Below are 288,358 nucleotides of genomic sequence, written 5' to 3'. Positions count from 1 at the left end.
CCCTAAGACAAGGGAAAACTCATAGACTGTAGAGATGACCAGCTGTTTTGTGGCCTAGGAGGCGGCATCTGCACCCCGTAATATAGTCACACCAGTGACGGGGAGTGCATATGCCACCACAGGCCCATAAAAAATAAGGTAGATCCACTTTCCATGCCTCAGTTTCTTCATATTTAAAACAGGGTCAGTAATTGTCACCTACCCTTTCAAAGCACTGGAGCTCTGAGGATGAAAAACACGATGTACGACCATAACATTCTTATGGAATCAGAAATGTAGGATTGGAGGGGACCTCAGTAGGCCATCTTGTCAAATTTCCAGGACTGAGGCAGGGCTACGCATTATCTAGCCCATTACTACTTCTCATTATGCTTTTTAAAAATTTGTCTAGGTGAGAGGAAGGCTGGTCTTGTGGGCAGGACACAAGACTAGGCCTCGAGAGTCTCCCAAGAATATCCCCACACCTCAGCAGCCGGAAGAACTTTCATCCTGGGGGAATGTTGCAATTTTATCCAGGCTCCAAATGCAACCATTGCAGAATTCCCCTTTGACTAATCCTTGCAGCCATTAGGCTGTGACTAACACTGAGATGCCAGCACTAGTGCTGTTTCTGCCACCTGCAAATACCCTGGCCAGAGATTTGTAGACACGTTTCTGCTCTTTTTCAGTGTTGATATAATCGAGCAAGGACTATTCTCATTGCTATGCACAGTCCAATCAAGCTCAACAAGTATTTCTGTAAAAACAATCTAATTTGTGGAGCAAGCATCATTTATCATTTTTTTTATATATCGCAATTTCAAGTCCACATTGGCACTGTTATTTGGGCTGAAGTGCATAAACAGCATCAGTCAGAGATGCAGCAGTTTGAGTATCTCTCAGTAAGGCTCTGTGCAAAGACTCATGACTCATGTACTGCACCAAAGAAACCAACTCTGAAGATTCTTCTTTCCTATGCCAGTTTCTTCATCTACCTTTGTGTTCCTCCACATGTACGTGTGAAGGGAAAAGAATAACAGGAAATGAACCTGCCCTGAAATTAGCAAAGGTCGCTGGACCCCAGAGCAAAAGTTGTGTGAACTGTAGAAAAACGATGGTGGAAACAGCCTGTAGACACTGTTTTCAGTGATTAGGCAACTGCACCTGTATTTTGCCACCACACTTCCCCAAGAACACACACACTGGGCTCTCGGCTCCTCACTTGTCCCTTCTCTTGTGCCGAGACCACCTCCCTCTCTCCAGGACATCTTTTAAGGCTGCACAGCTCCCATCGTATTTCCAGCAAAAAGCCAGACTGCTTAAAAGACCAGTGTTTGTGTAACCCACACACCTCAAACTTTTCTACACCTCAACGTTATTTCGAAATAACTTAGTCCGTGTCTACACAGCAGGCAGTTATTTCGACATAATGTCAAAATACTGTCAAGCTAGAGGACTTCTTCCTCCAACTCCTGTAACCTTCATTGTACGAGGAGTAAGGGAAGTTAGAGGAAGAGTGTTCTATTTAGAAATAAGTGCTGTGTAGATGCTCCCAATTTTGAAATAAGCTACGCAATTGATGCAGCTCAATTTGTGTTGCTTATTTCAAATTAAGCCCTGCTGTGTAGGCGCACCCCGCCAGTGTGGTTTACTGTCCCATGCAGAGCTATGGAGGCTCCTACACTAAGCTCCAGAGGTTCCAGGTTCAAATCTGCCCAGTAGCAGTTATAGTTGCACTTTGCTTTCTCTTCCAAGGCTACCCCCAGTGTATTGCCCACATGAATACATTACACACAGCTCCTTCTAAGCCACACATTTATTGTTAAGGTGAAATCATCACAGAGAAGCACACTAAAACTATAAAAGAACCGGCATGCAGAGAAACACCCCTAATTCCTGTACCTGTCTCAGTCAGAAGCAGAACAAGGAGAAACAGGGCAGTCTTTCCTTTGCCAGCATGGGCCTTTGATCTCAGCCTCAGGTGACAAAGGGCCCTTCCTCACGGCACAGCTTCAAAAGGCTGGCTGGGTTTTTGCATACCGAGAGGTGGGGAGTTTGCATTCACCTCCCCCTAGATGGCTCCCAGGAAAACCACTTGATACTTTTTGTTCCAAGAGTCCATGATGTGGTGGCACATTGTTCAATATAGTCCTTTGACCTTCTGGTCTCCCATGTCACACATTCTCCCCCCACCCCCAGAGGTTACATACTATCCCAGCTTACAAGAATCCATAAACCATTTAAAACAGCGGCGGGGAACCTTTTTTGGGGTCGGGGGCTGCTGACCCACAGAAAAATCAGCACAAGTGAGAAGCAAAAAAAAAAACCAAGCAACACAAAAAACCCAACCCTAACCCCCCCACTACTAACGTGGTCCCTGACTGAGGAGAAAGACACTCCCCACATTCCTCTTGTACACAGGAGCCAAGAGGAGTTCTCCAGCCCTTCAATGGGGTGGCAATAGGGCTGTAGTGCCAGCATGGGCTCCCCAATACTTGAGGGGGCGGGGGGACCTGAACCTCGTGGGCCAGATCCAGGCATGCCAGGGGCCGCATCCGGCCCCCGGGCCTTCGGTTCCCCACCCATGATTTAAAACAATGGACCCCAAAGCTGCTTAAACTCAATGCAGTAAGATTGCCCTAGGAGACTGCAAAATACTGTCACAGCTGCACACTGGGGGATTGATTCTCCCAGGGGCTGAGTGTCTCTTGCAAAGTGCTCGGCCAGTAGATTAAATGGGAAACGATGAGCAAGATGAGGCCCCAGGCCACAAAAAAAGAGTTTCAGATTTGACTCATTTTCACAAAAGACTCAGCAGCCAGTTGATGAAGGAGGATGGAACTTATCTGCCAGGACTTACCAGCCATCTGATGGGGGTAAAAAGATTGTATTCCATCTATTAAAGTGATAGGATCTTTCTGTCCCTTTGTTTCATCCAATACAACATGCAGCATATATTTAATTCCTAGCACTTTAATGGACAAAAGATTTTTTTCTCCAGAGCCTTTTAACTATTTGTTTATCTGCTAAGAAACTGATCTACTTTACACCACACTCCTACGTTTGTCCGAGCCGCGTATCCATCAATAACTGGTTCTCTTAGCAAAATGCAGGACAATGTAGCACTTTAAAGACTAACAAGATGGTTTATTAGATGATGAGCTTTCGTGGGCCAGAAGTGGGTCTGGCCCACGAAAGCTCATCATCTAATAAACCATCTTGTTAGTCTTTAAAGTGCTACATTGTCCTGCATTTTGCTTCAGCTACCCCAGACTAACACGGCTACATTTCTATCATGGTTCTCTTACAAATTGGTTTCTGTGTTTATCAAAAACAAAAAAGAAGTAAATTTAAAAGCAACCACATGAGCCTATTAAACAACCAAATCGCTGAGGACTCTCAGCTACCAGCAATTGTGCAGATCTGGGACTCTGTGGTAATTATCAGACATTCCATGCAAATGCAACTGCCACCAAGTGGATTTGAACGTGGGACCGCAGGAGCTGACTATAGGAGCCTCTACCCTCTGAGCTAAAAGCCAGCTGGCTCCTAGCCCATGCTGTAGAGGTCTCTTGATCTTAACCGTTGCTGCGGTCTAGGTGCCACTTGCATTGCTCAGTAACCACACTAGGGCTATGTCTACACTGGCGCGATCTTGCGCCAGAAGTATGCAAATGAGGCTAAGCATGGAAATCGCCGAGCCTCATTTGCATACCTAATGAGATGCCATTTTTGTGGAAGAGGCTCTTGCGCTAGAAGGAGCTGTTTACACTGCCCCTTCTTGCGTAAGAAAATCCCTCTTGCGCAATGCTGCTACACTGATTATTTTCAGGAATAACGGCATTGCGCAAGAGGGTTTTTCTTGTGCAAGAAGGGGCAGTGTAGACAGCTCCTTCTGGCGCAAGAGCCTCTTCTGCAAAATGGCGGCTCATTAGGTATGCAAATGAGGCTCCGCGATATTCCACGCTTAGCCTCATTTGCATACTTCTGGTGCAACGACCTGCCAGTGTAGACATAGCCCATGTGTGTGGGTTACACAAACACACACAAAAATCCCAAAGACCATGGGCCAAAGTGAGAAGCGCAGTCATGTTGGACCACAAAGGTGATGGCAATTCAAAGATGTGCCCAAGAAAAAGTGCTACAGTGCGGCTCATGCGGAGAAGTCCTGAAACCCGAGAATCAAATTCAAAGCAAGGACATGCAACGCTTCCGTCAGACTCCCACACAAATACGTAGCAATACATAGGGAATGGTCTAATCCTGTGAGGTGATAAGTACCCTCATGGGTTTCATTCGACCTGTCAGGGCAGATCTTCATGAGGTGCCAAAAGTCTTCTGGGAGGAACTGGGTGGACCTCTAGTCTGTGCTCGCAAGTCTCACAGAACTCACTGGAACTGAGCAACCCCTCTGGAAGGTTGCACAATTATAATTTTTTAAAAATGTTGCATATTTGGTCAAAAATACAAACAACAATCTTTTGGTTGAAGAATTGTAGAATTTGTTTCAAAATTTCCAAAGGAGACACTCGTGGTGGCAGCCAAATGACAATGGGGTGTGAGAATGCTTAGCACACTGAAGGAAACACAGCACTGCACAGAATTCAGATCGAACATATTTACAAGGCCACTCTTACTGCTTGAAGTCCCTCAAAGGAGGGAAACAGCCCCTCTCAGGGTTAGCCCTGGCTTAGATAATTCCACCACATCCTTCTTATAGGGCATTTTTCATCAACGGGGCACAAAGCGCCACACGATCCTTTTAATGAACTCGTCCTTGACACTGCCGTGAGGAAGAGAACTGTTACCCCCGCCATTTCACAAATGGGGAAACTGAGGCACAGAGCAGTTAAGGGACATGCCCACAGGCAGTTATTGGTGGAACAGGGAATTGAATCAGGGCTGCTAAGGTATAGGCTGGTGCAGCCATCACTGGCCAATTTTTCCTCTCACTTTGAAAAGGTAAAACAACACTGGAAATGTCTGTGGAAGAAAACAGAAGACTCAGCCTCACTTTTTTTATTTAGGGCAGATATCAAGGGAAGGAAGAACACCATAATGTAGAATATCTGAAATGGCTGAATAGGAAAAAAAAGTCCTAATAAGTATGCTGTTCAGGTACTGGAGGAACCTGTGTGTATCCAGGCCATGAAATTATTTGCCTTTTGCAGTTAACCCACCGCGCTCATCGCTGGGTGTCCGCGAGCCTCTCTCAGATAGCCGAGTTGATATAAAGCCAGTTTACCCAGAAATGATCACTAAAAACATCACCTAGGGGGTTTGGGGGAGGTTTATTTTCAAGATAAGCTTGGAAAAAAAATCTGCATGTTCATATTTCTGCCTGGCGCAGCGACACGGCGCTGTGGGATTGTACGGCTGGTCTGAGGTAACGCAAGGCACTCGGCTCAGTGGAATGAGATGTGTCAGACCTGGAAAAGCCCCTAGTGTCTTCAAAGCAATTCCCCGCTCCCCTCCCCCATACACGGTACTATCATGAGAGTTCAGAGAGGGGAGACCCGTTTAGCAAATCTGCCTGGGCTCAGCTGCATCTCTATCACTATTCTGCCTGGGCTCAGGTCCTTCCAGTCCCCCCACACTCCCTCTTGAGAGGTGTGATGGCGCGTTGGGGGTTTTCCCGTCTCCTGCACCCCTGTAACGGCATGAACAGACTCCACCAGCCAGTAGAATAGAGGGAGTTTATTGCTTCTCCAGGATATAGCACAGCACAGATGTAATTTGGTTATAGGGCAGGCCTAGGATGCCTCAGCCCCCCTTGAGATAGGGGAGACTTGGCCCCTAAATTCCAGCCCCTTTCCTTGGGCTGTCTCCTCCTTGCTCCCAGACAGAAACTAACTCTCTTCTAGCCCGGCCCCCAGCCAGGGCTCCACTCCCCTTCTTCCCTTTGTTCCGCTCCCTGGGAGATAGCTGGTCAGACAGGTTTGGAGCCCCCTTTGCATAATGACTCATCCCCTGCCCTGCTGGGCCGTGCTACAGACAGCAGCCAGTGGAGGTCACCCACCACCCACTGGCCAGCATAGCCACCAGCCAGGTACCCCCCACTACGTCACAAGAGGTCCTTGTTTTTAGCACGTCGCTGACCATTCTGTGATTTTCTCCTGCCCCTTTGCCACACACAGAGGGACAGTTTGAGTGTTCAGCACAGATGGGATTCTCATTGGACCAAGGAAAGGATAGTGTCGGACACACACCAGGCCCTGTGGTCTTCAGATGAGCTCTGCTGTCTTTGGAGTAGGGATGTGAGGGGTTAACCGGTGGGGACTGGAGCAGCTCCCCACCCACTGCGGGCAGGGGGCTGCTCCAGATCTAGGCTGTCTCTACACTTCAGGCTTTTGCCAGCAGACAGTATGCTAATGAAGAGCTCATTAGCATTTGTTGCACTGTCATTTGCATATTCTCCGCTGATGCGTTTTGTGCAAAAGGTTTTTGCGCCAAAACAAGCAGTGTAGACGGGTCCATTTTGTGCAAAAAAACGCCCCAAAAAAGGAGGCATAAGGATTTTGCGCAAAAGGGGTTTTTTTTGCACAAAACAGACCCGTCTACACTGTTAGTTTTTGTGCAAAAACCTTGTGTAAAAAGCATTGGCAGAGACTATGCAAATGACAGCGCAACAAAAGCTAATGAGCGCTTCATTAGCATACTCTCTGCTGGCCAAAGCCTGTAGTATAGACATAGCCCGCAGACGGCCTGCCACAGACAGGGGCTGCTCCTCCAGGCATTTGGAGCTGCCTCGTCCATGGTGGCCTGTGTGAGCGCAGGCAGGGGCTGCTCTGCGTGTTTGGAGCAGCTCGTGTCTGCAGTGGGCCTGCGGGGGACACAGGCAGGGGCTTCTCTGGCCAGGCTGTGGCAGGAGGGCTGCTCCAGCCTGGCCATAGCTGGGGGCGGGAGTCAGGCTGGAGCACCCCCCTTACTTGGTTAACTGGTTAAACATAAGAACATAAGAACGGCCTTACTGGGTCAGACCAAAGGTCCATCTAGCCCAGTAGCCTGTCTGCCGACAGCGGCCAACACCAGGTGCCCCGGAGGGGGTGGACTGAAGACAATGATCAAGCGATTTGTCTCCTGCCATCCCTCTCCAGCCTCTGACAAACAGAGGCCAGGGACACCATTTCTATCCCCTGGCTAATAGCCTTTTATGGACCTAACCTCCATGAAATTATCTAGCTTCTCTTTAAACTCTGTTATAGTTCTAGCCTCCTTTGGCAAGGAGTTCCATAGGTTGACTATGCGCTGTGTGAAGAGGAACTCTCTTTTATTAGTTTTAAACCTGCTACCCATTTAACTTCATTTGGTGTCCTCTAGTTCTTCTATTATGGGAACTAATAAATAACTTTTCTTTATTCGCCCTCTCCACACCACTCATGCTTTTATAGACCTCTATCATATCCCCCCTCAGTCTCCTCTTTTCTAAACTGAAAAGCCCCAGTCACTTTAACCTCTCCTCATATGGGACCCGTTCCAAACCCCTAATCATTTTAGTTGCCCTTTTCTGAACCCTTTCTAAGGCCAAAATATCTTTTTTGAGGTGAGGAGACCACATCTGTACACAGTATTCAAGATGTGAGCGTACCATAGTTTTATACAGGGGCAGGGAGGGTATGTCTACACTACACAGTTAATTCGAACTAACAGACATTAGTTTGAATTAACTTTGATAGGTGCTACACTAGCGCTCCGCTAGTTCGAACTTAATTCGAACTAGCGGAGTGCTTAATTCGAACTAGGTAAACCTCATTCTACGAGGACTAACACCTAGTTCGAATTAGCTAGTTCGAATTAAGGGCTGTGTAGCCACTTAATTCGAACTAGTGGGAGGCTAGCCCTCCCCAGCGTGCCCTGGTGGCCACTCTGGGCACCACCAGGGAAACTTGTCTGCCCCCCTCCCGGCCCCGGAGCCCTTAAAGGGCCACAGGCTGGCTACACAGTTTGTTCCAGTTGCAAGGCTGCCAGCACCCAGCCAGCAGACCCTGCACCTGCCACAAGATGAGCCAGCCACCCGATGCCACCCAGCCCTCCCCCTCTTCCCGGGACGAGCCTGGCGGCTCCCAGGAGCCTGCCCGGGGCCGCAAGAGGCAGGCGCCCGCGTGGTCTAGTGCGGAGATCGTGGACCTCATCGAGGTTTGGGGGGAAGCCTCCAATGTCCACGATCTCCGCACTAGCCACAGGAACGCGGCTGTCTACGGCCGCATGGCTGACAGCCTGGCCACCAGAGGCCACCAGCGGACCCAGGAGCAGGTCTGCTGCAAAATAAAGGACCTGCGGCAGTCCTACTCCCGGGCCTGCCTGCCAGGGGCTGACCCGGAGGCCTGCCCCCACTTTCACGCCCTGGACCGCATCCTGGGGGCTCACGCCGTCCATGCCCCCCGGGTGGTCATCGACCCCGGGACAAAGGGACCGGTCCTGGATACCGAGGAGGAGCCGGAGGATGCCGTGAGCCAGGAGCCTGCCAGGAGCCTTCCCAGGACCCAGGACCCCTGAGGAACCCCACAGACAACATCTCCTGTGTCGTCCGAGGCCGGGGAGGCCTCCACCTGAGTGTACCATCATGCTCCCCTTATGTGTACGGGGGGTGGGGGGGGAAGAGGGAGCCCAGGGACCATGCGCCTGGGCCTTTCCCACCATGGAGCAGCAGCTGGGTGTCATGCAGGGGCCCTGGCCTTGCAGAGGGGGGCTGGGTTTCACCCACCTTGTCCCCAGAGAGAACTGACCGCTGCTCTTGTTTCACCACAGCCGCAGCACCTGGGACTGCAGGGCGCACCACCCCGCCTGCAACAGCCGCCCGCGCCCGGGCCAGCCGGCGTGCCAGAAACCAGGAGGACTACCAGCGTCGGCACCTCCGGTTCATAGAGCAGCTGCTCCACAACCAGGAGCACTGGGTCCGGGAGGACCTTCGGCTGTGCCAGCGGAGTGTGGATGTGCTGGAGAAGCAGGGCCGTGGCCTCAGAGGCCACCTCCAGACCCTGGTGGACCGGTTCCTGCCTCCTCCTGCTCCGGCTCCTGCGGCTGCCGCTGCTCTCACTCCTCCTCCCACCTGCTGCCCCTGCTCCCTCTCCCGCTTCCTCCGCACCCCCCATCCCTCCTGCCCCACCCTCCACACCCGCTCCCCCCCGAGGTCCCCGCACCCACAGTGTTGCGAGACAGGAGAGGCAGCCGGACCCCCAAGCATGAGCTTTCCCTTCCCTTCCTCCCCTTCCAGCTCCCTCCTTCCAGGTTTCCCCTCCCCTCTCCCACCCTCACTCCTCCCTCCCCCCACCCCAGTTATGTAAAATAAAGAGAGGGTTTTTTTGCCAAAACAGGTGTCTTTATTTGACATTAGGAAGGGAGGTTACAGAGGGGAAAGTGGAAGGGGGGGAGTGTGGAAGAAGGCCCCAGTGGGGCATGCAGGGAGAGTTCAGTCCTACTCCTCCACCTGGAAATTCTCTCGCAGGGCTTCCCGGATCCGGACGGCCCCCCGCTGGGCTTCCCGGACGGCGGCGGTGCAGGGCTGAGCGTACTGGCCAGCCACGCGGTCAGCCTCAGCCATCCAGGCTGGCAGGAAAGCCTCCCCCTTCCTCTCGCACAAATTGTGCAGCACAGAACATGCTGCCACCACGGGAGGGATGTTGTGCTCGGCGAGGTTGAGGCGGATGAGGAGGCACCTAAATCGGGCTTTCAGTCACCCGAAAGCCCCCTCAACGATGATGCGGGCCCTGGTCAGCCTGGCATTGAAGGCCTGGCGGGAGGGGTTGAGGTGCCCCATGTAGGGCTTCATGAGCCAGGGCTGTAGGCGGCATCCCCCACCAGGCAGACGGGCATGTCCACGTCCCCGACCCTGATGTGGCGGTCGGGGAAGAAGGTCCCGGCGTGCAGCCTCTGGCACACGGAGGAGTTCCGGTACACCCGTGCGTCGTGTGCCTTGCCGGACCAGCCCACATTAATGTCCGTGAACTGTCCCCGGTGGTCGCACACGGCCTGCAGGAGGACGGAGAAGTACCCCTTGCGGTTCACATACTGGGAGGCCTGGTGTTCCGGGGCATGGATGGGGATGTGCATCCCGTCGATGGCCCCCCCGCAGTTGGGGAAGCCGAGGGCGCCGAACCCCCGGATGACGGCGTCTGGGTCGGCGAGGCAGACCACCCTGCGGGGCAGCACCCGGTTGATGGCCTTGACCACCTGCGGAGAGACACAGCAAAGCGTGAATCAGTGGGGCGCCCGGGTGGCTGGGAGCATTAGTGCCCTGGCAGTGCCCCGCGCCCCACTCCTGGGAGCAACCCCCCCGGGAGGTGTGTAGTACAGCCGGGAGAGACCGGCCCCTCCGGTGCAGGTCACTTTTGCCTCCGACCGTTTTCCCTGGGGCGGCCCATCCCCTCCTTGCAGCCCCCCTCACCCTCAGCCCAGTGGCCGGCAAGTGCCATACCTGCATGAGCACCGCTCCAACGGTGGATCTCCCCACGCTGAACTGGTTCCCGACGGATCGGTAGCTGTCCGGCGTGGAGAGCTTCCAGAGGGCGATGGCCACACGCTTCTGGAGGGGGATGACGGGCCTCATGCGAGTGTCCCTTCTGCGCAGGGCAGGGGCGAGCCACTCGCAGAGCTCCAGGAAGGTGTCCCTCCTCATCCTGAAGTTCTGGATCCACTGTCGGTCCTCCCAGCGCTCCAGGACGATGCGGTCCCACCAGTCGCTGCTGGTGTCCAGACGCCAGATGCGGCGGGGCACGCCGGCGCCCGGGCGCCGCCGCAGCTGCTCCATGGCCCCCAGGGTGGCCAGGCGGAGAGGCAGGGGGCTGACGTGCACCAGGTGGAACCAGGCAGCCTCCAGCCATTGCTGGCAGGCTTGCAGCAGCAAGTCCATAAACTGCACCAGAAAGTGCAGGGCGAGCTCTGGCTCCATGTTGCCACCTGCGGCAGCATCCCCGAAGGGAAGCACCGACACAGATGGGCACAGAGAAAAACGCTTTGCTGTCCCTCGGCGAGGTAGGCAAGCAAGCGGAAAAACTGAGAACCAGCTGTCCAGGGGGGTCCCTTTAAGCACGAGCCTCAGATAGCCTCAGACAGCAGCCACACAAAGCAACTACTGACCTGATGCCCTGTCGGAACCGGTTTCAGCCGCCCTTAAATGCCCCCCTGCGTCCAATCAGTGTGGACGCGCTAGTTCGAATTAGCAAAATGCTAATTCGAACTAGTTTTTAGTTCTAGATGCGCTAGTTCGAACTAAGTTAGTTCGAATTAACTAATTCGAACTAAGTTAGTTTGAATTAGCGCTGTAGTGTAGACATACCCTAAGATAGTCTGGGTCTTATTTTCTATCCCTTTCTTAATAATTCCTAACATCCTATTTGCCTTTTTGACCGCCGCTGCACACTGTGTGGAAGTTTTCAGAGAACTATCCATGATAACTCCAAGATCTTTTTCCTGATTTGTTGTAGCTAAATTAGCCCCCATCATACTGTACGTATAGTCATAATGTCACGTTTACAGACAATTAAATGGGTTTTTACATCCCTACTCACAGTCTTGCAGCCTCACCTGGGTAGCTGAATGGGGGACATAAGAATGGTTGAAGTCAGACCAGGAGGCTGGGGTCAGGGGGTGGGTCAGGGGGAATTGACTATGAGCCAGATCTTGGATCCAGGTTTGCAAAAATGGCCATAAAAGGTACTGACTGGCACCTTTTCCCAGTTTCCTTGTGACAGCGGTGACGAGCCCTGGCCTGCAACTGAACCCTGATTCAGCAGAACCACTGGCCAAAGGTTTGGATACATGCTGACTTACCTGACACTGGTTTGAAGTTCAACAGGTACCTGAGTGCTTGGAAGAACCAAAGTTTTTGTTCATGAATTAACAGTGTCATAGATTCCAAAGCCTGTTGTGATCATCTATTCTGACCTCTCGGAGAACACAGGCCAGAGAACAGCCCCAGTAGGTATTCAGGCAGAAGCCAGATAGATCCCCTCCCTCCGGTCCTAGGACATCAGAGGAGAGAGAGGACAAATCTGATTCTTTAGGACCAAATCCACATTCCATTAAAATGAATGAGAGGTTTACTATTGGGTTGAATGAGCTTTCGGGACAACTTTTAAAATGAGAGAACCTTCAGGGACACTGGCTTCCTATTGGCAAACATCATATCTATTTGTGAGCATGCTCGGAATGACTACCAAGCCGATGTGAGATTCTCTGGGTACCCCATGCGTTCGTCCAGCACCTTGCACATTCTGGGCACGCCTGTAAATACAAATAAGCAGAGGCAAAACATTTTGCATAGATTTGAACATCATCTTGGCCACCAAAAGCTGGGCATGTGGACAGAAAATAGATTTGCAGCATGGCAATGAGGGTCTATAAAGCATTTACTCATAGGTGTGTACCTGCATTGTCTCCACAGCTCTTTTATGGCCTAATTACTATGCGGGCTCATGTTTGGCATCTGAACAGGAGGGAAACGAGTTGGAAGGTGTATGCTGGGGCTACTTCGTCTCATTATGCCACATGCTTCCTCACTCGGAAAAATCAGCTGTGACAAGCCACTTTCCTGGGTGCAGAGCTCAAAAGCCGCCAAGAGGCTTGGGGCGCGATGAAAAGTATTTGATGTCAATAGCATTTGACATATGCAGGTTTGATATGTTCCCTGCTCCTAAGTGGTGCCAAAACCGCCGCTTACGAGAATAACATAAAGAAAGAGGACATGGATCTAAACCCCTTCAGATAATTGCTCTGAGTTGTTGCAAGGTGACCTTCATCGCACTCCCTCCCACCCACGCAGGCGGCTCATCGGGGAGAGTGCAAAATGCAGCTCCTTCCCCATCTCATCTGGGTATGCAAAATGTATGTGATGTCAGTGAGAGAAAGTAATTATGGCCCAGTGTACGCTGTTCAGGTAGACTATAGGGTCGCCTCTGTTTGTGCATAAGTGTAATTGTCCTCACATTTCCCATCTAATTACTGTCTGAAGTGCTTAGCATAACCCTTCAGTCACTGCATACTAAGTACCCATAAAGATGGGGGATGAAATAAATATATTTCCAATGGGGAAAAACACCCCATTTCTTCCCTGGATGGTGTCTTTGATTCAGGGCTTGTGGCCAGGCATCCACAGACAAATATTTTACTCCTAAGAAACCTCCATTATTCTGATTACCAGATTATTTAGCAAGTCATCAGCAAGGCACTATGAGTCTTAGGGTGCATCTATACAGCACCCTAAACTCAAAATAAGATACTCAATTTGTGCTATGCAAATTGCATATCTTATTTCAAGTCTATTTCGAAGTAGCTTATTTTGAAATTTGGCAGGTCTACACAGTGCCAAATTTCGAAATAACACACTATTTTGAGATATCCCTTAACTCTTGTGGAACGAGGGCTACTGGGGTGCCGAAATAGCATACCCATTATTTTGAAAAAAATTTGAAACAACAGGCGGCTTGTTTGGATGCAGTATAGCTATTGCAGAATAACTCCGGTATCCCAAAATAACTGCGCAGTGTAGACGTGCCCTCAGATCTGAAAATTCCTATTGCCAATAAGGCTGTTTCAATGAACCAGACATCTTCCTTATCCCATTTCTGAACTCTCCCTTGAAAGATATTGATTGTGTAAACCCAGGGCCGGTCCCAACCAATTGGTGGCCCCGGGCAACCACCCAACTCAAAAATTTGTCAAGGAAAAAGAAAAGGGTCAGGGAGTAACCAGGGAAACTAGGGGGAGGATTCGGGAGGTCGGGCCGAAATGCAGTCGCGATCCACCTCTAAGACTGCCTTTGTCGACTGCCCCCTCAAAATGGTGGCCCCAGGCAAGCTCGCTCGCCCCTAAGACCGGTTCTGCATAAACCTTGGACTGGGCCATTAACTGATTGCAATTAAATTAGAGATCTGGCAGAACCTTGATAATAGGAAAATATTGTATGCCTCAATTTTAAACATCTAGATTTTCTCAGACTGGTTTCCTCATGCTTCCTTCAGGTAATTATGCAAAGATGCGGAGTGAGATTTACATGGAAGGACTCTCAGTTGTTCTACTGTGACGTACTAGCTTTCTTCATGGATCTCTTATGAGGCATGAAATGGGTCTACTCTGCAAAACACACCCAGGAATGGCCTGAGCAAGGTGGGAGTTAGCCTGGAAATGCTGGGTAATGTTCGATTCATGGTGATGATGGTTCCTTTGGTTTCTCAGTATGGTGCAAAAACACAACCGTATAGACACCGGGGGCATCTGCTGGGACCGAAGTGCGAGTTTCAGCACCAAAAACCATAAGCGCCCACCTGATCCTAAGCCCATTGGAGCCAAGTGAGCCAAAGAAGTAAGGGTGAGTTTCTCAAAACCATGTAAAGGAGTGCAAGATTTTCAACAGGAGTCAGCAACCTACATTTCAGCACTTCTGAAGATCCCCTCTTAAAGCCTTTGGCTTTGAGTCAGCAGCAGTTTGAAAGTAATAGGTTGAGGCGCTGCTTTGTTTGCTTCTGAAGCAACAAAACCTGCAAAAATCACCAAGAAGTGAAAACCATTATTGGTTATGCAGTTTTTCTGCCTCCCATTGTCAACATTTCATGGCCACATTGCTAGCTCCCCAGTCAACAGATAGGGCAAAGCATTGTGGGTAAGCATGCCCCAGTGCAGTGTTGTGGGAAGGCAGAGCTGATCCCTAAACTACCTGGGATTCCCTCACGGCTCTGTGAGCTCTCTGTCCTGAGGAATGTCAAAGCAGCACAGCTATTGCTGCAGCCCTCCCCCTGCAGCAGCAGTATACGAGCATTCCAATGATTTGCTTTTTGTTTGTTCCCCAAATGGAGCAGCTCACTCAGCTGTCATATACTTCCTGGAGCTTTGAAAGGGGAGGGGCGCATGCCTGCAGGGCAGCAGAAATCACAAAATGCTGAGCACAGCCATCAGGACAGGCATTGGGTGATACCTGTGGAAGCCAGTTCTCATGACAAAACAAACAACAAAGTCCACAGTGGCTCTTCGTTGACAATGAAGGGAGGTGGGGGAGAAGGGTGGAAGGTTTTTGTCACTAAAACTGGGTGTTTTTCCTGACAAAAATTGCCTTGTAGTTTAAACACTTTCATTATATTTGTCTCCAAAAGGCAGGTTTTGGTGACAAAACCTGTCAGTGTAGACAAGGCCTAAGTATTGTTTCTAGAGCTCTCATCTAGCTCCCCATTGATGGAAGCCCATATCATTAAAACCCACCAGTCACCCTTACACACCAGCACTTTTCATGGGCATTTCAGCAGAGAAATCAACGAGAGAATGAATAAAAACAACCGCCGAAGTATTTCCCTTAGGTGGGGGGTCAAGAGATGCCAATGTAGGGGCCTTATTCAGAGTCCATATAAGCCAAACCAACTGAGAGATGTCCCTGACTGGTTTTAATATACGAAGCCAACTCTTACTGAGGCTTGTTGCCAGGACATTTCCACAAAATATTACTGTGAGGTGAAAAACTGCTTTTTGTCCTGTGTCCCCACGCAGAGAAATAAATGGGGAAAAACAAGTGTGGTTTTTTTAACTACTCTGTTTTACTTGGTGTCCAAGCAGTGCAGTTGCTACAGATTGAGGTTGTTACTACTGGTCTGTCTGAACTGATGAATGTTTCAGAGCCCCTTAGTCCCTCATCAGCATGTCTATCAAATACAACGAGGTAAGAGGAAATACGTTCGTTTCTGTGTGTGTGTGTGTGTGTGTGTGTGTGTGTGTGTGTGTGTGTGTGTTGTGGAATGGAGTGACAGGCATATTTATTTATGTGCATCCCCAGCTGCCAAATGTCCAAGTTTAACTTGCCTAGCATCAGGTAACTTTTGTTTATGACAAAGTCCCTCACCATAAGCCCTTAAGCAAAAGATAGTGCCATGGGATAAGACGGGTGCTCCAGAATTGATGCATCCAAGGAAACCCACCAGCCACAACTGTGAGAACACCCCAAACACTGATCAGTGGTTGCTGCCCAAAAGTTGTCTGGTGGCTTGGGAAGGGGCTTGTGGGAAAGCAGTGAGCAGTGAGAGGGGAGGGGGGGCTACAGGGGAAGGGGGATGGAGTGAGATACAAAGAGGTGGGGACAAATGTGGGGCCTTGGGAAGGGATGGAGTGGGAGAGGCAGAGGCTCAAAATGGAGCAGGTATGGAGGCCTCTGGGGAAAACTAGAAGTCAGCACCTACCTTCTGGGCAGCATGGGAAGGGGGATGAAGAGATTGTTCATGCTGATCAGTGCTGCAACCCTCCAGGGGTGGGGAGAGAGGAGATGAAGTTGATGGGAGTCTGGAAAGATGACAGAACACGAGTTGGCTGCATTTAACTGACTCCATAGAGGAGCCACAAAGGGAAGAACATCGAAGAGACTGTCCAGTTGGCCAAACTGAGGCTTAATGGACACAAAACAGGGCTGTGTGTGTGGGGGGGGGGATATGAAGGGTGCAAAAGCACCCCCATCATTCCCCAAGGAACCATGCTCCAGCTGGCCAGGAGAAGGCAGGAGCAGCACACTGCCCGAGCCTCCCTCCCCCATGCTGAGGCTGGCCGGGGGAAGGCTGGAGTTGATTTCCCCACTTACTCAGGGAACCGGGGGTGCATTCACACCCTTGCAGTCCATATTTTAAAAAAAAGCTCCCCCCCTCCCAAATTCCTGCATCTAGGCCTGCACAACAGATATTATAAATGATAATGCATTGAAACCTGTAGGCAACATTTTAACCTGCCCGGGCACTCATTAAGGGACCTAAAAGTAGCCATTCTTCTACAAAGGAATCTCACAAGCCAACTGCGGAGAGAGAGTGCAGATTTGACCTTCATATGCAAATTTGACGCTGTCTCCTTTGGGTTGTACAAAGATTTGAACTGGTTAACATATTACACAACCAGCTTTCCTTACATTCAACACCCTAGTGACCTCAAAAGCTAAGTAGGGGACACTTCCAGTCCACCCATTTAGCCTCATTAGCACTGGGACTGTAACTTTTTTTCCTCCTTCTCCCTTCTTAAGATCCTTTCATTTGAGGAAGTGGGTTTTGCCCAGGAAAGCTGATGATACTATATATCCATATATATTTGTTAGTCTCAGAGGGTATCTACACTATGGGATAAGGTCGAGTTAATTGCATAGCTGGAGTCAAAGCATCTTAACTTGACTTTTGGCGCTGTCCACACTGGAGGAAGTCGAAGGAAGAACTCTCTCCCTTTGGCTTCCCTTACTCCTCGTGGAAACAGGACTACCAACATCAACCGGAGTGCCCTTCTCAGTTCAAATTAGCCTGTCTTTATTAGTTCCGCTAATTCGAACCCTGGAAGATCGACAGCAACAGTTTCAATCTTCTCTGTAGTGTAGCTATTCCCTAAGGCTGTGTCCAGACTCAGGGGGTTTTTCGGGAAAAGTAGCCTTTTTCTGAAAAAACTTCACTTGCGTCTAGACTGCAGCCGCGTTCTTTCAAAATTAAATCGAAAGAATGCAGCTTTTCTTTCGACGGCGGTAAACCTCATTTTACGAGGAAGACCGCCTTTTTTCGAAAGTGCTCTTTCGAAAAAAGGCGTTCTTGAATGCAAACAGGGGTTTTTCAAAAGAGAGCATCCAGACTGCCTTTCGAAAAAGCGGCTTGCTTTTTCGAAAGTTCCGCTTGCAGTCTAGACGCTCTTTCAAAAGAGGCTCTTTCGAAAGATACTTTCGAAAGAGCCTCTTTCGAAAGAGGCTTGCAGTCTAGACATAGCCTAAGGTGCCACAAGATTACTCCTTTTTAAAAGTTACAAGCTAGCACGACTATCCCTCTGAGACTTTTTGCAATAATAATAGTCCCAAATGTCACCGTCCTATTTCAGACTTCATTTATATGATGCACTTCCCATTAACATTGCTCATTGTCAGCCATTCCTGCATTATGTTTATGAAATAAAAATCAGATCAGGTCTTAATGGGATAATCATTGCACATTTACTGCCTCTGTCTTGCAGATCTTACAGGCAAAATAGAAAAGGTAGACAAATGGTAGGAGAAAAGATAGTTCCCCATGTAACATGCGGATGGGGATGTAAGGCCTACAGTTTGAAAACTAGCTAGTGATTTGAGTGCCTCAAATTTTAGGGTGTCCAACCTGAGAAATCTTAAAAGGACTTGGTTTTCATTAGCTAAACACTCCAATTTTTCTGAGAACCAGTGCCCTGTAAGGTGTCTCAGGCTGGATATCCAACGCCATCTGGAAAATGTTGTCCAGAGTGAATAAATGCCCTCAATCTTACCGTAAGACTGTAGCAGAGCCAAGAATAAAATTACGATCAACTGAGGACAATCTAGTGTGCTAAAGACTATTGTGGCAAGGGCCCCTCTTACCCAAGCCACCACTAGGCAGGCCCCTCACGCCTAACCTCAGAGTTTGGGGTGTTTTTTTCAGCAGGTCTCTATGGTAGGGAGCCCGGCCATGCCTCCTCAGACTCCCTCCCTAGCTGCCTCCACCTAACGCTGTTACAGATCGTTCGCTCAAACTTCTTCCTCTCTGGCTCTCCTCCACCTCCCTTCTGTCCTCTCACATTCTCCTCCAGCTTCCCACTGCTGAGGCTTTTAAAGGCCCTCAGACAGACAGCAGAGAAGTCAGCTGTCCCCAATCTGCCTGAGCCAGCTCCCTCCCAGCTGCGTCTAATCGGCCTCTAGTTCTCTGCTTCTACTTATAGGCTACGTGTCCACTGGCAGCTTCTTGCGCAAGAACTGTTTTGCGGAAGAGTTCTTGCGCAAAAACTCTTCCACAAGAGCGCATCTACACTGGCATGTGCTTTTGCGCAAGAGCATTCATGGCAGTGTGGATGCTCTCTTGCGCAAGAAAGCTCTGATGGTCATTTTAACCATAGGGGCTTCTTGCGCAAGAAATTAATGCTGCCTGTCTACACTGCCCTCTTGTGGAAGAGCTCTTGCGCAAGAGGGCTTATTCCTCGCGGGGAGAGGAATAACTCTTCCGGAAGAAGCCCTGGTTTACAACACTGTACTGTAAATTTACTTGCGCAAGAACACGCGAGCAGTGTAGACAGCAGGCAAGTTTTTGCGCAAGAATGGCTGTTCTTGTGCAAGAAGCTGCCAGTGTAGACATAGCCAACCCCCTTTTGGGCTGCCTTTTTCCCTCTCTGCAGCCGCTCCCTGTCCTGACCCTGCCACACTATTCTTCCTGTAGGGTTGTTACTGAAATTAACTTCATAGTGGTTTCATAATTAGTCGTTGGGCTTTTTTATGGTTCTTGCTTAAATCTCTTAAAATATTTTGAATATCAAAACAGAAAAAATCCATGCTGATGTTTCTATGTCTAAGTTAGAATCTTTCTTAGAAGTTTTCTAGAACAACAATCTATGTTTTCTCCCGCATACAAGAAGTTTTCTATGCAAGCCTTCCTTATTATTCAGTTTAATCACAAATAAAATAGATGGCTGTTTCAAACATGGCTCCTACTTGATGTCTTGTAGAACAATATTTTTCTTTCCCTATAATTCTGGCTCTACAACACTGCTTTTACTTGCCAGATCTGGTGAACAATGATCTATCTGTCCATGTCATTCATATTATGTCAAATTTATAACAGCAGCTTTTCAGCATATTTCCAGTCAAGGCTTCTTTCTTCTTAGAAAGCCTGCAAACGAACAATAGTGTTAGTTACAAATGTTTCCCAGTGAGCCAACATTCCTGACAATAGAATTGAAGTTACTGAACTTCTTGCAAAATTCTGACACTGATACAACTAATCATTATGACACATTGCTGAGAAATGTCATTCTGCTCTGCTGTAGATATATTCCCAGTCCAAAAGAAGGAGGAATGATATGGAAAGTCATTCAGCTCTTGATTAGTGCTACTAATATAACTTCATATCCCATTAGGAATGGGAGAACCCAAAGACTTAAGTTTCACATAACTAGAACTTGGACTAAGCAGAGCTTTGCCCACAGAAACAACTGAAATATGAAATTGTTCATTTTCAGTATATATGTAGCATATATATCAAATACAGAGAACTGCAAAATATTGTCCACAAATATTTGCTTGATTTAAAAAAAATGATTTTCCTTTTATTCTGTTCACACTCCCTTGAGTTGTGAACAAATGTGAATTCACATTGGCCCAGTCTAGCAAAGCATGTTCAGTTTAAACTTGTGAGTATTGCCACTCACTTCAGTCACAGGCTAGTGGTAAGCATGTTAGAGTCTGCTCACAGAAACAGTCTACCTATCCAGTCAGATCCTTATACAGAAGAGATGGGCAATAACTGTGGATGGGGGAGGGGTACACTCCAAGATTTTGGTAAGTGGTCAAGGGCTGAACTTTTCTATGGAGGGAACTCAGGGTCTGGGATGGAGGTGGGGTGCAGAAGGGAGCTCAGGATAGGAGACTGGGGCGCAGGAAAGGGAGTAGGATCTGAGAAGAAGTTTGGATGAAGGAGGGTATTGTTACCTGGGACAGAGGGTTGGGATGCAGAGTCCAGGAGGAAATATGAGTGCAAGAGAGGATTCTAGCCAGGGGGGGTATGTCTACACTACCCCGCTAGTTCGAACTAGCGGGGTAATGTATGCATACCGAACTTGCTAATGAAGCCCGGGATTTGAATTTCCCGGGCTTCATTAGCATAAAGCCGGCGCCGCCATTTTTAAAAGCCGGCTTGTTCGAACCCCGTGCCGCGCGGCTACACGCGGCACGGGCTAGATAGTTTGAACTAGGGGGGTAGTGTAGACATACCCGGGAGGAGTTTAGGAGCAGGTGTATAGTCTGGGAAGGAGTTGTGACCCAGGGTGAAAAGATGCAAAGGTTTTGGGTAGTGGCTTGGGGCAGGAAGGGGTGGGGTGCCTGAGGCAGGTATCTGAGCCTTTAGCTATCATCTTTGAAAAGTCATTCAAGTCGAGGAAGATTCCAGCAGACTGGAAAATGGCAAATCTAGTGCCCATTTATAAAAAGGGAGATAAGAACAACCCAGGAAACTACAGACCAGTCAGTTTTACTTCTGTGCCAGGGAAGATAATGGAGCAGGTAAATAAGGAATTCATCTGCAAACATCTGGAAGATAATAAGGTGATACATAACAGCCAGCGTGGATTTGTAAAGAACAAATCATGTCAAACCCATCTGATAGCTTTCTTGGATAAGATAAAAAGTCTTGTGGATAAGGGAGGAGCAGTGGACATGGTATACATAGACTTTACTAAAGTATTGGATGGTCTTTCATGACCTTTTCAATAAACTAGAGAAATACAACTTAGATAGGGCTACTGTAAGGTGGCTGCATAAGTGCATAACCATACTCAGAGAGTAGTTATTAACGGTTCAGAGTCGTGCTGGAAGGGCATAAGAAATGGGATTCCACTGGGGTCTGTTTTGGGACTGGTTCTGTTCCATATCTTCATCAATGATTTAAATGATGGCATAGAGAGTACGCTTATTAAGTTTGCACATGATACCAAGCTAGAAGAGATTGCAACTGCTTTGGAGGATAGGGTCATAATTCAAAATGATCTGGACAAACTGGAGAAATCTTCTGAAGTAAAGAGAATGAAATTTAATAAGGACAAACGCAAAGTACTCCACTTAGGAAGGAACAATCAGTTTCACATATACAGAATGGGAAGTGACTATTTAGGAAGGAGTACTGAAGAAGGGGATCTAGCGGTTACGGTGGACCACAAGTGAAATATGAGTCAATGGTGTGACACTGTTGCAAAAAAAGCAAACATGATTCTGGAATGCATTAACAGGAGTGCTGTGAACAAGACATGAGAAGTCATTCTTCCGCTCTACTCTGCACTGATTAGACCTCAGTTGGAGTATTGTGTCCAGTTCTGGGCACCACATTTCAAGAAAGATTTGGAGAAATTGGAGAGGGTCTAGAGAAGAGCAACAAAAATTATTAAAGGTCTAGAAAACATGACCAATGAAGGAAGACAGAATGAATTAGGCTTTTTTAGTTTAGAAAGGAGAAGACAGAGGGGATATGATAGCAGTTTTTAAGTATATAAAAGGGTGTTACAAGGAGAAGTGAGAAAAATTGTTCTCCTTGACTTCCGATTATAGGACAAGAAGCAATGGGCTCAAATTGCAGCAAGGGAGGTTTAGGTTGGACATTAGGAAAAACTTCCTAATTCTCAGGGTGGTTAAACATTGGAATAAGTTGCCTAGGGAGGCTGTGGAGTCTCCATCATTGGAGATATTTAAGAGCTGGTTAGACCAACATCTATCAGGGATGATCTAAGCTGTGCTTGGTCCTGCCATGAGGGCAGGGGGTTGGACTCGATGACCTCTCAAGTTCCCTTCCAGTTCTAGTGTTCTATGACTCCATGAGTGTATGAAGTCTGAAGGTTTGTGTAGTCCAGAGTGGATGTGCTAGCATAGCGGTGAAATTCAGGTCTAGCAGCTCTAATCCCAGATTTACACACAGTGCAGACATGCCACTCCTCTGAGCCTACAAGTCAGGGTCCACTGGACTTGGATTTACAATGCAGCATGGACAGACCATGAGTGGCTGGCAAACAACAACAATTTTATGCTGACAAACACTCCTCTGAAGTATTATTTTTCAGACAGGGATAGGCCCGGTCTACGCTAGGGGATAAATTAAAATTAAGATATGCAACTTTAGCTAAATGAATTGTGTAGCTTAAGTCGAAGTATCTTAACTTGAATTTTAGCGCCATCCACTCTGTGGGAGGTCAACAGGAGCATACTCTCCCTTCGACTTCCATTAGTCCTTGTAGAAGCAGAACTACCCTCTCAGTTCAAATTAGTGTGTCTTCACTAGATCCGCTAATTCAAATCCTGGGAGATCTATGGCGGTTGCTTTTATCTTATCTGTAGTGTCGACATGGCCATGGAAACCAAGACCCCAGACTGCAAATTCTTAGCTTATATTTGAGTAACAATAGTTCCAGCATAGGGGCCGGTCAGAAAAAGGAATGTCTGTTCCATGAGGAACATGGTTTTGTTCCAAATTGGGAGGCAAAGCCAAAATCTTAAAATATGCTGCAGAACAGAAATTCTGACCATTTTTAGTTTGGAATCACTGTATCATTTAGTTTGGATCATGTCAAAATATTTTAGTTTTGATGAGGCAAAGCATTTAATTCCATTAATGTCAAAACAATATTTATATATATAAAATAAAGCTATATTGGCATGCAATATAGCCAAGTGAAATTATCAAAATCAAAACAATGTTTTTACCTGGTTGAAACATAATATTTCTACACCGAAACAATGACGTTGAAATCACTCATTCCGACAATTTTTGGACATAAATTCAGTAGGGATGAGAAATCATAGCTGAGCCAATTCTGCAGCAGCTCCTTCCTATGGGTAACGAAAAATAAGATCCCACAGGGCCTGCTCAAAGGAGATAACTCTGGTCCGTTCAAACTGGACATTGATTCGGATTTGCACTTACAAACTGTGCATTTCAGCCAAGGATCTCAAAGCATTAGAAGATGCATGAAAGAGATAAGGGACACCTCTCAGTCAGATTGCTACATGATGTGAACCAGCACATTCAGTCAGTGGGCAAAGCATAAATGTTCACAGATGCCTTTTCCTTTAAGACTAAACCACAGTTTAATGGTTTACCTGTACAAAGAATGCCAGTGGTGGAATTTCTGCCAGCCGAGGTACTTCAGGGGTCTAAATATTGCAAAGCCTTAGCACACATTACAAGGATTGCTACTTTAACAACCTGTTCTGAAAAAGCACTCCCTTCTGAAGAGCTCAGTGGGTTCTATCAACCTTTCAGACCATGTGAAAAAGATCAGCACGAGTAGTCATAAATGGACCAACGAAAATACAGTTTGGAGTTCTGGTTAGTCGGGAAGAGCTTTTGAGTGTGAAAATACTGAGCAGCGAATACCTATTTGACTTAAGCCACCTGCATGTCTCAGCAACAGAAGAATGCCTAGGAAACGAAAAGAGGAGGGTTGAACTACACACGCTAGAGAAATCAAGTAGAACAGGCCTCCAAAAGTTTTGGAGTAAATAGTTACAACCAGAGAGAATATTTTAAGTGTCAAGGGCAAATCGCCAACAGCACTTGTCAGAATAATATCCCCCACCCTGCAGCTCTTCTACTTTTGATGAGTACACCATAAAGGGCTCAATAAAAGGAGCCTTGTGTCATTATCTCCATTCCACAGATGGGGAAACTGAGGCCCAGATAGGGCATTTGATTTGCCCACAGTCACTCAGCTACCCAGTCTCTTGCTCTCCCCTCTTCTACTTAACAGGTTAGGCTGAAATCTTCTACAGTTAGACGAAAGCAAGGCATGACTGCTGCAAGGTGTTCAGGCTCTTCAGCTGCCATTCATTTCACACGCAGATTCCAGAACCAGAGGGGTAGCCGTGTTAGTCTGAATCTGCAAAAGCGACGAGGAGTCCTGTGGCACCTTATAGACTAACTGAAGTGTTGGAGCATAAGCTTTCGAGGGCAAAGACCCACTTCGTCAGATGCATGTAGTAGAAATTTCCAGAGGCAGGTATAAATATGCAGGCCAGGATCAGGCTGGAGATGACGAGGTGGATCCAATCAAGGAGGATGAGGCCCACTTCTAGCAGCTGATCTGGAGGTGTGAATTCCAAGAGAGCAGAAGCTGCTTTTGTAGTTAGCAAGCCATTCACATTCCAGCTGAACAGACTGTGAATGGCTTGCTAACTACAAAAGCAGCTTCTGTTCCCTTGGAATTCACACCTCCAGATCAGCTGCTAGAAGTGGGCCTCATCCTCCTTGATTGGATCCACCTTGTCATCTCCAGCCTGATCCTGGCCTGCATATTTATACCTGCCTCTGGAAATTTCCACTACATGCATCTGACGAAGTGGGTCTTTGCCCACGAAAGCTTATGTTCCTACTCTTCAGTTAGTCTATAAGGTGCCACAGGACTCCTCGTCACTTTTGCAGATTCCAGAACATGAGTCATGTGCTCCCAGCATAGCTGTGGCCATCTGCTCCAGCCAGCCACAGTTTGAGGTAAAGTATATCTCAGTGCAGAACACATTGCATTGGGCATGTCTTCATAGCAGAGTTAGTCCAGGCTCTTCCTAGATCCATTCCCATCCTCACAGAAAACCTTGTCATCCACGTTTAGTGGTGCTTTCATCCTGGGCTAGCGGGCACAGTGGAAGGGTTAGAGCCAATGACTCAAACCTGTGACCTCTGGAGCCAAAGCCATAAGCCACTACTGCATGGTCTGAAAGCCAGCGGGCTCTTAGCTGAGGCTGTAGAGCAGACTCATTATTATTCTCTCTGTAAATTGTCTTAGTGCCACTAGATGGGAGAGTGGGTTACACTGTCACTTTGGCTAGTAACTTTGCAGTGAGGATTCAGGCTAAATCACTCCAGCTGACAGTCACCTATGCCTTCCCACAATTCCCCCCATGTACCCAGAAGGACCAGTTCTCCCATAATTCACTGGGAAAGAATCATACAGCAGCTTAGTCACTGCAGTACAAAGAGCCCTACAGGTCACAAGCACCACTGAGGACAAAATAATTCAAGTGGGGCTTTGCGGTGAGCTGGGGGGGGGGGGGACTAACAGAGGTACTCAAACCTGGATGTCCACTAACCTGGCTACTGCTGCAGTGAAGATAGACCTGTGGTCTGCTCTTCAAGTGACAAAGGCTTGGGCTGATAACAGCAAGAGCCACTTTGGAGAGAAAGAGTCATGACCAGCTGAGCAGAGGCAGATTGCAGACAGTTCTGGTCTTTGTTGCAATATGATTGAGCAGTTCTGGAAGGCTGACAAGCCCCCGCAGTTGCAAATGGACCTGACAAACACTGGATACCCTCTTGTGGCCAGAGGGCTGATAGCATGGTCCAAGTAGATTGAATCCTTGCCTGAAGAGAAACATATGTTTAAGAGTTTTTGTGAATCGGATGCCTTATTGAATCAAGGGCTAAAGGAATCAGTGATAATCTCTTCCAGTAAATGTCTCAGGGCTTGTCTACACTACTGCTTAAGTCAATGTAAGTTACGTCAATCATAGGTGTGAACAAAAGTCCCCTCGAGCAATGGAATGTACATTCGCTTAGCGTGATGCCTACACCTCACTGTGTCTCTCCCGCCGACTTAGCTTCCACTCTCGTTGAGGCAAATTAATTGTGTCTGCATGAGGGCGCATTCCAGTTGCTGTAGCGTAGCTTCGCCAGATGCGCTAAATTGTCACTGCTGCATCAAACGCGGTGGTGCCAATTTCGTATCGTCGTGAAGACAAGGCCACAGTCAATTCTTCACCTGACAGAAAGGACATAGATCCCAAGCACGGGCCATGGCTGGAAGCCTTCCCGACATGCTGAGATTCGCAGTGAACAAGACACGCCTGAAATCAACCAGAAGAATCTCTGATTCCTTGAATCTCTCTGAAATCTTGCTCTTCTCTCTCCAATGCCAACAGTTCTTGGCTGGGCATTGTACATGTGTAGCACCTTGCCAGTCAAAGTTTATGATTAGAGCTGATCAAAAATTATCTTGCTGAAAGTTTTCCATTAAAAACTCATTTTTTTCCCCTTGGCAGAGGTGGGGGAAGGGGAAAAGGGATGAAATCAATTTTACCACAGGAAAAGTCAAAACACCTTTTTAATTCAAATCATCATTCCAAAATAAACCCAGAAATACTTCTTGTTTCAGCTTAAAAACGCAATTTCATTATTTTTTAGATTAAAAAAAAATCCCAAAGAGAAATAACATTTTAATTGAAATGTTAAATTAAAAATGAAAATTTTTCATTTTGAATCCATTCAAAACTTGCCTGGGGGCAACCAAATTTTTCTCCCATAAAATTTTACGCAAAGATTTTTGTCCAACATTTCTTGGGGGGGGGGGGGGGAGGGGGGGAATATTTCCCAATCAACTCTATGTAAGAACACTTTTGGTTCCCTTTTCCATTTCATGAGGTATGGTGTTTATGACCTATGGACTGGTATTTCTGGTAGGCAGTCCAGACAAACCATTGCCTTTGTTATAATTTATTATGTACAAAGTGGGCTTTGGCTTTGATGCCTCCTAAATACTTATATTAATGAACCCTTGTGTTTCACTCATTTTAACAAATGTCAAATGTGACATTACAACCAAATCTGGTATCAGGAACACTTATGCTAAGGTCATTTTTTTCCCCATGAAAACAGGACACTGAGGAAGCTCTTAAATGTTTGAAACACAGAAAAACATTTCATTGTCTGGATGCACTGCTTTTCATGCAAACATCGGCATTTTTAAGTTAGTTTTCAAAACTGTCCAACATTACTTATAAGCATGGGAGATGCAAGCAAAGCAGCTCAAAAAAAAATGAATGAAAAGGAACATTGCCTTTTTGTGGCTATATCATTTTAGCTAAGATGGAGGCAAAAAAGTAAGATAATCATCCCATTTATCATTAGCAACAACTGAATATTTAACAGCCCAGTGTGCTTTTAACAAGTCAGCATGGGAAATCATTTCTCGATTCACAAATTGTTACCAGCTGCCCAAGCTAGGAGTTTAGAAAATTCCACCAAAAATGCAGTATTATTTTTCAATATCTATGTAGAGAGCTGATCCTTCCCAACTTTCCCCAACAAAAAGTTTCCACAAGTGATGTCTGAAGTTTCCACAAGTGGTAGATCCATTCTAAGCCTTAGAGAAGGGATTGCTGGATCTTTTTTCAGAACCACCCAATTACAGCATTGTATGCAATATTATGCCAATAATACTCCCTGGATTTTACACAGCACTCAAATATACATTGCAACCCTTGAAAACGTGCACCCAAAAATGTTATAATCAGGTCATTTTTTGATTCCATCCTATTCCTTTCTGTTGTTAGTGTGCGTTTTCTCACTTCTCTGGAGATAAATCACACAATCTCAAAATAAAAATGTATTTTATTAAGTCTCTGAAAATGCATTCCTGCCTTATTTTGTGCTATTTTCATTTGCTTACACATAACTAGTTTCTGCTTAATTTTCTTTTGCTTTCAGTATTAGTAGAAAACACATGGTGGGCCATATCATCAATAACCGATGAAGGTATCCTAACAAAAACAGTTATTACATGCCTCATTCAGATAGACTATTTGATATTGAGAACAAATTATTCAATGTTTATGTAATAAAGAAGATTCAAAAGCCCTTCTCTATCAACTAGACAGAACTACTGCTATCTTGGATGACAAAACGCTTGTGTAAGTTTCCCAATGCCTTTTGGCAGGGAATCATCAGCGCAGATGTATTCCTTCTAGTGGGCATCATTTGGTTCAATTATTCTTAATGTTTAATGGCAGAATAATTGGACCAAATGGTGATGTATGCTCCAATAAAAATATTTTCATCAAATATTTTAATTGCCTGGTCCTATAGTTACAGGGGTAAACATTTTGTTCTGCCTGTTGGCTTTTGACAGACAGTGAACGTTATATGTTATTTTCATAAATCTCTTGATCCGTTTTAATGGGGATAAACACTGAGCCATTTGAGATAGGCCTTCTGACCAAACATACAATGCATGAGTGGAACAAATGAAAGAGACAATGAAAAACAAAGCTGCCGTATAATGGCATAACAATCCCTTCTTGCCCTGTACAGAACCCCCATCATAAGCAGGGGAAGAGGGGAACTTGGCACCCAAAAGAAGCATGAGACACCCGGGATGTCTTTATGATGTGAGCAGGCAGCTGGGCTTGAATGGCACGGCGGTTAATGATCCCTTTATAATATTCATGCAGGGCCTGGATCCTGCAGTCCTTACTCAGGCAACGTTACCAGATACGTCAATGAGAAGTTTGGCTGAAAAAGTACAGGGCTTGGTCCAAAAGTCAATGAGAGGTGGGGACCTGTACCGAAGCGGAGGAGGGTGAAGGAGGCTTCATATCACCTTTATGCCTTGTCAGTTCTGGGTTGGCTGGTGGCCAGTTCACCCAGCAGCCTTGCTCCCAGAATGATTTGGCTCTATGAGAAGGCCTGCACCAGAAGGTTTTTGTTGCAGGTGACAATGATGTAGAGCTGGCTCTAACCCTCAGACCTGAACTCCTGTTTTATATCCCTTTTGCACCACCCCAGCCAGGGCCATTTTCAGCCACGTGTGCTGATGTGCCTACGGAAGGTCCTGGACACTGGCCACTGATCTCTCTATGCCCTAGCCCCTCCCTGAGCTGCTCTCTAGGCCACTAGCAGCAGGGCTGCCGTCTCCTGCTCCCTCATCCCCCACGTGCTCCTATCGGCCGGCCAGCTGCTGAGCTGAGGGCTCCCCTCTGCCACACAGGGGGTGGAGAGAAGCCCTCAGCCTCGATGGCTCTGTGCCAGCTCTTGGGAAGGCCTGAGTCCAGGCAAGAGCCGTGAGGGTGAGGGAAGACCCAAGCTGCAGCAGGAGCTACACAGAGAGAGGGTTGCAGGTCTGGGAGACCTCACTAATGGAGAGCACCATGAATTGTAAGGACAGCCCTGAGCATAGCCAGGGTAAAGGGACCTCAAGCCAACCACAAATCATAAACTGCCCTCTCTAAGGGAGTTGCGTAATATGAGTGACCCTCTCACAGTCACTATGCCAAGCTGTATCAAGCCACCCCTCATCTTTAAAGCAGCTACTGTTCCCCATGTACTGTGATGTGAAAATCCCACCTTACCGGCAGGAGATTCCTCCTAGAAAGTTAATTCCACAGTAGCACACTTAATATTTTATGTGGCATTTTAAGGTTCCTTTTTAACTTTCCAACGTGCCTATGAGTCTTAGGAGTCTATGTACCATTTCCTTCCAGGCTTTGGCTCTGAAATCACTTCTTCCCTGATCCTCAAAGGCATTCACATGCGTAACTCCCATTGGTTTCATTGAAATCCGCAGGAGTCAGATATCTGTGTGCGAGCCTTCATGGCGATGTTTCCAGGGATGTCACATGCATGGGCATGGTTACCAGCATTTTGGGGGGCAGGAATGCAATTCAAAGAAATTCAGTCTGAGTTCAACAAGAGGAAATTCCATAAACAGAAATGTAAGCCACGCCTCTTGGAAGGGAAAAAAAAAAGCACAGGTACAGAGTGGAATAACTGTGGTGGTACTTCTGGAAAGGGTCTGGTGGTTGGAATTGACCACAAAATAAATGTCAGTCCATACCATGGTGCATCGTAATAAAAAGGCGACTAGCGTTCTGGGATATGTTAACTGCGTTGTTATATGTAGGACATGGGATATAATTGGCCCACTGTATTCAGCATTGTGCTTTGTCCAGTTCTGGGCACCACACTTTAGGAAAGATGTGGACAAATTGAAGAGACATCTGAAGAGAGCCACAAAAATGATGCAAGAGTTAGACCACCTGGCCTAGGAGGACAGGTTAAAAAATTAACTTGTTGAATCTAAAGATAAAACTGGATATAGTCTTCATGTCCACTGATGAGAGGACAAGAAGGGGCTTAATTTGCAGCAAGGAAGATTTAGGTTAGACATTACGGAAAATGTTCCAATTAGTAAGGTAGCTAATTTCTAGACCAGAGTTTCTAGCGATGCTATGGAATCCCCAGCATTGGAGGTTTTTAACAGGTTGGATATACACCTATCAAGAATGGTCTAGGTTTCCTTGGTCCACATCAGGACAGGGACAGGACTAGGTGAGTTCTCAAGGTCCCTCCAGCCCTACAGTTCTATGATTCTATGATATTTTGCATATTTTATAGCCATACTTAGCACTAGGGATGTCACTGTGTACTCGACTATATGATTAACCAATAAGGCTAGGTTCATTCGTTAATCTTATTGACGACAAGCATTTCTCCTCCCCAACTTTGCTGCCTCTGATACAGAGGCAGCAAGGAGGGGGGAGCAGGAGCCAGGGGGAAGTTGTCTTAAAAGCCAGTTCCTCCCAGCACCGGCTCCACAGCGCCACCGTCCTTCCTCCCCGTGCTGCTACCTCTATTAGACACTGGCTGCCGGTCCCACCCTCGGAGACTATAGAATAGTCCTGTAACCAATAATATTTTATGCAGTTACACGACTATTCAATTATACAATAGCTAATATCCCTACTTACCACCCTATGGCTATTCATTGTGAATTCACATTCATATGCCTTATCGTCCCTCTTCCTCGCAAAGCAGGTTCTCACCTGGACCCTCCTTTATTATTCAAACCCTTTGCCAGTTTGCCAGCAGATAATGACCCATGAGGAGGCCCTGCAGTAAGAGGAGGGCCTGAAACATAACCCCACAGATCACAGGCCAGGTGCGAGGCCTGAGGCATAGACTGCAATGGTCAAGACTTTGCTAATATAAAGCAAAGTGAAGCTATGAGCAAGAGGCAGAATCAGAACCAGGTTACAGAATCTGGCATGAACAGGGTTAATGGTGTCAAACACTAGATGGTACTAGGCACAGGCTAGAAGCATATTCCGGAGGGATCATGGCAGAACACCTGCAGAAGAAGCATCTTGGCACTAACAAAGTCCCCACAAATAAAAGCCGCTCTGAGCCAGGTTCAGGACAGGGTCTAAAATGGCAGCATGGTAGATAGTAGTCGAATCCCCATGTACAAGGTACTGGCTGGTATCTAGGTAATATCAGAGAATGGCAACCTGATACATCAGGAGCAATGTATAACGTTCCCATTTCAATCCCATTGAAAGAGACATCTAGAGATAATCCTCATGGCAGTACCAAGCACTGCTTAGATCATCCCTGATTGATGTTTATTTAACCTCCTCTTAAATATCTCCAGTGATGGAGATTCCACAACCTTCCTAGGCAATTTATTCCAGCATTTAACCACCCTGACAATTAGGAAGTTTTCCCTAATGTCCAACCTAAACCTCCCTTGCTGCAATTTAAGCCCATTGCTTCTTGTCCTATCATCAGAAGTCAAGGAGAACAATTTTTCTCACTCCTCCTTGTAACACCGTTTTTGATACTTGAAAACCGCTATCCTGCTCCCCCGTCTTCCTTTTTCTAAACTAAACAAGCCCAGTTCTTTCAGTCTTCCCTCATAGCTCATGTTTTCTAGACCTTTAACCATTTTTGTTGCTCTTCTCTGGACCTTCTCCAATTTCTCCACATCTTTTTTGAATTGTGGTGCCCAGAACTGGACACAATACTTCATTTGAGGCCTAATGAAGGGCAGAGTAGGAGCAGAAGAATGACTTCTCGTGTCTGGCTCACAACACACCTGTTATTGCATCCCAGAATCATGTTTGTTCTTTTTGCAACAGCATCACACTGTTGACTCATATATAGTTTGTGGTCCACTATGACTCCTAGATCTCTTCCTAGACAGCCACTTCCCATTCTGAGTGTGTGTGACTGATTGTTCCTTCCTAAGTGGAGCACTTTGCATTTGTCTTTATTAAACTTCATCCTATTTACCTCAGACCATTTCTCTAGACCCTACCCTCCTGTCATATCTAGTTAGATTGACACTCCTTGGGGGCAAGAAGTGACTCTTGCTTGCATCTAGTGGAATGATGCCCTGATCTCACTTGTGGCAGTGAACATGGATGGGAAGTCGAGCAGTACACCAAGTACTCAGAGGAGTGAGAAGCCTGCAGGACAGGATGAGATCAGATCAGTGAATTGAGCTAGGAGGGTGGGTTGCAAGTGTGTAGAGGATTTACAAGGCAGGAGGGGAATTCAACTAACAGTGAGGTCTCTAGGGCATGTCATGTCTTCTGTTGTTTGTACAGCACCTAATGCAATGGGGCCCTGATCCTCAAGGTTCCTAGGTGTTATTATATAATAGTCCATTTTGTAATGGATCCAGAAATCATCACGAGCTGAGGCAATGGAGCTGTTTTCTTCCTGTTTCTGGGAAATTCCTGTTGTACCTTCTGAAAACTATAGGGGATGGATTTGGTTTTTAAACTGAAGAGGAGATACGGGAAAGCCACTGCAGAACCTACTAATATGCCCCACACCCAAATGCCTCAGGCACACAGACCTGCAATCCCCTCCTCAAACACCTTAGATGACATGCCAGCAAACAAACCCTACAGCCTCACTCCTGGTTCTACATCTGTTGAGATTGATACCTCCTTGGATGACCGTGAAACTGGCAGTGCCCTCCACAGGAAGCTGGTGAAATACAGAGGAAGTTAAAGGAACTCCTTTCAAGTCACTGAAGGCTGCTGGGCCAGGGCAGTGAGGTAAGAGTGACTCCTCACTTAACTGCAGCAATCCAAGGGTGCGTCTACATAGCAGCGTTATTTCAGAATAACGGCCATTATTCCGAAATAACAATGCGAGCATCTACACAGCAATTCCGTTATTTTGAAATAAATTCAAAATAACAGGCGGCTTATTCTGACTTCTGTAAACCTCATTCCATGAAGAATAATGCCTATTCCAAAATAGCTATTTTGAAATAGCTATAGTGTGGACACTCCACTGCTACTTCAAAATAGCCCCTCCCCACAGCCATTCAAACTAATTACTCCCCAGTGCCTCCTGGGGCTCTAAATTGAGGTAGCACGTCCACATTAGGGAAACCTGCCTCAGACTAATTTTGAGGCTTCCTTGTAGTGTAGATGTGCTAATTCAAAATAAGCTATTCTAGAAGAAATAGCTTATTTCAGAATATGTGTGCAGTGTAGACGTGCCCTAACAAATAGTAAAGTAGAATGAAACCAGAGTGATGAACTCAAAAGGGAGTTATTACAGGAGAGATTTAGCTGAGCTGAGGTAATATTAAAGTGATACATTTTCAAAGCTTTTCAATTAGTTTATAATCACGGGCATCTGGCCAATTTTGAGAGGCGATGACTTATTAGGTAGGGATCACCTAGAAGACCGTGCCAGCCGCGACAGCTGAAGCGAGGGCCCCTCAGCTCGGGTGAGGAGAAGCAGCTGAAACCCAGGGATATGCCTGGAGTGGGAATCCTCCCCTTATGCAGGGCTGTGACTAATGTTCTGAATTCTTACACACGTCAACCTCACAGGCTGGACTTAGTATGGGCCAGGAAGAGATGGAGGCAGGAATTTAATAGATGGGTTCTAACCATCTGAGAGGAGCGAGTCTCCCATTAGGAGCACTGAAGGCAGGGCATGTGCAAGAGGGAGGGGAAATGAGGCATGAGCCCTCCAGTTGGCAGGGCAAAGAACTCTTGGACAGGGGAGGGGAGAGTACGATCCCTGGGCCTCGGGGATGTGTGGAAGAGCCAACTCCTCTGGCTGCAGGCAGCACAGAAGCAGCCATTTTTATTCATGTGCATGCCCCTTGAGTGGGGGCAAACAACCTACTTAGTTTCAAGATGGAGCTTGATATGTTTGTGAAGGAGACCATATGATGAGCGTGTCTGAGATCTCAGAAGACAGAACTTGCTGTCCCAAGTCATCCCTTCCAGTCCTACATTCCGATCAGTGTTGTAGATGAGAGAGGAAGTCTGTCACAGAAAACAATTCATTAATACTTAGCACTCTTCTATACATCTGTTCGTATCTATGAACGGGTATGTCAACACTGCCCATGGCTAGCCTAGTTTAACGGTAGTTTGAATTAGGAGCTTTAATTCGAACTACCTAGTCCATGCCGCGTGTAGCCACAGGCAGGTAGTTCGAACTATGGGGCATTTAAAAATGGTGGCGCCCGGAACATGCAAATGAAGCCCGGGATATTTAAATCCCGGGCTTCATTTTCAAGTTCAAATGCCTACATTAGCCACCCTAGTTTGAACTAGGGTAGCAGTGTAAACATACCCTACCTGAGCACATGAAATCGGACGCTCTCCTATGCCTCATAAAATGAGGTTTACAGGATCGGGCAACAAAAGCTTTCTTTGTCACCAGATCCCTGTCTTGACAGCTGCTTTTTGTGGACAAACTGCTGATGCAGCAAAACGCTGTGGCCATTTTTATTCAAATGAAGCACGGGAGATTAAAATCCCCGCTTCATTTGCAATGTCGCGATGTCTAATTTACATCCCTTTGGTGACAGAGGGCTGTAGTCTAGACATACCCTTAGTGCACCAAGTAGTAATAAAAAAAAAGAGTTGGTATGTTGTACTTCAACAGTGTCTCTTTAGATTAGATTTTAAAGGCCAGACTCTTAAACATCATCCTTTGTTTTTATGTCCACACTTTGGAAGAGCATCAATGGGCACCTGCTCAGATCTGCCTGAATATCTGCCTTGAGTCTCTGGTTAACGTTAAGTCTCGTCATGAAGTTTTTTCATTTTATCCCACATTTCCCCCAGTTTATTCTCATTATTTCCCTTGGTTGTGCTGGTTTCGGAATCCTCCCAGATACCAGCCAGGGCTTGGTGCTAGTGACCAGTTGCTGAAGTTGCTGTTAGAATCTTGTCTTCAAAAAATGAGTGTGATGCCATTAACAATATCCACCAAAGGAAAATACATTGGGCTAGATTCCCTGCGGATGCAAAGAAGTAGAGTTCTAGTGACTTCCCTGGAGTTATGGCAATTTACAGCAGCTAAGGATTTGGCCCATCGTGGCTAAGATTTTCGGAAGTGACTAATAGTTGGGGATATCCCATCTGAACTACTTTAAACAGGCACCTTCCAGAAAATGGTAAGCAGCCCCCCTTTGAAAATCAGGCCGTTCTAGGGTGTCTCACGTCAGGTATCTGAAAATCACTTCTGGAATTCTTGGGCTTATGTTTACTGCTGGCTATTAGTAAGGAAGAAGGTAGAGTTCATACCTATCACGAAGGCATGGCTTGGAAGGAGTAGCTGGAAGTGGAACCCTAATGAGGAAGCAATCAGGCTGGTACCATTATACCAGGGGTCTCCAACCTTTTTATGCGTGAAATCAATTTTTGAATTTAAGTGCAATCCAAGATCTACCTGAACCCCAAGTACCCTGGCCCCACTTCCTTTGTTCCCCTTCTCCGAGGCCCTGCCCCTGCTCACTCCATTCCCCATCCTCCCTCACTTTCACCAGGCTGCTGCAGGCTCTGGCCTTGGATTAAGGGCTCTGGAGTGTGAGAGGGGCTCTGAGCTGAGCTTGGGGCAAGCAGTTGGGGGTGCAGGAGGGATTCATAACTGGGGTAGGATTTTGGGATGTGGGCTCCAGCTGGACACTGCTGACCTCAGGTGGTTCCTGGGTGGTGGTGCAGCGGGGCTAAGGCAGGCTCACCCGTCCTGGCCCTGCACCACTCTCAAAAGCAGCCAGCAAACTCCCTCCCAAGCCCTGTTGTCCCCTCTCCGCTCTGTGGAGACAAGATGCAGAGTGGGAGAGGAGGCACCTTAACATCAGCGCCCCTCTTCTCCCTCCCCCGCCCTGCCCAGCAAGCAGGAGGCTCCTGAGGGGACAGCTCCAAGGCAAAGAGGTGGAGGTGTGCCGCAGTAGGGGGAGAGGGTTGGCCAAGTGTCCGGTTTTGAACCAGGCAGTCCACTATTTGAGCTTTCTACTCGGGAAACAAATTGAGAAAATATCAATGTCGGTGTTTTCTACATCGGACATCATGTCGATTGTGACGTAATGTCGAGTGTGTCCGGTATTTTAGTTGAAACCATCTGGCAACCCTATAGGGGGAGGGGCAGCTGAAGTGCCAGCACTTGGTAGCCTCTTGGTCAATCCAGTCAGGATCCCCTGCCAGAGGCTCCACAATCTACCAGCAGACTCCCATCTACTGGCTGGTGACCACTGCATTATACAGAGAGAAATGGCTTCATTGAAATGGGCAGGCCTGCTAATGGGGGAGGGGCAAAGTAGACATGGCCCTGGGGATTCCAATGGGCCCAGAACCCCGGGCCCTTCAAATCACTGCAGAGCATGCTCCGGGTGGCTTTAAGGACTGGAGGGGATGACATGGCATGCTCCAGGTGGCGCTGAGGGCTGGCTTCCCCGAGCGCCCTTCCGCCCCCACACCTTGCCCAGACACTCAGCATGGCTGCTGGTTCCCCTAGAAATGAGACATTTACAAATTGATCAGGTTCACGACTATGGGTTTGGCTCTCATGAGTGCGACAGAGAATAGGATTGCCAGATACTTTTCCCAAAAAATCCGGAACGTGGCAGGAAAAAATTGGTTGAGCAAATTGAGGGGCCCCAAATATCGGACTGTCCGGGTGAGAAAGAGGTTAAAATTTTCAATAATTACTGCTTTTGAGCCGTTCACTTACAATTGCATTATACAGCACGGAGTTAGAGACTAGAGGGGGGAAAAAGGATTAGTGACACCACACTGCTGGTACTGAAGGCTGTGAATGTGAGAGAGACAGTAGTTCTGAACTATCCGGCTTTTTATGCCCGTCTTTACAGGAGACCGAAGCACAGCATGAGGGCACGTCTGTTCCACACAAAACAGATATGGGAACAAAAGGGAGCGTGCATGAAAACTTCAATGTACAGGCTTTGGACAAGGACTTTGCGTCTCCCGCTGCCTCCTTTTCAGATCTTAGCACGATCTGCAAAGGGCTGGGATGGCAGCTCCAGTTTCCATCCTCCTTTTATTTTTATTTTTTTTTGGGTGTGATCTCACAAACCATTAGCAGAGCTCAAATGTAAGGATGAAAAGTTGAAATCAATCCTTTAGAGGGGACACACCACTGCCAAACTACCCTGTGTCCTTTGAAAGCAAGTTGTTTCCAAAGGCCAGCCCAGGAGGGGTAGGGGGTGAAATAGGGAACTTCCCAAGTAGAAAAACAATTACAACCATCGGGCAAGAACAGACCAACGTTCGCAGGTAGAGCACATTAGTTAGGGCTCTGCAGGTTTGTGAACAGACCTTTCTACATGGCCATAATTCAGAGGATAGTGGGAAAATTAATGGATGATGTTAAGGAAACCAATAAAACTGAAGTCTTAATGCTGAACAGGACACACAGAAAATTGAAATGGACTGAATTACAGGGTGCTTTTGTCCTGGAAGGCTTCTTGATGGATAAGCATTTGGCACTCAGACCAGAGGCAGGAAAATGGCAGTATCTTGTACTCATCAAACTAATAAAGAGAAGCTACATTCTGTTGCAGGTGACATCTTGTATGTCTGGGAAATTTTCCTCTCTCTGGCGCATATTCTCCTAAACAGATTTAAGAACTGACTGCCAGATGTTCATTTCACAAACTTTGGAGGCATGCTTTGTCAAACATGCCAATGAGGCTACAGAATATAATTATGTAAAACGAAATACAATTGATTGCATCTTTGGTGCAGTGATTAGCCTTGTCAGAGTTCAACTCTTAATTCAGTCCAGTAAGGAGAAAGCATTTGGGATTGTGGTAGATGGAGCCACGGGTAGGAAGGGAGTCACAATTTCCAAGAGTTCACAAGTATGCACTGAATAGACCTCAAATGGAGTATTGTGTCCAGTTCTGGGCACCATATTTCAAGAAAGATGTGAAGAATCTGGAGAGGATCCAGAGAAGAGCAAGAAAAATGACTAAAGGTCTAGAAAACATGAGGGAAAGCAGAAAGAATTGGGCTTGTTTACTTTGGAAAAAAGAAGACCGAGAGGGGCCATGATAGCAACTTTCAAATATCTAAAAGGGTGTTGCAAGGAGGAGGGAGAAAAATTGTTGTCCTAGACCTCTGATGATAGAACAAGAAGCAATGGGCTTAAATTGCGGCAAGGGAGGTTTAGGTTGGACATTAGTAAAACATTCCTAACTGTCAGGGTGGTCAAACACTGGAATAAATTGCCAACGGAGGTTATGGAATCTCCATCGCTGGAGATATTTAAGAGTTGGTTAGAGACAGTGTTTGGTTCTGCTGTGAGGGAAGGGGACTGCACTTGATCTCTCAAGGTATCTTCCGGTTCTAGTGTTCTATGCTTCTCTCTGGATTTTGACTAAAATATAAGATACAAAGAGAATAACCCAGTAGGTAGCCAAATTGAGAGAGAGAGAATGAGAAAGGGTCAGGTTGTAAGTGTAGAACAATATTGCATTAGACATTTGTCTTGTATCTAATACGTCATTAAATACCATCAAGATGGAGGTCTCATCTCCATAGCAACACATACAATAGCCAGATTCTCAGCAGGTCTAAACTGTCATTCCTTCATTGAGGCCAATGACGTTACACTAATTTCCACCAGCCAAGAATCTGTGCCGCATGATTCTCATGAGCATGGCACGCACAAAAGGGCAACTATAGCCTACAGGAACATCTGTTGTTCTACCAGAGTGACTCTGCCAGGGGGCTGGCTCCTTGGAGGTCAGGACTACTGGTCAGAGCTGTAATGCCTGAGTCAAGGATTGAGGCAGAATTAGTCGGGCTTCAGAGACGAGGATCGGAACTGGATTAGAAGGAGCAGGGCCGGTTCTGAAGCAGGAGCGAGGGTGGGAGCAAGCCCAGGTGCAGGACAGCATCTAGGCTGGAGCTGCGGAGGACTAGAGCGTGAGCAGGCTTGGGGAGTTGGACACCAGAGTCCATGGGCATGCGAGTCAGAGTCCATGGGCATGCGAGCTGCGCAGGCAGCGAGCAACTGCTACAGCTAGGTTTACGAACCAGCCTACTGCCTTCCTCAGGAGGAGTGGGTCATCAGGCTGCCTGGTGGGCTCATCAGGAGTAATGAGCAAGTGCAGTTAAGACTGCATGAGATGGGCGTTATCACCATGGGGCCTGTGGCAGTGGTGGCCCTGGGGCTGGCCCCACAGAATGGTCCTTGCAACTCAATTCAGTTGATACCGGACTTCCATGATCCTTTTTAAACCTCTTCCTACTGAAGGAAGACTGTAAAGAGCGTCTGCCCAGACTCCTGCTCCTCCCAGCAGAGCTGCAGCCGCACACATTTAAAAAATATCCGGAAATGAAGAATTATTCTCCAAGAAGGTGTCTTGGGTTTAGATGACTCAGACGGAGCTGAAGCCAGAAGGGTCGGACTAGGCGGGTTGTGTAGCTGCCCCTGAAATGTTGAAGCCTTGTGAGAAGAAAATCAACTCAGCAGTGTCAAGGTTCTTCAGCTAGGTCACCGGTGGCAGGGGGGCCTCGAGCCGCCCTACGGGAACACTGGTGGAAGCTGAAGGAAGACAGCTGTTTGGGTGCTGCAGGCAGAGTTTGACTGAGAGGATGACGCAGGCACCCCCCACTGCCAGAGAGTCCAGCCCCAAAAGTGGGTGGGGGCAGCCAAGAGGTGGCAGGACTTGCTCATGTCAGAGATGTGCTGATGTCCCATGTCATGGGCCCCTGCCCACCCTTCCTGCCTCAGCAATTTCCATTCCTTCGGCACGGCACAGGTGGTTGGAGATGAGCAGGTAGCAGGGAGATTTTCTGTGTCAGGTGCTGGGCTTTCAAGGATAAGGCCAATGATCTTGCTTGGCGACGGGGTTGGCTCCTCTGAAGAGGAGGGACATGGGTAGTCCCCAGAGTTTCTCCTTAGGCAGAATGTCTCCTTCTGCATCTTGGACTACACCAGCCAAAGTCACAGCTCTTCAATTAACATTCATTAACATGCAATTACTATTTTTCACTGGTGAATCCCCCCTCCTCCAAACCCTGCTGTGGATGGAGAAAGAGACAGCGAGAGGCAGAGATTTGGATAGGGCCTGAATAACACGATCATGCAGGGCTGCAGTATGAGTTGTGGCATTGCCTGTTCCAGCCCATGAGAAGCCCAACCACCTCCCTTCCCTGTGGGAGATTGCACTACTCCGGCCTCCCAAAGACCCCCATAGGGGCCCTGCTACAAAGGGGGAGAAATACCAGCTTGCTGGGCTGGACTCTGGGACAGACCCAGTGCCCAACGCACCCCATTATTTTTGGCATGGGCAGGAGATTTTTCTGCTGTTCTCAGTGCGACCTGGGAACTTTGGAGGCCCCTAGACGGGAGCGATCCTTTCGGCCCACTATTTCTAATGCGGACAGAAGTATTACGCTTTCTCCCCTCCTCCCCGCATGTTCCCCTCAAGTCTGAGCCCAATAGCATCCAGAGAAAGGGGCATAACCCAGGTCCTTTGGTTGCCATGCCATTCACCTCTCACTCAGCGGCGGCCCGGAGAGGGAGAATGAGGCTTCAATAACATCCCTGTTGTTCTGACGCTGAGTCACAGCACAGATCCTGCCTGTGCTGTAGGTTTGCCTGTTTTTACGAGGCGTGCTCCCCCGCAGCCCAGGCAATTACAGTGGCAGGGGATTTAACATCGCCACCTCTAAAATAAACGTAAAGGGAACAGCTTGGTGCCGCTGCCTCGCCTTTCGCTGCCCCGCAACTCCGGAGAGTCCATTATAACAGAAAGACCACATTTCTCATTTTCCCATTGCCGTGTCTAGCGTGACACGAAGCCTCTTATATTTGATCCCTTTGAGCCTTCCATTCCCAGAGTCACTTACAGATACTATGTCACTGTCACCTTTCTGATGGGAGCTGATTGCTTATGTGCCCCAAAGAGTCACTCCGGGCAAAGTAAGGAATTCAGTCTCTGATTCCCATCGTGTGTACTACCCGACAGTGCTCAGTTCTTTTTCCATCATTAGCTCCCTTAATTTCTGCACTGCTAGATTTCGGCACAAAGGGGCCTTGATTTAATTCAGAATTTAGCACCAGATCGAGCTCCATCTGCTTCCCACGAGGAGACCCAGACCCAGCACAGCCTTTCTTGGAGGACACAGAAGGAAAGGCACATTGGCTGCATTGTGGTGTTCTCCTTTTCCCCCGGGGGGAAGCCTCCCTGGAAGAATTTAGCTCCAGAGCTTGCGAGAAGATAAATCGAGGTTACATGGTCCATAATACCATCTCCCCAACCTCATGGGGAATCCACGGGTAAGGTATTGATGACTCAGATGATGAGAAGCTACCTGTAATAAATGACCACAAATGCCGCTATTACCACTGGCCAAGAGTCTCCGATAGGGAGCCATGTTGCTAATTGGAAGGGACTTGAATGGGCAGCATGGGGTCAGTATGAAGGCATGGGGAGTAGGGATGTTAACTAGTGAGCATACTGGTAAGTATGAGGTTTTCCGGCATGCTTACTGGTTAACCAGACCTTGCCTGTTAACTCTAGTGGCGACCAGCCATACTAGGCTGGAGCAGCCCCGGCTGTGGTGGGGCCAGTGAGCCAGGCAGAAGGAAGCCTATGGCCATTAACCACTATTGTTTAACTGGTCAATTATTCTAACCTCCCTAATGTACATACGTATGTATGTACGTGTGTGTGTGTGTGTGTGTGTGTGTGTGTGTGTGTGTGTGTGTGTGTGTGTGAGAAAGAGAGAGAGGAAGCACTGAGACTAATTGTGGCATTTCCTGTCCGTTGTGTGGGATGAGCCAGCTCTTTCTCATTGATGGCCAAGTTGTGCCTCTCCATGGAAATACCCACAGGAGGGGCAGCGCGGAACAGAAACTGATGCCCCATCATGGTGAGTTCACCGACTATTCCCTGTAAATAGAGAAAAGGCTGTAGAGGAGGCGGGAGGCCGGCCCTGCTCTGCAGATCCTGGGAGTCTGTGAGGAAGGGACCTTCCACTGTTACCCCTCCCAATCCTGTTGAGAGTCAGCACTTCCACAGTGCTCCTCTGGCGCCCCTCCCATCTAACGGCCTGGCTCTCCCATAGCAGCCCACGCCTCCTGCCCTGGGTGGGATACAGCAGAGTCCCAATTAGACAAGCAGCCTAAATTTATGCACAGACAGCTACCGACATGGCTGCTGACTACGGATTTACGGCATGATCCTTCCATGCCTTCAAATCCCTGTGGAGGAGGGGCTTCCTCGGGGAACATGTGTGTGAAGTAGCTGTCATTACCGAGTAGGGAGCACTCTCCTATCTCTTCCTTCGCGTCACTTTGACAGCCGCATACGGAAATGCAGTCAGACAGGGAAGCTCCATCTGATTCAGGTCCCTCCCTTTGCCTGAAGTGGGGAAAGCGACCATCTTTTCTCCGTACGTCTAAGCATTTTTCTGTGATTGACCAGCAGTGCATCGCAAGACAACCCAGGTGGACGGCTAATTGTTTGAAGTCTGAAGATTATGCCGTGTGAGTCGGAACAAAGCCATTGAAAAGTTTCAGGATTCTGTCAACAGTGCATCTATTTTCCTGATGAAAAGAACCTGAGCTCAAAATTACCACAGCTGAGCTCCAATTTTTATTTTAAACGTGATTGGCACACGTTTTGCACCGAAGTAGGAATATCCACACACTGATTTCCTGTGGGCGACAGGCAAACCCTGCTACTTTACTTATGAAAGCAGAAAAAGAATTGTGGATGCCACCTGTGCCTTTTTACACCTTGTTCTTCACCCTGCCTGTTACGCAGTGCAACAAACGATGTTCTTTTTGGTAAGATCAGTCTTGAGTTGGCATAAATCTGATTTTCATTTCCTGACAGCTGGGCATCATTCCCTGGTAACTAACTGGAAAGCCGCTTTTTCTTTATAAGAAAGTCTCTTTTGATACCAAGAACCCCTCCAGCCATGGAACTAACATACAGGCTCCATTTCACAGCTCAAACCGAGTGGGAGAAGCAGGATGTGCGTTTCTCATACTCCTCAAACCTACGTGACTGGATAGTTAGGAGGGAAAGAGGGCGTGTCTCTAAGGAGCCACAGCAGTGAGGTGTATGATTTCAAGTGTGTGGTACTCTAACTGGTCTGCGTAGATGGCTGTATTGAATTTACAGTTCCTTAGTGTGCATTCATGTACTGCTGTTGCAAAATAGGGAACTTTTATGCTTTTCCCTTATACCAGCAGGGTCTACACGGGCCAGTTAGTGTGCAGTGCAATGGAGTGCCCTAGAAATCACACCCCCTCTTGGGTGCATTGCTGTTCCATCAAGACACAGCCTGAGTGTCCAGGCAGGGTTTTGGAGGTTATCAGAGCTGCAAGAAAGAAGCCCCCAAGCAAGGCAGCACAAAGGGAAAGGGAGAGTGAGGTCAGGGGATGTTTGGAGTCAGGCAGGGAGAAGCCAAAAGATGAGCTAACAGGTCCCAATATCAGTGTTTCTTCAACTTCATGCTGGGTAATAACTTAAAAGGACTCCATGCTTGTAAAACTGAACTGGCGCTTTATTAAGAAAACCATTGGTGGAGATTGTCTGCTCTGATCATTGTAAACCCCCTTCCCCTTTATTCAGAGAGTTTGAAAATTGTAAAAAATGGTTACTCACTGTCTCGTAGCTGCTGTTCTTTTAAATGGGCTGTTCGCGTCCATTCCAGTCAGGTGCGCGTGCCTGCATGTGCACAGCAGCTGCAACATTTTCCCTAGAAGCTTCCGGAAGGTCAGCCTGGGCCCCGCCGTGCCTTCATGGCACCCAATATAGAGCCCTGCCAGTGACTTGCCACCACCTCAGTTCCTTCTTGCCGGCTACACGGACATTAACATCCCATCTCAAAGAACAACCATTACGAGGTGAGTAGCCATTTTCTCTTTGGGTGCTTGCTCACATGAATTCCAAGCAGGTGACTCAAGTCCAACTTCAGGAGGCAAGTCAGAGTTGTTCACTGACTGGGGCACTGCTCATCCAAAGGCCACATTGTCTCTGGCCTGCCGAGGGATGGCATTGTGCACGGTGGAAGTGTGGAGGGAGGACCATGGTGTCACTCCTGCAGATTTCCTGAGCGGGCCACTGAGCCAAGAAGAAGCCTGCACAGTAACTGGGGGTGTGGGAACCCCAGCTGGGTTGAAGAACTCATGAATACGGGACGTGATCCCTGAGGAGATGCATTGTGACCTTTCATTCTGTCCACGGTTACCAAGAGAAGCTGGACCGATTTTCTGAACCGCTTCATTCTCTTGATGTAGAAAACTAGCATCTTGAGGACATCTAGGCTGTGTCCAGACTCCATGCCTCCGTCGACGGAGGCATGTAGATTAGCCAGATCGGAAGAGGGAAATGAAGCCGCGATTAAAATAATCGCGGCTTCATTTAAATTTAAATGGCTGCCCCGATCTGCCGATCAGCTGTTTGTCGGCAGATCGGGAGAGTCTGGACGCGATGCCCCGACAAAGAAGCCTTTCTTCATCGACACAGGTAAGCCTCGTGAAACCAGGTTTACCTGTGTCGATGAAGAAAGGCTTCTTTGTCGGGGCATCGCGTCCAGACTCTCCCGATCTGCCGACAAACAGCTGATCGGCAGATCGGGGCAGCCATTTAAATTTAAATGAAGCCGCGATTATTTTAATCGCGGCTTCATTTCCCTCTTCCGATCTGGCTAATCTACATGCCTCCGTCGACGGAGGCATGGAGTCTGGACACAGCCCTAGTGAGTGGAGTCTCTAATGCCTGCTCCTGGAATGCAGTGTAGAGTAGGACACCAGAGAAAGATGTCCTGGTTAATGTGCAACTTCAACATGACCTATGGGAGCAAAGCAGGATGAGGTCTGAGCTGCATCTGGTCATTATGGAACACAGGATAAGGGGGCTCTGAGCTTAAGGCCATGACTCATCACCAGGAATACCACCTTGTACGCAAGGTAAAGAAGGTAGCATGTCTGCAAGGACTCTCAAGGTGATCCCACATGACTAGAAAGGACCAGGTTGAAGTCCATGGCTGTGTGCGGGACAATAACTCGAGTGCTGCCTGCAGGAATGCCCACGAGATCAGTCTCCCTTCCTCAACCAAAGCTGAAAATTCACCACAGGAGTCCAAGGGAAGCAACACTATAAATTTAGCCACCGCACAAGCAGGTACTGTAGGAATAACTGCTGCTGCTGACCGGATGGTTAGGTATTCAAGAGTTGCAATTCCCACATTGAGCACAACTTCCACCCTATTAGATCCAGGTTTTTTGCATCCCTAGTCTTGGGGGAAGGTCCCAGAAAACCCTGCCTCTCTAGCTGTTCAGCAGCATCCCCTACTAGAGAGGCTAGGTGTGAGAGTGCAGATCTTCACAGCCCTTGGAGAGCACAAAGTTCCGCCATTCATTATGGTTGGCAGTAGGTGGCAGTGAGGCCGGGGTCTGCCCCAGTGTCTTAGTCATGTCCATAATTGTTAACATTAAGGCAATATGGGAAGGTCCCCAAAGGGCCAGATGTCCACCATAAGATCTGCATCATTCATGACATCCTTTGCTCTAATGATCAGACACTGGGCAACCCATGGTCCCATAAAGTTTGTTTACAGTCACCAGTCCTGACTTTCAGTGTTCTGTGCTGTTATTTAGCTCTGATTTCCTCCCTAGATGTCTTCTAAAAGCTCAGCAAGCAGTGGAAGTGTGGGTAATGCTGCAAGACAAAATTGACCTCCCGTGGTTCAGCAAATTCTCTGGTTCGGCACCAGTCAGGTCCCAAGGGTGCCAGAGTAGGGAGATTCACCATGTGCACTACTGTCATGCCTGGGGTCTGCCTTAAACACTAGGGCTGTGTCTACACTGGCATCCCTTCCGGAAAAGGGATGCTAATGTAGCACATCGGAATAGCAAAATCCGCGGGGGATTTAAATGTCCCCCGCGGTATTTGCATTAACATGGCTGCCGCTTTTTTCCAGCTTGGAGATAAGCCGGAGAAAAGCGCCAGTCTAGACGTGATTCTCCGGAAAATAAGCCCTTTTCCGGAGGATCTCTTATTCCTACTTTGAAGTACTTTGAAGTAGGAATAAGAGATCCTCCGGAAAAGGGCTTATTTTCCGGAGAATCACGTCTAGACTGGCGCTTTTCTCCGGCTTATCTCCAAGCCGGAAAAAAGCAGCAACCATGTTAATGCAAATACCGCCGGGGATATTTAAATCCCCCGCGGATTTTGCTATTCCGATGTGCTACATTAGCATCCCTTTTCCGGAAGGGATGCCAGTGTAGACACAGCCTAGGATTCTACACCCACTCCAATTTGTCTTGTGCCAACTTGGCCATGCAGTGCCCCAGTGGCTTTTTTGTGCAGAACACTGACAAAGAAAGCTCCATGACTCAGAACAGTGTAGCTAGAAGCTCATCCTTGTGTGCATACCAAAAGCTGTTGCTGAGTTTCTGCTTAATGCCAAACATGAATGGTCACTGTCTCCATGTGTCCCCACAGGCAGATCAGTGCCCAGGCAGCCAAAGCAAAAAAGTAAAGACACCCCTCTTCCCACAATGGCTTCGGTTCCAATTCCTTAGCACCAGCAGTTTTGGCACATTTATTCTATGCAGAGAACATCAGAGAACAATGAACATCAAAAGAGTGAAAAGCAGTTTTGAACCCAGCTCATGTTCTAATTATCAGAATAAAAAAATGCTGTTTAATATGGTTTAATCAAAATCTTCAAACTGGTGTTTGTTAATCCATGGTACCTTGGAAGTACAAGCATCCTCCAAAGTTTCTGCATATCAACCCAAAATGAAAATAAGGTTTTTGTAAGTGTGCAGTGCCCTATTCTGAATGTGATATTGGAAATGATGCTTGTACAGTACTAGAAACACCTCCTAACTGCTAGTATGCAACTTAAAACTAAATAACCAAAATGCTTAATAGCCTAAGGTGACAAGAATTACCCGCATGGAAATAAATCTACATGGACTTCAGTGCGCAGGTCCATAATAAGGTGCAGAATGTAAGAGCAGACAACTCAGCAGGTAAACAAGTCTATCTTCTTAGGCTGTGTCTAGACTGCAGGGTTTTTTCAAAAAGAGTAGTTTTTTTTCGAAAAAACTTCCCCTGCATCTAGACTACAGCCGCATTCTTTCTAAATTAAATTGAAAGAACGCAGCTTTTCTTTCGACGGCGGTACTCCTCATTTCACGAGGCATAACGCCTTTTTTCAAAAGTGCTCCTTCGAAAAAAGGCGCTATGTCATGAAAGCTGTGCTTTTTTGAAAGAGAGCATCTAGACTGCCTAGGTGCTCTCTTTCAAAAAAGCAGCTTGCTTTTTCGGAAGTACTGATTGTAGTCTAGATGCTCTTTTTCGAAAGAAGCTTTTTCGAAAAAGCCTCTTTCGAAAGAGGCTTGCAGTCTAGACGTAGCCCTACTCTAAAAAGAATAAGCAAAGTCATTCATTGAGTTTACTTTTGCATTTATTTGGCTAAGTATTTGGTGCATATGAAATTTCATACAAATGTGCCAAATGCTATACTCTTTATGAATTTAGGACCAAACAAGGTAAGTTATTGTGTGCATCCTTCGTTTATTTTTTATAGATACTATTTCATACATTCCATTGACAGCTGCAAATTACTGGATGAAAATATCAAACAAATAAGAGAAGATGCCCATGTTAAGGCAAGAAAAAATATGGATTTTTTTGTAATCAATATAAAAAGATTATTTTTAAATTTTAAAAGCTATTTCCCCCACTAAATGAAAGAAACTGAATTTCTCTATTTCAGGCAAGTGTTAGAAACACTGGATCAAAATTTTATCACATTGAAATTAACAGGAGTCTTGCCATTGACTGTAGTGAGGCCATAAAGAATAGGGAGGAGCATTTATTTACATATTCTGGGAAAGTAGGCAGCTCCATGAAATTTAAGATTAATTTTAAAATGTAAAACATGATCTATTTACCACTAAAATTGAATCGGCCACAATAAGTTAATTTACTTCCCTCAAAAGCCTAAACTCCTTTACATGGGTTGCCAAATTTAATTACCAGCGTTGTATATTTAAAAACAATTAGCAGAAAGTTTAAACATCAACTCCTAAGGAAATCGGCACTGCTTCAAACACCAGTAGCAAAAATATTTAATTCCAATAACCACAAAACTTTCAAAATCCCTATTTAACATTATTTAAAAAAAGGCTACAATGTGAGAATTTGTAAACAGGTGCAAACTAATGACTACTTCTCATATCTATATGTAGAGTAACTTGAATGAACACATCAATTGTAAATGTTGGATATCACAAGAAAGCTAGATAATCTGTGACAAGGAAATATGTAATTTATCACTTTGCTGACTGACACATGTTTTTATTTTCCCTTTCCTCATACTTAGAATACCATGTCACACTGAGGTGTTTATGGTACATGTTTCTTTTTAAAAGTAGCCTGCCATGCAGTCACTTACCAAACCATCAGTAAATGAAATACTTGTTATCTTTAACTGAATGAGTAATTTTCTTATACGGACAGTAACTCACACTAGTTTATCATTCTAATGATCAAATACCCTTGGGCAACAGGCTGAGGGATAAGGAATTAGGTAAACGCAGATTCGAGCTATTTTTGTATGACTATAAAGATTAATCTAAAAATCATTTCTGAATACAACTGTTGTAATGGAAATGTCAACAAATTTTCAACACCATTTTCCCCCAAATAAAGCACAGTGATGATTAGAGTAGAGCAAATAAATCACAATGAATAATTTATTAAACAATTTTGTCTCGTCCCCCATTTACAAATTGTTCAGACACAGATCAGGACATTCTGTCATTTGTACATTACTCAAAATTATTCACAAATTTCAGCAAACACTTTGTGGTCTGCACTGTGCACAGCAATGGCTAGTTACTCTAGCCACTTGGTATGGTATTTTGTTCCCAGACTGATTATTTATACCAATCATTCAGCAGGTTGAATTATTAGAACAATACACATGACCATACAATCAAAATAGGATTTTTAGTGGAAATTTGAGTTCTGCGACCTAGAATTTGCTTATCTCATGTATTTGCATTGCGAAAGCTTGAACATTCATATGCTTGGAAAAAAGAACAAAGAGGTTTTTGTGCATTGATTCCTAGCAAATCAATTTTCATTTTGGAAATAAAATGACTATTTTGAGAATTTTTTTATTACGCACATAGTGCTGCTGTTGATTTATACATTATGAATAATTGCAACACCTCTTATTTAAGGAGTTTATTTTGAAAAGTTGGCAGCCATTTAGATTAACTGCATACACATACACCAATGGATACTTAATGGCACTGTTACATTTGGAAGTACTGTACTCAATTTCACCTCCAATGGCTAACCCAATCAACTGAATCACATTTTATCTTTTTGCTGATACAGTATAAAGAATGGAAGGTCCTTTCAATATCACAAATAATATATTCAATTTTTCTCCTAATGTGAGGTATACTTTTTGTATTTGAATACAAAGCTATCATTTTAAGGCATGGAGTGTGTAACAAGCAGAAATTATTTAAGAAAACAAACCCTATACTTCTGGAAAAGTATATTTATTGTAAGCAAAGAGATTTTTTTGGTTATTTATCAAAATACATCAATCAATGATTAGGCTTTACTTTTGCCAGCTGACTTTAGGACATGAAAAATGACCTGAAATGTTTTTCCAACCCCTAACCCCCCCTCAAAATAGCAAAAAGTATTTGTTGGATTAGGGAAAAACCTTATAGATAGGCATCAGTAATGATTGACTATGCATTGTTCACAAATCCATCAGCTACATTACTTTGGAAAAAAAAACCAGGAAATTTGTGGAATTAAATGCTAATTAACATATGTCTTAATCCAGAAATTCGCTAATTGAGAAGTCACTGATTTTGGTGCCCTGTCTATACGTCAGATAGGCGAGTTCAGCAGTACTGATGACCGCTTTCAGGAACCCTAACAATTTCCTCTGAAACAAGAATGTGAATATCACTTTTGTGAATATCAGACACTGCAGGCAAATATCTTCAAAGTGTCATTTGTTTTCCACACTAGCCACTGCTTTCTTTGCGGCATCCTCAAGGTCCCTTGCAGAGGTGATTGGTAACCCACTTTCATTCAGAATGCGCTGGGCCTCATGAACATTCGTTCCTAGAACGGAAATTGAAAAGGTGAGCTAAGGAATACATGCTGTGAATGGTTTTTATTAACCCTTCGTCCATCTGGTTTAATGCATTAATTAAGAGTTCATTTCATTTTAAAGAGAGGGAAGCCAACTAGAGGTCCGAGCCTAGGAACTCTGAAAATCTAATTCCATCTCCTGACAGTGTTCTCAAATAAGTGTTCTCCTCTGTGTTCTCAAATAAGCCACTCTCTGACAATCACAGGAGTGATGTGAGGGCCCAGTGGCCAAGCCAACGTCCACTAAGTCTATGGAAAGATGCCCACTGATAATGGACCATGCTTTATTCTGTTAATATATGTAAAACACTTTGACGATTAAAAGCACCAGACATAAATTAGCTGGATTATTTAATAAATAACAACCCTACTATGGTTATTAATGATAACTCCAAAAGCCTCCTGTGCTGGCATCAAAAGACAAATTATTATTGTTATTATTTTTAAGAAGCTTGAGGTTTTTGAGCTATCCTGAGCATTTTACTGTTTGGGAGTAGCTGATGCAGGCACCCCAGGTATTCCAACCCTCTGCCCATAAAGCACTTCTGCACCTCTGCCTAAAGTCCCGGAGGGTAATGATGATGGAAGAGTATTCATCTGTAAATAATTCAGAGAATGAGCATAACATTATACTTTGTTCCCTGAAAGACATCAAATGCTGTAATATTATTTGCAAGACTATATAACTATTCAGCTTATGTGCTCTGTAGACAAACACTTCAAGAATACTCAACAGAGCACTCACATAGTCATGAATAAAAGGCTATAAATTAAGAGAGACATTTCAGGGAAATGCATATTTCACACTGTCAAACTCCTATAAAAGGCAAATGCATTGTTAAATGAGACCAGATTAATGAAAAGCGATGACTGATTGTCATTGAAGCTCTTCGTTTATTAATACTGCACAGGGACAGGTCCTTTGAAATGTTCTGGCACAGTGATCATATGTACTTAGTGTTTTCCCCAGAAGTCTCTGTCCTGGTTTGATGCAATGCATTTGGCACCCTCTGGAAACACCAAACTGAAAATGATGGCAGTTTTGACTTGCATGTCATGATGTGTGAGACAAAGGATTTAAGAAGTTATAGGCAGATGTTCTTTCCCTTAACCCTTTCCAAGGATTTACTAAAGGGAGATGGTGACTCATGCAAGATAAGCCTCCAGGTAACTGAGACCCCAAAAGGGAATATTGTTAAGAACTAGGCAAACAGTTCACAATCCTCAGTGTGTTTGATAATGTTCAGTTCATTCACTTACTTTAAACAAGCTCTATTTTTTTACTAAGCTGTTCTCTATACGTAAAACAACACTCGGGCATTAGAGAAACCTGGGAAACGAACAGTGAATTTACTGAACATGATATTCATACGCAAAACCCGTATCTGACTATGAACTCCCTTTGCCCAATATGGTAAAAGTATGCTGAACAAAATGGGACAAATTTGACCCTGAGGCTCAGATGTGTCAGGGATGGGGGCCACAGAATTCCCTCGACATATGGATTAAACAGATCCTGCAATTCATGAGACTATGAGCCTAAAGCTAAACTTCCTGAGTTATTGATGTTGTTGCTCCGATTCCGAAGTGTATGTCTTGACCCTCAAAAACCTTATGCTTCTATAACCACAGGCGCGCATCCCTCGAGAGCCTTGGTCACTAGAGAACAATATGGAGTGCTCACTCTTCTCTGGAACTGAGAAACTCTTTCTTATAACCCTTGAGTTGTTGGAGGAACACTTGTCTATAGTCACGTGAACTAAGGCTGTTAAGTGACTAGGTAAAAGAATTATTTCAATTTTGCCAGCTATAAAGTCCTAATAGAATCACTTTACTGAACTGTGCTTAGTAGGGACAACGTTGACTTTAATCTTAAAGATTCAACGTTTTCACAGTTCTAACACCTAGTAAAATCTCTCACTCTGAACAGTGGAAATGTCAGTCAACAGCGTTTACCGAACTAGTCAAATACGAAATAACAAAAAATTCAGGGGCATAGAAATGAGTAATTTCTTGTAAATGCCATGTGCCAGTACTTAAGTTTGTTTACATTGTAATAGTAACTTTCAATATTCCCCATAATTTATCCTCCAACTCTCTTCTCTTACATCAATAATCCCTTTCAGTTTGGAAGGCAAAGAAAATTCAGAGATGTATGTACAGCCAGTCCCCGAGGTACGAACAAGTTACAGACCAAACACTTGGCTGTAACTCAAAATGTTCGCAACTTGGATCCCATTGAGTTACATGGTGACCGTGCTGTTCATAAGCGCGGATTGCATTCATAATTCGGGGACTGCATTTACGACTACTTTGTTCGTAAGTGCGGATGGTCGTAAGTGGAGGTGGTCATAAGTCGGAGACCAGCTGTATATCACACTGATGCACTGGGCCTATTTCTTTAGCATCGCTGATTCGACATAGTGCCCAAATGGTGCAAATCCACAGAAGCCTAGTTGTACCAACTTTACTGTACGGCAATGAAAGTGGGTGCTAGGGAAGGCCGAAGAGTGGCGGGTGGACGGACGCTTTGGATTCTCCCGGTCTGCGTCAGTTGCTCCAAATTAATGAACAGAATGAGTTCAGAAATGGATATTCGTAGCTAAACCCAGCAACTGCCTCCACCGGCACTGGTCCAGTTTCAGGGGCTTCTGTAGAATGGGCCTATTGTGAGGCTGGAAGACCAACAAGTTACGAAGCATGTTCATCAAGGAATGCTGCTGCACGTTTGACAATCACAAGCTTTGGTGGTGAGATGAGACCGCCACTGGTCCATGGCCACAGACACAATCTGCAAGAGACAATGACCCTTTGGGATTTGCCTGGATGATAATGACTTGGATGTGCATCACTATTCAGACAAATCCCCCAAGATGCATCCCCAAAGCCAAGACAGTAAGAACGAAGAGGTATAGAACATCTGGGGTGAAGTCCTCCTCATCAGTCTAAACCCTGTACACGAAGTAAATGCCAGAGCAACATAAAAAGGCTCAAAAATTCCCAGATCCATCTGAGGCAAGATTCCCTTGACACTGGATCTAGGAAGTTGGCTGTAAGGTTGCCTACAAAATATCCCGACAATCCTTGATGTAGGGCAATACATGGGCGGCAGGACACACTGGGTCTGGCTATGTTGCAGCCTACAATTTGGTGCAGATAGGCTAATATAGCTCCCAGGCCTGTCTATGTTACACCGGGGGTCTCTCCAGCCCCCAAAGCAGCTCAAGATTGGGAGGATGCAAAATTCACTTAAAGCCACGATAGCCTCTGTGAGCTTTAGGATGAGAATCAAATGCATCTGTGGCATGCATCTCTGGTCTCTAAACATCAATGAGATAGTATTGTTGGTGCAAGCCAAACATTACTGAATACCGATGGAGTGTCATCCTTTTCAAGAACAGACAATACAGTATTGGGCACTTAGATATGATAGAGTATGAAATAATCGATAGAGTTCTGTCCAAAACTATACAATGAGAATCTAGTGGATTCCTTTAAAGAGAAGTTCAACACTATGTAACTAAAACTGCACCCACCCATTCCCCCTTCCCCACCCTTCTTGCTTCCTCTCTTACTTCTGCCAGACACTGCCCTCAAACTGCCTTTTTGTCTCCCATCATCTTACTCCTTCAAGGCAAGCTTCCATGAGGCTATTTCCTCTTAGCTCCTAACCTCACTCACTCTCTCCTTCATATTGCACTTCCCTTTCTCTTTTTCCACACTCCACTTAGCTCCTCCAGCTCCCAACTACGTCATGATCTCTCCAAACATCAGAATCCTTCCCTTTCCAGCTGCTGGCCCAAGCTACACAGAAAGAAGCTGCAAAGCAGCAACCTGAGAGCCAAACTCTGCTGTGTCCACTTTCCTATTTAATTGGCTCAGCTATCTTTCTTTTAAGACAGTGCAGAGGCCTCTGCTCTGTTGACCCCTTTGTTTTTGGCTTATTTAGTAGACTATTCTTAAGAGTACCACACAAAGGCAATCCTACAAAAAGCCAGCACAATTTCCCTTTGCCACTGGAATGTAATTAATGTCTTCTCAATATTTAACAATCGATGCTGCTTCAGCCTTTTAATCAATGCTAATCCTAAATGCTAGCACAAGGATGCTAGCCCATGAAAGTGTATTGCACACCACTCATGAATATGCCAGGAGAATGCTGTAGAACCCTAAGATAAACTCTAAGCAGACTGTCTCAGGGAAAAGGTAATTTTTCAAGAAACAGGCTGATTTTTTAAAATTTCAAAATTAAATGATCCTGCCATCGTTCTGGGTGCACTAACATTGTAGGGTTTCAAATCCTTTTTTTGGATCATCTTTTTCCTTTCCTGATTCTTTTTAATCCCAGCTCCCCACCCTTTTTCAGGCACAGAGATACACTAACAAAGGTTAATGGTGAAGGCTCCGGACTCTTCCAAAACAAGAGTCATTCAGATTCCTCATTGTTTATCATCCTTTCATTTAGGTTTCATTTAGGAAAAGAGAGCAGGGAAGAGAAAGCTGGACCCTTTTTTTCAAACAAAGCTAAGTGACAATTCTGGAAGTCTATCCACTAAGCAACACACAAGGATCCCTAGCCAGGTTATTGTGGCCGCATTGTTGCAATTCACATTAGGGACTAATTTTTCCATCCATGTGCAGGATACATTTTGTTCTGTGCGCTAAGGCATGTGCAGATGTGCACCACCAGTAGGAACACATGCTGCCAGCTGTGGGAACTCTGCTAACTAGCTTGGCGGCATCTGAATCTCTCCTGGGCAACCACCCAAGAACCCAGCTTAGGGAACACTGCTAGGGACTGCATCATTAGCTGCCAGCATAAGGACCTGAACTGATCCTCTTTAAGGACAGATCCATTAACTCTCCTCACACCAAATTCCTCATTCATATGCTGCATCAAAGTGTTTAATTACTTCATAATTCCTAGACCTACCAAAATGAATTTTAATTACATTTGCAGTTATCCTTTAATTATCCTCTTAATTATTAATAATGCAGTAAACATGCTCAGTAGCAAGCAACTTTCTCTACAGGATGCTCATGATTTCAAAGAGTGACTTCGCTGAACAGAATCATTGAAAGGTTTGTTTTTAAAAACATAATTATACAATATAGTGAGAACTACAGCTCTATTCTGCCAGAAGTGAGAGCCTGTCCCTGCAGAGGTCTCTCAAGTCATGGTTCTCACTCCCTGCACTGAAGACATCTCAGAGGCTGGTGGCTGAAGGAGGAATAAGTAACCATTTGTTACTGTCTTAGCAGCACTGGGGGAAGAGGTCATGCTTTCCGTCCCCATGAACGGCAGACAGAGTCACAGCTTATGTACGGAGGTCAATGACGTAACATAAGAACGGCCACACCGGGTCAGAATTCCACGTAGCCCAGTATCCTGTCTTCCGACAGTGTCCAATGCCAGATGCCCCAGAAGGAACGAACAGACCAGACAATCATCAAGTGACCCCTCCCCTGTCGCCCATTCTCAGCTTCTGACAACCAAGCAGCAACTGAAATCTATGACAGAAGGGAGCTCTGCTTGGCTTGTAATGTTTAGAAAAGTCCTACAGAATTTCATGGTAAATTATACCTTTGATACAGTTGATTCCCATCCACCCTGTAACAAAGCTTCAGGGGGTAGCCGAGTTAGTTGGAAACTGGAAAAACTTAACACGCGACCAATAGTCCTGCAGCACCTTAAAAACGAACAAAACACGTAGATGGTATCATAGGCTTTCACATGAAGAAGTGGGTTGTACCCATGAAAGCTCATGATACCATCTACATGCTTTGTTCGTCTTTATGGTGCTGAAGGACTATTTGTTGGTTTTTTTAAGTTTCACCCTGTTATTTAAGGAAGAAATACATCATCACATGCAAAAGAACTATTCCGAGTGGTTTAAAAAAGCCTACAGAAAAGGTATCCTTCTCTATAAAGTTCTTTAGGTTGTTAGAATAACTCTTATGGACTCTCATTTAAAGTCCATAGAACCTGATAGGATTAATCTGGCCCATAGGTACAACAATTATAACTAAGATTAGACAGATGGATTGATAGATAGGCTTCTACAGAAATTTTCCATAGAAGGAGAGGGTGAAAGAGAGACTAACTTTGCTGGCTACTTTCCTAACATTAGGTTTTTTTGTAGTTATCCAAGTAGTTAAAACTAACATTTGCTCTTCATGAAGTTGCTCAGGTTAATCTAATGACAGGTCAGATTGGGAGCAGTACATTAGATGTGTGCTGCACCATGCTGATTGCTCTAGACACTTCTTGACTATTGTATTAACAAAATCAATACAAGACTCAGGCTAAAAAAAAGGTTTAATGCAAAAGGGTGGAAATAGGAAGTTGGAGAAGTGAATAAATCTCTCATAATCATGTGTGATTTTGGTACTTAAGAAATACAAAAAAAGCCTTTTATGCAGGACAAACATATAAAGATACTTTCAACAAGCATGCTGTAAATAACTGATATTTTCTGCTTCTGCAAATTCAGTTGCTTTTGTTAACTAAGTAGTGACAGACAATTTAAGCAGATGGATAAAACAGAGAACTTGAATGATGTCCCCAAAACAGTCGGAAAGCACTGGAAATGGTTTTAAAAACTAAATAATCTGAAAGCATTGGAAACAGACTTAAAAACTAAAGTAAAATGCCTTCTATGACAAGTGGATGTTAAAGAAAAGAAGCCCCATGGATCTAGTCCACATTAACCTCCTGCCACTGGATGGTGTCAGAGAACTGTAAACAGAATTCCATAGGTAGGCTATCAAAATAATCTGCCCTTCACTTATGCTGTGATCAGGCATATGGCAGTGAAAATGCACAGTATAACAGGTAACTTTTTATTTGACTCCTACTATAAGAATGTCATCCTCGACAGGGAAAGTGAACCTCTCTCTTTTTTCTCTCAAGTGAATATCAATGTCACTCACTGGATTAGCCCGCAACGTGTATTTTACCAGCAAATTTTTTCATTCCACTTTATTCCAAATACACTTTTGAATCCCTGCCCCAGAAGGATCATAGTGTTTGCTGAGTGTCGTGTTTCAAATTCATGCTGCTGGGTTGTTACCACTAACTCAGCAATTTATTATATATTTATTCTAAGGAATGGTACCTTAACAACCTCTTTATAAATTACTATATTTATACATTTTCTATTGCTACCATTTTAACAATACATGAAAACAGTTGATAGTGTTACAAATGTGTATCTCGGTATGTCTACACAGTGATAAAACACCTGGAGCACCAATTCTCAGAGTCCAGTTCAGTTGACTTGGGCTTGTCAGGCTCGGGCTGGTGTCCAGAATCCGGGACCCTATTCCCTGCTGGTTCAGACTGAGCCCGAACATCTACACTGTAATTTTACAGCCCATGAGCCATGGCCTGCATCAGGTGACCCCAGAGAGCTGCGGCCTATTGCAAGTCTTTTAGTACAGTGCAGACATATCCTATAGAAACTATCGATACTCAGGAACATTACTAGTTTGAATGAAGAAAAAAACACCCCAGTGTTTTTACAGCACATACACATTAAATAGAAACAGACTTTTTGCTGCCATTCTAAAAGTTGAGGGTCAGGACTGGGTCCAAGATTTCAGACCCTTAACATGAACTAAGGCATAAGGGGAGAAAAAGTGTTTGCATCTGGTTGTGTGCATGAAAGCAAGAGAAATAAAGAAAAAACATTAAAAAATGAGAACATGGTTCCCAGAGGACGTTTTGTTATGGAATGACGGTGAGATATTTCATTAGCCATAGTTTGGATTGTAAGGCTTCAGTGATACCACATTGTGACACACAGCGTTTCAACCTCATGGCACTGTGTGGTGGTATATATCAAGGCAATTTATCTCCATTAGCATACATGCAGTTTAGAGATAGAAATGCACAATCCTGAAAGTCCAAAAGAGTGGTGTTTGGAGTGGAAAATAGAACCTTTCATTTTGTCTCCAGTTAACTTTGGGCTTAAGTTGAAGTAACTGCTGACTGAAGACTATTTGGTGACATATGAATTTGGTAGCCCTTGGCTAGTTAGTCAAGAAGAGATTATCTTCCATCACTTCACTGCAGAAATCCTTTAAAAAACTTTCTATTGTGACATTCCTTTCTCTATTTTCTATCTTATATTTTTGCCAAAACATTTTTCATGTTGAATTTTCAAACTCAGGATGTTAGAGTGGGGTTAAGATTGGTCAAATAATATTTTCTCATATTTTAAATGTGAATACATAATATCATATGTTCTCTTCTCGTTAATAACAATTTATGGTTGCTCAAGTTTTTGGTAGATTTACATACAAGAACAGCATTTGTGCTCACAAACTGGACAACAAATAGCATTCAAATATGCAAACGAGGGAGATACATAATTGCTCTACTTGTGTGTGAAAGCAGTTCCCATGTGCGACTCTGAAATTCCGACCATGCAAAATTTTAGGTCTACAAACTTAGCTAAAAACTTGGTGTGGCAATCTTGGAAATGGAAATTTAAAAGCCAATTGTGAAAACGAGGTTCTGTCTGCCTTCTAGCATGGAGCATATACAATAACAAAGTCAACTCCCATTTACTCTTTTCCCTCTAGACATACTGTATTGGAAAGAAGTTCACTTTTTAGAGGAAGAGAATGTCACATATTCCTACCCAAAAACCAGACGGTGAATATTTCATGTTACCGTGACAAAATTAATCTCTACATTCCTTCCTACCCTCAGTTTTTATTTTATTGGTAAGCACATCAATAAACTGTATTTTGGCGTTAGTCCAACATTTGCCAGTTAGTCTGTGTAGAACCCCGTTGTAACAGCATGTTATATTAAAAGAGGGAAAAAAATCCTCTATAATTGCTGCAAGTTCCCAGTAGAAACAACGATTCTTATATCTATAAAAGTGAAAATCTAAAATGTGTGTTTTTCCCGTCACCCACGAGCCTTTTAAACAAAAATAATCCTGCGTTTCAGCTGCTGAGTTCTTTTCTGATAAGCCAAGTAAATACATGTAATTATAAAGTTACCATTTTCAAAGAGGAAAGTAATCCTTGCTTTATCCACTGGTAAAACAGCTTGTAATTATTATACAGCTGAGACCAAAGATTTGTCCACAAAATCCTGCTAAATCAAGACAGATTTGACTGATTAAAACTTTAGTCATCAAGACATTTGTAATACATTGCATGTGGGCAAAGAGTCTTTAAAGTGCAGGCCACAAATCCTTTAGATTTATGGGAATAATCATGAAACTTCTTCTGGGAAAACGTACAAAATGGAAATATGAGAATGTATGTGGGCCTCTCTCTTGTCCGATGAAATGCAAAATAGTATTAGTTTTGTTTTACAATATTTCGGGGACTTCTTATTGCTTTCTCTGTATTGATTATTAATTCAGAACCATTTTAGTTTCATGCAAACTGATGGGTGTTTAAAGAACAACATAGATGATTATGGGGTTGGAGAGACTGACTTTTGGAAGACAGATTAAAAGAACGCCTATGAATAGCTTGGCTGAATGATTATGGTAGCAAAGGAGGGGTTGGTCACGCAAAAACAGTCTATAATTAAAGTACCTGAAAGATGTAAACACCATGTAAGTCTTTGCTTAGGGGGCTGCAAGAATAAAACTATGACTAATGAGATGAATGAAAAGAACACGAGGCTGATCAGTGATAGTGGCAGTATAATAGTGGGGCAGTTTCCAAAGGGAACAGTGGTAGCTCCATCTTCTAAGACACTTACACCAGTTTGAGTAAAGCACTAAGCGGATCCCAGGAACCACAGGAAGGGGATAGTGGATTTACTGATTTTTTTGTTCCATCTCTAACTCCAACAGACTGAGCAACACATACAACTCTTCAGCGATAAAGGTCCAGGACACAACGGGGACAATGCACTAGTTGTCATAATAAACCATGCCCAGGTGGTGGTACAAGGGACACACAGGAGACTCAAGGAGTTTGGGGGAGAAATCTGTCAGCACAGGCAGCCCTGCACTACCCCTGCTTGCAAACTCCTATGTAACCATGAGTCAGAGCATTAATTGCTATGGAGATACTGGCCTGCAGCAGGTTAAAGCAGTACCTAGGGTTGCTCTGATTTACACCATGGGTTGCAGCAGCTTTTGCAGAGTTCCAGACTTTGGAAGGGGCAATGGTGGTGGAAACAACATGGCGCAAGGCCCGGATATACAGGATCATGGAATGTGCAACTGACAAGTAGATGCAAACAATAAGAATACCCAAGTGATTCTTAATAGGCAGACAATAATTTAAGATGGGCCATAAACATTGCGTCCTCTAGGTGGTTTAAAATATGGTAATAACCAGTCTACAACTCCAATTGTGAATTACCTGCTTCCAAACATAATAGCTTTTCAGTTCCTACACCAATGCACTAATGGCTATTAAATCAAGCAAAGTACAGCTGCTCTTAGCAAAAAACTAATCAAACAACAAAAGTTGCATGAAAAATAACCAAATATTGAGGCTTTACATATAAAATGAATCTTGTCTCTTGGCTACCTCCTTTTCTTTCTGAATCTCCCCCACTAAATTACTTTGTTCGTTTGCCTTTCTTTAGGACCTAGGGAATGTTTCATCATCCAATGAAATCCCTGGCAACCTATTTCTATGTCTCAATTCAGAGATGTTTAAAGTTCTCCTTGTTTGGCAGAGCAGCGGATCTTCACTGTGGTCATGCTGCTGAATACTTTACTTAGATATCGTGATGGCAAGTGTGGCACAAGGATGTGCATAGAATAGCAATGCATGCTACATGTTTTGGCGTCATGTGGAAATGACCTATACACAGCAGAATGACACCAAGAGACATGCAAACTTAGTTCCTTTGCCAAGTTAAAGAGAATAAATTTCAAATATAGAGGCTCCCAGGGCCAAGCCGTGCCCCGAGGCTCTCTGCACACAGCACTTGCATTTGGGACAGCATCTACCCACCCCTTTAATAGGAAGTATGGTGCATCTGCCAGTGACTTTCCACATTCTTATTTGGTACAAAGGAAAAACAATGAGCTTGGTTTGTTAAAAATGCATTGTCTGGCTCTTGATGTAGCTGTAAGACCACAATTGCTTCTCCTCCCCACCCCCTTCACTGAGCTGGAAAAGCCAGAGAGGTTCTAAGGTGGCAGGAATTATTCCCTGCAAAGACATCATGTGACAGCACCAGCTGCTCTGCAGTTCTGAGGCAGGGGCAGTTCCTACTACAGATGGATGAAGTATTTTCAAAACTGCTGGAATTTCAATTTTTTGGAACGGACATTCAAAGACAGCTTACGTTTTTAAAACAGACACACAAGCTCTAATTCCTGTTGTTTTGCAAGGAGCAAGACCATTGGGTCAGCGCGGAAGGACACTTATCAACCACACTCCATTTTCTACCCTCGACTGCGCTAAGTCCTGAGGTGGCTGGTGTATATAGGGGAAAGTACCTGCGCTACTAATGTATTTGTGGGCATATGCTGACTTTGAAACAGTGACCTCCTATCACCGCTCCTCTCCAGGCCCAGGCCAGAGGAAAGAGACGGGCCTTCCATCAAACTCCCAAGGCCAGAGACTCAGACTCTGACACATCCATCCCAGGACCAAGAGCTCTTCCCAATGAACATTCTGCCACCAGCCCTTCCAAGCTGGGCAGTCAATAAAAAACATCCCAGTTGATTCCAGCTACAGCGGCAAACAGGGAGAGAGGTGGCCTCACAATTTGTGTGAGGAATTAAAACAGAAAAACCGCAAACACCACAAACAGAGTGAAACAGGCTTCATTGCAAACGTCTTTAACCACTGCTACAATGTTATAATCAAGTGTATCTGTAGCACAGTTAAATGATTAGCTCTGACTATGCCCTTGTAACTCTCAAAGTTTGAGAATCAGTTCGCACACTAAATTTGTGAATTACCAAGATCATTAATATTCTGACTGGCAAACTATTCACATTCTTTGATCGATCAAAGAGAGACCTATGTGGAGAAATATGTAGTAGGATGCTCAAAGGACTAATCTTGCCTTTCATGTTTTCATGTTAAAGTAAATTAATGTAACTTGCCGACAAAATAACCCACTATAGCATGAATATTGATTTGACTATGGAAAATGCCTTTTAAAAACACCAGTTAGGAGTCCAAATGCGCTCATCAAAAACAAAAGATTTCAAACGTATGAATGCTGATGTCAGGGACTGCAGGTTTTGACCCCTGGTCCACAGGGCTCTTCGCAGCTACTAACTTCCAGCCTGCCACTTAGTGACCTGTTAACTGTTGTCAAATGAGGAGCTGAACTCGGACACAGGATGTCAGTCCTGGAAGCCAACTGGCAAAATGCTGGTCATCCTGATTGGTTCATAGCTTCTATGTAAAGCCAACACTGAAATAGGAAATTGTTTATTCAACTGGATTCTCCCTGCTTGGGACTGCTTCTCCTGCTTCCTGCTTCTACTGCTGATCTCCTGGTACCTTGACTCTGCCTTACGCCAGACATCTCACTTCTGTTTGCCCTCTGGCCTGACTCTTGAGTTCTGCTTCAACCACTTGGTCAGACTGCCCACATCCTTGTCATGACAGTGGCGCTGACTTCAGAAGATTGCAGGAAACCAAAACATTTTCCCTCTTATTGCTAATAAAACCGATCTTCCTTCCTCAGCTCTCGCAGAAGACATTTCAGAAACTGACAGAAAGAATTATGGGACTTTTTTCAGAGAGCAAAATAACAAAATATTAAAACCAGCATCTGTGGAGCCTCTAGACTTTTTAAAGCTTCACTGACTTTCAGGCTGGAAGGGAACATTATGATCATTTAGTCTGAGCTCTTGCATAGCACAGGCCACAGAACACCCCCCAGCGATACCTGCTTCAAGCTTGTAATTTCTGGATGGGCTAGGGCAGAGATTGAGAACTCAAAATATAGAAGCTCATCTGGAACTTATTCAAGCTGTCATCCCCCAACCGGCTGTGTTTTAAAAACTGTGCTGGAGAGCTGGACAAGAACAGGCCATCCAAATAGAATAATGCTGATCTCTTTTATATTTTTCTTCATTTTTCTTTTGTTGATGGCATTATAATTGGTTTGTGTATGCTACAAGTGTGCTGAATAAAAATGATTTGGAATGGGGAAAAAGCCATCTAGCTACTATGTAGTTCCATGAAAGCATTTTCTCCATTCTACTCATCTGAGGAAGTGGCTTTTGCCCACGAACGCTCATGATACTATCTATCTATCTATCTATCTTGTTAGTCTCTGAAGTGCTACAGGTTTTTTTAAAGTTACAGACTAACATGGCTACCCCTCTTAGATTTTCTGACTGGGTTGGAAATACTATGAGTACAGCTCTTCTCTTTGTGTTTCAGCCCTTCCACTTACATCTGGGACCAGGAACTACAGAAATATATGGGAAGAGTTTACTTCTTGTATTTTACATTTATAGAAAAGATCACAAAACCTCTAGTTAGGGCTGTAGATACTTTTCCAGATATGAGAAGTATGATCAGATTAACAGAAATGGAAATAAACAAAGCCAGGAAAGGAAAAAAGGAAATAATTTAAGTAGATCCCCATTCCAATAGCTGGAAAAATAGATGGGCTTTGCTATGTTCTCTGAAGATCAATGGATTTGGGTGATTTTGGACCAATGGCAGGAATGAATTCCAAAGTTCAGGGTTCCTCGCAGAGAACCACCAGCCAGAAACTTCCTCTCTTCGACATCAAAGGTGTTTTTGCATGTGTGCCTGTGCTTGAGTGAAGAGGCAAATGCTGCAGTCTCTATTCAGGAGAATCTCCTACTCAAGTTTGGCTTGAGAAAGGACCGAATAAAGACTGGAAGATATGACCCTAAATCCGGTGCCAGGGAAAGTTCCACAAGTGAAGAGTTGGATCGATTCTTACTGCACCTGAAGTAGTTTGCACATCTTTTGCTGGAGCTCAAAGAACAGAGTAAACTGAAGTGGAACGTGATGTAACTGAGTGCAGCTGAGAGCTGTCAGCAAGCCCGGCCCTAGGGCAAGCCAAGCAAAGCAAATGCCATGGGCCCCAAGCTTTCAGGGCCCCGTGCTGCTGAGTATTCACCATCCACTAGCTGGGCCTGGGGCCCCCCCTCTCAGCATCCTGCTTTGAGCCACGCAAACCTTGGCTGTCAGTAGCCCCAAGCCTTTATCACTCACCTTCAAGTCTGACTACTAGAGGTACCTTCAGTTCGAGCTCTCGGCAAGCTTTGGTAATGCCATTTGCTACAATGGCGCAGTTCACAATCCCACCAAAAATGTTGACCAGTATTGCTTCAACCTGAAACAAACAAAAAAAAGATAGTCACCTTTTTAGGCATTGCTTTCCAAACAAGGGATAAAGGACAGCCAAGGGACAAATTCTCTGCTTTTACACATTGCCAGCAACTACTGAAATCAATAAATGGGACCTGTGTAACCCAAGAGGAGAACTTGCTGCTGGGCCAAAAAAGGTGTGTCCTGCCTATAATGAGCTGATTGGTGGTCTCAGTTTAAATTGTTGGCGGGTAAGGCATTCACACTGCAAAAACCATTAGTTTGGAGACTGGTCTACTGGAGGTGGGCACTGGAACAAGTTTAGGCATAGCAGTTAGGCAGTAGGCACTGTTCTTATCTTTGCCTATGCTGTAACCTTTATTGGTACAGACAGATTCAGTTTCTAGTGCAGTCAAATTAATTCCTGGAATAAGGGGACACAGTTATACACATTTGTGGCCCAACAATTCTAATGAGAGAAATCCATTCCTATAGTGGCTCATTCAAGTGATGCAACAAGCCTTGTGCTGGCCCTTTGCACAGGGGTGAATTTCATGTCCTTGCCAAAAAGCAGTGACATGGTGTCAATAGAAGACCATTTTAAGTTTTTATTTTAAACCTAAGATAAATAAAAATAAAAAGAAGATGCAAGTTAAGCTTGACTAGAAAACAAACCAAAGATAAATATCTTCTATGTGTTAGATATTAGTTAAGAAACAGGAGAATGGGATATATTGTTAAGAAAACTCCTTATCTGTCCTGCTTAGCATAAAAAGCAAAAAGCTACTAATACACTGTAGGAATGAGAAAGGCATATTTGCATTTGTGTGAAAAAAATAAGGCAATTCTTATATTCTGTAGCAGATACTTCTAATTTTCTTAATAATGAAATTTAGTATGTAGATACTTAGTGAACAGTTTGCACGTACTCTATATTAAAAGTAGCACAGATAAAAAGGTAATATACTCGTCTTGACTTGATAAATAGGAGTAAGAAAATCCTTTATAATTAACAAGGAGACATAGGTAATGAAGAGAATTCATTACAACAGATTAATTGATAACACCCACAGAAAATGGCTATTCCTCAACTTTGAGGAATTGAAATTCCTGCACCCAATTCTCAATTAAATTATCCTACATTACATGCAAGACATTTGTGGATGCTCTTTGTGCCCCCTTTTAAAATTATGCCATTCAAAGACAGCGAGAAACAAAAAGTGTAATGTGCATTTTAAAGCTAAACATAGTAACATGCCCCAGGAAAAATACCTTTAAAATAAGACCCATCCAACTTGACTATATTAATGCATCAAGATTATTATTCCTTATGGTATAACTTGGTAAAACTTTTAACTATCTTAGTAAGTTACTAAAAATAATCATTAAGCAGGTGTGCCTTTCTACCCAATTCACTGCAATTTGTAGCCATCACAATAGGCCACCCAGAGAAGATTTTCTCTTCCAAGCCTAGCTGTCATACATCGGTCGTTTGGGTCTTGGTCTTGTGTAGGTGGCATAGATGGGATGAAGAGAGGGTGCAGAGCAAGGGTTCCAGAGTTGTAGTCGTGTCCAGTGGGATCATTCCCCCAAGAACTGGAAGAGGCAAGAAAAAACCAGTGTACCCCCCTTTAATTTAGCTACTGCAGGTAACAGCCTTCATTGTGTTTCTAGCACTGCAGTACACGTCAATGGGGACCCCAGCTACATTTTTGGGTTACTAGTCCTCGTTGAACTCCATGCAACCACCTCGACACTGCTACTGTTACTTACTCTAGCTAGGCTAAAGCTAGCACAGGCATACCTCTTAGACTACAATCACACCGCAAGTGCCCCAAATGAACATTTTGCCCCGCTCGAGAGTCAAGTTTGTGCTGGCACCAAATACATTTCCTGCAGTCATGCACGTTCATGTTTTGCAGCAACTGGGTTTAAGATGTCATTGCAGGCAAAGCGCTATAATTAGCTTCCTGTGATTGCAATGCCGTAGACCGAGAGTGAAAGCTTGACACTGTTAGCATTATTTCCATCCTCGAGACATCTATTTTTAAAAAATAAAACTAACCTTTCTCTTAGTACCAGAAATTGTTTCATTAGTATCCGTCAGTGGATCTCAGATTGCAAAACATTGGTTATTACAAGCACATGCAGTATTCACAGTATAAAAAGGAATGCTGAGCTAAGCACTGTTTTAATATGATTAAGAAGGCAATGTATCATCTCAATGTTTCTTGTCACTTCTTCTGTTCCCATCTCCAGAGATTTCTTCATGCTGTCTAGTATATATGGAACAGTTTCCATATGTTCATGTGCTAAGCATCCTCTCTATATCCCCTCACATTTCCTATTAAAAGCCCCTTCTTTCACTTAGCCTTCCATTATCGATCCATGAGAATACTATCAGGCCCTATCTCTTTCCTCATCCCCTTAGTGTTTGCACTGGAGTCATGCAGTTTAGATTTGCTAGCTCCTCCGGGTAGCCTCCTGACTCATCTAGTGTTTCCTGAATCACTATGCTCATTTGTGACAATTAATAATGTCTAAATGCCAATATCTGAATTTCTTCCTGAGAAGTGTTGTGATAATTGGGCTGACAAACGTAACCTAACCACCAACTCAATTATAAAAGGTATATATAAGTTTGTAAGAGGTTACAATAACCTATAACAACAAAGTAGGTCAAGCTGCTTTGGGAATGTTACAAACAGGTGCAAGAGAACCAGACAGGGAAACAAACAAAAGCCATGCCAATATCATTCAAGGACTGAGTCAAACTCATGCTTGGTCAAAAATGAGAGACGTGGAACCAGAAATAAATGAATCAGAAGGGATGTGTCAGATATTAGGAAGAGATACGCTATTCCATTCATCATTCCCTTGCTTAAAAGACAGACTTGGTAGCGGTGATGGTGGTGATGATGGGAGAAGAGGACAGAAGAAGAGATGAGGCTACTGAAGTGAGCATCAACATCAGAACTGCCATCCCTGCTGTTTCCCACTGGTATCCCCAGCCTTCAACATCCTGATCCTAAGAGATGCCCTCACCACGCCAGGCCAGAGAGAGGGTACGGTCCAGATGACATCACTCCCCTCCCATCTCCAGCTGAATCTCAAACACCACCTGAGATGAAACAGGATCGGAATTCAACAGCAGCAGCAGCTGCATTACAACGCAACTAATTTCTTCTCTTTTATCCAAAAAGACGATTATAACCCTCGCTGATATCATCTAAGTGACTGTCAAACCAGGGCTGTGTTTCCTTCTAAAACTCTGTCCTACTAAAGGGAAAGGAACACGGGATGTTGTTAAAATGAAAGCCTCTCTTAATACTTCATTACTGAATCTTTAATAATAAAAGATTAGAGATGATTGTGATGATGTTTTTGTACCAGGGTACCAAGCATGCATAGATCCCTGTATACTGAACCTTAAACCTTGTTTAACACTCTTTAATGTTGGTCAGTGACTGGGTCACATGAACACCTTTGACCTATATATTCCATATAAATTAATAAAACAGAAGTTAGGTACCGTACTTCAATACATAAGACCATATCTGCTACATTGTTAAGTATTCTACCTACACTAGCAATAACTGGCTATATACATAGTGTTATGTATGGTACTTCATCATCATCAGTATACACACGATGACATAAGGAAAGGAATAATCTCCTCATTATACCAATATATACTCCTAAATTCACTTCTAATCACTTCTCTTCTCCACATGGTTCAGACATAGATGTCAATATTTTTATTTAACGGCATCTTTCAATTTGCTAAATGCATGCATTTTTCATGCATATCGTTGTGTATTCGTTACATACCTTTCCAGATATTATGGTAATGGTGTCAACGTGTTTTATTTATTCCATCTTGGGTCATGCTGTTCTCATATTCTTTCCATCATTGATGCATACAAAGGCAAAAGCCCAAGAAATTTCTCACCTGGCTGTGTGCATCTACACCCACTCCCACCCACTTACTTGGTGTTTGCAGATAGAAAACACAAAGTCAGCCTTTCAAGCTCTAAGCATACTAATCTTTTTTTGGCAGATGGATGCTTATGCAGATAGATAAAATGCCATCCAACTGCCTTGAGAGGTGCTGACCAGGACACATGCTGATGGGATTCTCCCTTACAGGGCCGGCTTTAGGCTGATTTGCCCAATTCCCTCGAATCGGGCCCCGTGCCCTAAACCCGATAGTGTGCCAGGTGCGCTGTGGGAGGGGGCGTCGGCCCCGGAGGAAGAGCGCAGCGGCTTCTGTATCTGGAGATTTATAGGGGCTGTGAATTGTTTGTTTGTGTGCTGGGTTGTGTTTTTTTTTTTTTTTTTTTTTTTTGCTCAACCAAAATTTGGTTCGAATTGGTCCCGCACTTCCTAAAGCCAGCCCTGCTCCCTTACATAGTCTCTAGCAACTTGTCGGTTGGTGCAGGGAGGAACGGTGCTGATTGGTTTTTCTCTCTCCCCTTCATTGACTTAAAACTTCAACTTGGGCTACGGGGAGCCTCTTTCTGACCAATTCAGCAGCCTCACCCTCCTCTCCCAGTCCTAGTAGTCTCCAAGCTCTATGCAGCAGGTCTGACTGATCACCTGTTTTGGGACAGGATTTTTTTTCTTCCTAAAGAGGCCAAATTGGAAAGGGCTTCAGGGGCTTTTGCCTTCCTCACTCATCCTGGGGACAAAGTGCGAGAGGAACAAGATTTAATCATTAGTGGTATGTTTTGGTAAGGGTCTTAAGTTCATTGCAATTTGTGGCCAGTTCCCAATGTTGTCAAAAAGGATAAAAAGAATGGTTCCCAGAAGAAAAAGTCTTGGGATTTTACTAATTGGGCCGTGTGCTTATGGGAGAGGGGAAGACCTCATGGCCTTTGTGGGCTCCGGTTTTCCCTTTTAGCACCACCGCTGGGAGATGGGTGGCAGAATACAGAAGAGTGAGATGTATCCTAGGGCAGGCTGAGGACAGTCTATCCAAAGTTATGGGTTATATGGTAGAAGACCGGCACAGAATCTCTTAAAATGTATGATAGGTGAGACTATGGGCGATGGGGGTGGAGGGTAGCCCTCTTCCCCCACGTAAAGTTCTATAAATTTGAGGCCTGCTTCTTTAAAATCCATCCGTGCGTTTGTCTTCATTTGCTGCCCCGTCTACTTCAAAGCTGCTCACCATTAAAATATACTCCAACTTTGTACTGTAACAGTGCCACATGCAACAGATACTTGTCTTTTCTAAAGTATGTTTCTAAATTGAGGACGTAGCACCAGGCAAATCAACTTAAGCAAGGGCGTTTACAGTATTAAAAATAAGGAAGAGGATTTATGCCCAATACAGATATTTTAATTCCTAACGCAGACATTCTCATTTAAGTATCTGCTTTTCAGTTTTCAAGTTGAATTCTAATCAGTTCTCTTAATCCATTGGCAGCTAAAGGAGGAAAAAAAATCTTGAAGGAAATTAGATGCAGCTTGGATAATTGATGTTTGTATGCCTGGCTTTAATAAAAATACTCTCTTAAATTAGAGAGGAGTCTAAAAGGATTCAATCAATAAGAAACCAAATCGGGTAAAGAATTCAATCTGGGGTTTTATTATAATCTTATAAATAAACCACAGATCAGTTCAAATGGTGCAGAGAGATTCACTTATAAACTGTTGAAATTTGTGAACATTGTTTATGTTTGCTTCCCTACCCTGAGTAGATCTTGCAGAGCTAAATGATGGTCTTCTGAAGTAATGTCACCATTAAGATGCTATACAGGCAGTCCCCGAGTTACGCGGATCCAACTTACGTCGGATCCGCAGTTACGAACGGGGCACTTCCTCTCCCTGGTCTCGAGCAGACCAGGGAGAGGAAGCAAAGCGGCCGCGCGCTCCGCTCTGCTCCCCCCCACGTCTGCAGACCAGGGGGAGGGGGAGCAGAGCGGAGCGGAGCAGAGCGGCGGAACGCGCAGCCAGCTGACAGCCCAGAAGCGTCTGGGCTGTCAGCTGGCCGCGCGTTCCGCCGCTCTGCTGTGCTCCGCTCTGCTCCCCCTCCCCCTGATCTGCGGGTGGGGGGGGGGGGAGCAGAGCGGAGCACGTGGCCAGCTGACAGCCCAGATGCGTCTGGGCTGTCAGCTGGCCGCGCGTTCTGCCGCTCTGCTCTGCTCCGCTCTGCTCTCCCTCCCCCTGGTTTGCAAACCATGGGGGGAGGGGGGGAAGCAGAGCGGAGCACGCGGCCAGCTGACAGCCCAGACGCGTCTGGGCTGTCAGCTGGCCGCGCGTTCCGCCGCTCTGCTCTACTCTGCTCCCCCTCCCCCTGGTCTGCAGACCTGGGGGACGGGGAGCAGAGCAGAGCAAAGCCGCGGAGCCCGAGGGCAGCAGGATAGCCACGGCGCGTCTGGGCTGTCCCGCTGCCCCCGTGCTCCGCGGCTTTGCTCCGGACGCCTGTGGTACAGCAGCTGGGGCGCTGCCGGTTGGTCCCGTAGCGCCGCTCTGGGTACCACTGGACCAACCCAGCAGCACCCCAGCTGCTCTGCCCCAGGTGTCCCCTAGTCAGCAGCTGCTGAAAATGACCAGTGGCTGCCTACAGGAAGCGCCTGCCCCGGGCTTCCTGGAATCAGCCGCTGATCAGTTTCAGCAGCAGCTGACTTGGGGATGCCTGGGGTTCTTAAGTTGAATCTGTATGTAAGTCAGAACTGGCGTCCAGATTCAGCCACTGTTGAAACTGATCAGTTTCAGCAGCGGCTGAATCTGGACGCCAGTTCCGACTTACATACAGATTCAACTTAAGAACAAACCTACAGTCCCTATCTTGTACGTAACCCGGGGACTGCCTGTACTCGGATGAAGAGTTTTTTTTTTTTTGTATTCTCTGTGCATGGTGAAAACCTGTAAGCATGCAGACTGTGCAGTGGGGATAAGAACCCACCCACTGAATAATAGGACAAGTATATATTAACATAAACAGCATATCATGCACCTGGGACATGAATGCACATTTAGAGTAGTGCACTCAGCCTGTGCACAAGACCGATCACCTGAATAGCATATTAATAATTAACATTTCTATCCAACTTCATGTCTTATAAAACAATTCTAGATTTCTGTAACCTGTAGCAGGGTAATATAGGTACAGGTTGGACCTCCCTGGTTGGGCACTCTTGGAACCTGCCTGGTCCCGAAAGCCAGAGTTTGCAGACCAGGGATGGCCAATTCTGGCCCCATCGCTACTGGCCTTGGGGCTCTCCTCAGGGACTCCCAGACTCCACTGTGCTAATGGATTACTGTGAACACTGCATAACTCTTGGACAAAAATCCAGTCAGGTACGTTGCAAGCAAGGAAGAACATTCACAGCATAGGAAGCAGACAGCTGTATTTAAAGTTCGGTTTGTAAAGTTATATAATATATAAACTGCCTTTTATGGAACTTCCTGTGTATTTCCAAATATGTCTCTAGGATGTTCTGATGTCTTAGAGAATATCATACATTTAAGAATTAATATAAGGGGCCTCCATGAAGAACTCTGCTAACCCCAAAAATCCATTTATAAATCTATAAACAGGACGTCTAGCTGTCTGCAGCTGCAGGGTTCTAGTCTGCCAAGAATCCTCTGAATTCTACACTGCCAACATGAATATTGTATACGATGGAAAGACTAGAGAGTGCACTTGTTTTCAGTGAAAAACTAGATGTTTGCATGTTTCTATTTTCTTTTCCTCCCCCCCCCCTCCCATTTCACTATAGAACAGTTAGAGCGGACTTAGAACAATGATGCATGTTAGCGATCCATAGCAATGACATCTATTTAGTATCAAATAATACTCCTTCCCTCATTTAAATAGAAAAAAACAAATGCCAACTGCAAATTAGCTTAGCTGACTAATAGATGAAGTGGAAACAAAAATGTAACTAGAGAAGTAGTAAGTGAAAAACCAAGATGTAATCTCTGATTTTTTTCAAGCTAAATTAAATTAAAATAAAATAAAAATCCTATATTGATAAGATTCATTGTATTAAAATAATTGGAAAAATAGTGTTAAGAATATCTTCATATAAACATATACACACAATGATCATGGATGAAAGATAATCAAGGGAAAAGCCAAAGACTTGATATGTGAACTGGATATCTGCAGACCTCCAAGAGACCAATTTTCATGACAGCTGATCCCAAATAGGGAAGTGGCATGAAATCAGAAGACGACTATATTTATTTATCTAAACAAGTAATTCAAGATGATAATGACTGCAATTCTCTGGTCCCCAAAATCAAAACTGCTGCTAATGTCCTCTTTGTGAAATACTTCTACTGAAGACAAATTAATGTTATCTAATCTTGTGACAGTGGGAAAAACTGTCAGTGGGTTAGTTCTCTAGATACTACCAATGTGAGCTGACTCACTCTCGTTCTCTCACTCCCCCCCCCCCGCCATAAACAATATTCTAAAATTACTGATATTGCTGTCTGACCTTGTGGTAATCTGTTGCTCTGAAGCTTGATCCATTTATTTTAGCTGAAACAAGCTGCTCAGCAAATGTCAGTAAAACCATATCTGTGGTGAATTAAAAGCTACACTGGCAGAGAACTTCCTTTAGCTTGCTGTGATTGAAATCTGACAAAACCTCTTTACACCTCCAGCCACCTAAACATATTGATTGACCACTCTTCCTCTTCAAAGATAAATAAGCTCTATTTAACCCTTTAGACAGCTAATGACATATTGAAAGACTATGATGAGTTTTGTCTTCTTTCTCGTGGGTGACTGGCAAAACAGTGGGAATATTAATTCTAAGGTGTCATCTCATGTCAGAAATATTGTCCATGTATTTGAATGCTTATACAGTGAGTTTGTGGGGTAGCTGGAATATGTTTTCAGGGTAAAGGGGCACTATATCACAGCTGACAGGTCTGAGAATATACAGGTTGACTCTCTCAGGTGCAGCACTTGGGGTTCTGACTGGTGCTGAACCATAGGATTTGCCAAACCACAGCAAGTCAATATTGTCTAGCAGCATGACCAACACTTCTACTGCTAGAAGACATCTAGCGGTAAACTAGAGCTAAACAACAGCACAGAAAGCTGAGAGCCAGGACTGGAGGCTGTAAACAAGCTTTATGGGACCGTGGGAAACTTGGCCACACCCATAATCAGTGGATAGCCAGCTAACTAAAATCATGCTGGACCATGGATACTGCTGGACCAGAGAGTGCTGGACTAGAGAGGTTCAAGCTGTATCAATTTTGACAATGATCGATTGTTAAAGGTCCTAGCTTCCAGTCTGATCCATGCAGGTGTCAGACAAAAACAAACAAGGGCAAGTGAGCAGCCTATGCTAGGTATTCTTCTTCATAGTATGTCCCCTATTTTTCTACCTTCAAGGCAACAAGTCAACTAAGGGAAAATGACTGAAATCAGAAACCTTCCGAAACGGGTAAGCTGTCTAAGTGAGGATGTAAAACAGTATGTCAATGGGACGACACTATGACCCCAGCAGTACTGCTTTGTAAGAGTAGGCTTAGGCTATGGCTATGCTACAGAATTTACAGTGGTGCAGTTGTGCCAATGCAGTTATGCTGCTGTAGTGCTGCTAAGTGCACATGCTTTAAGTCAGTCAATGGAACAGAACTTCTCCTGTGGACTTAAGTACTCCAGCCACTATGAGCAGCAGCTCTCCCACCAACATAGGGCTGGGCACACTTAGGTCAGTGTAACTTATGTTGCTCAGGGTGTGGATAGCAGAATAACGTATACCGACCTACACAACTTCAGTAAACTCTTTGGGACAGACTCAAAGGGATTTAGGCACCTCACTGCCATGCCAAACCTATGCTCTTGACCTCCTCCGAGGTGACCTTGTAGATATCTGAATTCCCGCGATGCCTGAGATTCCACCAGTAACCATACACATGGCCACCTCAGACCTGATCATCAGGACCTAAGCCCCAGCAGGATCCTCAAACCAGGCGTTCTTCTGCCTATTTCGTCGGCAGGACCTGACCCATTAAGCATTCTCACAGATCGCCTAACAGATAGCTGGAATGTGTTTTCAGGTTAAAGGGTCACTATATCTCACAGCTGGTAGGTCTAAGTATGTATCAAGTGTGATAACGAACCCTTGTACTTCCAAGAGCTTCATTTTGTGTGGTGCTCAGAGGAGCTTTTATAGCCTGCAAGCCAGTGGTTACAGTAATCACCTAAGTTGTGGAAGACCTATGTTCAAATCCCTACTTTGCGTGCTGTGGAAAAGGGATTTTTTGAAGCAAGGGCTCCCACTTCTCCAGAGAAGGCCACTGGGCTAAGGATATTCTGGGGTGAGACTCCCTCAATTCCTCCTGGTGAAACTGTTCCACTTTTTAAAAATAAAATAGTCACGGGAGCAGAGGCTTGAACTTGGCCCACATTCCAAGTGAGTGCCCTAACCACTGGGCTGGAAAATCATTCCCCCTCTCTCCAGTCTACATCATTTTTTGCAAGAAAGGTCACAGGTATCTAACTCCAGGAGAGGATTCATAGCTGGGAATCCTTAGTGGAAATAGGTACCTCCTGCCAATCAAACCTTAGGCACCTCAATCCCACCTCCCTCCTCCAGTCATCCATAACCACGATGCAGATCTCTTCTTGTCGTGTAGATATACTCCCTATTTCTGATGTGCTTGGGCCTATTACAAAACTCACTGTAGATACCGTTAGCCATTCCATCTGAAATATGGATCAGGACTGGATTTCCTACATATTTTATCTGCGGCAATAAGCTACCCATATAAGCCTTTTCAGCTATGTATTCAGTGGGGTGATTTTCCCTACTTTTCAGCCAAAGGAGAGATTCAAAAGCAAACTCAGCCTGGATGTCACCTGGATTTGTGATGCTCCCTGAAGAATTCTGAATCCATAATAAACCAAAGAATGGACGACATTCATCATAATCTTCCCTTAATAATTAATCCCAAGAAATACAACGCTCTGTTTAGGAAATGTGTTCTACACTGTATGTGTGGTGCGCAGCCAAAATAAGACAAGTAAATGAAGACAGACTATTCTCAGGAGCAGTGCGGATATAGCACCCACATCTACAGTCAGGTTCAGACCCTCATTTCTTCCACAAACAGAGAACACTATTGTCAGAGAAACATAGAAATAAATCTAGATCACCTCGGCTGTGGGACTGTCCAACCTGCTCTTAAAAACCTCCAGTGATGGGTGAAACAAAATACAGGACTATGTAGCACTTTAAAGACTAACAAGATGGTTTATTAGATGATGAGCTTTCGTGAGCCAGACCCACTTCCTCAGATCAAATAGTGGAAGAAAATTGTCACAACCATATATACCAAAGGATACAGTTAAAAAAATGATGAACACATATGACAAGAACAAATCAAATTTCAGAACAGAGGGGGGATGCAGGAGGGGTGGAGGGGAAGGTAGATGTTGGTGAGCTAATGGTATTAGAGGTGGGGAAAGGTAAATGTCTGTGAGTTAATGGTATTAGAGGTGATAATTGGGGAAGCTATCTTTGTAATGGGTGAGATAGCCAGAGTCTTTGTTGAGACTCAAGCGTAGAGTGTCAAATTTTAGCATGAATGACAGTTCAGAGGATTCCCTTTCAAGTGCAGATTTGAAAGGCTTTTGAAGCAGAATGCAGGTGATTAAGTTGTTGAGACAATGTCCTTTCTGGTTGAAATGGCAAGAAACTGTTTTTTCTTTGTGATCCTGTCTAATATCTGTTTTCTGGGCATTGATCCTTTGGCGAAGTGTCTGAGACGTTTGTCCAATCTACAAAGCAGACGGACACTTTTGGCACATGATAGCATAAATTATATTTCTGGATGCGCAGGAATATGTGTTCTTGATCTTATAACTCACTTGGTTAGGTCAAATAATGGTATCAGCAGAGTGAATATGTGGACAAAGCTGGCACCGAGGTTTATTGCAAGGGAAGATACCAGGGTTGGTGTTAGTGTGGTATGTCCTGTGGTTGTTGGTAAGAATAATCTTGAGGTTAGGTGGTTGTCTATAGAAGACTATGGGTCTGTCTCCCAGAGCCTCTTGAAGTTTAGTATCCTGGTTCCAGTATGGGCTGTAGTTTATTGATAACGTGTTGGACAGGTTTAAGTTGGGGGTTGTAGGTGATGACAAGTGTGGGCTTTCCATTTCAGTCCAGCAAGCCAATAGATACTTTACTATCAAGCCATCGTTTTGGACTATTCCAAACTGGGCTATAACATTTCGCCAATTGGTGTGAACAAAGGTCCACTATACTTGTCTTCTAATCTGTTTTGAATGCTGCTCTCTAATGGTGAAAGTTTAGTGAATTAACTCATTCTACACTTCTTGGGTGGAGAAGCTCCCTAGATCTCAATGGAGATCTGGCCCCATTGACCTAGGTTCTACACTACACACAGTAAGGGAAAAATCTCTGTGCCAAACTAAACAAACAAGTATTTTGCTATGGATCAACAAATGATACATTTTTGTATCACATACCCTGAGACAGATATACACATACATTATTTGTACTACAAAATTTATGCAAAACAAGTAAAAGGAATATACTAGCCAATATTTCACGTAAAAATTTGAAAAAAACCCAACAAAGGTGTGGCTATATATTTTATGTCTCTTGGTGAAAAAGTATTTTAAAATAGTTTTATTATTTTCAAAACCAGAATATATCTACCTATGGATTCTTGATGTACCCTTATCATATATATTTTTTAAGTTCTCTGGAAAAATTTTCAGAGTTAAAATAACTTCAACAAAGAAATTTTAACAGATTCTGATAGCACTAAAATTAAGTCTGAATTATATTGTAGTAGTGTTTAGCATTAAATTCAAAACTACTCTGTTGCCACATAAATAATAGAGCATTACAAAAATACAGACTGGTCATTATACTGAACTCAAGAGTTGAAGTGTGATTCCACACTAACTTCTTCATGAGATTTGGTCCAGAAGAGAGATAAGCACTTTGCTAGCTACAATACTGAATACTATGTAATAAAAGTTTGAAATCACACAGGCATATCTTTGCTCAATATGTATCTGTTCCCACTGATAGCTGAGATACGAACATTTATGAATGTCTTGAAAATGCTATTTTAACTGCAGGTTAAATGCAACCTCCCTTATTCAATGTTGAAATCTTACTCAAATCTACCACCTTTTCTTATTAGATCTCATCTACAGCTCATTTAAGCAAGTGTATCCTACTGGTGTGAAAGATTTAAACAAACACCAACATGAAATCAATTGGTCTATACATCCACTAGAGGACAGTGCAACTCAATATGGAAAAGGAATATAAAAATCCTGTTGGAGAAGATCTGGGTTATTTCTTCTTCTTGGAGCCAAACCATCTAATTTTATTTCATTAAAATGATGTCGAATTTTATTTTGCCTCTTTGGAAAGGAACTTCCAAACTCTGAAAACCACAAATTTAAAGAGGACAAATCATGTAAAACAGGAGAGCAGGAAAGCTTGTGGCTGTGTGAAGAAACAGGAATATAATGTTTTTTATCACTGTGAAATGGGTCAAGTTTTTAAATTAGTCAAAAATGCACAGCTGTTTCTGCATCAGGAGAACAGTTCTGGTGGAAAGAGGAAAGAATTCAGATTCCCGAGCCAGGTGCAGAATTGGCTGATGGGAAGATTTCGTTAAATTGGTGGGGTTGGATGCTTGGCCACCATTCCCACTAAATCAGGGGAAAATTCAACCCTTGCTGCAAAGTATTTAGGCTCCCAATGACAGCTGTACGTGTGCAGTGTACACTTTGAGCTGTGCAATGCTAAGAACCATCAGAAAGCTCAAAACCTCACCAAGATGCATTTATTTGTCTTTGCATTCTTACTATAAAACAGTAAGAGACGTGTGACGTGTGTACATGCAGGATGTACGATTCTCCATCTGGGGAGAGAAAGCATAATATGGGGTAGAGGTTAGGCATATGGCTTAACATACTCAAGATAGCATGGTATAAAAATCTGCAAAGAATAGAAAAAAATTGTGAATAGATGATGATTATATCTGGACATCATATTAGCAGTCTAGATTAGCATATTAATAAATAGCATATTATTTCAGGGGCCCTGCTGGCTAAGGAGAAGACTGAAAAAAAACCCTTCTCCTGATATAACTAATTTGTGACGATCCTGGATACTTTGTTCTGGTTAATTCACTTCTCAAAAACAAAAACAAAAAAAAAGGCTTCAAGATTCCAACTGCCATGTGTCTGCAAAGTTATTCTGCAACTCCAGTGAGTCTCCAATGAGTCATCTCAATTTCATATGCTGAGCCAGCACTCCAGGTCCAGCTCTCCATGCCTGCCTGCCCTCAGCAAACTCAGAACCAGAATGCTCCACTATTTGATTTGGCTTTTGAGGGAAATAAAGATTATTTGTTGGCCTGGGAAAGACTGCCGAAAGTATTCAGTGGCATGTCCCTTCTGTCTCTCTGAAGGGATTACTCTTGTGGCCGTAGATGAGAGAAGAGTTCAGATCGGGGTGTTCTGTAGCAGGCTCTGGTGTGCTAAGCATGAGGACAAGGGCCAGTTCTCAAGAGGGCTCGTTTGTGACATTTTCTTCCTGGAATTCTCCCTTCGTTCCCTTTTTTGGTTGCAGTATGGGAAGAGATTCAAGAATTAACTAGCTCAGTTCCCTAGGGCAATGGAACCAGGAATGCTTGTCTGGGCATCAAAGGCCACATACCTGATAAAAACTAGGGATGTAAAATCCTATCTAATCAGTTAACCATTCGGTTTAACTGGTTAAACAATAGTAGGATCCTGGGCGGGGCTCCTGGCCCCATGTGGGGCTGGTGGCTCCTGCTCTGACCCACAGTGCAGCAGTTAACTTGTTAACCGGTTACCTGTTCACATCCCTAATAAGAACCAAAGAGGGCTTTCTTTTGCCCAAGCAGTCTATGTTGGAGGAGCAGGATGAAATGAGTTGTATCCTCACTATCATTTTGAAATTCCAAACTGGCATGGTGGTCAGCAAGGGAGAGTGAATTTCCAGGCTGCCATGGCGGTTACAATATCTATTCTTAGCTAGTCACAAGGCAGCAGATAGGAGCCAGCATTTTCTGCACCCTTCACATCTGATAGCTTTCTGTTAATAGAATTGTCAACTAACCCCTAGTGTAACCACTTGCTTACACAATAGGTTAAAATGCACCATCGGAGAAATCTGACTTTTAGACAGACTTTTGGAAATGTATCACATGTGGGATATTGCCTCATTAATATTTTTAGCCGAGAACTTAACACTAGCATTTCACTATCTAACTGCACATTCAGAATTAATGTGGGACGAGAGATGTTTTCAAGTCAGAACAGGAAGCCCCTACAACATAACTAGAGGAAATTAAATACTATTTAATTTAATTTGTCCTATTTATACCATTTATCAAGTGCCTATTATTTTTTTAAGTACCAACCATACTAGTTTATCTGCAAACCAAGTTCTGTAATGGATGGCGAAAAAATGAGACCAAAGTTGCTCACATATCCAACTTAAAAATAGACATAATCCCAATGATGCAAGTGGACTATTCACAGTTCTAGGAAGTATGCACAAGAGTTAGCATTTGGAAGATTGTTCAGTACTTAGGACTATTCAGTACATTGTGACTATGCTTATTATGATTTGTGGGTTGTGAGATGGATACTCAGCAGAACATGAGCTACCAGCACACCACTATGGCCAAAAGGGCAAGTACAATTCTTGGATGCATAAAAAGGAGTCCTGAGTAGCAGAAGAGAGGTTATTTTACTTTTTTTACTTGGCTCTGGTATGACTGATGCCGAATATCGTGTCCAGATCTAGTGCTCACAATTCAAGATAGATGTTGATAAATTGGAGAGGGTTAAACGAAGAGTCACTAGAATGGTTAACAACTGAGAAAACTTGCCTTTTCTAGTAATAGACTGAGGGAGGAGTCGTCATTACAATCTACAACGTCATTACAATCTACAAATACCTACTTGGGGAATAAAGACTGAATAATGATTTCTTCCATCTAGCAGAGAAAGGTTTATAGACAAACCAGTTGGCTGGTAGTTGAAGCTATACAAATTCAAAATAGAAATAAGGTAGAAATTTGTAACGGAGATGGTAACTAACTATTGGAACAACTTATGAAGGACCATGGTGGATCCTCCATTGACTATTTTAAAATCAAGACTAGATGATTTTTTAAAAGATCTGCTCGGGGGATTTTATTGAGGAGGTTCTATGGACTGTGTTATGCAGGAGTGATCACAATGGTACCATACGCCCTTGGAATCTATGAACACATATTATCTGGTTGTGGAAAACAAATGTAAGAGACTAGACATACTAGTTAGTATATCCTCAAATTCTCTTACCCCCCCCAAAAGAAAGGGTATTCCAGCTGTGAATAGCTCCTTCACAACTGAAAAAAGTGTTTTCTTATTACATTTAATCCAATATCACCCTGCATTTTGCTTCATGCGCCTTAGGTTTGCTTTCTTAATGAAATGGTGCTTTGTAGCATTTTTGACATTTTTAATGAACTGGAAGTTCAAATTAGATGTCTGATAGCTAAATAATATTCAGTTGTGAAAAAGAAAAAGAAAATCAGTAAAGGCTTCATTATCTAAGCAATATGACACAACAGGCAGTATATTTCTCTACTATTTAAGCAATAGGCCATGACAGGGAGAGCATTGCTGTACAATTTCATCACACTTTATGTGGTGTTACAAGGGTAAGGGCTGAGTGACTTCAAAAATGCAATAATCTTTGAAAAAGACAGTGCCCACACTGTCTTAATGCTGTGATAAAATGGAGCTAGTGGGGTGTACACTCCAATATACAGTATGGGCACATTCAATATAAATTAATGTTGAATTTTTGAAGAGAGAGTTTTACTAATTGAGTTAATGCTTGGACATGAACAATATCCTAGGACATTTATCAAAAATGTACAGTTGATTTTTATAAGTACCCATGACATGGACACCATAAGCCTAGACTGCAGCTTTATTGAAAATTTATGATACACCACATAAGACTTCCAATAAGCGTGGAAGAGTTCAAAATCTGATAGCCCATTCCAAAGATCCACTTACAAATATGTATTATAAATAAAATAAGGTTTATCACCCCTGTATTTAATGAACATTGATCTCCATTTGACATCACTGACAGGCAATCTCCTCCTTTGCTAACCACAATTTTTAAGTTACTTCATCATTCATAAAGAGAATAAAACCTCTTCAATGGTATTTAACATCCTTATTGGGAATAGTCTTTGGGGAAGAACTAGGCAAAAATTGCATGAATGTTACAGAACTGAACATCCAATTTTAATTGCCTTTTTGCGCTCACTCCCCCCCTCCCCCAAAAAAAAATCAGTGAGTTTTGGGCATAACTATAAACAAAGCAGAAACAGAAAACTAGTTCCCAGCATTACCACAACATTTCGAACTATGCTATTCACTGAGCTCTAATAACACTGTTCGTGTCTCATTCTACTGTGATGCCTCTCCAGAGTGCACAAATTAGTGAACAAAGGATAAATCTACACTGCAATTAGACACCCACAGCTAGCCTGTTCCAACTCACCTGGGCTTGTGGGGGCTCAGATTAAGAGGCTATATAACTGTGGTGTAGATATTTGGGCTCCAGTTGCAGTCCAAGCTTCAGGACCTTGGGATCCTTCCCCCCATTTTTGGGGAGCATCATCAACTATCTATTCTGGCTTAGAGCAACTTTCAGAAGTGAGACATTTATCTGGATAAGAAGAACGTCCACAGCTACATTAACCAGAGGAGAAGAAAAGAAAATGAACCCTCATAATTCTGGGTATCAGCAACCCACTGAGTGATGGAGTAGAAATCAATTTCCCCTGTAGACTGGTTCTCAGAAACAGCTGGAACTGGCCACTGTCAGAGACAGAACTAGTGGGATACAGGTTTAGTTTGTCAATTTCCAAGTTCCTTAAACTGTTGACCATCAGGATATCATGCAATTGTATCCCCAAAATTGGAAGTGTAAAATTGGAAATCTGTTTTGCAAGTGTATCAGTTAGAACACTTTAAAATGTAACTTAGGATGCAAAAAACGCTCCGTCACAAACTCTCACTCCCACAACCCTTAAAAATTATTTGCCTTCTGGCTTTTTTTAGAACAGCCTCAGGCCATGAATTAAAGTTTACTTTGCACCATGAGGGCTGGATACTTGTTTTATTTTAATTAAAGCTGAAATTATCATATAATCACAAGACTCCAGGAACTGGGTCTTTAAGAAAGACACCAAATAGTCTGAGACTTTTGATGAAATGTATGGACATCTACTTTCTACCTCTATCTGGTAGACTCCACATTTTCCATGTGGTAAAAGACTGGCCCAAGCACCATGTTTTAAAAATTGAAGTTAAGGGAGTAATTACTGAACTTAATCCGCAGCCCAAATGACCTTCATCCCATAGCTGAATATATGCTCCTAGAGAAAAGTATACTGTATTTACCTACAGTATCAAAATACCTTGTTTTGCTTTCCTCCACAACAAACTCGGACAAGGAAGAGTTATTTATCAGCTACAGACACTCAGGAGAGCTCAATGCTTTGTCACCTGAGACATATGTCTGACATGTATTCCCCATGCAGAGAGGAATGCAGTATCACAGAAACTCGTATCTAGGTCAGCCTATTGTTTTGATAGATGGAAACTTCTGAAAAAGAATTCTAAATTGGAGGAACTTTAATTAACGCATAAAATGCATTGTCAAGGATACTGAATGACATATGCTTTGTCTAACATATAAAACTTGCAAATAATTAAAAAGTGTTCTTTTACAATAACACTAGCCATCAAAAACCTGAATTATTGGGCGTGCTAGGTTCTGAATTATCTGTACGTCAACATCAGCAAATCAGAATGCATGCCCATCAACTCTTTACTGCAAAATTTATAGAAGAGTGCACAAAAATAGAGTGGTAATGTTTGAGTCACTTGTCCTTGTTATCAATTACAATGATAATATTGTGAAAGCATTACAATCTTTTCAGTCTAAGCATACTGTTCAATCAGGAGGCAGTGTTTGTCTTATGATTATAGCCAGAGACATGGAACCAGACCCCTTATTTTTTTTAAAATGTGAATTATTCCTTGTTATTCCAAAGCCAGGAATTGGGACTTCATCATATAAACACAACCGTGACTCACACCAGAGTTGTCCCTATGTGCCTAGAGTAACAAGTTCAAGGGCAAACTGTAGCCTGAGACTCTACCGGTTGGCCCCTTTGCCTCTTATAAAAGCTACCTGAGCCAGGGATCACAGGGCAGGGAGACCACCAGGTTCTACACAGCTGCTATACACTGCACGCCTCAGGAATACAGGAGACAGAGGAGAGTGGGTGGAGCTGGAGCTTTTGCTCTGCCCTTCCAATGCACCAGCAGCCATAGCCAGGTATGGGAAGACAAGGAATGGGGGAGACTGGGAGGCAGATAATGACTGGCTGAAACACAATCTACTTTTCAGTCTGCTTCAGGGGCAGCCTGTTGTTCAAGGCTGATATCACAACCACAGTTCAGGCTCCGACAGGACTTCTGTCCAGACTTTCCTCTGTTGGGACCCCCAACCTCCCTTGCTATGTATATTAAGGCCGTGAACTGGGAGCAGAGCTTCTGGAAGATGAATGATCATTTTTATCTTCTGTAAGGTTATATAAAAGTAATTTGAAGGGTTTTTTTTTTAAACTGAATAACTGACAGTTTAAAAATTAATGATCAGTAAATTACATTTTCGCACAGCTAGAGCGCAACGTTAAGAATCACATTATTGGGTAACTCAAAGGCTTGACAATAGGTTCTAGAGCTTTTTGAATGTTGTTAATCACCACCCTTGAGACTTTAAAACCCCCCACTAATAATATACTGGGCCAGACCTCCTGCTGGTGTAAATCAGAGCTATGACAATTTATTCCAGCTGAGAATCTGGCCACATCTTTATTTTAGGTGCCCTTTACGATCTGCTTTATTTGACCTCAAAGTCTCTGCATTTCAATTTCTGGGAAAGATTTATTCTCCTTGCAAAGAAACAAATGTATAATATGATTTATCTGCTGCCTCTCCTAGCTTAAAGCAATGGACAGTAAAACAAGATGTGAGTGTCCCACCCACAGCCCTGACGTGTTCTGAACAGCAAATCTGAACTGTGAAAGAAGTCACAGCGCTACATTAAGAAACAGATGGAGTGAGCATAAAATAATCACAGAAAAGTCAGCGTAAAGGAACATTGCCGTAATCAAGGTTGAGATGTTCAAGGCAGGCTAGTGGATTCAGACATGTTAAAATTAATAGAAGATGCATCTAAGGCTATTTCTACCCCAGTGGTTCACAGCCAATTTACCACTGAGAGCCACATATGCAGCTCTGTGTGTTACGTGTGCTGCATCTGCACAATACATGTACTATCTGTATGTCTCTGAGGATGTCATGTGGCCCACAGCTGTGCGCTGATTGGGCCACAAGCCTATGGCAGCCACACTTACATCATTTAGGGGTGTGAATATTCTACTTGCTGAGTGACATAAATTCCACTGACATAAGCACTTATCTGCACAGTGCTACACCACTGGTGAACTCCCTCCAACAAAGGAGCTGCTCACGGAGGTGGATTTTTTATGCTGATGGGAGAGCTCTCTCTCGGCATAAAGTGTCTTTACCACCTGCGCCGCAGTGGTGCAGATGTATCAGTCCCCGGGTTACATGGATCCGACTTACATCGGATCCCTACTTACAAACGGGGTGAGGCAACCCCGCACTAGCTGCTTTTCCCCCTAGCAGACCAGGGAGACACGAAGCTAGCGCCCCCCCCAGCAGACCAGGGAGACGTGGAACGGCTTTTCTCAGCAGACACCTCAGCTTGAGAATAAAGGACTGAGGGAAGTGAGGTGTGGGAGAATAAAACTGAGCTCTGGAGAAATGTTTGGCTAGAGTTTCCCCTACAATATGTACCAGTTCCGACTTACATACAAATTCAACTTAAGAACAAACCTACAGTCCCTATCTTGTACGTAACCTGGGGACTGCCTGTACACATATAAGCCTCAACAACAGTCTACTTTGTAAAATCAACCCAGGTCTCTATGTAATATACCACAGAACAAGGGTCTCTCTTTTAACTCTCACTGACCAATATTATCGTGGTCGACAAGGGAACTTGGTTACAAAATGATTTTGCAGTAAGGGCAACAGAAAGGTAACCTGCAGATCCTCTCTCTCCTGGAGAGCTGTATTAATTAACAGCAATTTAGGGCTTGCCCCTGCTCTCTGACAGAATGTGAAATATTGTTTCCAATTATCTGCTTGGAAACCATTTTAAATTATTGTCCTTTCCATGGGACTAATAAGCACAGACTGGGAACAGTGAAAATTATTAGTCGCATAGATTGGCTTTGAGGCATATGGATGAGATTCCAGAACCACCTGTGGGACTTGAAGGCACATTACTTTTAATGGAAATTAGGCATCCAAATCTCATGTGGCTTTGAAAATCTAACTTTACATATAGAAAAAAACAGTACTCAGGATCGGCTCAGAGTACTTCACTGCACACACCATTGCTTGAAACTAAATATGACCAACAGTTTGTATTAAATGGGGGAAATAAAGAATACTAGTTAATATTCAGAAGCTTCAGGGAGTAGCCGAGTTAGTTTGTACAGGATAAACTTAAAAAACAACAAATGGTCTGGTAGCACTGTATAGACTAACATGTTTTGTTAGTCTATAAAGTGCTACCAGATCATTTGTTGTTTTTTAAGTCAATATTCAGTTAAAGAACTGTACCAACTATGTGGCCAAAAGCCATAATTTGCCAGGGTGTTTTAAAAAATGACATACCACCTTTACATTAACATTTTCTGCAATATATAATTGCAATATACAATATTGGTAATTTAAGAATATAAACATCAGATTACAGCAATTTCTTGTTTCAGGAATCTTAAGAGAAAACAGATTAGGAAATAACATTCTGTGAAAAGCAAACATCTTATTCAATTAATTCTAACACACATCCATGAAGCAAATCCAACATATACCTGATCTATACTAGTAATAAAAATCAATTTCTCACAACCACACAAACAAGTAAAAGCAAATGAATAGCTTTACCCTCATTTTTCTCAAGTGCAAAAGCAAAATGAGAAGTTTAGTCTATTTTTTGGGGCCACTTTTCATTTTCCACAGCAGGATAAGACCAGAAGAGGGTACTCAAATTTCCTGGCTTTGGGGGATTCATTTCACAATCTTATCACAATGCTCTTCTCTCACAATGCTCTTTCTGCAGAAAGTGCCCAAGCAGGATCTGGGCATTGTTATTCTAGGGTTTGTATAGCTACAGTCAGAAATCACAGTACCCAAAGCCGAAAGCTTAAAGGGACATACAAAGACGGGGGAGATTAATAGAATCTAACTCATAGTTTTATATTTGCATTGTAAACATTTTATATGCTTTAAAAACACTATAAAAAACCCAGCTATATTCCTAGATCCTGGGGAGGGATTTAAAGGTAGAAATCATTCCTAATCTTTTCAGAGAGGCTGTTTCATACACAGAAGAGAGTGTGCAACAACAGTTTGTTAAAAAGGAAGCGGACGCACAATGGAACAGGGTTTACCTACATCATCAGCTGAGAATCATAGCTATACATTAAAAACTGATTTATTACACTCGAAAGGCAACAAACCAAACCCAAAGACCTGAGCACTGAGGTTCACTTTCTCTTAGCCAGCAGTTGATGGTGTTTCTTCCAGCTGTGGACTTCCATATTATTTTAGTTGCCTTTTCAGCATTAACTTTGATCTGCCCGGGAAAACTAATGTATATACTTACCAAAAATCCCATGGTAACATTTGCTCGTGCCAGACAGTTATCCTGTAAACTACTAGTTACAAAAAATAGATTGTTCATGCTAAAGGCAAGGATAATCTGCATGGAGGTGAGCCCAAACACCCAGTGCAATGCCCACTTCCACTGAAAAGAAGATTCCTATTGATAACAGCGGGAGTTCGACTCTGTCAATTGTGGGCCATTGCTGGTAGATGGAATATACAAGGCAAAATGCACAAACTTTGCCCCTTTAGACCAAGGGATACATCAGCAAAGGGGATTTATGCTCAGCATTGCAATAACTAAATTTATGGTCTGCTGCCCAGAAGAATTCTCAGCCATGAGCTAGGTGTCAAGGTTCCATGTATAATGCACAGGAAGAGTTAGAAGCCTTAAAAAAGGGTTTCACAGAAGTCCGAAAGCTGAGCTGCCTTAAAGTAGCCAGTAGGAAATGCAGAGGACATGGGCAGGACCAAAGTCCCAGCCCTCAAAAGGGCATATCTTGTCCAAGTCTACATTGGAGGAAGGTGCCTCCCTCCACTTGGGATTCACAGTCAAGAGCCCTCTTCTGGAGTTAGGCACTCAAGCCAGGTCACTCCTTTCTTACAAAATTGGTGGTGGTACTCTACTAGCCAACGGCCTAGCAGTGAGAGTTCTCATGAAGGCCGTGGGAGGTCCAAGTTCAAATCTGTACTCCGCCAGTGCTAGGACTTGAACCCAAGTGTTGCACATCCCAGGCAAGTGTCTTATGCCCTGGGATGGCTCTTCTCACTGGAGCTGTTCCATTTGGTATAATACACTTAACATTCCTAGGACCAGAGTGGGAGAATGACCAGTACAGCTGACTGCACTCATCTGTGGGCCCAAGTGCCAAACCCTCATACAAAATGAAACCACTTCAATAAGTGAGCCCTCCTTCAGAACACTCCGTAGCTCAGGGATTCAGGCACAGCTGGGAGATCTCAATTCAAGTCCTGGCTCTGAATCAGGTAGCACAAGGATCTGAGGCACCACGTTCTGGGTAAGAGCTCTACCGACTCGGTATAGTACCACGGCTAAGCCACCACATCATCTTCGGCTACGTTCTGTGTGGTGCCCCCATCTGGAAGATACGCTCTTAAGTGGCTTCTGAAAACACCTATAGGGGAACACCTACCTTGTGAGTCTGCCTTGGCATTGGTACTGTTCAGCCTAGATGCACCATGATGCTGACAGTCGTATGAGGGGCACAGGCAGAATTTAAGTGCCATGGGGACAGTAGGCACCTACAGGGGTGGGTGGTAGCTGTGAAGGTATTCTCAGGACCTAAATTTTGGATTTAGACATCTAAAATAGCAATTAAGTGCCTAAATTCTTAGCAGATCTAGCCTGAAGCTCCAGCCCAGAAAGGCCTTGGAGAGAAAATGTTTGACCCACATTTCCTTCGGAGGGTCATCAATGAACACAACCCTACACCATATTTTAGAGATTACCAATGAAGTCCCTTGAAATATAGCAACAGATGGCCTTTGCCAAATCCATCAAATTTAAAACTTGATGTTGGTAAAAGCAGTTGAGTAGTCTTGAAAAGCATTTAAAAAGAACAGCATCCGTCTATTCTGCAGCATTATAAATAGCTCTTAGCTTAGTGACATCTTAGAGTGCTTACAAAGAGCAGAGCAAAGACTTTTGGTTTGCTTCAGCCTAATTAAAATGTTTAAAAAGCATTTAATTACAATATGCCAAACAATACAAATGTAAAGATCTTTCCTACAGAGAATGCAGGATGAATTGAATTTTTTTTTTTTAATCAAACCCTTGGCAAGCAGTATGGATTTCTTGTTTGTAAACAACTATACTAATGCTAAACATATTTATTCATGGCTTGACAAGAAATATTGCTGTGTAATTAATCATTTCCCTATCTAATTCAGACAAAATAAAAAAACAAAACCAGAACTTGTACCCCTCTCCCATTATGAAAGAGTCAGCTACACCCAAGTGAATAATTATCTGAATTATCAAGTATCTGCACATGTGCAGCTCTTTTCAGTCCAAACAATGTCAGACCCTTGATGCTTGTTGGTAATCTCATACACATTCACTTACTCTTTGTTTTAACTAAGAAAATCTCCTTATATATTAAATACGCTCACAATCATGAACTATTAAAACTATTATTTCAAGTTATCTATTTATGGCAGGCCTCCCTATTTGTATTCATGGCTAGGATGCCAACTCTGTATTAATTGGAAAGTGTCTGCTTGAGTGGGGGGAAATGTTAAAGGCCATGGGTTCAGATTAATTCTTTGAAAATAAGGTAAGACTTTAAAGCTGTGGAAAGTCGGTACTGGAATTAGCTCCCAAAACTGTTCCCTGCCTTGAAAACTAAAAGAACTGCGTTAATACAGAAATATTCATCAGTACATATTTAGTGTTATAAGTCTAAATAGTTGAAATTGTAAGACTGGTTTGATTTTTATATGAAAACATTTGTAGACCTCAAAGGTTGTGCAATATAATCTTTCATGCTATAACTTTCTTCTTGGCTCTCAAATGCAGCCATTAGGAAGACACCGCAAACCAACATGTTTATGTAAAAATGATTAAACTCCTTGTAAAAATTGTAATACCAACTGAAAGAGAAGAAAATGAAAGGAAATTTAAACTCCTGCGTGAGCCTACCTATATTATTTTGTATTCTACTGGAGGGCAGACTTGACGATCACAGTGGTCCCTTCTGGCCTTGGAATCTATGAATCCCTTTCAGAACTTAAATGGAGAAAAACACAACTACATTTACAAAGTTTTTATATATCAAAAGAATAAGCTAATTCTGTAAAAATGGGCAGGCTTATTATAGGAATGACAACTTTGACAGACAAGATGTTCTGCAGCAAAAACTTGAAATAATGGGACAAGAGCCTCTACGTCACACCAGAGGCTTACCACAGAATAACATCACGCCATTTCTTTCTGAACCCTTGTTTTGATTCGGGGTGACTCTGGAGTTAACAAAACAGCACATTCCACGGGAAAACTGTGCAAGGTCTGTCCAGCTTAAAAGGCAAACACTTTGTTTAAAATACACTATTATAAATAAACTACAGAAAGTATATTTTTGGCAGAGCAATAGGGGGACAAAAGGGTAGAAACAATTTTAGAATTCTTCCACGTTCCATGAAGTTGAAGGAATAATTCTAGAATAACAGCAGATAATACATTTATTATGAAAGTCTTACATTGTCGTTTGTCTTCAGCGTCTGCTGCTGACAGATAGACTCATTTATAATCCGTTGCCAGCCTAAAACTGGCAAACTCTTTTGAATTAGTCCCCAAACTTGAACTGACCAATTCAATTCTTTCCACAAATGGCTGGGCAGCGTTTCAAAACTTTGCTTAGAGAAAGTAAAAAAGTCTTCTATCTTGGCTAACAGAGGGACTTCTACGGGCTTTTCCCAAGTGTTCGTTGGAATGGTGATTCTTTTGAGTCTTATGGAAAATCCGGATGCACAGCAAACAAACAACCCTCCTCCCCCCCAAATACAAAGACATTTATTTTTTAAAAACATTGCAAAACCCAAATTAGCGCTCCTCTCCACCCCCCTCAAACTTTAGGAAACTTCAGATCCTTGTCCAAACTACATGACACTGTGCGTCTATAACTCCATAGGGAATTTTTAACAAGCAGACTCCACAAAAAAAATTGCCACTATTTATTCCCTTCCTTGTTATTGAAAGGCCTCGAGTAGACAAGACTTGAACACACAATGAATTAACTGACTTTCTTTTCACATTCACTATTATTTTCCTCCTTTCAAAAGGTTCTAAAGCTCCCATTGTTCCCACCCAGAGAATGCAGTCCTATGGAAACCGTTTCCTGAAAGTCTCTTGATGTATTTTACCTGTAAATGCAACAACAGCTATGTCATATATTCTGTTCTGGCAGCTATGATAAGAGGTGCAGGAGGTTAGTACAATGCTGTTTTGCTTTGGGACTTTTTTTTTAAGGTTCTGTGAAATTAGTTTGATGGTCTATCAAATCCCTCATGCATCCATGACCAAATATCTCTCACAGCGTGGAATGACTGTCAGTCTGAACACCTGAAAGAACACTACTGTAAACTGAAGGGTGAGGCAAAGCAGGATTGAAGAGCACTGGAAAATGTGTGTGATGGACCCTAGCCGGGGCTATTAGAAAGTTACTTTCATAAATACCCAAGCGTTTTAAAGTAATATCTGCTACCATTTACTGGTTTTCCAATATCCAGATGAAAAAAAAATCCGAAGCCCAGAAGATTTAAGTTACTTATTAGGAGAAAAACTTTCTAGTGATAAGGATAGCTAAGCATTGGCTGGCTGCTAACACGGGCTGTGGAATTCCTAACATTGGAGGTTTTTAAAAACAAACAGGTTAGATAACTCCTGCCAGGGATGAGCTAGGTTTACTAGGTCTTGCCTCAAGATGGCTGGGCTAGATGACCTCTAAAGGTCATTTCCAGCCTCACATTTCTAGGATTCTGCGATTTGGAAAGGGGAGAGGGTAGTGAGAGCAAAATCTGCAGATGATGCAGTTACTGAGGTTAGTCAAGACAGAAGAAGACTGTGAGGTGTCAGAGAGGTTTAAACAACTAAATAAATGGGCAAGATGGCAACAAAAAAAGCTCAATATCAGTAAATGCAAAGTCAATCCAAGTTAGGGACCAGGGCATCATGGAGAGCAGCTCGGTGAAAATCTCTGCTCAGTGGCTACTAGATGCTATGGGAATACAAATAATAATGTGCAACAGTGGGACTGAAAGCAAACAAGACGTTAGGATGCTTAGGGAAAGACATGGAGAATAATATGGAAAATATTGTGAAGTATTTACATTCCCATGACTAAATCAATGGTGTGGCTTCACATGGAACACTGCACAGTTCTAGTTATTCTAACTTAAAAAGGATCTGACTGCATTTGAGGAGAGTCTGAGAAGTGCTGAGAGAATTAAGAAGAGCCTGGAAGAGCTCCCACATGAAGAGAGACTGAAAAGATTGGGATTCTTTACCTTACAAAAGAGTTGAATAAAAGAGGGCATGATAACAGTCTAGTGAAGTTACGTGTAGAGGTTTTTTCCCCTTCCCTGTCTTAGAAGAAGAACATGGTGACATGTTAAATTACAAGTGACAAATTCAAAACTGATAAAAGGAAATACACATAATTAGACTGTTGAACTCATTGTCACAGGGAATAGTTATAGCTAAGAACTTAGCAAGATTCAAAAAGTGATTGGAGATTCATATTCAGAAGAAAGGATACTGGGGAGATGGACATTGAGTCTGATTAAGTATGTCAATTCTGTGATCTAGAACTGTAATTTCCCCACCCCCCCCCATTTGGATGTAGTCACTAAAACCGTAATACTTGCTTATATCTGAATAATACTGATAAAAAACACTATTCGTGCAAAAGTCCAAATAATCAAAGTCTGGATAACAAAGACAATCCTAATGCATATGCAAACTCCTAAGCTACTGAAGAACTGTACAATTTTATATACTTTAAAAGGAGAAGAGATTAGGAGACATAGTACATTACTACAGCAGTAGCTCTGTAAATTAAAGCAGAAAACAGGTGGGGTGTTTCTCAGAATAAACACCACAGATAAATCTGTATATCAAATTAGCACGTGTTATACTACCTAAGATGTTTTCTTGATCACATACAAAGAATGTTCATTTCTAGTCACCTTCAAAGGCACTAAATGTATGTAAACCAAATCAACTTTTAAATCTTGTACCATCACTAATTATTTTCCTCATTGCCCTGTTGATTTATGATATATTTAGCCATGTCAAGTGTATGAATAATTGATTTATTGAATGAAAAGTTAATTAAAGTAAACGTAAGAAAATAAATATCGAACTAATGTTAAGATATGAAAACTGCTGAACAGTCGTTTTGTCTCTTATCGCACACCTGCCTACAACAGGATTCCTTGGCCACTCCTGGGTACATATCCATGTATTGGTCCAATGTAGCAATTCCTATGTTCCTACACTCTAGATTACATATACAATACAATTAAAGGAGAAGCTACTATAACCTCAGTGAACACACAATATTAGTGTTCTGCAAGTGTGGTTTATCAGCAATTTTCTTTTTAATGAGTTCTCAAGTCCATCTTACAAAGCAGGGGCTGTATCTGTTCTATTCATAGTGTTCAGCACAGTGGGGTACTGGTTCCATAACTAGCATTCCTATGCACTATGGTAATACAAATACATTATTATTTTTGTTATTGTTGTCACCAAAGTGTCTGAGTTCCTAGCCAGAACAGATATGTCTCAAAAATGTTCTTCGCTTTACTGCTCATTACATGATTTTTTTCTTGCTTTCATTTTCTGATTTTCTCCCTCTCTGGAACTCAAGCTCACATGAAATTTCCGTTCCTGCAAAACAATTGTGTCCCAGTTAATCATCATTATATCCTGTCGACAATCTTAGATCTGTGGTTTTTGATTAATCAGGACATCAGGAAATTCAGCATTGCTGATTTCCTCTTACAGTTGCAGCTGTGATGATGGCTTCTAGAAATATTGAATCTGGAAAAAAAAAGTCTCTCTTTTCTCATCCATGTACAACACATGCACAGGTTTTAGAGTTATTTTTTAAGTCATTTCTACCTCTCAGGTTCTGAAGATAAACAGATGACAAATTTTAAAAAAGTCTTTCTCTCTTTCTTTCACTGTAGTACTAAAAATCTTAAGCATAATTATAGCAGAAAATGTGTTCCACAAAACTCTGTAGTGGAGATAACCAGGAATGTTCCCAAGTAACAAAAATACAAGTGAAGGAAGTATTCGGGTTTCTCCAAACATTTTCAGCTGTAGAAAAAACTCCCCAAAAAACAACAAAAACAAACAAACTTATCTTCAATTCTAACCACAACAGCTCAATTGTCTGGCATAGTTAAGAACATAGCTATGTTCCAACAACATCTTTTCACTGGGCAGGCCAGACTGTTCTAAAATTGTTGGGGTCTAAAATTGTGAGACAGGTTAGGTCATACCATGAGGTAATGAACCCAACTGTATAATCATGCGGTCCCATCCATATTTCAAACAAAAATCATTTTTATAACACAAAAGCCAATAACCATGCCAGACATTTGCTAGATTCCTACTGCAGACAGGCCCTGAGAGAAACTGAATGACATTTTACTGATTTTTGGACAGTATATTTAGTTTTCCAATTACTGAAAGCATCAACTAGTAGTTGCCTTTAGTGAATAAGATACTAAAATGGTCACTTGTTACTCAATTTTTCATTTCTGCAAGTAGAAGTCTCTTCTGTGACCATGCAGTGCAAGTACAGACTAGGGATGTGAAAACGTGTAAATGGCCCAGACCCATCGATTAATGGTCATGATTACACATAGTCTCCTGGCACATGCCCAATACACAGGCAGCAGCGTTGAGTGGCAGGCAGGAGTCAGTTCACAGAGTTACTTAATTACATGCATTTTCAGCGGTTACACAGTTACTTAATTACATGCATTTTAACATCCCTAGTGCAGACTAAGGATGTTAAAGACTAGTCGATACGCAAATGCTTTTCGGATAATCAATTGACTAGTTGATTCCCCGCTGAACCCAGGCTCCATGACTCTGAAATGCACAAGAGCCCCCGCTGAGGATTCTTGTACATTTCAAAGCAGACACACCCCCGTGCAACCCGTAGTCAACAGGCCTTCCTGCTGGACCTGGGCTGTACGCGTAGTTCTGCATTCCTCCTTTGAAATGTACAAGAGCCTCAGTGGGGGCTCTTGTACATTTCAAAGGAGAAAAGCGGAGTGCCTATCGACTTGTTGAGTAGTTGATGGAAATTCTATCGACTAGTCAATTGACCACAACTTAATATCCTTAGTACAGACATATTTCAGCAGTGTCCAACACTGGACACATACATATTCCTTAATTTTCAATTTCAGTGCGTAGCTTCCTGTGCAACTTGGACACATCAAGCACAACACCAGAAAACTTTTCACCAGAAATGCACAACTTGACTTGTACCTTTGTTTGCTTAATCTGAAATTGATTAATTCACCATTCACTTGACAATGAATATTCTAGCAGCACCTTAGAAACTAACAAAACATGCAGATGGTATCATGAGCTTTTGTGGGCACAACCTACTTCTTCAGATAACTGGAGTATTAGAAGTATAGATCGAAGAATAAATAAAGGGGGGGAGGAGAGAAAAAGGAGAGAAAAAATAGTGAATTGGATTGTTCAAGTTACAAGAGTCTGATAAGAACAATTTGCACCTCTTTAAGTGCCCATTGGTTGGTTGGTTGGTTAAGTCATTAGGATGTGGAAGGTAGTGTCTAATAAAAATCGAATTTGTAAATAAAGTTAAGTTCCAACCCTTCCCTGTGTATTTGGCTTGTGGTATTAGCCTGAAATAACACCGTGACTTTGAGAACCATTAATGAGTGCCCGGGCAGGTTAAAGTGTTCTCCAGCAGGTTTCTGTGTGTTATCTTACTTGTGTCCATTAATTCTTTCCCGTAGAGACTGTCCAGTTTGGCCAATAGAGATGTCAATGGGGCATTGCTGGCATTTGATGGCATAGGAGTAAGAAGAGGCAGCCTTCAAGAACTGGACCTGAAAAAGGAAGCTATCTGGACCCTGTCTACACTTATAATGAAAGACTATGGTAGCAGCCAGAGCCATGTAATCACAAATCTTTGCTGATTTAATTTGGCTATGTGGTTATGTTTGTGTGTGTGCAAGTTCAGTTATTCCTGATTCTGATTACAATGCAATATTTCAGTCCTTTCACCTCTCTACATTTGTCATTTCTTTCTGAACAGAGCACTTCTGAGAGGACTACAGCAATGCTAGGTTTTGTTCTGGGACTCTCACTTTACAAAGGATATTGAAATATTAGAGACAATTTTTCTTTCAGAAAGATCCAAAAGAATCATTCAAGGTTCACAAAACACACTTTATAGTGAGAGGCTTAAGGAGCTCAATCTATTCAATTGTTGATGACAAGGTTAAGAAGCAACAGAATACAATGCCAGAAGTAGAAGCCAGTACAATTTAATTTGTATACACGGCACAATCCTTTAACAGTGAGAGTAATTCAACTTTGGAACCGCTTACAAAATGATGCAATAGATTCCCCATCAAGTGAAGTCTTTAAAGTTGAATGCTGTTCCAAAAGTTGTGTTCTAGTTCAATGATAAGGTATGAGGCTCAGTGCAGGTATTGCTGGGCTGTGTGTTATTCAGGTCAGACTAGAATAGATGATCATAATGGTCCCTTCTGACCTAACAACCTATGAATCTATGATCCAGGAAAACAGTTTGTTTTTTCTTCTGCCATTTCTATAAATCTTAGAAATATCATACAACACAATTATATTTACAATTTTGCTTAAGAGGGGCAAAATACACTTAGTTTTTCTACTATTAACTTGGATTCAGGACTAGATCCTCAGCAGCTGTAAATCAGAGTAACTCCACTAATTTCTCAGTGGAGAATTAACACCAGTTACACTTCCCCTTTACTCGGCTCTGGTGACGCCACATCTAGAATACTGTGTCCAATTCTGGGGCCCCCCACTATAGAAAGGATGTGGACGCATTGGAGAGGGTCCAGCGGAGGGCAACCAAAATGATTAGGGGGCTGGAGTACATGATCTATGAGGAAAGACTGAAGGATTTGGGTTTGTTTGGTCTGCAGAAGAGAAGAGTGAGGGGGGATTTTATAGTAGCCTTCAACTTCCTGAAGGGAGGTTCCAAAGAGGATGGAGAGAAGCTGTTCACAGTAGTGACGGATGGCAGAACAAGCAACAATGGTCTCAAGTTACAGCGGTGTGAACGCAGGCTCTTTGCTGGCCAGGCCTTGTGCGTATAGCCTCCTAGCTAAAGGTCATCCTCCCCTCGATGAAAAAGCCCTGTGCTGTAATATTTAGGAAGCAGGAACAAAAGCCAGACATGAGAAGTTAACGTAAAGTTTGTGCTGGTTGTGCCATGCCTGATAAGGTAGAAAGGGAAAAACAGGAAACCATTTCACTCCCTTACTCCTGTAACTTAACAGACAGGGTCTACTAGCCTATCACAAAAAGCGCGCAAAAGCTCTCTCTATATAACAGCTTCTCCTCCTGTATCAAATTGAGGAATCCCGAATAAACTTTGAAAGGCAGAATATGAGCCAGATCCGAAGACTGATCACCCGAGGGCCACCTCTCGCTCACCGAACCAAATGAGTTCCTGTAGAGCGTAACGTATACCAAACATAACGTATACCGAATATGTTGTTATCGTTGTAGTTTGGGTGTCTGTTAATTGTAAGTATTGTTATCTGAAATTGTTTAGAAGCATTAAGTAGTAGTGTTAAAAGTTTTAGATAAATTATTAGTCTTATAAGTAAGACTGATGTAAATGTAGCTGTTAATAAACCCTGGTCCCTTGTTAACAACTACTGGGATTTAGAGAAACCTCAAGGAATTTTCTTTACTGTATTGCATTTTGCTTATTGGTCATTCTAATAATTATTTGGTGCCTACGCATGTAAGAAATTGATAAAATAATAATTTATACGTAGAAGTCCTTTAATAAAAGTTTAAAAGATATTTAGTAAGAGTTTGCCTGTTTCTGCGCCTCCCTGGGACTAGCCACATTCCCAAATCTTTTACTTTATTCCACAAGTGGGAGAGGTCAAGGTTGAATATTAGGAAAAACCTAGGAGGGTGGTGAAGCACTGGAATGGGTTACCTAGGGAGGTGGTGAAATCTCCATCCCTAGAGGTTTTTAAGTCTTGGCTTGACAAAGCCCTGGCTGGGTTGATTTAGTTGGGATTGGTCCTGCCTTGGGCCGGGGGCTGGACTTGATGACCTTCTGAGGTCTCTTCCAGCTCTATGATTCTATGAACATCAGTAGATGGACTGACACACAGCTTTATCTATAGTAGTGCTCTTGTTCATGTGCCCTTTTTCGATGCAATATAGAAACTTCACCCCTGAATTCAGTCTATGCTGTAGGAAGACAAAGAGGCTTCATTCAAAAAGGAAGATGTTTAATCGGAAAGAAGGACATGCACTGTAACAGTCAAAGTTATGGGGATTCATTGAGAACAGGCATAGACAACTGAAGCATTCACTAAACAGGATACACTCTCCAGGGTCCTAGATGTCAAAATGCAGACAATTAGGAGAGTTACAGTAACACCGATGACGATGGTGCATCGAGAAGGAAACTAAAAAGGCTATGGTAATTTCAAGGTCCATTAGAGACACAGAGGGTGGGAAGGAATTCAAATAGAAAAGGACAAAATCAGTAGGGAAAGAAATTTTAATTTCAAGCTTCTAAGCAGGTATTATGAATAATGCAAAGAAAAAATCAATCTCCCAAAATATTTATTGCTTCTATCATTTGGAAATTAGAAACTGCCATCAGAGGGACACTACTCTGGGCATGCCACCCCACAAAATACTGGTAAGGACAACAACAAATCTCAGAGCCTAGTGACAATTTCTTCATCCATACACTGGCCACTGTACCTGCTTCTTCACATGTGAAAGACTCAAGGTGGAAGCTTATTGGATGCATTGTATCCCACCTGCATCTTTGGCTGGGGAGGAGAGAGAAGTAACTCTACAAGACAACGCCATTCACCAACTTCCTGTCTTAGGACCTGATCCAATGCCCAGCAAAATCCACAGAATGTCTCCTACTGATTTCAATGGACGTTGGAGTGTGAGCAGGACTAAGGGACAAAACAAGTTGCTCAGTGCAATGACAGGGACCAGGGGAGCGCAGTTAATCTCTTGATCTTTCATCTGCTGCACATCATACAAGGATATCGGTGCAGGGTGTCAGCAACATCATTCGAAATGTCTCTCCCTCAACAGCCTCCCAGCAGCTGTCAATGCAAGTTTTAAGATTTGCCAATTCGCAACAATTTCATTTACTATGACTGGCAAAGCTACCCAGCAACATCCTATTAAACACTAAAGCAGCCACCGCCACCCAACTGTTATGGAAATCACACTCAAGGTGAAAGAGTTGCCCATTAAGAGTTTCTCACAGCAGTACTGCATTGTCATCGTGGCAGGACAGGAAGCAGGGTCAGGAGCTAAACTGACTACACGTAAAACGCTATTCAAAAGAATAAAGACCACAATCTGAGATGCGGGGAAAATATTGTATTCCTCTACAATTTGCTTCATTTAGTGACCCTGGGTGCTATTTATAACCAAGGTAGGTAAAACTTCAGATGAGAATGGGATTTTTCGGTTAATATCTCTATTCTGTGCAGAGTCATGCAGATGTAAAATGGTCTGAGTTACTGTATAAATGGTATACAACAGCAGCATTTCTAAGAAGCGAAGAGAAACATCTGTTTCTAATTACCATTGTGCATCTTCTATTCCATCTGATATTATTCTATACTTCAAGTAAAGTACAGGAACTGAAAGTAAATAGCTGCAGCACTATTCTGATCTTCACAATTACTTCCGAGAAAATAGGCTAAAATCAACCCTTTAAAGCTTTCCACTGTACAAGGTAAGTTCAGCAATCTAGCAACCTGATGGTCCAATAGATGTACATGCCCCAGTGCATTTGCGAAGCTCAGAAAAGTGGAAGAAATGCTGTAGCTCGCAAGGTGGCCATTTGAAGACAATGAATGTGCATTCACAAGAAACGACCTTGGACATATGCAAGGAGGGGAAGCGGCGTCAACAAATGTTTACAACGCTCCTAAATATAGAATTAGAGTTGAGAATGTATGAAGGATAAAGGACATTAGACTAGCCAGACCTTATTATGTCTAAATGACAAAACATTCATGCAAAGTTTTAGTGCTGTATTACTCTGCATGTTCTCTGTTAGAAGCACAATCATTAATGCACCAAAGATATACTTTTCTAACAATCATGTACCTGATGTTCATGGTCTTTATAGAATAAACTGTTATTAAAAATCAAGTATAGGCTAAGGACTGGCAAAATGTGGAAACTAATCTGATTAACCCTTTAGGACAGGGGTCAGCAATAATTTTTGACGGGGGCCACTCCAAGATTTTGGAAAGTGGTCAAGAGCTGCACTCTTCCATGATATTAATGGAGATGTGAGGTCTGGAATGGAGGCTGGATGCAGAAGGGAGCTTGGGGAAGGGACTGGGGTGCAGGAAGGAGACACGAGTCCGGGAGGGAGCTGGGATGAAGCAGGCGGTTGTGACCTAGGGTAGGGGACTGGAGTGCAGGGGTCTGGGATGTGACCTAAGATAGGAGGGGATTGTGATCTGGGGCAGGAGACAGGGGTGCCAGATCTGGGAGGGGGTATGGGTGTAAGAGGGGGACAGAGGGTTTGGGTATGTTGAGCGGGGATGGTGGGTGGCAGAGAGTTGGGGCAGGAAAGGGCTGGGGTGCCAGAAGCAGGCTGTGATCAAGAGACTTACTTGTCAGCTGCCAAACTTGTCTGCCTGCCTGCCAAGCTTAAAATGTTTCCCAGCCAGCCTGCTTGCCTGGCCATGTGCTTCATGAATAACTGAACCCAGGAGAGGAGGCGTGATTCTTCTTAGCTGCCTGTTATTCTAACAAGCAGCTCCCATTGGCTGGTTTTTGCCAGAAACTGGCCAGTGGGATTGTGCTAGGGGAGGGGCAGCTCCTGAAACTTACCCCCTCCCTATCAGTTTTAAAATAGAAACGGAGCCCTGCAACCGTGTTTCTGTACGGCGTGTGGGGCTAGCTGGGGAGCCTGCAGGGGACTTCCCACCACTTCCGCAGGCTGGATCCGGTGGCTTGGCGGGCCACATCCAGCCCGTGAGCCGTATTTTGCCCAGGCCTGCTTTAGGACCACATAATGAATACACAACCTACATAACATGGATATCACAAAGGTATCGCCTCAAAGCCAAAAACCCACATTAAATCACTACCCCAAATCTCCCCCTCGTATATTTATCTTGTAACAGAAATAATGACCTCAGCACAAGGCACTCCCTAGAGATTAACGACCAGTTGAGGTTAATGGCCCTCAGCTATGCCTCGGCCCATCAACTCCTCCCAGTCAGGCATCAATCCCCAAGAAATGCCTTGTGCTTCAATTGCTAGTGCTTAAGCATCAAGCTTGTAAATTTCCCGAGCATTAAATCTCAAAAAGTAACCATTCTTCCATTCCTATGCCAGTATTTCGGCAGAGCAGATGGGTCAGATGAAATGAAAGCGACTTTCTTTTACAGGGACTCTGCAGCTTTACAAAAGAGAGTTGTATTTATTTATGCTTGTTCATTTCAGAAGCTTATAAATAATAACTCTTCCCCTTTCAATTCCGTAAATTTCCCGTCTGACAAAACAGTGACCCAAAACCCTGCTCAAAAAGAAAATTTATCAAGCCTGTCAGTAGGGAGAAGAGAGAAGTATTTATCCTTCTGGGAAACATGTTTATTAGTTACTTCCTGGTGCAGAACAATCAGAGGGAGCACTAGAGCACAACACTGTTTCCTATAGGTCCAATAGAAGGAAAAAATGGAATTTAAAAATGTATTAAGAGTGACACGCTGCAGGCAGATGCAGTGTGGTGAGATGGCTGTGACACTGAACTGAGACTCAGAAGAGATGCTCTCATTCTGGCTTTACCATATGACTTTGGGCAAGTCACCTCAAGTCCCTAAGCTTTTCTTTCCCCTCCCACTTTTCATCTGATCTGTCTACTGTGCCTATGAGCTTCTTAGGGAAGGGACTGCCTCTCACCTACATGTCTGCACACCGTGAGATGCTATTTTCTCCTGGTATCTATAACTGTGGGTGCATTTTCATCTCACTGACATCGTGAGGTGCTCCTGTAACACAAGAAAGGACATGCCATGGTAGAATACTGCACCAGCAAATCCGTGAGACTCTTGGCTGTAGAGGGTCCATATGCATGGGACCCAGTTTCATATTTTTCATCCCAATTCCTTTCATTAGTATTTAGGAGCATCAGGAGATGTGAAAGATCACCCCAAAATTGTCTTTATTCATTTTGTTACGTGGTCAATCAAATTTAATCTATTCTAATATAGTCACTCAGAAGGTCAATTATCCAAATGCTTCTAATTCAGGCTGAACCTGATCTTGGCAGCCAATGAACCATTAAAAGGGCGTCTGTTCTTTATTTTATTTTATTTTATATATTTATTTTTGCACCAGTTATCAATTTCACATTCTTTCCTTTCTATAATATTCAGACTAACAAGACTCACTTTACAAAGCACATTCAAGTTGAGAAAATAAAATCTATTCTCTGAAGTCCAAAAGCAAAGAAAATTCTTTGTGGGGTTCACAGAGTCCATGAATATGACAAACAAAGCAGAGTTTCATTACTTCACAAGCATTTACTTTGAGGAAAATACCACAACAGATCCTGGAAAATGTTGACATTACATTTAGCAAAAGACCATACAAAATATCAGACTATTATCATATGCATTTATTTTGGCACTCAACTAGCATTAGCTGTGAAGAAAACAGGGCTACCTGTCAGACAACAACATGCACAAATTGGTAAGCTATTAGAATGACAACTGGATGTATTCAATTAGAAAATTTACCATATACCAAAAAAGCTTGCTTTTAAGATAAGGCAGAAATGACGTGTGTGTTGACTGGGGGGAAGGAGGAGAACAAGACAGAAAATTAACAAGCATGCAAAATAAGTCCTCTCTTTCAGTTAAAGGCTGCAAATAGAGTGATTAACAACTATAAAATATTTCCTGTGAGAAAACTCACTATTCAGAAAGAGGTCAAGGAAAGCAGTGTATTCCGGTGCTTACAGCATAAGACAAGGATAACGGAGTTTTGTACCTGCCTAACTGTGTGACGTAGGCAATACTTGTTAGGCTTGAAATCGTGCACTTGGTCGCTGATTTGGGTGCACTTGACCTGACTCTGATTTTCTTAAGTACCGAGCACCTGCAGATCCCACTGATTTCAATTAGAATGGTGGGTGCTCAGCGTATGTGAAAAAGAAAGGCAGCAAAACTAGTGGTTACCTTTGAAATCTGGGACTTCTGCCTTACTTTTCTTCATTTGTATATTGGGCTAATGATACCTATTTCTCAGGGACATTGTAACCTGGAAACACATTCAGGCACCTCAACACAAGGCTGGAACCTTTACTTCAGCGTCCCTCTTCATCAGTCCGGTGCAATGGATCATGGAGCACACTCCACTAGAGGCTCTTGAGTTGTTGCTGTGCCGCTGTCTCCCTTAATTTGTTCTCTCGGATCCTTTCTTTCCCATGACTGTGTAGCACAGTGGGATCCATAGAAGTCAGCACTGGGGGTACTATGTTGGGCACGGGCTTTTAAAGGCACTTTTTTAGATAATTAAAATATTTCTTATACATAAAACACAATAACCACCCCAAAGGCTGTAGGACTTATTACTTCTAGGCCCCCCGTTATATTTAGAGAACTCTCCTTTGAAGTACAAAACCTTTCACCCCCCCCATTCTCATCCTTCCCTCTTGCATCCTCTCTTTCCCCCCTCAAAACATATATCCAACATCACATAACAGTATATTTATGATATAGGTTGAAGCTAAATAGCTTGCATGCTCACATTTACCTCCTCATTTCTTCTGTTGCTTAATTCATGTTTAATTTTAAAAAAATAGTCACCATAATACTTTATAGACCTAAAAACTTTGTCTGTTTTTTTTGCAATTTTGATATTTAATCCTACTAAACTCAGTTTTGCCTGGCTAAATAATTTTACCTGGCTAAATATTTGAAGATGCTGATAATGTCTCTCCTCCCACTTAGAGCAAGTTTTTAATTTTTAGTCTTTCCTCATAAGTCAGTCACCTCCCAACATCAATTATTTTTTGCTGCTCTTCTTCACACTCCCTCAATTTATATAGACAGAGACGTTTTATGGATGGAGTGCACCAGCCATATATGCTGCTGGTCCAGTTTATTGATTCCTAAGTAGAAATTATTTGAAGAGAAAGGAAAAAAAGCTTTCCCCATCCACATGCTTATAGATAATGACCAAAATTCACCATGGCCTTTAAAAATATTTACAAAAGGAAAAAATCTGAATGTTTTTAATATGCCTTATGGTTAGAAAGCTCTAAGAGTGCTTAAGAATCGCTGGACTAGAAAATAGCAGCAATATATGGGAGTTGTACTCACACTTGTTGTGATAAGACTGTTTATGGAACGTGTAGAAAATAGGTGTGTGTGTGTGTGTGTGTGTGTGTGTGTGTGTGTGTGTATAGAGTGTGACCATGAAAAAATGAATATAGATTAACATGGTGTACTGGTCAATTGCGGAAGAACTTTGTACGTGCTTATTTAGGGGTGGTGAGGCCTGCATTTCCCCCCCCCCTTTTCCATCCGCCCCCCTTTTTGCCGACTACTGATGAGCCAGAAGGAAGCCTCTAGGAACATACGTCATTGTAGCAAGAACAAATTGTAGATAAGGGCGGGAACAAAACAATCTTGTTTACCCTAATGTACTGATAATGTAAGCAGGGCCAAAGAACAAGCAGAACTAGATCAGAACCAGATCGATAAGTAACAGCTAAGCCCTACATCAGCACGTAATGAGTAAACCTCGGGAAATTTCCAAACTGCAAAACAAGGCAGGAAAACTGTATTTAAGGCTGCCTCAAAGCCTAGCAAGTTGGACCTCACCGATGGGCTTTGGGTACCAGCGCCTCGGAAGCTGAGACAACCTGCCACTTCGTCCGCAGCCTACCCAGGGTCCCAGGCTTGCAGGAAGGGATGTAAGATATGCTGCTTCTTTGTCATATTGTTCTTCCAGTTATGGGGCACAGCTGTTAGCTTGTGTGACAGATACCTGTTTGGCGTATTTTGTACTTTGGAAACCCAGTGTCGGACCTTAGACTTACTCTGGCTGGCTACACGTGGGATGGTGTAGGATCCTATGCTGTGAGTTGACAGTTACAGCATCTCTCATGAGTACCGGAGATAGGCGTAAATTATGCAGGTTCCCCCAAACAAGGGACTATAATAATAAAGCTATAGGATACCACATCATGAAATATATTAGTGTGTGTCATTTATTTTGTTTAGCATTTTTGTTGCTGTTCTTTTTTCCTCCTTCAGATTTTCTCCCTGTTGAAGGAAACTAGTTTCTATGGAAACAATGCCCCCAATTGATATGGCATCCACATACATAGTTTGAAGTCAGTTCATCAAATGTTTCAAAAAGATAATGGCAGTTAAAAAAAAATCAGAGAATTCTGCAAAGGTTATGATGACTTCTACAGCTATAGCTGAGTCTCCCCTTGTGGACCATCACCCATATGTGGTACTAGACACCACCTTTGGATCCCATGAGTTTCCAGCTGGGACAGAGTCCAGAAACTGCCTTTAAGGTTAGGTCTAGGCTAGACCTAGAAGGCTGGCTTAAGGTACACAACACCAGCTATGTAGAATAAATAGCTGGAGTCGGCTTACCTCAAGCTGAGCTTGACGCCGTCCCTACTGCGAGAAGCCAATGGGAGCAAATGCAGGACTGGGGGAAGGGGAACATGATTACCGCTAGAATAATTTGAGTCAGCTCTGTCCTGCCCAGGAAAGGATTCTCTCTCAATTGCTGACCCACCCCAGTAGAACATAATGACCATTGTGGTTCACGCCAATGGTCTATCCAAGCCCAGTGTCCAGTCTTCCAACAGTGGCCAGGTGCCCCAGAGGGAATAAGTAGAACAGTTAATCATCAAGTGATCCATCCCTTATCGCCCATTCCCAGCTTCTGGCAGACAAGAGGCTAGAGACACTTCAGAGCATAGGGTTGCATCCTGGCCTAGCCTACCTAATTAGCTATTGATGGATCGATCCTCCACAAACTTTTCTAATTCTCTTTTGAATCCTGTTATAGGCCTTCACAACATCCCTGGCACAGAGATCCATAGGTTCACTGTACATTGTGACACAAAATACTTTCTTTTTCTCTTTATAAAACCTGCTGCCTATTAATTTCATTTAATGACACCTAATTCTTGAGTTCTGAAATGGAGTAAAAATACTACCTTATTTACTTGCCCTACATCAGTCATGAATTTGTATATCTCTATTATATCCCCCTTTTGTTATCTCTGTTCTAGGCCCAAAAGCCCAACTCTTATTAATCTCGCCTCATATGGAATCTGTTGCATACTCAATCATTTTAGTTACTCTTTTCTGTATTCTCTTATTCAACTCCAATATCTCTCTTTCTTGAGATGGGGCTATCATATCAATGCACAGTAGTTAGTATGTGGGTGTATCATGGATTTATACAGAGGCAATAAGATATTTTGTGTCTTATTATCTATTCCTTTCTTAATGATTCCCAAAATCATTAGCTTTTTTGTCTGTCACTGCACTGTGGTTAGATGTTTTCAGAAAACTATCCACAATGATTCCAAGATCTCTTTCTTGAATAGGTACAGCAGATTTAGATCCCATCATTTGGGATTATGTTTTCAAATGTGCATTACGTGAAATTCAGCATGATGAATGCAGTGTGTAGCCTGATCTAAGATTACGTGTTTATTTCTAATGACCACCTTTAGGGTTGACAGGTTCTTTGTCCCAGGATCAGGCTCCGTAATCAATTATTCTATTGTGGGGAACCCTGATGCACACAATTGCAACACTCACATTATAGAAACTCTTGTATATTTACAAATATAGTTTATTAACACAGTTAGCACAGTCACGAACACCCCAATTTCATAAGACAGACAGGGAATGTCCATCCATATTTCCATACCATATACTTACATCATTCCTTCTAGAATAATCTGAGGTGTTAGCCCATCATCTCTCTCATTACCTTCACCTTCCCCATCATCACCAGGGGTCGTCATTCTGGCCCTTCCAAAGACTACATCTCCTTCTCCCCGTCATCCCTAGGCTGGGGTCCCACTATTATACTATGTGATGCTGACGGTGACATGTTTGATGCATATTCAATAGGGGATGTTTCTAATGTTGAAGTGTCCTTTTCCTATTGGTCAATGTATCATTGCTCTCAACTTATTATCATATACGTCAATTTGTTACCTTGGGCCTTTGTGGTCATTTATCCCATCCTGTGTCCTGATTACTTCAGCTCAGCCTGAACCAGTTATTTTGGGACTTTTGATATAATGATGCATCTGCTGAGTCTGAGGGTATTTCCCCTACCATCCTATGTGGGAGAAAGGTCCCAGACATAAGTGCCCCTTTTCAGTTCAGGGAAGCTATAAATAAGGTAGGACCTGTGTTTGGGCGAGATCCGTGTCTCAACCACAGAAATCTGCTAATCTTAGCATTTGTTGATCTTGCAAATGGCCTGTTACAGCCTTTAGCAGATTTCTTGAATTACAGTGCTTAACCTCTACACTAAATCTACCCATTAATATATTAATGACAAGCTAAATCAACACAACCATATTATTAGCATGATAGGCAAGCAATCTGATAGGCTACAAGTGTGATGAATTACATTGTCATTTTGTTGCCCAGGCACCTAGTTTTGTGAGATGCCTTAGTAACTCTTTGCAATCTGCTTTGGACTTAAGTATCTTGAGCTGTTTTGTATCATCTGCAAATTTTGCCACCTCACTGTATATCCCCCTTTCCAGATCATTTATAAATATGCTGAAGAGGAATGACTCACCCCAACAGAACATAACACCTGGAAGATACCCAGCCCCAGAAAGTCTAAGCCTGTCCCGGAGACTTAATTAAAAGAGGCTTGCAACCCACTTGGGGGTCCTGATTCACAGTTTGAGATCTACTGCCCTACTGATATGTTCTTCTTATTCAAGCATGGAATTTCTATCCATAGAGATTGTATGGTATAATTTTTTTTTTTACTTCATTTGACTCCACGCTTCCTTATGAAGTTAATAAGGACAAATGCAAATGCAAAGTACTCCACCTGGTGAGGAACAATTTGTTTCACACACAGAGAATGGGAAGTGACCGTCTAGAAAGGAGTACTGCACAAAGGGATCTAGGGGTCATAGTGGACCACAAGGTAAACATGACTCAACAGTGTGATGCTGTTGTAAAAAAGTGCAAACATGATTCTGGGATGTGGTGAGCAAGACATGAGACGACATTCTTCCGCTCTACTCTACACTGATTACTATTTCAAGAAAGATGTGGAGAAATTAGAGAAGGTTGAGAGAAGAGAAACAAAAATTATTAAAGGTCTAGAAGGAAGGCTGAAAGAATTGGGTTTGTTTAGTTTAGAAAAGAAAACATGAAGTGGGGACACGAGTTTTCAAGTATCTAAAAGAGTGTTACAAGAAGGAAGGAGAAAAATTGTTGTCGTTGGCCTCTGATGATAGGACAAGAAGCAATGGGCTTACACTGTAGAACGAGAGGTTTAGGTTGGACATTAGGAAAAACTTCCTAACTATCAGGGTGGTTAAACACTGGAATAAATTTCCTAGGGAGATTGTGAAATCTCCATCACTGGAGATATTTAAGAGCAGGTTAGACAAGACACCTGTCAGGGATGATCTAGACAGTGCTTGGTCCTGCAGAGAGGGCAGGGGAGTGGACCTGATGACCTCTTAAGGTTCCTTCCAGTTCTAGGATTCTGATTCTGTGATTCACATATTGTGCCACTCCCCCATCAATACAACCTATTTTGTCCTTCAGATATATTTTGTACTCTCATATTAGTGTGTCCCATGGATTAGCTTCAGTCCACCAATTTTCTGTGATGCCTATTATATGAATATCCTTGTTTAATACAAGGCACTCTAGTTCACCCATCTTAGTATTTAGCACTTGTCACTTTTTAGCTGTCTGCCATTATATGATGTAATGGAATAAGACTCTTTTCCATTTGACTTTTTCTCATCAAAACCTACCCACATTTTAATTGTCTTCCATCCTCTCTTCTTTACAGGGATATAGAGAATGTCCATTAATAGGTCCTTCTCTGCACCAGTCAGCTTTCCCTCAGCCCTCTGTTTAAAAACCATTTAACAATTGAGCTTCTTTTACACATCGTCTCCAAGATGACAAAAGGAAGGGTGGCTCTTTCTGAATGAGTACATAGCAGAGAGGCGAGACCCTGCTTAGTTCTGACCATTGCCCCATGTAAAGAAGACTTGACAAACAGAAGAACAGAACCATGCCCACGTGGAAGTGCTGACAAACTTCAGACTCACTGAAGAGATGAGGGAGGGTGCATTTCAGAATCTACATTATTTTCCAAGTTCTATAACTATCACATGCTTTAAGGAGGAAGCATCGCAAGTCGGGGGCGTCGTAACTCGAACCTGCATTTACAGTAGGCACGGTGTGCCATTGTAAATGTGGGACAAGGATGTAAATTGGGGGTTTCCAGCCCCTTCTGCACTTACAAAAATGGTTTTAAGTGCGGGGGGGGCAGAACTTGGGCGGTCGCATCTTGGGGGCCTCCTGTAAAATCAATGTGGTAAAAAAATCCTTTGTAAGCCTGTGTTCCTTTCCTTCCTTTTCACGTTGTTCCGAAAGCGCCTGACCTAGAGCCCAGAACAGCTAGAGCTGAGGGAGAACTGTGAGGGAACTTTTGTAAGGAACCAGAGGTGTGAGAGGCCCCAGGAACTATTTTTGGAGGGTCCTACGACAGCTGGACAGTGGTGCCCATGTCCCCGTGAAAGGCTCACAGAAGACAGATTAGGCTGGGACCGGGAGCATGTTCTAGACTCCCAGATGTAGGAACAGTGACTAGACTTTAGTCAGATATAGCTGAAAAAATAAACCCCACCACAACCCAACACACAGAATTTCCCCTCTGGGGAGAGGATGAAAGAATGAACCACATGTGACAAATGTCAAGTCCCTAAATGCAGCACTAAAGGACACTCAAATAGTGAAGTTACACAGAATACAAGGTAAAAGCAATGCTATAATTTAAAATGGTTTCACCTTAACAGCAACTATAAACTCTCCCCCACCCCGAACTACTATGGTAAAACCAACAGCATAGCTCTAAAGAGCTCAGGAACACATGGGCAAGATCAAAGCAGGTAGGCTCAATACACTGTAGTCATTGTTTAGAGGCCTGAGGAGCATCACTTCCACAGCACGTCTGAAGTAATTTTCTCTAGTGACATGCTATGTTTTGTCTTACTGAACATTTAACCTCTAGATTTGGACAGCACACATTTGGCATAGGCACATTTCTTTAGGGAACACTAGAGCGGTTACTTCAAGTGACAGTTTTCTAATTATTCTGTCAAGCATCAATCTGTGAAGTTCCAAGTTCCTCAGAGCCTTGACTGACAGGGCAATCAGTGCTTCACTTAAAGCCTATGTATCAGCTCCTCCAAACAGCTCTGACCTGCCAAATGCTAACAAAAGCAGTTTTTTAAAAGGAATGCAAAATTTGACTATCATCACTCCGTTTGTGCGTATGTGGTACCAAATATGTGCATGTACTTACCAAAAATTGTGGTTTCATAGCCAGCGCATATAGTGAACTGGGGAACAGAAACCATAGCATATGTTGCTTTCCTAGTGTCTAACAGTTCATGCAAGCAATTTTTCTTTAGAGCAACTGCAGTTAGTGAAAAATCAGTTAAAAAAAACGGGAAAAATTGAGAGGTGGAATTATTTTTGCAAGTCAGTTTCCAGAGCATTCCAATTAGCTTGTATTTTTCTCTTTTAGGACAAGTTTACTCATACCTCTTCAGGCCTGATTTTGCCCCCTTCTTTGTGATGAAGATTAATTTACCCAAACAACAGTCCCTCTGAAAATAAATGGGATTAAGAATTTGTGGAGGAAGGTGAGAAAGAACAGTGAAATCAAGTGCTTCTTGAATGACTAATAAGGATCTTACCTAGTTAGGAGATAATAGATACTATTTATCTGCTCATAATGCTCATATTTAAACTACAAAATGTCAAAAAAATGCTCTCTATGAAATTCACTATTAAATCCAAAATTGAATCTAAACTTTGATCACTATGTCCGAGAGTCTCGGGAGTCTGCTAGTATTGGACTGAACTAGGAGTCTATGTAGTCATTTTACAATCTGTAATCCCACAGTAGAGTGCCTTGAGCTGGATCATTGGAGTAGCTAATATTGATTATTCTTGGTGATGATGCAGGTGAAATCTCTTAGCATTCATTAACTCACATTTTCACAGTCATTGAGGAACTATCCCAAATAGTTACTAGCTCAAAACGCTGAGCAGGTCCATATGCAATCTTCTCCAACAGCTGGATCTCAAGGATAGAAGTGGTCATGGACCTACCGTTGTCTCTTCTCTCTCCCTCAGGCACTAAGTTTATGTGCAAAAATTTTTGTATTTCAAGTTTCTCAAAAGAATTTTTTCAAAATATACAGTTCAGTTTATTTCAAAATATACATGAACTCAATGAAAGTTTATCTTTCAAATGCAGAGGCCTCAACTCAATTAGAAATTGCTACACTATCCATTTCTGTGCTCTACAGATGCTGTTGCTCTTGCAGGTTGTTGCTAGGAAATCTCCACTCCTCAATTTATTCTCAACTCTCCTTTGTTTTCTGAAGGAGCTGCACTGAGGTATCTATCCCTTGCTGTGAATTTTCATAAACAGAAAAATCCAAAATATCTCTGGAATGTGAGTGGAACAGCAATGAGAACAAACATTCTGGTATGGGAATGCATGCTATAGGGATGGACTAAGTTAACCGCTTAACAAATAAGCATCACCCTCCAGCCTGGCAACTGCCCACAGGATCCCGGCTAAACAGTTAACCAGTTAAACATTACCTGATTAAATGGGATTTTACATCCCTAGAATGCTAGCAATTAGCCTGTAACACTAACACTTAATGTTATCCTGTTGTTTAGGTTTATTCACAGCAGTGTTACAAGGGCACGTGGCAATATGAAATAGTAGAAAGTTAATACTGATTTCTATGGAGTCGAAATTTGAGTCCTATTCAAGCTCTTTTCCCCTTCCCACTTCTTTAGATTGAAAGTTAAGAAGCTAAATAATGTAGGGTTGGTGAACAGCCACTGAAACAACACTTGAGTACTCTATTAGAAAACTGGTGGATCCCCAGTGGTCACTGTGCAGAATCGCTGTCCTCTGATTAGCCCCCTCCCTTTCCATATTATGGAAAATTATCAAATTCCAGGCACATCCTATTGTCCTGGCACAACCAAACGCTGACCTTGCTTTAAGTTAGAGTAAGAGGAAGTGGCATACCAAATATAGTGGTCCTAGCTCTTATCATTTAGGATTTCTTGAACAAACGGACATGCAGACAGACACACACAAGCAGATATACAAATCTCTAAAATATATATAGAGATTTTTCAAGTGGGCCCACTGATTTTAGGGGAATACTCACGAAGGAAGATGCTACGCATGTAAGTGAGCATACCAGAATCTGGCCCCATGAGCATATGTCCCACTGGCTCACAAATATCAGTTGATGGCATGGAATTTAAAAATTTGACCACTGATACAACAAGTGGATCAAGAAAGGATCTTTGACAGAGGGCCAAAAATGGTAACAACCAATGGAGAGAAACTTGTCTTAATGGCTGACTGGACTGCTAATCGTATGTTGTTCTGTGGTACTAAGTAGAAAACAAGACTGCACTTCTCCTACTAGGAAAATTCAAGTACTGTAGTACAGAAATTTATCATCACCATGGGAGATTGGTTCTCTCTGCTGCTATGTACTGCAGGCTTGATTTTGGTTAAAATTGTTTTCATTTCATCTCTTTAGTTCAATTACTTCTGTAGTTTGCAAGGCAAAATAAAAACAAAAGAAGCATTTGCATTTTACTTCTAAGTAACGCACACACACACACACACACACACACACACACACACACACACACACAAAGACACCAACAACTGTACAGGGTCCCTTGAAAGTTTTGATTAAAGGCAAATCCTTCACAATTCAGAGAACACATACTCGATCAGAAGTTGAAGAGGAAAACCTCCAGGGAGCAGCAGGAACTAAACAATTCTGGTAAGGTTTCTGTGACTTTCCAGCAAACAGTAATTTGCTCTTTTATATTTCTTCAATGAAAATTCATGCATTGCAGTCCCAAACCTTTAAATCAAATGATTTGCTGGACATTCCACATTCAAGTCCCATCACCTATTATAAAATATTGACTCTGAACATGCATTCATTTCCCAAGTAATAGATTTCACTCTCCCCCCCCCCCCCCCCTTTTTAAGGCCTGGCCAGTTACACACTTTAGAATTCTGGATGGGTCATAATCAGGATTTTGTTAAAATAATAATAAAAAAGGGCCTTATTTTACTGTAAAAAGATATATTCATCTATTTTGCTGTGATTTGCTTTTACTCTCATGTGTCACAATTAATTCAAAATTTATCATCAATGGCAGTCATTTATATTTTATTTTAAGGTTTCTGCTTTAATAAGATTGACTTTACCTGTCAACAAAAGTAAATCTTTGTATTACCTAATTCCCATGACTAAACATTCTCAGTCGGAGTTTATTTGTGAATACAGCTCTGGTATATGTTAAGTAATTGAAATGAAATATTTTTACCCTTTAAAGTTGCCTTTTGGTAAACTCAATTTTGGTATCATCCAGTAGATCCACAACTACATGCCATCAGAAAAGTGAGACTTCATTTCTGATTACCAGATTGCTACAAGACCTATGTTACAGGCCAACGGTGATCAAGACAGCGTTCGTGGGCGCATCCAGCCCTGCCACTATCCCGCCCCCCAGGACAATCGAGACCTGGGTTGGGGGAGCGCATGAAGTCTCCTGCTTCCACCAGGGGCATGTGGCACCATAGGGAACCTCTAGGCACCACTGGGGGCGAGAGACTTCACGTGCTTTCCTGCCCCAGGCCGACTGGCCTTTTCAAAACAGCTGGCAGAGGGGGGGGGGTCAAAGACTTCATGTGCTCCCCCACTCCCAGGCCAATCAGGGTCCATGGGTGGGGAGCATGTGAAATCTCCTGGCCTACTCTACCAAAGTAGGTGTATATTACCATATTACAGCACATAAGGTTGGAAAGGACTTTCTTTTTTTAAAATTTTTGCTTACACATTCCAACTAAGTTATTCATTACTTTTTCAAACAAGAAAAGTCTTCCAATAAAATTTTTGGTTCTTGTTGGAACATTTAAGCAAAAACCATTGAATCATATGTTATCTACCATTCACTACTATCTCCCTATGTGTACTCACTATAAACATACGTTTGGTGGGAGTGTGTGCGCTTTCTTTTAATAGGGTGGGATTTTCAAAAGCTCTCATTTTGTTGGGCTAATAGAAAAAAAAAAATCAATAAAACACATTTTTCCCTTGGAAAAACAGGTTTGCAACTAAATGAATTCCCCACCCTCCAAAAAACAAATCAAATTTTGACTGTTAAAGTTTTGCTTTGGTGTTTTTTGTTAATGACAAGTCAAAAGTTTCTAGCAAAAAATCCCCTCATTGTCCAGCCAGCTCTACCCTGTTTCATATAAAATTTCTACCACCTTCAGTGGGAGCAGATAGGTGAATGCTGAATGCTTTTGAAAATTTAAATTTTTACATTTAAGTTATAAACCCTTAACTTTTCAATAAGCAACAATTTTAATAATCACTTAATGTTAAATGAAGGAATATCAGTTTAATATTAGTTACATTTTGCTTTGCAACAACATGTCGGGACACCAACTATGAACCAGGGTGTCATTGTGCTCTACACACATAGATAGTAAAAAAGACAGACTCTGCCTCGAGGAGTTCATAATTTACATTATTCATCAATTATTAGGTTGAAAGGAACCACTGTGATCACCTAGTCTGATCTGCTTTAACACAGGCCACAGGACTTCCCTGAACTAATTCCTATTTGAACTAGAGCTAATCTTCTAAAAAAATTATTGAAGTTTGATTTAGAAATGTCCACGATGGTGAATCTATCACAACCCTTACCAATAGGTCATTCACTGTTTAAAAAATTGCACTTTATTTTTGGTATGAATGTATTTAGTTTAATGTCAGATCCTGCTGTCTTTGAGGTCAATGGGAGTTCTGGAAACAGAACTGGACACTTATTCCCTACCAACAAATTGCTAAACTTTTTATTGGACACAAAAGAAGAGTATTAGGTTGAAAATCAGCTTTTTGTCATTGCATCGCTTAAGAGCGCATCAAGTCATGTTGACATTAAGGGTCTCATATTTTTTTGTGTATGCTGGATTTGTTGTCCAAATTCCAAGTTTAATTCAATATAATCAATTTTAGAAACACTGTTGCCTTTCCATTTATCAAATAAAGGTATTAAATCGCTTTTCCTTCTAACATGTTTGAAAATTCCCATGCAGCAAATGAAAACGTATTTTGTAATAAGGAAGGACAGTGTACTAAATCATAGCGGTTCTCAAAAAGAAAGAGCGAAAATATTTTTTTCAAAGGAATTAAATTTACCGGTAACAATAACAGAAAAGAATGCTCTTGTGGAAACACACAGTTGCTGGTAATTTACCTAGCACACAGATAAGTGAGACAAACTACTGTAGCCCAATGAATGATAAAATGCCATCAGAATGCAAAGGGTTGAGATTTTAGATGGATTTGTTATATATTTTTTCTAACCTCCAAGAACTAGAAGAAAGCCAAAATGTTTTCTCAAAAACTATTCTATCAGTTGTAGCTGAGTAAAAGGGATGTATTCAGAATGCTAACACATGATTAATGAAGAAACCCTATCGATAAACTGAATGAAAAATAATTAACTCCGAGATGTGCTGGTCGCTAACTGATATGGATGGTCACAGAGCTCCACTTACATTAGACTCCTGCAGTTGTGGAGAAAAACACATTCCATATTGCTGGTCCTGGGAATGCAGATAAATGCTTATGGTGTTTGAAAAAGAAGCTTAATTGTGAGAATTATGCCACTCAGAATAAAGTTATCCTACAAATATGATCTAATTTGCTGAACTTACAAATTCTTTAAAAAGGGAGGAGGGGGAGATTTCCATTTTCTTTCCAAAACAATGTAAACCAGAATCTACCACAGAAACTCTAGAGACTGAACGAACACTGAGGTGAGAGCGGAGACAGGCACAGACACTCATATTTGAAGAGTAAAAGAAAAAAAACCTGCCAAAGCAAATATTCTCTTCTTTCAAACAGATTAACCAGATCCCTGAAGAAGACACAAGAAGCTAATGCAGCTCCATGCAATAAAGACAATTCATGCAGGGGGTTCTTGTAGAAATAACAAATGAATGAGAAGCATAAACTGTACATATCAACAGTAACAAATAACCTGTTCTTTTTCTAAGATTTTGACAGTGGCTCTTATTAAATTGTGAGTGTGACATCTACAAATCTATATACATTCAAATAACCATACAATCTATTTTGCATCGATTCCAGCCTTTTGATTGATTTAGTTATTTCTAGCAATCTTGCCTATTACTTCTTCATGCTGCTTGTTGCTGTTAAAAGTTCCATGTTTTTCCCCCCACCAAGCTGCAAACAACCATCCTGTGAACTATACACAGTATAATATGATGTGTCAAGAGAACAGCGAGAACCTAACCCAAGGATTCTCAAATTCCCATGCCACAAGACTCTATCAGCCCCGTTAAAACACAGTATAACTTCTCTGACACTGATATTCTAAAAAGGACCTGTTACCTAATTGTAACTGAATAGAATCATACAATCATAGGACTGGAAGGGACCTCGAGAGGTCATCGAGTCCAGCCCCCCACCCTCAAGGCAGGATCAAGCTCTGTCTACACCATCCCTGACAGATGTCTATCTAACCTGTCCTTAAATATCTCCAGAGAGGGAGATTCCACCACCTCCCTTGGCAATTTATTCCAATATTTGACCACCCTGACAGTTAGGAATTTTTTCCTAATGTCCAATCTAAACCTCCCTTGCTGCACTTTAAGCCCATTACTCCTTGTCCTGTCCTCAGAAACCAAGAGGAACAAATTTTCTTCTTCCTCCTTGTGACACCCTTTTAGATATTTGAAAACCGCTATCATGTCCCCCCTTAATCTTCTTCTTTCCAAACTAAACAAGCCCAGTTCATGAAGCCTGGCTTCATAGGTCATGTTCTCTAGACCTTTAATCATTCTTGTAGCTCTTCTCTGTACCCTTTCCAATTTCTCCACATCTTTCTTGAAATTTGGCGCCCAGAACTGGACACAGTACTCCAGCTGAGGCCTAACTAGTTCAGAGTAGAGCGGCAGAATGACTTCACGAGTTTTGCTTACAACACACCTGTTGATACAACCTAGAATCATATTTGCTTTTTTTGCAACAGCATCACACTTTTGACTCATATTCAACTTGTGGTCCACTATAACCCCTAGATCCCTTTCCGCCGTGCTCCTTCCTAGACAGTCGCTTCCCATCTTGTATGTATGGAACTGATTGTTCCTTCCTAAGTGGAGCACTTTGCATTTCTCTTTATTAAACTTCATCTTGTTTACCTCTGACCATTTCTCTTACTTGCTAAGGTCATTTTGAATTATGTCCCTATCCTCCAAAGAAGCTGCAACCCCACCCAGTTTGGTATCATCTGCAAACTTAATAAGCGTACTCTCTATCCCAATATCTACATCATTGATGAAGATATTGAACAGTACAGGTCCCAAAATAGACCCTTGAGGAACTCCACTTGTTATCCCTTTCTAGCAGGATTTAGCACCATTAACAACAACTCTCTGACTACGGTTATCCAGCCAATTATGCACCCACCTTATCGTGGCTCTATCTAAGTTATATTTGCCTAGTTTATCAATAAGAATATCATGCAAGACCGTATCAAATGCCTTACTAAAGTCTAGGTATATGACATCTACCGCTTCTCCCTTATCCACAAGGCTCGTTATCCTATCAAAGAAAGCTATCAGATTAGTTTGGCATGACTTGTTCTTCACAAACCCATGCTGACTATTCCCTATCACTTTATTACCTTCCAAGTGTTTGCATAGGATTTCCTTAATTACCTGCTCCATTATCTTCCCTGGGACAGACGTTAAACTGACCGGTCTGTAGTTTCCTGGGTTGTTCTTATTCCCCTTTTTATAGATGGACACAATATTTGCCCTTTTCCAGTCTTCTGGTATCTCCCCTGTCTTCCATGATTTTTCAAAGATCATAGCTAAAGGCTCAGATACCTCCTCTATCAGCTCCTTGAGTATCCTGGGATGCATTTCATCAGGACCTGGTGACTTGCTGACATCTAACTTTCCTAAGTGATTTTTAACTTGTTCTTTGTGTATCCTATCTTCTAAACTTACCCTCTCTCTGCTTGTATTCACTCCGTTAGGCACACCTCCAGACTTCTTGGTGAAGACCGAAACAAAGAAGTCATTGAGCATCTCTACCATTTCCAAGTTTTCTTTTACTGCTTCTCCCTCCTCACTGAGCAGTGGACCTACCCTGTCCTTGGTCTTCCTCTTGCTTCTAATGTATTTATAAAAGGTCTTCTTGTTTCCCTTTATGCCTGTAGCTAGTTTGATCTTATTTTGTGCCTTTGCCTTTCTAATCTTGCCCCTGCATTCCCGTGTTGCTTGCCTATATTCATCCTTTGTTATTTGTCCTAGTTTCCATTTTTTATAGGACTCCTTTTTTATTTTGAGATCATGCAAGATCTCCTTGTTAAGCCAAGCTGGTCTTTTGCCGTATTTTCTATCTTTCCTACACAGCGGAATTGTTTGCTTTTGGGCCCTTAACAACGTCCCTTTGAAATACTTCCAACTCTCCTCAGTTGTTTTTTCCTTCAGTCTTGCTTCCCATGGGACCTTACCTACAAGTTCTCTGAGCTTATCAAAATCTGCCTTCCTGAAATCCATTACCTCAATTGTGCTGGTCTCCCTTCTACCTTTTCTTAAGATCATGAACTCTATTATTTCATGATCACTGTCCCCCATACTGTCTTCCACTTTCAAGTTCTCAACTAGTTCCTCCCTATTTGTTAAAATCAAATCCAGAACAGCTTCTCCTCTGGTAGCTTTTTCAACCTTCTGAAACAGAAAGTTGTCTCCAATGCAGTCCAGAAACTTATTGGATAGCCTGTGCCCCGCTGTGTTAGTTTCCCAACATATGTCTGGATAGTTGAAGTCCCCCATCACCACCAAATCTTGGGCTTTGGATAGTTTTGTTAATTGTTTAAAAACAATTGGAAGGAGTGCCTATTTGTAAGACTTTCTGAAAAAGTGATTTGCAAGAACTTTCAAAAAGCTGTCAAAATCCATCATGAAGAGCTTATTTAAAATCTACTTAGAAAAATAAAATATTGATTGTGTTAACGAGAAACTTGGCATAAGTTGACCATTGTATCAAATATTAGGATCAGTCCTACAAAGCCAACTCATATGGCCAGGCCTTACTCTAAGCCAGTGCTGGGCAACCTGTGGCCCATCTGGGTAACCCACTCACAGGCCATGAGACACACTGATGATATTGACTATCCTCAGGCACTGCACAAGCAGCTCCCACTAGCTGCAGTCTGCTGTTCCCAACCAATGGGAGCTGCCCGGAAAGAGCAGGCCACAGGGATTTGTTGGTTGAAGCTTCCTGCAGCTCTCATTGGCTGGGAATGGCAAACCACAGCCATTGGAAGTGCCTGCAGATTGGCTGCCTGCAGATGGTCAACATCGGGAAAAAGGCTTGTGGTCTGCCAGCAGCTTACCCTGATAAGCTGCATGTGGTCTGTGAGATGCAAGTTGCCCACCACTGGCCTAAGCAATCGTTGCAGGATCGGGCCCTTAGTTCTTCTGTCCATGAAAATGATCAAATTCTTTTTTTTTAAAGAGTAAAGATATTAACTTTTTGAATATGACCACCATTTTCAAACCAGGCTGCCTAGACAGCAGATGACAAGATAATGGTTATTCTTCAAGTATGCATGCGGAGTATATACATTAATGAGCTGCCACCTAAGACGACAAAAAACAACAACCCAACAGATGATTTCCATGCTGGTGTCCCCAAATGAGCACTGTGCTACCCAGACCAAATGAGAAAACCTAGATTTTTCTCAATGGCAGGAAGAAGGAAGTGAGGCGGTTAAAATGCCTCATGTTGATGGAAAGATCATAATCATTTTTTCCGACAGCCTTAACAAGCCAAACATTTAAAATGAATGGCTATTAAGATGGACTTCTCTCTACAGACTAACTTTACTAACCAGATAAAGTAAGAGTTCTAATTATATTTTATATCCTACCTATATGACCTTTTAATCTGATTAGGGTTTCATTCCTCCTCTAAATGTGCAAGATGGATTATCTGTAATAAGAGTCATAATCAATTATTCATCCCACTGGAATGAATTACCAATTTAACTAAGGTACCCAAAAATCTCTTAACTTCTTCTCATATTTATTCACTGTGAAGCGAGACAAATACACCTTTAAGCAGTCTGTAAAGTATAATAAAGTAGAGTCAGTCAAATACATTTGTGATTTATTAGTTCATTATGCTCTATCCTTTAACTAAGCACCGAGGACACACATGTATATATACATTGGGTCTGCTACCAGGTGTTCAGCAAATAACGACTGCATCATTAGCAAATGTTTAACAAGATCTATTATTTAAATAAGAAATATCTCAGTGCCCAAAATCAAGCAATCATGCTATTCCTATCTTCCCATCACAGGCATGAATAAGAGACAAAGACCTCAATGGGTGCTTAACGAGATATGGCTTGAGACCCACCTCCAGGACCAGCCCTGTCCTCCGACAAAGAACTGGGTAGGAACACGTGGTGCTCCTAATCTGTGCTTCATATATAATGCACTTGCCATATCCATTTATTTGCGGCACCTTGTTGCCACACTTCGACATGTTACCACAGAGGAGGCAAGAGAAGCTGCAACAGCTACTTAAATTCTGTCCGCAGCTTTCACAATGAAGCACAATTCTGAAAAGCACAGCCTTGTCTGGAAGAACATTTACTTCATGGCAAGCTGAGGTGTGAATCCCCAATGAACTAGTCTGCCGCAGACAAACTCTTCACATGGATTTCGTACTGATCATACGAAATCTCAAGGAGTATTTCGCAATCTGACTCTCTTTAAATACTCTACTGTTGCCCCAAACAAAACTGTTTAAATTTGGTTGCTTCATCATAGACAACAACCATAGCTCTGTCTTCAAACAAAACATGTTAACATTTAGGGAGGGCTCACACATTAATCTGGGGAAGCCTGGTCTGTGGGCCAGAGGAGTCAAGAGACCTGGACTCTATCCTCAGCTCAGCCCCATGCCCTTGAATGTTGGTAAGTTGTTTTCATTTTTGTTTCCCATCCCATCCTCTGTCTCTCTTGTGTCTTGACTGATCTCTTCAGGGGAGAGGTGGTCTCTCTCTAGGCGACTGCACAGAGCCTAGCAGAATTGGTTCCTGAGTTCAGCTGGGGCCTCAGGCACTACCATAAGAAAAAAAATAGTAATGCTGGGTTGACATAATTAGAGCTAGCTGCTGAAGCATCTGATATTTACATAATTTACTAGCTTGAAACTGCCTGACTTTGATGCCAAAACACAATCAGGGCACCGCTCAATTGTGTCTTGCTATTTATTCATGTATTTAGCATTTGCCTCATACAAAAGCAATGCTAAGTGTACAGTCCCTCATAGAATGTGGCTTTGCAACAAGAAATGAAGCTTTAGTGAGTGTGCACTTCTATAGTGAGTGTGCACTTCTATAGAACTTTATATCTTTCATGTGCTGCAAAACCCTCTAATTAATGCACAGGTTTCCTATGAGGAAGAGGAGTATTATAACCTACATTTTACCAATGGAGGAAAAGAAAACACACACAGAGGTTAAGGCCTAAACTTTCAAAAAGAATCCACCAATTCTGAGTTTCTGGATACCCAGCTGGCATTACTTCCCTACAGCACTTAGGTTTCTTAAACTGGTCTCCCAAAAACTGAGATGCCCAACATCAGGGGACATTGATAAAAAAATCAAGACTAAGTATTTGCTAATGACCTCTGTGGTTATGAGAGTGATGATGGTGATAAGGATTGGCCCCACGTCAAAATCAGGGTCAGAGTCTATATCAGAACTCAGGAGACCTTGGCTCTGGGTTGAGTTTAGTGACTACTAGGCATTGCTTCCTCTCAAAGGAATCCCCTATTTTTAGCATACAGCTAGTACAGCATGGACATTTTTCACTTCAACAGTTCTCCAACAATAGCTTTTCAAGGACCTAAAAATTTGTCCCATGCTTCACTCTCTTGTGGGAAAACACACAAGGCATAAAGAAAACACTTTGCCTGCTGGGCAAAGAAGAGCAGGGTAATGAGGTGTATAAAGGATGTATGATATTTGAATGAGAAAGCAAAAGGGTTGCTAATGACTACATAAGAATATGGTCCTCTCTACATTATCTCAAATGACATGCAATCTGACAATTCAAACAAATCCAATGCTAGCATGCTGTAATACATCTGTACCTGAGTGCTATTTACATTTCATTTTAACTTCACTGTATACACATTGATTCCGGTAGCTGGGAGAGCTGGGAAGGGCATCTGATCCTAAAGCTCAAAGGTCTGGCATCCTTACAACTTTGGAAAACTCTACTCCCAGTGATCAGCCAGTTACTTAAATACAGAAAACGACCAATAGGTTATCCTTCTACCACCCTGTGCTACACCTATGATGGGCTGCTGGTTAATGTAGCCCTTCTAAAAACCTTACATTCCATGTTCCAATCGCAGATTATAAAGATTCTTTATTACATAGAGATGCTGCTCAAACGGCAAAGAGGGAGCTCTGTTCCCTAAAAGCATGCTCATTCCCCTTTACTCCGATAGCCGCTACAGAACGGTGGGAGAAATGGTGGCTTAGCCTTGATTCCCCCCACTCTCAGCAATGAAGAACAGTGGAAGCAATATAAATAGCCACGTTGTCAGGGGATGAACCCATGTACAGTGTTCTCTCTTTGAGTCCATCATGTAGACGGAGCTTGGTCCTGCCTTGAGGGCAGGGGGCTGGACTCGATGACCTCTCGAGGTCCCTTCCAGTCCTATTATTCTATGATTCTATGTAGCACACTGATGTAGCCTAGAATATCCACTAAACTGCAAGTCTTACTCAAAGTCCAATGAGGTTTTTTTATCACCACAAGAATGAAAATGTTCTGCGGTTCATATTAAATTGTTAGTGACACCTGTGCATGTTACTGGATTAACCATAGGAGCCCATTCACAGACCAGGACCCCATTGCGCAAGGCGCTGTACAAACGAAGAACAAAAAAAGTCTCTCCCCGGCAAAGAGCCAGTGGACTTGACAGATACAACTGAGTCAACGATCTTTTGAAGAGGCATGCTAAGGAAAATAATCCAACTCCTCTGGCTCTGCAGAAATAACAGCATTGACACAACAGTAAAAACATTATGTTTATCATTAATCTAGAATTCTGAATACTCACAAGGCACGGGCCTGCTGAATACAAAAGCGACATTTTCACTGAGAAGCCAAACCTTTATGGTAAATATTGCTAGCGACCGGGCTGATGGGGGGTTTCTGAAATCATTGCTCAACACCTTTTTGAGTGTCTAGATCTGTATGTATTTGATTTACCAGGCTGGCACACTCTCACATAATAGTTCAGGAAATAATTGTGACCCTCCTGACTTGCTGCAGTTACTCAGTATGGGAACTCTCTGAGTTTTATGAACTGAACTAATATACTCCCACAAGATAAAGGCCAAGTAAATTAAACAATTTCCTGGCCCAACCGTGTGAAGTTTCAGTTTACTTTCTCTTCCCCAACACCAGAAATCTCTTAAAACACCTCAAACCTCTGTGATGGCTATAGAAAACAACAACTCCCTTCTGCTACTACATAATGGGGCACAACTTTAAGAAAACTCATATTCAGAATCCCTCAAGCCCAAATGATAAATTGAAGGCAAATATGTAATAAGCAAGGATAAACTATGTTACTTGCACATGAGGCACAGCTGGAAAATGAGTGAATTGCAAAAAATTTAATGATACTCCTTCTGAATTCTGTTCCCTGCCTCACCTGTCTAGAAAATGAAAAACCACAAGACCTCTGCTTCACACACAACTTAATGTCAAGGCACATCAATGCCATTATTTTTCCTTCACTGAGGTGGCCGGAGAGATGCAACTGACATAAGCAAACAGCAGTGATAGGAATAAGAATGCTTACTGCATATTCATAAAACAATAATCTGTTTGGACTAAGGAATGGCTGAAGGAAAAACAAATTAAGCTTCTCTTGGGTTTGACATTAATTATTCCCTTGATATGAGTTAGCAGATGTCAATCTAAAATATTTTGCTTGAAAAATATTTGCTTGTCGATATAATTTTTTGCATATATGACAAGTACGCTCTTGTTATATCAGTTGATTTGATGAAATTCTGTCATTGTCAATGACACCATTTTAAACAATAGGCGCTTCCGTTTTTGTTTAGCCTCTCTTTTCAGTGGAGTTATTACTTTTCAATGTATCGGTGCATTCAGACGCCATTGTTCTGGTCAGTGCTGGAAGTCTGTCACAGGCAGAAACAGAGCAGCTTATAATTTCTTAAAGGTCACTTTGTGTCTACCTATACAAGCATCACTACTCGGCTATCCCACTGTATTTTATCTTTCCTGTGTGAGAGGAATTTCACTATTTTGCAGGCTGGGAACAGAGATGCAAGGTAGATTAAGGCAACTTCCCCAAGGTCGCACTGAAGTCTGTGTCTAAACTGGGAACTGGACACAGTTCTCTTGAGTTCCAGTTCAATGCCCTATTCGGTAGACCATCATTCCTAGTAGGAACGTAAAATTCCTGTTAGTTAACCAGTTAACTCTGAGGTTTAACTGATTAAGCGGGATCCTGCACAGGGGGACTGGCAGCAGGAACCGGCAGCCCCAACCACACAGAGAGGGGAAGCAACTCCTGCTCGCAGCCACCTTTTACATGAGATGGCCAGGCTTCCGATCCCCGCCGGGCTGGAGCGGCCCTCTATCTGTGGTGGGCTACAGCAGGGAGTGGGTACCAGTTAAGGGTGATGCTTACCAGGTAGCCAGTTACCCATTCACATCTCTAGTTCCTACCCTGCCAATTGTGTTTAGACTTTCAAGTACACTGAGGTCCTGGTCCAGGACTCGGGTTCTTCAGCAGTACAGTAATACAAACAATCAATTATAGCAGGTCAGTGTCTTCCAACACCAGTGAGGACATAAGTCATGTTAGGAAAGAATGGAGAATGGTTCAGTGATCAGAACTCAAGCAAGGGTTTGCTGATCAGCTCATCGGGGGCTGCTGAAAGAGATTTTCAGCACTTCCGTGGCAATGAACATTGCAACTTCTTTTCCTCCTTACTTGTGAGAAAGAAGAGCAATGAAATCCCCAGCAGCTTAGAAAATGGGAATAGAAACCAGAACCCTCTCTTCTCCATGCAGGTAGCCACAGGAAAAGAGCTCAACTCCTGTCAAGGCAGATGCACCACAGGAATTTATTAAATGGAATCAAGTAAGTGGAGTCACAGAAACAAAAAAAGGTGTCTAGATTTCGGGCTGCTGGGGGGAAGGGGGCAGGAGGGGGGGAATTCAGCATCACTTCTGCAGCCAATCTGATGTATGCAGCAAGAAATAGCTGGAAGAGAGTAAGCAAGGCCAGAATAGGATGAAAAGCTCAAATAAGACTCAAATTTTGAAGAGGGTATTTCCATTTGAAAGACGATGGTTGGTATTTACCAAGAAATGTTACTGGTTTCTTTTTTTAAATGTTGCCCTTGGCAACAGTCAGACTTAGTGAAAGTGTCAAACTACGAGAACATCATGAGTTTCTCCTCAAACAAAATGTCCTCAGCATTGTTCAACCCACTTCCTTCCCCATTAGTTCCTCTCCCTCTCCCACTCCCCACTATTCTTCATACCAAACATACATTTCAAAAATATTTAAGGAGAGAGGCCAATTTTAAGGCATTTTGGATCATTTTCTGGAAGATTTAATTTCCTCAGGAGTCCCCAGTTAAAAATTCAGAACTATAGATTGTAGTCAGATGCCCTCAGGACACCTCAGGTGTATATAATTCTCAGAGGTTCTACTTGTGTTGGATATATTTGCCATCTTTAACAGGGGCCTGGAAACGCCCAAGATAATTTTTTCTTGTCTTGAATAGGGTCTGCAACAGATTACAGGTTGTAGGGTAATTAATAACTGACTCCAAGTACTGCACTAAACACAATAACCCATGGGATCAACGTTCAATGTCAGTTAAGAAATGGATGAGGCTCACTAGATCATCTTGCCCATCTTCCTGTCATTGCAGAAAATAGTATTTGGATTGTGGAAAGACCAGACATTAAAATATCATATGTTTGTTAAAGAGAAAAAATATATATAAAATATGTATTTTTTAAAATGTACAATAAAGCTTCTATGTGACCAAGCTGCACAGCAATAAGGGTGATCACGCACACACATACCATGATTTTAGCCTCTAGTTTGTCACAACCTGGTGCAATTGATTTGTGCCTGTGGATACGTCTACACAGCAAGTAGACACCTGTGTCTGGCCTGGAACAGCCAACTTGGGCTCCCTTTGGGCTGCAGGGCTCTTCCATTGCTGTATAGACATCAAGGCTGGAGCCTTAAGGATCATGTGAGGAAGTTGACACTTTAGTGAAAGAGCCCTGCAGCCTACAAACCCAAGACAGAAAACACAGGCCCACCGTGTGTTTTTCTTTGCTGTGTATCCTGTTTAATGGGAGACTGAAACACAGCCATATCTCCTCCGAAACCCAAACTGCATCTCACATACATTCTTCATACATTACCTGCTGAAAATGAAAGCTGACTTTCAGCTGCCATCATGCTGACTTGAAACAGTGACATTGGTGGCCATAGTGCCCAAAGGATAAAAGCTAAATCACAGGGCTGACGAGAGGTAGTTCAGAAGTGCCTCACTGAAACCAGACAAAGCCTCTCTAGGTGACTAAAACATAAAAAGGTGGGGCACGATGACTAGAGTGCAGGGACAGAGTCAAAGGAACTGAGGTTAATAATTTAAAAACAGATGACAGGAAATAATTTCGATATGATTCAAAATCGAAGTGGACAAAGCCAAAAAGACCACTTATATTTTTTAGAGAGCCTGACATGCCTATTAGTTAAATGCCCTAGGGCAAATAAATGTCCTGCTGAAAACTATTTTGGAAAAAGTACCTGCCCACTGGGATACTTGGGGAAGCAAAAGGAAATAGTTGGAACATGAACAGAAGAACAAAGGGGGAGAGATTAAACAAAATAGGAAATGTTCTACAAAGTAAGAAAACTCTTTCAGTGAAAAAGGAAGCAGAAAGACGATATAAAAAGGAAAGAAATAAAGGGACATAGCTCAAGGCTATGCATATTAAATGAAGAAAGGGAAAATGAAATTAAAAAATTAGAGACGTGAACTACAGAGCATTCAGTCTGGTGACTTGCGCATCTTGAACTAGACACATGGTAAAATAGCACAGAACTATTGGGTTCAGTGAGGGGACAGTTGGCATAAATCAGAGTAAAGGCCCGGAGTAGGTTGGCGACATGTTTAATGCTTCCATTGATGAGAGGTTCAGAAATGCCTATGAATAATATTAATTAAACGGGATACATGTCTCATCAACCTCAGCACATGCAGAGCACCTAGGAAATCTGCAGTGACAATCCAAGCCCGAGAGCATATTCTACTTTATTCTAATCATCACTGTGGCACATTGTTGAACTAAGACCACACCATACTTAGCTGTCAGTCTTTTGTTGCAATGTAATTGAGTCTCCAAATTTCTACCTCTGTTCAACCTGACTTACCATATTAGACAGCCATCTGAATAATACAGACAAATGTCAAACCCATCTCGCTCGCTCTCTCTCTCCTTTTTTAATATGAGACTGTAGTACTCATAAAAGCGAGGGAGGATCTAACAGTGCTGACCCATCTCAGGCATAGAGCGCTTAACTGTTCAAATCTTCCCTCAGATAATTCTGACAGCGCCTGTTCTCCTGCCTTCCCCACCCTGACCTGCAGTCCCTTGCTTTTCTACTTCTGTGTTCTTTTCTATTTCTGTGTCCTGACAATCAAGCTGATTTGAGTCATAAACTGAAAAATCCCTGACATGGACTAGGTCAAAAGGGATAATCCACTTCCTCTATTTGTAACCTTGGACATAACCTGAACCTAGGCCTTGAGAGATGAAAGATCAGGGCCCATCTAGCCCTGCCATGAGACTATAAACAACCTCCTTTATCCATTTCATTATGATTATTAATATAACTAAGGGGTCCCACACATGGTAGCTTGGGTAGGCTGAACTTTCTGCACATAACAGATGCTCCTGGCATCCTTCCCTCCATGGTCCCACAAGTTGCCTATGGATTATGCTCCCATCCCCCTCTTTTTCTGTGACTCTCCTACCTCCTCTAAATGTGTCTCTCAGCCCTACCAGAGCTCCCCATATCAGCACCCGTATACCCTGTTCCCACTTGCCCAATTCCAGGGTTCCCAGACCAGGTCTACACCATACCCAGTAGCTCCGCTTAAGGCATGCAACTTCAGCTATGTAGAATACATATCTGGAGTCAGCTTACTTTAAGCTGAGCCTGGAAACATCCCGCAGCAGGAGGCTGATGGGACCAGTCACTCCCGTTGCCTTCCCTTACTCCTGAGCAAGAGCAGGAGTACCGGATGGGGCATCCTCTAAGTTCAATTTAGCGAGTCTTAACTAGACTCGCTAAATCAAACTTGGAAGACCCATCGCGGCAGAGTTAATCTATCACGGAGTGAAGACGTGGCCCCAGTCTCTTCTTTTCCCCCGTACTAAGGTCCCTCAATATTTCCCCCTTTGCTGTCACATTTTGGGGTTCACCCATGCCAGGAAAGGTTTCCATCAGCACCTGCTCCACATCACTGGGGTCTTACTGCTCTGCTGCTGAGCCCTGAAGCAAGGAGCCACCCCACGAGTAAAAAGGTTTCACCACAGATTCCACCAGCCTAATGACTCCTTGCTGAGTGGCCCCCACAGCCTTTCAGGTCCCAAGCACAGCTCTATACCCACACAAACACATGATCTCATCCTGCCAATCAAGTTCAGGACATTACTAGCTTTTATAAGAAGACCGCACTTGGCACATTTTATACACCACACCACTGTTTTCAACCAGTTGATTCAATTATTTATGCTTTGGGGTTCAGATCTCTGCTCTCCCCATGCATTGTCTGGACCTTGACTGTCACACTGACACCACAGGTTGTGTGTGTCCCAATTCCATCCTTCATGCATTCCAGGCTCCTCCAGTCTCCTTATGCCCCCCATTCCACTCTAGTGCCCCAGGATGCCCTATTCTTCCATGGGAGGGGATCTGTGGGAACCCTAATTCACCCCTGCCCCATGCCAGAAGCTCTGACTGCCCTTCTCCCCTGCTTCCCATCATGCTAGGGGTTCTGTATGCCTCATTCCACCTGTATTAGGAACCCTTAGTCTGGACCCCTGCTGTGTGCATGTTCCTCTATGATAACTTCCCACTCTCCCTTTCTGCCCCACCCCAACCAGTCTTCTTTATTGCTGGGAGATCAGTCATACAGGGCCATCAGCACATTAAACTCCCCTGAAAGGAGGACCCAGGATGAGACAGGGAATTGTTTTGCTAAAAGGTATTAATACACGCCACTGACCAGCTGTTTGGTCCTAGACAACTGCAGAGGCTCTTGAGGAAACAGCAGTGATAGTTTGCTGGGTTTTCAGAGGTGCAACCTGTAGTAAGTTATCCTCTAGTGTACACAAGATCATTTATATTTATTCAGCATAGTACTGATTTTTGATAGACAAATGACTTACATGCCTGCATTAGGAAACATCCTGCACTAAGACAATTATTTTACCTTTGGATCAGCAGTGAGCAATTTGAAAGCCTGGTAGACTTGTGCTTCCTTCACACCTCCGCCAAGATCCAGGAAGTTGGCCGGCCTTCCACCATTAAGGGAAATTATATCACAAGTTGCCATAGCAAGACCAGCTCCATTCACTGTAATTGCAAGAATCAAATGCAGATATATTACAAAGGGAAATTCAGATGTGTGCAACACCAGCCCAAGAGAAGGACTAATCCTAAAATTTCACTTATTTCAACTCAGGCCAGCACCGGAAGGTTTAAGAGTAGCTTAGTAGATACAAATGACCAAAATGGTCATATGTAGGGTGCCCAAAGAAAAGGGATTTCATAATAATTAAAGAGGATTACTCACCACACACGTAATTGCACATAAATACCCCCCTCAGAGTAAAGGACAAAAATTCTTCTTAACCCATCTGGAACCCAAGAGAAAGTATCCTTCACTTATTACTGATCCCTTAATTCTTCTGCCACACTTACAAACCATGTCTAATTTCATTAACTTCCGTAAGACTCATACTGCATTACAAAATGTTTTAAAACTGAATATTCATTTTAACAATTTGGTTCAAATCATGAAAATTCTTACACAATGTTCAAAAAGTCTAATGCTTCCTTTTATTAACATATGTTTTGACACACTGGCATCCCATATCCTTTGCTACTTTAAATGCTGCTAGTGTTGCAAGTACATTAGCTCATCCGGGTGAGATGAATGAGAATGGTTTGGTACATTAAAGTTATTGCTTCTGAACAAAGTAAACCTTTTTATAGCACATGTGATTTTATGCTGGTTTCTATTGTCTGAACAGAACCATAACGATGAGGTCTCACTCAGGCACTGCATACGAAGATACTGATGGTTTAATGAGCTACACATTTTTTTAATGTCAGTTCCTTTAAAAGATTAAGACCAATGTAATGAACTGATTCTACTACAAGCTGAGGCTCTTTCAAGTAAGTGGAAAGAGCATAAATCTAAGCACTATAAACTGTGGGCAGTAACAAAACGTACGTTACCAGCATCGGTGGTTGAGTGCAACTGGCGCTGGGGGAGGCAGGCCCCCAGCCCCAGCTACAGCCCTGCCCCCTCTGCTGAGGCCCACCCCCATGGGCATGCCCCACCCCAGGGGAGGAAACAGGGCAGAGCGCCAAGCATGTCCTAGCCTCCCCGGAGCACCGGGGAGGGGCAGAGAGGCAAGGGGAGCACCAGGGACGGGAGGACCAGGGAGGTGTGCCGAAAACTCCCCGGCTTCCCCAGAACACCGGGGAGTGGCAGAGAGGTGAGGGGAGGACTGAGGAGCACTGGGGAGGGGAGGAGGCAGGGTAGTGTGCTGAATACTCTCCAGCTTTCCCGGAGCACCGGGGAGGGGCAGAGATGCATTCTGGGGGCAGTCTGTGAGCAGGGCCAGGATGGTGGTTTGGGAAGGCAGAGCCTTCCCATGCTTAAGCCACTGGATGTCCATGGTTACCACCACAGACCACTCCTCCTCCTCTGGAAGATAAATCATTTAGCTAATTTGGATCAAAAGTATAAAGTCATTTCTTTTTATAATAAAAAGTTCTGGCTTAAACAATTTACATGGAACTGAACACATTTTATGTCATGATTTAAATATTTCTTCTGTTTTACTTAACTGAAATTCCTTTTTTCATAGATCAAAGTTTTCAGCATTTACCAATTACTGTTTGTTAAAAGAAATACTGAAATGTCAAGAGCCAAATTTACACTGTGAGAAACCAAAGTTTAAATCCAATTTGATTTTATTCTTAAACAATACATTAAAATATGCATATGTTTGGATTGAATGCCTTTCTAATAGTACTTTCTGATTTTTTTTTAAAAAATGTCTGCACCCATTGTTATTATTTAGAAGGCTTATCTGGACAACCGACAATAGCAGCACTAAACATGCACAGGTTTACATTTCAACCTTACCTCTTTTAAAACTTATTAACTTTAACATTTAATACTTCAGCATGCTGCCCCTTCAATTTCAGCTTCCCATTTGCTCTTGCTAATACTGGCATTAGATACTACTCAGGTTGAACTTCTCTAGTTCAGCACACTCTGGTCTGGGAACATTCGTAGTCGGCATGATTTTACTTATCTAGATGTCCACTTATCGTGGGTGTAGCCATGTTTCCCCTGGTCCCATAAAGTTTGTTCACAGCCACCAGCCCTGGCTCTCAGTGTTCTGTGCTGTTATTTAGCTCTAATTTACCCCTAAATGTCTTCTAAGAGCCCAGTAAGCAGTGGAAGGTTTGGTAATGCAGCTAGACAATATTGACCGCCTGTGGTTCGGCAAATTCTCTGGTTCTTCACCAACAGGTCCCGAGGGTGCCAGACATAAGAGGTTCAACTTATATTACCTTCTAACAAAATTTGGGGAAGGGCAGGAAATATCAGCAAAACAATAAAAAGGACTATTCATGCAAAGTGCTTGTCAAAGAGTAGAATGAAAATCAGAATCAAGTGAATTTCACAAAGTATATATTGACCTTTAATTTCTTTCTGTCAGAGTAATACGCACTATATGACTAACAACTGACCAGTAAAAGAACAATCTTATGGGTCACTGGTAACAATACAGAGTCATCAAATAGAAATGTGGTTTTCAAGTTGGTGGGGTTAGTTTTATAAGGTCAGTGGTAATAAAATACAACCAGATCCTGAAAACACTTAGGACTGTGAATAATTTTATGTACTTAGATTATTACTCTGTTGTAATATTTCTGACAATATTCTCTGTAACTAAATATTAGTCAGTTAACACTGAAAGTTCTGAATTATTAATTGGTTACACTAGACACCAATAAAGACAGATTGCTTTTCTTACCAAAGCAAGCAATGTTTCCATCCAGTCCTATGTACTTTAAGTCATATTTGGCAGCTTCATTTTCTATTGGCTCGTTCTCAGATTTGTCATCCATGGCAAATATCTCTTTTTGCCTGAACTCGGCATTGTCATCAAAGTTTATCTTGGCATCAAAGCAAACAACTAAATGAAGGGGGAGAAAAAAATCAAATTACAGATACTGACTTGTCATTCACAAATTCTCCATAGCATATACAAGTGCAATATTCTTTCCTAATTATGTACTAAAGCTCTGATTCTGCTCTATAAAAATCAATAAAAGTTTTGGAAAGCAGGACTAGGTCCCTAAAACACATTTTTCCAAAGGCCAGGCTTGGGTAATGACTATGCACATTTCCCCAAACAATACTGTCAAAATGTCATAATTTATGGGCTGGGGAAACCCACTAGTAGAGGCAGGAGAATTGTTCACGTTTCATGCTTGTTTTAACTGCCCCATCCATGGTGTCAGTTATGATGGCTGTTTTCATAATCTTAATAGTTGTAGCTATGCCAATCATTTGACTCATTAGGAAGGCTACAATTATGTCATGTAGGTTCTCCTTTGAGACATTTTCTGTTCCAGGGTTGGCACTCCCAGCCAGCCCTACCCCTGCAGCCCCCAGCTCCTGGCCTGGTAGGGACCCACAACTGCCCAGCCCTGTGACCAAGGGACTCAGGAGTTTGCACACACTGCACTAGTGGGGGACCTGGGAACCCATGTATCCCATTTATCAGGGACAGTTTTACTGAACGTCAGGGACAGGTCACGGGCTTCTGTGAATTTTTATTTCTTGCCTCGGATCCATCCATGACTTTTACTAAAAATATCTATGACAAAAATGTCATCTTAACCATCTTGTATGTCCTCCAACCTCAACAATGTGTTACAACAGTTGGAAAAGATCAGGATGGATTTAAAGTCAAAAGAATATTAGACAGACAGACAGACAGACAGATAGATAGATAGAGACATAGAGACAGACAGACAGACAGATAGATAGGAATTGAAGTCAAATGAATACACCCCCCCGCTAGATTTAGCATACTACATATTAAGTTCCATAGGAGATAAACATTTTCTCCAGTTATATTCTTTATTTTTTAGTTTATTTGGTTCCTTGCAAATTCTTCCTTTAAAGAAATTAACAGCAGCTTTAAGTATACATTGAGCATGATCAACACAACTTTTGATAAATTAAGAAAATGGGAAAGTAAATATAGAGCTTGCCTTCAACTTGAACAGTTGTTATGGTTGTAAGAAGCAACTAAGCAGGACAACTGTTAATAAAAGTTATGGGCTATTTTAATCCTGAAGATTAAAAGTGAGTTTACTATGAATGGATAAGAATTTAATACTGATTTCTTTTATGAATTTTGCAAATGCAAACATCTTAATATATTTAAAATGTCATAATAAAAATAAGACTACATACAGATTACTTTATTCTTTAAGCACTAATGACTTCTGGTTGGATGCTTCCTGCAAATTAATGACTGGCTAGAGCAACTAATGTTTTGTGGCAAGCCAACCAGACTAACTGCATGGAAACCATTGTTGTTGTTGTTGTTGTTGTTGTTGTTGTTATTATTATTATTATTATTATTATTATTATTAAAAACTAATAGCATTGTTTGTATGTATGTATTTTGTCTTGAGCTGCAGACACACAAACATACACATGGAGCAAACAAAAGAGAATATAATTCAGGAAAGTATTAATCTTACTGTCTGATGGAATAGTTTTGTTTTAATTTTTTTTTAAATCAAAGAATTTGCTACACTTGACTCACAATCAATACTAGAATAAATGACAATTGATCAAGACCAGTCTCAGCTACTATAGTTTTGGAGCTATTTATAAGTGCACATATGTAATAAATATCCCATGGAAGAGTCTAGATCTTATCCTATTAATACAAATTATGGAAATATATTATGTGGGAATCTGCCAGAATAAGAAATATGTGAAGTTAATAATATGCTTTTCCAGTGTACCACTAATGAGCTCTTTTTTGTTAACAATGAATTAGGGCGTATAACAACATCAGAACCATAACACCAATTCCCCTTTTAAAACATTAGAAGATTTAATTAATAAAGTGACCCAGAACTAGACTAAAATGCAGCATTCAGAGGCTTTGGTTTTCCATTCTCAGTTTACTTTAGATATCAACATTTTCACATTAATGGAATCTTATTTCTGTGGAACACTCATTTATCAAAAGGCCACACCACATGCAAAGTAGTAGAAAAAATATCTATTAATATTTATCAAACAATTTGCACCATCAAAAGTACATTGTTACATGGATGATAGATTATACAAATGAATTTTCCTTCTGAACAAATATCAAAGAAAGCTTCAATAGTTATATTCACAGAGAGTTTTTGTTGTTTTTCTTAGTAATAAAAGATTTTGGGAGCTGCTAATTCAAACCACTTATGCCAAGAACAAAAATAAATAAATATTGACAGTTGTAGGTTTTTGACCCAAGAGTGTTAACAAAGGAACATGATATAAAATGAGACAAAAGGAAACACACAGGACAACGTGTTTCATAACGGAAATTCACACATATGTGAAAAATAAAAGCAGCAAGTAATAAGCCCAGCTTAGTTGTCATTTTGACAAGAACAAACTCTCTTTGTGTGCTGTGCTGAATTTTGCCAGGATAAATAATTGCAACAATATGCCTAGGCGCACAGGTTTGTTTTTTAAAGTGTTTAAAGGCTGAAATACAGTAATTCCTCATTTAACACTATAGATGCATTTCTGAAAATGTTCATGCTAAGCGAAAACGGGCTATGCGGGGTCAATTTTCCCATTCAAAATAATAGAAAAGGTGGGGGTTGCATTTCAGGTGATGGTGGCAAAGTCAATTTTTTGTTGGTGCTGGGTCATCAACATCAACGTTAGAGATCTAGCGACACAAGATAATTAGCAACACAAGACGTCGCGGATGATAAAACACAAAGATAAACACGTGAGTGAGCAAAGAAGCGCTGTGCCCATGTGTTCATCCGCTCATGCGTATTACCACTGTTTTCACCAACTTATACCGCTGCGCGAAGTAGTCTGCCACTTGATTATTTTCGTGTTATTTCGGGGATGGTCGTGTTATTCAAAAAACTCTCCCTAAAAAAATCGTGCTATTGCGAAAATGTGTTAAGCAGGCACGTGTTAAACGAGTAATTACTGTACTGCGGGCATCCTCTGGCCGTGCACAAAGCTGAAAATGGGCAGAGGGAGAATTCCATGCATCTCTGCCAGTCAGGCAGTTCCCGCAGGCTCTCTGCTCCTGCTCCCCTCCTATGCTCACGAGAGGAAGACAAGTGGGGAAAGACTATGGAGAAAGTGGTGTGGCAACTGCAACTATCCTTCAGAAAATTCTCTGTTTGGCGTCCTCGGTCATACCTGGAAAGCTCCGCTTCTGCTCCAGTTACATCCAGGGAGGAGCGGGGATAGGTGGCTCTGGCCATTGCCACAATAGCAACAGTGGAGGCCAGAGCTCTTGGCCTTTTAAACTGCTATTGGAGTACTTGGCAAGGGCTGGCGGGGACATAGTGCTCCAAGCAGGAGGGCCAGCTGCCCTTGGCCCCACCCCTTCTGCCCCATCCCTCCTGGAGCAAGGAGTTGGCTCCCTTGATCTTGTCTAGGGGCCCACGGAAGCTGCTGGCCCTGCTGGCTACATCAGCTCACCTCCTCCCACCACTCCCATGCATCTCATCAGCATTAAGTACTGATCTGGCTCCCCATCAATATCCCAGCTGCAGAGCATGATTTGTTCATGAGCATCAATACTGCTCTTACTCATTGCTCAACTTTCCAATGCTCCTCTACCCACACCAGTACCTACATGAAATCTAGAAGCCTCTGTTCATTGGCTGAGCTTTAGTCAGAGGGCGGGGCTATCAGGAAGGCCAGGGCCTTATAAAGCAGTGAGTCAGCAACCGGGGCAGCAAACAGGGAGTTTTGAGAGGGAATTTGGAAGGGGAGTGGGAAGGGGCTGAGGTATACTTGCCATTCTTTACAGTTTAGTTTACAGGTTTTAATCAAAACTTCCTGATTTAACTAAAAACCCTATCAATAATCTAGGTAGCTGTAGGAGGGAATGCAGGCAGATGCCCAGCAGCAGAGTAGGGGCTATCCTGTTTATTGCGCTCAGTGTAGCATGTATGATTACCTGCCCTGTGAGCTGGTGGTGTATGTGTGCATTCGGTGCAAGGAGCTCATGGCCCTCTGAGACCACGTATGGGCCTTGGAAGCCAGGGTGTCTGAACTGGAGAAGCTGAGGGAGGCAGAGAGGTATGCTGATGAGGCTTTCCGGGACACTGTAGAATTGTCCCACCTCTGGTCAGATAGCCCCAGCGCTATTAAGGAAGATGAAAGACTCAGGGAAGGAGAACAGTCAACAGGAGCAGGGAGAAACAGAAGCAGGAAGCCTGCTAAACAACCAGTGGGGCCCCTGGACAATCGAGATAGAAAAGGAGCACTTAAAGATGATAAACCTATTGCGAATAAACTAAATGAATTCTTTGCTTCAGTCTCCACGGCTGAGGATGTTAGGGAGATTCCCAAGCCTGACACGTCCTTTGTAGGTGACAAATCTGAGGAGTTGTCATAGACTGAAGTGTCATTAGAGCAGATTTTGGAATTAGTTGATAAACTTAACAGTAACAAGTCACCAGGACTGGATGGCATTCACCCAAGAGTTCTGAAAGAACTCAAATGTGAAATTGCGGAACTATTAACTATGGTTTGTAACCTATCCTTTAAATCAGCTTTTGTACCCAATGATGGGAAGACAGCTAATGTAACGCTAATATTTAAAAAGGGCTCTATTGGCAATCCCGGCAATTACAGACCGGTAAGTCTAACGTCAGTACCAGGCAAATTAGCTGAAACAATAGCAAAGAATAAAATTGTCAGACACACAGAAGAACATAATTTGTTGTGCAAAAGTCAACATAGTTTCTGTAAAGGGAAATCATGTCTTACTAATCTATTAGAGTTCTTTGAAGGGGTCAACAAACTTGTGGACAAGGGGGATCCAGTAGATATAGTATACTTAGATTTCCAGAAAGCCTTTGACAAGGTCCCTCACCAAAGGCTCTTAAGTAAATTAAGTTATCATGGGATAAGAGGGAAGATCCTTTCATGGACTGAGAACTCGTTAAAAGACAGGAAACAAAGGATAGGAATAAATGGTAAATTTTCAGAATGGAGAGGGGTAACTAGTGGTGTTCCCCAAGGGTCAGTCCTAGGACGAATCCTATTCAACTTATTCATAAGTGATCTGGAGAAAGGGGTAAATAGCAAGGTGGCAAAGTTTGCAGAGGATACTAAACTGTTCAAGGTAATTAAGACCAAAGCAGACTGTGAAGAACTTCAAAAAGATCTCACAAAACTAAGTGATTGGGCAACAAAATGGCAAATGAAATTTCATGTGGATAAATGTAAAGCAATGCACATTGGAAAAATAACCCCAACTATACATACAATATGATGGGGGCTAATTTAGCTACAACTAATCAAGAAAGATCTTGGAATTATCGTGGATAGTTCTTTAAAAACATCCACACAGTGTGCAGCAGCAGTCAAAAAAACAAATAGGATGCTAGGAACTATTAAAAAAGGGATAGAAAATAAGACAAAGGTTACCTTACTGCCCCATATAAAACTATAGTATGCCCACATCTTGAATACTGCATACAGATGTGGTGGTCTCATCTCAAAAAAGATATACTGGCATTAGAAAAGGTTCAGAGAAGGGCAACTAAAATGATTAGGGGTTTGGAACAGGTCCCATATGAGGAGAGATTAAAGAGACTGGGACTTTTCATCTTGGAAAAGAGGAGACTACGGGGGGATATGATAGAAGTCTATAAAATCATGAGTGGTGTGGAGAAAGAGAATAAGGAAGAGTTATTTACTTGTTCCCATAATACAAGAACTAGGGGCCACCAAATGAAACTAATGGGCAGCACGTTTAAAACAAATAAAAGAAAGAAGTTCTTCACACAACACATAGTCAATCTGTGGAACTCCTTGCCTGAGGAGGTTGTGAAGGCTATGACTATAACAGGGTTTAAAAGAGAACTAGATAAATTCATGGAGGTTAAATCCATTAATGGCTATTAGCCAGTATGGGTAAGGAATGGTATCCCTAGCTTCTGTTTGTCAGACAGTGGAGATGGATGGCAGGAGAGAGATCGCTTGATCATTACCTGTTCAGTTCACTCCCTCTGGGACACCTGGCATTGGCCACTGTCGGCAGACAGGGTACTGGGCTTGATGGATCTTTGGTCTGACCCAGTATGGCCGTTCTTATGTACATGCTACCTTCATTCTTTGCCACCTCGTTGTCAGAGATGGCCCCCAAGCATCAGAGGCTGGCCTTTCTGCTTCCATCAGATTCAGGCATGGCCTTAAGATTTTATGCCAGAGTTCTCAGTCTCTGCTCTCGTCTATATCAGCAGATGGTCTACACAGTGGAAGATGAAAGATGCAAGTGTGCTCTGTGAGCAATCCACAACTCACAGCCCGTTTTTCATGCAGATCCAAACCAGAGAATGTGGCCCTTAATATCTTCTAATTTAAGTAAAAAATACAGGTTGAACCTCTCTAGTCCTGCACTCTCGGGACCTGGCTGCTGCCAAATCAGAGTTTGCCAAATCACAGGAGGTCATTGTCTTGCAGCATTATCAACACTTCCACTTCTTACTGGGCTCCGAGAAGACATTTAGGGATAGATTAGAGCTCGATCACAGCACAGAAAAGTGAGACACAGACCTGGTGGCTGTAAACAAACTTTACAGGACAGTAGGAAACTTGGCCACACTCATAAGTGGACATCCGGGTAACTAAAATCATGCTGGACCATGGATGTTGCTGGACCAGAGAGTGCTGGATTAGAGAGGTTCAATCTGTACATTTATTTTAAAAAAACCTTTAATATGCAAAAGACATATTGTTTGGTCATTTTGCTAATTGAAGATACCGTGCCTCTTTAAAGGTCTGATACGAGAAGGCCCTTGCATCACAATCCTATTGTACTAGGCTACCACTCCCTGAGCAGACTCTTGTGGCTGGAGTTACTTGTGCAGCCTCCCTCTGTTCTTCCTCTCCAGGGACCCTTAAAGCCTCTCTCAAGTCCCACTGCCCTGTGCTTGGGGCACATTTAATGCCTGCAGACAGTTCAAACGGCCCATCCAAATGTTCCTACTTCTCTCTCTGGCTCTTCTGCCATCCACATGGAGTTCTTCACAGGGTCACTCCTTCACATGGTCTCTCCCTGGACTCTGGCCTTCAGGCTCTGGCTTCCTTCTCTTGCCAATGCCTCCATCCAGAGTGGTCCTCCCGGTCAGCTGGAAGAGAGGGGTTCCCTACTCCCCACTACACTATAAAGTTTCTGATTCTGTGGCAGCTTAGAAACAAACAGATTTATTTGGGCATAAATAACTCTGCTATAACATTCCACAGGACTCTCCATTGTTTTTGCAGATACAGACTAATATAGCCACCCCTCTGAGATTTTAAAGAACAATGTCCTGGATTTTCCCCCCATCCAACCCATAGTTCTCTGGGACTGCAATCTCTCTCCTGACACCATGTTCAAATTTCTAGAACAGGGTCTTCTGGCCTCCCTCTACTCTTAAAGAACCACTATATCCCATTACACCTATCAAAAGAATGTGGCTCCTAGCTTCTGAAATGATCCAAGTAACACAGCCTTGACCAATGTCTACTTCAATACCTTGTTTTTACTCAAATGGTTTGACTATGCAACCCCACTATAGTGAACGGAAAAAATGATAGAGTCAAGAGGTTTTTTATGTCAGAAGGAACTACCAGACCATCAAATCTGTTCTTCTGTGTGTCACAGAACACCCACACACCCCGGCTCCCACACACTAACCAAAAATCCTGCTTACCTACTCCAACTTGTTCTAGTAAAGTTAATAGAATTATTCATATGAATGAGGCAAGCAAGATAAAATCTTCTGGGGTTCCTGAGGGCAGAATTCCTCTTTATCCTTAAAACTTGGCTTATGGTGGGAAATACATTGGACAACAGTCCTGGCTTTGTACCAAGGAAACAGAAGCTTCACATACTGGTGAAAAGCTTAATAAAGTTATAATTGATTGATATACATTTTACTTAAATGTTTTATGCAGAATAAGATTTATAAAATAAGGCTCATCAATCCATTTCTGTGTCATTCGTGCATCTTAGATTAACCAGAAAAAAAATCCAATACTTTACTAAAATTCTCAAATCGTATTTTCCACACTGAAACATGGTGTTTGTTTTCTAAATGCAAAATCTATACAAAATACTTTACAGTTTTTGAAAACAACAGAAAACAAAAAAGAAACAAAACAACCACCACCAAAAACGTGCTTTTATATTAAGGCAGCATTTATAAATTTTGGTCATTAATCATTTTTTCCTAACTTAGTTTTATTTGACTACTGCTCATTACAGTCATAAAACAAACACACACTTGACCATGATTATAATTCAATCTCTGAATTATTGTCACATGGAACAGTAAGCCAATTATGTCTACTGATGTTTGTTTTAAAAATGCCTGTACTATAGTTCATGTTAATGTTCCAAAACATGTACAAAACCAACCTAGCCGCAACAACACATATCAAATAGGGTTTTTGTTTGCTTGTTTACATTTCTAGTAGTCATTAATACTGTCGGAATTTCAGTCTGAAACATAGAAACAGTCTATTTACTGTCTCCTACTCTGTCAATTCTTTTGTGTGCGTTTTAATGCATAAAAATTGTTGATCACTTGGATGAAAAATTAAGTTCCAGAAGAGATCAGAGTGAGTATGTCCCTCATGATCTCAACGGTAAAATGCAGAAGACCTCCTTCTGATTTAGCTTTCTTACAACAGCACAGTAAACAAAGTAGGGATGTTAAATTTATATTAACCGACTAATTAAATAGTCAATGGAATTCCCATTGACTACTCGACTAGTTAATAAGGACGCCTTTGCCTCTGAAATGTACAAGAGCCCCGCAGAGGAGGTAAAGGGGCACTTGTCGTAGGGCCTGATGATTCAAAAAGTGCTGGGGATCTTGGCAGTCACCACCCCACCCCAGCGGCAAAATCCAGGCCCTGTAAATTGCCAACAGTGCGCTGCATTCTGTGTGTCTCTAAGGACTAGTGGGAGGCCAAAGGGTGCAATGTGGCGTGATCTCGGTGGCCCTGCCAACTGGCTGCCTCCAACCCAACCATTTCCATCTGAGTATCCACCCCTTCTGGGAGCGCAGAGGCAGACTCGCCCACTTTTCTCAGTGGCCCAGCAACTCTGTTGCCCCTCTCTCCTCCCTTCCAGGTAGAACCAACACAGCTCCCAGATAGCATAAGTATAAACTGGCATCCTCCCACAAGCCCCTCTGACTATCCTGTCACGGAGACTGTTGTGTTCAACCTTTCCGACAGGCTCTTTGACAGGCCTGAGCAAACAGACTTGCAAGAGCTGCTAGACCACTGGACAATCTCTTTAGAAATGGATACTCTGTTGGAAGGCACAAAGTGAGCATTGGTTACTTACAGGGAAGGGGAAACCAAGTTTAAAACAAATGTAAGGAAGTATTTCTTTGTACAATGCACAGTTAACCTGTGAAACTCATTGCCAGGGGATGTTGTAAAAACCAAAAATAGAACTGGGTTCAAAAAAGAATTAGATAAGCTCACGGAGGATAAGTCATTCAGTGGCTATCGGCCAAGATGGTCACAGATGCAACCCCATACTCTAGGTGTCAGTCTCTGAAGCTGGGACTGGATGACGCATTAGATCACTAGATAAATTTCCCAGTTTTGCTCATTCCCTCTTAAGTATCTGACAATGGCCACTATCAGAAACAGGAGAATGGGCAGATGGACCATTGTTCTAACCCAGTAGGGCCATTCTTATGTTCAAGTGCAGATGATCAATCCAAAAGTTTTCTGGGCTTGCTAATGTGAATGTGTTCTATGCACGTATTATGTGCACATGCATTTAGCATGACTTATTTTAATGGTAGCCTTTAAATTAAACCTGTAATCACATACCTAAATGTAAATATATGTGTGAATAATTTGCCACCCACTAGCTGCTCTAGTACTGTCACAAAGAGCGACATGGATGCCATGCGCTATTTTGATAATAGATTTTATTTATTTTAATGCACAGCGTTAGCCCTCCCATCCAATATCTGCTCCCTTTCTGAAAAATTCCATCATGGTTTCATAACACAAAGGCTGACTGAGTCTTGCCAAGTGTGGTTGCTGCCTGCTGAAATGAATGAGACGTCTGCTGCTTTTGACTTCATTGAAACACAGATTCAGCTTTGAGTTACACCATCCTTTGCACTTCCCACCAGCTCCAAATGTGCTCTACTTGAGCACACCCACACCACAACCTCTTTCCTGGATGCCATACCCCTCCTCCGCTTCCTCTCCAGAAGTCTGTTACGCCAACTTCTGAAACAAACCCTCTTCAAACTCTTCTTCTACAGAACACACTTCCCAAGAGTCAATGTCTTACTTTACAGCTCTTCTTGCCAGTTTAGATGCTGTTGCTCCATTCAGTTCTGGTTTGAAGGTTTCCCTGACTATCTAAGACTTTAGCAGTTTGTCCCATTATTAGTGACTTAATGAAAAGGATTCGTACACTATTTTTCCTCCACTACTAGTCTTATATTCAAACTAATCCTCCTTCTGCACCAAACCCAACTTAGTATTTATTTTTTCAAGACTATCATTTTCAAGACATTCATTTTCAACAAATTTACAATATTGTAGTAAAGAAATGGGACAAATTAAGAGAATACATAAATAGTGTATTTTGCATGTCAGTAAATTGCAATAGAGACAAGCTGCTATAACTAATATACAAAGGGGGCAAAAAGGCTGGGTCATATTAGAAAAGAAACAACCAACAGAAGAATGTAAGATGAAGCAGTTTCCACTCTATCTTGCACAAGAGGGCCAGTGTAGACAGGGAAGAACTGTTTTGCGCAAAAAAACCCCAATTGCTAAAATGGCGATCAGGGCTTTCTTGCGCAAAATCACGTCTAGACTGGCCATGGATGCTTTTGCGCAAAAGCAAATCTTTTACACAAAGGCACTTGCCAATCTAGATGCGCTTTTATGGAAATACTTTTAACGGAAAAACTTTTCTGCAAAATCATGCCAGTCTAGATGCAGCCTTAGGCTGTGTCCAGACTCCATGCCTCCGTCGACGGAGGCATGTAGATTAGCCAGCTCGGAAGAGGGAAATGAAGCCGCGATTAAAATAATCGCGGCTTCATTTAAATTTAAATAGCTGCCCCGATCTGCCGATCAGCTGTTTGTCGGCAGATCGGGAGAGTCTGGACGCGATGCCCCGACAAAGAAGCCTTTCTTCATCGACACAGGTAAGCCTCGTGAAACCAGGTTTACCTGTGTCGATGAAGAAAGGCTTCTTTGTCGGGGCATCGCGTCCAGACTCTCCCGATCTGCCGACAAACAGCTGATCGGCAGATCGGGGCAGCCATTTAAATTTAAATGAAGCCGCGATTATTTTAATCGCGGCTTCATTTCCCTCTTCCGAGCTGGCTAATCTACATGCCTCCGTCGACGGAGGCATGGAGTCTGGACACAGCCTTAGTGTAAGAAGTCCAAAGAGGATGTTTTTGTCACAAAGCCATATGTAGATGCTAATATTTTCAGTATTTAAGTGGTATGGTATTCATTCACATGTTAAAATCTATCACAGGAACACTTATGTATATTGCATAAATTAAATTATACAATGAAATTAATGCAAAGCTGCTGGTATCCCCTTCCATGCAATTTAATGTACAGTTTGCATAAAGAATTCTAATATACTTATTTGTTTTCTTCCATTTCTTACCTTGACCTTCTGGAGTTTCACCAAACGGATTCACTTCAATCTGCGTGGCATCAATTTTCAGGAAAAGATTATACAGCTTCTTAATTTGATCAGCTGCCTAAATTTGATCAAGTGATTTGTAAGTAGCATGCTCAAAAAGGCAACAGTAAACTTTATACCTACTTTTAGTGTCTCAAATTATATATTATCTGAAGTCCGGTAGAAGATTACTATAGTTGTCAATCACACAATAACTGTAGTACTTACTTCAAATAGTGTTAGCTAGTCAAACATATTAAGAATAAAGCTTACAAAGTTCTGATAAATATTTGGTAAATGCTATCTTCATATTATAGAATCTGGAGATTTTCAGTACAATGAACAGCATCATTAATATAAGCAATCTTAATTTAAGCAGATTCAGAGAAGTTTCTGAGAGTCCATAATGAATATGCTTTATCCAGTATGATATACAAGTTTAGCAATCATGTTAATGATGTGAGTCTAAATTCAGAAACTGAGAAGCAATGTGGATTTCATGAGTGCAGATTAATTGCTGAGTCTGTTTACAAAAAATATAAATCTCCCTCCAACATCAACATGCAACTTTTCCCTGTAGAAACAACATCTGAAAGATTGGGTTTGTTTATTTAAATACAGGTTGACTCTTTTTAGTCCAGTACTCTCTGGTCTAGCAGCATCAGTAGTCTGGCATGATTTTAGTTAGCTGGCTATCCATTTATCATGGGTGTGGCCAAGTTTCCTGCAGTCCCATAAAGTTTGTTTACAGCCACCAATCCTGGCTCTCAGTGTTCTGTGCTGTTATTTAGCTCTAATTTACCCTTCAATGTCTTTTAAGAGCCCAGTAAGCAGTGGAAGTGTTGGTAATGTTGCTAGACAGTATTGACCACCTGTGGTTTGGCAAATTCTCTGGTTTGGCACCAGTCTGGTCCCAAAGGCACTGGGCTAAAGAGGTTCAAACTGTATCACTCTTTCCTGCTCCATTGCTGTTTTTTGCCCCTCCATCTCTTTGTGGCTTTGTGGGAAAGTCAAGGTAATTGTGACATAATATTAAGTCTAACAGCGTTCCCTCCAATCAGCCATGTCCAGTCAGAAGCTCAACAGTCCCCAACCACTATTTTCCTCTGCTGTTCCTCTCTTAACAGGTCAGCTAAATTTCAAGCATTGGGAATGTGACATCTCAGGTAAACTAACCTTCCCACCTGTAATTAATTTGCATATAGCAACTCTATTAATTGCAAGTAGCAAAAAGCCTCAAACCACATATTCTAAAGCTTTTATTCAGTTAACCACAACTTCAAGACCAGAACATTTGGGATCTTAGGGAAACTATGGAAGGGAACCAAATTAATAGCCACATTTGCTTTTACATTGCTTCTATCCCTATAAAAACCCACACCACTTCTACCGTTGAACAGTTATCTGAAAATACTACAGGAGTATAACATTGAGGAATTGTTGAGGTTTTACATCTATGTTGTACCAGTACCATCTTCCAGGTTTCTACACATATTTGTTATTAATTATTTGCCAAATAATCTCTAAAAGAAATTCTTGTCCTGTGGGCTGTACCCAAGCATTTTGTTACTAATATTTAATATTGGAGCTACTATTTGTCTCAATTTTAATTGGACACATAAAAATATACTATGTGATCTGTTTCCTAACTGGATGATGACATAATTATTAGAATCAGATTTCTGGTGTGAATACTCATCTCTGAATTAAACATTCGCTTCTCAAAAATATGTGCATAAAATTCCGTTTTTAAAAACATTCCTGCCAATAAACTTGCTCGGAAGAAAATCTGCAGAAAATGAATTCAAAAGGTTCATGAACACAGCCAATGCAAATTCCATTCTGAGACATTTGCCAAGCTCTAATTGAGCGTGCTCTGTATGCACATATATTTGCTCTTTCTTCAGGAGTACAACGAATGGGCCAAACCCTGCTCTCAGTTCAATGGGTGACTTTCCCAAGGCATTGTGCCTCTGTAACTGTGACATTCATAGCAGTGCACTAAATCCAATATAAATAAAAAAAATACAACTTGCAAGCAAGCTAATATATTATTAAAATCAATTAAAACAGGCGCTCGTGTAGCAGTAGCTGCTAGAAAGTCATCCCTGCATCAGAATTTAGCCATGCTTTTGTTTTCAGATACCAGTAAGCAGGCCTGTAAAACGGGGATGACATTCTCATGCCCACTCTGAGCCCTGTATGCCAAAGAAAAAAGGCAGAAGTGGTAGAAGAGGGCTCTACAAGCTCCATCAGGGCAGGAGTCCCCAGCACAGATACAGAGTGTAGACAACTGCCCTATCGATGGCGATTTCCCGCAAGCTGTGGTACAGGAGGCATGTCAGGGCAGGCAGAGCATCCTGCGGATGAGGGTACTACCTGTGACACAAAGGAGAGTCCGGGCAGCCCTGTAGCCCATAAAGCAGCTGTAAGTTATAGAGCAGCTCAGAAGCAGGAGGGTACACAGGGGCTTAAAGCCTCCATAGTTCCCCATCCCATAAGCTGCAAGTTATGTGCTGAGACCCTAAAGATATTTCCACCCAGCAGATAAACACGTGCAGCCAGCCTGGGCCATCTGACTTGGTCTCACCAGGCTCAGGCTGTGGGCTGTGAACTTGAGGGGTACACGTTCAGGGTTGGGCAGGAGGCTGGCCTCAGAGACCACCCTCACCGGCTACAACCCAAACCCAAGCCATCTCCACTGCTATTCTTAGCCCCACAGCACAAGTCTGAGTCAGTTTTAGCCCTAGCCTCTAAGGCTGGTGGCAGGGGTTCTTTCAGAGGTGTATTTGCACCTGGAGAGGTATCCTACACCTAAGAAATAGTTGCTGTTTAGATGGACTGTTTTATTTACTGACCTCTTCATTTCCATACTTCAGTAAATCCCATTAAAAAGGTTATGGCACAAGTAAAGAAACATATACAATAGTTCAGTTTAACAGTCCCTGTATTGCTGGCAATAATTAAGTGCCAGAAGGGTGGAAAGGTTTGATATAATCATTGATTCTCACTGAAAAGACTGCTAAATCTTCAAATATGTAGCAATCAGCCTAATGCTTATGCATTTGTTAATTGCACATTTAGAATGGAAAATAATTAGAGGTGTATTGAAAACACAAAGATTCTACAGAAAATGCTGATATTCTGGGGGAAAGTATGAAGAAAGAGTTTAATATAGCTGCCTTTTTCACCTATTAACATTAACCCAAGTAAGCTGTTTCCATTTTACAAAGTGCTTCACACCAGCACCGTACCTTGTGATATTATGTACTATGTAGAATTCCTTCCACGGAACAGAGATAAGCACTGATGCATTGAAAATTCTACTCTTTCAGCAAACTGGCAGCCTTTGTTTGATTGTGTCTCTGAATTGTAAAAAGTAAAATGTTCTACAGCTGTACAAAAAAACCATTTGTTGTTGCCAGTAAAAGGAGCCATGTGGTCAGATCCATTACACCCACTGAAATCAATGGAACTCACAGGATCAAAGGACTAAATCTATTTTAATTTCAGGGACCAATACATTTTCTGTTAGCTCACAAACCTGCATCTAGAGAGGCAATACCTGTTGTGCTCAATTAATACATCTCAGTTTATTAAGATACAAAGTTTTAGGCATGACAGTAAAAGACATAAGACTTCTCCGAACCATTCAGGGGGAATTTTATCACTTAGCAGAACTGGCATCTCCACCCTCTTTGTCTGAAGACAATTCAGCCCTTTCCTGTCAAGTTACCTGCTGTTGCAAAGGTCCTTTGAATCCTAAATTTTCTGCCATCTGCAATGCTTGGTTGTCCTTGACACCTTCAAAAATATCTATTTCCTCCTGTTACAATAATGTACATAAAGAGAATTAAGATATTCAATCTGAGTGGAGAGTTATAACTTCAAAAGAAAAATGCTTAGTATATATTTGCAAATTAGTAATTAAAGTATGGCAGTTTGCCAAAATTCTCTGAGATTGAGGCTATAGCAGCTGCCTATAGGGTATGTTATAATTATCACACCATCTATAAAACAGTCCTTCCAAAAAAACTATATAATTCTTCAGGGTGGCATGCTGACAAGACAATCTGACACCAGTTTTCAGTTTTAATTACTGTACAGATGGCGTTGATGAATATTTAGGCTGTTAATTTTTATGACATCTTCTGGAGAGTCTCCAAGACAGTGGTATTATTGCCCAGTAATATTACTACGTTTATATAATTTCAAAATGTGCATTAAATATTTTTGCTTCCCCCACATAATTATATGTGTCTGTATCAATTATTTGCTCAAATGAATAGCTTATCTACTCATTATCAAGCCACGGAAATATTATAAATACTTAAATGCATTACTCATCACTCAGAAGTCAATACATGCCAATAGTTACTACACAGCGGGATCTGAGGTGTCAGAGTTAAACCTCTACTAAGTGGAGGAAGTAAGGATAAAGTCCACCTTTGAAATAAAATGTTGAGTTTTTTTTTAAAATTGGCAATCATGATATTGTTAAGATGAAATAGGAAAGATTAAGAAACATTTAGGAATATGCTTCATATATAGATAAAGTTTAATACGTGAAATTTAGAGTAATTACATCACTAACACTTTGCATGAATTAGGAAAAGAGGCTTATGGATAATGCAACAAGATGTTGAACCCTAATCATTTCCCAGGACCATGTGCAGGGGTTACATGATATATTTATTTAATTATTTTAACTTTTTTTTTTTTTTTTTTTTTTGGCAAAGAAAAGATTTTTTCATTTGGGAATTTGGTTACAATTTGAGTCTGAAATGTTATTTTCATACCTTAAAAATAAGTTCCGGGCTTGTAGCTGCCACTTCTTCTATGTCAACTCCCCCCTGGGGGCTGCCAACCATCACAGGTCCATTACAAGCTCTGTCCATCAAAATTGCAAAGTAAGTTTCCCTCGATATATTTAATGCTTCTGCAACCATCACCTAAAAATTAAAATAGGGGAAAAACAATCTTTTGAACTGGTATGTCTTGGTTGGTGAGATTTAACCAGAATGTTTTTTTAATTTGTTGCTGTATCTGGGAGTACTAAATGTCATAAAATCCAAAGAGCAATTACGAATTAGAAGAAACAGATAAAATTTTACACCATTGTGCACGGTTAGCAGAGAATTTAGTGGCTCATATTTCAACAGTCTTAAAGCAACTACAGTTTTATGTTACAAGCACCAGATATTCCATTAGCCTTTTTTCTTCTTGAATCTCTCAATTCCTATATCACACATTTCTATGCCAGTCATTTACATTAGAATATTTAACAATAATTGTAAAGTAGGGACCCAATTATCTAAATAAAAACCTGAAAGCAGACGATAGCAAATGCTAGTTATGTCTGAGGAGAATCTCCGCATTCCTCTTCGATTCTTTCATAAACATGTGGGATTCTAGCACTTAAGCAGAGGATAGTAAGTGCCTATAGATTGCTAGCCCTGTGGAGCTTAGGTATCCAGAGAGAAATGAAGCAAAATGCAGGGCAATGTAGCACTTTAAAGACTAACAAGATGGTTTATTAGATGATGGGTCTGGCCCACGAAAGCTCATCATCTAATAAACCATCTTGTTAGTCTTTAAAGTGCTACATTGTCCTGCATTTTGCTTCAGCTACCCCAGACTAACACGGCTACATCTCTACCAGAGAGAAATGAGAAACCAACCTCCTACATTTCTGAGGGCAGAGCAAGCCTTAGCTGCTCTATTCTGCTCAATGGAAGTACTGCTTCCTAAGCAAAGAGTCTGCCATTGATGGCCCAGTCGACTTCTCCAAAGACGATAGAAAGTCCAAAAGGAGGAGTTAAGGTTGTTTGTTACGGCATTAACTTCAGCACAGGTTTCCAGCTAGGAATCTACTGTGTCCCAAAGAGGTAATGGCATGTAGAACTACTGCTTTAAAACTCTCTCCTACTATAAAGGCTCCCAAAAACATAAGGAGCAAAATTGCTAAGTATTCCTCCACATCGTGGAGCTGCAACTCTTCCTCTTTTACACCCCTCACTACAGATCCACTTAACTTTTACTCCCCTCTACTAGCACAAAATGAGGGGACACATTGGGTATGTCTAAACCACAACTCTCTGTCGAAAGAGGGATGTAAATTAGGAAAATCGAAATTTAAATATCCTGCACTTCATTTGCACAATAGCATCCGAGTGCTTTTTCGAAAAAGAGTTTTTCAAAAGTGAAAGCTCCGTCTAGATGCTGTTTTTTTGAAAAGAAACCCTTTTGCGAAAGATCCCGTACTCATTTTTTGTGAGAGATGTTTCGAAAAAGGGTTTTTTTTCCCTGAAAGAACTGCGTCTAGACGGAGCTTTCACTTTCGAAAAATTCTTTTTCGAAAAAGCACTTGGACGCCATTATGCAAATGAAGCACGGGATATTTAAATCCCGCTTCATTTGTGATTTGATTTACTTAATTTACATCCCTCTTTTGACAGAGGGATGTAGTTTAGACATATTCATTCGTGCCTATATCTGCTCTATAATTTAGCTTCCAAGGAAGAACGGACTTTCCCTTACATCTGTGTGGTAACCATTGTCCTGATGAAACGAAATAAGTATCCGACATGGTGAGACACGCCTGTTTTATTACCGCACAATAATAACTATGTTCACTTTTGGATTGTTGGCCATCATATCTATGACCGATGTAAGAAAATGAGAATCAAAAGGAAGTTGTCATGGATGAACTTCTTGTCAGCCATTTAAGAAACTAAGCACACTTTTACACTTGCCAAGTTACTCATCAAAATAACTCATTTGGGCAAATTACTTTAAATATTCATTTGAAATAACTTCAATCTATTAGTATTATTAGGTGCAGTTAGTTATCACGATTGGTGCCAGACTGACAAGCCCAGGAATGGAGCTCCCTCTATAAAAGCAGATCAAGCACAGCAAAGGTAGTAGCAATTGTATGCTTCCCTACCTCAGCTGTGATATCTAGGAAGCATCCCTGGGAACAGAATGATTCACTCTCCAGTTCCAATCAGTCTCCGGTCTCTCTACTGAGAGGCAATGAGCCACATCAGGTTTGCGATGATGACCCTAAGTCCTTGTCTACATGGAGTGATAAGGTCAAATTTATTAAGGTAGATTTTCAGCATTTTGTTAAGTCAAAGGTGCATATTCCCACTGTACACGAGAATTCAACGGAGTTCAAAGTAGCACATCCCTAATATGGTAGCTCCTGTCGACTTTGAGTGATGCACTGTGGGTAGTTATCCCACAGTTCCTGTGTCCCTTTGCATTGTGGGTTATGCTCCCAGTGAACGCTGGGATCAAAACTGTGCAGCAGCTGGTTCTGGGTACATGTCATCAGTGTCCCATAATGCATTTGTTTTCTCCCCCCTTCTTGAAAGCAACAGCAAACAGTCTTTTCACGCCCTTTTCTTCTCTGGTTCTCCATGCAGATGCCATAGCAGCATAAGCATGAAACGTGTCAGGGATCCCATTGAGCATCAAAGCATTATCGCAATCATATTAATCATGGTGAGCTTTATGTTGGAGTATATCCACAGCATATCAAGGGTCTGCTGGAGCAAGGAAGAATCTCAGGAGGCCATGCACATACTCTTTTGCAAAACACGTAAGTTGAACGAATTGTAAATTCTGACAGCATTCAATTCTCTGGACACAGTGGAACATCAGTTCAGGGTGCCGTCAGACAAGCACAGACTGGTACAACAATGGAACGATCAGCAGCAGACGCAAAAATTTCAAAAGGCCACTTCCATGGAATTTTGCAAATTGCTTTCCCCTGCCCTGAAGTGCAGGAACACCAGAATGAGACCCACATAGACAGTGGAGAAGCGAGTGGTACTTGCCCTGTGGAAGCTTGCAAGGCCAGACAGCTGTCACTCAGTTGGGAATCAGTTTGGAGTGGGAAAAGCTGATTCAGGTACCCAAGGCAATCAATACCCTTCTGCTATGGAGAATACCACTCTGGGAAACATGCAGGACATAGTGGAGGGCTTCGCTGATATGGGCTTTCCTAACTGTGGTGGGGCGACAGTCGGAACACACATCCCTATACTGGCACCACCTTACCAAAAGAGTCCATAAACCGCAGGGGATACTTCTCAATGGTGCTATAAGCACTGAAAGATAGCAAGGGCTGTTTCACCAACATCAGCATGGGATGAGCGGGAAAGGTGCACGTCTTTTATCTTTAGGAACTCCTGCCTCTTCAGAAAGAAGCAAGCTGGAAGTTTTCTCCCAGACCAGAAAATTAACATCAGAGGCGTTGAAATGTCAATAGTGACCCTTGAAGACCCAGCCTACCCCTTGCTCCAGTGGCTCATGATGCGGTACACAGGCAACCTGGACAGCAGTAAGTAGTTCGGCTACAGGCTAAGCACGTGCAGAATGGTGAAAAAATGTGCTTTTGGTTGTTAAAAGGGAAGGTTCCGCAGTCTACTGACTAAGTTACACCTCAGAGAAAGCAGCATTCCCACTGTAGTGGTAGCCTGCTGTGTGAGCTGTAAATATTTGTGAGAGTAAGGGGGAAAGGTATATGGTACAGTGAGGGGAGAGAGGTTGACACACAGAGCCTAGCCAATAATTCTGAGCTGCTAGATACCAGGACAATAAGGCCAGCACAGCAAGGGATACTGCAATGAGAGAAGCTTTGAAAGAGAGTTTTATGAATGGCCAGATTTGAGAGTCATACATGTTGCTCTTAACAAGATGCCCTTGCATTCAGTGTGCTTGCCTGTAAACTCCCCCCCCCCCCCAACACAAGCACTAAAGATACAATTGATTGATATGCATGATTGAATGCATCCTCCCTAGTCTATTTTCACCCGTGGATCCGTGCCAACCAGAACATGCTCACTGCTGTTCCTGCTGCAACAAAATGTGAAGAACCTTCTTTACACTGTTGAGCATGTGTCCAAGACCACAGTTATGCTTTTAAGCGATCACTATGAAGCAGGTACGCCGCAGAGTTCTTAGGGGAACAGCTGGACTCGGTTTGGTGGCAGGCATGGTAAGGGAGAGGCCAGGGCTCCAGTCTACGGGGAGGAGGGAAGAATGAAGGGGAGGCAGGATACAGTGGGGCAGATGGACAGGGCAGGGAAGAGCCTGGACTTATGGCACACCCATATGTTCGGCGCCCCCTTCTGGCCAGGTGAGTGCAACCTTCCCTTCCCACAGGAGCATACGAGCAGGAGAGGGGTAAGGGAAAGGGCATGTCTGAAGAGTAGCAGCTCACATGGAGAGTGCAACTTTCCTTTCCTGCAGGAATGGGTGGGTGGGTGGAGAGGGGCATGGTGACAGGGCTCCAATGAGAAAACGGAAGTTTACTGCAGAGCATCAGTTGATAGTTTCCCCTGCTTCATCCAGGAGGACAGGCATGATATCAGTCTTCTCCGAATCTCACAGAGCGATAGGGAGCAGATGCTGACTGAGGCCAGAACCCTGGACTTTATGCCGCAATGACACCAGGCCACTCACTGCTGGCTTGGCATGGGAAGGTGGCCAACCATGGAGGATGGGAGAAGGCAGCCTCCCCAGAAACCTTGTGAGAAGAATGAAAGAGTTCCGAGAGCTATATGGAGATGTGCAGGGAGAACCGCCCCCCCCCCGCCCGCCCGACCCATCTGCAGACATGTATTTCAGGGATCCCCCGCTGTGTAGGCAGAGTGGCTGCCATACATCACACCCAACTGCCTTAAGCCTCTTGTAGCATAATAAAAAACGTGAACTCACCAGAAATGCCCCCCTGGGATAACTGCCCAGCAGTGAGACATCCTAAGAGGAGGGGATTGTCTTCAAAGCTATGGAAAGGTTCTGGCTGGCTGTTGCCCTGCTCGTTTGCTGACCACTCTCCTCCTCTCTTCACCACGCTGTCCTCCAGGCTGCTGTCAGAGGAATGTCATGGGAAGAATCCATGGACTGGCTAGGAAACTGCTCAGGTCTCCCCTTCAGATCACATGAAGCTGCTCGGAGAAGTGGCATGTTTGTGGCAATGTTCTGGATCATCTGTTTGCCTCCTTTGTCTTCTGCCATGACTGCCTCAGCTCCGTTATTTTCAGGTGGCATTGCTGGGCGTCCCTGGCATATCCTTTCTCCTTCACGCCCTTTGTGATCTCGGCATAAATATCTGTGTTCCTTTTGCTGGTTCGTCGTTCTGCGAGAACAGATTCCTCTCCCCACAAAGCAACGAGGTCCAGGATCTCCTGCATGCTCCATGCTAGTGCTCATCTGTGACCCAGGGAACTCCTGGTCAGATGTTCTGCCCAGGAGTGCTGATTGCTCTGAAGTCTGCTTACAAAGATGGCCACACAGAAAATGAAATTCAAATTTCCCTGGGGTTTTTCCTGTGCACTTTGAGAGCAGTAGAATTGGAAATCCTGGCCAAAGTGGTCACCGCAGGGCACTGTGGGACACCTCCCGGAGGCCAAGAATTTTGATTTTCAGAGTGCTGCCTCTGCACAACTGTTAAGTTGACCATAAAAGGTCGAATTTAGCGTTACTCCTCATGAAAAGCTGGAGTTCTGAAATAGACTTCAATGGCCCTTAAAGTTGATGGAACAGGCTTGTTTATATGGATTCATTGCTTAGAAATTCAACCTAATGCAGATAAGTTTGACCTAACCTCCCATTGAAGACCAGGCCTCAGACGGAGACCCTTTCAATAGAAACTAGAGAGACCAGCAAACCAGGTCACTTAGGCTAAGAAAAAAATATCAGATGGAAAAGTCCAACTGAACTAGGCTGCATATAAATTAATGGGCTTTGAACAATCAATCAGATTAAGGGTTTGTGTATTCCATTATTCACGAAGTAGCCATTATTTAATGAATGAAACACAGGGCCAGATTTACTGCTGGTGTAACTGTGTGGAAATTAAATCAACAGCTCACATCTGATTTGAATAGAAGACTCACATACACCACGGGGGTCTAACTGTAGGTTGTATTCTATTGAATAATGCTTCCTGGAATTTCAAGGTTCCACGTGTAGTAAGTTGAGAGTCAGTAACATGGAGTCAGCAGGCTTAAATAGAGGCCTGTAACATGAAAACAGCAACAGGCCTGCAATCTAGTGAGCAAGACTTTGGTTCAGTAACACAGGAGCCAAGAAAGAGGCCTTACTGATAACTATGATTGTGTAAGTTAGGACACAGGGAGGCACCGAGAACAGAATGTAAGCCAAAAGGGAGTAACGGAACATCTTAAGGAATGTCCTGGAACAAAGACTCCCTAAAAACTAATGCACATACCGACCTAGGTTCAGGACTGGGTCGAGATTGACAGCATGAAGGATAGTAAGCAAGCCCCCCTTCCGTAAGGTGAGGGGTGGTATCTAGGCAACAGAGGGTGGCAACCTGGTATGTAAAGAAGTGACGTAAGTTGTTTGTACCTGTCTATAAAAGGACACCCAAAGGGTGCTCTCCGGCCAACCTGGCCGGGGGGGGGGGGGGGGGGGGGGCACTGGGGCCTGAACGGCAGATGTCATTGCTTACACTTACAGAATGCACAGTAGCTTAACTTTGACTAACTGCTGTTAATATCTGATATATGGCAATTGGCCTGTCCGGTGTTGGTACCTTGTCAACGCAGGCCATAGTGCCCAGTGGTGTAACATTGTACTGATCTCTGTTACCAACTGGTAGAGCTTCACATGTGACAATAAACTTGCTCCACTGATTTCAAACTAGTGCCTGCATCTGTCATTTCCGGGGCCTCTCAGAGATCTCTTGTGTTGACCCAAGTGCATGGGGTCTAACACTCTAGATAAAGGGAGTACCGATTGTTACGCATGCAGCTGAAAGTTTATCACCACCGATGGAGTAGAGGTCCTGTCAGGAGCGCGCCAGGACGACCTGACCAGACGACGCTGACACTGACAGTTCAGACCACCGAAGGTACCGAGGTACAAAGACACTGAGGTACAACACCATGATTATAAATGAGAAACGTTTACAAATGTATTTAATATTCTACTAAATGAGTATATGATGAAGAATGCACTTACCTTATGTCAGTCTGGACTTCTTAACGGAATAGGGAAAAATAAGAAACAAAAAATTAAATAAAGTTCCTTTCTATCAACTGGGCAGAAGAAAGGGAAAATGCTGTTTGTTTATGGACCTTTGATTGGGAAGAAATGTTGACGCTTAGAATAATATTGTTTCCTTTTCCCTCTCCCTTGCTGACTTCAGTGAACATCTAGAGCAAAAGTAATAGTTCAAACAAGCAAGTATTCAAAAAAGCAGACTAAAGAAAACTAGAGTTAAAGTAAGCCCATAATAAATAATACAGAAAATTATTTTATTTCTAAAGGTCTATTCAAGGCTGCTCTAAAAGCAAACAAAAAGCCAGTATTCTAAGAGAGATCACCTGCCTGTGACTACAGTTAATGTAACAAGCAGGGATATGGAAAATGAGCTTGTTTGTTGTAGTTAGAATTTTTACCTGCACCATTGTATCTGAAATGGTTGAGTCAGTTGCTCTAATCATAGGTCAAGCAAAACCACAAATAAAAAGGCACCTGAAATTTTGGCACCACAATCCTACTCTGTCTCATCTGTGTTCTTCAGACAAAGTTCCCATAGCACAAAAGGAAGAAACGCTAATGGTATATTTAAGAGATAAGGGTGGGATTTTCAAAGGGCACTCAGAGAGTTAGCAGCCCAGCCAAATCAGAGTTCAGTGCCCAACTCCCTTTGGCTGCCAGCCATAGTTTAAATGAGGTAAGTCAATGGTGGTGAAAACACTATACAAGTAACACGGATTCTTTAAATCAAAATAACCAAAACCCTTAATTTACAAATATTAACCTTCACAACTTCAACAATTAAAAAACGTTAACTGTTGTTCTTTGAGATGTGTTGCTCAGAATCTTCCCAATCTGGGTGTGTGCGTGCCCAAGTGCACAACTGTCTGAGATTTTTGCTGTAGCGATATTTTTAGGTAGCACCCGCTTGAGGATTGCACTCGTGCTTTTTTACATTAGGCACTGACGGCTCTACACCTGCCCAGTTCCTTCTTGCCAGCAACTCCGACAGAGGGATGGAAGGGTGGGCAATGGAAGTTGTGGAATAATTCTTTTTCCAAAAAGGTCCAGCTTCTTGGCCTCATTTCTGGGAGTAGAACTGCATTGCCCCATCTGTCTCTCTCACTGGCTGCATAAATGACCAACGACCCTGGGAGAAGAGTGGGCAGGATGGAGGATAAGGCTTGCCAGAGGACTCTGGCAAGCTTTAGGACCCCACTGTGCACCAGAAACACAACCAGTTCAGGGAGTTCATGCAGTTAGTACATTAAACATGGTGTCAGATTGCTCCACCATCTCCTCCAGCTCTAGGCCTAAGTTTCTGGCCACCCTATAGAGCACGGTTCTTTAAATTTGTCTGGTGGACTAGTGTGAGAGAGTCTCTCAACAGGAGAGGCTGAGGATGACTGGATCACCAGGGCATGGCCCAGGGCTACCTGCCCCCTGGGGGAAGAAGGTTTTGGAGTGGGTACTCACTCCTCCATTCTGGTGTCCAACTGCATTTCTCAGACAAATCCCAATGCTACCAGTGCTAATGCTTTTCTGAAGTGACTACAGACGACTGGTGCAAAGGAGGTATCAGCATAAATGGTATACCCCAGTCACTCCAATAGGGGTATTGCACTGTTCATTGGCCTTGCTGCAAGGCTGGCATCATAGAGGTGATGCAGCCTCAGGTGCCCAGTCATGCCAATGCTGCTTCATCGATTGGCTGAACTCCCTTTCCATGCCAGAGGAATCCCCCTCCAGTGACCATGTTGGGGCTGTTGACACCTGAGCCTGGCAGCTAACCATCACCATGAGTGAACAGTGCCTTGAATAAGCAGATCAGTGCCAGGAGCAGGGGGCTGGTACCACACTGGAGAATATTTCCACAGTCTAGGCATCAAGGTTCCACATCATGGAGACAGCTGGAGGGAGGATGACCAGCATCTCTCTTGGAGAATCTCGTTGAGAGGGCACAAACCGAGAGCATAGTGCTGGGGATCTGAAGCAGCAAACCAGCAACCTGACTGACATGGAGATCCAGGGCCCAGTGACAGAGTCCTGCAGCCTTTGCTCATCCTCTCACAGGATACTGAGCTGGCTTGCCCTCATAGGGAACTGTGTGATGCCAACTGCATCATCCAACTGTCCTTTGCTCTCTGAGCACCTTGCGGGTCTGGAAAGTCAGCAGCTCTTCCAACAGCCTGAGACCTCTACTGCTCTCTGAAGTCTGTGGCGGATGCCTTGGTGAGCGAAGAGGCCCCGTGGGTGGTTCCAGGGTTGTCAGGCAGCCCACGTTACCAGATTTGCCCAATACTCTGGGGTATGCTCATTTACTAGGGTTACTCTTATGGGACTGGGGAGAAGGTTAACAATTCTGTCAGTGTGCTGCTTGTGCTTACTTGTGCTCTCATATGGAGTTGAATTCTCCCTGCTGCCAATCCCCATTCCCACTGGAGCTCTCCTGCAGGAACTAGGTTCCTCAGGATGGGGTTCTTCCCACCTTAGCAACACACACAGACACTCACACCCACTAACAGAGCATGTCTGAGGGGACTGGGTAATCAGCACTCACAAGCTGACCCCTCATATGTCCCTTGACTCAGCAGGCTGGCTTAACAGCAATGCCACACTGCACCCTCATGTGCCTTTGGACTCAGTGGGCTGGATTAAACAGCACTTTAAGCTGCCATCCTCATAAGCCCCCAGGTTCAGCACCTCCCTATCCCCACTTTCACACCACAATCATTCACGAGTAAACCACACAATGAGCAAACCCCACTGGATTTTGGGCACTACAGGGATCTTTAGCTTGGGTACAAGAAGCGTTGTTGCAGAGCGAATGGGGAAGCCAAAACAACACCCCTTGAGGAAGAGTGAAAGAAACAGAAAGAAAGAGAGAGAAGCAACCAGCTTAACAATGAAAGTTATTTATTTCTGGGTAGTGATAGGAAACCAAACACACATAAACCGTTACAATATTAAATCTAAATTGAAACTGATTACAAATGTTAGTGCTAGCTAACCATATAACAGTTTATATAGGGCAGAGTCAGGAGGCTATGCTGGAGAGGGGAAGGGCAGGGGGAAGGGAGAGCGAGAGCGAGTGAGCACATGAGACCTCACCACTCCGTGGAGCTTGCACTGATCGGCGTTCCCAGATGGTGATGGTAGCCGGGGTTCCAGAGGGCAGGAGACAAGCAGAGCGGAGCCCCCAGCAGGATCAGACAGAAGATAAAGAAGTCTCAATGGAACTGATGCAGTTTAAATCCAGGTATCAGAACATTTTTCTTGGGTAAGGGTAGGAGTTTTTATGGGGATAGGACAATATTTCAAAGAGAACACTGGATTTGTTTATGGGTATACAGAGGCGAGACAATAGAGACTGATCACCCCTGGTTATGGGTGATGTTCCTTGAATGAGCTCACAAAGCAAATAGGCAGTTTCAGTATTTTGGATGTCAATAGGATCGTTACTAGAACTGGTCTGATGATGACTAATTTGGGTGTGAGCAAGCTTGGGTTCACTAGCATCTGGAGCAGAGATTTCCCATCAGGCAGTGCATCTCTGCTTTCGGTATCCCATAGTTCAGTGCGGTTCCTGCTTTGGAAGAGCTGGTCTCCATTCTGTATGCTAGTGGAGAAGTCTCTCTGTGCTATCTTCCATGCAGATGAGGCTGGGGTGTTTCCTTAATTCTATCACCCTTGTCTGAAGCAGTTTAGGTGTGTCTTCCCCTGGACTTTTCATTGCTTTGTCTTTGATTCTAGCAGAGGCCTGGGGAAGGGGGAGGGGGATGGTTTCCATGAGTGTCACTCCCTGGCTCCCCAAGAGCACAGGGCTGGTAGGTAACACGAACAGCATCTTTTACCCCATGTCTCTCGGTCTTTCTTGCATGCTGATGGTCATGCAAATTTGGAAAAGAGAAGATTGAGAGGGGACATGATAGCAGTTTTCAGGTATCTAAAAGGTTGTCACAAGGAGGAGGGAGAAAAATTGTTCTTCCTGGCCTCTGAGGATAGAACAAGAAGCAATGGGCTTAAACTGCAGCAAAGGAGGTTTAGGTTGGACATTAGGAAAAGGTTCCTAACTATCAGGGTGGTTAAACACTGGAATAAATTACCTAGGGTGGTTGTGGAATCCCCATGTCTGGAGATATTTAAGAGCAGGTTAGATAAATGTCTATCAGGGATGGTCTAGACCAGGGGTCTCTAACCTTTTTATGCTTGTGATCACTTTTTGAATTTAAGTGCAATCCAAGATCTACCTGAAACCCAAATCCCTTGCTCTGCCTCCTTTGTGCCCCTTCTCTGAGACCCCCGCCCTACTCACTCCATCCTCTCTCCCTCCCTTTCATCAGGCTGGGGCAGAGGGGTGGGGTGCAGGCTCCGGCCTTGGATTAAGGGATTTGGAGTGAGAGAGGAGCTCTGAGCTGCAGGCAGTTGGGGTATGGAGGGGGCTCTAGGTGCAGGCTCTGGGTGCAGGGGTGCTCGGGGCTAGAGGTGCAGTAGGGGATGTATGACGGGTGACGGGGGTAGGGTTTCGGGGTGTAGGCTCCAGCTGGACACTGCTTTCCTCAGGTGGCTCCTGAGTGGTGGTGCAGTGAGGCTAAGGCAGGTTCACCCCTGTCCTGGCCCTGCACCGCTCCCACAAGCAGGCAGCAAACCCCCCCATCCCAAATCCTGTTGTGACCCCTCTCTGCTCTGTGGAGATAGGATACAGGGTCAGAGAGGTTGCACTTTGACATCAGCGCCCTTCCTCTCCCTCCCCTGCCCTGCACAACAAGCAGGAGGCTCCTAAGGGGACAACTCCAAGGCAAAGGGCAGAAGATGTGCAGCAGTGGGGGGATGGGCAGCTGAAGTGCCTGAACTTGATAATGGCCTCTTGGACAAACCAGTCAGGATCACCCGTCAGAGGTTCCAAGATCCACAAGTAGATCCCGATCGACTGGTTGGTGACCACTGGTCTAGACAGTACTGGGTCCTGCCATGAGGGCAGGGGACTGGACTCGACCTCTCGAGGTCCCTTCCAGTCCTAGTATTCTATGATTTTATGATTCTATGCTTCTTAGATTTCTTCTTGGCACCAGTGAAGGGGAGCAGTGCCTGGTACAACACAGTGCCGGGGTGTGCTTCGGTTGAAATACTGGGAGTTGAGTCCTGACTGGAAGGCTCCAAGGCCCAGCACAGTAGCCTCCACGAGGAGGGCCTTTAAATGTATGTTGCCCTGGTTCTGTGTTCTGGGATGAAAGTTCTTACAGATATAACACTTTTCTTGTACAGGTAATTTCCCCAAGTACTTCGGGGGTCACAAACCAGCACAGACCTGTTACCGTCAGTGCAGGGCTTAAGACAGGTGCATGCCTTGCCTGGGTGGCACATTCCTGCCAAGACCCTGAATTACTAACTATATTATTTAACTACTTTACTAGCTCACTACTGTCAAAAACTATTTATAAAGCACTAACACACAAACAAAAGGGCTGTGTCTAGACTGGCAAGTTTTTCCACAAAAGCAACTGCTTTTGCAGAAAAACTTGCCAGCTGTCTACTCTGGCCGCTTGAATTTCCGCAAGAACACTGATGATCTCATGTAAGATTGTCAGTGTTCTTGCAGAAATACTGTGCTGCTCCCGTTCGGGCAAAAACCCTCTTACACAAATGCTTTTGCGCAAACGAGGCCAGTGTAGACAACGCGGTATTGTTTTGTGCAAAAAAGCCCCATGGCGAAAATGGCTATCGGGGCTTTCTTGCGCAAAACCGCGTATAGATTGGCATAGACGCTTTTCCGCAAAAGTGCTTTTGCGGAAAAGCGTCTGTGCCTATCTAGATGCTGTTTTCCGCAAATGCTTTTAACGGAAAAACTTTTCCGTTAAAAACATTTGCGGAAAATCACACCAGTCTAGACGTAGCCAAGGAGAACCAGCTAACCACTCCCAAGGCAAGGGAAAGAGGTGCTCTCAACAACTGCCACGGATGGTAAGAATGAACTGAGAGTGTGCAGGGCCAGTGGTACCTATACCAATGCATGAGCGTGGCACTCCACAGGTGACCCCACAGATACTGCCAAGGCAAAAATCTCCAACAACTGTGCATGTGATCGTGCACAAACCTAGACTAGAATCAACACGAGAGAGCATTTAAGGAAGAAACCTACATAGTTCAAGATGGTAACTGACAGGCATCCATGTTACACTTTTTTTTTTTTTTCAGGTAAAAATTCCTTTTCCCTCCACAGTTCAGTGTAGAATGCCTAGCAGTTTCTTGCAAGTTGACAAAGGTGAGAAGCAAAGAGACGCAGTGTATAAGGTACCTTATCTTTAAAAGTCCCATCTTGGTAAGAAATAAGCACTGGTTACATTATGCCTTGTAAAAGAATGCAAACACAAGTCTGCAGTGTCAGAGGCTGCACATTTGTTATTAATGAGGGGCATATGCCAATGGGTAGTCGAGAATCATCCTGTTAGGCCTTCCTGCCACCTTTGACAAAAAAACAGAAGGAGCAAGGTAATGAAAGAAAGGAGGAGGAGGAAGATCGAGATAATGGAGGAAGTAAATAAGGAAGTGTTATTTACTCCTTTTCACTTCACAAGAACTAGGGGTCTCCAAATTAAATTAATAGGCATTAGGTTTAAAAGAAATAAAAGCAAATATTTCTTCACACTCTACACAGTCATAACAAGTTTAAAAAACAACAAGAAGTTGACGGAGGATTGGTCCAGCAATGGCTATTAGCCAAGATGGGCAGGGATTGTGTCCCTAGTTTATGTCTGCCAGAAGCTGGGAATGAGCAACAGGGGAGAGTCATTTGATGATTCCCTGTTCTGTTAATTCCTTCTGGGACACCAGGCACTGGCCACTGTTGGAAGACAGGACTCAGGGCTAATTGGCCATCCTTACATTACGAGATGCCTAACATTGAATATCTGCACTTATTAGGAAGGTCCCCGGCAAAATCACTGATAAATCAGGCTCTTCATCTGGTGCCATTTATGACTTGGAAGACTGTAATTATGCACTGACCAGCCGCATCACAGGGAGCTCTGACACATCACTAGGGGGGTACTATTTCCAGTGGCCAGTCCCTCTTTTGCTCTTCTCTAAGGAAATCATCATCATCAGAGTCTATCTGCTTAGAAGTAAATGACTTGGCCTTCCCAGTAGAGTTCATTGCTACATTTAGACTCCAATTGTGTAACATTTCCCAGGCATCTCCAGTGAGAAAGGGGTAGCAGTTTGCAATCTGCAATGCCATCTAAGGCCATGTCAACACTACAGAGAAGACCAAAGCTGCCGCAGTTGATCTTTGGGGGGTTCAAATGAGTGGGTCTAATGAAGACCCACTCATTTGAACCAAGAAAGCACTCCCATCGATGCTAGCAGTCCTGCTCCTATGAGGAATAAGGGAAAGCAAAGGATTTAAGATTCTTCAACACAAGCTACGCCATTAACTTAGCTGGAGTTGTGCATCTTAATTCGAACTTATCCCCTAGTGCAGACCTAGCCTAAGTGAGGCTGGGCAAGAGACATGGAATTTGGACAGGACATGCCAATCCTTCACCATGTAATTCAACTTGGGCTTCTACCTGATGTTCACATGACGTAAGCCATTGACTGACTTTTTCATTCTAGGCTGGTATATCAGGGACCACAGAATTTTGCGTTTTACTTATTTGGTGGTTCTTTGCTTATTAGGAAAGGTGTGAAGATTCATTGTTCTATTTTCCATGGCAGTTTATAAAAAATATCCTTGGGAAGTTGTTATTTTAAAGCCACGTTGCTAACTTCATATTTTCTCACTTTAACATTTAGCCTTCCCAAGATCTGCCTATAAGTGAAATGTTAATTGCACATGGAATTCTAAAATGGCTTTTTGATGCTGAACCTTATATTAGAAATGTTAATTTTCTTATTGTTTGGAGAAAGGGCACAGATATCAGGTTCTTTAAGTTGTCATGATAAGCAGAAGACTGCCTGCTCAGATAACCAGATTCTCCAAATTCCAGGGTGCCATAAGAGAATTGTATGTAAACTCACAAAATAGCTGCCAAGTTCTACAGGAGTCTGTTTATTTAAGAAATATCAATTTTAAGAAGTACAGCAACATTTTAAATACTTCTGTAGGCATGTGAACAGAAACACACAGTTCTACATTTGAGAACTCAATTTTTGATAACTAGTTTCATTTTCTTGTCTATTACTATTCTAATTGTAGAACACTGTTGATCTTTATAATTTATCCTGAAAAATGATCTTAAAAATGATAATGCTACCTCCTAGAAAGCAACACCTGTTCATGTCTTTCATCATTAACATCTGCTGCTGACAGAAATTACACTCATTGTCCAGATGCAAGGGGATGTTGGAAGCCTTGTATAGGACGGGAAACTGGGAGCAGTAAGAGTGATGCTTATTGGGTAACCGGTTAACCGTTTACATCCCTACCTAGAACCAATTCATGTGATTGTGGAGAAGTAATTTAATCTATGTATCTCTTCATCTGTAAAAGAATGATAAAATACCAATCTGAAAGTAGTATGATTATTCAATTTCCTAAAGTAACTGAGAGGTAGCCGTATTAGTTTGATCTTGGAAAAGCAAAAAAAGCAGTCATGTAGCACTTTAAAGACTAACAAGATAGTTTATTGGAACTTTTGTGGGGCAGACCCACTTCTTCAGATCACCACGAAGAAGTGGGTCTGCTCATCACCTAATAAACTATCTTGTTAGTCTTTAAAGTGCTACATGATTGCTTTTTAAAATTTCCTAAAGTGCTACTTAATTTACTCAAAAGCGGCGAGGAGTCCTGTGGCACCTTATAGACTAACTGAAGTGTTGGAGCATAAGCTTTCGTGGGCAAAGACCCACTTCGTCAGATGCACGTAGTGGAAATTTCCAGAGGCAGGTATAAATATGCAGGCCAGAATCAGGCTGGAGATGACGTCCTACTACGGGAAACATGAAACAGGCTATCAGTCCTTTACTACTCAAGCACAATCCAGCACACACAGCAAAATGCATATGGATACTGAAGAAGAAAAAAAAAAATCACAGAACCGCATTAAAATTCTTTTATGTGTATTGTAATGTTTCTAAATATCCTTGCTGGACAGCAAAAACATACCCATTCTATTGTATATACCTATTCTGTACTAATCATTGTAGTTCGGGATGTAAGAGAGTAGCTGTGTAAATGGGTAACCAGTAAGCATAAGCTTATCAGTTACCCAAACTGCTACACAACTACACGCAGCTCTTGGGTATCAGAGGCAATAGCACAGGGAAAGCGGGGAGAAGGCCAAGCGGGAGCCAGTATAGGTGTAGAGCTGTCTTAAAAACCAGCTCCCCACATGCACTGGCTCCTGGGGAGCCTCCTGATGCCCCACGTTGCTGCTTCTGTATCAGAGGCAGCGTCACGAGGCAGCAGCCAATTTCCCAGGTGCGGGGTGAGAGGCAGGAGCCAGTACGCATGAGGAGCTTCCTTAAAAGCCAGCTCCCAGCACACACTGGCTCCCACGGAGCTGGCTGACGTTCCACTGAAAATTTCAGTGGTTTCACGGTTAATCAATAGCACACATTTTAGCATCCCTAATTGTAGCATCTGAGCACCTGATATTCTTCCTTGTAATAGAGACTTTAAGGGCAGAAGGGACTATGATCATCATTGGAGTCTGATCTCCTACACACTGCAGGCTAAAAAAATCTCACCACCTACTAACCTCTAACCTCTGGCTGAATAATTGAAATTCTCAAATCATGATTTAAAGACCAGGTTTTACATAGAATCCACTATTTCTACTAGTTTCACCCCACAAGTCACTCATGCCCTATGCTACAGAGAAAGGCAAAAAACCCTCATGTCTGATATGGATACACTCTCTGGTCAGCTACAATAATTTGTAATAAGCATTTCATTGAACTTAGTAATTAGACTGATTTTCTCTGATTTATTCTTTGCCGATTTTTTTTCTTTTTAAAAAACCCTATGGCTTGATATCTGAGCATCATCATTTAGGTGACATTGATTATGTAAGCTACATAGTATTCTTTATCTTCCCTGGTTGAATGAGACTACCTTATGATTATTTATCCAATATGAATGTTCATGGAAACCAAAATACAAAATGACAATTTTCTTTAAAAGGTCAAACAATTATTCATGGGAACTTTTTGCACTATTCACCCAAATCCAATCACTATATTTCCATGATATACTCTATCCTTTTGCTCCTGATGGCTATATATGTACAGAAGCGATATGTTGCTAGAGGGGAGAAAAGAAGCTACAAGTAATACATTTTATCTTTACACTACATACAGAGCTTTTTGAAAATCCACTATGTAAGAGCATTGTCCTACTCTCACTACTAAATTCATTTAGTGTGCATTTATTTAAATAATCCGTTCTGAAAATACAGACCTTTCGTTTTCTATTAACTTCCAATGAAAATTAGAAGTCTCCTTTGTAGATTTGACCATTTAAATGAAAGCACAATCTTCCAATCAGATGGGGAGGGGGGAAACAAATTTTCCTCTGCTGCAGTATTTCAAACAATTCAGCTAACACAAAAAAAGGAATAAGACTAAGGCGTTTACAGAGGAAGAGAGCTTTCAACACACAGTGTCCTGAGAATAGCTGTAAGCTGTGAAATGTCTCTTCTGTGTTTATTATCAGAGTTTCTGAGAGGTACTAGTAATTTCTGCTTCTTCTTTTCTTTTTACTATTTCAAATTAAACTTCTATCAGGAACTATACTAGTCTGCTTTTCTTCTTCCTAAACAGAGATTGCTAAAGACACAAAACACAATGTTCCTCCAACGCTCAACAGAAAGCATCTCTTTAGCTATGTGTCCTCTTTCTCCGTCAATGCCAAGGCACTGGCAGTACATTAGCAACTACTTATTTTTTTCTTCAACGCATGCCAAAAGTCAGCATAACACATTGTCCCCTGGCATCAAATAGACAGCACAGCTCTTCATTCTATGCCTCGCTCTTCATTTTATGTCCTCTTGACAAAACAAAGCTAGAGAAGAAAATCAGAATTTTTTTCTGTAACAGCCTTACTTATTAGATTTAATTTCTTTACGGGGTTTAACTGAAGATGGAAGGTCTAAGACAGCCCAACCTGAAGGGCCACCTATGTTTTTCTTATGCAGGTCAATAATTAAAGGCATAGCCACCCCCACAAGAAGGTACTTTTGGCACCCCAGAAAAAGCAATTACCCAAAATAAGAGAATGTAATATTTCTCCTTTTTGAAGTCACCTACCAAAGGCATATTGCTGCTACAGAGACCAAGTTAGAATGTGTTGGGCATTCACTTCATCATACACAGCAAAACAGAGTGTATGTCCTGGCCAAGTTCGGAATATTTAGTGGTGAACAAACATTTAAAAGGAAGAACATTAATTGGGACATCTGTCATGTTTATAGGATTAAATCAATCAGGGATTTATATGAAAAAAGGAATGAAAACACAATAGTATGCACTACAGCACATTAGTTTACAGTTGCAACTGAATGTAATTTTTTTTTTTTTTTTTTTTTACGGAAGGGAAGGAAATCTTACTTTCTTAACTTTAACGCCGTCCTTTGGAGTTTGCTTTGTTGCAAGATTGTACCCAATCATCTGTTCAGCAAGTTGCGCAACAACCTTAGGGCTACGAAAGAAGAGAAAAATAATTTTTAGTGTGCATTAAAGACATTTTGGTCTGTTAAAACAGCCACTGCAAAAGCCTCAATACTATCAGTAGCATATTATTTATGTTTTTTAAATTTTAGACACTTACTCTTTAGTTAGATGTACTCCTCCTTTCAGTCCACTATTGAAAACACCTTTTCCTCTACCTCCAGCTAGGATTTGAGCCTTTAGAACAATTTCTGTTGCCTCTGAAAAAGAAAAAAAAATACTTTTTGAAATAGGTTAATAGTTGCTTTGACTGAAGAAATGACATTTAATAGCACAAGAGTGTAAGTAGTACTGTAGTGGTAGAACATATTTCCAAGCAAATGAACTAATATTCAGAACCGCTGGAAAGTCTTACACAGAAGTCAGTTTTGTTCATAATATAACACACCAAAAAAGAGTTTGAAGTAGGTTACAAGAACATCTATGTGTTGCCAATTAGCTGGCTAAGTATGTTGGCATTCAGCCAAAACACTGTCATCAATCATGTATAATAGTGGTGGACAACCTGCAGCCCGAGGGCCACATGTGGTCCTTTGGGGTTCTATTGGTGGCCAGTGAAATATTTTATTTACCGTTGCCCATGCAAAGAGTTGCCAGATTTTGTTGGTTTTCATCCATATAGTTTTTCCCCTATCGGTATTAGCAGGGCTCGCGGAACCATGGCGAGCCCTGCTCACCAGCCGCGCTGTCCAGCGATCTGCGCATGGAACCCGGCTCTTCCAGGTTACAATCTACTCGCCACAGGTGAGTAGATTGTATAATTTGTCGAGCCCTGGGTATTAGCAAAGTGACATGCACGTAAGAAGGGCACATGAAGTGAGGAGTGTGCTAATTGCACACAATATTGTGCAAGTCGAGTGCTCTTGCTGTATCCCACTGAAGTGCTGCTACGGTTCAGTCGGCACCTCCCACAAATTCTAGGTGTGTAATTGCAGTTAGTAAATCTGCCCTATCCTGGGAGACCATCTTGGTTATGGCAATTTTGCAGCCCACTGGGATAAAGGAAGCCACTCATGCGGCCCCCCTACTAGCACACATTGCCCCACACTGATGTGCATAAAATTTGCATAATAACTCATGCAACTAGCACAGTTTGGTTCCCTAATTTTTTGAATTGTTTTCAATACACTGATCGGAGTATATGTCCTTTGAGTGGTCACATGTGTACATAGTAGCAGGCAAATGTTAGAGAGATTGGGAATTTCAGCCTTGATTGAAGCCCAAACAGGGGTGTGGACATGGGGATGCAAGGAAAAATCCCATCTCCAAGTGCAGGGTGGTTATGGAAGAGCTGGTACATTAATCCCTGGGCTAGCGAAGCAGCTGCTACCCCCACATGAGAAGCTTGGTCCACTTGATCTAATGTACAAACCCTTTCCCTGGTCTCAAGCTTGCCACTTTACAGTGGAGATCCAGCTATGTGGTGCATAAGGGATACACAGTGCCCCTAGGTACCAATTTATGTTTCCCTGTCCTCATGGAACAAAACCATCACAGGTCAGGGGCCTTGCATGCCCTCTTCAGCCCTGGAGAATATTCACCAGCAATAAAATACCCCGGTCAGAGGTGAACGGCTACTCCAGCCTCACTCTGCACTCCACTGTGTGTGTGGCCTTATACAGAGAATTAGCCACTCTCATCTCACTCTGCTTCCTTCGCCTACAAAGTCTGAGCACAGGGAAACATTCTGCCCACTATCCTGTCCATGCAACATCATACCGAGAGGTAACAGCTGCTCCCTGATGAAGTGCTATATGCACAGAGAACAGACACCATTCTTGTCTTGAGACACCATTCTTTTCTTTGTATTGAGGTGACTTGCCAGGCGATTCGTAGGGCTGCCGCCGCCTGATGGGTGCAGTTGTGAAGGAGGGGCTGGTCTGGCTGCTTACCAAGCAAGAAAGATGGGACACCCTCCTGCAAGCCAGGCTGAACCCCAGGGGGTGGGGCACAAGACATCTAACCTGACTGAACTTCACAGGGGGAAAATACAACACCCTAGGAGAAGTGATATAAGACTTCCAAACTGGAAGCATGTTATGTCTTCTCTTCTAGGCTGTCTTCTATATTTTCTCTTCTAGGCTGTAAACTTCTGAGGCAGAACTCTCGTTTCCTGAGTTTGCACGGTGCAAATTAAAATGAGGTCCAGCATGTCTGGACTTTCTAGTCACTAATGCAATGTAAATGTTAAATTCTAATAATTATGGGGGAGGGATTTACCCAATCAACCCAACAGGACTTGGTGCTGCATCTCCACTGAACCCCCCAATTCCCCATTCTTCCAAACTACTCCCTTCTCATCAGCTTGAGAAAGCAGAACATTTTCATATGAGGTGCATCATACTAAACAAGGAAGTGAGGGTCAGAGCTGAGATACCCCACAATACCCCCAATCCTCCAGAGCGGTGGTTCCCACTGCTGGTCTGTGGGCTGGTAGTGTGCCACGTACCGCTGCTTGGTGGGCCGCAGCACACTGCCAGGCCATGCCCCCAGCGTGTGCTGTGGCTGGAGCCAGAGCTGCGGTGAGGCTGACCCTACAGGTGATGCTGTGTGATGGGTGGCTGAGGTGCTCCAGGGTAAAGCACCGTGTGGCAGGCGGCTGCCGTGGCGAGCCCATTCTCTCCCACCCACTCTGGCGCTGCCCTGTGGCTCCCTTCTCTCTCAGGCCTCTTTGCAGGGGGTATGTGAATGCACGCCTTCATGGTCCGCCTGCTCCACACAACAGAACCACCCTGTGACCATGGGGCTTGAGGAACTGTGCAGGGCACTCCAGCCTTTCCGGGATGCAAAGTGAGGCACAGCGCTGGGCCGGGACACCAGGAGAGGGCCCCTTCTCCTCAAGTCTGCGCTGGGACTCAGCTGCGTCAGCAGGCTACCGCCGGCACACCCGGAGCCTCACAGGCCCTTGCCGGATTCCCAGCGAAATCTGGGCCTCGCAGAAGTCCCAGGCAGAGGGAGGAGGAGTAGCAGGACTAGCCCTCCCATCTTGTGGCCCCGCTACGCCACGTAACTCATACCTTCTACACCCCTGCTCTAGTCCCCATACATCTTCCCAGACACTGTACCCCCTCCAACATCACTCCTCAGGTCACAACCCCCTCCCAGACCTTGCATCCCAACTCAATATCCCTGGTCACAGCCCAAAGCCCAGCTCCTCCCCGCCCCAGGTTACAACCCCCTCCCAGACCCTGCACTCCCTCCTCCTACATCCCCTCCCCCATGCCAGAACCCTCTCCTACACCCATATCCCTCCCAAACCCTGCAACCTAATCCACTGTCCCAGGTCACCACCCAAGCCCCTGCACTCCTCGTCCAGGTCACACGCTCCTCTCAAACCCTGCACCCCCTCCTGTATCCCAGTTACTACATGTATTGTATGCATACAGGTGTGATGCAAAATAACATGTGATCTCTTAAAATAATTACCATAATGAATATGCAAATAAAATGCATATTCAGTCCGCCACAAGTTTGTGAATGGGTTTGCCAATCCGTGGTATAAAAAAGGTTGGGAACCACTACTCCAGAGCATATCCTGACCCTCCCACCTTCCTTTTTTCAGCCAAAGGACCATTGGTTCAAACATTTCAGCTGTTCTCAACTGCCATGGCACTACATAAGGTGAATTCACTTGTAGCCTGCATCCACACCATTTCAGCTTTGGAAATCAACTCCCAAAGATACTGGGTTCTACACTAGCTAAAGTTTCCAAATGATCTTTAAGGTACAGCAATTTTAAAGGCAAGAGTAATCTGAACTGGCAATGACAAAGACATAGGTAATTGCAGGGAGAGCATAAGAATAGCCATACTGGGTCAGACAAAAGGTTCATCTAACTCAGAGGTGTCCAAACTTTTTTCAAAGAGGGCCAGAATTGATGAAGTGAACATGCGTGAGGGCCGACCATTTTGCCTGACATTCTTTGAACCATTACAATTAAATGCAAATTAACTATTTTATGCAAAGTTTATTGCAAACGGCATACTTTTCATTTTGTCACATGGATGACAAATCTAAACAGGTGTTAAATCACTCTGCCTTTCATATCTGAAGGCCAGATGAAAAAAAAAATCCAGGAAGCTGAAATATATGTCAGGAACATTGTAAAGTACATTACATATTATTGGTAATAAAGGTTGTCTGTCAACTTTTAAGTTAAAAAAATATGAACAGGAACATAACACCAAGTATACATGTTGTGTTCAAATATATTTATAACTGATTTAGACCAACTGCCATTAACTGAGATTTTACAATGTATTCATCTCAATACATATGGATTCGTTGGGGGCCATAAAAGATAGATATTGCCAAATTACCTTGGGGGCCGTATTAAACCGGAACACGGGCCGCAATTGGCCCGCGGGCCGGACTTTGGACATGCCTGATCTAACTAGTAACCTACACTGACCATTGTCAGGTCCTTCAGAGAGAATGAACAGAACAAGTAATGTCATGTGACCCATCCCCTCTTTCACATTTCCATCTTCTGGCAAACAGAAGCTAGGGATATCACCCCTGCCCATCTTGGCTAATAACCATTGAGATCTACATACAAAAGAAAAAAGGTTCCACCTAATGTTCTAGCCAAGCACAGAAAGCAAAAAAACACTCTTAACAGTGCTGCAACCTGGATTTCCAAAAGTGTAAGAGATTTGTGTTAACCTATGACTGTGTTAACTCTTGGTGTCCAAAAATGTTTCTTAATGATGACTAGCTGTAAGGATGCCTGCACATGTGTTATGAAGTGAGGAGGTCTAGATATTAATGCACGATAAAGCACTGCTTTGGAAAATGCTCACATTTAAAACGATTTCATGTTTTGTTCTTATGGGCTCTGACGCGATTCCTATTGAAGTTAATGGAAGGCTTTGACTTCAAAAGTCACTAATGCATATATTTTTGTATCTACACACATGCAAGAAAATGTGGGATTTGCTCAGTCACAATAGTTGCCAATAAAACTTAAACAACGAATGGTCCTGTAGCACCTTAGAGACTAACAAAAAAATATACAGTATCATGAGCTTTCATGGGCACAAACCACTTCTTCAGATGAGTGAAGCAAGAGGCACAGAGGAAGCATAGAACCCGCAAAATATAAAGCAGAAAAAGAGGGGAGGAGAAAAAAAAAAAAAACCAAAAAACCGTCAGTTACAGGGTCCATGCTAAATCAGGCTAACAGAGTAGGCTGCAAGTGTCTAATACTCAGGGCTTGACAAACCCCTGTGAGAGCTACTCGCCAGGCACACACCACGCATGCGCCAGACGGTAACTGCATATGCGCGAAGCATCGGTGAATGGGGCGTACAGAGCAACCGGCTGAAATCTGATTCAGCGGTTTGTCGAGCCCTGCTAATACTTATCTTTTTGATGGACACCATCACAGGACCTAACTACATAAGCTACCACATCAGAGGCTCATACAAATGCATCTCCTCTAATGAGATATATGCCATCAAGTGCCAGCTATGCTCCTCTGCCACGTATACTGGCCAAACTGGATAGTCTCTATGACAGAGGATTAATGGACACAAATCACACTCAAAATGGTAACGCACAGAAACTTGTTGGGGAACATTTTAACCTGCCAGGGCACTTATTATTGGATCTAAAAGTAGACATTCTATTTCAAAGTAATTTCAGGAACCAACTAGACAGAGAAACTGCGGAACTGGCCTTCATATGAAAACTCAACAAATTTACCCAAGGACTGAACAAAGATATTAATTGGATGGGATGTTATATTCAACACTTCAATGGCATGAAAGGCTAAGTATTGGACATTTACAGCACACTCTATTGGCCTCATTTAGAATGGACACTATAATTGCTAGGTTTTTTTTCCCCTCCTCCTCTCCTCTCCTCTTTTTCTGTTTTAAATTTTGGGGTTCCTGTGCAGTCTCTCTGTGCCTCTTGCTCCACTCATCTGAAGAAGTAGGTTGTGCCCATCGAAGCTCATTATACTGTATTTTTTTTGTCTGTCTCTAAGGTGCTACAGGACCATTTGTTGTTTTTTAAGTTAGGATATGCCTACACAGCAACGTTATTTCAGAATAGCTGATGTTATTTCGAAGTAACAAAGAGTGTGTCTACACAGCAAGCCATTATTTTGAAATAATGTCAAAATGGAGGACTTCTTACTCTGACTCCTGTAACCCTCATTTCACAAAAAGAGTAAGGGAAGTCAAAGGAAGAGTGTTCTTCCGTCAACTTTCTGCTGTGTAGACAGTGCCAAAAGCCAAATTAAGCTATTTGACAGAGCAAATTGACGTAGCTGAAGTTGAGTCGCTTAATTCCACTTTAGCCCTACTGTGTAGACGTAACCTTACAGATTAACACGGCTACCCCTAAGATTTGTAATAGTTGACAATATAACTATTAAACTGAATATTTAACCATAAGTATAAAGACTCAAACTTTAGGCTACTGTTTTTCACAAATAAATATTTTTCAGAGATGGTCTACATATCACGGCAGGAAAGAGATTTCCAGCAATTACCAGACACACATTATCATTTCATGTTTCTAAAGTGAAACTTGAGATTTAGATTTAGAGTCAAGATTTAGGTTGGAGAAATCATCAGGGAAAAATAAACACAGCATTTTAGTATTAAGAATAACCCAAAAGTTTTTTAACACAGCTAGTAAAAGTAGCACTCCAAAGAATATCTGATTTTCAGACTTCGAGACAAAATCTCCATGCTTTTCCATCCACTAATATTTGGCATATATCATTATGAAACTTAAAAAAAATTCTCCTTGAAAATACTTCATGCATTTTAACATATTCATGTTCCTAGCTCTCTTATTATTCATGCCTCTGCAAGGCAGATAACAAGGAAATTTAAATGCAACAAAAAGTTTTATATCAGTGTTTTCTAAGCATACAAATTATTGAGATGAATTAAACTATAAATCATTTTCCAACGCACAGTAGCAATACCTAAAATCCCGTGGTTGCTATGACAAAAACATCTAAGCTGGTATTGTTAATGGACACTACAAGCATTTAATTAGATTAGTTTTAGTCACTAACCATCCCGACAATGAAAGCTTTGTATTTCCAATGATAAGTGCTGTCAATTATGCATTTAATCATTACCCTTTGTACCACAGGTCTTAAAGCCACCAAGTCAATTTCACTCATAGCTTGAATGTTATACAATGAACTAATTATTTTCATTAGGTTATAAAAAAGTAAGAGAACTGAATGAAATCCATATATTTTTATAGACTGCCAAAAGAATAGCCGGGCAATAAAATAACTGCACAAAGACAACTATCAAAGACATAAATAAGTGCACTAAAAAGTAAGAATAACTCTGTAAAGGTTAGACCTGAAGTACTAATCAATATACCAACTCAGCAGAACACAGTGCAGCAGGTTCTTCTAGCCCTAGGGAAACCGACATGAAGTAATTTAATTCAATAGTTATTTGCCCAAGCTCTGGAAAATGAGGTAAACCAGCCAAATCTTATTTTACAGTAACTAGGCTTGATCATTCAGTATTTACCAAGTTGATTCACTACTTAATGCCACCACTTCTATTTTATTTAAAGATCTGATTTCTAGAAAAGCTCACACAAATTTCTTTGTTTTTATGTTAGGTCTTGCCTGAATTCCCAGATTAAATTAGGAAATACTATCCCATACAAGAAATGTAATTTTAGTCAGAATATATAAAGTGATTTAACTGTACTAACAGGATAACTTGTAAAAGAAGCCTAGATTCTAATAGATTTTGTATGGAAATATATACCACGTCTATTCAAACAATAACGTTATAATGGATTTAGTCCGTTATTTATTCCAACTTTTCACCAAACTACAAGCAATTGTAGCTGCAGCGATTTGTGCAGTTATAAATATATATTATTTGAAAAAGGCCTAAAAAGGCCTAGCACAATTAATAAAGTGACATGTCAATAGTTAAAAGCATGTTCTATGCCACAGTATAATGAAGCATTTTCAATTACACTTTCTTTGCAGCTAAGGTCTTTCAATCAAATTCTATTTCTGTATATTGGCTGATAAGTCTGTGTGTGAAATTAATTTAAATGTTTCTTTTCAGCTAAAAAAGAGAGACTGCTCATTAAAAGTGCATAGGTTTTGTCATTAATTCAGCAGTAAATATCGCCAAACTGTTCCATGCAGAAATGTTTCTGGTGACAACAAAGTGTTCTTAAAGTAATCTGAATAAACTTAGTATCCAAACTAGGAAATGTTTTCACCACATTTTACTTGTATTTTATTTCTCAGTTTACACTACTGGAAAACGTTCCTTCTGGTAATGTTGATTGCAATTTGCCTTTCTTGGTTTTGGAGAAGAATGTATTTAAAATATTCACAAATTTATTTCAACAAAATCTATCTGGTTTCTAGTGCATTTGTCAGCCCTGAGGATCAAAGACAATAGCCCTTCCTTAGGCTGTGTATACACCATAAAGACAATACATAGCTATGTAGGCAGAATTCTGCAGAATAAATGCAGCCTACACCACTGAGAGAGGTTCTCTCATTGGTAGGAACAGCAACCTCCCGGAATGTTGACAATTTTTTTCAATCAACACTGCTGCATCAACACTTAGGATTAAGGTGGCATATCTATATAAATCACGGGTGAGTTTTTTTCCCCCACATTCTACCTATATTAAGCTAATGTTTCAGCCAGGACAAAGACTTAAATTCCCATGACTTTAAGAACGAGTAGTCCTCTGACTCCTTAGAGACTAACAAAAATATATAGTATCATCAACTTTGGTGAGTAATACGCACTTCATCTGATGAGTTGCAGTAGAAATAATAGAAACCAAGATATATATAACAGCAAAAGTAGTACCTGTTAATTGTGGGATCCCTATTAATGAAGCTAATTAAGTGGACCGGATGTGTCCCATTCATAGCTTTTGAGATAAAAATGCAAATGTTAAAGGCAGGAGAAATTGGCTTTGTAACACGTTAACCAGTTAATGTCTTTATTCAAACCCAGCGAAACAGTATCAAATTTTTAGATGAATTCCAGTTCTGCAGTCTCTCCCTGTAATTGGGTGAAATTCTTTTGTAGAAGAATAGCTACTTCTGAATTCAAGATTTAGTGACCAGGTAGGTTAAAATGTTTCCCTACAGGTTTGTGTGTGTTACCATTTCTGATGTCTGATTTGTATCCATTTATCCTTTGACGTAGCTAACATACATGGCAGAGGGGCAGTGCTGGGATATATCACATTAGAGGATGTGCATTGGTACGAGCCCCTGATGTGGCTTATGTGGTTAGGTCCTGCTATGGTGTCACCTGTACATATATGTGGACAGAGTTGACAAGGGGTGTGTTGCAGGGGTAGATTCTTGGGTGAGTATGCAAGGTGTGATATGTGGCTGCTGGAAAGGATTTGCTTCAGTTTGGGGAGTTTGTCTGCAGGCGTGGATTGGCCTGTCTCCCCAGGCTTGAGAGACTGAGGGATCATTTTCCAGGATAGGATGTAGATTGTCAATGATGTGCTGGAGGGATTTTCACTGGGGCTGTTGGTGGTGACTGGTGGTACTCTATTATTTGTCTTGTTGGGCCTGTCTTAAAGTAGGTGGCTTCTGGGTACTTGTCTGGCTCTGTCAATCAGTTTCCTAATTTCTCCAAGAGTATTTAAATTTTAAGAATGACCAATAAAGATCTTCTAGGCTTTGGTCTCTGTCTGCGGCATTGGAGCAAATCCGGTTGTATCTTAGGGCGTAGCTGTAAACAATGGAGCATGTGATGTGTCCTGGAAGGAAGCTAGAGGCATGTAGGTAAGCATAGTGGTCAGCAAATTTCCGGCAGAGGGTGGTGTTTATATGACCATCATTTATTTGTACTGTAGTGTCTAGAAGTGGATCTCTTGTGTGGACTACTCCAAGCTGAGGTTGATAGTGGGGTGGAACTTTTTTGAAGTCACCATGGAATTCTTCAAAGGTCTCTATGACTTTAAAGGCCTACAATTGTAACCTAATTACATTCCTAAAATATTACATATAGATATAGACAATGTTTTAAAGTCAAAATTTAACATTTTAACATTTCAAAATGGAATATAATGCTGTAAGGGACAACAATGCTTTCTGCTGTACTCTGAAACACATCTTCCTTTTTCTAATAGTATTGTGAATACAAATTGTAGCACTACACCTTGAAATTGAAATAGGCTCAGTGCTATAATGAAAGTCTATTTTGAATTAATAAAATTGGAACAGCTTTAAGGGAAACTATGATTATTCCAGTTCCTTGGAACTGCCTGCAGCAAAAAATCAACAGCTTGTGTTCAGCCCACTGCTGTGTATATTTAACTCCTGGATTCTTGTTCACAGAACAATGCATTGAGAACTGTGGTTTCACCTGTTACAGAGCCGGATAACTTTGTGTTACAGTTGATAGACTATTATAATATTAAATTAAGAATAACAACACATTAAAATTTGCTGTTGCTGATCAAAAAATAAACCACAGTAAAAAAAGATCAACATATGGCAAGATGAGCTGTTGCTCTCACGTAATTGGCATCAGGTGTTTGGTCTGATACAAGGCCAAAGAACAATTCTAAACGGTTAGTCGTTTATACACAGACATCCCTAATTGACATGTATGCCAAAAAGGCCGCCAACGAAACTTGAGTGAGCTCTTACAATTGGTCTCTGCTTGCACTGCTTCTGCTGCGATTCTGCTTTTGAAATGTACAAGAGCACCACCAAGGCTTTTGTACCTTTCAACAGCTGAGGTACCGCAGGGAGTGTGCGGCCAGTCCCCCTGCTCCCTGCTGAGTTTCAGCTTTTGAGGGTTCTTGCTACAGTTCAAAGGTGAAGACGCCCTTATTGACTAATCAAATAGTCAATGGAAATCACATCGACTATTCAATTAGTTAATTAATTTAAATGTAACATCCGTAGATGAGGCCTCAACTGGACCTTGTTCTTGTAGAAGACCATGTAAGGCTTGGCTCCAAGATCAGGACTCTGACCTCAGAGAGCTGCTTTGCTGAAGTCACTACAGGACAGGTATGCCACTTACACCATGGGACCATCAGACTACCAGGAAGCTGAGTCTCTTGATTGACAGCTGACACTCTACACTGGGTAGACCATAGTAGGAACTGAGGAGCTCGAAGTGTGGCCCAGTGAGCCAGAACAGGTCTAAGTTGGTGTCCCATTGTGGAAGGAGGCCCAGAACTAGTGGACAGAGCTGCCTGAGGCCCCACAGAAACCTCACTGTCACGTCATGGGATAAGACCGCCTGCCATAGGATGGGCTTAGGAAAAGCAGAGATGACTGCAAGGTATACCTGGATAGAGAATTGCACCAGCCCTTGGTTCCTGAGCTGCAGCAAGTAGTCAAGAATGGTCTGCAACAAAGCATGCTCAGGTGAGATCATAGTATCATAAGGTTGGAAGAGACCTCAGGAGGTTGTCAAGTCTAACCCCCTGCCTAAAGCAGGACCAACCCCAACTAAATCAACCCAGCCAGGGCTTTGTCAAGCCGGGACTTAAAAATCTCTAGGAATGGAGATTTTACCCCCTCCCGAGGTAACCTGAAGTCAAGATATATCATGTCTATCACCTTCTGCATATCCAGAGAGCCAGTTACCTCGTCATAGAAGGCAATCAGGTTGCTCAAGCATGTTGACTTTTCCTGATTACTTTCCTCACTTCCAAATGCTTCAAAATGGATTCCTTGAGACTCTCCTCCATGATTTTCCAGAGACTGATGGGAGCCTGACTGCTCTGTAGTTCCCTGGATTGTCCTTCCTTTTTTTAAAAAGATGGGCACTACATTTGCCTTTTTCCAATCACCTGGGATCTCCCACCCTGATCGCTGCAAATTTTCAAAGATAATGGCCAATGGCTCTGCAATCACATCAGCCAACTCTCTCAGCACCCTCGGATTCATTAGATCCGGCCCCTTGGATTTCTGCATATCCAATTTTTCTAAATACTTCTTAACCTGTTCTTTCTCCACCGAGGGCAGCCCACCTCTTTCCCATACTGTGTTGCCTAGTGCAGTAGTTTGAGCTGACTTTGTCTGTGAAGTACTTCAGCTTTTCCCACATCATCTATCACCAGGTTACCTCTCTCATCTAGTAAGCGTCCCACTCCTTCCCTAATAACTCTCTTAATGCTAATATGCCTGTAGAAACCTTTCTTGTTACCTTTCACATCCCTTGCTAGTTGCAATTCCAATTACGCTTTGGCCTTTCTGATTACACCCCTGTGAGCTCGAGCAATATATTTATACTTTTCCCTAGTCACCTGTCCAAATTTCCATTTCTTGTAAGCTTCCTTTTTGTGTAAAGCTTGCCCAGGACTTCACTAAGCCAGGCCAAGCTGGTTGCCTACCATATTTGCTTTTCTTATTGTGAATCAGAATGGTTTACTCCTGTGCCTTCAATACTGCCAGCTCCCTTGGAGTCCTTTCTCCTTCATGTCAGTTAGCATCCCAGAGAATTCTGCCCATCAGTTCCCTAAGGAAGTCAAAGTCTGCTTTTCTGCCGTCCAGGGTGTATATTTTGCTGCTCTCCTTTCTTCCTTAGGTCAGGTTCCTGAAATCGACCACTTCATGATCACTGCTTCCCAGGTTGCTACCCACTTCCCCTTCTATTTCCTCCCGGTTTGGGAGCAGCTGGTCAAGCTGCACTTGACCCCGGGTTGGTTCCTTCAGCACTTGTCCCAACATTCTCCAGAAACTTCCTGAGATACCGCACTCTGACGCCTAAAGAGAGAAGCTTGGCCATTTTGCCCGATATGTTATTTGTGTAGACTGCTTCCTGTTGCTTACGAGGACCTGTTGGATCTCCTCAAGCAAGTACTCTCCTCTGTGTTCAACCACAGAGCAGCCATGATCACAGGTACAAGGACATGAGGCTGGGGTGCAGAAGTCAACCGTGAACCTACAACAAGAGGTCCGGGCAATTTGGAAGGGACCAAAGGGGTGGGTTGCTCATGTGCATACCGAACCAGTACTTGTGGGGCCATGTCAAAGCAGTCATGATGGCTTATGCCTTGTCCCATTTGTTCCCAAGAGGGACCCAGCTGATAAGGCAGCTCCTGGCACAGCTGGCTACCCTGACTGGTAGGGAGAGAGGGACTGAATTGCTGAGAGTAGGGCAGGGGTGTTAGGAGTAGTTCACGAATCCTTAAGCCCATGCAACTTTCAATATGTATAGCAAAGAGAGCACATTCTTCCAAAGGAAGATCTTGTAAAGACAGCTGAACCTCTGTTGGAGACAGAAGAGCAGCCAGGAAGCTTGATGCATTGAAATTGCTGGTGCCACTGTGCGAGCAGCCAAGTCCACTGCATCAGAAGCCACCTGGGGGTGTTAAGCAAAGCAGCTCTGGCTGCTGCCACTCACTCTTCCAGGAGAGGTTTAAATTCCTTCCTGGAATCCTCTGGGTGCACCTCCTCAAACTTAGCCATGGCTCACCATATGCTGAAATCATAGTGGCAAAGAAGGGTTAGCCACCCTCAACTGTAGACTGGAAACAAAAGGAATAAATCTTTCAGCCAAGTGAATCCAGCTTCTTATGGTTTTTGCCCTCATGTGCTGCACCCGGCTTTCCCTCTGGTTAATAGCCAACACTACGTGGAGTTTGGGGCACAGTGGGGGCAGAGGTAGTCATGGTCCCTTACTGGGACAAAATATTTCCTCTTAGTCCTTTTGAAGATGGGGAGGAGGAAAGAGAGGTTTTGCCATGGGACAGTAGTGATTTTTTGAACCCCTTCATTCAAGATAAGGGCTTTACTAGCAAGTGCTGGGGAGCTCAGCACATCAAATAGTATGTATGCTGGCTCCTCAACCTCTTCTGCATACATCCCCAGATTAGTTGGGACTCAGTTCAGGAGCTCTTGATGTGCCCTGGCACCATCATGTGGTATTGGATGCAGGGTGTTTGTAATGGCCTCCTCCAGAAAGGCTGAGGCAGATGCCAGTGCTGTCAGGACAGACTGCTGGCTCGCTGAAGCCTCCTGACATGGTGCCAGATCCTTCTCAGGGGTTCACCCATGTTTATAAGCAAGAATCGACAATTAATGTAATCTACTCGCCTGTGGCGAGTAGATTACAAGCGGCACAGCCGCGAAGCGCTGTTAGCGCATGCACAGCATGCCAAACCGCACGGCTGGCTAGCAGGGCTCACCACAGTTTGGCGAGCCCTGTTTATAAGGGTAAGTGCTGGAGATTAATGGGGACTGGGGTATGTCCCGTTCCTAGGCCAAGTCCCATCTGGAACAATAAGCTATTGAGAAAACCACACACACACACACACACACACACACACACACACACGCGCGCGCGCGCGACAACTGTTTTCTCCACAAAATTAAGCTGTCTGGAGGCACCACTGCCGGAGTCACCAGAGCCATTTTCCTATGGATAACGCTATGGGGAAAACCAAGCAGCAGTGCATGTGGCAAGCTTACACACATACTGCAGAATGGACACGAACAAGCACTCGAAGAATGAATGTTTGCCCCGGATTCAAAGACATAGGGATTGATTCATTACTGCTTTGTATTATTTTTACCCCCATGGAAGGCACCTGATTACACTGTGGAAATCAGGAGAAGATGGTGAATCAAAATCCACGCCGTGCAGTGTAAGCTCAACGGAGGATGAAATCTTGCTGCAAAATTTGCTGCAGTAATATCTATTGTTAAGAGCTCAGTACACATAGCACAGTAGATGCAAGTGACCTGATAGCATGGGAACAGAATATTAATGTAATGAAAAAGAATCAAGGACAGGATAATTGAGCCTTCTACGGAGTACAGCCTCCAATCACACTATGGACCCACTGACCCTGATGAGTACTACATAAACTTCTTACGAAGAGGTCTTGATGGAAATGAATGTAATCAGCATGACCAGAAAAATCTAAAGGCCTCCTTGGGGCAGGCTTCACATACACAGCAGAGGAAATAAGAATATTTCGTCCTTTTTATCCATGAGGAAAGGCTAATCAAAATGTGGTTAGGAAGCACAGATGCTACACATTCCTACTGCTGCCACCCCACCAAAAAACAGTGTATAATGAGACTCCTGCAGCACATACCCTTTGCATAACCCTCAGTCCCTGGGTAGCAGTTGCATCCCAGAACAAATTTGCAACCTTGAAAGAGTAAGTGGTCAAATTTGGGACTTTCTACTTAGCTATTTTCAAAACAGAGCTAATGTGTCCCAACAGGCTCGGATGGCTATAGCCTGTTTACTTACCCTTATTCTTCTTCTAAGCTTTAAGGAGGATGCAGTGGTATAGACAGCACTCCCAGAAATTCAACACCTCACTGCTTACTTAGCAAATTGAAACTGCCCATATTAAGGTATATCCCTTCTATCTATACGCACAAAAAACCAACAGTCCCTCTTCGAATGTATTAAAGGTCTACAGAGAATGTTAAACATTTTTTTTCTTTTTAAATTTACTCTCTCCTTTGTGTCCTTCCCATTCTTTCCTCATTCCCACCTCTCACACAACCATCTTTCTATGTGAGTGTTTTCCACTACCTTTCATTTTCAGACTAGCTTCCAAAGTCAGTCAGATAAATCATCCTTTTTATAACTCCATACTTTTGAATATATTGTATATTTATTACTAAATTATAAGCCTCATTAAAACCTATAATGATAAATTAGCCAGTCCCTTGATCCTGTCACTGATGTTATTAATTGCTTTCATAACCCTTACTACACACTTCATCAGTGATAAAATTTTTAAAGCTAGATAAAATCAGCTAAGCTAAGGCTCACCCCAACATCACACTCTTAAATCTTCTCAATGTAAGTTATCAAATAACCGGATTTTCTATAATAAATGAGGTTTCACCAATGTTATATATTTACACACCCAGGAGCATGGGTCCTGAGGAAAAAATTACGTAAGAGCCAGGGCTGTGATACATGGAAACCAGAGCGGAAGCACACTGGTGATGCAGGGCGGGAAAGGATCTTTTCCAGCCCTCATGGTGCATCTATTCTATGAAGAATAGAGTTCACTGTCTAGTGTTGTCAACCTGGCACTTTGCAGGGCTATACACTTAACCTAAAAGTGTTTGAAAAATTACACAAACCCTGCTTATGCTGGCACTTCCCACTGTATCCTGCTAGGGCTCATCTTCCCATACTCTTCCCACTGCTTTTAAAATATTCCCTTTGTTCTGGGTTAAATTGTACTAAAATAGGAAAAAAACCACATCTGGGACTATATTGCATTCTAGGCAAAATACAACAGGACATACAACACAACACAGAAATAACTTCCCCCCCACACACACACACACACACTCCTAACAATGTCACCTGCCAACCCATATGGGGTATAATAAAACAATTATAATCCATACTCAATGGGGACCACATCCTGAAAGAAATCTTTCCTGAATACCCTCTACGGGACTCCAAACTATCCCTCTCCCAACCTCATCATTAGAAATGAGCTCCCCGCAGACCAGCACACACCAACTCAAAGTGGTTTCAGACTCTACCAGAACAACAGATACAAAACCTGCAGACGTATCTCCACTGCTACAATGATCACCATCCCTCATAACACATCTTTCAAGATCCATGGGTCCTACACATGCCTATCACAATACAAGCCGTCTTCGCTATAAGTCCAAGATACATTCCAAAAAACTTGGGACTTACAGAGAAACACCTTAAAGCGGGGATGTTTTTCCCCCTGCGGCTGACTTCCATTTGCACAAATTGGGGGGGGAGGGGGAGGAGAGAATTGCGCAACTTAAGTGCGGGGAATGGGAGGACTTATACTGCATCAGTCCCTACAAGCGACAACAACGAATATATACTGGGACGTCTTATAGCAGGAAACACCCTGTATGTAGTGCATCTTATCCAGTGCACTAAATGCCATAACATCTATGTGAGTAAAACCAGACAATCACTACATTCTTGAACGAGCAGACCTTAGGGACATTCAATTGCATGTAATCAGCTAATCGAGTACACGATGGAATTTCCATCAACTACTTGATCAGTCGATAAGGGAGGAAAACTGCAGTCCGGGATCTACCCCCACTGTGGTTCTGCATTTAAATTGTATTAGGAACCAGGCGGGCAGACAGCCTTGGCTCAGTTCTGGCTTGTGCCAGGTCCAGGAGCTCAGCCTTCCCCGGACAGGGACTGCTGCCACCTCACATTGCTGCCTCGGTATCAGAGGCAGGAGCGTGGGGTGACAGGCAGCCGGTCTGCGAGGGGAGCGGTTTTTTAAACTGGCTCCCCTCCCTGACCAGCTCCCATCTGGGACCCCACGCTGCTGCTTTTGATACAGAGACATTAACACAGAGTGACAGGGGGCTCCTTGGGAGTGGGGCCGGAGCGCACTTGCTGCTGCCCCCACCCCCAGGCACTACAGACTAGTCGACTAACTGATAAGAATTCATTAGATTAATCAACTATTCAATTAACTGATATTTAACATTCCTAGCCCCTTGAAATGTGAACAATCTGTTCCACCTTGTATTTTGCTATCACACTCTTGAGGACACTTCCGAGATCTGAAGAAGAGCTCTGTAAATTTTTGTTTCAGTACATTTTGGGAAGGGGGGTTCTTTGGCAAATAAAATGAAAACGTACATACTTCATGTAAATCATTGCTCTGGGGTGGGGCTTGGGATGCGGGGTTCAGTATACAGGCTGCCTTAGGGAAAGGGGACCACCCCAGTGCTCCCACCGCAGCAGCTTGGAACCGGGTGAAAAGCACCTCTCCATGGCCGTTGCAGCTCCAGTGGGCACAGCCAGGGGAGGGGTGTATGTCCCCGAGGTGGGGGAGGTCCAGTTGGGTCTGCTCCTACACTCCGAGGGGCAAACTGTGCACTTTAGCATGTGCAAACTATGTACTGCTCCCTAACAAACGGCAACAGCCAGTGTTACCATGCAAATTGGGGGGTGGGGGCTTCAGACCCCTCCAATACACACTAAAGGACTCGTGAAGGGTGGGAGGCTCAAAGCTGCGGCAGTCCCAGATGGGTGTGTGTGCACCCCCAACCTCTCTTTCACCTGCCTGGTGATTGTCTTTTTTCTACACTGTTTTATGAGAAGTAATCCCATTCCAGGCACATCCCATTTTCCTGGAATGACCAACCCCGACCTTGCTTTAAGTTATGATAAGAGAAAGTTTTGTACCAAATTTGGAAGTCCTAGCTCTTACCTCTGAGGAACAATTCTTGAACAAACACGCAGCGTCAGACAAACTCTCAACTATAGAGTAGATATAGGCACATTAGCTGAATATTCCAAAAGAAAAATGTAACTTTTTGAAAGGTGATGTGATTTAAGAAACCTGAAGTTTTGGTGTGCTGCTGATTTGGGGATAAGAGAGCGTGAGAGGAGGTTAGCAGATTTTAGCAAGTATTTGTGCTGAACATCTTCTATTTTTTGAGGAAGGAAGAGGAATATAGGGATAGATCTATCAGAATGTACATATTGCCAGTTTTATCCATGTCTTCTAAAGTGTTCAAAACTCATAAGATTACCATTATCCAAACATTGAGAACGTTTTTTGTTAAGTATGATTTTATTTTAACACAAAATTGGTGAATAGAGTAAGGTCATTCCACTGTGTTCTTAAATCCTGATGGAAGAACATCATAGTAGTCTTCATTCAAATGCAGTTGAGATAACAGATTTTATGCAATCTGTTGTGCTGAAGTCAAGTAGTCATTAAGAACAAATACCACTCTTGCCCTCAGCTGCAATATATACACCTCTTTTCCTGGAATGTTTTCAAAATTCAATTGTGTGTGATTACATGCAGAGTTCTAGAGCTAGAAAAATATCTCATTTTGGACTTTTGATTCTGACTCCTTTAAGTATTACTGAACTGCAGAGTTGATGTTGGGGAACTTGTGCCTAGTGAAGCAAACACAAAAACCAGAGAATTAACACAGCTTCGTTCATACGTCACTTTTAGGCATAAACATTCTTTTTTTAACAAAGCAAGAAATCCTTACGCACAGAGTACACAAAGTGTAAGAAATCTGTGCAGCTACTCAGAGTTACATGCCAAATCGATACACAAAGAGAGGCTACAAGGTCACTGCCAAATTGAGATGTTTTAACAAATCTATGCCATACATGGCAGCCAAATATAAACAGAGATGTCTAGTTTAGCCTCCCCACCACCACCACCACTTTCAGAGAACATCTAGCTTGCTCTGCCTTGCATGATACTTAGTAGCCTCATTTCCATCATCTTCATAGAAGGCAAACGGAGAGGGCTCAGTATCTCATAGGAGGGAGATCTTTATTAGTTATTTCTTTTGAGTGCCTCTGGTTCAGTATTGTGTATTACTGACCTGGGTCATTTTCCTGGAAAAATATGGGTGTCAAAATTATCTCCACACTGAGTGATGCTGGCTCAACAGACCCCAGAGCAAAAACCAAGGAAGAAAATATGGAGCTGGCAATGGATTTACATGACAGCTGCTGTTCATCTCCACAAAGAATATGAGGTCCTTATTTCTTGTCCCTGATTCTAAAGTGACAGAATAAATATCCCTTTCAAATCAAACAGCATAGAATCTTTGTAATTTAGGTCTGTCTAAATCTGGGTTCTAAATGCTAGTAAAACTTGCCTGCCTACACAGAACGAGGACAGCAAAGCAGCCACAATATGGAAAGTGCAAGTAAGTCTCAAGCAGGAAGAAATAAAAAAGAAAATATACTACAGAAAATACAATGGGTGCTAAGACCTGGACATTTACCACTTGCAGTAGTGAAATTTACTGCCATATTTCACATTGGAGAGCTACAATCACCACTGATACCGCAAGGAAAATAAATACTACATTGTATTAAACTTCCATTTTTAGTAGGACCTATCGTACCTATTAGACATCTGATGCTGGGCATAAATCTTGAGTGAAAGAGTAGAAGCAAGAATGAAATTCACTTCTGTGCAGAGGGCTAGCAAAAGAACTATGCAGCATTTTAATCCTATTTTCAGGATTCAAGTGATGCATGAACATTACACTGGTGTGTCATTCGGTAGGTGAATTTCTCCCAAAGAGAGTGAAAATGAAAAAAAGAATAAAAGAGGGGAAAAATCTGATGTCAATTGGTTATGATGTTTCTTTCTTGTCCAGTGGAGGCTGAATAATTAGAGATTTCTGGCAAACAGCTCATATTCATGTGTAATGCCAGCAAAAATCTAGATAGCAAGATGTAACCAAGTTTGAAGGGGACAGAGAAAACCCATTGAAGAAAGGCAGTTTTCTAGATTTAAATGAGAGAGAGAGAGAGACAGAGAGAGAAACAAAGAATAAAATGTAGACTAATTAAAGGCAGAAACACTGCAACGAGAATTCAGAGTATATTCATTTTGGAATATATCATATTGCATGGTTTGCTAGGGGAAAAAAATTAGTGATGTTAGTTCTCATGACACCTAGCTTATCATTTAACACACAATTATGGTGGTAAGCAGCCCAGAAAAAAATGTTTTGCCCTGAAGCAAAAGGTATTTATTAACTCAGTAAGAAGATGAAGTTTCATCTACACTATGCACCACTGATTTAGATGCTCTATCATTTTGTTTTTATTTACTTGTTATAAATATGAAATAAGAGCAATGGCCAAAATAATAGAGAATAGCTCACAAAAGACATCTGCAGCTGGAATTAGCTGATATTTATTAGTCAATGCTTAAGTCTGTGCATGCGATGTCATTTCAAACTTTAATGTTCAAGAAAAAGAGACATCTCACTCATCGTGATGATACGCTGGTGAAAATACATTCAAAGCTTAAAAACTGCTTTTAGATTATCCTAGCTGTTGATTGTGTATGACCTGAAAGATTCTTTTTTAGAGCTATAGACCAACAAATCAATCAGTTTATATAACTCCTTCATTCTCTGTGAAGATTATGCCAGCCATTCAGAAAAGAGTTACTTGTTCTGTAACTGGTGTTCTTTGAGATGTCCATTCTACATTAGGTGTGTGTGCGTTCGCCACATGCACCAGTACCAGAAGTTTCTCCCTTAGCTGTATCCATACAGGAGCAGCTCTAGTTACCCTTGGAGTGGTAACTATAAGGAGTACGTCAGTTCATTCTTGCCGGAAGCTCAGACAGTGGGAAGGAGGGCGGGTTGTGCAGTGGACATAAGCAACTCATCCCAAAGAACAATTATGGAACAGGAAATTACTTTTTCTTTGACTCCTTGCTCATGTCGATCTCATGTTAGGTGATTCCATGAAAGCGAGTAGGAGTTCATGGCTATGTAGACTAAAGCATAGCTTGGCTAAACTCAGTGTCATCTCTGGCTTGCTATGTTATGGCATACTGAGATGTGAATGTATGGACCGAGGACCACATCACAATTCTACAAATGTCCTGGATTGGGACATGCACCAAGAAGACAACACCGACAATGCCTAAGCTCTGGTTGAATGAATGCAGACAATGAGTGGTGGTCATAGAAGAACTTTACAGAAGAGATGATCCAATAGGAAATCCTCTGCAATTATATTCTTTCAGCTGTAGTGAAAAAGACCTTTGTTGATTTGTGAAGGGCTTGGTACATTCCAAGTACAAAGCCAGTGGCTCCAGATGTCCAGTGTGTGCAAATGCCTCACCTCTACCATCTTGTACAGCCTGGGACTAATAGGAATATGTTCACATTGAAGGAGGACACCACTTTCGGCAGAAACTCTGAGTGAGACCATAGCCAGAAAAATATCCTTATAAAAAACTGCATAAGGCAATTCTGAGGTCAGAACCGTTTTTTCCAAAAACCTTCTCACTTATGGCACCACCAGGAAAGCAACCTTCCAGGACAATTGGGAATGAGAGCAGGAGGCTAGCAGCTCGAATAGCAGGCTGTTGAGCTTTGAGAGAACCAGGTTAAGATCCCACTGCAGGATTGGGTCCATACCTGCCAGTAGAACCTCTTGAGGCCTCTAGGAACTTGAATGTCATATCACAAAAGAAGACGGTCTGATCCTGAATCAGCTGGTGGAATGCAGATAGTTGCAAGGTTCACCCTGATGGAAGAGCATGCCAGACCTTGGTTCTTTGCTAAGACGGCTTGCACTGAGGAACACAAGGAAGACATGCCATGCTCTAACATCCTCTTGGCTAGGTAAGTCTGTCTTGTGGATGGCTTCCTACTTCACAGGAGGTACGCTTCTCTAGTTTTAACCATGGAGCAGCCATGCTGTGAGCTGTAGAGGCTGTGATGCAGGAGCTGAATGTGATCCTGTAACAGCAGGTATGGATGGCTGGGAAGGGAACAATGAGTAGTCACTGCCATGTTCATGAGCATACCAAACCAGGGCTGGTGTGGTCACATTGGGGCACTCATGATAACCTGTGTTCTGTCACTCTTCATGTTTACCATTACCTGAATGACAAGACAGATCAGAAGAAATGTGTAGATCAGACCCTCGGCCCACGACAAGAAGAAATCATTGGAGAGGGAGCCTTTACCCAGCCTCTGGCAGGAACAAAACTAATATTTTTGTTTTGCCTGGTGGCAAACAGATCTAGTTGGGGAAGTTCCTCACTTCTAAAAGTGCACGCAGGCCATCTCTGGGTGGAGCAACCACATATGGTGACAGAAGTCCCCTCCAAGATCTGCCAGAGCATTCCTGACACTAGGGAAGCGACAAGCTTCCAAATGGATTTTCGTAGCCAATGCAGAAATCCCAGTAGTAGAGGACTGATGAGTGTGATGCCTGGAGACCTCAGAGGCGTGCACCACTCCAGCCATGGTCCAAGGCATCTGATACCAGCTCAATGGAGGGAGCAAGGTTATTGAACAAGACTCCTTCTACAACATTCTCACTCCTAGCCCACCACCATAATGAGGTAAGTACTGCTGGAGGAACAATGACAACTCAGTCCTGGTGATCTCTGGATTGGAAGTACGTCAAAGCCAGCCATTGCTGGAGTGGGCTCTGTGCGGAGTACAGCACGGTGTATTACATACATACATGCCACTATGTTGTCTAGTAGGCATAGGCAGATTCTAGTCAGTGTCAGGGGACACGTGTACACTTCCGTGATGAACTTCAGTCGGGCCTGAAACCTGTCCAAGAGTAGGAAAGTTCTTGTGTGGATCAATACATTTTATCCTTTGTAAGAAAATAAGAACAGCCACACTAGGTCAGACCAAAGGTCTATCTAGCCCAGTATCCTGTCTGCCGACTGTAGCCAATGCCAGATGCCCCAGAGGGAGTGATCAGAATAGGTAATCCTCACGTGATCCCTCTCCTGTCATCCATTTCCAGCCTCTCACAAACAGACGCTAGGGACACCATTCCTACCCATCCTGGCTAATAGCCATTGATGGACCTAATCTCCATGAATTTATCTAGTTCCTTTTTGAGCCGTTTTAAAGTCCTGTTCTTTACAACTTCCTCTGGCAAGGAGTTCTGCAGGCCAACCATGCACTGTGTGAAGAAAAACTTCCTTTTGTTGGTTTTAAACCTGTTACCTATTAATTTCATATGGTGACCCCTAATTCTTATAGTGTGGGAATAAGTAAATAACTTTTCCTTGTTCACTTTTTTCACATCAGTCATGATTTTATAGACCTCTATCATATCCCCCCTTAGTCTCCTCTTTTCTAAGATGAAAAGTCCAAGTCTTTTTAATCTCTCTTCATTCTGAGTCCCATTCCAAACCCCTAACCATTTTTGTTGCCCTTTTCTGAACATTTTTCCAATGCCAATATATCTTTTTTAAGATGAGGCGACCATATCTGTACTCAGTATTCAAGATGTGGGCGTACCATGGTTTTATATAGAGGCAATTAGATATTCTTTGTCTTATTCTCTAACCATTTATTAATGATTCCTAACATTGTTTGCTTTTTTGACTGCCGCTGCACATTGAGCGGATATTTTCAGGGAATTATCCACAATGACTCTAAGATCTACCTCTTGAGCAGCTGGAGCTAAATTTGTCCCCATCATATTATATTTTACTTACATACATACATACATACAGAGAGCGAGAGAGAGAGAGAGAGAGAGGATTATTTTTTTCAATGTGCATTACTTTACATTTATCAATGTAAAATTTCATTTGCCATTTTGTTGCCTAATCACTTAGTTTGGGGAGATCTTTTTGAAGCTCTTCACAGTCTGCTTTGGTCTTAACTATCTTGAGCAGTTTGTACAGGGATAAGCATGGCTTTCTCAGTGTTCACAAGCAGGCTGAAAGACTCGCAAGTCGTCAGTAGCTTCTTAATGTTCCTTTAGACTTAGGACCTGGAGCAGCCTTTGACAAGCCAGGCATCAAAGTATAGGTAAATCTGCACCCCTCCGCATCTCAGGTAAGCAGCAACCATTGACATGAACTTGGTGAAGACCCTGGGTGCAGGCATCAAGCCAAATGGGAGGATCACGAATTAGTAGTGGTGTAGGCTCACTGTAAAATGCAGAAAGTGCCTGCATCCTGGGAAAATCACAATATGGAAGTAAGCATCCTTCAGATCAAGGACAGTATACTTGTTTCCCGGATCCAAGAAAGGAATGGTGGAGGCCAAGGAGACTGTGCAGAACTTCAACTTTTGCAGGTATTTGTTGAGGTCTCTCGGGTCCAGAATGTGGGACAGCCTGCATTTGGGATAAAAAAGGACCAGGAATAGAGCCCCTTGATCCAGTGTTCATGAGAGCAATTGAGCAATGGCTAGTGACTAGGAACTGATGGATTTATTACCCCTCACTGAGTGGTACTGAACACAGTGCATCAAAACAGAACATTTGGGTCAGGATGAGACATTGGTACAGGGAAACACGGTGGATCAGTGACCTTAGACAAGCAATCTATACCTCACACTGTCAGAGCGGTACCAGGACTTGGAGTGGGACCAAGAACTGGAGTTTACCCGGCATCCAGAGGACCCTGAACTGGATAAACATCTTGGGGGACTGCTACCTATGGGAGATGAGATCGAACGATGACCACAGATACCAGAATTGTTGCATCATTAGAACCAAGTTAGAAAATTAACTAACTCTAAACTACTAAGGAATAACTATAACTATGAACTGCAACTATTTTACAGGAAAGAGGACATTGGGCAGAATGACTAACAATGCTAGCACAAAGAGGCAGAAAGCTCCAACACTGCCACCTGCGGCAAGAAGGAACTAGGGAGTAGGGGAGGAGGAGTGTGTGGTGCCCATTATACCATGTCATGAGAGCATCGCGCCAGGGGTCACCAGGGCCAGTCCCCTGTGAATACTAAGGGAAAGACTGCCGACACTGGTGCATGTGGCGAACACACACCCCTAAGTGGAATGGACATGACTAAGTATTCAAACAACAATTATTTGGAATACATCCCTGGTTTAAATATAGATTAAAAATAATTTTCAGCTCTCCATAAAAGAGAGCATCAACAATAGCTTAAGATATGTTTTCACCTGCTGTGCACAAGTATGTTAGTTAAGACTGATACTTCTGTTTGTTAATACTGTTTGAATTTAAGCCCATGATGTAGAAAAGCACCCACATATAAAATGACTCTCAAATATGTCCTAAAGTCTCAGTGAAGGTGGAAGTGCTGCATGTAAAATTTAGCAAAAAAAAAAAAGTACACTTGAATTTAAAATTCTGTATTTTGTAACTAACATCACTTAAACCTTAGAGAACAATGCCAGTCATGTGTGTCAGTTTCTCACACTTCTGACTGCACAGTATATAGTATTATCTATATTTGTTTTCATGCAGTCCTGCAATGCTCCCTGTAACTAGGTTTCTCCTTCCTGCTTTACAAGAGATATTGTAGAGCTTGAATGACAATATGCAGAAGCACAAACATCACTTTCAACCCTAGGATTGCCAACGCTTCCAATTGCGCCATGAGTCTTCTGAAATCAGTCCACATCTCCAGGAGGCTACTGAAGCCAAACTGGGAGATTTTAATCACCGAAAGGCTCGGCAGCGCTGTGAGGCTAGGGCAGGCCTGTCCTGGTACTGCATCACTTCTGAAAGTGACTGGTATATTTTCAGAGTAATATGTCTTGTGTATTTACTTTAGTCTATCATGTGACTATTAAAATCTGCACCCATATGAAACTAAAGATGCAAAAAATCCAGGTGCAATAGCTGCATTTGAAAAACTGGACTCATGGAAAGGCAGGGGGGAAAGCTCAGATGCAAAATATCAGTCACACTGCACTTTAAAGGAATAATAATTTGAGTATTTCATATTTAAGGACTACTAAACATAACACTCATTCAAAATCGCACTTGCAGCTGATTTGATTTTACAAAACAGATGCCATTTAATGTCTTGAATTTATTTTCAAGGAAGACTTGTAGCTATAGAATGCAAAATAAAGAATAAAAATACCTAACGCCTTATGGACTCAGTTGCAAACTTTTAAAAAATATTTGGAGATGTTTAGGATAAAACAATTAGAGGTTTAAATTTGTTACTGCTCATCACACAAAAACATAGGTCCTGATAGAAGCTCTATGCTATAATCTGTAAAACATTCTGGAATGCTCGACAAGGAGGATTCTAGTGCATTAGAATGGCAAGAATAAATAAATCCTTTTATTTGTGAAATCTCACAGGAAATACTCAACTAGTTTAAATGTACAGAAGCCATTTTCAATGTAACATGTCTTGGGTGTTTAATTTTAAGCAGTGGCTTGATTAACATTGTACCAACTTTTACGCTGCTCCCTGTCCTTTCCTGACATTTGTTTTATCCCTTTCAGGTTGTTTTTTTTTTTATAGATTTATAAATAGTTGCTTGGTACTACACAATTATATCACGCTGTGCATGTGGACACCCCACAAGCTGTTAGCTTTATTAACTTAATAATAGATTTCAGGGTGTGATTTCCAATTAATTTCATTTTCCATATGCATTTGAAGATCCATGGGAAACCAAAATTACAGAATAGCCATATGGTGCCACATAAGTAACAATTAAAAGTAGTTTTCTAATTTGCGTGCACTAAAAATACTATATTTCTATATTTTAAAAAACGTGCATCTGTCTATCTAGCTGTTTGTTCAAGAAGTGCTCCTAAATGGTAAGAGCTAGGATCACCAAATTTGGTGTGTAGCTTTCTCTTCTCCTAACTTAAGGCAAGATCAGGGTTTGGTTGTGCCTAGAATGGGACTGTTTTCCATAAAATGGAAGGGATGGCACTATTTGGAGGGATGCTATACTGCAGAACCACGCCTGGGGGCAGTGAATGCGGGGGACAGCTATACTGCAGAGTGACCACTGGAGGCAGCCACATCAGGAAGGGAGTAGACAGCTGGGGATCACCATCTCACCAACCACCAGACTGGATAAGTGGCCCCCATGTCCCAAATCCCTCCCCCTCTGGCTCTTGGATGAAGCGCAGGAGCAGGAAGGGGGAAATGCCCCTGCTGTACAGGGGGAAAGAGAAGGGGGGGAAGGGAAGGCCACTACCAGATGGGAGGAAGGAATTGAAGAGGAGACAAAAGTCCCGTTGGATGTGGGAGTGGGGGAGGGAAAGAGGGGGAGAAAAATTCTGCCAGGGGTGGGAAGAGAGAAAAGATTCAGATGCTAGGCTGGGACTTGGGAAGCTCAAGTTCAATATTTTGCACAAGGTCACACAGGTCATCTGTGGTAACGCACTTACTCTGTGCCCAAGATCTCATATCATCTCATCACCTCACAGAAATGTTGGGAAGATAACCAAACCCAACAAAGATTATGAGGTGCTAAGACACTGTCATAGGGGGTTCCATAAAAGGCTCTTGAGGAAGGTATTTTCCTCCATTAGAAATGGAGCTGAGGTGCAGAGCGGTTCTAATTCTTTTCTTTGGGAGAGAGGAAACAGATGGACAAAACACAAACTAACCCTGATCACCTGTAAAGTGAAAACACCAACAACTTAAAAGTAAAAAATAAACAGACTTCGTTATTTATATAAATAAATATGGCTCTTATCACCTTACCATGACATGGGGACAATAGTGACATGAGATTTTTCCAAACAAAAAGAGAAAGAAAACATCATATAACCAACAACCAACAATTTTTCAGGTATAGGGGACAATACTCCTTATTAAAGCAGGTCAGTTTGTACATTTGTCACATAGAATTTCTTGAATTCAACATTATAATAAACTATAATTTTGTAAATTCTCAAAAGTGCAATTTTGTCAAATTTATCTGTCACGAGATGATATCTAAAGGCTATTTGCAAGGTAAGCCAAAAAACAGAAAACTGTGTAACAATCTTTCAAAATTCACACTCATAGGGCTGCATTTTTCCCCCAGTAACCACTACTACTTTCCTATCCTTTCCCACGTTAGAATCTCAATTTAAAAATATTGATGTACTGACTTCTCTAACCTATACAACATGTAAAACCAATTCAAAATTTCAAGAATAGTTTTTCATTGTGTATAAAATGTGCAGTGAATAATCATTTATTTTTCTCATATTGTCTGTTTTATTTTTATAAGCTTCTTCACCAACTCAGTCTTGACTGTCGTTGCTGTTTGTTTAAAAAGAAAGGAATAGTTAATTAATTCCATGCTTTTAATTCCCGTTAACGCCAACATGATCTAAATATATCGTAAGACAGGGCTACTCAACACACGGCCTGAGGCCCATTTGTCTGCAGTCCACAGTGCGGTTTGGGTTTACACAGGGTTCAACACGTGGCCCGCGGTGGATCCTTTGAACATGGCCTCCACTGGGAACATGCTCCACAATGGCGAGGCGTCTCCCAGGCGGGGTGAGCACTGAAAGACGCAAGCGGATGGGCTGTCTGGAACAGACAGGTACAGGGTGTCAGCATTTCTAGCCCCCAGGGAGGAGGTGCTGCGATTGCTGGAGCATTGTGGGAAGTGCTTTGTGTATTCATCCCCATCAGTTGAAAGAAGCTGTTTGCATATATTTTTGCATGTGTATGCAGCCACATTTAAGTTGCAGCCCATGGCATATGCTGCGAGTAGCACTGTGGCCCCCGAGGCTTCCAAGGTTGAGTAGCCCTGTCGTAAGACAACATTCGCAGGACTCTACACATTCAAATGTGAACACACATGTATTGCAAATAATATTGTACATGTTCTTATACATATTAATTGAGCCATTAAAAGATAGCAGACAAAAGTTCTGCTGTGATCCAAACACCAAGATATGTGCTTCCAGAATATTTTACAAATGACAAATTCTAATATATGGAGCAGGTTAGCAAGAACACACAGCCAGATAAGTTTAAAAGATAACTCAGATAGAAAACTCACACTAGAAGTGATATATTGTAAACAATTTCTGCTGAAACTAGATTTTAACTCTTGGGTGTATATTTCACACATGAAGAAAAGGGGTATAAGTTCTCTTCTGGGTCAAAAAGGGACAGTCTACACAAAGAGATATACAACAGACATTTGTTGAAGAAGGCAGCTCCTATAGAAGAAAACAAAGTTCAACTGTGGGGAAATATTGACACAATTGCACACTTCTGTCAATCCTGAGCATTCTCTTTTCCAGCACAACAGATGTTGAAAATAATTATGTTTGGGAGACAAACATTAAAGTTCTTCCAAAACACACACACTTTCTCTGTAAAGGAGATATGAAACAGCCATTTAGTGTTTATAGTCTCTGCATGCCATAAGCATGTCTCCTGAGTATGAGGCCAGCTGTGATTTTCTGCAACCCCAGATAGCAACAAAGGACTGCAATCACCATACCATTCTGGTATCATTAGGCACAGGGAAACATTTAAATACCACCAAAAATACTCATTTCCTGATACTGATTCAAGAAACAAACCGATTCAAGGTTCAGGTCTCCTCCTAGACCAGTGTGTGTGGGAGGGGGGAGAAAGGGGAGCGAGAGAGACAAACTGACTCAGTTTTGAAGGGTCTACACCTTCATATGGCTAGGGACAAATCTCTTTACAAGTTGCTATATCATCTGACACTCTCTCATATGTTCTGACCCTGCTTCTCGACCTCTGCAATCAGTAGAGACAGAGATGGAGTCAAGATAAAGAATCAGTCGGCTCTGCACTTTTGGGAAAGAAGAAGGTGGCACCTTGACATTTTACCCAGAGGCATTTAAGAGAATATGGAATCTGTATTTGAATTAATTTTTATTCTATTCTTAATTGTATAATCTCATTTGATTCAGATATAATAGCTTTGCAGTCTGTGTCCTCTGGGTAGGCAAATCCCAGTATATGCCATCAACCTGACCCAGTCTTTGTCAATCTCTGTTCCCCACTTAAACATCTGTAGACCAAGTACAATCCGGTAAGTGTATTATTTATTTATGAAAATATAAACAAATTTCCTCAGAAATCTACTTTAAATGGAAATTATGATGTGTATGATGGTAGTGTCTATGAGCTCTATTCATAGATCCCCTTGTGCTGGACAAAGAATGGTCACAGATTATTTTATAAATCACACACGATACTGAGCCTAGGACTCTTGTCCATCAGTTCCCCAATAAAAGTCTTCACCTTCTGAGCTAAAGCGGATTCAAGTAGCTAGTGCTCTTGGTAGGTCCTTTACTCTCTTTGTGGTTCAGTTCTAGCACACAATCATATCCATGCAGACAGAAAGGCAATATATTACAATAGCAGAAATGAAGTGTTTATTTTGTGAAAAATTAGCTTATTATGCGGATATGTGTTTCTTTTCCACTGTTATTGTGAACCCCTGAAGAGTCATCCTGCATTTTTGTGTCAGTTCAGCTTAATCATTGTAACATAAGTCAACACATTTCTGATACTATATCTCATAGACCACATTGCTAGAGACGAACAAAAGTAAGCCCTCTATTTGGAATTATTTTCCTTGGAAGGTGATACAGTATTTGACTTGCTGGATGCAGAAACACATACATATTTGGCGGAGTAAATTTATATGGCCCATTGCCTGCCTTTTCTTTCTCTGGTGTTCTGCTGGATGTTTATTTCATACCAGCATTGGTTTTAGATGTTCCACAACCTGCTATGTGGACTACGTGATAGAATGCAAGGAAAGAGATGACATGACAAGTTACATTGCTGAATTTTGACAGGAACCAAAATGCAGGATGACATTACATAGGATCGTCGTCATAAGAAAACGCCAGGACCATCAACAACACCTTGTTGCAGAACATTTCACAGAAACACACCCCACCATTTCAAGTTTGCCCATTTGCTTTTCAAAGCAAATCTGAAAAATCAAAGAGGAATGACAGATGCTTAAATTAATCATCCAAACTCTACTAAAAACTAAGAGGGCTCAGCAAAGACAATTTTCTGGGAGATCTTCAATTCTTTCCATGATGCCTACTGCTAATTAGATGATTAAGGTTATACAGAGAAGCAGATGGGTATTGAAGCATATATATATTTAAAATGTATATAACATTTCCACATATTTTCACAGTTTTCTCCTCCATATGGTGTCCTTTGAGGTCCCTTGGAAGATTTGTACACAAATCACACTAAAGTATACTAAAGATGGGATTGGTCCTGCCTAGAGCGGGGAGCTGGACTTGACGACCTTCTGGGGTCTCTTCCAGTTCTATGATTCTATGATAAGGGGATGGTTGGATGAAATAACATGATCTTGGTAACTAATTGACCATTCATTATCAGTTGGAAATAGGTCAATGGAGGGATGATAGGAGTTGCTATAGGGAACTTTCTGGGTGTCTGGCTGGTGAGTCTTGCCCACATGCTCAGGGTTTAGCTGATCGCCATATTTGGGGTCAGGAAGGAATTTTCCTCCAGGGTAGATTGGCAGAGGCCCTGGAGGTTTTTCGCCTTCCTCTGTAGCATTGGGCACAGATCACAGCTGAAGGACTCTCTGCATGTTGGGTCCTTCAAAGTATTTGAATGCTTCAATATCTTTGACAACGCCTGCACTGTGCAGGGGGTCAGACTAGATGATCATAATGGTCCCTTCTGACCTTAAAGTCTAAGTCTATGAGTATAAGGTCTCCCACAATATTCTTGCCAGCAAGTTAAGGGAATGTGGATTGGATAAATGTACGGTAAGATGGATAGAAAGATGGCTACAAGGCCGGGCCAGCGGGTAGTGATCAACGGCTCGGTGTCAGGATAGTGGTCAGTTTCTAGCAGAGTGCCCCAAGGTTGAGTTCTAGGACCGGTTTTGTTCAATATCTTTATTAATGACCTGGATGAGGGGATGGATTGCACCCTCAGCAAGTTTGCAGATGACACTAAGTTGGGGGAGAGGTAGATATGCTGGAGGTCAGGGACGGAGTACAGAGAGACTTAGACAAATTGGAGGATTGGGCCACAAGAAATCTGATGAGGTTCAACAAGGACAAGTGCAGAGTCCTGTACTTGGGACGGAAGAATCCCAAGCATTTTTACAGGCTGGGGACCAACCAGCTAAGTAGTAGTTCTGCAGAAAAGGATCTGGGGGTTACAGCGGATGAGAAGCTGGATATGAGTCAACAGTGTGCCCTTGTAGCCAAGAAGGCTAACAGCATATTAGGATGCATGAAGAGGAGCACTGCCAGCAGATCCAGAGATGTGATTATTCCCCTTTATTTGGCTCTGGTGAGGCCACATCTGGAGTATTGTGTCCAGTTCTGGGCCCCCCACTACAAAAAGGATGTGGACGCATTGGATAGGGTCCAGCGGAGGGCAACCAAAATGATTAGGGGGCTGGAGCATATGACCTATGAGAAGAGGCTAAGGGAGTTGGGTCTGTTTAGTCTGCAGAAGAGAAAAATGAGGAGGGATTTGATAGCAGCCTTCAACTTCCTGAAAGGAGGTTCCAAAGAGGATGGAGAAAGGCTGTTCTCAGTAGTGACAGATGGCAGAACAAGGAGCAATGGTCTCAAGTTGTGGTGGGAGAGGTCCAGGTTGGATACTAGGAAAAACTATTTCACTAGGAGAGTGGTGAAGCACTGGAATGGGTTACCTAGGGAAGTAGTGGAGTCTCCATCCCTAGAGGTGTTTAAGTCTCGGCTTGGTAAAGCCCTGGCTGGGTTGATTTGGTTGGGATTGGTCCTGCCTAGAGCAGGGGGCTGGACTTGATGACCTTCTGAGGTCTCTTCCAGCTCTATGGTTCTATGATTCTAAAGTACAACTGAGAGGTCTGCCCACAGATACCAGACTGCAGGACACCGGTTCCTTAGATTGTAAATTCATATAAAAAGCCCTTTTTCTTGAGTGTCATACAGCACAACACAAAAAAGTTCCTAATACTGATTCAAGCCTTCTGGCAACAACAGAGGAGAAATTAAAAAAAAAGGGGGGGGGGGTTTAAAAAGTCAAATGTTTACCAGCAAGAACTACAAGGTCAACACAATTATTTCTTTGCATAAAGAGAATGGAAACTGTGATCTCAACTATCATTTGTGCAGTAAAATAAATTATATAAACTGCACTTAGACTATATTGTGACAAATTAATATTTCCCCTAAATATGGGGGAGGGATAGCTCAGTGGTTTGAGCATTGGCCTGCTAAACCCAGGATTGTGAGTTTAATCCTTGAGGGGGCCATTTAGGGATCTGGGGCAAATCTATCAGGGATGGTATTTGGTCCTGCTGTGAGGGCAGGAGACTGGACTCAATGACCTCTCAAGGTCCCTTCCAGCTCTATGAGATGGTAATATTTCAATATGAAAAAAACAAAAACTGGATTTTTAAAACAAATTTCCCTTCCACTTGAATGCTAGCTATATTAAATAAAAGATCTACTGATCACACTCATCAGGTATTTTTCAAATATGTGTCATTTTAAAACATTTCCCCAAACTATCACAAGAGTCTATTTCATATTAAGGACTAACTCTTCAAAATGTTTTTAGAGCTGAGCTGCTTCAACTCATTTTTATAAAACAGAAATTGCTATGGTTATACAAATATAATGAAAGTCAATTCTATAGATTATGACAACACAGTCTTAGTTAGGTATTGACAGATTTTTCTTCAAAGCATGCCTCTAGGACTTCACTTTTAAAGTCAATTGTATTAGACACATGGAAATCAAATAATATGCACATTAATTTTCTTCTAGTTCATTACCAATCATCTAAAACTGAACATCCACAATCAAGTCTTTTTTTGAGCTGGTGATTTTAACACTAAGCTGATTTTCTAACAATAACTCAGATCATACTTGCAAGGCCCAGTTTGTATCTTCCTATGGAACATCTAAGCAGCAGAAATTACACTCAGGTTAGCTTCTTAGCTGCCACCTTCAGCAAATCTGAAGTATCAACAGTTTTTTGGTTTGGAACATAAGAGAGTTATAGTCACAGAAATGTGTGTCGCTACTCCATTACAAACTAAACCATGAGCTATCAAAGATTAATTTCCTGTGTAAAATTTAAACAAAACAAACAAACGTTCACCTTCCAGAGAAGACCATTTGGTATCCCAAAACGGTCAAAGCAGGGCAAGGACACAACAAAGAATAAGGACTGTTGTCCAGAAGAAGAGAACATTTTCTATGTATTGCTATCTTGGAAAACAGGGAAGAGAGGCAGGAAAGGAATGGTGTGAAAGAGAAGGAAGCTGGAGGGTGATGACCTTGAACAACATTACTTCACAATTTCCCTCAGAAGTAATAGATGTTTCTTAGCCCTGGGTAGTGGAGCACTAGAGAAAAAAGCCGTAGCCACCTATACAGAAAAGGCATTGCTAGAGAGAAAAAGTCATGAAGTATATTCCATTCAGTAAGTATTTCACAAAGCTTTCCACTGCCCAGGGAAAGGACAAGATAAAAAGGAAAATGAAGAGTGGATAACTTCTAAACACAAGCGTTAGCACACGTTATCCCGCCTGAAAGACAAAGAAATGAAGCTTTATAAGGTCATCTCCTTGACACCCATAAACCAATAAGGCAAAAGTTGGCAATTTTCTGTTGAAATCTCCAAGAAACTATCCCATTATGCTATAAAATAATTGAATGGGGTAGAGGAACAGTGAGTCCTGATCCTGAATGGGATTATTCACAAGTAAGGTGTTAAAGGATTGGCCCCTTATAGAAATATAGGCCTGGAAGGGACCTTGACATATGGTCTAGTCCAGTCTTCCCCACTAAAGGAGGACTGAGTATTAGACAATCCCTGACAGGTGTTTATCCATCCTGCTCTTAAAAATCTCCAATGACAGATTTCACAACTTCCCTACATAATTTGTTCCAGTGCTTAACTACTCTCACAGGTAGGAAGCTTTTTTCCTACTGTCTAAGCTAAATCTCCCTTGCTGCAATATAAGCCCATTATTCCTTGTGCTGTCCTCAGTGGTTAAGTAGTACAATGTATTATCCTCTTTTTAACAACTTCTTACATACTTGAAGATTGTTATGTCCCTCCTCAGTCTTTGCTTCTCAGCTGTAAAGGAACTATACCTAATGTCTGAAGTTTGGTGCCCAGAACTGGATACACTACTTCAGCTGAGGTTTTGTCAGATTGTAGATAAATTGAGTCTATAGTGTTTTGTGATGTATATAATTTGCCTTTACAACTCATATTTTAAGCAATATCAACTCTCTAAGGTTAATATTTAAAAATGTTTCTGTATGAATAAGACAATGAACACATTTTATGGAAAAATCTTTCCTGCTCTTCAGAAAGTTTGCAGTCCTTTCTTTCCCTTTCTCATTTTTTCTGGTGACACTTTAATCGCCTCCTCTTATAAATATGCACTCATAAAAACAAATCACATTTTATTTATTAAAGAAAAAAATATGATTCACTAAGAAGCAGAAAACCCAATCTCCATAAAGTTTCTCTCAACAGTGACTGAAATTAGTTTTTAGATGAAGATTCAAAATGTGTAACTTGCAATGCATTTGAGAAAGAATAATAGTCTCTTAACTGTACGTGCTGGCTGAATATTTTCTCCTTGTATCATGTAAGCTGCTTACAAGTTTATAACTTAGACGAGTTCTACACAGGGGAAATTAATGACAATTATGTAAAACATAAAGGCACTGCAATAAGGAGCCGTACATATATGAATGCTTTTTGCTTATACCCAGAAGTTGTCAGTCAGGTGGGGTCATCCTGATGGGTTCCTGACAGGTCCTATGATGATAAACTTTTGGCTTTGTGCATGCATGTGCTTCCCTGTCTAACGTGTTAACCATGAGCAATTAGTCAACACAACAGACCCCAAGAGAACCACTAGAGACCACAAATCAGATAAGGCTTGAAAGCACCCAAATAGGTTTATTGCCAAGTGAAGTAAAATAATAGTTGTCAGTAAACAGACTAGCCACTGTGCCACTACTCCTATGTAAACCATGACAATGGACTAACACTCAACTAAATGCTCTGGATTATAGCATCCCCCCACAGTCAGCCAATGACCTCCCTTTGGAATGCACTTTGATACACAGGTACAAACAAGTTATACATCGCTCCTGAAATATTAGGTTGCCACTCTCTATTAGATAGTTATCACCCCTTATCTCACACAAGGGGGATTCATTTACTATCCAACATGCTGTCAATTTAGACCCGGTTCTGAACTTGGGTCGGTGTGTACGTTATTTGTGGGGGGAGAGGGGGTTGGCAACAAGATGTTTCTGAACAAGGTGTTCTGTTACGACACCTCTGCAATGTGCTTACAGCCTGTGCACTTAGTACCTCTTAGGTATAAGCATTTCTGTAATATCAGCCTGCCTCTTGCACACAACTTAATTCTGCTTTATGTTAGCAAAGTCTTGACCATTGCAGTCTAGGCCTCAGGCCTCCTATCCAGCCTGTGATATGTAGGCTTCTGTTTCAGACTCATCTTCCTACACTAGGCACCTAAAAAATGCACAAAACTCATCAATTTTTACATTCAGGTCACTTTTACTCCTAACATAGTTCATTCAGAGTGGGAAAAAAAAAACTTTTACTCTTCTGTAAATGTATTCTACTTGGGAAAGTGCCTGTATAAAGCACACTGGGGAATAGGAGTGCAAGCTGAGCATCACACCTTGCCCTTTGTTTAGATTGTCAGTTTTTCCTTTTGATCTTCCTTTGCACTTGAAGAACCAAAAATTGATTTTCCCAGTTGAACTAAAGTAGAAAAGGAACAATGTTTTATTAAACATTCTTTGTTTCCCCGCATAAGTCTATTTCTTTATTTATATATAAAGAAATTCTGTCCTTTTGTTCATATGAAAAAAATGTTTTTTTTAAAGAAAGAAGTGCTCTGACAAGTTAATTCAATATATGGTGTGTAATTTAAAAGCAGAAAGGGAGAAAAGATGATCATTGCAAATATTGTCCACCTCATAAAAAGACACATGAGCACTTTGAGCTAAACAACACTTACACAAATTGAATTCTATAATATATGTAAGGGGGGGGGGGAAATCACACTAGAAATCAGTGGTTCTCAAAGGGTGCTCTGCGGACCACTAGTGGTCCGTGGCTCAAGCTCAGCCCTCCTTCCCCTCCTTCCCCTTGCAGTGGGGAGCCCACACAGCCACGAGACTGCAGCACCAGCTCCAGCTTCCCGCTAGGAAAGCGTGCAGTGGCAGGGGCCAAAGAAAGCCCCAACGTTCCCCAACAGACCTGGCTCATGGAGAGAAACTCCAGCTCCCGGCAATTTTCCTATTGTCAGTGGAGGCTTGTAGGTAGATGTGTGTGGAAGGAAGCGGGGCTGTTTCACTGGAGGGGCAGAGGGAGGAGCAGAGAAGCGTGGCTGCCAGGCAGCGGGGGCGGGGTGGGGATTTCTCACCACTTCTCCATCCCCCCCGGCTGGAAACGCAAGAGCGGATGCACGGGGATTTTAGGGTGGCAGCGCTTCCTAGTGCAGAACCTCCCCTCTTCTGCTTGGCCAGAGGTTCATCCAAGCTTCCCCGGAAGCCGATGGAGTTGCCACCATTCCCAAACACCCCGGCAGGCCCTTATGCCTCCTGCACCTAGGACAGGACAACTCACTTAACCCAAGGGGAAGGAGGGCTGAGCTTGAGCCACGGACCACTAGTGGTCCACAGACCACACTTTGAGAACCACTGATTTCCCCAGTCCCGTGCAAAGGCGGGAGCTCTGGGAAGATGGGGCTTTCTGCCAGGATGGCTTAGGAGTGCAGAGCTCTGTGCGCCGCCAGTGTTTGCAAACACCCTGCCTGCCCCTTTCCTGTATGTGGCCTTCCAGGTCTCACCCACACCAGAATTTCTCCACGTTAACATCAAAGCCCTATTGCTCCATCCTATTCAGTGTCTACCTATTACACACCCTCTAAGCCTCTTCTCAGCTGTCCCACAGTCGCCTGCCCAACACGCTTGGCATAGTGATTCTATGCAGCTTACTGACCCTGTGCAGACCCTCTCTCCGTAAGCCAGTTCTGGTGGAGCAGGTTGGGGCTTTCTTCACCCACGCTCCCCACGGCAACCACAAGGATGGAGCTGAAGAGAGGGCTCCCTGCTCCATGGAGACAGAGACAGAGACTGTGAGTGTGAGTGTGTGGTGGGGGGGGGGGGAACTGAGCTTCCCCTCCTCCCCATCCCGCTGGCAGATTGGCAGAGTTGTGATACACTGTCCAGAGGCTTTCCCCACTGCTCCCATTGGGTGTGAAGCCAGGTAAGCACCCCCACGCCCAGACCCCTGCACCCCAATATCTTTCATTCACCTCCGCCCCCTGCCAAGACCACCCCCCCCCCACACACACACACAAGCCCCTACACCTTCCCTTGCTCCTGCACCCTCCCTCCTGGCCACACGGCTTCCACAGAGTTGTACTTTGGATACCTCAAACCTTGTTCTCCTCTATAGGCAAGCCTCCCTAGTTGGACTACATCACCCACCATGGCTCTCCTCATGGGGGGTGGGGGGGGGGGGAAGGAGGCAGTGCATCATGGGAGATTGTGGCTGTCGTACATTACGGAGGATGTAATATGGTCGAGGAGACTGACCCGTGAAGAGGTGCGAGGGACATGAGAAGACTGAACTACTGCTTCCCTGAAGCACCGCAGAATAATCCAAATCAAAATATTCTGGGTTTTAGAGGTTTGGATTTCAATTAAAAATTCCGATTTCTGTGGAAGGCGAACATGTTCTGAGAAAAACTTCTTGAAGCTGAAGACCCAGTGTTCCATAGAAAAACTGGGCTCAATAGGCTGATCAAAAAACTTCGTAATGGTTAACTCATAATGGGCATGTGCGCTTCATGGTGGACCCTTTACTTTTTGAAATGTGTTTATAAAATGAGGGAAAGTGTGAGTATTTTGATTCATTTATACTACAGAGCCTAACTATAGTCCATTGAAATCACTGGAAAGATTCCCTTTGACTGGCTATAATAGGCTTTAAGTCTTTTCTATCCACTTATTTTCCTACTAATTGTTTTTTCCCCCTAAATCTGTGTTTCATGTGCTACACTAGAAACTGTCACCACAATCCTAATTTTGATGATATTGCTGATCGTGTGTCCAACATCTCGTTACCATAGATAAACGTTTTCCACGGGCTTTTATTTTGGATCACTTTAAGATAAAATACAGTCAGTTTTCTTTTGGTTGGTTGCATTTTCACAATTTGTCTCCAGTGCTTAGCTGCATTTATTTTGTATTTGTTAGGTTAAAGTAGCTGGAGGAACATGAGATTGACTAGTACAAATTTGACTGTCTTCCTTGTCAAATTCTGTTTGTTTTTTCTTCTCTATTGTCAGGTTCAGCACTGCTTCCAGTTTCATTTGTCCTTCATTCAAACTGTATCACGTGGTTTCAGTATTTAGAAATGTGTAAATTTGCTTATTTTTGTCATTTTTTCTAATGATCATTCCCATTTCAGGTAGTAGGTGTATATCTAACTTTGAGCATAGAAACAGATCCTTTGCTGGCAAAGGGATTACTCATGTAGTTAGCTGTGCTTAAATAACTTGCTGAGTTACAGCCTAACTCAATGTATGTCATAATACTTTTCAGTATGGTTCCTTGTGACTTTCCCTGGAATGTCAACTTTTTGAACATCTTAGCAAAAGAAAGTTTAACATGCTTACTGTATGTCTCCCAAGTAAGAGACTCCTGTAGCCTTTTAGGGTATATCTAAACTACATGGCTCCGTCGATGGAGCCATGTAGATTTGCTTGTTCGGCAAAGGGAAATGAAGCCATGATTTAAACAATCGCGGCTTCATTTAAATTTAAATGACTGCCACGAGGAGTCGACAAACAGCTGATCAGCTGTTTGTCGGCTCAGCGCGCTAGTCTGGACACTCCCGCGCCAACATGAAAGCCCTTTATCGACCTCCCCAGTAAACCTCATCCCACAAGGCATAACGGGGAGGTCAATAACGGGCTTTCAGGTCGGTGCGGGAGCGTCCAGACTAGCACGCTGAGCCGACAAACAGCTGATCAGCTGTTTGTCGGCTCAGCGCGGCAGCCATTTAAATTTAAATGAAGACGCGATTACTTAAATCGAGGCTTCATTTCCCTTTGCCGATCAGCCTAATCTACATGGCTCCATCGATGGAGCCATGTAGTTTAGACACACCTTAGTTTTGATTGTGCAACTTTTTCATCCCGTTAGAAATTTGACACTTACATGCACAGCCAATCTTCACCTCAGTTCCTTTTCTGCCACCTTGGGCTTCAGTTGGAAGAGCATCAGTGACCTCAGAGAAACTTTTTTACTCTGGTTTTACTTACCTGTACACTTCCTTTGATTTTAATCTATCCTCTCCTCCCCCAAAAGCTCCCCTTTTTCTTCTTTAAAAAAAAAAAAACACATTTCTTTTCTCCTCACAGGCTTCAGTGGTTATTGGATAGCCTCTTGTCTTGCCTAGGTCTGCTTCCCTAGGCTTTAAACAATGCAGAGCCTGCAGATTGTCCATTCTAGTCTGACATACTCACAGCGTGTCCATTGTTTAGGGGAGGCACACATTCCTCAGAAGTGTCCCCACTGTAAAAAGCCCATGTCCAGAACCAGAAAGGTCAGGGATTTGCAATTAAAACTGATGCTCATGGAGTAATCCCTCTACCCTGCTTTAGACCATAAGCATGCAACTTCCCCATATCATCCATCTCCAACAGATGTATCAGACAAGGGGCCTGCCTCAAAATCGAGTAGGAGCGACTTTGCTCCAGCTATGGGCTCAAAAAAGTGTGTCAGAGTAATTCACCTCACAAAAAGCAATCTTCAGGAACACAATCTGCCCCAAGACTGTCAGCACCTGGAGCATCGGACCATGAGGCAGAGTCCGGTCCGTCCGGCACTGAAACGACCTGAGGAGCAGAAGACCCAGTGTGGTTAATCTCTAAGGCCGGATCCCAGGTAAAAGCTAAACTGGCCTCTTTGGCACCAAAGCAGATGCAGCCTCTCTCAGCACCGAGCAGCACTCTGGCGCCACCTGCTGCGCTTTTACACAGCGGCAAGACCACGACACCATCAGTGCAGAAACCGATTTCTTGCATCTCCCTGCTGCCAGTATTAACCTTTCCAGCGCTGCAGGAGTTTACCAGCCATACTGATCTGCTTATGACATCCACGCCCAGTACACTACTATTCAACACACATGGCATCCCAGAAGCACCAGAGTTCAATCTGCCTACTACACCTGCAGGCACTGTTCCTCCTCTCTCTAGAGATAAAGAGGAGGAAATCTCACCAGGCATGGATGCTTCTCACCATTCTTTACACTCAGCCGTATGGCAGCCCCCTCAGTGGGTGCCTCCACCCATGTCCTTGCCACCCAATTGGCCCTATTGGGATCCCTGAGCCTTATACGAAGCCCAACAAGTGCAATCTCCTCAACAACTGCTCAAACACCTAGATGAGTCAGTTTGCCTATCCTCTCTCTGTCCCTTCCTAACTGCAAGAGCCAGAGGAAGAAGCAGACATTGCGGATGAGCTGGCAAAAAGTAACTTCCCTGCACCAGCACACATTTCCTTTTCTTCGCCTGACACCCACATCATGCCTCCCCTACCCACATCAGGGGATGATTTTAAATCAGGAGTTATACAAATGAGTAGCTGACTCCCTTGATAGTTCCTGGAGGAACTAACAGAAACACGGCATAAGCTGACAGACATACTCCACACTTTCCTTGCGGCCAAACTGGCATTGCCCATGAATATGGCTCCCAAGGACCTCGCTAAAATTATTTAGCAAACGACTGCCACAGTTTCCTCTTTCTTGTAAACAATCTGACAAGAAGTATTGTGTCACATCCAAAGGAGCTGACTTTTCATTTCACTCATTGCATCCCAAATTCACTAGTGGTTGATGCTATGAATCCAAGAGATAAACAACATGCTGCCCGCACCACTCCATTCAATAAAGATTGTCAATACCTTGACCTGCTTGACAGAAAGACCTACTCTTCCACCACCTTCCAGTTCCAAATTTCAAACTATGCTGAGCTACCAGCAAAATATACACACAATTTGTTGGCACAAAAGTCTTTTATTGAACATCTACCTGCTAACTAAAAAGGACCAATACAAAGCCAATGTCAGGGTTCCCTCATTGCTGAAATGGCTTTACAGGCTGCTCTAGATTCCGCCAATGTGGCTACATGCTTCATCTCCATGGCAGTGTCATGCCCAGGTCCTCCTGGTTTCAGCTCTCTGGATTTCTCCACAAAGAAGTCCAGGCCATTGTTGAGGATTTACCTTTGAAGGCTCTAAGCTCTTTGTTGCTTCCATAAAAACGGCGAGGAGTCCTGTGGCACCTTATAGACTAACCAAAGTGTTGGAGCATAAGCTTTCATGGGCAAAGACCCACTTCGTCAGAAGCTTATGCTCCAACACTTCAGTTAGTCTATAAGGTGCCACAGGACTCCTCGCCACTTTTGCAGATTCAGACTAACATGGCTACCCCTCTGATACTTGTTGCTTCCATGATGCAGTGCTTCACGTGCTGAAAGACTCCAGAGTCGCGCCTGAACACTTGACATAGAACAGAAATTTTCTTCGCTTCCACTGAGCCACACTTGAAAAATCTCTTTGTACTTCTACCAATCCAACTCAAAGTAATTCTTACCAAGAGCATTCTCACATAAAGCATCTTTTAACAGGCCATCTGAACACAAGTTCAAAAGGTGCAGATGACATACAGAGAAAGGACAACTGAGAGATGCTTTATTTAATTATCATAGTGAACCTAGCTACCAGAATAACTTGGTTTATTCAACTTATTACAAGTTTTAATCATGTTACTCAGAAATCTGCTCAGTGAAGTATATTCTAAGCTCAATGTCAGATATATACCTTCTATTGAGGGACTATATTATGGCAATGTTCAAGTCGAGAACAAAGAGAATTCTGCTTCCTGGAGTATCAAGTCTTCCTACCACATGTTTAAGGACTGCTAACTTAAAAGCAATAATGCCAGGGTTTGCTCTATAATTATATAAAAGGTGCAGTTGTGCACTACATTTTTATTCCACAGTGCACTTGGCAAAAGCAATGGAAAACTTACATACACATAAGGATAGATTGAACCGCAAGCACTAACCGCATTCATTGCGTCTCTAACTGCTTGAATACAGATAACATTCAGGTACTTACAGGCACTTAGTTTTGTACCTGAAATTCTTTACTGCTGCCAGAATACAACTGCAACTTATCCAGAACCAAATTACCCTCACAAAGAGAAGAATCATAGACTCCTCTTGACTGGATATTTACTCTATGATGTAGTAAATATGTGGAAGTAATAACCACTTTTCTTCCCTAAACAGAAGTTCCAAGACACAGAATCGGAACACAGGCAGTCATGACAGCAGGACAGAATGCATTAGGAATCCCTTCCAAAGTATGGAAAGTCTCCAACTGATTTCAATGGACACTGAAACAGACCCTTAAGCTGGGAGAACTTTCCCCACATATTACCCGCAAGTATGTTATCTTCCATGTATTCCCCACCCTGTCCTTCCAGACAGCCAAAAGAAGCCAAATTAAGACAAGTCATGAGAATAGGCAGGCACAAGATAAGGCTTCAAGGGCAGATTCTGTCAGTCTCAAGATGAACGAACAACAGCCACCAGATGCAGCTCACCCTGACCTATATTCAGTGTTGAGTAGTGTCTTCTTGCTTGTCAAAGTGTCTGTCACTGATAAATTACTTTCTCCCAACTCTTAGCCATCCAAAAGTGTTTAAAATAGAGTTGCAGGATTTTTTTTTCTTTTTTAAAAAAGGTTTGTGACAATCAAGGAGTTGTGAATGTTGGCAAAGTACCTTCCTACATCTTTAATTAAAGAAGTAAAATTTTCCAAGCAGTCCAAGTCCTACTGATTTTCAGTGGCCATTGGCTTTTAAATTATTGGCATGCTTTTGAAAAGGTTACCCTGTATCTTTCGGGACATACAACCATCATACACTGCTACTTCAAAAATCTGATATCCTTTCCGCAAATGAGAAAAAAATTAGAAGCCAATCTCTGCATGCACTGTGCACTTTATCATTCAGAGTCAGTTCTAAGCACATCTCTTTTGTGCTGAATTTTCTGAATGCGTCCTCTAGATATACACAGAGAAAGGATATCTTGGCATGATAATGTCTATATACTACAGCAGGATCATCAGTTGTCTCTAACAGCAATCCCACAGCTTTTAGGTCCCAACTCAGGAAAACAGAAGTCCACTTAAGCTTGTACTTTATCTAAAGAACATGCTTACAACCTGTTTTAATGAAATTTGTGCTTCTGATGAAATGATGCCCTGAACAGAAGACTTAAGCTATAGCTGTAGGAGTCCTGCAATGGATATTTCCTCAGGAGAGAGAAATCAGGTCCAGAGTGTCCTCTTCTCCCTCCCTCCCTGCCTGCCCCCTGCCCTAAAGTTCAAGGCTATGGCATTCCAGATCCTGCACGGTGTACAAATTAAGACCACAGGAAGCCATCATAAGGCAGTAGGTTTGTGACTAGATACTGAACAGCAGCATCCTCGCCATAAGACTTCTCTTGGTAAAGTCCTGAATGTTAAAGTTTTATCCAGCCATTTTGCACATGAAGAAACTGAAGCACAAAGAGACAAAACCCAAATTTTCAGAAGTGTCCATTAATTTTAAGACACCTGGCTGCAGTCACTGTGGGCAATGGGTGCTAAGTAGCCAATGAGGAAAATCAGCTCTTCTGCTTTTCAAGTTGAGGATCTAAACACTGAGGTACTCAAAGTTAGCTAATGCTTCTGAAAATCTGGCCTTCAGCCTCTTTGCTCTCAATTCCATTATCTGTAAAACAATGGCTATGTTAAATAGGGATGTTAAAAACCCTTTCGTATGGTAACCGTGCAACAACTAAAAATCTTAGCAGTTACAGGCACTGTGGGCTCTGCAGTATCAAGCTAAATCAATCCTGCTAAGCTTAGCTTTCTACTGCAGAGCCCGCAGCAAAGCCTCCCTTAATGCAGGGCTGCCAACCCCTGCCGGACAGGCTCCCGGGGAGGGGGCTTCACTGCCCCAGTGAAGCCACCTCCCTGGGAGTGGAGTGGGCAGCCCTTGCCCACCCAGTTTCCAGGGAAGAGGCATTGCTGCCCTGCCGCAGCAAAGCCACCTCTCCAGGAGCCGGCAGAATTTAACTGATACCATTAATCAATAAGCATTAAGTTATTGGTGAAACAGTTAATAGGTTAAACCCTAACATTCCTAGTATTCAACCCAATGAGATCAACGTTTTGGCCTAAGGGATTTGCACAAGGCTAAACAGTGACCAACGGGCAGAGCTGGAAAAAGTAAGTAGCAAGGGCTCAGATCTCTTCATTCCTAATCCAGTGCTCAAGATAATAACCTCACACCAACTCCTCCAAAGCAACCAGTCTACTGTACTTGTGCTAGAAGTAACAAAAGTCACCGAAGTGTTATTGAACTAGCAAAAACACACACACACACACACACACACACACACACCCACTCACCCACCCACCGCTGGCAGCAGGGAGTTTTCTTTGGAAGGCCTTTCATCTGTGGGGTTAATTTCAGAGGTTAAACAGTTCTTCAGGGCTAACAGTAGAATCCTGGCCCCAGTGAAGTCACTGAGATATATATCATGGACTTCAATTAATCAAAAATTTCACTCCAGATTCTTATCTCAATTAATCTATTATTTACATCACATTGCCAGAGCTCAAGAGAACTATGGTGTCTTTCATGGGGTGGCGTATAGCTCATCCCTCCTTGAGATCAATTTTTCTACAAACCATCCCAATAAATTCAATGTATCTATCCCCTGATTTTATAGCAGTGAAACTCCCTTGCTGTCCTTCAATTACAATGGCACAGAATCAGGTCCATGAATAAGGTTCTGAAGGACCTAACCTTTACCATTTTACCGCTGTAAAGGGGGTGGGAGGGTTGGGAGATGTGTTTTTCTGAAGTACTGCTTCAGTAGAGGAACTGCTTTAAAACAAATGAGGCATGCTGCCAAAATATTTTTATTTGGGGAAAAGAAATAGAAATACAAAGATCAGTCTTAACATTAAATAACTAGAGCTGTCTCGGAAGAGAGAGAGCACTCAAAAGTTAAAGGCTGGCTTCTGGACAATAACCATTATTGTACATCTTGTCTATCTAATTCAGTAAAATAAAAGTGACAGTGAAATGAATGTCAAAACAATCTGACATATCTTTCAGCACTGTTGCAGTTCATGCCATTAGGAAACTTCTTATTTGCTTACACCTGGGAATGTCCACAGTCAACTAGGAGGCAAAGCAGACTTGAGTTATAAAAAACAGACCAAGACTCATTTCTGTCACAACTCTTGAGGAACCACACAGCTTGAAAGAGCACTCTGCTTGACATACACTGCTAGAAAGCAGTCATGAATCCGGGTGAGAGGGTTCAGAAGCCAGGAGAAGGTTCAGAATTTGTCCCCCTTTTAACACACATTGGCATTACAAAAACACTTTACAAACTAAAAAGAAAACAAAACTGATTTCTGCATATTTTCAACATTAAGCTATAATGTAACCCCCACAGGCATTTTCTTACTTTAATAATAATCAGCCCCCAAATCATTTTAAAACAGATGGCTGAGAAACTTAGAAGGTGCAATTTCTCTCTCCTACACAGCTGTTAACAGTGTACAGAAAACAATGTTGTTTAATTTTCTGTATTATACATAAAGCTTGTCTAAAGCTTCCAGTTTTATGCATTAAAACATGAAAATTTCATGCAGCTACTTCTCAATTATGCATCTGGTTATTGTTGCAGCTGTAGGACTATCTTGAACACCAGTAAAATATGGCAGGACAGGTTAGGAATAAAGTCATTGTCTACATGTCTCTGATAATATGTTGCATTTTTACACCCCTTTTTAAAATTTTGAGAATTATGCTTTCTGTAACTTTGTGAGGTTTTTTAATAAATGGAACCCCTTTAATATACTTAACTAAGAATGCTTTCTATGCTGAATAAAATATGAAATTCACTATCCCATTTCTAATGGATTTTTTTTCTTTGTGTTATTTCCAAGCAGCTATTTTGGTAATTTGATCAGAATTCCAACACAGAAAACAATAAATCAGCACAACATTAGTGTCAAACATCTGAAATGAGATTTTGATTTGTTAACCCCCAACCTATTACTCATATTACTATAAATCTATTGAATATGGAGACATTCAATGGCTAAAAATGGTTATAAAACACCTAACACCAAAAGCATACTGTTGCCTTCTGTGTCATTTTCTAACAAAGTACAAATGGTGGTTCAGTTTTGCTTTTAAAAATGGATTTAAAATTAACTCAATTTCTATCAGTCTTTGAAGAATCTTACATTTAAAATATTAAATGCAAAAATTGTTACCTTTAAAGTGGAAAAACAGACTGACTTTTTCTTCATGCTATTTTAAATGGAATAAAAAAACCATTGCAATTAAGTAACAAAAGTTCAGGGCCAGATTTTCAGAACCCAGCTGTGCAAATGCTTTATGCTCAGAAGCGGCCATTTCAATTTTTAATCTATCATTTTCATATTCAATTAGAGCAACTTCCCAAGCCTAGAGGAATTTTGCCCACAAACATACAAGCATTTGAGCATTCTCAGATTTCTGAAGCTCTAACCACCTCAAGTAGCAGCAGGAGTAAAGCCATTACAAAAGGAAAAGCCAGGGAAGACTCTACACAGCATGCACCAAGGACAACACTCAACTATAATCCACTTGTGAGCAACATCCCATATTGCTCATCTCTCTCTGCCTCTGTGAAACAACTCTCAACAACTTAAAACCGTCAGCTGAAGGAGGCAAAAAGAAGAGGTGGAGAAAAAGGGAGGGAAAATAGGGGCGGCAGAAATGCAACATTACAGAAAAGTTGACAAAAGTGATACCAACACAGAAAACCCCATCACATCATGGAAAAGCAGGACTTAAGAAAAATATTTAAACACCTTTTTTAACTCCTTTAATGCTCTATGATTGATCTTTTTCCAGTAGATGGGGTAAATAAATTGGGTCACAGACACATTAATTACTCAGCCACCCTCGAAAAATTACACTGTAACAATATCGTGCAGGTTGTTACTGTCAACGATTCCAAGTTTACGACATTTATCATTTAGTGCCATCTTTAAACAGAGGGAATCCTCTCTCTGCTGCATGCACCACTGGTTGTAAAACACTTTCCTCTTGTGGGAAAGCTACCCCACAGCAAGCTATTGTAAGGAGAACACGTAGAGAGAAGAGCATTCACACTAGTAATAATTATTTGTCATCAAGAGCCAGCAGTCGGCACGGAACTTTACACCTCTGCCTTGAACACTGTGCACTCTAGCTCAACCAAGGAAGAAGCAGCTCAGTCAGACAGAATGTTTGGTGGCAGCACAATCTGGACATGGTGTAGAATTATTACAGGCTCAAGAGGAGAAGAATGACGAAGGAAGGATATGAAGGGGAAGTGGTAAGTTAGAATCATAGAATCCTAGGACTGGAAGGGACCTCGAGAGGTCATCGAGTCCAGTCCCCTGCCCTCATGGCAGGACCAAATACTGTCTAGACCATTTGTAGTGGGTTGGAGATGTCCCCCACTACCAGAAGGGAAAAAATACCCCTCTGGGAGCCATTTTGGGCCCAGCCTATCCCCTCCCAGTCACCTGACTGGAAGGCAAGGGGCATGGCTAGGACTATAAGAACTTTGCCAGGGAGCTCAATCAGGGCCCAGCCTCTGAGGGAGACAGAGGCCTTCCCAGAACTCCTGGCTGACGAGGCTGAAACCTGGCCTGGGCCTCCCACAGCCGCCTTCCATAGGGCCAGCGAAGACTGCCCTGCCTGGGCCGCCAAGGCCTGGCCAAGCCAGCAACCAGAGCTACCCTCTGACCCAGAGGAGCCTGGGGCTCTGCTGGTGCCTGACGAGTCTGAGGACCTGCCTGAGCCAGAGGTCCTGCTTGGGCCCCGAGGCCTGCAGACACCCAAGGACCCTTAAGACTTGTCGGAGCCGGTGGACCTGCTCGAACCCCAATGGCTGCCTGAATCCTGGGGCCTTGCGAACCCACTGGATGCTGCAGGGTTCCAACCCACCGAAGCCTGGATTGCGCCACTCAGACCCTGCTGGGACAATACCACCCTCGACTCCCTGACTGACCTGCGAGAGACACAGGTACCTGCGAAGGGGGAGACGAGAAGTGGCCCAGGGGGTAGCACTGGCTGAGAGCAGCCCTAGGCCAGCATGTTGCGAGCTGGAGCCCCTGCTGAGCCAGTAGCAGCTGCACTGCTGCATCCAAGGCCCCAAAATGAGCAAATAAAGAAAGATGCAATAGAGAGAACTTGGACCAAACAAAGGGAATAGGGAAGGAAAGAAGAAATGAAAACAGATATACGCAGTGATAAATTGTGCAGGGCCTAGAAACTGAAGATGAATCACTTGAACAGATGCAGGGAGAGCTAGCATTCAAAGGAAGAGTGGAGGTAACAGAGTGACTGCAAAAGAAGAGGATTAGATTATGAGGAGGGGCAAAGCTCTAGAATCACTTGAGTCATTCCCTCATTTCACCTCCTACAGAATATGAAATCCAGAGTTGTGACAAAAACATATACTTGGGTTTAAAAATAACAGAATAGAATTACAGCTGGGAAAATAAATTTTTCCAGTTCAGCAGCAGTTCAGGAAGATGGTGGCTGGGGAGAGAACTGGCAAAAAATTAGTTGAGGTCAATCAAACCTAAACATTGTTGGAATTCTTCCTGAACTGGAAATGCCATTTTGAGTTTGTTCCAGAGAAGGGATTAGAATCTGGGTTCCTCACATTCCAGTTGAATGCCAAAAGGTTATAAACAGGAGGCAGAAACAGCACCACCATCCTCTCCTCTGCACATCTGGCTATACTGTGAATTGCTGAAACTATTCACATCAAATTTGGGAATAGTTTTGAGTTGGCCATACATTTTTGTCAAACTATTTATTCAAAAAGTTTTGCCCACATCTTCATGATATACTGAAAAAGATTACTACATGTAAATGCTCCCCATACCTGTTAAATGTGTGGCTGTTAATATTTTAACTGGAAAACCAGATGTTCCAGCAGTACTCTCAATATGCTCAAAACTGATCACATTTCACAGGAAGAACAGTTGCAGTTATTTCATGCCTAACTCTTTCACACCAAACTGTGAGAATTTGAACATTAAACCCATCAAGAATTGTCCAACCTTATGTGAGTTGTATGCAGTTTGTTTAACAGGTTAAATAGCAACAGTGGAGCACTCATTCTATATCATTCGTTACAGGGAGATGTTATCAGCCATGAGAAAATTCTAGCTATCCCGCTCTCTTTGGGAACTTCACAGTATTTTGAGTTTAAATGGATCTTATATAAAAACTGCAGTTAAGAAGTGCTGAATCATGTTCTGTATTGAGAAGTAGGCCCAGCCTTCTCAGGAACTCTTCTCGTCTTGTACAAACTGTAGTTATTGGGTATTATCAATATAGTCAACCAAAATTTTAATGAGAATTCAAAGCATGAGGATTATCTACATACATACCAACATCCTTTCCAGACTAAACCGATTCAACAATACTCAAGGTTGGTCAGAATAAGGTATTCTATTAGTGATAAGATGACCACTGACTGAGACACCATGCTTTGAATTAGTATTGGACTTACCTGATTTGAATTCTTCAGCTACCTACTGTCCTTTAACAGTAGGAACTCCTGGAACTGCTTCATGGACCAGATCAAAGCCATAGGTGGCCCACTCAGAGGCTTTTGCCCACTCCTGCTGTAGTGCATATAAGCAGACTACAATGACAAAGGTTTTCTGATACTCCTCTTCCCCAAGTGAGGGTAGCTAGGTCGATGATGGAGCATTCCTCACTGTCTACACTGGGAGATAGGCCAACCTAGCTATGGCACTCAGGTGTGTGTGGATTTTTCACACACCTGAGCACTCTTGCTATGTCAATCTAAGTTTTAAGTGGAGTCCACACATCAAACGCTAGCTCTGATCAAAAGGAAACCTTGCATCCTTGAAACAAAATCAATGCAACAACTTCTGTCCGAGCAGATATACAATGAGCCCAAAACAACAGATCTGAAAGGTTAGAAATGACCCACTCATAACCATGTCTGAGGGTAGTCAACATTTAACTATTCTACCAACATCAAAGGATTACTAAAAAAGAGGATTGCAGATCTGCACTATCAACAGCCAATAGAATCTCATTTTGATACAATTAACAGATCATGTTTTCTATTTGATCCCCTGAAGTAAAAGTTCAGAATAGAAGACATTAAACATACATTAAACGTACTGCAACAGAGTTTGGGGTTTTTTTTTTAATCACACACACACACACACACACACACACCCCAGAAGATTTACCCAGCACTGATCGGGTCATTAACTTAATTTTTGGTTTTGGAAAACAAAATGAAAGTCATTGCTCTGGGATTGGGCTAGGAGAGTTCAGGATACAGGCTGCCCCAGGGAGAGAGGACAACCCCAGCCCTCTCACCGCAGCAGCTTGAGGCCAGGTGAGAAATGCCTCTCCATGACTGTTACAACTCCAGTGGGCACAGCCAGGGCAGGAGGACTTCTCCTACGGTTGGGGTAGGTCCACGTTTGTCTGCTCTATGTGCTCCCACCCAGAGTGAGGAATGCGGCAAACTGCATTTTCCCCATGCTCCCTGATGAAGGGGAACAGCCAGCAACATTCCCGTACAAATTGGGGAGGGGCAGTTGAGCCACACACTCCTGCCCTTCCTGAAGGGTGCCTGGAGGTGGGAGACTCTGGCAGTCCCGGAGAGGAGGGGATGTGAGTGTACGCTCAGCCAGCCATCCCCCACCCATATATTCCATTAGGTGTTCTCTCACTCTCACTCTCACAAACACACACACACACACACACACACACACACACACTTGCTTTTTTAGTATTTGTTGGAAATTAAAATGAATACCTAATGGAGTGTTACCCAACTGCATTAACGGTAATGTGAAAATGGCAATGAGCATTGAAGACTTTCCCTTTCATTTCTGATTTAAACGTTTTTAAGGTTTTGGGAATGAGTTTTATTGCAATCTTAATTCTCATTAAAGATTTTCTTTCTTTCAAAACTAGCATACAGTTTATCATTTAGCATTCCCAGTTTCAGCTTATTTTTTTTTTTAATAAACAGAACTACCTTAAATGTGTTATGCATTTAAAACTAGCTGATATATTAAAACAAAGGAAGGTATTCTCTGTTAGTGAATGGAATTGATTGTTTCTGTCACACTATGCCCTTCATGCTGTTAGAACTACTACATCACAACCTCTCACAAACCAGTTTTTATTCATAGACTGCAAAAGGAAAATAAGTTTTCCTACCTTTTTAGCTTATAATTGGTTTCTTAATTTGAATGGACTGGTCATTAAACTGAATTATTTGAATAAACTGAAACAAAGAAAATATTCTCTCTGCACCTGCAGAAGAGGCTTCTGCTATCAAAAGTTGGTTTAGCACTTTCATACAACCTGATTCCTGATGCTGAACCATTGTTTTTGGCTAGGTTAGTAGTCAGGCTTTCTTTAAACTGTGGCAGCAAATGAATATTGCTTAATATTAATTTTAATTTAAATTATTGTTTAGGCTGTAACAGTTATCCATTTCAAATTTAATTTTAATCTATTTTTAAAAATGACTTGAATAAAAATCTGATGTAAACCAAAACAACCAAACTGAAAAAACACATGACATTTTTAATCATCATTTTTATACAACCTGGCCTAAACTTAATTGAGAAAATAACTGTATTAGACAGATAAACTGAGAACACTCAGTTGAGCATAAGGCCTCATTTTGGTTGGCCACTACAGGCAGTCCCCTTGTCGGATCCGCAGTTACGAACGGAGATTTTCTCGCCCCGGAGGACTGGAGCGGCGGGACGCCGCTTTGCTCCGCGTCTCCAGCTAGTGTCCCCCCCCCCCCCCCCAGCAGACCAAGGAGACGTGGGACAAAGCCCGGGGCCTGTGGTAGAGCAGGTGGGGCGCTGCCAGTTGGTCCCGCAGCACCGCTCCTTGGCGCTACTGGACCAACCCGGCAGCACCCCAGCTGCTCTGCCCCAGGAGTCCTGATTCAGCCGCTGGTGATCAGTTTCAGCAGTGGCTGAATCAGGACACCTGGGGCAGAGCAGCTGAGGTGCTGCTGGGTTGGTCCAGTAGTGCCGAGGAGTGGCTGCGCTACTGGACCAACCCAGCAGCACATGAGCTGCTCTGCCCCAGGCTTCCCCAAGTCAGCCGCTGCTGAAACTGACCAGCGGCTGACTACAGGAAGCCTGAGGCAGAGTTGCTCTGCACAGGGCTTCCTGGAATCAGCTGCTGATCAGTTTCAGCAGCAGCTGACTTGGGGACGCCTGGGGTTCTTAAGTTGAATCTGTATGTAAGTCGGAACTGGCGTCCAGATTCAGCTGCTGTTGAAACTGATTGGTTTCAGCGGCGGCTGAATCTGGATGCCAGTTCTGACTTACATACAGATTCAACTTAAGAACAAACCTACAGTCCCTATCTTGTACGTAACCCGGGGACTGCCTGTATAGGAAAATATAGTCTGTGCTGAATTCCATCTCTGTAGCTTTGCATTAGTTAGAATTGAGCAAATCTTTCAGCTGTAGACCCAAGCCACACTTTCTGTACTAACATCAAGATAAAAGCGTTCACTGTACCACTCAAAGAATAGAACAGAATATTTTAGGATAACTTTTCTTTCTATGAGAGTCATCAGTCCACTTTCTTGAAGACAGCACTTGAACCACTTCCAATATTGTGACGGACCGGGCCGTGTCTGGGCACAGCTGAGGGTGTCCGCTCAGGGTGAATTGCTCAAATCCGGGGCTCCTTACAGCCCCCAGACTGGTGACCTTTCCACACAGGCCACAAACCAGTCCCACAGAGCACTTCAGCAGCCTGCCTGAAGCCTCACGAGCAAAACCCCTCCGACACCCCAGCAATAACCGTGCCCCAGATGGCCCCGGGCCTCATACACAGGTGGGGGGTCCTAGCACCCAATCCCACCTACCCCGAACAAGTTCTGTCTGGTTGTAGCCAGACACAAACCCCATCTTGTTTTTCCACAAACCCCATCTTGTTCCCCCCCCCCCAGAGAGCAAGAGAAAGGCAGTCAGCCTTTGATGCCCTGGGAACGCAGGTGTGCTGCCTGTCCCTGACTCTACCATAAACAGAAACCAGACAGTAAATGGGCTAGCTGATGACCCGGGGCCTCCCGTCGCCCTGATGGCTAGTACCAGTAATTGACACACCTGCACTGTCTCAGGAGAGGAATCTTCGCCCATCACATACCAGAGGTGCCCATTGTCTGCATTTTCCCAGGTGTAAATTATGCTTTGCACCCTTCGTGGGAAACTTGGTGTTCAAAGCCATTTTTCCTAATTGGCCACTTGAAACCAGGAAGAAGCCTACATGACCCAAGGAGTATAAAAGAGGTTCAGCAGCCCACCCCATTTGAGCTCCAATCATCTATACCTGCTGGCAGGTATTGATTGTCTCCCGAGGTCTGTGGGACGCCCAACCTCGCCCTACTTCTTCCCGAGGGATTGAGAGAAAGACGCTGGCCACGCCAAGTCTGGAATGCAGGGGTGAGAATATATACCTGCTATGTGTATTTTGCATGCATTTAATAAGAGCTCAGAGAACCAAAAGGGTTTCATGGTACCTGTAAGTGACTTCTTAGTGTAATTTCTGTCCTGTCCTTTGTAGTGTCTGTGTTATCTGTAACACAGTAGTAGCATTTAACAACTAAGTTTACCCTGTAACAATAAATAGTAACTGTTTAAGTTTTAACCTGACTCCTTCAGTTGCTGTAACAGAACCAAGCACAATTTAAAAGAACTTCAGCCAGTCATAAGGGACTCACTGCCCTGACCGTCGGCTGACACCGGTTCCAAGAAACCAGCCACAGATCCCTGGTCAATTTACCCTTTGGATCTTACCCACAAATCACGCTGGGCCAATCCTTTAGAATCTATATCTAAAGGTTTATTATTACAAGAAAGAAAAGCCTGAGAGTAAGGTTATTAAAGTACAGTACGTTACATGCACCGAATCTCCCAGTCCTCGATGCAGGCTCTAGCAGAGATGTTACAGCTGCTGGTTTAAAAGTTCTTGTTGCACATCCTATCATCAGGATGGGTTCACAGATCTTCCAGGCTCTTCGATCCCTGCCTTTGGGATGAAGTGCTGAGCTAAGAACAAATGGCATCGACCACATGGCCTCTTTATACCCCCTTCCTGGCCTCTCCTGGTCTCAGCCGGTCACCTGGTCCTCAGCCTCTCTCTGCTGGCAGCTCTTGGGTCTCCGCCCTCCTGCTTTGGGCCATCAAGTGCCATTGTTCCACAGGGCTTCGCTACTCAGCCTGTCCATAGCAATGCTTAACCACATTCAGAGAAATATTCAGCTTCCACACAGATTACAGATTCCTATCTACTCTCACAGACATTATACACTCACATAAATAGCGTACATAAGATCAACAAACGATAAGCTCCCATTCAATACCCCACATGGCTCCCTTTTATATCAATTTCTGGGGCCAACACCTCCACCTAGGGGTGCATCAGTGATCTGGCTGCTTCCCTCAAGATCCAGCAACGTGACAAATATGAATCAATATTTAGTCATCTGATTAATAGACTAACTTTTATCTCATAATAATCCTGCACTGTTGTCTTTAATATCTGAATTTGGTGTTATAAAATGTAGATAGAAGGCTAAAAATTCTTTAAATTCTATTTTAGATCCCTAATGCCTCAAAGACAAAGCACATCTCTCTGATACAAGTGAGCAAAGTCAGCGGGGGCTGTGTGTTCATGTGAGGTCATAAATTAGCCTTTATGTTGGTCATTTGTCATCTTGGGTAGCTTCTGGAGATAAAGTATTGTTTGCATTTACTCAAAACTTTTCCTCTAATCTATTAGTGCACATGAAACACTGTCACTTGAAAATTCTGAGGCCATCAAGAGCGTTGTTTCTATTCAGCTGTCTGAAAGAATGTGATCATTTGGTTTCAGATGAATTTCAGGTGAAAGCTGTGCTATATTATGAAGAGTTCTTTTGTGAGTATCCCACAATAGAGATTATTCGTACATCATTAAAGTTCCCTTTAAACAGCTTGTTCACTTCCACTGTTCTGTCATCTACTCAGCTGGTGGTACAGCTTGATCTGTTTTACATGTTGTAGTCTGCCTTCCCTGTACAACTTCATTCCTTTTTCTTTTTTTCTTCTTTTTAACCTGAACTACTGTGTCAGGTCTGCCAATATCGTCCTAAAGAAGTAAAGGAAGTAAAATATGGCAGGAGACTGTGTTCCCTTCCATATACACTTTTACTTCTTGACACAAATTACCTTCCACTTCCTTCATGATTCAATAGATTTTAGACACACACTAAACAGAACTTTCTTCTTTCCTTGTATAGTGGACAGTCCCCAAAGAAAAGTAAGTTATGTACTCTACAGTAAAAACTACTATTATTTATGTATAGTAAAAAGCCGCTGAGGTTCCATGGTTGTATAGCTTTGAAGGTGTCAGGAAATACAGATAATAAATACTTAAAATAATTGTCTATGCCCCTATAAGAACAGGACCAATCCCAGTTGAAGGGAAAACAATCTTTCATGGAATTCCTCTCAATATTTGACCTAAAACATGGATTTCTGAAACACTCCTTGAAGAGACAATTTTTGTTTAAGATATTGGCTAGTGGTTCCTTTGTCTGCAAGAAGATAAATCTTCACCTGCAGGAACATTCAGAGAGGCAGAAAGGGAAATGGGGAGAGGGGGGAGTGAGGAGAGAGACAGAGCTCTTGCCATGGTGCAGGAAGAATGAGGGGAAGGAAGAACAAAGGGTGCACACAACTTCTGATGGGGGGAGCAGGGATGCAGGAAGAATAGGATATGCAGGTGCCATAGAATCCCTGGCATATAGTGGAGGTGTGATTAAGGGAGCACAAACAGTCCCATTAGGGGAAGGGAGAAACAGGGTCACAGGACATAAACCCGGTATGAGGAAGGGTATGGAGGACTGCAGACATTCCCAAAATAGAAGAGGATGAGATGGTAGTATACTGGGAGCCAGGGAGGAGGCTGCAATGGTGGAATAGTCGGTGAACTGTGGTTGGCCTACAGAAGCTACAAAGAGCATGTGTGTATTCAACCATGTGAAACAGCGCTATATAAACAGAGAACTTTTTTGCTATTTTGAATCATAAATACATGGAAGAACAAGTATAATGAAATGGAGATAAAGAATTTTTCTGTTGGTATAGAAGCACCTACAATATGGTCAAAGCGAAATCCAGGCAAAAAACACTTGTGTGATAATGTAGGAATAGCTCACTACGGGCAAAATTCACCCTCTTAAAATGTTAAATCAGCTCCTGACAGCAGCAGTTTTACTGTGAATGCAGAAAAAAAAATTCATTTCAGATTCCTCAGCCAGCTCAATTCAATGATTACTTCATTCAAAGTTGAGACACTGGAAGCTGTAAACAGGAAAGTTTGTTCCATCTCCCAATATAGATATAAAAATGAGATATGAAAGGATGAAATCTATTAGTTCTAAAATCTTGAAGGACATAATGACCAGAAGAAATCAGTTCAATTCACTACCTAACTTACTTTTTCCCCTTGATACATCCACCAGCACTAGGGTATTATTTAACTAAATATATTTTAAAATGCAATTTGTCTATTTTTAATAGAATTTGAATCTACATCCAAATGCTGTTTGACATAAATCATAAGGAATACTTTTTTTCTCCATTTTCCAACATAAAAATATAAAACTGCACTACCTATAGGCCACTTGAGCCCCATTTGAAGGATTTAAGTGATGAGCTTTTCACTTATGACTTATATTGTACGACAAGTTAATATTGTCATCATCAGCATGGAAAAAAACCCAGTTTCCAAGCTTCACATTCACCTAACAACTGCTCCATCCTTTTAATACAAAAATATAACACCTTTAGGTCAGTCAGTTACCACATAGAATTCATAATTACAGCATTTCCTCAGATAAGTCTTACCTATTTCTTTCATGCTATATTCGCTAAAAATATTGGGTAGCACAACTCTTATGAAATTTCTTCCTATACCCTGTAATACCTGTACAAACATCTCAGACATAAACCCTAACACGTCACAAAAGCAACATATGTTTTCTGTGACATAAAATTATGTTTCTATTTGTTAAACTGAGACAGGGTAATCCACTAATATTCAGACCCAAACCACAAGTGGCTCTTTTAATGCATCTCCTGTGGCTCTTTTCCTCATGTGATATTAAAATACTGTGATTTAATTATTTAGCAATTAGAATTCTTTTCACGATGTTAACTAATTGTAGTTCATAAAATACTTGATCAGCCATTTTGCTATGAGAATATTAATGTGTGTGTGTGATGTTAGCATACTTGAGTAACTGCATGAATTCTTAGTGGTTAGTCAACTATTCTATCGTCCCCAGGGGCAGGGCCATCAGCCTGTGCTCTCTGGCCCCACTTCTGGGGAGCCCCCTGCTATCCTGTATCAGAGGCAGCAGCACGGGGTGCCAGGAAGGAGCCAGTCTAAAAACCAGCTCCCCACACAGACCGGCTGCCTGCTGCCCAGCACTGCTGCCTCTGACACAGAGGCAGCAGCACAGGGTGGCAGCAGCCCCTGTCCATGGGGGGGTCCGGGCAAGCTCCCTGTGGACAGAGACTGCTGAAGGAGGGCAGGGGAAACTGTCGCGAAGCAGCCTCTGTCCATAGCAGCTTGGGCTTGCTGCAGGCAAAGGCTGTTTTGCAGCAGCCTCCCCAGTTAGCAGGGGTGTGTGAGCTCCCCACAGACAGCTACAGGGAATGCAGACACCCTCATCGGTTAATTGTATAGTTGACTACTCTTTTCCATTGTGTGAGTGAGTGAGTGAGTGAGTGAGTGAGAGAATGAATTCCCAATACTGTGGTTTTTTTGGGTAACGCAGATCACTGAGGATATGTCTACATTGCACGGCTATTTCAAAATAAGCTGATCTGGAATAGTTACTCTGAAGTAGCTTATTTTGTAATAGCATGTCTATGTTGCAGGAAAGCCTCAAAATTAGTCCGAGGCAGACTTCCCTAATGTAGACGGGCTATCTCGATTTAGAGCCCCAGGAGGCACTGGGGAGGAATAACTTAGAATAGCCCTGGTGAAGGACTATTTTGAAATAGCAGCAGTGAAGCATCTACACACGCCTTATTTTGAAATAGCTATTTCAGAATTGGCATTATTCCTGGTAGAACGAGGTTTACAGATTTTTGAACAAGCCGTCTGTTATTCTGAAATTATTTCGAAATACCAGAATGGCTGTGTAGACACTCACATTGTTATTCTGAAATAACGCTAATTATCTCGAAATAAAGCTGCAGTGTAGATGCACCCTAACATGGCTCTCTAACTACTGAGATCTGAGTATTGCTGCTCTACTCCATACATAGCATATATGGTGCAGCAAATTCAGAACTGTGTATTGAAACTATTGATCAGCAAGCATTACATGACATCAATGTGTTCCTATCACTTTATTAAGGAATAATAAAGATAATCCACTCCTGTGACACTGAGATTGAGACTGATGAATCAGGACAAAGGACTTACCTTTTTCTGCAAATGACAAGTTGGTGTTATGCTTTAAAGATAAGCTTACAGCCAGTAAAAATAAATTACTAAGAAGAGTTACTTAAAATTCATCTTATTATGACTACAGCAACTAATTCATGAAAATCCTTGGAAATGATTTGATATTTACATATCAAATTTTTTAATACTGCCACATTTTTAGTCTGTCATCCACACAGCTCGTCCACTTTCTCCTTCCTTTTCAGAAGCAGAAACTTGTCCCTAATATACACAAAAGCATGAAAATACAAAATCTCTGTTTTAGTGCTTGGATCATATATAATATTTCAGACAAACAACAGACTCAAATCCCTCTGCTGCTTCTGTATTGAAAAGAGGTCCTTAATTGAGGTAGTTTGTTTACCCACTAAGTTTCTTTACAAGGCAGACCAAGCAAGATTATAGATTTATGAAAACATTGTAATCTGTTTCTCTAACAAACTTTGAAATCTTTACTTGAAACAGAAAACTACAGAATGCTGAACTGTCTGACATTGTGCAAATAGAGCCTCCTCTACACCTGAGAATTGTTTGGTATGAAAAAGCAACAAAGTATTTTTAGCCCAGTTCTGTATTCCTTCCCATACAAAACTCCCATAGAAGTCAATATGAATGATGTCACTTAAATTTTCTTGACATCTGCCATGCTGGAAAAAAATACATCTTAAAAATCCCTTTTAGATTGCCTTCTGTATTATTAATATGTTTTCAAAATCTTTCTAAGGAAATTACTATTCAAGGTTCATGTTAGAGAGTGTTTACCATAACAGAAACACTAAATATGCTGATACTCAGTTATTGGGTATAGGCTTATCTTTTTACATACGTATGTATAATATCTCCATCTAAGTAGTTTACAAGAACTGAAATATAGCCATAAAACAAATTGTTAATACAGGGCAATAAAACAAAAAGAAAACTGAAAGGTTAAACTTTCATGGCTCAATTCCTTTCAGCAGGGGTTCTCAAACTTTGTGATACCGCAACCCCCCGCTAAGTTGCTCATGAACCCCGTCTAAGTTGCTGCAACCCCCCAGGGGGTCGGAAGCCACAGTTTAAGAAATGCAGCCTTACAGGATTCACCTGTGTATCAGAGGATTTTGGTGCACACTACTTCAATTTCATTGAGAACTAAGGCCTTGTCTTATACTAAAAAGGGCTTGCCATGCGTTTTGGCCAGCAAAACCTTCTAATGTAGACAAGGTTATGCCAGAAAACAAGCCCAATTGTCAGTATAACTTACAATAGTTCTCTGAAAGAATGTGTATTGGCAAAAGGACTTTTTTTGCCTGTATAGTTATGTATACACTAGAGCTTTCGACACTACAGAAATGTTGCAAACAGGACATATGATTTAGAGATGTTATCCGACATAGGTGTTGTTTATGCCATTTTTTTATGGGACTGGTAAGACAATGTTGTATTATTATATGCTTTCACTTTCATTTATTTCCTGCAATTTTGTAATAATACATAAATCAGTGGCCCACAACGACAAAAACACAACAGCAATGGGACAAAAGTAAAGCCATATGAAAACCCCCATCAAGTGTCCATGTCGCTTAAACATCAACCTCATCAGAACCCAATCTCTTCAGTTGCCCAGGAGTAACGGGAAGTATGGCCACAAAACCTGAATCACCAATCCCCAACTATTTTTGGAACAAGGGTGGAAGCCTGCTCCACAACTGAGGCTCCATCCCAAGTAATGTTCTTTTTTCAGCCCCTCTTAGCAGAGGAATACAGCTGGAGTTTTCTTGTTGCAGCAGCAGCATGGCATGTGAGGATTGCAGTCCTTCAAGCACACAGTATGTAACAGGTCATGGTTTTTTTTGTGAATGAAGCATAATATCATCATCATCATCCTAATTGTCAATACAGGACCATACTCTCATCACTCCTTATGCCCAGACTCTTCATTTGGCATATCAAAAATGTAAATCCTGTCGCAGCATCTAAGAGAACAAGCTTGTCTTGCATCCATACTATTAGTCTGTCGTCAGGCGTTTCATTTCAACAGGCAACAAGGAATCTGTAAAGGGATATTATGTACTATGATAACTAATTTTTATTTTTAATCTATTAATGTATAGGTAAGTGTTTAACGTGCATTTTGTTTGAAAATAAAATAAAAAATAATTCAATTTTAATAAAAGATCCAGCGCATTCAGCTGAAGGTAACTGCCATCTCTCATGATGACATCCTACTTATTCTTCATATACCTGTGTAGTAATCATAGAAATTCGCTTATCAGAGTACAGTGCCTTTGTCCTCTAACCAGAAGTCTGAACAAGGACCAGGCTTGGGATCAGGAGCTACTCAGGTCAAAAACTCCATTTACGGAATGCCTCTAAATATATGCCTCCCTGTACAGTATATCTCCATCAAAGACCTTCCAAAGCTGCCTCCCCGCCTAACATTAGGGATGTTAAATATCAGTTAAATGAATAGTTGATTAACCTCATGAATTCTTATCGGTTACTTGACTATTCTATAGTCCCCGATGGCAGAGCCGGCAGCCAGTACGCTCCAGACCCGCTCCGAAGAAGCTTGGTGCTGCCTCTGTATCAAAGGCAGCCGCATGGGGTGCCAGGTGGAGCTGGTTCATGAGAGGAGCCAGTTTAAAAACCAGCTCCCCTTGCAGACCGGCTGCCTGTCAACCCATGCTGCTGCTTCTGATACCCAGCTGCCTCTACCCTCCTGGCTCTAATACAGTTTAAATGCAGAGCCGCAATGGGGGTAGGTCCCGGACCTGGCGCAAGCCAGGTTGTAAAAAAATTTACTGGCTGGGGTGGGAGAGGGAATGTGTGTGATCTAGAGCATTATCCTATAAGCTTTTGCTTATCAATTAATGAACTACACTATTACATCCCTATTTTTAATAAGGTCACTTGATTTTGGGACTTTTTGATGTCTTGCTATAGGTTCTTCCTTTTTGATTTGCAGGCAATTTTTTCAGTGAGCCACTGGCCCAGTCTTATCCAGCTATGTAAATCTTTTTATTGTGACCTCCATGTGAGAGCCGCAAGTGACAGGATGCTAGTGAAGCTATTGGACATAACAGACGCAACTGTAACACTTATCTGAAATTGCTACAATGTCCAATATATTCATCATCAAAACTTATGTTCTTACTGCTGGATTTTCAAACCACACCTTATGACAAAACGACAGCACAACATGCAGAATGACTATAAGGATATTATTAATTACTTAATTGTTAATCACTTAATGGATAAATTAATGTCAATCATTTCAACATGAAACCATTCTTCATACTGCAAAACAGTATTCCTTTATTATACAGCAGCTCACCAGGCTTCTGATGCAATTATATAAATGGCAAGAGTAAATTATCACTGTAGTAACCGATAGAAACATTTTTTGCACCTGAAAGTGTTGGCAAGGTAGCCAAGTTCAGTCAGAACACTGCGTATAGTTCACATTCTGCAGTCTGATTAGCAGAGAATTAGTTTCTGCTTTTACATCTTCTTTTTCTTTCCATGATAAATACAGTTTTCTCCCTAGATTGATAGTTCTATGATTTACATGCAACAATGACATCATTAATATATTGTGGATATGCCAAACAAAACTATTATTCAAATTAACTTCCATCTATTTTTATAAGTAATCTTAGACAAACTTTTATTTTTATTTCTTATCAATTCTTTTTTGAGGGGGGGGGGAGAATGGGTTATTTTGGGTTATTTTTCTCTTTCCTGATTTTCACCTACATAGTATCTCTTCTTCAGTTAAAAGTGGGAGGGTGTCTACATTAGAGTAGCCTCACTGTACCAATACTACAGAAAGTGAACTAGCTAGAGAGAGAGAGTTCAAAAAATTGAGACAGTATCTCAGGATGCTGAATTTGTGTCTTATCTGATAAAGTGGCCTATGTTACAAGCACAGCACAGATTTTTCCTTCTTACCAGTCTCTATCATAACTGTTGGGGAGGGGTAAAAAGAAAGGATGGATTTCCACTAACAAAACAATAACCTACATTTGCATTTAGAACAAAAATCCCTAGCACTCCAAAGCAAAAAAGAATTTCAAATTTCCTTTGAGGATTAAATATCTCTTTCCAGCTGTCTAGAACAAGATGGGCAGAAGCAGAATGTTGGTATGCATCTGCACTGCTGCTTTATGACTTTGATTAGGGTACCAAACAACTTACTGGCCTTGACTATCCATATATAAAGCTTCAGTGATGTTTCTCAAAATAACCAAGAAATATAAAGCAGCCTTCAGAAGGATTAATTGGGGGAAAGAGACAATGATCAGTGAAAGGATCCAAAAATAAATACTTCTCACTCAACTGTTGTCAGTTGAATTCTGACTCAAGAGTCAATAGCAAGAGGCTCCAGAGAACAATATGGAATTTCATTAAGTCAGAATTTCCAGAGAATCAGAGAAGGTAAACTTCAATTTACTGACATTGACTTGCATTACAAACTTGAGGCCAAGTTCTATTGCACCCAGTGAAGTAGTATACAAATAACTCAATGCAGAATCTAGCCTCATGATGATATATTTTAAAAAAAAGCCTTTACATTATTTTTACTGTCCAGAGGTCCAGTCAAACTAATGGGATGCATACTCATTTCAATGAGCAAATCTTGGAAAAAACAGTTATTTCAATTATTCCAGTATTTCACTGCGGAGATTAATATTTGAAATACTTTCAACATGCATTTCTTTCCCTGTCAGAACACAAACATGTTAAAATGAGACTACTGTATTGAAATATGCATTCATTTAAAAAAATGGAGTATAAGTAGTCCAACTTAACAACTGCATTGTCATGATCCATGCTTTTCTATAATATTAAAGTGCACTTTTCAAGATAGTTTACTGACAGTAAGAATCTCAAGCCCATAATCAATAAATTAAAATACTGCACAACAAGTCACATGATAATGGCTGAACTTGAAAACATGAAAAGCCATGTTTTAAAACCTACCCTCATAACTTGTTTCAACAGCAAAATGTACCTGTATTACCAGAAGAGCTGCTTCTTCAGACAATTTAAAAAAAAATCATATGCATCAGACACATAAATGTCACATCGCTGTCAGTTTAAGATGCCTAGTGACAAAAACAAACACCTAATGTTTGTTTGAAATGCATTTTAAAAACAGAGTTTAATACTTCTGTCAACACCAAAAGGTTTAAATTGACTTCAATTACTGAGAATTCTCAGCTCTAATGATGTTAAGCAATTCACCTCACCATTATGCTAATACCCTTAGCTTCTGAGGGTCAGCACAGGTCTCTGATATAACCAAGTTAAATATTCTCAAATCTTATACACAAGAAATTAAATGAAGTGATTTATTTATATACAGCTTGTGAATTTAAGAAAGGTGAAATAAAACCTAGCTTTTTATTGCTAAAAAGACAATTGCTGGAAGATTAGCACCACAGTTATCATATTATTTGTGGATGGTTTATCTATTCCAATTAAAAATGGTGTGAGTTGAAAATAAAGAGCAGGTTGCTATCACATAGAAAGATCAGTAATCAGATTTAAAAAAAAACACACAACAAATGGTCTGGTAGCACTTTATAGACTAACAAAATAAGTAGATGGTATCATGAGCTTTTGTGGGCACAGCCCACTTCTTCAGATGACTGGAGTTATGAGTTGGGAATATGAAAACTCGAAATAAATAGGAGAGGGGAAGAGGAGGGGGGAGAGGAAGAAAAAGGGCGGAGGAGTGGGAGACAAAGCATCATTAAGTATCTGGAGAATGGGTACTTAAACCTAAGCAGATAAAAATCAAAGTCAATAGATTGGTATCCTTCCTGTCTTGGGAATCTATCAGAGAGCTGTTAGCACCTTCAGTGGTTATTAAGTAGGTAGTGTCCCAACCAACCCATATCACAATTGAGTCCATTAGCATGTGAACTGAATTTGCTGATGAACTGTGATTCAATTTTTTAAAATGCTTAGAAGCTAGTTGATTTACCAACCTTCATTATCTTTGAATAGTACACAGACAGAGACTTTAGATCATGCATAACAGTGTGACGTGGGAACTTTTTGTATTTCAATTCTCTGTGCCAAATTCTTCCGGAAGGTTCACTACAATGTTTATTGGGAATATCATTAAATAATGGAATTTGGATTAAGCATATCTTGGTTCTATTCTGGGCTTTTGTCTCTCACATCTTTTGTGATGCTGAATAAGCCACTTCACCTTTACGTGACTCCGTTTCTCTATATGAACAAATGTACTATGCAAATCCATACAATTCTGTTTAAAAGCAATTGTATGTCTTTTGTTTGTTCTTTGTTAGAAGAGAATTTTGTTTGAAAACAAGGGTGCTCTTTTAAAAAAAAGACAAATCCATCTGTTTCTTTCCTTTGCTCCCAAAGTCACAACCTTGCTCATGGTAGCGCAATAATTTCTATAGCTAGAGCTCTGAGTAGATACAAATGTCTACCTGTGGATATGGTTATCTGCGGATAAAAATGTGTATCTGCGAAACTGCAAATTTACTCTCAAGAGACGCTGGAACAAGAGAAAGGAATGTGGTACCACCACCCAAGAAACCAGGGCTCTACACCCACCATGTGACTGTATCACCCCAGCTCATTTCCTGTCTGGGATCATGGAGTCCCACTGGCAGTAGGGCCAGGAGGAACTATTGGCACAGAGCACTGGCTCCTGGGAGCAGTGGCAGCACAGTCCCCTCCTTTGGCCACAGCGTCACCTGGGAGTAGAGCCCTGCAGATTGGCAAATACCAATTTCTGTCTGTAGATATCTAAATCCAGAGGTAGAAATTTGTACCCGTGCAGGGTTCTATCTATAGTTGCCACTCATAATGTTACAATCTTGATTCTAAATGTATCAAAACTGACATAAGCCATGTTAAAAACACCTTGTTATATGCTGTTTACAAAATAACATTATGGTGGAAATAAAACCATGCTCTGAAATATATTGCTATTATAAAGCTCACTTCACATGTTCAATCAAACAAGCACATATTAACTGGGTGGTATTTCAAACTGCTACAATAAACATCAAGTTAAAGACTATGTGCAACTAATATCACTTATTACAAGGCAATTTATTTTCCAGGCTGGTATCTAGCAAAGCAGATATCAGATATTACTACTCAACTTACTTAGCCTCTTAGCAGCCTCCAGGGCATCATTTGCAGAGTCAGCCACAAAGAATCTCTGAACTGTAACCCCATGGTCTGCCATCAGTTTTTTACTCTGGTATTCCTGCAGGTTCAGCCATCGTCTAGGGGTTAATTGAACAGCCTACAGAAATAACACAGAAAAATAACAAAATGCTCATTATTAACAGCTCATGCAACAGCCAACTGAACTATTAAGGCCTCCTGGTCACCTCAAACTAACAATAAATAAAATTATTGAGGACAAAAGGAAGAATGCACATCATTTTAAGGAAATGTCATATGAACATGTGGCAAAAATATTCTGAAACCTATCAAAGACATAAAGATGCTACACAAGGCTCACAGAGTGATCTTGGCTTGATGTGTCCATCTCATTTAAATTAACACAGGCTTGCAAGTTTGTATGGTTTGATTTATATAGCGTATTTATGTTATGCATTTCTGTGTTACAAAAATACAAAACTGTTTCATTAATAAAAACTTTCTTTGCTTTAGTTTAAATCAATAACATTACAAATATTAAATAATTGTCTTGCATTCAATAGGTTGCTAAGACATTATATACACACATTTCTGTACATCTGAGCAGGGGAAATAATTTCATTTCAATTCATGTCATTTTAAGAAATACAAATATTTTGGAAGGTTTTGGCACCTATTCATGACTGGCACTGTTTTAGTGATCTTTTGTTAAAGAACTAGCACATAACCAGTGTGGCCAGATTGAGTTCAAGAGTAGCAGCAGAAGAAACACCTTCTATATGCAAGGTTTACAAATTATTCATATTTATACACACATGTATAGTTATGTGTGTGTTACATACACTATGGGTGGAGGAGCTAACAAAACACATGAAAACAAGGAAGTGTCAAGTCCTGCCTCTCAGGGAGGCAGAGGTGCACCACAGAACAGTGCAGAAAAGGGTATTTTAGAGTTGTGAACACAAAGGATTAGGCCTGATGTCTTCTACTTGACTTTTACTAAATATTCTGAATAATCCACTTTAGCCTCCTCATCTAACATGAACAGCTTTGATGAACAAAGTTAGGAACATGGTGCAATATTTTTATGTCAGTCACATCAGGTAGCTGCCAGCCTGGCTCCACTTTACATTATCCAAATTTAATTGGATTTTGTTTTTAGGTTAAGTGAATTTAGTGGTGGTGAAAGGTGCCAGAATGACAGCCTTGGAGACTCAAGTCCTATTTATCCACATAACTGGTATGCACAGACAAAATGCAAGTCTCTCTCTCTCAGTCTCTCTCTCTCTCCTGACTTAGAAACACCATGTCTCTATGTCCACTGTTAACAATACCAGCCATTTAGTGTCAGAAAGAACACTTGGTCCTAGCAGAAACAAATAAATTACAACTTAGTAATAAAATCTGCTTAGAAAAAACATATAAATAGCATTGCCATCAAAGGTCAGACACCCACTGGACATTTTTCCTCTCAAACTTACACTTATTAGATTCCTTACTATAGATCCGAATTTCCATGCTTTTCTATATTTTACACTTTCATTACTAGTATGATCTAGAGCAGTGGTTCTCAAAGTGGGCCACGAGCTTAAAGCTGCTAATAGGACGCTCTCGTTTGTTTATCTTAAGGTTCCGTAGCCACAGAGCCTCGCGGCTGCCCTTGGCACCAATTCACTGTTTATAGCCAAGGGGAGCTGCAGCAGCGGCTGGCTCAAATCGCTGCTTCCCATGGCTCCCCTTGGCTGTAACCAGCGAACTGGAGCCAAGATGAGCCATGAGACTCTCTGGCTATGGAGCCTTTAGATAAGCAAACCAGAGTGGCCTATTAGCAGCTCTCTCAAAGAGGGCCCATGACCCATTTTAAGAAACACTGATCTAAAATCAAAGATGAATTTAACGTAAGTCAAGGTCCTGCTTAACTACAAGCATGTCAGTCAACCACTGATATTAAACACATGCGTAAGTGTTCGCAGAACTGAGGTGTTCTATGTTCCCAGATCAGTGTTATAACTCCCAGTGAATCTGGAACAACCCTAATTGCCAACACAATTTCTTGAAAATATTCACGTAAGTTACAATTTACAGGAGATGGGGAAGAGACCTCTGAAAGCATAATAAAAACCTGGATTTGAAATGTTCCAGGACAAATCAGCTCATGCTCCCCTCGCACACTTAACCAAGGACGGCCATATTTTTAGAAATATCTGCAGGCTGACTAAGATTAATTCTTGAGACCCGCATTAAAATGGTCAAACAGAAAAGGGAAGAGTTCAGTGTAAAGGGACATCAGCGTGAATGACAATAGTGCTACCTAGCCATGGTTTAATTACAATCTATGTCATGCAGAAGACACTCTTCTCCTTAAAGAGAAATAAACTGCTGCCCCAGTGGCAGATAAACCACCATAATTTCTCAGCTGCTCATAAAATAAAAAACACTGAATGCATGCTGACATTTCCCAGCTGGACATAAGAGACAGAAAGCATTATTTATTATATTAATACTTTGGTCGCTAGCAACATGACATACAACATCCATTATCCTTACATAGTTTTATACTAAAACCAAAAAATGTTAGTGTGTCTGCCTTTCAACAATATGTGGCTTTTATGTAATACTGGCATTTTAGATATCACATTATATAAAATATAAACATCCATCTGTTACCACTTCCCTTGAAATATAGAACACAAAACACTGATATTAAAAGACACAAAAATGACATGTACTTTTATACAGGAAATGTGAGGTTTTGTATATTACAAAGTGATTCCCATAGAACTTAAATAATTACAAATGCCTCAGAACTCACATTTTTAAAAATAATGGGTAAAGTATTTTAAAAGAAAAATACTTATAGTGAATAGCTACAGTAAGCTGCCTCTACATTTTAGGTAATAATTCCACCATGCAAGTGTCTCAATTTGCTATTTCTCCATGATCTTCAGAGTCAGTACACATTCTTTTCAGTTTATACAACACATCCAAATTTCAAGGCACAGCTACTTTCATTCTAGCATTTCCTGCATCATAATAGTTTCCCTTTCATATTTTCTTCACAGACATATCCTCAAATGGGTGAACTCTCACACAGAGCCAAAGTTTATTTTTAAGATTGGAAGGAGCATGTTTGTCTAGTCTGACCTCCTGCAACATATTCCATAGCATCCTACCCAATAATTCCTGCATCATGCCCATTATTTCCATTTGAATTATAGCATATCTTTTAGAAAAGAGTGGAGAAGCTTTCTTAGATATATCCAGCACACTAAAAAGGACCCATTTCTTTTCCTTTCTGTTTGTGTTCAAGCACCGTTATAACATTAAAACCCCAGAGGCTTAATTTTATACTCTTCATTTGGATTCTTTTGACTTCAAAATATTCTCATGATGCAGTCATTCTACAAAATTTTAATGCAAATTGCTAGAAATGAATTGCCAGCCCCCAGTATACAGTTCAATTTTGTATTATGTGTAAATATACATATTCGATACATACATACATACATGCAGATTCAAGTGAAGGGTTTCAGAGTGAAATGCATTTCCCCGGAATTTAAATGTGATGAAATAGGGGTATACTTTATATCACCAGATGAGAGAACTACTGTCCACTAGATGTCAGATTTCCAATTTAAGGAGAAACAGCTGCTTTTATTAGATATAAAAAATTGGCTGATCTGAAGGTTGGCAAATATAGACACAAAACTATTGTAGCTCAATATTGTAGAGGCCAGTCATCACCAGGTGTGCGCTCAGGAAGGGCTTGCACTGTGCTGCATGTTTGCACTAAGGACCAAATATGAATTGTGTAATTTTGTTTCTATTCACTCCTGATCATTCCTTCCCCCACATCTCCACTGTAAACTTTCCCAAGCATTATTTGCTTTCTGCTTCCAACTAAGGTATTTATCTCATGAGCTCTCATTTGTGCTGTCAGCTGCCAACCATCCCCTCACATACCCTACTCGAGCAGAAGCCAAAGTAAGGGCAGTGAGAACGGAGTCTCTGAAATGATTAGACCCATTAGAGATGACCCTGCAGTTACAGATCCTCTGCCTTGCCAGATGCAGTTTGAGATAGCTGGTTTTGTCTGGAGGAAGGAGAATGAGAAGTGGCTTTGCAACCAGCATGAAGCATCAGCCTGTATCAGCGATGGGCAACCAAGACTAGTGAGTGGGCCGCTTGAGTGGACCTCTTTTGTCTCAGTGGGCTGCATGATTGAAATCCAGTGGTGGGCAACCTACAGGCTGTATGCGGCCCATTGGGGTTACACCTGAAGTCTGCGCACTCCCGCTCTGCTCCCCTCTCTCACTCCTCTTGTGCACTGGGGCACTAGAGATCCATACCTCCTACTAGAATTAATGAATAATAGAATAGAATAGAATAGAATAGAATAGAATAGAATAGAATAGAATAGAATAGAATAGAATAGAATAGAATAGAATAGAATAGAATTAATGAAAGCCTAATAGAATGAATGAAAGCCTCCCAGTCCTTATTACTCACTGTCACCCAGGGCTCAGAACACACTTTGATGCAAGTCCCCTCGAATGCACTTATTCCAAACAGCCTCAAAACTTCCATATATTGTAGCCAAGAAGAACATCCCAGGGATTATATAGTCCATACCATGATGCATCTTATAGGTAAAAACAAGATACAGCACTGACATTACCAGTGCTACTGCACAACTGTACAGCCTTAAGACAAACACCACAAAGGGCTTTAAGGTAACAAGTTTAAAAAGAAACCTTACATTTCCCCGGCCGATTCTACCCCTTGAGACTTATTAGCAGGATGCTTTCATATGGCGTGGAATGCAACTGTAACATCTCCTACCTGCCAGTTCTATTATTTATTCTCCCACTCCCCTTTATGCCATAGCTCTACTGCTGTGGACAATTGAGTTGCCCTCGGCAGTATGAACTTGCACCCCCAGAGGCACCAATGCAAACTTGTCCATCCATAAAAAATAAGCCATAGGGGAACTAATCTGTGAGCAAGGATCAGTGGAAGTCCTTTGAAAGTCTCTTTTAAAAAAAAATCTAAAAGGCTGAAAAAGGGAAAAGTAAAACAAGGAAAAATGCACACTATTTTCTCATTTCTATTCTCCCTCTTCTCTCTTCACCCTGCCACTCACCTTCTCCTCCTTTCTACTCATAGCCCTCCTCTCTCCCCGACCTCTTCCCCCTTACACACACATTTCTGTCAGAAAAAAAATAAAATGAAAATCCCTGGGAGTATGCCATATATCTTTCATAGTCTTTCACACAGGGTGCATTTGGGTGAAATATAATCCGTTTTAATAGCTGAAGATGCATTTGGGTTTTATGCCATTTACTTCTTAGCAATCTATTTCTTCACTGCCGGGTTGTATCACAACATGAGAAGTATAATCCGTTTCACAGGTATTTCTGTCACTCAGCCTATCAAGGAAGCATTGGAAAAAGCCACTAAGTGGACCTTGCTGTAAAACCCAAAGATTGTGTGTGATATTTTGAATTTTGCATTGTTAGTCTGACAGGCAAGAATGGGAGAACTTGAACCTCAGTATTTCTGTTGATGTGAAGCATTTACTATTAGCTGATATTGCTTCACAAGATTGTTTTCTTTGGGGAAAATGGCAATTTCCTAAAGCACACTTCTTTTAAATCCTCTATTTCAGAAACATCAGCAGTGTAAAAGTATCTTAATTTTAAATCTTAATTTTTGTATTGTTTTTCCAACAGTCCAAAGAAGGCTTCATGGTTTATGAAACAAACCCACCTACCCATTTTTGTATACTGAAAGTTGATTTCTCCAAGGCAAAAAAGCCAAGAAGTATAGGACTGGAAAGGACCACGGTAGGTCATCTAGTCCAGACTCCTCAAGGCAGGACTATGCAATAACTAGACCATTCCTGACAGATGTTTTTCTAACCTGTTCTTAAAAGCCTACAATAACAGAGATTCTGCAAACTCCCTACTTTTCCAGTGCTTATCTGTGTTTCTAACCCACAGAAACTAAAATCTAGCCAAATTTTTTTCATATAATTGGATAAAGTGAAACTCAAACTACAAAAATTTATCTCAGTAAAGGAAATTTTTATTAGCAAGTACGATAACTGCCATTCACATCTTTACTGGAGGTTTTTAAATGCAGAGTAATGTTTATACGGGAAGGTAGAGGATAGTTTCAATCAAACTGCATAAATAAGATTTTTAAAACGGGGTTGGGCAAAGTGTCACAAGTAATCACTGCTAGCATCGATATACTCAGTTTGTGGGTCATTTGAAAGTTGTGGTTCAAAGCTTAATGCTTCTTCCCTAAAAAAAGTGTTCTGGAAGGATTTTCTTTCTTTCTTTTCTTTCCCATGTCTTAAAAGCGAATATAAAGAGAGAAAAACAAATAGAATCAAAGGCTCAAAATGAGTTACACCCACAAAAGCAAATTAAAAAGGCAACAAACTCACAGTTCTTAGGGTCTGTCTGCACTGCCACTTTAATGCACTGCAACTTTCTCCCTCAGGAGTGTGAAAAAACACACAGGACACAACATGTTACAGTGCTATGAAGCACCAGTGTAAACAGCCTCCCCAGCACTGTTAGCTACTCCACTTTTGGAGGTGGTTTACTTACAGCCCTGCTGCTCCTGCAATTTAAACTTAGAAGTGCACACACAGTCTTGGTTAGTATTCCTTAGTGTTAACCCACAGGTATTCAGGAGTTCAGAGTGGAGCCATGTTAGGCTATCACAGAAACACTACTACAGGTAATTTTTGTTACCCCTTCTTAACAAACCTGTGGTGATTTACATCTGTACATATGTAAGTTCTGTATATTTTGCTTGTCAGCATGTACACTGTTCAAAAGCTACCTTTCAGATGTGATATCTTCCATTGTTGTTTGCAGGTTATAATACCTGTATTGGTCCCACACTAATAGAGACATAAGGCAGGTGAGGTAATGTCTTTTATTGGACCAACTTCTGTTAGTGAAAGAAACAAGCTTTCAAGCTACACAAGGCTCTGCTTCTGAAAGCTTATCGCTCTCACCAACAGAAGTTGGTCCAATAAAAGATATTGCACCTCGCCCACTTTCATTCAGATGAGTTACATATGCACATTAAAAGGAAAAGTCAGATATCTTTTCCTGATGCCACACAAAACCTAAATATACCAGAGATTTATTGGCTATTTCTAGAGAGTAAGAGTGACTGTTTATACTGCCACAATCATCTCCATTTCCTGCTGTTTTGTTTATATAAAATGCTCAGGGCTAAAGGTTGTCTCCCTCATCTCTGTTATAGTACCACATTATCTCAAGAATGTCACATTAAGTTTGTTCCCTACCCAGTTTCCTGTTGTTTGAGAAGTCACAAGGTGATAGAATACAAATATGATTAATAAGATAATTAAACATGAGTGGAACAACAAACATTTTACAGAAGAAAACAGTTTCCATATATAAAAAAGACATTTGCAAATAAAGTTAATTAAGGTATTTTAGTCTGTATGCAGCATTAATTACCATCAGACACTTACGGTCTTCCAGATGACCTACAAGATTTCTTCCAAGTATCTGCTTTAAAAGCAAACAAAAGAATGAAACGCAAATCCACAAAAAAAAAAAAAAAAAAAAAAAACAGGAAAATCTGCCTTAAAATATTCAAAACAAAAACAAGCTTTTAAATAGTAGGAAATTGACAGATTGGGGAAAGATACTACCATAGTTCTCCAGGGAATTAAATCTTCCATTTAGCCAGAGAGCATATACTGTATCAGTAGTACAGGCTCCCTCACATTGACCATCACTACTCCTGAAAAGCTAGCTCACGTTCAAGTTCAGGCAAACTTTGGCCTCTCTTCTGAAACTATTAGCAATGACTCCAAGTGTGACAGCACAATACGCTCCCATTTCAGGTGCTAATTCAGACTACATAGTACTCCAATTCATCTCACACACTGTGGACAAAGAGCTATTAAATAGCCAGCCAGACACCTGGATAAGATCTGAATTTATGACTTAGAAAAGAGTATAAAATGCATTATGTAATCCATTGATTAAGTCACTTTGTATTTTTTTCACTTAATTACAGTAGATCAGTGTTTCCCAAATGACATTCTGCAGAACCCTGGGGTTCAACAAAATGAAAATAAGGGTTCCACGAGAAAATTCCATTATAACAACATTTTATGATTTTTTTAAAAAAATTAATATTATGTGATTTTTGTTTTTAAATATGTGCAATTAAACTAAATGTTGATCTCATGACTTTGTTTAGCATTTGTTTATTATTATCCTTACTTATTTGTGGTCTACTTTTTCAGCTCCATATATTAGACTGTTATTAGGGGCTCCGCAAAATTATTTCGAGTTGAAAAGGGTTCCGTGGCCAAATAACATTAGAAACACTGAAGAAGATTAATTTCTACATAGCTTTATCTTACTCTAAACAATATATGTTTATGTGGAACTAAAACCCAGACTTCATACAATGTATTCTATATGGTTTGATGTTCAGAAATGGCAGATTTCAGCTCGTGAACATTGAACAAGTTTTGGATTGGTTCTGATTCTAGTTGGCTAATGAAGCATTTTTCAGACCCCTGCCTGCCCATGGCAGATAAAACTCAGCCAAATACATGTAGCCAGACAGGAACCCCCCTTGTAACATCCATTTTTGCTTGCCTGGAGCATCCAGGGCACACAGAGCAGAAGGCCCAGGCTGTGTGACCGTGAATGGCTGTAAACAGAGATACGCCAATTGCTGACCAAGAGGCTGCCAAGGAGTGCCCTTGACTCAAACCCATATTGATACGAACACACATCCGTCCGCGGGGGGAGGAATCTCTCGCCCAGTAAAAAAATGTCTAGTATTCACAATTTAGTTCTCTCTCTCTTGCAAGTGTAAATTAACTTGAAACTTGCTTGTAAGAACTGGCGCCACAAAACGGACCAGTACAATTTGGCATCTTAAGATAAGAAAGAGGATACGGGCCCCCAGGGGTATATAGATGGGTCCAGCAGCGCATTTTCTCTGAGTGTCAATCTACCATCTATCTGCTGGTCGGGTTAGGTGTTTGATCTCCCGAGGTTCCATAGGGGACGCCCACCTCGTATTCGTCTTTCCTAGGAATTGAGAGACCGGCCCTGGCCTGACACGCTGGAGTCGAGAGGCACAGAAAGGGGTAAAAATTGTACCTGGATGTGGTCCTTTGTTTAAGTATATATATACATAGTGTTAGAGCTCTTTAAAGATTAAGCTGTCACTTGGTACCATTATTTCTATTTTCTATCTTTATCTTTTTCCTGTAACCATTTTTAAGACATATATATATATATATTTGCTAGCATTTAAGAAATAGAGCAATAGCCATTGCAACCACATGATTTATAAGCTTCCTCAAATAAACCTGTAACTGTTTAAGCTTTAACCTGACTCCTCCAGTTGCTGTAACAGAACCAAGCACAATTTAGAAGAACTTCAGCCGGTCATTAAGGGACAGACATAGGGAAAGCTTGGGCGTTTGGATCTGTGTCACTCCCAGGTGACAAGATCCGTTGGGGCACCTTTTCAGCCCTTCCTAGGCTGCCTGCTGCGAAGGAACCCCTGTGTTCTAGCAGCTAAAATCTAAGGTGTAATAAGCTCTTCCTATATAACGGGGCATCTGTTGGCCTGCTGGCTACCCTCTGCGATGGGACCCCGGTCCTCGCAGTAAAGACACGGACATTAAACCTTTTCTCGGAAGCATACACACACACACTGCTCTGACCGTCGGCTGATAATACATAAGGGTATAGCTTTAGTTCAATCAGCTGGTGGCTGCTGGCAGGTGATAATCTTGCTGAAAAGTGTCATCATTTGTGAACGTTGTAGCAAGAACTGGAAAGGAGCATGTAAGACTTTCAGCTAGTTTACCATCCTGCCTTAAAAACTACAGCCTTTTAACCTTCAACTACCATGTATTCTCTCTCAAATTAACAGGTTGCTATGTTTTTGTTAGACAAATATTAAAGCATTGTAGAAACAGCAATAGGGAAATCTGAATAGAATAAATTCAGAAAATCATTCAAGGATTCATCTCTCTACTCTGGAAATTTATGGTTTAAAAATAAAAATTTCAAAAGTTCTTATCTAATTCTTATATAAATGACTACTTAGGAATGAGTACTGTGGAAAGGAATCTAGGGGGTCCTAGAGGAACTAGGAATGCAAAATCCCATTTAATTAACTAACTGGTTAAACATATTGCTTAACCAATTAACCGACTGAAGAGGGGGTGAGTGGAAGGGGCCACTCCAGCTAGGCTTCTTTCAAAATTACCCTTATTCCTTATAAAATGAGGTTTAAGGGTAATTTCAAAGGAAGGGTTTTCTTTTGAAATAACCGCGTCTAGACAGTGGGCTAGTGGGCTAATAAAGGATATTATAGGATACTTCAAAATAGCGCCCAGTCGCGATTATGCAAATGAAGCACAGGAAATTCAAATCCGCGCTTCATTTGCAATTTCGTTCCTCTCCATTTGCATTCCTCTCTTGAAAGAGGAATGCAGTGTAGACATACCCCAAGTGAGATGCTAAATGAGAGTTGCAAAAGAAAGCAAACATTCTGGGAAGTATTAGCAGGAATGCTGTAAGCAAGACAGGGAAAGTAATTCTACTCTACTCTGCCCTCATTAGGCCTCAATTAGAGTTCTGAGTACCATATTTCAGGAAAGATGTGGACAAACTGGAAAAAGTCCAGAGAAAGAGCACAAAAATGATTGTGTAGAAAACATGACTTACGAGGGAAGATTGAAAGAATTGGAATTGTTTAGTCAAGAAAAGAAGACTGAGAAGGATCATCATAATAATTTTCAAGTCCTTAACAGGTTGTCACAAGGAGGAAGGAGAAAATTTTTTCTCCTTAGCCTCTGATGATACGACAAGAAGCAATGGGCTTAAATTGCAGCAAGGGAGGTTTAGGTTGGACATTAGGAAAAAAAACTTTCCAACTGTCAGGGTGGTTAAACACTAGAATAAATTGCCTGGGGAAGATTAAATATCTCCAATGATGGAGATTCCATAAGAACAAGTTACACAAACACCTGTCAAGGGTGGTCTAGAATGATGGTGGTTGGTACTGCCATGAGTGCAGAGAAATGGACTTGATGACCTCTCCAGGTTCCTTCTCGTTCTAAGATTCCCTACCTAACTGCACATGCAGTTATACCAACTGAGCATACAGGCTGAATATTGGTAGATAAAAATGACAAGTTATATATCCCTTTATCAGTTTGCATGCAAAAACTTCCTGTTTGCATATGCACTTCTGGAAATCAGGCACTTTTTTGGTCAAACTATTAAAGAGGCACTGTGCCTAAATTACAATCTATAACTTATTAGTGTTCGGTTTAAAACAATGTGCATTTACCAAAATATGAAATGTTAATGTACAAGGATACTAAAACATTTTATAAAATAATCAAACAACTCTGTAAAGCAGACAGTCTCTTACTATGTACTTTCTACAGCACTTAGCCCAATGTGGCTAAAATAATTGTACCACCTGTATAAATAATTAACATAAATAGTAATAAGTTGGAAAACAAACACGAATAAGAGAAGATCAGTCAAGTACTGTGGCATCCATAAATGTTCAAATCTTGCAAATTTCATGTAACCAGATTAATTTTTGAACTCTTAACTATGCAACCTAGACAATTTTTCCATGGAATATATATGCATACACAGAGAAAGGGGGAGAGGGAGGAACTATTAATAAAACTGCACTCACCAAGAGATGATGCAAAAGTAATTAAAGACTATCCATCCATTAATATTACTACAGGTTGAATGTCTCTCCTCCAGGACTCCCTGGTCCGGCAACACTCGTGGTCTGGCATGACCAGAGAGCTCCAGCCGCTGAGGTTGGGAGCAGCTGAGATGGAGGAGCAGTAACCTGGGAGTAGAGAACCCAGGGAGCATCTGCTGCCCAACTACATCAGGGGTTCCCCAACTTTTGCCTTCTGCAGCAGCAGCCGCTCCCAGGGATCCCCAACTTCGGCCCTGCATGGCAGCAGCTGCTCCTGAGAATCCCTATCCCCTCCCCCATGGGGAACCCCATGAGCAGCAGCTGCCGCTGCATGTGCAAAGCTGGGGGCAGGGAGCAGAGCCCCAGAAGCAGGCTGGGGGCAGCAGACCCAGGAAGGTGAGCTGGAGGAGGTTAGGCTTCTGGGTTCTCCCAGGACAGTAGCCAAGAGGGGAGCCCCGGGAGAGCTTGGACACCTGACCTCCCCTGGTCTGGCAGATTCCCTTGTTTGGGACAACTCCAGTCCTGAGGGTACTGGACCAGGAAGGGTCAACCGGTCATGTCCAGTAATGACTGCTTAGAACATGGAATTCTTAAATAAGAGAGATGTATTTTAAGTAGGACTGTCAAGAGATTTAAAAAGGTAATTGTAATTAATCACACTGTTAAACAATAACAAAAACCATTTAAATATTTGTGCATGTTTTGTACATTTTCAAATGTTGATTTCAATTACAACATGGAATATGCAGTGTTCACTTTATTTGTGATTCAATATTTGCACTTTAAAAATAGTCTTTTTAATTTATCAAACATGTACAGCAATGCAATCTCTTTATCATGAAAGTTGAACTTACAAATGTAAAATTATGTACAAAAGTAACTGCATTCAAATAGAAAACAATGTAAAACTCCAGAAGTTCTTCTCAGTCCTACTTCTTGTACAGCCAGTCGCTGAAACAAGTCTGCTTATATTTTCAGGAGGTAATGCTGCTTGTTTCTTGTTTACAATGTCATCTGAAAGTGAGAACAGGCATTCACATGGCACTGTTGTAACCAGTGTCACTAGATATATGTGCGCCATATGCACTAAAGATCCATATGTCTCTTTATCCTTCAATCACCATTCCAGGATAGATGTGTCCATGCTAATGATGGCTTCTGCTTGATAACAATCCAAAGCATCATCTGAGTCAGATGTCATCAGCAGAAGCCTGATTATCTTTTTTGGTCATTTGAGTTCCGTAACTTCCGCATCAAAATGTTGCACTTTTAAGACTTCTGGAATTATACTTGACACCGCTCAGATTTTGGAAAGCACTTCAGATTTCTTAAATCTTGGTTGAAATGTTGCAGTTAATTTTTGAAATTTGCCTTTTGTCAACTCTGCAGTGAACGTGTTCTTAAAACAAACAACATGCTGGGTCATTATCGGAAGCTGCTAAAAAAGTTCCTTGTGAATGCTGATTTGATGTAATTTGATGAAGAAACAGGACTGAGTGGGCTTGTGGGCACTTAACTGCATTCAAAACCAAAACAATGTATGTAACAAAAAATCTACATCTGTAAATCGCACTTTCATGATAAATAGATTGCACTACAGTATTGTACTAGATTAAATGAAAAATACTATTTTATTTACTATTTTCTCAGTGGAAATATTTGTAATAAAATATAGAGGGAGCACTGTACACTTTGTATTCTGTGTTATAACTGAAATAAATGTATTTGAAAATGTAGAAAAATACCCATAGTATTTAATACATTTCAAATGGAATTTTACTGTTTAACAGTATGATTAATTGCAGTTCTAATCACGAGTAATTTTTGAGTCTCTCTCATGAGTTAACTGTGCTTAATTTACAGCCCTAATTTTAAGTTCCTTCAAAGCGTTTATTTGTTAACGTGCAGAGTATGTTTTTCACCTAGGTAGGGCCTACCAAATTTGCAATCCATTTGGGTCAATTTCATGGTCATACAATTTAAAAAATTGTCAATGTCATTATTTCAGATATTTAAATCTGAAATTTCAGTGTTATAATGGTAGGGGTCCTGACATAACTCTGAAGACAGTAGTGCAGGAGTAAGAGTGACATGGTATGGCACTTCCTTTCTTAATTCTGCACTGCTGCTGGTGGGGCACTGCATTCAGAGCTAGGCACCAGGCCAATCCAGTTCTGAAGGCAGTGCAGAAGTAAGAGTGGCAATACCACAACCCCCCAACAGTAGCCTTATAACTTCCCCTACAGTCTCCCATGTAAAATGTGTATATTAAATATAGGATAAAAATACAAAGAACACCAGATTTTAGTGTCCATGACACAATTTTCATGGCCATGAATTTGATAGGGCCCTCCACACAGCTAACACTGGGAAGACAGGAAAGGAAATAAAATTTCATATTTCTCTAAAATCCCAAACTGTTCTAAAACTTCCACCCAAAAGTTCTCTTATTGTGGTAGCTTACTCTGTCACTAGTTTGCCAGTTTCAAAAGACCAAAGAGTTTCCAATTCAGCTTTATACTACAAAGTGGTTTGAAAGAGGCTGGAGGGCCACAATCTGCTAATGAAATCACAGCTTTGGGGGGGGAGGAGAAAGTTAAAATAGTCATCTTTAGCAATTCAAACCCACTTTCTCCCCATCCCACGGGCCTGCTCAACCTACTCACTCTCCACACGCGATCTTCACTCATCCATTAATTTGTTTTCTTCCTTTCCCCCGTTTAACTTAGCTGATGTGCAAGATTTTTTTTCTTCAAATATGAGATCTCACCCATGCTTTTCTAGGCGTTTGACATCATAGAGGTCAATCAGAACACTGGTCAGCCAGCATTACCAGCCTGATTCTAACAACAGACAATGAAGAAATACTCTTCCATGGTGCTTTTTAATTACAGACAATATCCAAACAGCATTTGCACTCACAAACAGCTTAAAACAAAAAAGCAGTATTTGTTCCAGTTAAGAATATTAGGGATGCAACTGTGTAGTTGACTGACTGATAAGCAAGAGCTTGTAGGTTAATGCTATAGACCAGTGTTTCTCAACATTTTTTTTTATAAAATACCCGTTAAAAAAAGTACCCCCAGTGCCTACAGTTTTCGAACACACCATTTTTCCCCCCCTACCATTTGCAACACATTTGTTTAAACAACTTAATCATAGCCGGGCAGGCAATGAAATTTATGGGTGGAAAAAGTACAAAAATAATAAAGCGCTGTAAAACTTAAATCAAAAATTCAGTTTTCTACAAATTTCAGTTGTGTTGACATACCATACCACACCCCCCCCCCCCAGACTTCTCGAGTACCCCCCTAAGGGTACTGTACCACTGGTTGAGAAACACTGCTATAGACTACATACATTCCCACTGCACTGCCAACAGTAAATTTTTTAGCAGGCTGGCCAGCAGCCTGGATCAGTCCTGGCTCACGCTGGGTCCAGAACTTACCTCCACTGGGGCTCTGTATTTAAAGTGTATTAGGAGCCAGGCAGCCCAGCTCAGTTCCAGCTCGAGCAAGGTCCAGGAGCTCAGCCCTGCCCCGCAACCAGGGCTGCTGCCACCCTGTACTGCTGCCTCTGTATAAGAGGCAGCAGTGCAGGACAACAGGCAGCCAGTCTGCAAGAGGAGCTGGTTTTTAAACTGGCTCCTCTCGCAGACCAGCTCCCGCCTGGCACCCCCCATGGTACTGCCTTTGATACAGAGGCAGCAGTGCTGACTGGCAGGGGGCACCTTGGGAGTGGGCCAGAGTGCACTGGCTGCCGGCCCCACCCCCAGGGACTACAGAATAGTCAAGTAATTGATAAGAATTCATGAGGTTAATCGACTATTCAGTTAACCGATATTTAACATCCCTAAATTATGTTAGGCAAACTTGACTCATCAACTCATGTTTGTACCAGTGAGGTGCAACTAAGCAGTGAGTGTGCTGCATGAGCGGCCCTCCGTCTAAGAGGGCTGCAAGTTTGTCGTAAATAAGATGGTTTCTCTGTTTAGGGTAGTTTTGCTAACTGCACCTGTGTACCTAAAATTTGTGGGGTATGCCTGAAATGCAGCAGTGCTTTGACTGAATGCAGAAAGCGCGCATAATTCTCAACGTTGTGTGCAATCAGCACACACTTCACTTCACGTGCCCTTTGCAGCCAGGCAGCCCTCCCCCCATCTCAAACAATCTTGCTTGCCCTCTGAGATGTCTGTATACAGAGCAGAGAAGGAACAATAAGAAGATCAGCATAGCCATTAAGCTTTGATCTGCTTTGACCGGGATATGCAAGTTTCTGACTCTGAGTAACGATTAAGGAAATAAGCTAAGCTCGAGGCTGCAAAAAGTGTCGGCTGGCACCTATGTTGATTCGAACACACACAGTCCCTGGAAGAGGAATTTCCCACTGAGAAAACAATGTCCAGTACTTCAAATTTAATCATCTCAATTCTCTCTTACAAGTGTAAATTAAGTTCACAACTCCCTTGTAAGAACTGGTCTCACAGCAGACAGACCAGCATCAATTGGCATTACAGATAAGAAAGAGAAAATACGTGACCCAATGGGTATATAAGATGGGCCCAGCACACACTCACTTTGAGTGTCAATCTACCATTTACCTGCTGGTCGGGTTAGGTGTTTGACCTCCCGAGGTCCACGGGGACGCCCACCTCGTATTTTCGTCTTTCCGAGAAATTGAGGGACCGATCCTGGCCTGACACGCTGGGACCGAGTGACGCAGAAAGGGGTAAAAATTGTACCTGTATGTGTCCTTTTGTTTTTAGTGCATGCATAGAATAGAGCTCTTTAAAGATTAAGCTGTCATTTGGTACCATTATTTTCTATTTCCTATCTTTATTTTCCTTGTAACCATTTTTTTTAAGATCTATCTATCTATCTATCTATCTATATATTTGCCAGCAGTTAAGAAATAGAACAACAGCCATTGCAACCACATGATTTATAAGCTTCCTCAAATAAACCTGTAACTGTTTAAGCTTTAACCTGACTCCTTCAGTTGCTGTAATAGAACCAAGCACAATTTAAAAGAACTTCAGCCGGTCATAAAGGGACAGATATAGGGAGAGCTTGGGCGTTTGGATCTGTGTCACAGCCAGGTGGCAAATTCCGATGGGGCGCTTCTCAGTCTCCCCGAGGCTGCCCGCTGCGAAGGAATTATGAAATTCTAGCAGCTGAAATCTAAAGCGTAATAAGCTCTCCCTGTACACTTATTGGGGCGCCTTTCAACCTCTTTCAAGTTGCCCACTGCAAGGGACCCCGGTCTCAGCAGTTAAAGTCTTAGGTGTATAGTACACACACAGTATAGGAAGAGCTTGGACGTTTGGATTTGTGTCACACCCAGGTGGCAAATTCCGTTGGGGCGCTTCTCAGTCTCCCCGAGGCTGCCCGCTGCGAAGGAATTATGAAATTCTAGCAGCTGAAATCTGAAGCGTAATAAGCTCTTCCTGTACACTTATTGGGGCACCCTCCAGCCTCTTCCAGGTTGCCCACTGCAAGGGACCCCGGTCTCAGCAGTTGAAGTCTTGGGTGTATAGTACACACACACACACACCACTCACTGCCCTGACCGTCGGCTGACACCCTTACTTTAAAAGCATGTCACATTTGTAATACCAATAGGAAAAAATACTAAGTGGACAAAAGCCAGCAAAATCTGGCAACCCTGTGCATGTACAACGGTAAACAAAACGTCTTAGGGGCCACACATAGATCCCCATGGGCTGCATGTGACCCTTGTACCGCAGGTTGCCCACCACTGGTTTGTACAAATCTTTGAAGACAAGGTGATATATAAATATAAACGTTATGCAGGATTTTGCCTTGCCTGGGTCAGTGATGTGATTTTTGACAGTTCCCCCAGAAACCTGAAGGGCTTCTTTTCCTCTAGCAAGAGTTCTCAGCGCAAATCCCTAATCAGCACTTTCACAAACAGTAAAAAAAGAAAATGCATTTGTGGAGAATATTTTATTGGTCTGTCATGCATTCATTTTTTGAGTTCCAGAAATATGCCTAAACAATAATATTTAATATATTTGATTTGGACAAATGTAAAAGGAAAAACAATACTCAATTTCATGACTCGCAGTATCCCTTCCCTATTCAAGATAGAAAACCGACATTAATGTCATGAAGTGAAGATGGCCAAGCTAGAAGTATTTGATTTTAAGGCTGGCCAAATGAAATACCAACTATTATCTCTCTTCACACACACTGCTTCACTGAACCAAACATCGCTATCACCTGGGTTCACAGATTCTGTGTGAAGCAGCTCTACCAATGCAAATTATCTGTCATATATTTATAGTGTCATGGTTTATAAATATGGAACATCTTGTAATGGGTGATATTGGAAACAAGTCATCTGGGGAGAAAAAGATGAGGGAAAAAATCTTTAGAAAGTGTCTTAATCAACAGCAACTGCCTTCGGCATATGTTATCTAAAGCATTAGTATCTAGCCAAAAATCTTTGTGCTTATCTATCATATTCTCTACTGTTCACAACTTATTTGATTAGTTTATGTGCTATGAACTGTAATACAAAGAAATCTTTACAATTCCAAGTGTATGAGGATGGAAACAAATACACAGAGGATAATGAAAAGAGGTACTATTCATCAATAAAAGAAGATTTCTATTGCACTATGAGCTGTTCAATAAATGTAATTACAATATTGTAGTAGAAGTTCATATCAAAAGGAGCATTAGGAAAGATAAGTAACAGGCAAGTTTCAAAGGAACCAGTGTTAATATAGGTAAGCTTTATTTTGTATACTTATTCAAATGTGTGGCTGAAGAATCCATTGAAAATAATTATTATTTTTTTTACACTTACATTCTGCTTGCCAGAAAACTTACAGAAGCGTTGGAATGATACTGAAAGAAAACTCTGAAAATAAACAAAATATGTTTGGATCCAACAATGTTCATTTAAGAAAAAAGTATAACTATCATATAATTAAATGTATGTTTACATGTTGTGACAAGGTCAGGCCAGAGGGCTTCTACTGAGCAGAGAAAGGTAGCCCAAAAGATAAAAGGCCTGTTAACTAGAGGTGGAGGGCTGCAGGACAATTAGGAGCATCTGGGAGGAGGTGCCCCAGGCAATTTGAGGCCAGGTGATTCTACTTCAGGCCTGCAGCAGGCCTTTAAAAGCCACCCCAGTTACAAGGTGGGGGAGAGAGTGAGGAGAGGAAGAGAGTGGCAAAGTAAAACAGCTATAGAACTAGAGACAGAGGGGGTCATCGTGAGTCCCAAAAGGGGTGGCTGAGCTCCCTATCCCAGAAATCAGCTGCAAGCCCAAACCCTGGCAAAGGAGGAAAGGCTGCTTGCTGGCCAGGGAAAGAGGGGCCCTTGCCACAGTATGAACATATGTTTTTATTTAAATTCACCTTCCTGTTACAGTAACAGCCAACATACAAACATTTTAAACTAGAAATAAGATGCAAATTTTTATAGGAAGGCTAATTGGCTAAGGGAACCTAAGAATATGGCAGGACCCCTCTATGTGAAATCTTTAAATCCACATGGGATGTCTTTCTGAAAGATACCCTCTTATTCAACCACAAATTATTTGGCTCAAGGAAGAAATCACTGGATGAAATTCTGCATTGTCTCTCTTTCCTAAGAGAACTAACTACTATGATTCTGCAGTAAATCTTACAAATCTCTGTATTTCAGAAATTAATATGGGTTAAATGTCACCATTTTCAGAACACCAATTTCTGAGGTTTCTCATCCCACCCAAAAAGATTCAAAACATTGGTTATTTTAAGTATCTGTAACTTCAACATTTAGCATTTTAAACCACATTATCTTCCTTAGTATGGGCTTGAGTACGACACATCCATATACCACTGCACCGGGAGAAAAAGGCACAAGTGTAGCCCTTTGGGGCTTATCCAAAGCAAACCCCTTGAAATGGGTGAAATGTGGAGGCTCTTTCAAGCATCCCATGAACATACAGGTTGGCAGATGACTGAAAAGGGCATGGAACTAAGTTATGGAAACACTCGCCCCACACACTCAGCATGACTTGCTTGATAAGAAACTAGGAATATGCGGCATATCGTAATGTTAATGCAGCAATTTCCACCCCATTGCTGAATTCAAGAGTTCAGGGGGTGTCATGAGCTGGAGTCAACTTTTTGAGTCACAAATCCTTGTTGGAGCTACACCTCATCCTCGGCCCTACGAATGAAGTCTCAATCTAGCCCTGTATTTTAATTTAAAAGTAATACACATCATCTCAGAGGTGGTCTTCACTAGGGATATGAAATGACATTTAATCAGTTAATCAACTAGCTAATCCTGCTGTGGCTCTGCCTTTTAAATGTATTAAGAGCCGCCAGGCTCTTAATATTTAAAAAGCACAAGCGCAGCAGGGAGACCGGATGCGAGCCAGGAATCAGCTAATTCCCAGTTCGTGCTCTGTCCTTCCACTCCCCATGCCTCTGCCTCCACTTCCCCCCCCCCATAGAGATGGTGCTGAGGGGGAACCGGCCGGCTCCCCCCAGCACCAGATCCTGCTCCTCACCCCTTGCTGCCTCTCTCTGATAGAGGCAGCAAGGGGAGGGTGAAGTGACTAGTCAACTCACTAGTCCAGGGGTTCCCAAACTTTTTGACACAGGAACCAGTAAATCCATTCACGAACTTTTGGAGGGCCTGTAACGTTCATTTGCATATTTGCATATTCATTAATCAAATGATGAATATTCAAATAAGTTGTTTCTGGTCCTCCCAAAACCCCCAGTGCCAGCTTTAGCAAAGTCTGATATGGTCACCCACAATATTCTTGCCAGCAAGTTAAGGAATATGGATTGGATAAATGGACTGTAAGACAGACAGAAATCTGGTCAGACCAGGGTTTCCCAAACTTTTTACTTCAGTTGGAACCCTTTTTTTTCAGTACTGTTTTTCTTGCAGCCTGAAAATATAAACACATAAAAAACAAACTGAGAAAATACCAAACATATAACATGTCTGGTATTTTCTCATTAGGTACGTTTTATTATTACTAGATGTATCAATTTGTAGTTTCCAACTGCCTGGCTGGTAAATGTGCTCAGGCTGCATGAGTGTGTCTACCAGCCAGACAGTTCGCAACTACTCGAGAGGGTGTGGGGGAGGGAAGGAGAGAGGGGGGGACAATAGAATCCCCGGGCCAGACTAACTCGTGCTTTGTGGGGGAAGGAGGGGCGCAGAGCCCCGAGATCTTCATATGGCCGGGTCAGTCCCACTCCCCGGTACCGGGCCGTGGCCCATAGTTTGGGAAACACTGGCCTAGTGAGATTGCAGAACCTACATCACTGGCGATATTTAAGACCAGGTTAGATAGACACCTGTCAGGGATGAGTTAGGGCAACTCAACTTTGGAAGCCCCAGGGGCCACACTGATGCTGAGGGCCTCAAATTAAGTGTGGTTGCATATGCAAGCAAATATATACAAATAGCTTCTCACACACTGACAGGCATGAATACAAAGATTATGGCACACAACACACAGGCCCCATTTAAGTCAGTTCTGCTGATATTAATAAAATTCAATATTTACCCGATTTCTACCCATGTGACAGCACTTTTCATGAGCAATGACAGTCCAAGAATTTAACTACTGAAACACATATCAACAGAAGATCATTACACTGACAATTTTTTTGTTTCAGCTCCCACTCGCCGGCCACGTGTTGATCCCCACATAAACCCAAACTGTACTGCGGGGCACAAACAAACTGGCCGGGGGCAGCATACCAAATTATTAATAAATATTTTATAAACCTTTACCTTTTCTCTCTGCTGCTATGTCTCCTGTCCTTGCTCCATCATCTCCCCTGGTGCCTGCTGCTCCCAACTCCTCACCCTCCTCTGCTGTCCTGACTCCTGCCCTTCTCACTGCCCTCAGTCCTCCTGCAACTTGCCCTCCTCCACCAGCCCTTCTCTCCCCCTTGTGCCCACTCCTACAATAGCTCCAATCTGATCAGGTGAGCTACCCCTCTTCTAACACCTCCCTCTACACACCTGTCCTGCCTCTCTCCTCTGGTGCTGGTCCCTCCCCTGCAGGTGTCTGCCCTTCTGCTTCACCCCAGAATCCTCTGGCACCTGCACCTTCCCTTAGCCCTGCACCCTCCTGGTGCCTCCCCCTTCTCTTACTGCCCGCCCCTGCCCCCTTTTTTCCCTGATACCCACCCCCTCACCACTCTCTGCCCCATTCCCCTCCTGCTTTGCCCCAGGCGTTGGGATTCAGCCGCTGCTGAAACTGACCAGCAGTGTCAGTTTCACCAGCAGGCTGAATCCCGATGCCTGGGGCTGAGCAGCTGGGGTGCTGCGGGGTTGGTCTCGTAGCACCACTCATCGGCGCTGCAGGACCAACCCAGCAGGACCCCAGCTGCTCTGCCCCAGGGGTCCCCAAGTCAGCCGCTGCTGAAACAGATCAGCGGCTGATTCCAGGGAGCCCCGGGCAGAGCTGCTCTGCCCGGGGCTCCCTGGAATCAGCCGCTAATCTGTTTCAGCAGTGGCTGAATCGGGTACCCCTAGAGCAGAGCAGCTGGGGTCCTGCCGGGTTGGTCCCGCGGCGCCGTCCTTTGGCGCTGCGGGATCAACCCGGCAGCACTCCAGTTGCTCTGCCCCAGGCGTCCCCAAGAGCAGCTGGGGTGCTGCCGGGTTGGTCCCACAGCCTCAAGGGGCAGTGCTACAGGACCAACTAGGCAGTACCCCAGCTGCTCTGTCCCAGGCGTCCCCAAGAGCAGCTGGAGGGCTGCTGGGTTGGTGCCGTAGCGCCGCCCCTCAGCTCTATTGCAGGCATCCCCGATTCAGCTGCTGCTGAAACTGACCAGCAGCGGCTGAATCAGGGACGCCTGGGGCAGAGCCAGACTATCGTTAGGGGGTCTATGAGGGGTCTGGGGTGGCATCCCCTCCCACCCCACTCCAGACCCCTCATAGCCCCCCCTTCTGATAGTCCGGCATATCTGATAATCCGGCACCCCCTGGGTCCTAAAGGTGCCGGATTATCGGAAGTTTATTGTAACTGGATTTTTTTTTAAATTGATATTGAAACCATAACTTTATGCAAAAGTAATCTTCAGTCAGAGGACTTTTCCAGAGGTCCTTGGAATAGGACTTCTTTTGAAATGAACTGAAGACAACAGAAACACATACAGCAGACTCCAGTTAATAATTATAAGCCTTTTCACTTTTCATTTTAAAGTACACCATGAACATATTTGCACAATAAATGTAGTCTGCCTCAAAAAAAGGAAAACAATAGGAAAAAAGTCACACTTGCAAGTTCTTCAAGGGCTATCACACTTTGATCAATAAACTGTGAGGACAATTTACTGTTTTAAACTGCTGAACCATATACTCACTCCTCAGCATGAGTGAGACCTGTCACTACAATTGTTAAGGTTTGTGTAAACATCTCAACTTCGAATTACACAAATGATCACATTGTGAAATATGCATCTAATCATACAGATTTCCGAAAGCTAGGCAGCCTATTCATTTGGATAATTATTAGCACTCCTCGTATATATGCACCTGTTAGAAACAAGATGTTAATGTCAACTAAGTTAATCTCAGCACATAGAAAAAGCAGAAAAACTGAAGGTTAGATTTACAGCTATGTTTCAAATAAGATTTCAAATTTTAAATAGATAAAAACTAGTTTTAAAAAAGTATATGCAACCAAACATTTCACAGCAGAACACAGACTTTCAAAGCTACACATTAAGACTTTAGCACCTAAACAGTGGCTGGATTTTCAGAAGTACCGAGTGCACGTAAATGCCCGCTAAGCTCAGTAGGAAATGCTGAGTGCTCAAGGCTGCTGAAAAAATCTCTATTTATGTGCCTAAATGTGGCTTTACCCAGATTTTATAGCAAATACACACTGGAAACATTCAAACCAGACCATTTCTGCAGTCTTGAAACTTTCCTGTGAGGAACTTTTTAAAATTACTTGTGTGATCTCTAAGGAAGTGAACGGGTTAACTGGAGCCAGGGAGCAGACCCTCACCCACAGCCTGCGGTGGGCGGAAGGGTCCTCCAGGCCCATCACACTCTAGTCTGTGCAGGGAGAAAGCAATACCCACCACACTGCTGGGACTGGGAGAGTTGACAGCAGGAGCCAAGGGGCCAGCAGCAGCCCCACACAGAGATGGGGGGTGGCCGAGAGGGCCGGAGTCGGCAGCATCCCTGCACAAGGGAAAGGGGAGAAGGACTGGCAGCAAACCCATAGGCTAAGAGCCAGGATGGAGCAGTGTCCCCCTCTATCCCACTTAATTGGTTTAACTGATTAACTAATTAAATGGGATTTTACAACCCTAATAAGCTCTTCATATTCATTCATATATTACCATATATTCATATATTATCATTTCATATATTACCTTGATAACACTTCTGTGAGGTAGGCAAGTACAACCATCCCCTTTCTACATACGGGGAACTAAGGCATGGAAAGACTAAGGGACCTATCTCAAGACACACGGAAGTATATAGTGGAGAAGAGACTTGAGCCTAAGTCTGCCAAGTGCCCTAACTACTGGACAACAGTTCTTCCTCTCTGGAAGGATCACCCAAATTCTCGGGGGAGTTCAGCCCTTGGAGTAGCAAGACTTTAAAGGCTAAATGTAATGACTGAGGGAGATTTTCACATACATCAGGTGTCTTATGTCACTAATTTAGTATTCTCTCATGTACTCAAACTAGAGCTTAGTCTTCTATCACACTTTACAGATCTTGCCCTAAAGTCTTCCACAGACTTTGAGACTAAATGGAAAGGCAATTTTCTCGTGTCATCACAAAGCAAGTTGTTTTGAGGTAGTTTAACAGAAGCCTCAGCAGACTACACATAGAAAGTCAAGAAACACAGCACATTCCAACTTGAAACATCAAGAAAGTGACAATCTAACAGAAATCAAGAGAAGTGCTTACCTGAAATAGTGACATTTCAGTTCCACAAAGTGAAATTATTTTAGCTGAAAAGAGTGAGGAAAGGAAAGACATTTTTTCCATTTCCCGCATTAGTTAAAATAAGCTGTTTTTTCCTCTGTCTGCTTTAAAAAAAAAAAAGGACAGTGAGATAAATTAATCATTCTAACAATCTAATAAAGCAAGGACAGAAGCCAAGGACTGCAAAGCCCAAGTCATCATTAAATTCAAAAAAGTTTAAATAGCTAATTTGTTGACAGCTTACTTTAGAGCTGCCTGGTGGGAAGTAGGCAGCCACAGATTATCAACAGAACCACATTTTTTAAAAATGATTATTATAGCAAAGTTCCTGCATCACTAATTCATCACCTCCTACATGTGAACAATGGAAAGGCAGCTGTGTTGATCATAAATGCTATAAAATATTACACTTGTTTTACACAGTTCAATTACGCAAATAAAGTTAAAATATGGCCAGTTTTTTAAATGATATTAAGGGCCAACTATCCAGTGGAATCTCAACCCAGTTTCCACCTGTATATACATGGTTTGCATATGCATACATCTGCATGAAAAAACTGTTCTTGAAGTAGAAAGAAGCTAACCTGTGCACACACAGGATGGTATGTGAGTGTGAAAATTCTAGTACCAGTGAACACAGATGTTACAATGTATCACTCTGGCATACAAATCTTAGTGTCCCTAAGTATTTATATCCACCACTGGAGGCTAGATTCTGAAAATCAAGACCTACAGATCTGACATGTTCCACTGAAGTCAATGGGAACAAATGCTGAAAGAGTGGCACATACACTAAAGAATGTGGCCAACTTGTCTCCACACTCAGCCATCTATTATGTCTAAAATTTTCAGTTTTAGTACTTGCTACTATTAAATTCTAACCTCTTTAGAGGATTGTTAATTAAAAATATAAAAAGTGTAATAAACACACTATCTGTAAATGAACTGCAGTGTTACATGGCCTTAAAAACAAAAGCAGGTATTAAGCCTTCAACTCACAATTCCTCTTGGATTGTGAGCATGGTTTCTCCATTTTAATCTCTTCAGAATCTGACAGCTCCTAAAGTCAGAAGGATCAGGTAATTGGTTTTTCATATGTGGGGGAAAATGACTAGAAGCAATATCTGTATTATTCTCTCAATTAATTTTTTATCATGTATTCACAGGTACTTTAAGTGGGAAATAACATTCTTTCCTTCTAATTTCAGTGTAATATAAAAGCAAATATTGGTTTTGAATTCTATATTATAATAAAACCAACAAGCATTTAAGATAACACCTAATTAATATCTATATAAATACTATTGGCAAAAGTATGGCCAGATTACCCATGCTGGCTACTTTTCTTTGAAAAAAGTCAAAAAAATCTAACAGCCCACACACAGCAACAGGGCCATACTTGCCTTTGCAGCCTCAAACCTGAACATTTTCACTCAGCTGGTAACAAAAAGAAGGTACAAAGGGGTAAGATTCAGCAGAAAGGAAATAAAAGGAGGTGCACAAGAAAAGCAACAGTAAGCAACAGTTGCTAGTTTGGATAAAAAGCGACCAAACTAAATAAATAATTAGGAACTGGTTGTTGATACCAAAATACAAACACAACCCAAACTGACTCCATGATGGAGATGGGTGACTTTGACCCAAAGCCACCTTGTTTGTGGAAGCAACAGTTGGGCAGCAGACCATCCAGTATTGCAAGTTCAGGTGACATATGATATCCACAGAGCCCATGGCTGAAAGCTTAAAATAATTAGAATAATAAAGGCACCAAAAAACTGAAAGTCTCAGAGGGGCAGCCATGTTAGTCTACAACTTTAAAAACAAGTAGTCCTGGGGCACCTTAGAAACTAACAAAAGTGTATATGATCTTAGAGGGGCAGCCATGTTACTTAAAAAAAGGATGGTCCTGCAGCACCTTAGAGATGAACAAAAAAAATATACAGTTTCATGAGGTTCATGGGCACAACCCACTTCTTCAGCTGAGCTTGAGAGACTCAAAAAACTGAAGAGACTCAGAAATGTAAAGCTGAAAACATTGTGCAGCATGAAAGAGCAATATAACTTCATGAACCAGAAGTTTAAATAAAGAGAAATAAAGAACCAGCAACTGCACTTGAAGTCTCTGCTGTTCACTGATCAATGATCAGGAAAAGAAGTCAGCTTGATACAAAGGCAAACAATGAATCACTAAAGTAAAGTCCATCATAATAAAGATTGCCCTGAAGTGGGTGTTTGTCAACCATAAGGGGGGGAGGGAAGGGAGAAGAACAGTGATGAAAACTAGAGTAATTGAACATGGTGACTTTTAATGTAGGTCTCTCCCTCAAAGGTGGCCAGGCCTACAGCTTTACTGCTACCACTTGTGCTGCACCTGTTCAATGGATAAACAGGGCTCACTCTTGCTCTCTACGGAAGATTTCGCAAATGCTAAATTAACACTGATCAAAATGAAAATAAAATGTGTGGAGATCTACAATGCTCAGATGCCTGGAAACCCACCTTACCAGCAAAAAAACTGACAAAGGAAAGCTTATAAAACTACACTCTCTTAACCAATTCATGGAAAACACTGGATTATCTACTTATTCATGCACAAGAGGCTTTACCTTCTTGTTAGTTCTCAGTCATGCTTTTTGCAGGATATTTAATAGCACACAAACCTACTGTCAGAAGAAACTAACATAAAATACATCCTTAAGCATTAAGCAGCGCCATTACTTACATTATAACTAGGTTTTAAAACACTCCCAAGTGTTTATTCTGTCTGTTTCCATTTAAGCTATGTCTACTCTACAAAATTAAGGCTCTGCTACACCTAAAAGCGGCAGCGCTTTAAACTGAAAATGTGACAATAGCACAAGTACTGGGAGACAAATTTCAGTGGTTACACAGGATGGCAGTCAGCTCCCCTGCATGTCCCAGGAGGCGTGTAACCATGAAGGTTAATCGATGAGCCTGTCGGTTAACCATGCACATGGTTACACTTTCACATCTCTGGTTCCCAATGCCTCCTGCAGGAAAGTATAGCATCACATAATGCAGGTTTCGCAATCCCATCACTCTATGAGGATCCTATTAGGTTTTAAGGTGCATTTCAACTGGCCTGGTAACCTGCGAGCCAGCTACCTGTGTCAGAAAAGCATGGAACTTGCACCGCTCTAGTAATGCATTATAAACACAAGGCTGTAAGAGAATCTCAATGCAAGTGGACACTATTCAGCTGAGGGAGGCCTTGAAGGAGCATTTTAACATTGAGCCACAGTAATGTGTGTTGCTGTAGTGTGCTGAGCCTGGCACTGTTTGTTTTGCAGCATGCTACAAACCTTTGTAATTATTACTGTGTGCACCCAACGAACAATGCACATGCACCTATGATTATTGTCTTGAATGTTAGCAGCAGCCAGCATGTGATGGAGAATAAGATAAATTCAAGTTTCCTTAAGTCCATTTTTATTCTAAACACGTGCAACATACCTATATAATGCTAAGGTAAACTTCATACATACAAGAGGAAGCATCTTGAAAGTGGATGGAACAGGGAATTCACAAACACGTGTACCGACAAGCTCTCCCAGCTGGGCATATGTGCAGCTGTCGTGTTTAATCGCCCATGGGGTGGAGTGCATTGGGTACTGCTGAGACCATGGATACACAGAATGGGGGGAGGCAGTATGGGGGAGCCTTGTGATTCTCTCCCCCAACCTCCCTACACTGGTTTCTCCCCACAGGTCCACAGCCTCCTCTCTTCATAGAAGCGTGTTTTCTGCATGAACGAGCATGCTCAGCTCGGAAGGTGCAATGTGAGCTGTCCACTCAAGCCAACAGGAAGAGCAATTTCAAAGCTTCCTGCAATCTTAAAAGGGAAGGGAGCCATGGCAGCATACCTGGCTACAGGACAGCGGAATTCAAAATAGTGACCACAGTCGGCACTCTGGGATACCTCCTGGAAGCCACTTAGGATAACGTAAGCAATGCAGCATCTACACTGATGCTGAGTTGCTCCAACTACACACCCTACACATACCTTTCATCAAGGTGATTTTGTGTCAACATAGCAGAACAGTTAAACCCGCAGATGTATTGCAGTACATACACCTCCACAGCTTAGTCAACATAAGCTGCCTTATGTCAACTTAACTTTTAGTGTAGACAAGCCCTCGGTCTATCTTCATCTGTTAGGTTGATACTAACTCACCGGAATATTTTGATATAAGATTCTACTCTGCCATTAGCAGACATAGAATTTACACACAAATTAAACTTAGCAGGAATTACAAAACCTTAAAGGCAATCTGCATCACATGATCTGCCTTTTCTTGTCATACTTCTCCCTAGTCATCCTCCCATCATTCGTTCAAATGCGTAATTGCACTTTTTACTTCCCAGACCAAAAAGTGTCCTTTCCATTATATTTCCCTCCTCAATCAAAATGTTTGGAACAATGTGGTGATTTCCACTTAAAAAAAGAGTTGCTATTTTCTGCATCCATCTATATATAAATACACACCTCGCTGATGACATGTTCCTTTCTTATACTAGCATGGCAAACCCTATTTCATTATGCCAATTTTGTGGCTACTATAAAGTTTTTACTGTATAAACATTTTTCAAAATACAGACGTGTAAAAGTGTCTAAACACCCATTTTTATCCAAGCATGTGCTAGTCTACTTCTCAGTGTGTGAAATGTCTGTGACTGCATACCTCTTCTCACCACAGTCCCAATCCTTGCAATTTAAAGAACTGAAATAGTTGAGACTAGTAGTCGCCTTTAACAGGGTCCAAAAAGGAGTTAGGTAGATTTATAGAGGTTGGGTCCATCAATGGCTATTAGCCTCATGTCCCTAGCTTCTGTTTGTCTGGAAATGGATGACAGGAGAGGAATCATGTGATGATTATCTTTTGTGTTCCCTCCCTATGAGGCATCTGGTATTGGCCACTGTCAGCAGACAGGATACTGGGCTAGAAAGACCTTTGGTCTGATCCAGTATGGCCATTCTTAATTGTCACATGTTGATCAATATTCTAATTACAAATATGTAATGATGGATATTACTGCATCTCTTTTGCTTTTGTGATTCCTTCTTTGATCTCCTGGCTATGCTCCATGTTTCTCTCCGCCTCTTCCCAACCGCGCAGCATTGTATATTTTTTCCTGCATTTTCAAGTCTGCTCCTCTATTCCTTTATTTCTCAGATTCACAAAGTTAAAGGCCTGAAGGGACCATTAGTCTAGTCCCATGGTGTCCAACACACTAGCCACATGTGGCTATTTGGCCTGTTAAATGTGGCTAGTTGGCTTGAACAACGTGGCTAGTTGGCTACAGCAGTAGCCACTATAGTGGCTACTACTACAGAATTGGTTGGATATCACAGCTCTAGACTGACTTCTGTATGTCACAAGCCATTAAATTTCACCCAGACATCCCTGAACTGAGTCCTATAACTTGTGTATGAGGACAGCATAACTTCCTTCAAGGCATTCAATCTTGATCTGATGACGTCAAGAAATTAAGAATCCATCACTTCCATTGCTAATGTGTTTCAATTGTTAATCCTCTTAAAAATCTCTGAATTTGTCTGGTTTCAAGTTTAAGTCATTAGTTCTCATTTGCCTCCCTCTACTAGATTTGTCTTCCTTCTTAATTATGTTCTCTACCTCCCTGCTATTTCCACTCTTTCTTGTTTCTAATCATTAAGAAATTATCCCTACCTATGCTTTTTAAAACTGTATGCCATCAGTCTCTCTTCAACACACATAGCCAAGTGTCTACTTGCATGCCTTCTTCCTATTTACACAAATCCTCTAATAATCTATCCTCTCAAATAGAAGAATTCCTAGAACCTCATTAACCAAAGACTGATATGAAAGTTAGGCATCCCAAGTGGGAAGGCATGCCTACATATCCCTCTAAAATAAGCTAGAATACAAGGATGCCTACTCTGGAGGGCTACATCTTCTGTCAATTATCAGATGTCTGAGAAATCTGAAGCTTCCCATCAGGCTTCATATACACATCCTCCTCTTCCCTTCCACCCACACCTTTCCCACCTCACCCCCTGCAGATGAGGGGGAAAAGTAACAGTATTCTCTCTGTTCCCTCCATTTACCCCAGAGCCCCTTATTCCTGGGTGAAGTCTCCACTAGTCCCCAGCTTCTGTAGGATTTTCCAGCTTTTAACATTTCGTAAAGCTTATCCAAGTAGCAGCACAGTAAAACTGGATTTCAAACAGCAGCACCCTGCTGCATCTTGGCATGGGGAGAGGCAAGTAGAGTGGGAGAGAAGGGCCTGGAAGACAGTAATGAATTGGTTTACATTCTGTTCACACACTGAAGATAAAAAAAAAATCCTTCCTGGTTGCAAAGATGATGGGAATTTAGGATTTTCAAAAAGGGGCCTGTTCTTGCCCGGAGAAACTTCCCATTAGCCTAGTGGCTAATGGAGAGATGGAGAGAGCCTCTCTCAAATCCTGAACTATAGCATCACACAAAGTACAATTCCCCAGTTTTCCAAAATGTTTCAGAAACATTACTTCCAAACCGCTGTCTTCCAAACATTACAATTTCATGTAATACGCATAATGTATGTACACAGAGGTATTTTATGATGATTCTCCTAGAACTAAGCCTTCCATTACAGTCAATACTGAGGTGAGCCACACCTTGAGAGAAATGCTGTCAGATTCCCATTCCTGATCCAGTCTGTTACCCCAGCTGGTTGATCATTTCTCCACTGGAAGTGGGGGTGAGCTTCCAGCCGAAAGAAAAATGGCAGACCCAGTTCCTGCATGATCTGCCCACTCTCACACTGGGATAGGGGACATGTCAGGGGACACAAGAGGCAAGCTCTAGTCTTCCAATCCTCAACTAGCATAAATCTGAGCAGCTGCTGAGGCTAAGCCAGTGCATCTCAGCCCACAGACTTCAGGAGCCACAGCTGGATACTCCACAACCCTCCCTCTTCCACAGCAAGTAGATTTGGGATGCAGGAAAGCATTGAACTATTTACACATTGACAGAAAAACTGCAAAAAAAAATTATGAGGAAGGCACGCTGTAGAGACTTACAAGTCTGATGACACTAGTACCGCCTAGCATTTAAAATATAATTCAGAGAATATATTGGAAACCATAATGCCCAATGAAGTCAATGGGAATTGTAGGTACTTAGCAACTCTATAAAACTAGCCTAAATAGAAATGGGTTTGCATTACCTTATGCACTTCAATTTGAAATATTTAGGCCTAAATGACTTGCCTAAAATCACCTTATAAATAAACATACTACCACCTCCACTTCGCTCTTATATAGAGATTTTCACATAGCAGGAAGTCTCCTTTACTGAAATGAGAATGTCAATGAAACCAAAAGTACTTTTCTGGCCTCCCCAAAAATAAGTTACTAGTCTCAAGTAAATGGGCTAAGACCTCATCTATACTACCATGGGCCGTCCATCTAAGTTACACAACATCAACTACATGAATGTAGCTGAAGTTCTACATCCTGAGGTCCGCTAACTGCAGTTTCTTCAACAGACGACACTTTCCTGCAGATTTATTACCTCTATATTAGAATAGAAGTGATAAATCAACCCCAGCTTGATCAACCACTGCCGGTCAACCCTGAGGGTAGTGAAGACATAGCCTAAGTCATACTCAGTGTAGTTGCAGCCTTGTCAGTCCCAGGATATTAGAGAGAAGAGGTAGGCAAGCAAAGATATTTTTATTGGACCAATTCCTGTGTGTGACAGACAACTGTCGGTCCTACACAAAGCTCCTCTTCAGGCCTGGGAAACTGAGGTTATGTCTACACCACAGACATTACAGCTGTACCGCTGCAGCTGCACTGTCAGGTAGCTGCTTTAGGTTGATGGGGGAGAGCTCTCCCATTAGCATAATTAACTACACACAAGGAGCGGTGGCAGCTGTTTTGGCAGGAGAGCAGCTCCCACTGACACAACACTGTTCATATCAGTGCTTATGATAGTGAAACTCATGCCCATTAGAGGGGTATTTTTCTTCCACACCCTGACCAATAACATTTTTACAGATAAAAGTGCTAGTGTAGACACAGACCTGCCCTGAGTAAGGCTAAACTTAAAAACTATTCCTAGCAGGATTTTGTGGCCCCCCCCCCAAAAAAAAAAACCCACACATGCAGTGGAATTTGCCCCTTGCCCGAAAAAGATAAGGAACTAGCCTAACAGCAATTAGGGGCACACTAGCCTGTGAGCAAGAATGAAGCTGTATTTCACATTTTCTAACTTGTGACAGGCACAAGCAGGCAGAGTAAAACCGCACATAGGCATAAGATAAGAGTACCCCTCCCCAGTTACTGGAATGTCAATCGTGAACGTTAGAAATAATGTATTGCTGTGCTTTAACCAATGAAATGTAAAAGCCAATCAAACTGTTATTCATGTATCCGATAAAAGGCTATGCACAGAGCGGCACGGGGTTGCTCCTCGCCATTTTTGCTGTAAAGCTCGATGGGACGACCATCAGCGCTGATTAATAAAGGTCTGGTAAATCCTCCTTCGGGCATCCGTGTCATTCTGTTATACCGGTTTGAGTCCGGTACGGTTACACACACACCACATATTTTCATTTTTTTTGTACAATATTTTTAAAATTCTGCATATTTTGTCAAAAACTTACCATCACTTAATCACACCAGTTTCAATTATTTTGGTAGTTTTGGTAATTCATTTCAAAATACCTGTCAACAAGTAGGTGCGTAACAATAAAGACCAAAAAAGATCTTGGTAATTTTTTTTAAACAAATACATACCTTACTTTGCAAGTTAATACAGAACACTGAGCGATTCATTTAAACAGTACAGCAAGGTATCCTCAGAAGAAGCACAAATGTGTGGGGAGCCTGGGGTAATGGAGGAACTCAGGAAGAGAGGAGCGAGCAGCCTAGGAGTGAACCTAGGGGTTGGTAGATGTTGGTGGGATCATATGACACAGGCTTTTGGGGAGGAGGAGAAAGGGGGATTGTTAGGGAGCCAACCCTGGCTAACCCCAAAGCCTCTCCCATCCAGACACATCTGCCTCTACCGTCATGTGGCCTCTCCTGTCCCTCATTGGCTCCTGAACCCACATTCCTGTCTTTCCCTCACTAACCCTTCTGAAACCCATCTGTCTCACACACACAATCAGCCCTGCACGTCCCACTCTGTCCCAGCCTGGATCCAGAAGCAGTGTAGGTGATGAACACAGCAGCTGATAGCTGTTCTTGCACCACTGTGGCCTTTGGTGGTGAAAGGCTGAACAGCAGCACTTCTTGGGTATCTGCACAATGGTGCAGAATTCCTGCAGGAGTAAAATACCTGCAAGACCACTTCACTTTGAATGTTTCCTTGAAATGGGCGTTAACTACTTTTGCTCAACAATCTATTTATTCAGCTTGTATTTAGCTGGGATGCGCTGAGAAATTGTCTACGCTTCCAGGGGTGCAGTTATCCTGCTATAGCTCTTAATGAAGATGCTACCTGATAGGAAAACTTCTCCCATGCTCCACCTCCCCAAGAGATAGTAGCTACATCAGTGGGAGAAACCCTCCCTTCAACATAGCCCTGTCTACACCAGGGATTAGATCGGATGGATTTTCCACACCTCTGAGTAATGTAGTTATGCCAACGTAAATTCCTAGTATAAATCAAGCTTGGGTAAGTTTCCCAGAAGTGAAGAGAAGCTCTGTGTAAGATCAAAAGTTGATTTAGTAAATAAATTACCTAACTCCCTAAGGCAGTGGTCTCCAACCAGTAGATCGGGATCTACTGAAAGACCTTGCAGCCTTTGATAGGTGATAGACAGATTTGGCTGGGAGATTTGTGCTGGCACTTCATCTGCCCCTCAGAACTGCCATATTGCTCCTGCCCTCTGCTTTGGAGGTGCCCCACACTCCTGTAAGCCTCCTGCTTGCTGTGCAGGGGACGGAAAGAAGAGGAAGGGGGGGTGCAGATGACAGGGTGCCCCTCCCTCCACTTTGTACCCCATCTCCACAGAACAGATGGGGGCAGGAATGAAGGGTCTGCTGGCTGCTTTGGGGAGTGGTGCAGGGCCAGTGTAGGGGTAAACCTGCCTTAGCCACCTGAACCACCACCCAGAAGCCACTGGTGGTGCCCAGCTGGAGCCAGCATTCTGAACCCTGGCCCCAGTCCCGAAACCCTCCTGCACCCCAAACCCCTGCCCCCAGCCTGATAAAAGTGAGTGAGAATGAAAGAGGGAGGATGGCATGAGCTGGGGCTGGTCCTCGGAGAAGGGTCTAGAAGGAGGTGGGGCAAGGGTGTTTGGGTTTGAAGTGGATCCTGGATTATACTTACACTAAAAAAGTGATTGCATGCTTAAAAAGGTTGGGGACCACTGTCCTAAGGATATAAGTGAGTTCATCCCAGCACCATCTCCTGGGTGCTGCCTTCCCCTCCGCCCCGCCCCCGCCTCAGCTGCTGTTTCTATCAGAGTGGCTTGTCCAGGACTGCTGTACCTCTGCATTTTAAATGTAGTAAGAGCTGCCCACTCCAGGAGCCACCTGCGCTATGGCTCTGCATTTTAAATGTAGGAAGAACTCGGCAACTTTTACTACACTTAAAATGCAGAGCCGCAGCGGTCATGGACCGGCACAAACCAGGATTGCTCAGTTCTGGCTCGGGGAGCTACCCCGACTGCGGCTCTCAGAGAAGCTAACTGTATCAATTACACAATTAGCCAAATAACCACTCCTTAACATCCTTAAGCCTATCTTGTTTTGCTTAGTGTTACGTAATCAGATTCAATCCAAAAACATTTGCAAAATAAATTATTTTACAATAGTTTTTAAACAAAGTTCAGGATTTACAAAACTTCAGCATAATATCAGTATCCACATACTTATAACTCAAAGGCGCTTGCAGTGCCTTCATACTTCTGGAACCAATTTTCATTGCTTTTAAATAAGCTTATTTTTTGATAAAATGTAAGTGTAATAAAAATTCACAGATTCAATTCCTTTTTGTCAATGCACTAGCTATCAATAGCACTGTTTTCCATTAGTAATTAATTTTAGTCAAATTATGGCCATTTTGCTTATTTAAACTTCAAAGCTTTAGGAAAGCCAGCTTTCCTGGACCTAAAAATAAGGACTTTGAAGTATCTGTTGAAAACAGACTGCAATATACAACTCTATAATCAGTTGCAGAAAATACTATAATACGTTCCCTGCCTTTACAAAGCAATGATTTGTTGGTGATATGCATTAGTAACCCAAAAAGTGAAATGAAATATCTTTTTCCACATAAATTAGAAATGTTCCTTTTATTTTAAATATCTTGAGGGGAAATTTAATATTTTTGCTCTCATCTTATGAAATGTTTAACTTCATAATTTTTTCTACAATGTAAAAATTATACTTTTATATGCAAAATATAACATTGAAGAAATGCTTTGCATATTTAATGCAGCTGGCAGAAAAAGGAAATCTAAGGCTCTTTTACCACCTACAAAAAGTTAAAACATTTATGATGTTCAGACTATGCCTTCTTGAATTTTCAGTATACTTACTTCCTCCTAATTTAAACTTTCTGAATTGTGAAGAAACCCAGCCATGACCACTGAGTAGGGCAGAAGTGCTTCTGAATTCCTAGCCCAAGTAACCCATTTTATTAATGAAGCTTGTCAATAATACTGTACATTACACAGAATATATTTTCCAAAGTCTGTTAAGTAGTCATTGACACTTTATATAAAAACGGAGATAAACATTCAATTTAGAAACACTCTTGCCAATATTTTCCTGTATGCTCTTGTGCTTACTGGGGAATTAACCATAAAACGGGATCACTGTTCTAAGAAATGTTCTGCCCCTGTTTTGTACTACTTGAAATCACATACTAATATCGCTATAGCATCTAATCACATCATTGCAGAGGATTATTATTTTCATTTTGAGCTGCTTGCAGCACATTTTCAAACAATAAAGATGCAAATATCCCTACTGATAGAGATAGAAAAAATAGAGAAAATATCTAATACATAATCAGAACTGTCTAAGGTACACTTGACATGCAAGACTAACCCCAGGTGGGCTTACATAGCTTCATTTTCTGCAGTATCAGAGTAGATAGTTTACATAGACTAGACTGAAATGAGGTCAAGTCACCATGGTACCCCCATGCAGAAATACAACCTTCTGATTTCCTGGGTCAGGCAGTTGGAGAGAAACAGCTATCTGGCAAGCCCTTATATAAGTGCCAGACAAATACTGCTGTGGCAGAAATAGGGGACCGAATGTTACAAACTTTGTTCCCCCGCACTGCAGGTCACTTTTTACTACTTTTTCCAGTGATGGAAATTGCTACCATCATCAAATCAAGAATGACCAAAGGGCTATCTAGCCCAGTACCCTGTTGTCCAACAGTGGTCAATGCTAGATGCTTCAAAGGGAATGAGCAGAAGAGACAATCACTGAGTGATCAATCCCCTATCACCCATTCCCAGCTTCTGGCAAACAATGTTATCTCTTCATCATCAGAAACTCTGACCTTATAGTGGATTTTTACATTTTCAACATCACTGATCAAACACTTCAGGGAAAAAAAAAGCCTATTTTAAGTCATCTTTAAAACAACGCAATCTTGCTTCCTGGAAATGCAGGCACATTCACTGCATATACTCAGCCATTTGAAATGATTGAGACATTTAGACCTAGGGAAGTTCACTGTATAATAAAAGGTAATCAGTGAGCAGAGGGAGTAAGGGATAGCAATCCTTCATCAGAAGTGTGTTCTTCCAGTGCCTAAAAACTTACCAACCTGTCAGCTGATAATCAGGCACTAAATGACAGGTCACCTGCAATGCCAAGTCATACCAGCTTCGCATAAGAGACAGGACAGAATGAACAGAGACACGAGAACATTTTGCTGTTGCTTGATGAGCCAATCAGCATCTGGCCAGAACTTCAAACTGGTTTCATATTGGACATTTGAAAAACAGGAGTAAGGGAAGAGAGTGGAAAGCAGCTTGTGTTCTTGTATCTGAAGACTGGACTTGAAGTCAGGAACTCCTGAATACTCAACCCGGCATTGGCCCCAACTACATCTGTCACACTGAGCAAGCCACTTAACTTCTGTCTCAAATTGCCCATTGCGATAGGAGTGATCCATAAATGAACTATCTACACATATATGTAAATGATTTACCAGAATCCAAACACTTATATGGCACTCAAGAATATGAATCACTATTCCTGGGTTTTGTGAGACCCATACAGTTTCTTGCTGTGCACTGCAAATGGCTCTGTCTCCATTGTTCTGTTTGGAGCTATTACATGTACCTAAAAATAATAGCAAGTGAATTGTTAATGTGAACTGAACATTTTGTTCACAATTCCACTGTCACTCTTGTGGTACTTTTTACTTTCACGCCAATATTGTTGTAGCAGGAGCTTTTTTTCTGTTGTTGCTGTTGAGCAGTAACTGCCTTCCAGGCTGCCATTGTGTTAACAGATATCAAATTAAATTGTTCTTTACTCTCTGGACCCATTAGAGTAAAAATCTAAAGAATAATGAAGTGTTCCATTAGTAATTTGTACCCAGTGTTTAATGTCTTGCTTCATTTTTTAGCCAAAAATCTCTGACAAATCAGGGAGAGCTAATAAATTCACTCAGATCTCTCCCTTCCCTCTAGCTCCCCGCCAGAATTCATCTGTCTCTCCAACATCTCACAGAAAATTTATATATACAAGAATAAGGTATCATAGGTAAAGGGAATACAGGAAGAATGGTTCTTTTTTTTCAGTGACACAAATTGAGACTATTGCTCATTATCTATATTAGTTTCCCTGTTTTTATAATACATTCCCATTTTTAATCTTGACCAGTTCTTATACCCCATTAGCTTCCTTACTGTTCCTAATGTATTCTCAAAACATGATATATGAATGGTTGTTTATAAAAATGCTCTGATACTCTCGATGTATGTATTCATTTTCAGACAAATGAAACTCTTCCATGTACATTTTAATCACAAAAACCTAATTCAGTTTTGGACAGGGACATATAATTTGAGGTCCACTGAATCCTGCAGATCAGCATTCTATCTACTACACCACCTTTCAAATGAATCTCAGTTTTATTAACTTAAAATGCAAAGACACTTTATAAAAAGGCACATTTGTGCACTGCAGAATGAAAGCACACAGGAGAGTTGCAACATTTACAATGCAGCTTGTACAACCTCATTTAGCTGATAAGGATTTGTACATAATCTTTGGTCACATACTAGTAGACAACAACAATCTATACCTTTATACTAAGAAAAGATGAAAATGAAAACCTGAACCATTAATTATGCAGGATACAGACAGTAGTGGCAAATGTTTAAATAACTGTTTTCCAGTGCCAATCAATAATCAGTACTACTCAAATTAAGTTAAACCTGAAGAAACAGTGTCTCATGCAATATACACAAATGAATATATGACTTTCACAGCTACAACTTAATAGAACTAGGCATAATTTTGAATGCCCTCTTAATATCGGAGCTTTATATAAGAAACTGTCCCAGAATCACAAAAAACACCATATGATCTATGAACCCCAAGATATTAAAAAGGGAATTTTACATAAATTAAAAGGGTTGCTTTAAGACATGGTCCACTATGCACACATCAAAAGGGAGGTTGTTTCTAGATACAATATTATGATTTCTACAGATAGCAAGTTATATCTGGTCAGGTCACCAAACCAACACAGGCAAAAAGAAACAACAGCTAATGCAGTAAACTGAATATGGAACACTGTTGCTGTTTAAAAAAAATCTATGGGCAAGCACAGTGAGAGAGGAAATCAACCAACTAGCAAACAGATTGTTCACCTGTGGATAAAGGTGATATTCACAAGTCTATATTTATTGAACATCTTTTGTTCTCTGAATCAGCATACAATGGGATTAACAATGTAAAATAAATCTGTCCTTAGAAATAAATGTTTATGTATATAAAGATGTTACTGTTACCATCAATAACTTTCCTGATTTCTCCCCTTACATAATCAACAATATTTGGCTTCTATATGAGACTGACAGCAGCAAGATCCATCAGAAATTAGACCCAAAAAAAAGGCATCAGGTAATCACGTACATCGTCATGTCAAGGAAAGATTTCTGCCTACACTACATGTTCAGCGTTTTATCCAATCTATCTTTTTGTTTAATGGATCAAGCAATCGGGGTATCTACCAACACTTCCCATGGAACAGCCTAGTAAACTCCACTGTTAGAAAATACTTCCCAATATTCTGTCTGAAGTTTCTTCCATTTAATTTCATTCCATAACTCCAACTCTCTAATCTATCAATCTAATTTTTAATTCATAGACACATAGAACGCTAGAACTGAAAGGGACTTTAAGAGGCCATCAAATCTAGTCCCCTGCCCTCACAGCAGGACAAAGCACCATCTAGATCAGGGGCCGGTAACCTTTTCAAGCTAAAGAGCCAAACTACATCAACAGAATAACTATTAATGGATCAGTGGATAATTACCAATTTCATGCTTATATCACCAAGCCCCACATTTTGTTAAAGAACTGAGTGTAAAAAAGATGACAGTACAGATAAACTGGTTCAGCAGATGGCTAGAAGCTTGCTTCTTCAGCAGAGCATATTAAAGAAGTGGATTTGCTGGAGCAGTTCCTTAGGGTATATGCTCAAAGCTGGGAAGTATATGCTTGAAGCTACAAAAAGAGAGATTGGGTTGCCTGCGGGAACAATACACTCAGGCAACGGAAGGCGTGGTCAGACACTCAGCAGGAGCTTGGTTAAGTAACCACAAACTGTACTAAATAATGAGCTGGCTTAAACAAAACGACAGCCCTAAAAAGCAAAGGAATGGACAATTCACAATGACAGCCAACCCTCTAAAAAAAGGAAAGGAGATGATATAAAGAAAATATGCAGGGAACAGCTACTCCAGCCTGACACAGGGTGGGAGAGAAATGAGTATATAAGAAGACTGTGGTTATGAAGAAAATGGTTTTTATAACACTCCTAAGTATTCTTCATGACATGTATTTTGCAAGTCGTTTGGTAACAGAATAAAATGGAGGTTAAACAAGATTTTCTGTTGACCCAATGTTTTGCAAGGATAATATTACCAAACATGTTATGCCAGAAGAGAGGAATAAACAAGGTTATAGGAGGAAAGTGATACCTATATAAGAATGCTTTCAAGTTCTTACAAATTGTTCTTACAAATGAATACAGATTCTCCCTAAACTGTCTCTATCCACAGCTGTAAAACATATATTAGAAAGTAGATTAGTACTAATCATTATTATAGATCATAGAATCACAGAATACTAGAACTGGAAGAATACTAAACCTTGAGAGGCCTTCAAGTCCAGTCCCCTGCACCCACAGCAGGGCCAAGCACATCTAGATCAGTGGTTCCTAACCTTTTTTATCCTGCAGACCAGCAAACCCATTCACAAGCTTCGGGCAGACCGGTAACATTTTATTTGCATATTTGATAATGAATATGCAAATAAAATGTTACAGGTCAGCCAAAAGCCCTGGTCCCGAGCAGACGCGAACAGCTGGCTTCAGGTCTGGCAGGCCCCAGTAGTGGGCGGCTGCTGCAGATGAAGCTGTCTGTTCGCAGCGCCTCTGGGTCCGGGTACACCCCAGACCCCCTCCAGTGCCAGCCCTAACTGCTACAGCCCACCACCCTGTACTACCCCCCAGCACCAGCCACACCCCACAGTCCCTTGCACCCAGTTCCTCCCAATGCCAGCCTCCTGCCCCTTAGAGCCCACCACCACCAGATCCCCAATGCCAGCCTCCTGTTTCCAGAGCCCCACTGCACCCAACCCACCCGACCCTCCCCCAGTGCCAGCCCCCAATATTAGTCCAGTCCCCAGAGCCCCCCAGTGCCTTCCCTGCACCCCTCACCTAGCCCTGCACTGCCTTCCAGCCACCAGCTGAGCACCGCTGCCTGGGTCATGGCTCCTCTAAGGCTGCTGTGCCGGATTCCACACAGCCCTCCTGTCGTGCAGCAAATCGCTCTTCCGCATTCAAGAAAAGATTTCGCCCCTGCCTGGAACTGGATGGCTGAGAGGCGGGGTAGGGCACGCCTCTCCCAACAGCTGGGGCAGAAGAGACAGCACTGGGCGATATACCCCAGTCCCGGCCCCCATAGCCGCTGCAGCCTGGCAGCCAGCAGTTCCCAGCCCAGCGGTTGGGAACCACTGATCTAAATCATCCATGACAGATATTTGGCTAACCTCCACTTAAATAGCTCCAGTGATGGAGATTACACACTCGGCAGTTTACTCCAGTGTTTAACTACCCTGAAAGGAAGTTTTACTTAAAATCCAACGTAAACCTCCCATGTTGCAATTTAAGCCCATTGCTGCTTCTCCTATCATCAGAGGTTAAGGAGAATAATTTTCTTCCTCCTCCATATAACATCCTTGTAGGTACTTCAAAGCTGTTATGTCCACTCTCAGTCTTCTCTTTTCCAAACAAAAGAGAAGAAAAATCCAGTTCTTTCCGTCTTCCCTCAGTGTCATGTTTTCTAGACCTTTAATCATTTTGTTGTTCTTCTCTGGACCTTCCCCAGTTTCATCACATCTTTCCTGAAATGTGGTGCCTAGAACTGGACACAATACTATAGTTGAGGCCTAATCAGCACAGTAGAGCAGAATGACGACTTCTCATATCTTGATTTCAAATTTGTGTACATGCTTCCCAGAATCATATTTGGGGTTGTTTTTTTTTGCAACAGTGTCACAGGCTGTGTCTAGATTACTTCCCTCTTTCAACAGAGGGATGTAAATTAAGACACCTCGAAATCGCAAATGAAGCCAGGATTTGAATTTCCTGTGCTTCATTTGCATATTCACATCATGGCGCTCTTTCAAATAAGTGCTACTTCTAAAGTAAAACCATGGTCTAGACGCGGTTCTTTCGAAAACAGAAGCCTTTTTCGAAAGATCCTGTAAAAGTCTTCTATTTTTGAAAGAACCGCGTCTAGACCGCTGTTTTACTTTCGAAGTAGTGCTTTTTCGAAAGAACGCCGTGACACAAATATGCAAATGAAACGCAGGAAATTCAAATCCCGGTTTCGTTTGCAATTTCTAAGTGTCTAATTTACATCCCTCTGTCGAAAGAGGGATATAATCTAGATGTACCCACAATGTTGACTCATATTTAGCCTGTGATACACTATGACCCCGGATTGCTTTCTGCAGTACTCCTTCCTAGACACTCACCTTCTATTTTATAGGTGTGCAAAGGATTGTTCCTTCCTAAGTGGAGCACTTTTTATTTGTCCTTACTGAATTTCATTCTTCTTACCTCAGACCATTTCTCCAGTTTGTCCAGATCATTTTGAATTATAACCCCATCTTCCAAAACACTTGCAACCCCTCCCAGTTTGGTATCATCCATAAACTTTGAAGTGTGCTCTCTATGCCATTATCTAAACTATTGATGAAAATCTTGAACAGAATATCCCAAAACAGAATATCCCAAAACTGTGGAGCCCCTTATTATGCCCTCTTAGCATGAGTATTTGTATACTAGACTTTACATACTGCTAATCCATCCTATACCATGAAAGGTGACGTTTGTTTAGGTGAACTGATTGGAAATTAAGGCAGGGGAGAGGAATGACCTTATCTTCAGTCAGTAGGAGTACCCAGAAGTCCCCTTCAGTCACCTCTACAGCGGCTTGTCCACTTGGCTTTGTGTCATTCACAAACACTCTGCTAGGTATCTAAAAACAGCCTGAAAAAGTGCACAGTAAAACAGAAGAGAAAGTAGATGCAGGGCAAAGGTTTCTTTGCCTTTAAATAAAGCTGCAAACGCCAGCACCAACACAGAATCCCGCTGTCTTAAAAGCAAAAGGGTCCATCTGCATGGAATTACTTGCAAGATTAGGGCCTAAGGTTAGATTTCCCAATGTACATTACCCGACCAAGGCAAAAATATCCAGTAACAACCACTGCTTCCCCATGCCATAACAAATTTATCACAATATCCATAGAACTGACATGTATTTGTAAATTAGCACAGGAGGGATGGGCCAAACATTTGTTCCCCATTTTGTTTTTTTTTTCCCAAGGAAATCCATGAAAATCAGCAGACTTTTCATGCACTGCGTGCTTGCAGGGTTCAAAACCCTCTGCACATGAGAGAGATGGAGCTCAAGGGCAAATCTGTCATCCACAAGAATCTAATTGAAGTACAGTCTGAATCTCCAAGAAAGGATTAAAGAATTTACATGAAGTCAAGAGGAAAAGTGTGAGAATTCTGTTAGGGACTATAATTTATTTTCAGTACGTCTGTTTGTGGTATGGCCGAGCATGAATTGTATTTGAATCACTATTTGCTTCAAATATTAGTATTCTGTTTGGAAATTTTTTCCATTTTCAGAAATGATGGAAGATTTTATATAGTGGTTACCTTAAAAACAGCTAAGTTTTTGGCAAGTTTTTACAGATGACTCCTGTCATTAAACCATGATTTGACACTTTCAGCGAGGTATGAAAAAGGGAGTCCGTCCTGAAAATCTGACAAGATAATACCACGGAAGGGGATTCTCCATGTAAGATAGGCCTGAGAATAAGTATTCACAATGCTCTTCTAGGCATAAATGCCATATAACATACCCTTGTGCTAGAATGCTGAAGAACTGTCTTAAGCACTTTGTACTAATCCAGTCTTAATTATCCTTGTTTATATTCATTGCTTAAATTTAGTTTCCTATTTCTGAAGACTATTCTGAAAACACTCGATAACCCATAGGACCTAACTCCCACTCCAGAAAAGAGGAGACTTCAATCTTGTAGACTGCCAGTGGAGTGAGTCCCATCGAATTCTGTTACAGAATGGTCTCTGGGGTGTTTTTTCAGAGCTCTTTATAAATATTGCTCCACAAGGAGTGGGCCTGCATTCTCTTGTATAGGGACACAGAGGACAACTGATATCCATGTCTTCTTTTTCCCAAAGGACTTGATAAGATAGCAGCTCTGTAAGCAGGAACCACTGCATAATTTATTAAGAATGTAAGAGAAAGAAAAGTTAGAAATCAGGCTGCAAAATTTACTGTAACACCCGTAAAAAATAAACCACCAACAGAAAGTTAAATTGTAAAACATGTTTTGTAGTTTCCTTTTATTGGGAAAATTATGCAATATCATTTCTAAAACCAGGCACTATTACAAAAGGCATGCCCTAGTACTATATACTCCTCCTTTAAAATAAAGTTTTATGGAGGAATGTGTTTGTTCCTGAAGATATTAAAGACAGTAGCACCCATATTCAGTTAAATGATTTCTCAATTTCAATACAGTAATGACCGCTGCACTCAGTTTTGGCAACAACGAAAAGATCCATGATTGTTGTATAGCACACAACACCCATCCTACACAGTCCTTGCTTCTATATGTGAAATGTACAAATTAAGCCCCCAATCCAGCAAATACTTTAGAATATACATAACTTTACTACCTATGTAGTAAAGTCAGTGGGTTTTAGTAGTTAAAGGTTATACATAAATGACTGAAAAATTGAGTCTGACATATATTTTTTCACAAAGCAGAAGTTAAATGGGGGAGTGGGTGGGCGGAGAATCATGGAAGAAATGCACTAAACATTTATAATCACTGTTCTTTATTTCTACTACAGTAACACGCAGCAGCCCTGATCAATATTGAAGCCACATTGTGCAAGACACTGAACATACGCATCTGAAGACCGTGCCCTTGACTCAGTGTTTGCAATCTAAATTACTCACTCTTATTATAAGTGTATATTTCTTGAGCAAACATCTCAGTATTAGCCTTCATGGAAAAAACCATCAAATCCCATTTTATCATGGTAATATTTTATAGGAATTCAATCAACACATGATGCAAATGAAAGAGAACCCCTGCCAGTGTGTTCTCCACAACGGTTCTTTTACTCTGAAATGTACTTCCCCCTGTGGTCTGCCTGGATCTATTATTAAGGACATACCACAAAGTCCATCTTTTCTTACAGGCATTAGGAAAGTTGGGGGCTCACACTGAAAGAGTTAGATATTAGGAGATCATTTAGTCAGGGTTTGGTATTATATGATATTATGGGGTAAAGAAATTGGATCTTTATGGAAATCTTAATCTGAAATTAGTTAACTTCAAAATTGATTAATTCAAATATTGCATTAATATTGTTTTACAGTCTAAGGAAGTTTGTTCTTAAATTTGGGAATTGACTGGAGTTCTGGGTAGGTATTAACAATCAAAAATAAATATAAATCAATTTAATGTACTGACATAATGACCTTGTTTAATAACCTACCTGCCAAAATCATGTTAGTGAAAATTGAATTTAGTGCATAGAGACCACTTCACAAAAGCCATTAATTTTGAATGCAACTGCACCAAATAAACATATTTAATTCAGTAAAAGGTTATAGTAAGGAGAACAAAGAAAATTCAGACTAAATAAAGTCATAAGGTCATACAAACCATTGAAACTCCAATTCCTATCTGTTTTATGCCAGTTTTGCACCATTGGCTTTATGTTGTTTTTATCAGGTGTAACTTCACTAAAGCAAGCTCCCATTTAGGGATGTTAAATTTAGATTAATCCACTAATCAAATAGTCGATGCAATTTGCATCAACTATTCAATCAGTCAGTAAGGGCACCTCCGCCTTTGAAATATAGCAAGAGCCCCGTTGGCTCTTGCTACATATCAAAGGCGGAAGCGCCACTGACCTCCTTCTCCCCCCTCCAGTCCCCTGCTTTGCTTTCAAAATGTGGGGCTCTTGTACATTTCAAAAGCAGGGATCATGGGGTTAGCAGGGACTGCTTGAGTCCCCCACTAGCCCCATGTTCCCTGCGGTGCTCCTGCTTTTTAAACATACATTTCAAAGGCGGAATTGCTTCTAGTTCCCTACTTTGCCCATGCCCCTGCCCTCCCACAGAGATGGTGCTGGTGGGAGGCAGCAAGGGGGGAGAAGCAATTAGTTGAGTCACTAGTCGATGATCCGATAAGCATATGCTTATTGGATAGCGACTAGTCACTTACATCCCTATTCCCATTCAAGCCCAGATGCTATATCCTATGTGTTAATATGAGTAAAACAACACAATATTAGGGATGTTAAAGTGCAATTAGTTGATTAAGGGGTGGGGTGGGGGGCGCTCTCAACCTCCAGTGTGGCTCTGCAGTTTAAACGTAATCAAAGCCCTGCAGCTCTTGCTATATTTAAAAGGCAGAACCACAGCAGTCCGGGGACCCAGCACAAGCAGAGACTGCTTCAGTCTCCACTCGCACCAGCTTCTACAGGAAGCCTCTGCTTTTAAATGTACTGAGAACGCAACAGCTCTTACTACATTTAAAAGGCAGAGCTGCAGCGTGCTGCATCTTTGCCTCCCTTGCCCGCCTCCCTCCCCAGCATGGCTCCTGCTTCCTCTCCCTTGCTGCCTCTGATATAGAGGCAGCGGGAGTGGGGGGGAATGGGAGTAGTGGACTCGACTACCCAATTAGCCTAGGCTTACCGGGTAGTCAACTATTCTACTATTATTTTTACATCCCTACACAGTATACCATGTCTTTGTTACCAAGCCCAGGATAACAGTGTCAAATCTATAAATGAATTCCAGTTCTGCATAGTCTCTCTGTAATTGGTTAGTGAAATTCCTTTGTAGAAGAATGGCTACTTTTAAATCCATCCTAGAGAGTGACCAAGAAGGTTAAAATGTTCTCCCAAAGCTCTGTGTGTTACCATTTTTTAGGTCTAAATTTGTGTCTATTTATCCTTTTCTTAGAGACTGTCAGGTTTGGCCAATATACATGGCACAGGGGCATTGCTGGCACTGATGGCATAGATCACAAATACATTAACTGGTTGGCACATTAGAAAGCCAATTTCTCCCATCTTTAGCATCTGCATTTCCACATCAAAATCTATGTATAGGACACATCCAGCCCACTTAATTAGCCTCATTAACACAGGTCCTACTATTGACAGGTACTTCTTCTGCTATTATATGAATCTCTTGGTTTCCACTCCAATTCATCTGATGAAGTGGGTTTTACCCACAAAAGCTCATGATTCTGTATATTTCGGTTCATTTCTAAGATGCCACAGGACTACTCATTATTTTTAAAGTTACAGACTAACACAGCTACCCCTCTGAGGTTGTTTTTGTCAGTAAGTGATATTCAAGATCAACACCAGACTTTATCTAAAATAAAACTCACATAATACTGTACTATCAGGAATGACACCTGTAGAGCAGAACATGACTAGACATATGCTTTGTTAGCTCTTGAGGACACTGCTGCTGGGAAAATACTTATGCTCCAAAGCATGGGCCAAAGTAAATACTAGTGCAGCTGCTGACATGATACAAAGGAAAAATAAAGTGGTTGCTGCCAATGATACTGCATCTACAATGCACGTCTAATTTTATCCCCATGATTACTACACTATGAGCCTGACGCTGCAGTCCTGGCAAATACCAAACTCTCATTAACTTATATGGAAAGTTACCTAATTTACAGAATTATCAATTTACAGGGGCTTATCAATTGTTTCACAAAGCCATTAATAATAAAAAAATAGGAAAAGGAGGTCAATTATTGACTCTCAGATAAACTAACTCGCTCTTGACATCCCAGATCTAATCATTGACTTAATTATTCAAGTGTAAGTCCCACAAAAGCTTGCAGGATTTGTACTCCCATAACAAAAGACACTGGGCTTCCTGTTTTATTCTACCACTGAAGGCATGATAACATTACTAGATATAGAATATCTTTCCTATTATAGTGTTTTATGCTGAGTTTTTCTACTGTTAAAAACAGTTAACAATAGAATTAATTAAAACTTAACTTCTTTGGATTCTGCCCCACTGTCAAATAGTAATTGGCAAGATATTAAGCTGCATTATACACTTTACATTTGCATTCAGAAAACTAGGAGTGAGGACCTACAAGGGAAGACCTGCAGATGAAATAATTAAGCAAAACTAAAAGACTACTCGAGAAACCACCAGGAAATAGTTATCAGCAATGTTCCCTCAAATATTTTCCATCCATGTGAAGATTTTTCCATCCAAGTGCGGAATAATTTATACGTGCACTGAATAGTTATGTAAAATCCCATTTAATTAGTTAACCAGTTAAATGTTAAGTTTAACCAGTTAACTGATTAAATGGGGGCACCCAGCAGCCCATGCACTGTAGGCATGGGGTGTTCCAGCCCAGGTGCTCCCAGCTCGCACTGGACTACCATCCTGGGGTAACGGTTAACTGTTGCCTGGTAAACATCACCCTTAACCGTTACATGGTAAGCATCACCTGTAACAGGTAAATGGATACCCTTTCACATCTCTGGCACTGAGGCATGTGTGACTGTGGACCACCAATAGAAACAAAATCTAGCTGTGGACACCGCTAATCAGCAGGGTGGCATTTGAATCCCTGCTGACAGGCCACACAAGCACAAAGCACAGGGAATACTGTTATCAGAAGGTAGTTTTTAATCTGATTTACACCATAATATTTACACTATCACACTGGTTAATTTTGGTCTCCTAAAGCAGCTCCAAAAAAATTCATAACAACATTGCTCAGATGTACTTTTGGAATTAAACAGGCTCTGAAAAAAAGGAATTCTCTTTAGTTTACCAGATTTCTACAGAAATTAGCTAAATGACAAATCTGAACTAGTAGGTATGTACTAAATCTACAGTTCACATTTTGAGAAAGGTCATATAAGCTTTGCACATAGAATAGAAGTGAAACTGAGTAGAGGTCAAACACAGACACTATAAAACTAAAACAAAAGAAAGGGCTATGCAGCACTTTAAAGACTAACAAGATGGTTTATTAGGTGATGAGCTTTTGTGGGCCAGACCCACTTCCTCAGATCAAATTCTGGAAGAGAATTGGCATGACCATATTATAATGTGTTCACTTTTTTCATTGTATTCCTTTGGTATACATGGTCATGCCAATTCTATTTCAGAATTTGATCTGAGGAAGTGGGTCTGGCCCACGAAAGCTCATCACCTAATAAACCATTTTGTTAGTTAGTCTTTAAAGTGCTACATAGTCCTTTCTTTTGTTTCAGCAAGATCAGACTAACAGGGCTACATCTCTATTACTATTTTACTAAAACTAGACAGACTGCTTTCCATTTGCTGATTTTTGCTATTTCAACAGTATGATTATGCTGGTTTATTGCAACAGTGTGGGCATTTCCTACAGAGTCCAAAGGGGCTTTTCCACCAATGTATGTAATCCTCCTTTCTGAGGTGGTAGCTAGGTCAACAAAAGAATTCTTGTTGACCTTGCCATGTCTACATGGGGCGAGGAGGAGAGGTCAGCTTAATTACAACACTCAGAAGTGGGAATTTTCCCAACCCTAACCACCCTTGTTAATTTTGACCTAACTTTAAGCCTTAAGATACGATTCTGCAACTTGTTACGCACATGGGCATAAAGGTTTATAAATGGGCAAAAAGATTCAGGATCAGAAATCTAAGTTAGATTGTTTTCTTTCGGGAAATACAATGCCAGGGAAGTATTTAAACTGTTAATGCATTCCTAAACAAATGAAACTCCGGAGTAAACCACGTTTCATAAACAAAACAGGAAGACATTTCCTCGCTAACTGGAGGTCCCCAGTTTTATATATTTTGGACACATTTGGCACGTAGCTCACTTGCTGGAAGAGCATAACCCTAACCATCCCATAGCCTTAGAACAGGGGTCACCAACCAGTACATCGGGATCTACCGGTCGATCTTGGAGCATCTGACAGGTGAACCTGACTGGTTGGGCTGGGAGGCTACCAAGCTCTGGCAGGTCAGCTGCCCACCTCCCCCTGCCCAGAGCCGCCCTTGGGAGCTTCCTGTACAGAGTGGGGAGACAGAGGCAGGGGGGCACTGATGTCTCTCTGACCCCCATCTTCACAGTGAGGGCGGGGCCTCGGCAAAGGGGCGGGGGAGGGGTATTTGGGTTGGAGGTGGAGCCTGGACTGACCAATCCAAACACAGATCTGGTGCTTAAGGAGGTGGGAGCGCTGCCTGGGCAACCCCCCGGCCCAGGGCTGGGCTGGCAGGAGCCCCCGGGGGCTGCTACAAGCTGTGGCGTTGCCTGGGCCCACGGGGGGGGCGGGTTTTACTGTGGGGGGGGGCTGTCCATAGCCGAGGGCTCGGGGGTCTCACGGGGGGGGGGGTGAGGGAGGAGCTGCAGGACGGGCGGGCCCGAGGGGGGGCGGGGTCCCGCTCACGGGTCAGCCCCAGAGGAGGGGGGCGCGTTGCGCGGCCGCCTGCGCACTCACCGGGAAGCGGCCCCTCAGCCGGGCGGAGCGGCGGGCCAGCTCCCGCAGCGCGCTGCCCGCCTGGGCTGCCATGGGAGACGCCATCTTCGCCGGGCCACGTGGGCGGCCGCGAGCCGGGGGAGGAGCCGCCGCCGGGGGAGTTGTGCAGGCGGGGGGTGTCATGGGAAAGGGCGGGATTGGGGAGGGGGTTATCTAGAGGGCGGAGTTTGGGGGGTATCTCTGTGGGGGAGGGGTTATCTAGAGGGCGGAGTTTGGGGGGGGGTTATCTAGAGGGCGGAGTCTTGGGGGTATCTCTGTGGGGGAGGGGTTATCTAGAGGGCGGAGTTTGGGGGGGTATCAGGGCTGTGGGGGAGGGGTTATCTAGAGGGCGGAGCTTGGGGGGGGGGAGGGGGAGGGGTGGGGAGGGGGAGGGCAGAGTTTGGGGTATCTCTGTGGGGGAGGGGTTATCTAGAGGGCAGAGTTTGGGGGGTGTCACTGTGGGGGAGGGGTTATCTAGAGGGCGGAGTTTGGGGGTATCTCTGTGGGGGAGGGGTTATCTAGAGGGCAGAGTTTGGGGGGTGTCACTGTGAGGGAGCGGTTATCTAGAGGGCGGAGTCTTGGGGGTATCTCTGTGGGGGAGGGGTTATCTAGAGGGCGGAGCTTGGGGGTGTCACTGTGGGGGAGGGGTTATCTAGAGGGCGGAGTTTGGGGGGTATCTCTGTGTGTGGGGGAGGGGTTATCTAGAGGGCGGAGTTTGGGGGGTGTCACTGTAAGGGAGGGGTTATCTAGAGGGCGGAGTTTGGGGGTATCTCTGTGGGGGAGGGGTTATCTAGAGGGCAGAGTTTGGGGGGTGTCACTGAGGGAGAGGTTATCTAGAGGGCGGAGTCTTGGGGGTATCTCTGTGGGGGAGGGGTTATCTAGAGGGCGGAGTCTGGGGGGTGTCACTGTGGGAGAGGAGTTGTGAGACTTTGGGGTGTCATGGGAATGGTGACTGGGAAGGGCTGGGAATTAGGGTGTCACTGTGGGGGAGGGGTCAGCTAGAGGCCAGGGGCCTGAGGGGTGTCACTACTGTGGGGGGAGGGGTTGTAAGGGTTTGGGGTGTCGTGAGAATAGTAATGGGGGGTTGTGTATTGAGGTATCAGCATGGGGGAGGGGTTATCTAGAGGGCAGGGGCCTTGGCATGGGGGGAAAGGTTGTGAGAATTTGCTGTGTCTGTGAATGGTGACTGGGAGGGGTTGTATACTGGGGTGTCACTGTGGGAGAGGGGTTGGCTAGAGGGTGGGAGTG

At 42.4% G+C, this 288,358-nt stretch overlaps 1 protein-coding gene across 2 annotated transcripts; it reads right to left on the bottom strand.

Annotated features, from left to right (window-relative positions):
• Window positions 1–47,707: 47,707 nt before the first annotated feature.
• SUCLG2 (succinate-CoA ligase GDP-forming subunit beta) lies at window positions 47,708–287,249 on the bottom strand. Of its 2 annotated transcripts, none has more exons than XM_075938556.2 (11): window positions 287,093–287,249; window positions 236,035–236,176; window positions 169,000–169,099; window positions 168,780–168,870; window positions 150,005–150,157; window positions 148,942–149,031; window positions 145,188–145,284; window positions 133,260–133,421; window positions 130,409–130,551; window positions 64,618–64,738; window positions 47,708–50,424 (listed from the first exon to the last, which is right to left on the bottom strand). In XM_075938556.2, the coding sequence occupies exons 1-11, from the start codon at window positions 287,174–287,176 to the stop codon at window positions 50,309–50,311; spliced, it is 1,299 nt and encodes a 432-aa protein (XP_075794671.1). In that variant the 5' UTR covers window positions 287,177–287,249; the 3' UTR covers window positions 47,708–50,308. The 2 variants fall into 2 exon arrangements, with proteins under 2 accessions (XP_075794671.1, XP_025038861.1); XM_025183076.3 differs by lacking the exon at window positions 287,093–287,249 and adding an exon at window positions 250,482–250,520.
• Between the last annotated feature and the right edge of the window lie 1,109 nt (window positions 287,250–288,358).

Source organism: Pelodiscus sinensis, chromosome 11 (assembly GCF_052426305.1).
Source record: "Pelodiscus sinensis isolate ZL-2025 chromosome 11, ASM5242630v1, whole genome shotgun sequence".
NCBI classification, from domain to species: domain Eukaryota; kingdom Metazoa; phylum Chordata; order Testudines; family Trionychidae; genus Pelodiscus; species Pelodiscus sinensis.
The sequence above is the reverse complement of the archived record's forward strand: the minus strand, read 5'-3'. Positions and strand labels throughout refer to the sequence as shown.

What these genes read in the sequence shown, in the direction of transcription:
- SUCLG2 (XM_075938556.2), bottom strand. Translation starts at nt 287,176, where the DNA reads ATGGCGTCTCCCATGGCAGCCCAGGCGGGCAGCGCGCTGCGGGAGCTG. An exon ending in TGCTCACTGCTGATCCAAAG is followed by an intron (nt 64,739 to 130,408) that starts GTAAAATAATTG and finishes TGTTTGTTTCAG; the next exon opens with GTTGAAGCAATACTGGTCAA. An exon ending in TCTAGTAGTCAGACTTGAAG is followed by an intron (nt 50,425 to 64,617) that starts GTGAGTGATAAA and finishes TTTCCGTTCTAG; the next exon opens with GAACGAATGTTCATGAGGCC.